The sequence below is a fragment of the Eschrichtius robustus genome, chromosome 15, assembly GCF_028021215.1.
Source record: "Eschrichtius robustus isolate mEscRob2 chromosome 15, mEscRob2.pri, whole genome shotgun sequence".
In the NCBI taxonomy this organism is placed as follows: domain Eukaryota; kingdom Metazoa; phylum Chordata; class Mammalia; order Artiodactyla; family Eschrichtiidae; genus Eschrichtius; species Eschrichtius robustus.
The window spans coordinates 5,681,456-5,969,813 of NC_090838.1; the positions used below are offsets into that span (position 1 = coordinate 5,681,456).

General features: G+C 47.9%; 1 long non-coding RNA gene across 1 annotated transcript; it reads left to right on the forward strand.

Moving 5' to 3' along the window:
* Positions 1 to 119,596: 119,596 nt before the first annotated feature.
* LOC137778132 (uncharacterized) lies at positions 119,597 to 122,029 on the forward strand. The gene is made up of 3 exons (XR_011076744.1): positions 119,597 to 119,677; positions 119,781 to 120,002; positions 121,800 to 122,029. It is a non-coding gene; the product is annotated as an uncharacterized lncRNA (long non-coding RNA).
* The last annotated feature ends 166,329 nt before the right edge of the window (positions 122,030 to 288,358 follow it).

The window sequence follows — 288,358 nt, forward strand, 5'->3', positions numbered from 1 at the left end:
TGAAGTGCGACACCACCTCGCTAAGTCTGCCTTGCTAACCACGCGTTTCTGGAGGAGAGGCTGTTTTCATTGCTTCCTCCATTTGCTGAACTATTTTATAAGCGTGAAAATGTGATTAGTTTATTTATATTTAATCAAAACAGACTACAAAAACTTGATAACTTACTCCTGAGAGCTTTGCATCATTGATGACAGATTAGAAAAAAAATCGTTCAGCAACTTAATCTGACTTACCATCATAAATATTCAAATCTTACATATTTGTTCCACAAAACATTTGTTTAAGTGGCTTTAATTTATTTTCAGTTTTATTGTCTCAACAGTATAATGCAAATCAACTGTTGAAATTGTTTGGTAGCATGCATCCATCCAATAAATAGTGAAGAGTCTGAGTCTCTCTCCCTCTCTCTCTCTCTCTCTCTCTCTCTCTCTCTCATGAAATTGATTAAAATGAACACGATGGAGCTTTAGAGTCCTGTAGTCCATCCTGCCAAATTCAGAGTAGATATTTACATCCCATCAGCTAAATAAGTTCTGTGTATGTGCAGAGTGAGTGGATGGTGAAATTTCACCATCATCAATAATTTCTTTCTTTAAAAATTGACCTCTAGGAATTCTGTTTCCTAGAGGCTACGTGTTCAAACTAAACACTGAAAATAGCTAAAAATTATGAATATTTTTTTTCCATTCTTAAAAATATCTTATGACATCACAAGGAATTGTCAAGCCAAAAGCTAAGCTGGAGAAAACAGAAGTAAGAACAGCAATGAAATCATTTTTGCCTTGAGAGCAGATATGATGAACTTTCATTTTCATGGCCTTTATGGAAAAACCCAGGTCCTGTTACGCAGACCTGGGGTCCAGAGGACTCCAGGACTCCAGCCCCACTGTGAGGGGTAAGGGATGCAAACCTCACACTCAGGCCCCCAGGAGACGGTGTCGGTGCTGAGAAGACTGGGTTAGGAGCTGGGGACGCCTTTGGGAATTTGTGATGAAAAATAAGCTTTCTACCCAAACTAACATTAATGAAAACAAAATTCATACATTAAAGATTTTTGGACTTTCCAGATGCTACCAATAAAACCAACAAAACTGGAATAGTTATATTAATATCAGGGGGAAAAGCAGATTTTAAAGCAAAAATATCATTAAGGATAAAGAGGATTACAACATAATAATAAAAGAAAATTCACTGGGAAACTTTTTTCCCTAATTTTTTGTTTTGTTTTGTTCTGTCTTGTCTTTGTCTGGGAGGGAGCTATTGGTACCCTTACATATGATTTTTTTCCCCAAAACCTTATGTATTCCATGACTTCTTCCAATATCCTAAAGGCCTGGGAACTCAAAAGCCAATTTATATTCCCTGGAAACAGATTCTGAGATGCAAAACTGTACCAAGAAGGTTTACTGGGGAGGGTTCTCAGAAGACACATCACCAAGGAAGGGAGGAAAGTAGAATTGGGCGCAGGAAGACGACTCTCAACAAGGCTGCACCTGAGACCCCAGCCTCCTGCAGGGGGCCCTGGAGCTGGAAACTGCCCCTCAGGTCCATCCCATGCTGAGGCATGGGGACCGGGCCTTTGTGCCCACATATCAGCCGGCAATTGAACATGTGCCCTCCTCAGTGTTCCTGGTCTCTGCTGCTAGCAGATTCGACATCAGCAGCACTTAGATCGCCCTGATGAGTGGAAATCCTACCAATGGGCTCATGTGCAGCCTTCATCTCTGGTCGTGGCATCAATTGTAACTGCATTGCAGGGCGGGGGGCGGGGGTGGATGCTGATGACAGGCTGGGTGATGTCAACAGACCCAGTCATTCTCGTTCGTTCTTCACTACCTCTACCATGATCCACAGGGAACGCGCTCTGCTGGGCATTGCCTTGTGATCCATCAATCTTCACACTCTGTGTTCACTCCCAGACGTCCATCCACAGGCCTCTTCCCCAGACCTCCTTGTCTCCCGTATGCCAATCTTTCTCTTTCCAGAACATTCACCCCTGTCCATGAGCTTGGCCGTAAGTGTCACATGGCGTCTATTCTTATCTCAGGCCATAAGTGTCACATGGCATCTATTCTTATCTCAGGCCACTTCCCTTTCCCTACAAAGTGAATGACCAGATGACCCACCCAGATACGTGTCCCCTGGGGGATTTCCCCTCAATGCTGTCTTGCAAGGCCATCCCTGAGTGGTGTCACCCACTCCTTCTGTCAGCCCCACAGAAGACCATCAGCGTGAATGGAAGGAGGAAGACCGGGACAACAGTGGTGGATTGGATTGTATGGGGTCCAGCCAACTGTTCATGCATCTTCATCATTCTCTCTGACCCCACTCATGCCAGAGATGCCCCAGCCCTGGATCTTTCACTTCCCCTTCTGATGAGTCCACCCAATCTTATAAGGCAGTGTGTCTGACAGAGCCCAGCCTGGCCATGTGGTCACTTGTCATCCCATGGGGCAGTGCTCGATCACTACCAGGGCCGAGAAGCGGGCCAGGAGCCACACTTCAGTGACGTATACTTCCCTGCTGATGATGACATGGCCTTTCTCCAGAATGCCAGGAGTCACCGTGTGACTCTCCCAGGCTTGCCATAAGCTCTGCGTGGTGTCCTTCCCCATCACACATCTCTCTAGAGAGCTACCATGCTATACCGTGTCTACCAAAGGGTTGGCCAGGTCGTACGGCACAAACGGCAGGACCGCTTGCACCACCCCATTACCTGCTGCAGACTCTTTTCCTCTCTGGGCCCTGCTCAAAGCTGACAGCCTTCCATGTCACCCAGAAAATGGGTTGAAGCAGTATTCACAGGGACAGAATATGCTGCCTCTAGAACCCAAAGATGCCTGCTAAGGGTTGTGTTTCTTTTTAATGGTGGAAGGTATGAAATGCAATCATTCCTTATTTGGAGGGACTATCCCAGCCAGTCCAAGTCTCTGGATTCCTAAAAATGTCACTGACATGGCAGGCCTCTGAGTCTTCATAGGGCTTACCTCGCAGCCTTTGATATTGTTGAGTCTTACTAAGGCCTTCAGCCGGCTGTGGATGAAAAATGTCGCCTGCCGTATCAGTAAACTAAGGATGTTGCAGCCAGCAAGCGAGCAGCCGCTGCAGCTGCCCCCAGCTGCGCACCCTGAGGGGTCTCAGGATGGAGAAAAGCAGGATACTGGCCCCAGACAGCTGAAGTGCACATCAAAGGAATGATTTCAGTGAGCCCAGACTCTTGCGTCTTCCCATACATAGAAAAGCACTAAGTTCCTTAACTTGAGATGTCTGGTTTTCTTTAATGAACAGTCATCTTCTGATGTTCTGACTACCTTGTCTTTGTTGCAAAAACCCCTATCTAGCCTGGCCCCTCCCTGACCCCTTTGGAGCGGCCCCTCCGAGCATCTGAGAGGCTGCCTCCCGCGCTTGAGTCCTCAGGAAGTCCACCAGATAAAACAGAATTCTCAGCTTTCAGGTCGGTGATGTTTTTTTCAGTTGACACTTCTTACCACTCTTTGCTCATTTAGTCCAAGTCGAGTGGCACATGGATGTAGTGGATGAACGCGACATTCTGTGGAATGTCCAGAGAGTCCAGGCGACTTCAGACTAAATGGCAAAGAGCAGGAGAGTTAACAGTGGCCTGTAGCGGGACTGTGAAAGTATCCTTTGTTTGTTTTCGGTAAGTCTGAACTGCTTCTGAGCCTCATTGTCTCGGAGATGGAAAAGAACGCATTCCCCAAATCAACGGCTTCCTTCCCCAGGCCAGAGACTGTGTGGATCTTCTTTAGCCAGAAATGCCACATCTGGCAGAGCAGCTGCAAGGGAGCTGCTACTTGATTCACTTGGTGGAGGTTCTCTGTCCTCCATCGAGGTTCATATGGTTTCTGTGGGGTCAGATGGTGAATTGAATGAGGGCTCTGACAAGGACCACAACCCCGCATTCTCCGTCTCTCAGGATTCTGCATCCTGTCCCAACATGAGATGCGATCCTCTTTATGGTCTATCATCTTGTGGGGGAAAGGGTCTGCCCCGCTACCATATTTCTTTCCTCCAGGCAAGGGAACCAGCGGACAGATCCTGTCAAAGACCAAGTGCCTCTGTTCCCAGTTGTACTTGGGCTCCAGGGAAATGACAACAAGTGCCTGCATGGACCCAGGGGCCTCACTGTGAGCTGGACCTGAGCGAGGATTCCGTTTACTACCTGACTCCCTGGTCTCCACTCTAACAGGAGTGCCATGGTGACACTTTGGGTCCCATGTAAGTTCAGTAATCCTTGCAAAGCTGAGGTATTGCTCTCTCCCGAGTACATCTTTGTCTAGTGAAGGAGCTGTATCCCTTTGGGGAAGAACTGGGGAAAGTAGTGCTGAATATGCTTGCTGTAATATGTTTGGGTCCTTTCTGGGAGGAACTCTACTCCTCCTTCAGTCCATGGGTTCTGAACCTTAGAGTTAACTCAAGTCAAGAAACAAGGCAAGAGATCCTGACTGTTGTCTGAGGTGGCTTTGTTCCTCCTCGATTGTCCATACTCGCTTTCCTTTAGTTGTATAAATCAAACCTTACCCTCATTGGCTGTCCATCCCAGTCACTTCTAGGAGCATTAGCTCTCTTCAGGGCAGGGTACCACCTGGGGTCCACTGATCCTGCCTCTCACTGTGGTCATTGTCTCCTTGCTTCTGCTGGGGAGCATGCCACCTGGCCTCTATCATCTCAGGGTCCTATCATCCCCATTGCTCCCAAGAACCAGCTCTGTAATTTTATCATCTGTCATCAGCTTGACCCACAGAGCGTAGCCATTCCTGAGCTTCTTGGTGATGCTGGGGCCACTCCCTCTAGCGCATTGCTTTGGGCACAGGAAGCCCTCCAGGCTGTCTTGGGAGCACATCCACTCCAGCATGTCCATTTCTCTGAGCCACTGTGTCCATTCCTCCACCGTCTTGCTGAGTGTGGATCTTGCTTCCCCCAAGCTTTCAAGAGTTAGCATTGTCTCCAGGGATCTTGGCCAAAATGTGAAATCCTGAACCAAAGTAGAGTGCCCCCCATCACTAAAGTCTCCCTTATTCAACTCTAGAGTCTATACTCTTTGTCCTGATCCCATGAATATTCTCCTGGGTCCTTCTGGAACATATTAGCTTGATCCTGCAGCTCCTTTGCCACGGAGACTTATTTTCCCTTTCTGACCCAGCTCAGCCCCAGTCAGGCTGTGCTGAGATCTGGCCCTTGTCATTCATCTTGTTGCCAGGGAGGAAGATGGAGCTAGAGCTTAAGGGGGCAACCATTCTCTTATAAGAGCCTGCCTTGTTTGAGGCCTCTGCGGGATCGTTAAGAAAGAAGAATCAACAGCCTTCTGCAAAAGTGGAGAGGACCACTTCTTAGGCCCAGAGGATCCAGGGGAACAAGGATCTCAACTGTGCAGGTAACCCACCCCAAGTACTGGGGTCCTACCTCTTCCCTATAGGACGCTGACCTTGGAGGCCCAAGAACTTAACCTTCTCCAAAGCTCTGTTCTTCTTAGGATTAAGACCGGCCCTCCAGCTGACCTGTCTTCCAGCTGCAAAACATTGGGATTTGCTTAGATGCTGCCAAGGAGGTACTTTGCCTTAAACAGGTGATGAGTCACCCCGAGCCTGTCACTTTCCAACAAATCGGCCACAGCCGCCCCATCCCACGGACCTTCTAGTCACCGTTTCCCTAATGCTTCTCCAGCGCCAGCCACGTTCCACTCACCCCCACTGACAGGATCCACACTGTCAGTGCCTGTGGCCTCCGGCTCCAATTTTCCACTTAGAGGCCACTTCTGACAACACTTCCCATGTCGACTGCCTTGAGGTTCCCTGGAAACAGAGTCTGAGACGGAAAACTGCAGTCAGAAGGTTTACCGCGGAGTGTTTTGGGGGGATTCATCTGTAAAGAAGGAAGAAAGACAGGATTTTGTAGTAGGAGAAGCTGACTCAAAATGAGGCTGCAAAGGAGGCCACCTCCAGCCAAGCCTCAGGGGGGCCTGGGGCTGAAATGGCCTATCAGAGTTGGCTCAGACTGTGCGCAGGGGACCGAGCCTTTGTATTCCTGCCCGTCACAGGGCATGGGTAGCCCTGCGTGGGCAGCTCCGAAGCCCAAGGTGATGTCCAGTGAGCCGCTCAGCTGTGGGCCATCATTCCCAGCAAGGGAGGTGAGTGCTCTGCTCACCTGGAGACCCCCCAGTGCCACTTCAGCCAAAGTGGGCCTGCTTTCTGTTCTCTTCTTCCTGCTCTCACCCCCGACCTAAGATAAGGAGCAGAGAAAGGTCCTATCTGGCTGGGAGGGACAGCAAAGGGAACACAGAAACCAGGGGTGAAAGAGGAAACCACAATTCACGTTTCAAAACACTATCCCACCGGACCAACCGCACAGTTTGCTAAGAATTGCCCATCCCCTTCTGTGCACTCCTAGGAAATGGTTCACTCTTTTGTACACAGTCTCTCTCCCATCACATTGAAGCGTCTCAAGGGCTGTGATGGTCCTGCACATCCCAGGACCCTCTGTGCTTCACACGGCAGTGCCAAGAAGCGTTGAATGAATAAATGAAATCATCAAGCAAGTCATTCAGATTCCTCCAGATTCCTTACTGTGGGTCATAGGGTCAGTTTTATGGTCTGTTTTGTGGTTCTGTGTCCAAGGAAAATGGCCCCAGTACCAGGCAGTACACCTATTTGAGGTAAAGATCTAAAGAGACCACGCTATTTTCTAAAACAAGAGCAGGAGAGACATGGCAAACATGATACAAGGGCATAACACTGAAGATGAAAACGCAGCCGCATGTGCTCAGTGCAGCAAGTCAGCAGCTACCCCCAAGCCTGGGCAGTGCGGGCAGGTGGGCAGAGCCCTGGCTGGGAAGCAGCAAGCTCTGCTGTGGAGACGCAGAGTGAAGACCCAGGAACTGGCCTCGCTGGAGGCAGTTACTCCACCCTCTGAGGCTCAGTTCCGTGTCTGCAAAGCAGGATCGTGAAAGTGATACACTCTGTCTCTCAGGGTCCTCAGGCAGGTCAAATGAGAGATGAGTGTATGCTGTCGGCTGAACACGCAGCTGCCGCCCACAGGACAGCTGCTAACACCCACTCTCCCGCTGGGGCAGAGAGTTCCCTTGCAGGGCTGCTGCTCGGAAGGGTTCCCCAAGGGAGGAAAGCTGGGAACGGGGACCTGAGGACCCATCACACACCAGTGAGAGCAGCAGTTGCACTTCGCTCCTGGCCCCACTGATTTCTGGCTGGGGAACCTTTTATCTGAACTCCTTACAACTGCTTCCCTCATGAATCTGTTACAAGGACCAAACTGTATAATGTGTATAGAGCATTGAGAAATCATCTATTATTACAGAACAACAGGAACTCTGAATTCATTTTAATGTTCTGAGATCCTTCCATAAAACGCTAGCTGTTAATCAAGAGGTCACTATTTTTTATTATTACATATTTTTTCTTTTTTTTCTCCAATGTGTAAGCATGTCATTTTCTGTGACATACTTAAACTAAAAGGTCATGTTCTCTATCATTACCTACCAAAAAGCCTTGATTTTTGCTGGTATTTGATTTTGCTTTAAGGGAAAAAATTCTAAATACTGTAGATGGCAGTAACTTTGGGCTGAAATCACCTGCCCACCCCTTATCCTGTTTGTGTGCACCCTCCCTGACCAGCCGGGCACTGGGCTAAAAAGTGAGGCTTCTCCAGGGCAGCCTGGGCACTTGTGTGCCCAACCTAGAGGCCTCAAGCCAGGGCTGAGGGGCGAGAACAGTGATACCCCTGTAACCCTGACAATGAAGCCCATGTTGTGAGATGCGTCCTTCCTGGAGACCCAGCCTCCCTGCAAGGCTGGGCCCCCCCCCATCACCACTCACCCCTCTGCCTCACTGTTGTCACCAAAGTAGGATAAGGTCTACCAGGCAGCCCTGACCTTCCTTTGCACTGAACAGCCCCTAGGGCTTGTGCAAAAACAGCCCAAACAATGGGCACAGTCCCCGCTGAGCCAAGAGGTCAGACCCACCCAAAGGGCCACTGCATCTGACCCATCAGGAAACCAGTTCAAACCCTGCTCCTTATGGTGAGTGACAGGAAACAAGAAGATGCCCAGCAGTTCCGAGGTTAACAGGGAGGGTCCTGCTGAGCCCCAATCTCTGGTTTCTGTTCCTCCCAGTGTTTGGTCTCTGAAAAATTAATAAACAGAAACCTCAATTAAATAGAGTTGGAAAACCAGAAGGGGGAGCTCTCATGCCCTGCAAAGATAACAGAGCCCAACAGGAAGAAGAAAGACTCCTCTTCTTTCCTGGCAAGGGCTCAGCCAATGAAAAGCCAGGGACTCTTTGTTTACAGCCCTCCCTACTTCCTTTCTCCTCTATAAAAGGGTTTTCCTTCCCTTGCTGTGTGGGGACTTGCACAGGGCTCACCATGGTTGCAGACCCTGAATTGCAAATCTCTACTGATCTGAATAAACCCATTTTTGCTGTAGAAATATCTGGCATTCAATTTGCTTAAGGTCAATATTTTGGTGGGATAAAGGGATAAAGGGATATCCAGAAAGGGATCCAGAAAAAACCCCCAACAATTCTGGGGCTAGTGAGCAAACAAGTGCTCTACCCACTTTGAAGCCACTGTTGCTCACTGCTTTTCTCACCAACCCTGAGTTTTGAAGGTATGTCTTTCTCCTGGATTCGCATTTACGCCCTCTTTGTGTTTTGAAGCCCTCCAGGATTTATTCAGGATCTATTTTAAGGTTTCATCCTTTCTGGTTAAGGCTTTGTTCTGTATGTGAGTACTTGTTTGGTACTTCTGTCTGATTTGAAATCAGATGGTTTCAAATGGAATGGGCTAGCCTTCAGCACATTCCTTCAGGAACACAGGCTGTTTCATTGGCACTGTGCTGCTTCATCCTTCAGCCCATTCCTTTGGAACAGAGGCTATTATATGGGAATGGTGCTGAAAAGCCTTTGGCCTGGCTTCTCTGAGACCAAGCTGTCCCCTTAGAACAGGCTGGTATTAGGCCTGAAGGCTGTTTGAGCTGCAAGAAGTTTAAGCTGTAAGCTACTTGAGCTGTTTAGGTTGTTCAAAAATTATTCTTTTACTCCAGAGAAAAACTCCTGAGAAATGGGATCCCAGATATCTAAATACTTTGAGGATGCCCACCCTAAAGAGATGCCAGCTAATTTTTGGTTTAAAAGCCATAGCCCTTCCCCATGTGCATTTCTAACTAAATGGACCAATCTAACCAAAGGCAACTTAGAATATCAATGGCCTGTATGGGGAACTTTTGAAATCCTCAAACTTAATTTTCTTAGTACTGAATTGGACTACCATAGTTCAAAAATTTCCAAAACTGAATGGAACACCTATTTCAATTGGTATTTTGAGGCTTCCAAACATTACCAGGAACATAAAATTGTTTCTCTGCAAAATTTTAAGATTAACTGAGGCAAACAGACAATTAAGGAAAGATAAAATGGCTTCCAAAGCTTTATGCCCCTCCTCCTTGGCTTTTTTGCCCCAAGCTCCACCTCTTCCTCTTTTCCTTCTATGCTGCGTACACCTCCTCCAGACCCTCAGTTCCACCATGTTAATTCTCTTACCAAATTTTACTTTTTCCCTGAAACTCTCCCCACTCCCTTTTCCTTTGAACTTATCAGAAACTGTGCCTTTAAAATCAAGTGTTCTGAGGATCCAGAGGCTAAACCCTTAATTTCTTATATGCACTGGACTAAAGCTGAACCGTGAGCCGTAGTCAAAGATATTCCCAAAGTAACTAAAGATTCTCACAGATTTGCTGAGGAATTTAACATAGTCATTCAAACTTATCAACCTGGTTTCTCTGATTTATATCAGCTAGTTCATATGTTTGTCAGTGAAGGCTAGGCTCAGCATTGGATGAAAACCACTAATTAGGGAAATCCTGAAAGGTCTCTAGAATGACAATGGGGAGACTAGCCCACTTATTATATGATCAGGCTCGGGCAATCACTGGGCAACTTCATCAGGCAATTCCTAGGGTTTTTTCAAAGTCTGTTGACTGAAACAAAATTCAGTCTTGCACACAAAAATCTGATGAATCTGTTCATGAATTTTACAATCAACTTCAGATTATTTTTTAAAGAAAATTCTGGTCTTCCTTCAGATGTTGGTTCCACCTGGGTAGCTTTTAGTTCTATGTTTATTAACAGGCTGAACTGGGACCTTTCCCTTCTTGTAAAAAGGACCAGGATGGAATGGGAAACTATGTCCACTCCAGATTTAGTTAATCTGGCAGACCAGCTCTCTCATACTCTTGATGAGTCACCTGAAGCCACTAAAATTCTCAGTCTTTGACTCCAGCAAGTGAAGACCCTAAACAAAACCAAAAGCCTTCTATTTTCAGCCATTATTGCAAAGATCCAGGACAATAGAAATGAAATCGTTAGAAATTTAAGCACATCAGTCACTTTCAGCCTTCTAACCAGCTTCTGCATCATCCCCCCCATTCTCAATGACAGGGCTCCGAGGAACTACAGGGGCTCTTCCCAATCCTCCCTCTCACTTTGCTTGGAGAAACATTTCTCCAGATTGTGGATGAATCTATTTGACACAAAGCCACACTCTCGGTGCTCAATCCCCTGCCTTGGGGTACTAAAAGTTCACGTTACTGTGGATCTCTAATAAACCTCAAGAGGTTCCTTTCTCTGGGCCTATTCCCTTTTGTTTAGGCCCTTTGAGAGTTAACGCACTCTCTTCTCCTTAGTTCCTCCTCCCTATATATTTATTAGGCCAAGACTTCTTAAAGAAGTATCACGCCAGAATTTCTTTCTCTTAAAATGGGGAAATAATTCTAGAAATTTATAGTAGTCATCAAAGCAGCCAAGCAGGTGAATTAAGTAACCCTTTGACATCTCTTATTTGTTTCATCTCTGAGGGTAATAAGCTGATTCTGGAAACACTGATTATTTGTCCCTGTTGAATCAGCTAACACTCTCCTTATGGGCAAATCTCTGACTGATGTTGGTAAAATTCGGTGTGGATCTCCCATCAAGATTCAAGTAGATCCTCAAAACCTCTTCCCAGAATTAATCAACCTCCTTTAAGCAAAGAAACCCTTCAAGGCATGAAGCCCATAATAGAAGATGACCAAGCTCAAGGCCTCATTATCCCTTGGACTGGCCCCTGTAATACCTAACAGCCAAGGGTGGAGATTTTTCCAGAACTTCTGGGTAATAAACAACAGTGTTAAACCTGGACACCCTGTTGTTTCTAACCCTCATACATTACTAACATCCATTCCCACTGGAAGCAAATTCTTTACTGTAATTGATTTATGCAGTGCATTCTTTAGTATTTCAATGATGAAACTAGCCAATATCTTTTTTGCTTTCACTTGGGAAGAAAAGCAACTCACCTGGACAGTAATGCCTCAGGGTTTTACTGAGAGTCCTTCTTATTTCTCACAAATCCTGAAGGCTTATCTAGATGATATGAAGGGGGTCTACATTGTTGCAATATGTGGATGATTTGCTTCTTTGCTCTCCTTCTCAAGCTTCCTCACAGGAAGACAGCATCCACTTCCTAAAACTTTTAGCCTTAAAGGGACATAAGGTCACCAAAGAAAAACTGCACTTTTCCCAAACCCAGGTTCAATACTTAGGGCATCTGATATCAGAACAAGAGCTATCCCTAGATCCAGAAATGCTTCCTGGTGTCCGAAGTCTCCCCAAATCCAAAACTAAACACCAGCTACAAGGTTTTCTTGGGCTATTTGGTTATTACTGAAACTGGTTTCCAAATTTCTCTCTTCTAGCCAGCCTCTGTATGTTTTACTAAACAACAGCCCTGACTTAATTTTATAGGAAGAACCAGAGGACATAGCCTTTAAGGCCTTAAATGGGAGTTTGATGAGCCCACCTGCCATTGGACATCCCAATTATCAGATTCCCCTTTTCCTTTTTCTATATGAAAAGGAAGAGAATGCCCTTGGGGTACTCACCCCAATACACAGGGACTACCATTGACCATTATAGCCAACAAATGGACCCTGAAGCATGGGGACATTCCCCTTGCCGGAGAGCCATTATAGCCACTGCCCTTTTGGTTAAGGCCACTGAGAAAATAGTTGTGCGGTCCCCTTTAACCATTTTTGTACCTCATGTCATAGAGCCCTCCTGAATTCTTATCACAGTCAACATTTCTCAGTCAGCCGCCTCACCTCCTATGAAGTCCTTTTGTTAATTGCTACTCACATAACACCTTTACATTATAATAACCTTAACCCTGATATTTTCTCCCCTCTGTTATCAACAAAATCCTTCAGACTATCTAACACTGATGGACATTTTAGACTGCCTACTGGACCATTCAAGGTCTGGCAATTGTATGGGTTTCATACAATTTCTCCATCTTGTGGATATAAATATGTTTTAGTCATGGTCTGTATGTTTTCACACTGGACTAAAGCCTCTGCTTGCAGGCAAGCTACTGACTCTCTTGTCTGTAAAGTCCTTTTAGAAAAGACTAACCCTACCTCAGGAACTCCTCTCAAACTTTATAGTGAACAATTACTCCATTTTACTGGCCAAGTACTTCAACAAGTCTGCACTGTTTGGCCAGTTTTACAACACTTTCACTGTGCTTACCATGCTCAGTCCTCTGGTTTAGTCAAACACACTAACAGCATTATTAAGACTCAATTGGCAAAATTTGTAGAGGCCCTCAAAATATCTTAGCCAAAAGCATTGCCATTTGTCCTTCTAAATCTTGTATCCTCCTCCTTTTGGAACTCATAAACTCTTACCCTTTGGAATAGTCACAGGACACCCAATGCACTTGGTTCCTGCCTTTTTTGACCCACAACTGATAAAAGAAGAGATATTCCAATATTGCAAAGATATAATTGCTTTTATTAAAAATATGTGAATGTCATTTCAATATGCTTTCAATCTGTTCACTTTTCCTCCTGGACACTACACCCAGGAAAGGTCCTTTCAGACACTGAGGGACTAAAAGCTGCTGAATTTGGAAAACCCGACCCTTGATCAGTGATGCTTTCAGAGAAAGATCTTGATCAAAAGGGGGAAATGTAAAAAAAATTAATAAACAGAAACCTCCATTAAAAAAAGTTGGAAGACCAGAAGGGGGGAGCTCTCAGACCTGCAATGATAGCGGAGCCCAACAGGAAGAAGAAAGACTCCTCTTCTTTCCTGGCAACAACTCAGCCAATGAAAAGCCATGAACTCTGTTTGCTGTTGCCCTTCCAACTTCCTTTCTTCTCTGTAAAAGCATTCTCCTTCCCTTGTTGTGTGTACTCTTCCACATGGCTTGCCACAGCTGCAGACCCCATATTGCAATTCTTTGCTGATCATTACTAAACTCATTTTTGCTGGAGAAATAACTGGCAGCTTATTTATACCAGGTCAGCAGGTCCCCTCCCACCCATGAGGCAGGAATCAAAGCAAATGCAAGATGCATGTGAGTGACAGAGACTGCCGAGAGGTCAGGGCTCTCATGCTCACCTCTACCTCTTCAGGACCTGGCACACAGCACACATTGAATTCATGAAGAATTCTCCCCTTTCTGCCAAACCACTGTTGACTCTTCCCAGAGAGAAGCCCTCATGGGTAAGGCAGAGAATTGCATCCAAGGAGTAATGAAGGACAGACAGAAGCAATCAATGACAGACATTTGGGTGGCTGAGTGTAAATCAAGATATTTACTAAAATTTCATTTGTGTTGTTAGGAGTCAAAGGAAAGGAAAGAAAAACCTCACCTGTGCTGAGCCATGAGCTCTGGGTGCCTTGGATGAGGAGGTGCTCAGGAACTGTCTGTTCAATGAATAGAAGGATGGATGAGAGTAAGCAAGGAGTCAGTGAACTTGTCACCACAAAATCGGAATCCGGTTGACGGTGAACCAAAACAGGAAAAGAAGTAAAAGGGATCCCAAACTGTCATTTTGTTCAGAAGTAAAATGCAAATTATCGTAAAGAATAACGGTGTAATTGCGATAAAGCAATTTATAGATTGCTATAAAAGGCCTCTGGTCCAAGAGCTCAACTTCCTGCTGAAAGGGGATGCCAGAAGAGCAGGTGGTCCATGGAGGAGATAAAGAACCTGTAGGTCAAACCCTGTCCTGCCTGGGATGGACTCACCTGCCCAGGGCATGTCAGATCTCAGGAATCTAGGCTTAGTGTAGATCGACTCAAGTTTCTGCCCAGTGCAAATGGAAGCCCTTGACATCCTGCTCCATGAGATAGGTAACTCAGAGAAGTTTGAGTATGCTCTAGGGGAAAACAAAACAGACAGGTAGGCAAGGGAATCTTATAGAGCATGATCTTTACAAACTCTTGCTTGTAAGTTCCAGCTTGGCCACTCACTAATTATGCCATTTGAACAAGCTTCTTAACCTCTCAGAACCTCAGTTTCCTCACCTGTAAAATGACAATGATAACGGTGCTCTCTTCCTCACAGTATTGTTGTAAAGGTTAAATAGGACAGTTCTTGTGAAGTGCTTAGCACATGGGCCTCCATGCTGCCCGTTACTTTTATCATTGTGTAAGTTTTACAGGTTTTCTGCAGCATTGCAATACTGAGTAGATGATTAACGTGTACCTCGGGAGCTCACTTTGGGTTGTCACCTAACACAGCCAAACGGTACTAAACAACACCACACAAGAGCAAGACCCCCGGCTGGGGTTTTCATCTCCAACCTGCCGCTGAGCCAGTCACTTCTCTGGGGGTCTTAGTTTCCTCAGCTGGTAAAATGCAAGCTTCTTGCTTCTTGTTCTCTGAACTGTCTTCCCATCTAACAGTTTCTGAGGCTGTGCTTTCATAAAACACAGTCTATGATGGAGCCGGCTTGGCCATGCACGAAGTTAGTCTCCCTGAGACCAACCTCAGCCTTCCCAAGCCACTCATGGTGTCCTGCCCATGGGGAAGCCACCCTTAGAGAGTGTTTATATCCCTTGCTGTGATTACAGCTGATGAGTAAATTTCCGATGTGCTTGAACTTCGCCAGGCTTACAGCTCACAACAAAAAGCAAAGTCGAGTTCACGCTCTCATCTGTAAGGGCACCCATCCAGACTTAAGAAGACATCCCCTAAACATACACCTTCTTTAAAAACCTCTCAGAAGCCAAGTGTTAAACTAAAGCAAACCTTGAGATTTTTCTCTTGATTCCCTATTATGGGCATTTGCTGTTTGCTCTGCAATTGCATTAGCACATGTATACACACGTGTGTGCAAGGGCACACACACATACACGGTGGAGTACTGCCTGAGGTTTGACAATTCTTAATGGCCGAGAAAAACAGCACTGGCTATTTGCATGGGTCGGTGGTTTAACATTGTGAACAAGATTTTCTGGACAGGACTGTGGGATAAGATACCCACCAGGTGCCAGAGTAAATTACCAAAAAACATAAATGAGGAAAATGATCCACTTAACATACATCTACCATCCTGACTCCCTAGGAACACAGATTACCAAGTCTTAGACGAGACGAAGAACTGTAGACGGTTGCTCAGACTTACAAGCTAAAAGAAAATCAAAGTTCTGCTGCTGGATTCTCACGCTATTTTGTCACTATCTTGTTACATTGGACTGGGAAAAATAAGTATATCTTTCTGGGACTCAGTTTCCCCATCTGTGAAATCAGAGTTTACACTAAATGGCATCTCAGGTCCTTTCTAGTTTCAAAATGATGGGAAATCGCTCTAAAACCCCTTTTAAAAATCGCTTTTTAACCCCTTGGGGCCATGGGTCACTATAAGTATCTGGTGAAAACATGGGCCTTCTCTTTAGGAATATACACAAAGCTTCATAAACACACAGTTTATGGATAGAGTGTGAGAGAGGATTCAGAGAACCCCTGGAGCCAATTGTGGAGAATGGGCTTAAAACTTCCGACTTTAGGAAGAGCTCTCTAAAGACTATCTCTCTGAAAAAGAAGCAAAAGACACAGCAGCTGGAGAAGTATGGCAATCTGAAATTTTAGTTTAGAAATAAATACAGCTATCTCATTCTGAGTTTTCAAAAACTGGGCCACAATTCTGTATAATACATCAAAAAATTAAAAGATGCAAGATATTAAAGCAAGATTCATTATTGTGATAAGCTATGAAAGCTGTATCTGAGGCCAACTGGAAGTGTGTCAGACTCTGATAGATCAGGTATTATGCAAATGTCCGAGGCTGCAGTTAATGAGTTGCACGTTTTCCCCAGATGTTCCACCCATGTTCCAAAGCTGGAGGGAAGCTGGCTAAGGACCAAATCAAATTTTTATATTTCTGTAAGATAGTGCCAGGCACTCAGAGTTCATCAGCCCCATATTGGAGGCATCAAGGCACCACGTCATGGTTGGATAACCCTACATTCAATCCATTTTACTGCAGACAGAACAAATAAACTAAGAATCAGAGCACTCAGTGCCTCATGTCAGAGGTACAAATTGAAAGTCAATGCTTGTCCCACATATAATCTAGCTGGAGAAAAGTTTATAGGGGAGAATTCTCCATGTTGAATGCTGCTGTTCCTTCCTGAAAGGACAGCTCCGTGTGTGTGTGTGTGTGTGTGTGTGTGTGTGTGTGTGTGTGTGTGTGTGAATGTGTGTGAAAGTGTTGTGTGTGTGTGAGAGAATGTGTGTTTACGTGTGTGTGTGTATGAGTGTGTGTGTGTGAAAGTGTTGTGTGTGTGAGAGAATGTGTGTGTACGTGTGTGAGTGTGTATGTGAGGGTGTGTGAGAGAGAATGTGTGTGTATGTGTGTGTGTGTGAGTGTGTATGTGAGGGTGTGTGTGCATGCTCACAGCTTAAAACAAAACCACCCATTCCAAGAAAACAGAAAAGAAGAAGAAAAAGGAACCCCAAACTTCTATTTCATTTAGAAATAAATGCAAGAATAATTGTCAGAATTGTAGTTGAAGTAGTGATTTTGAGAGTTGTTTCCAAGTATATTTCCAGAGACACAGTTTACCAGAAACTTACCGCCATTTCTTCATCCATCTCTCAGTTTGGACTATTTGTCCTGTTCAAGTACTATTTTTTTTTTTTTTTAAATAGTTGAAACAGAAGGAAGGATCCATGCAAATGCTCCAGTTTTTTTTTTTTTTAATTTTATTTATTTATTTTTATTTTTGGCTGTGTTGGGTCTTCGCTTCTGTGGGAGGGCTTTCTCCAGTTGTGGCAAGCGGGGGCCACTCCTCATTGCGGTGCGCGGGCCTCTCACTATCGCGGCCTCTCTCGTTGTGGAGCACAGGCTCCAGACGCGCAGGCTCAGTAATTGTGGCTCACGGGCCCAGTTGCTCCGCGGCATGTGGGATCCTCCCAGACCAGGGCTCGAACCTGTGTCACCTGCATTGGCAGGCAGACTCTCAACCACTGCGCCACCAGGGAAGCCCTCAAGTACTATTTTTCAAAGGAAAATTTTGGAGTTTGGAGCTCCTTGTTCCTCTCTATTTAGCGATGATGTCATTTGGCATTGAAGGTGAGGTTAACATACAGGAGTTTGTCCTCTGCTAGACTGTAATATACTTAAGGATCAAGATTCTGCATTCTTCATTGGTGTCTCCCCAGGACACCTGTCCAGTGCTTGTCACAGAGGTGATCATAGCTGTTTGATCAATTGAAGTAAGTTATTGCCTATGAATGCTCTGTGGTAGCAAGAACACTCACCAGCTGCTTTAACTCAGGAACTTCTGTGACCTTCCCTGACCTCAGTTTCCTTATCTATAAAATCAAGAGTTTGTACCAAATGTGAAGTGCAAGACCCATTTGACTTTATGCTTCTCTGTGAGCTTGTTACCAAGAACCCAGCCTCAGAAGGAACTCACCCTGAGACCACCCATTCTAAATGTTTCTTTTCATCAAAGGGGACGTAAAGAAAAGGTAATTTTTCAGGGTATAGGTATAGCTATATACCTATATACCAGGGTATAGTTCTGCATGCTAGCTGAGGACTTTGCTGTTTCTGAATGGCTTCTGATTTATGTGGAACGGAGACCCATTCAGGAGACCCACTGCATTCTAAAGCCTTGGAAAACTGTTCTATCCGAGGACTGCACTTGAAAGCTGCTCTGAAGGGCACTTTGCCTCCGGAAAAACAGGCGATTATTGAAGTCCACAGGGTAGTGAAACGACTTCTGCAAGGAGCAGTGCTCTGAGCAAATTAAAGTAATTGGACCGTGGATTCCGAGGCACAAAGGCAGAGATTTACACACCTACTTTCCCGAGCCCACTTGAAAGTTGCTGACAAAGGAAAGAAAGGTAGAAAGAGGAGAAAGAAGGGAAGAGGGTCAGGTGGTTGAACTCAGGAGCTCTGGTCTTCCCCCTCGTCCAAGTGTCACCCAGAAGCCAGAACAAGAAGATTTGGTAGAAAACCAGTGCAGAGAGAGGAGACATCATCTGTCCTGAAAAGATCGCTGGCCGTGGACCCTCGGGAGCCATCTGCTGCCAACCCCGGGCTCTGGCTCTCCCAGACTCCCTCCTCCTGGGGGTCTTCCCTGGACCCCTCCTGCACCCCTCACACAGCCTGCCTTCCCGTCCACCAGTCTCTCCTCTCCTGAGTGCCTTGTCATGTCTCCCCCCTGTAGCTCTCACTTCATTGCGAAAGGATTACCTGTGTATATTCCCACCTTCCTCGTTGGAGTGAGGTTCTATGAGGCAGGTGTGTATCTAAGTGGTCTCTGTACTCTCAGGACTTAGCTCAGTGCCTCACACAGAGATGGCACATGATAAAGGTTGAATGAAAGACTAATTGAATGAATGAGCAAAATTGACAAGGAAGGGATGACTCAAGAATGCATTCATTCAATGAACATTTACTGAGGGCCAGCTCTGTTGCTGGACCAAAAGGACAGTGGGACGCACAGGGTGCGGTGGCAGGGGACAGGGACATTCCCAGGCTTGGCCCCCATTGAGAGGCTTGCCGCCACCCCCAAGCACTCACTGGAGTGCACTGCAATCGTTGCCCTCCTTCCTGAACCTCTCAGCATGCAAGGGAGCCCCCCCAAGTGCCAATGCGGTCACCTCTGATCCTGGGAGATGCTTAGGAAGGTCTTAACCTGGAAATGACACGCTTCCCCAGGGAAAGGGCTAGAAGCTGAAGAGACTGGCTGCCTTGGAATGGGGGGTGGCTGAGATCAGTGTAGGGCCAGGTCACCAAGGTGGCCAAAGAGCTGTGATCCCAAGGGCACAATGCACAGAAGGAACAGGACAGTGAATAAGAGGCCAAACAATGGCCAGAGCAATAGAGCAAAATAGCTGCAGGAACCTGGGTGGAGAGAGGTCCAGCCACAGCTCGGGACTGAAATCCCCAACCAGGGCCAAGGACATGGGTGCCTGATTCATTTTGTCCTTTCCCAGCCTCCGGGGATTAGCTACTGTTCTGAGGTCAGGTTTATGAAAATACAGTTAAGAGTTTGGGAATAACAGATACACACTACTGTATATAAAAGACATAAACAAGGACCTACTGTACAGCGCACGGAACTGTATTCACTATATTATTATCTGTAATAAACTGTAATGGAAAAGAATCTAAAAAAGAAGAGAGATAGATAGGTAGATAGATAATGTGTGTGTGTGTGTGTGTGTGTACAACTGAATCACTCTGCTGTACACCTGAAACTAACACAACACTGTAACTCAACTATACTTCAATTAAAAAAAAGAAAGGAAAATGCAATGGGATTGCATCCGCAGTTAGCTCCTCAGAACCTTGACAGCCCCACACCACCCTAACATTCAGCACACGTGGTCTTGGGTACCAAGCATCACAAAGCCGTGTGTAATATGCGTAGATTTTGAAACCGGACTGTTTGGGTTCAAATCCTGACTGTCACATACCAGCTGCGAGACTTCAGCAAATTACACCACCTCTCTGTACCTCAGTTTCCTCATTTGAAATATGGGACTAACAACAGTACCTACATAACAGAGCTGAGAATTCAGTGAGTTACTATATGCAAATTGCCAGGAAGAGTCGGGTATAGTCAATGCTATGTCCATTGTTGCCGTTATTATTATTTATACAGTAATAAAGGGCACATAACACGAAAGACATGGGAAACCTGATTTTATGGTGTTATTAGGTGGTGAGAGAGCATGCACTAATCTCGCTATGGTGGCAGCATTACCAGGGTGCACTTTTTCGCATTCTAAAACCAAGCAGCAAGGGGCAGGGGCGTAGGGGTGTGTCTGCATTCCCGGGATGGAAATTTATAGCAAATGGGTGGCAGTTGTTTTCTATTATTAGATTACTTACCGCCACAGGACTGATGAGTGAGAGTTGATATGAAAGGCCGCCCAGAAAGTCACACATTCTAAGCAGAAGACGCCCAGGTCCCACCCCAGATCCACCAGGGAGACCCCGGGCGAGCCCTGGTCAGGTCCTTCACGCCTCTGAGAGGGAACTGAGACACTAATACAGGCAGCAAGGAGTCCAAGGCCAGCAGCTTAAAGCTCTGTGGCATCTAGATGTCTCCCCAGAGCTCCCCGGGGTGGGCAAGCCAACAGCAAGACCTCACCGTGCAGACGGGGCAATGTGTCGGCATGATCTGCCCAGCTCTCCTGGGAGCTGGTGGAGTCAGCCCATGAGCTCAGCTCTCTGGACTCAGAATCTAGAAAAATTACCAAAACAAGGCTGGGGGTGTGGGTGAGCCCCAGAGAAGAGGGTGCGGTGGAAGTGAGGTCCCATGACTTAGCGAAGGGGCAGGGGGCGTTTTCTAACCCTCACATCAACATTCTGAGCATCTGCCAGCAAATGGTAAACTGAGGTGACATGCGAGGCAGATGTCCGGCTCAAAGGATCTTTGATGCATGATGTCTTCCTTGGTGAGGAGGGCATGGGGGGAGGGGAGGAAGTGGCGCTTTTGTGGCTTTGTGTAATTATTTCCCAAGAGTAACAGCATGCTGTTTTCTTCAAACAAATCTGATGTCCTTGTGCGCTACTGCCCTCGACTGAGATCAGTTACAAGGAAAACTTTCCCCAAGGTGATCCGGGCTTTTGGCTCTCCTTTCAAATCGTCCTGCAGAATGCCTTTGATATGTGTCCTCCTAGGTCCCTGGGTCCACTTTCCTCAGCTCAGCTGACTATCAAGTCGTTTTGGAAGTAGTTGCTTTCAAAAGTGGCCCTTTTCAAGGAGTTTCTCAGTAGACATTTCAGCATCAAGTTGTACACACATTTATAAAATGTCAACTCAGCCATTGGTCTGCTTCTGAGGTTGAAAGCAGGGCAGGATTATCGCTGTCTCCGTGTTTTGCCCATTAGTGAGGGAGGGAGGGCTCATCCCAAAGGTAGAACAGACACAAATGCAGGAGAGGGGGAGCCACTCTTACTCACTTGGTCACAAGTCCATTATTTCATGAGTGCAGAACAAGCTCCAAGTCTGGGCTAAGTTCTGTTCTACAGAAGAATCAAGATGCTTGCAGAACAAAAGGAAAGGCAGACACAAGTAACAGTTACAAGAGCTGAAACCTACGAGGAAGGCATGCAGTGCACATCAGGGGGCCCCAGAGGAGAGAATGGCTGGAGAGGGTTCCAGATGGAGCCTGGAAGGACAAATTCTTTGAGGGTTCTTCGAGGTTCTTTACCTCGAAAAGGTAATGACATATCCAGAGTTTGTTGAAAGAAAAAACTTGATTTATAATGTTTGCCAGAGTCCTTGGTGTAAATACTCCCACTGAATAACTGCAAATTTCAAGTCACCAAAGTGACATCACTGAACGCAGAGTTGGGAATTCACACATGGCAGGTATGACACACTGTTATGTCCACCATATAGATGCAAGGGACACAGATAACTTCAAGAGGCTAGAGAATGGTAAAGTAATTAGAAAATGATGAATTTGAGTGTTTATTATCTTTGTTTTTACTATAAATCATTTAATGATAAATGTTTATATTTTAATTTGTAATAATGGCTGTGTTGAATAACCAGATGACAAAATTCCTGAACATTTAACAGTCAGCTCTCCAGAACACCCCCGGGTTATCCCTTCACGTACCTCTACAACCTGGGTTCAAGCCGCCATCCTGTCTCCTGTCTCCGGGGGCTATTACATTGTCTCCCTAACCAGGCTCCCTACCTCTGTGTAGCCATAGTAATCTATCTAAAATGCAGGGCGATCATGTCACCCCCTGAATAAAACTCTCCGATGGTTCTCTATGGTTTCCAGCTCCCTCCATGATGTGAACTCCCTGCCTCTCCATAGGGTCCCTGCCATCCCCACCTCCTGCATGCCGTACTCACAGCTCACCCCCGGCTCCCCTGTTCCCCCCCCCCCCACTGCTGCCGGGAGCACCGCCTTTGCTCCTATGGTCCTTGAGATCTCTGCTTGGACATGACTTCTTCAAGGAGACTTTCCCTTCCCCTCCAGCCCTGGGAGGGTCCCCCAGTTGTGCTCCCACAGGGTCCTGGGCTTGAGCCGTGGAAGCACCTCTCTACTGGGTGGTAAGGACCTGTTTTTACAGCAGGGTTCAGTGTAGTAGGGCTGGTGCAGATTGCTTGGCTGTGACTCTTGTCTCTGCCACTTTCCAGCTTTGTGTCCATGGAGCAGCCACTGCACCTTCAGGGCCTCTTTCTTTCCTGTAAAATAGGGAAATACCAGCCTCTACCTTAGAGGGTTATTATGAGCCTTGAGTGATTTTACGTGTGTCCCCTGTGTGCTTATGACAGCCCTTGGCCCACAGCAAGCATGCCCAAAGCGGTAACTAACACTGGCCCTCTTGCCTATTTTCACCCCTTTGACTGGTCATCATGAGAATTGGGTGGGGTTTTTTTTCCTGCTGTTGTATCACCATGTTGGGACGTGGTAGGTGCTCAGTGACTCTGCTGAAATAAATAATCCAAAGAATGAATCCAGAAGGGAAGAAAAAGTCCAGCGTTCCCTGCAGAGAGCACATTAGGTGATGTGCTTGCAGCTGGCGGGAACAGGAGCATTAGTGCTGGAGAGTCACAGGAGAACTCCGGGGAGGGCCGTGGGGCAGAATCTTCTTTCTGAGGCATCACTTCCATTCCACCACCTCACATTAGTCTGCTTGTGCTGCTACCCAACCACAGACTGGTCGGCATAAACAACAGATATTTATTTTCTCTCAGTTTTGGAGGTTGGAAGTGCAAGACCATGGTCTGGGCAGGTAGATTTCTGGTGAGGGCTCTCTTCCCAGCCCCTCACGGTGTCCTCACGTGACCTTGCCTAGGTGCATGCACAGACAGAGAGCTCTGGTATCTCTTCTTCTTCTTCTTCTAAGGACACTAATCCTATTGGATCAGGGCCCCACCCTTATGACCTCATTTAACCTTAATTACTTACTTACAGGCCCCATTTCCAAATATAGTCACACTGGGGTTAGAGCTTTGATGTATGAATTTGAAGGGGATGCAAATATTCAGTCTATAACATTGCTTTCCCCACTGCTACAGACACCCCCCCCCCCCACTTCTGACCCTACACACATGAAGAACAACTCTGCTGTCCCAGCCACCATCCTCTGGTGTGGGGAGGTGAAAGGGCAGAAGCATTTCATCAGCACTCCCAGCAGGACAGCTGCTCCCTGCACCTCTGCTAATGACTGCCTATGTCCACTGCGTCTGCAGCCTGAGAATTTTTGTTTTTTTAACTGGGGACCTTATTAGCTGCTAACTGCTGAAAGATGAGAAATTGTGATTTGACCATTCAGGTGCTTGGCCTTTCAGCTAAAATCCCCTGTAGGGAGCCTGCCTCTGCCTCTGCATATTCAGAATTTTCCAGCCAGTTCCATTCTGTCAAGTAATTATTTACAAATTAGATTCCCAGGGAATATATGGTCAGAGAATGCTCGTGTTACACACGTAAATAACAACAAATTGCTTTTCTCAGTAAAAGACCAACCATTCTCCAAATAACCAGTGTCATTAGGAAACTCAGGGACCTGCCACCTCATCCGCCCACAGCTGAGAGCATTTATCGTCACTTTCTCTCCTCGATAGGAGCTGGGAATGTATACAGTGCAAGTCACAGCAAGTCATGATCCATGTCCTCTCCTCTTAAGCTATCATTAAACAATAGTCTTTTCCAATTATTTTCTCAATTCAAAATACTCGAGCACTCGGTAAAAATAGGAAGCATTTATTTGTGCTTTCATGAGAGCTAAGATAACATAACTGCTTGTTCTGAAGCGTCCACTCTTTGCAGGAATCGGTTAGGTCTTAGAAGCTAGCTTCAGGCTATCATCAGAAATCCAGTTCCCCTCCTTCCCTGTAACACAACTTCAGTATTATTTATGCCCATCTGAAAGCACAACGTTTGCCAGCCTCTCTGCAGCTAGGCGTGGTCCTCTGAGCCCCCGCCAAGGATGTGCAAGATGAAATGTGTGTAGGTGTGGCCAGGGAGAGCTTCCAGAAAGGCTGCTTAATAAAAGCAGAAGGGAAGGGAGTGGCCGCCCTTTCGTCCTCTTCCTCTTCTCTGTTCTTTGAAATATGGATGTGATATCTCCAACGCCCACAAATACCTTGACCATGAGGTTGCCATGAGACTGAAGCAAACCATGTACTGGGACGGTGGAGCAGGAAGACAGAAGGAGCCTGGTCCCTGTGACTGTGACTGTGGAGCGACCGCCCCTGCCCTCGGCTGCCAGCACCAACTCCTTTAGGAAGAGAGAAACAGCCCTTATCTTTTTCGAGCCACTGTGGGTCAGGGTGTTCTGTCACAGACAGCCAAACCCAATCCTAACCCGTGTTACGCTCTACACACCTCCTCTATACAGCCCAAGACGCGTGGGCATCAGGAGCCCACAGTTTATCTAGAGGCAGCACTCTTGTTATTCTATTATCAATTCATTCAAGAACTACTTGCTGAGGTTCTGTTTATTATGCCCCTGGAAGGTAATTCTGTCCCCTAAGTTTCCCAGTGCAGTTTAGGATGTAAAATCAGACGTGACTCTATTCCAGTATAAGGCAACAGGTCCCATACAGAATTGAGTTTCACCTGCTAGAAGCTTGTCAGTGTCAAAGTATCAGAACTGGACACTATTTGGTCTCTCCCTCCTTTTGAAGGACTCAGGATAGAAATTTGGAAGAGATGTGACAGAGAAGCGTGTGTGTGTGTGTGTGTGTGTGTGTGTGTGTGTGTGTTTTAGAGGAAGAGAGAGACAGAAACAGAAGAAAAGTTGAGACTCTGCAGATAAATGCTACTGAATTCACATCTCCTATCAAAAGCACCATGATTCTTATTAACATTTACAGTGAAGCACTAACTCATCGGCACTTAAGAGTTGTTAAAACTCTAACCACCATAGCGAAAAATTTAGTATAACCGCTCAACTCCATATAATTTTATTATTTTCAATAAAACGAAATGTTAAGTATAGAACTAAAAGTGATTGAGTTTTTATGTATATGTAAGACTTTTCACATAATTAGACTCACCAATCTATAAACTTCATTTTCAACACAGCCTCAAGTTTTGGTGTAAAAAGAGGGATCACCATAATCTCAAGACATGTCTCTCCAGTTCTGGGAAACACCTGAATTACTATGAATCCCCCAGAAAAAAAGAGTCACTTTCATATTCCTTTGATGATGCCTTACTAAGCTCACATATTTCAGTAAGAATCATAGAAAATTAATATTGCATAGCAAGAATAAGACCCTCTAACACATGAGTGTAAGTCAGAGTTAATAATCAACTAGACCACATACTTTGCCCTGAAATTCCACAGAATTTTTCAAGAGCGTGCTAATGGCCTCTGCCTGAGAGGGTGTGAGGCACATGTTCTTTTTTCCAAAAACCAAAATGACAATAATTACACCAGGCAGCTGCCACCCCCAGTAATATGACAACCTCTCCCCGCTCCCTGGAATTTGCTGGAATCACGCTGCTTGAGCTCATCTCATTCAAATCTGCTGTTCTCTTCCTGTGCCCCAGCAATCTGGGTTAGTTTCCCATCTATTAGCTGAATTATTCAGATGTTTTCCCACAACAGCAGTAGCAGTGCTCATATAACTAGTTTCTAAATCAACAGTGAATTACATTATTGACAATCTGAGCAAATTAATTAAGAAATCTGTCAGGAATGACGCTATGAGAGCTGGCTCCTTTTCAAGTCAGATCCTCAGTCTTTGAGATAGAATCATACCTGATGTGATTTCGGAAGTGGAAGGGTGAGCTATGACACCAGATCCGGGGATGGAGAGAGCCCCACTGGGCTGAAAGGTAAAGCCAGGGTCGGCTGGAGACAGAAAGCTGCACACACACACACGTGCACACACACCCCCCACAGTATTGCTGGCTGGCTAACATAACTAACATGCCAGGCTGCAAAAGTTATCCTATGCAGAGTAAAGCACTTTTCAACATGTATGTATTGTGGTTTCTTTCATGCACGGATTCTGGTGTCAGGAAACATCATTAACATGTCAGAAGAGGCTACTTTGTCTTTTAAGCTTTTGAACGCATGTGCTGCGGCATCTGGGGTCTCAAGGCCCCCCAAAATAAGCTGCCTAGGAAGCTTCCTTTGGTGCCCTGCTGCAAGAAAGCAACTTCTCTATCCATCTATTTCTTTCCTTTCTAGTAAAAGTATTGATGATTTTTCCAGATAGCCTTACAACCAAAACCCAACACACAATACAAATAAATAAATTAGATAAATAAATAAATAATCAGAATATAATAGTATTTTGCTGTCTGATTTGATTTAATTTGAGAAAGTTTGAGAGCCTGCTAGATAAAGCAGCAACACCCTTGCAAATTTACAGTAGACAACACATAGGATGGAAAGTCTGAAGTCCTAGATTCAAGGTTGAGCTCAGTCCCCAGTAACTGGGAGGCCTTGAGCCTGCCACTTCTCCCCCAGAGCTCCGTGTTTTCACCTGTGATGACCCCTGCCTCCCAGGCTGCAGGGAGGTCCAAGTGGGGAAATGTGTCGGAAGGAGGTAACGACCCACCGGCATTCTGAACACGCCTGTTATCCAACACACAGCTGCAATATCTCGTCTTGTTTTGTGTTCAGAACAACCTTTCCAGAAGCATTGTCTCTGGTTTAAGAATAAGAACCCTGAGGCACACAGAGTTAAGTAAATATTCCCAAAGTGCAGAGTCCTAAGAGACTGGACTCAACCCCACACCCCAGTCACTGGTCTCCCAGCTGAGGCAGTGTGCCTGGGACAAAAGGGTTGGAGCTGAGTTCCTGCAGGTGAGTGAGAGTCTCAGAGAGGGCAGAGGGGGCCTCCGTGTGGGTGACGGGCTGGGGAAGGAGGTCTTCCAGGAGCCTCTTCTGGGGAGGAAACCGCAGGAACCAGGATGAGATGTGCAGGTACAACGTGTGTCCTATGTCTGGGACCAGTGAGAACAAGTGAACACGGTCCATGCCAAAGGAGCCAGGCAGGGGATGAAAGAGTGATGGTGACAGTAATACTGACCGTGAGAACCACAGTCACAACAACTAACACTTACTGAGGATGAACTGCAGTTGGGTCCTGTTCAAGGTCCTGACCACATATTAATCAATCACGCTCATATCACCATGTGATAGATGAAGAAGCAGAGGTTTGGAAGGGCTTCGTGACTTGAAATTTGTTGTGAAGTGGGACTCTGAGAGTCTGAGGAATAAGTAAGGAATGTCCAGAACCCTCCAAGAAGCCTTCCCCACCCACAGTGCAGCCTCGGAACTGCCTGAGAACCAGCAGAGGGCCAGCCAGCCCACTCCCAGCAAGCTTCACGTGACCTGGGGCTTTCAAGATGGAAGACCATTTTCCTGGGACTTTGCAAAGACAATTCCTACATCTTGTCTCCTCTACCTCCAGACTCTGTGATTCCATGAGGCTCAGGATTTGGGGTCAGTTTTCTGACCTGGTACTCTCCAATGTCCTCACTGGTCGCATCCAACCATGTGACAGAACCGAGGAGAAAGGAGAATGGAGTTTGTTCACACACACACACATAAACACATACATGCACACACACACACACCCCCACAGAGAATAGAGTTAATATGTGTTATTCCTGCATGGTTGGATTCCAGGAGTAAGGTGGTTATTATTTTTTCCTTAACTCTCCATATTTTCAAATTTCCTACAATGACCACTTGTCATTTTCGTAGTCAGAAAAAAACATAATCATTTTAAACAGAAATGGTATGTAACTACAAAGGGCTAATAGAAAGTCGTGGCTTCTGGACCCTGGAGATGGCAAAGCTGTGAAGCACACTTTAAAAAGCACATAATTATCAAGTCACAGCCCTGCCACATCTTGACCATTATACTTTGGGTAAATCGTGTACAATCTTTCCAGACCTCATTTCACCATTGACAAAGTGGAGTTGCAATGTTTTCTCAATAATTTCACTGGATTTCTCAAAGAACCAAACCGATTATGCATATAAAGTGCTTCGTATAGTGTAAAGCCACCCATGTTGTCATTACTCTCGTTGCTCTTGTAGTACTAGTATTAGTATTTGTGTTCGTATTCCTATTATTGATGTAGAGGTAACTTGCACACTGAGGAACAACATATATTTAAAATTTTTCTTTATTTGAAAATCTTAACATAGATGATATTCATTCTTTGAGGGCTGCTATATTGAGAATGAAAATAATGTGGGTCCCATCTGCCTGTTTGAGTTTTCTTGATATTCATTAGCTTACTGATAGACATTCAACTGCTTAAAACCAATCACTTAAACTAAAAGCTTACCCAGGGTTCTGGAGAGAAAGGAAATAGTCTCCTCATATCATTCTTCCCAGTTTTAAGATGAAAAGCTCTACGTCCTTTAACCCAGATGGGAGGGTCCTTCTACAGGAACACAACCTGCTGTTAAGGATTCTTTTCCCTACAGCAGTTGTCTTTGGTCCTGATGCTCTCTTTGATCCGTCCAAGGAAAAAATACCCACCCTTAGCAAGGGTAACCCTTCTCAGGAAAACTACAAAATGGCCATTTCAAATAATGATGGTCTTATTACATTATATATTATTTACACATAGACCTACAGTATAAAATACTTTATAAACCTACACTCAAATTAAAACAAAACATATTGTGCAGACTCTTTTTAATTTAGGGAAAAAATATAGTTATAGTGACAGAGTCTTCCATTTTCAGATGATTCCATAAATGAAGGCAAGAGATTTGTCATTAAGTAGTATTGATGATAGTAGTAGTATTCACATGTTTGTCAATTTCATTAACCTTCCAAATTAGGTATTCATAATGTGTTAATGACAGCACAGCACTTCATTACATTATTCAATGTAATTTCATGGATATGATATACAGTTGATCATGCTAGAATCTCTTGTCCTTACAGCTGTTAGAAAACATTATACTTTCCAAGATCATTAGGGATGTGTGAATACCAAACAGCTAAATCTACAGCTCAAATAACGGTCCCTGCTTGGCCTTGAATTCTGATCAGGGTACACCAGACAGTCTCTACTTGTGAAGGACTAAGCTCCCTTGAATGTTTGATACAAGAACTGGAGATCCACAAAGCTGGTGGAGAGCTTGAGAATTTTTTTGATTAAATTGCTTGCCTTCGGATTAGCAGTGATAAATTGAATCATGGTTTAGCAAATAGTCACTCCCCCTCCTTCTTGGAATAGAGCATACGTTCCTGCCCTACTGACTATGGAATCGGCCAGCTGCTTGTTCTGCCAATGGGATATGAGCAAACATGATAGGAGCAAAGGTTTTCAATGAGCGTGCCCGGTTGGTTTGCCCTTTTGTGCTCCTGTGATGCAGTATGAGGGGAACACGGCCCAGATAGTCACTTCCCCTTAACGTGGGCCCCAGAATAAGACCCATGGAGCAAGCCTGAGCCTGACCTGAGCCTGGGACCAAGCCTGGCCAACCTAATAAGATCAGCAGAACCTCAGCCAACCCACAGACCCGCATCTGCAGCACATCAGTGTTTGCTACAAGCCACTGAGATTTTAAAGCTGTTTGTTACAGCATTATTTGGGCAACAATGGGATAATACAATGGCAAAACTATTTAACTGTTCTGTTTAACCATTCATTGTTGCAATAGGATCATGAACCATTCTGAGGTTTGATTTCTGAAGAATACAAAATGTTTGTCTCTTTCCTGAAAATCTTGGCACTGATACCAAATCATCTTGGCTACATCACTTAATTTTGTGTGTGTGCTTCAGTTTCTCATTCATTCATTTATTCCGTCAGGCATTCACGTACTCATATAACATATTTTCAAAGTTCCTTCCATGTTCCAGACACTATGCCAACCGCTGACAACAAAATGGGGAATGAAATAGACAAGATTTTTTTAACTCAAGGGAATCACATTCTATAAAACGGGTAGAACTCCCCCGGTCTCCCAACCTCACGAGCTTGGAGGAATGGAATAAGATCTAAGATTGTGTTTGTGAACGTGCTATGAAAGCATTGAAAGCCAAGAGCAAACATTAGGGAATCTTACTTTGAATTTCAGGATTGTCATTAGTTAAAAATCTCGACCAAATTTTTAAAAGTCCATGAGCTTTCTTACAATAAAAGTCTTACCTCCAAGTCTGAAGCCGACATCATTATCTTCAGCCTACAGGTAAACAGAAATCTTTATAACCATCAAATACTGTATGTGTATGGTAGTAACCAGCTTCTGAACCTTGCCCATGGAAACTAAACATCCCTTATTATTAGTGAAAAGAATAATGAATTTCTCCCTCCCAATTTCTTCTGATGTCTTTATATTTTTCAAAAGCATGTGTATTGATGCTAATTTCCTTCACTTTGGCAATTACTTAGTAACAAGGAATAGAATGGATGCATTTTGACGGCAAGACTTCATAACAGGGTGAAGTCAGTGAAGGGGGCGATGGTCCCCTTCAGTGAAGACAGTAGACCCTTGGAGCAGGAAGGAACCAAGGCAGCATCCCTTCCAAACCCTCACCCACAAGTGAGGAAACATAAACCCAGGGGCTGAAGTGATGCATTTGGGAAGAGCCAAGAATGGCATCCACAGCTTTTTACTCCCAGCCCCACCCAAGATCTCACTTTTTTTTTTTTTTTTTTTTTTGGCCACGCCACTCGGCATGCGGGATCTTAGTTCCCCCACCAGGGATCGAACCCCTGCCCCCTGCAGTGGAAGCATGGAGTCTTAACCACTGGACCACCAGGGAAGTCCCCCCACAATATCACTTCAGGAGAGGTGTCAGAAAGCTAAACAATCGGCTTAGTAAAAATGAACAAGCTGGTATCTTTCATCTGTGATGCCCAGTTGTGAGTTGGAATTTGCAGGGGGGGAGAGATGCATTTACCATCCAGAGTCGAAGTGATCAAGCCTGCTCAGCATGCATGCCTGCTACTCACGTACAGTTTCCTTCAGATGTCATCAGGTGTCCTTCTCTTTGAACCAAGCCCCCAGGCATCAACGCAGGGCCCCGCAGGGCTTTTATCTTGTTTCTCACCATCGGGGTGATTTGATCCATCGCTGACAGATGCTGCCCAAATTTGCCCCTTCATTCTTCCTTCTAAGGTAAAAACACAGCCTCGTACTTTCACCGTCCTGTGACTTCGTCTTCACTCGTCGCTGGCCTGCCAGCTGTTCTGCCTCAGTGAAAGTAAACTAATTGAAACTGCTGTCTCTGCTCTTTTCCACACGTATCACCTCTGATCTTCATAACCCTTTGAGGTATCTTTTAGTATCCCCCCTTTTACGGGTGAGGAAATAGAAACTCAGAAATTCCCTTACCTGGTGTCCCACTGCCACTAAAAACCTAAACCAAAATTCATATCCAGGTCTGTTTTCAAAATATTTCTCTTTTGCACCAAAGTACACTTTTTTTAATTAAAAAAAAAGCACAGTTTTTAACAAAAGAAGATCTGCAATTACAAGGAGTTTTCTGAGGATGAACCCGGATGATCCCACTTCTAAAATCCGCAAATACCAAAGTGAAGTTGGAAAATTGCAACTAGGAATTTCATCTGCATTTCACTCTGCTCTATAGTGTTACCTATGCTGACAAAGACCTTCCACACATCCTCTAAAAGGCAATTCAAAAGGCCCTTTGAAATACCTGAAAATCACCCAAAATTTTGTCAGTCCTTAAAGCCCCATCCCCTGAGATATCCTTTGGTTATCTCAGTTTAGTAAGAGGCATAAATCTCAGTAAGCTACTTAAAGAGTGATTTAAACAAGCAACCCCAATGAAGTGTTTTAAAAAAAAAAAAAGATAGGTAAAGCACCAGATGTTATTACAGCCACCAGTGAAAGCATGTTCCTCGAAGCTGCAAGAGGAGGTGGGCTGGATGCCATGCTATGTTTGAAGACCACGGCCAAGCTTAGCCTGGACAATAATGATGAAAGAGCATCATAACCCTGACAGCTGTCTGGAGGGTCCTGGTGTCCCCCTCGACGGCTGTCACCTCTGAGCACTGGACGGAGCCAAGCCACACTTTCCCCAAAGGAGCCAACAGTGAAGGCCACGACCTCACTCAAGATGCCCACGTATCCGAGGTGGTGAAAGAAGTCACTTTCTTCAACAACTCAAAAAGAAAAACTATTAACACTTGGTGCTTCCACTGCTTCACGACAGGACACTCGGCAGGGCGTGAATGGCGGGGCTCAACCCCACCCGCTCCAGATGTCAATCGGACTCTCTCAAGGTCCCCTTTCTCACACTTGCCAGGGACCATCCAACACAAAGGACATGGTGATCTCAGAGGGGAAATGCGTCTGTGTCCTCCTGCATCAGGAAAGCTGCCCACCCCCGGGGTCTTTTGCTCGGTGGAAATGTCTCTCAGCGCCGGGCCATTCTCTTGACACCTTCAAACAAAGCTAAATTCAGTTTGTCAGTTTCCTCTTCTTGTTTGGCCCATCAGGGAAGGTCTGCTAGATGCGGTAACCCCTGCCGTAAGCTGGCTTCTGGGATGCCTGCAGCCCCTGTCCATACCTTCCCTCCTGGTGGGTTAACATCTGTCCTTTCCTCTTTGCACTTCAAAGGTCAGCTCTAGAAATTTCGTGGTGGAAAGATGGGGCAGGTGTTTCTGGGAGAAAGGGAAGAATGAAAATGTTGTTCAAACCCACGTAGAGGAAAGAATATGGGCTTTGAGATTAGACCGACTTGGGCACGACGTCTCAAGGCATCTGCCTTCTGGTTGCCCTGGAGCCTCAGGTTCTCCTGTAAAAAGCCAGAGAGTTAAGAGAGAGAGCGTGGGCAACGTCTGGATGTGTGGAAGGTACTCAATATATGGTAACCATTATCAAATATTTTAAGAGCTATCGGGTCACAGAGGGTAGGCTTGTTTTGAGCAGCTCAAAATGACAGTTAACATTCACTGTGTGCTTTGCATGGGCCTGGCATTGACCTTGTTTCATTTAATTTGCTCAACAATCCTCTGGTGTAAATGTTGTCGCTATCCCCATTTTCCAGAAGATGATGCTGAGGTCCACCTCGGGGAAATCCGCTGTGACACGCCCACCCCTGAGTCCCGGGAAGCTGAGGCCTCCCTGCGGGTGGGGACAGAGGAGCTGGGATGCAAGGGCTGGCGCATCCACACTCACGGGAGCCCCTGGGGGACGGAGGGAGGTCCTGGGAGGTGCTACGGCGGGGGACGCGTGCGGAGAGGGCGCGCCGGGGGGCAGCTCTCCCTCTGCTGCCACGTGCTGGCACTGAGCCTCACGGAGTCTCAATTCCAAACCCGAAGCTGACCATCCAAGGCAGGAGGAGAGAAACTGTTTCAGTCAACAATTCGTAAGCTAAACGCATCCTTTTAAATCTTTCACGTGTGAGCGCTCGTTTGCACTCTTGCCCTTGGCGCCTGCAAATGTTCAGGGCCATGTTCTCTTTTTACTCAACCTCTTTCCAGCACCTTCCACTGCCCTCTGCTGCAGCAGGCTCTCCCCCATAGCCTCATTTATCAGAGGGGGCAGGATAAACAGGCAGGCAGGTGGCAGAGGGTGGGCAGTTACCAAATCCTCCTAGACCTGGGCATTTCCACTTCCTCCACTGCACATTTGACCTAAAGCGTTCACTTTGCTTAACTGATGGAAAGAACGCCCTTCAGGAAGGCTGAGTTCCCCAAGAGACCCTGGTATTCATTCACTTATTCACACATTCATTCATTTCTTCAACAAGTATTAGTTGAGTGTCTGCTCTGTGTCAGCACCGTGCTCTGGAGATACAGCAGTGAACAGGGCAGGAGGCCCTGCGCTCCTGGGGCTTACATTCTAGGGGCAGGTGACACACAAGAAGGCAGTCAACGGAGTGTCAGGAAGAGTGGTGACCAAGCACCCTCGTGCACTAGCGTCCCCGTTGCTCCCTTCAAATGAAGCCCATGAGGCTCGGGGAGGTCGTCCAGACCCCCTGCCTGTGGCACTTACCTCCCAAAGGACCAAGCAGGGCGATGCCAGGCCTGTGTGCCTTCCACTCCCAGATCCCTCCTGGGTCAGGGATTAGCATCAATCCTAAGAACCATATTCATTCACTAATCTTGGTCTGAAGATAGGACAGCTACTTCCTTTGGTACAATATTAGGAGCACACAGCAGATGAAAGAGAAAATGAATCCAACACCACCCACAGAGATAAAATGGAGCCGTGATCAACAACAGTGGAATTTTTTTTCTATGCTGATAAACAGGAAAGGAGTTTGGGTTTCGAAAATCAACTGATTTCCTTGCTGTAGCCGTATCTAGGTTGGGCATCAAAGAAAATAAAAATAATTCTGGGCGCAGAAGGGAGATGGAATATTTCTGCACTCAACGCTGGGCCAGGTTGGCTCAGTCCCAGACATAAAGAATTCTGGTGTCCCTTTTTAAATAAAAATAAATAAAGCGGTTCAACCCCGATGGTGAGTGCCAACACATGTTACAGAGCGGTGGGGCGTAGGTGGGTGGCTGGCGTGAAAATGTTTCGCAATGGCTAACAGCAGCCCTGTTGTGAAGCCAAGAGCTGGGAGGAAAACACAGGTGTGTGTTCACACAGCCCGGCTGTCCTCACCGCCCTTCCCACTGGCCGGGGTGCAGGCCAGACCTCAGGGCCACAGCTGACCACAGAGAGACTCCGTGTGGGGAGGCCGGCGTAGGGGGAACAGCTGTGGCCCAGCAAACGTCCCTGCAAGGGTCCCAGCCCTGCTCCCACCCGCCAGAGCCCAGCCCGGCAGCTCCTGATCCATCCATGGGCCAGCGCTGTGCTGCCTGATTACTTCTTATTGCTGAAAGGCTAATGGCCAGGGATGGACACGGCTTCGTGGGGTAGCTCTGGGAAGTCCCACGTCCAAGCCCTGGCCTGGCTCTGTGGCTCTGTGGGTGAGTCAGCGTCTCTGAGCCCCAGCCTTTATCCTAGCTGAGAAGCATCTAGATAATACACTGAAAGAGCTCTGAGGAGCAGTCACGGCAGTCTTCCCTGATCATTCCAGCAGGGGTACCAGGCAGGTTTCTGGAAGAAATTGAAGAAATTCAGTGAAGATGTGCTGCTCTCCCGTGACCCTGAAAGGGACGTGCGTGAGGGGACATGACCCCACCTCACTTGGTCACCTCCTCCCACCAAAGAGACCTTTGGGTGACCTTTCATGGGTTTTAAGTTCAGGGGTGTAGAATTTTTCTCCAAGTAAATTTTAGCTCGGCCAAAGGGACTAAAAAAATGTTGGTAGAAAGTACTGTTATCCTCGTGATCATTTTTTTATGCTGAAGACCGTAATTGCGTTAAATGATACAAATTTTAAAAAGACGACAACGTGACAGTCTTGGCTGTGTCACCGCTGCTCATTTCACCTGCCCTCCGGTAAAGCCCTCGCTTCTTCCCTTTAGTGCAAAGTTTCTAAAGCCAGACGGGTGCAGGGGTCCACAGGGCTCCTGAAATTATCGTGCTGACTGTCCTTCTCCTGGAGAGACAGTTGCCACGGCTCTCACCAGCCTCTCAAACAAGCTAAAAGCTACCGCGATGGGTCACCTCTCCAGCGCCCAAGGGAATGAAACACCTGTTTGTCGAAGGCGGACCAGACATCACCCATCTTCTCTCTCAGGGATGGACACGTGAGGACTGAACACATACCCACACCCTCGTTTCCAGCTCTCTCTGCCTGCCTTCTGCCTCATTTTCTCAAGGGCTCCTTTTTCTGAAACTAGATGCCTGGACTGAACACAGGGCACAGAGGCAGGTGAGCGAGGTGACAGGCAACCGGAAGTAGCAGAGGGTGTCCAGTGGCTGGAGGAGGCATTGTCCCTGGCTGCCGCCCCCGCCAGGGGCCCCTCCCGGCCACCTCCACGCCGTCCAGGACCCCTGGGCCTGGGAGGGAAGCCAGCCGCCGCCGCCGGTTTCCCTCTTCATTAACTGGTTTGTCGTAGAGGTGTTACCTGAGTACCTACTACAGGCCTGGGACGAGTGGCTGGCGGCCCCTGCCCCTCCCACACCAGCAGTCAAGGATTCCGATGCAGAGTCACGAGATGACCCCAGAGCTGCCAATTGGATAAGCGAACTTCCGCCCACATTCCAGCTCAACTTCAATCCCGAAACATCGTTTGCCAGTTTCCTGTGCTCCTTTGGCTGCACCAGCCCCCCAGGGTGCTGAGGGCGGTCCAGAGGGTGCTGGTCCTCGCTCTGACCACCAGCCACATGGGGCGGCTCTGCGAGCGCCCACGCTAGGGCCCGGCTGGCGCCCTGTGCCACCGCCAGGTGTGGGCTTCTGGAAATCCCCACTCCGCCACTTAACTGCTGGCTGTGTGACCATATCTCAGTGGCTTAGCCTCTCTTGACCTTGACTTCCTCATGTGTATAAACAAGGATAGTTCTGTATTCTTCAGAGGGCTGTTATGAGGATTAAATGAAACAATTAGGTAAAGCGCATAACACAGGTATCCAACGCCCAGCATGGTCTCAATGGCACCCTTGTCCTAGCAGCCCAGCATCCGGATGCACAGGGGCCAGGTGTTGCCATTCTGCACCGGACCATGAGTCCCTGATCAAAAAGAAGTGAGTGGATGCACTGAAATAAACATAGAGGGAGCAAGAAGAGGCATCTACTAGGTGGCAGTGCAGAGCCAGCTTGGTTCTGGCTACACAGTTGTTGGAAGTGCCCCTGACAGCTGAGGCTCTTGGCTGGCAGACAGGTGAGGCTTCGTGTGCCCTGGAATCCGGGAAGTCCAGAAACGATGCAGCAAGAGCGGCGCAAGCTACAAACCGTGAGCCTCAGACCAGGAACTTCTGTGCATACAGAAGGACTTCACCAGAGAAGGCGGCCCCAGCTGTGCAGGCGCCCCCGTGACCAGGGCCGTCGGAGGGTGCACCCCGTACAGGTCTGCCCAAAGGCCACAGCTCTGGTTTGCACAGCAAAGCACATCCATTGCGACCTTTAAGTATATAGTGTTTTACAGAATAAAAATGTCACATGTGCTCTCTTTATTCTACTATTAGGGGATGTGAGAAAGGAAAGGAAAATCCCACCTCCGGCCCCTAAAACTGAGCCCTTCGTCGTGGTTAGGGCTGGTCCCCAGCACCCAGCTCGAGACCTGGCACCTGGGGTCCTCGCTGAGCTGTCCGGGGCCGGTGTTCGTCCAGAATCAGTGATGAGCAGAGCCCGTGTGCTCTCTGTTCAGAGGCTACTGTGCAGGGAAGGGGAGACCTGCTCCCAGCGCTCTTTCCCTGGGGAACTTTCCTCTTCTTGTCTCCACCCAACTCGTCGTGGGGGAACCCGTATCGTTTCAGCAACTTTAGCTCATAAATGAGGAGGGGAGGAGCCCAGTACATGTGAGGGAAAAGATCTTGAAAATAAGTAAATATCCTGACCTGTATGCTGTCGGCTCCCAGTAAACATTTAACCTGCCGCCTCCAGACCCTGCCTGAGGGGTGCTCTGCAGGTGCTCCCTGATCCATGAGGTGATCGCCGATCCACCAAGTGATCCATGATCCTCTAGGTGATCCACAAGACGCTAGGTGCTCAGTGATCCACTAGGTGACCCTTCCAAAAGCTTTATGGTTATGCTCGTGGGCTTGGGGTGTAGACGGAGGAAAGAAATCTTGCTCCATCACTGCACCAGCTGTGTGACCTGGACAAGTCATTTAACCTCTCATGCCTCAGTTTTCTCATCTGTAAAATGGGGGGAATAAACTCTACTTCACAGGGTTTCAATGAGGAGTGAATGCATTAATATCAGTACAGTGCTTTAAGCAAGGCTGGCATGCAGGAGGCATCATATGATTTGCTATATTTTGGGTGCTGGTTTCAAAGTAAAATGAAACTCAGAGTTTTGAAGATAATATGTGCCAACTGCTAAACCCTTAATGCAAATTATTCTTATTCTTATCCTTATTATTGAGAATGGGAAGGGATGTGTAAATTACTATAATATAATAATATATTTATCAGACAAGAATTCTCCCTGCGAAAGGATACAGTAATAGTAAGGAAGGTAAGAACTGGTTCCAAGAACATATCTGTTTCTGTGTACAACTATTTTGGGTAAAATGACGTCACTTATTGAATAAGGAAGCAAATATTAAAGCCCTGGAAGTTACTTGGAAAATCCAGTGTAAACCAACAGAAGATGAAATTTCCCATGGGCTCAACCAACAGGAAGTTTCAATCAGTCTTGAATTTCCTCATAAAATGATTGAAAATGCCCTTTGTTCCTATTCCCCTTTGCTACCAATTTAAAGGAAAGAAAACTGGGTCATGCATTCAACATGAGAATGAAAGGGGCTACAGAACAAGCCAGGGGTAGAAAGAGAAGTTTTCCTGCAGCACATACGGCCTCTCGAACCCTAAGTGGTTTGTAAAAGGAGCACAGCTCAGTCTTGGGAGGCAATTATTTTGAAGGTCCAGCACGAGAAGACTTTCTATCAAAAAGGAGCAGAGTGTAGAAAAGCAGTTACCAAGCTAAGACCGCAGAACCCAAATGTGCTCAGAGCTCACTTTAGTTCCAAGCAGAGGGGGGCTGGAGATTGTTATCTGCTGGGGGTGTGGTCAGTGATCAGCATCGCAGGGCTGCACACCCGTGGGCGTTCTGTGCAAGGCTCTGCTAACCCAAGGCCGCCACGAAGGAGCCCCACAAGTAGAAAAGCAGAAACAGCAGTTATTGTCATGTGTGTTATCCTTGTCACCTCAACTGCCGTGCCCGCTCCCTAGAAAGACAGAGGGCTTGTGGACCTGCTTTGTGAGCTAAGCATTATCCTGCAAAGTAAGCCATCAATCTCCTAACAGACAGATGGCCGTCCACCTCAGCTCACATCAGCCCCCCGAAGATGTTGCTGTGCCCCCAAAATATAGTTCAATAATTTGTACAAAGTAGATTTCCAGTTAGCTTTACTAAATAACAGAATAAATAAAGGAGAGGAAAGAATCCCCAGTCCAGATGGCCAGCGAAGCTTAAACCCAATCTAATAGATCAACAGTTCAAAATTTCTGGTCTCAGGACCACTTTGCACTCTTAAAAATTGGAATTCCAAAGGACTTTTGTGTATGAGCGTTATCAATACTTAACCACAGTAGAAATTAAAACTATGTCGATTTTTGTGTATGAGGGTTATCAATACTTAACCACAGTAGAAATTAAAACTATGTCGACAATAAGTCACTAGAAATTGAGAATAGAAGGTTCAATGGTAAACCAAGCTTTCGAGAGGTACAACGATCACCGAGTTGCAGATGAAGGGCACCCACGGGGGGTGCAGGGGTGAAGGCTGGAACAGGGCGTAACGTACAGACGTGCCTCCGAAGGTGAGAGATTTAGACACACACTTGGAAGCAGACCAGACCCCTCAGAGAGTAACTGTGGTCCCTTGTGATTGTTAGCAGCTCTAGCAAAGGGCATGGCGTCCTGCTGGCCATTCTACATATGTTACCTTCAGTAATTCTCTTGGGAGTACAAGGATGGTGCTGCTTCCAGTTTACAGAAGCCATAAATGAAGTCAGTGACATTAACTGAACTGAGCTAGTAGACGTTGGAAAGGGATTCCAACACGGTCCTTCCTAATTCCAAGAGCTAGGCTCTTTCACCTGTCTTGTGCTCATTTCCTAAAATCAACAATTTCTTACTCCAGGCTCCCTGGTGGGTTGGTGGCTCCCTGCCCTGATTTATCAGAGACAGTCAACATTCTACTCTGACTTATTACTTTGGTGGTTTACTTTTGACAAAAATTTTTATAAAGTGTGGACACAGAGTGCTTGCTCAGTGTTCTGAAATCAGAAACAATATTTTTAAAATTTCAGAACTGTAATGAAGTGATAGAGTTACTTCCTGACAAACGTGTATTCTTGACCAGAGGGGACCTTCTCTGGGACTAGAGTCACTGCCGACTCCTTCACATGTCCTGGCTCACAGAGACAGTCAATACATGTGTGTCAAATTGCCTATCTAGTGCATGTATTGCATTTATGATATAGATAGATAGATAGATACATAGCTTGTCTTTGATTTAAATTTATTGTTTCTAAATTACATTAGAGCCATACTAAAGGAAAACGAGAATTATCACTCTTAATCTTGTAGACCAATGAGAGGTAATAAGTGCTGCGAGAAGTTTTCTTTCTCCTTTAGCTGTTTTATTTATACTCACTCTTAGCAGATACCATAGTGAGCCTTTCAATATGTCAGGCCCATTTTTAACATGGTGATGACCACAGCTGAGGCTGGCTGGTGGAGACCTTCCTGATAAATTAGCAACAAATGCATGGCTTCAGGGTGCATAAGGGAGAGTCATTTAGAAAGTGAAGGATAAAAGTACACAATCCTAGAATATGGGGGGAAAAGATGATCATTCTACCAAAACTTCTACGACAGAAGTTTTCCTAAAAGATGTCCCTCCAGAACAACAGCAAGTTTCCACAGAATGATCAGATCCATCGACACATTGTCAGATAAATTCCTGGGTACCAGGTGCGGCCAGGTCAGAAAGTGAGATGGAGCAGGGGTGATGGAGAAGGCTAGAGTGACTTTGCACCAGAGAAGAGAGAGGAGACAGGGCAAAAGAACACAGTCTTGTCACGTTGTAAGTAAGCCGTTTATTCACTATTGTGGATGAACGTGAATCAACACTAGGTGTGAGGAATAGGAAGAAAGAGAAAATTGGAACTCCCAAATAAGCATTTGACAAGCATTACGTGAACGCTTCCAAACCCAGAAAGAAAAAAAAAAAATTGAGACTTTAAAAAAAAAAGAGAGACTCAGATTATAAAATAATAATAATAAAATAAAAATAAAGCAACAGCCTCCATCTCTTAACACTGATACTCAGGCCCCTCGCTGCTATCAGCCTTTTCATTTCAAAGTCATCGTTCTTTTGTCTTTCTCTTTGATTCAGAGATTAGACGAGCATATTAATACATACGTTTCCCACTTCCTGCCCACACACTTTTATCTAAATTTCTTCAAGGTCCCGCAATGAGACAAGGGCAACTTCTTTAAAAACTGATGCAATTTTCCTAGCCAGCTGTCGGGTCATCATTTCCTGTTGTGATTTATGGATGGCACAAATGTCCTCCTTCAGTCCACCGAGGTGGACCGAGCTTTGTGACAGGTGCCGAGGATCCGGATTTGAACAAGGCAGAAAAGGGCCCGTCGTTCATGGAGCTTGTGTTCTAGTTGAAAGAGACAGATGCTAAAGAGGGAAACAAACGTGAAGTTACCATAGAGCGTGATAAGTGTCCCCAAATGGATAACACAGGGTCATAGGCCAGACTAGAAGCCTGTCGGGTAAGACTGTTAGAACCAGAATGATAGGAAGGAATGGGCTGTGGGATGATTTGGGGAATGAACATTCTAGAAGGAATTGAAGATACAGAATCTTTGGGGCGAGAACAAGCTTGACATGTTCAAAAAAAGAAAAATGAGGGCTAAAATGGCTGAAGTACAAACAACAACAACAAAAATTAGATGGAGGAGAAAATGTAGCTAGAGGCCAGATCACGTAGAGATTTCTTGGTCATAGCAAGGAAATTGAAATTTACACGAGAGGCAATGGACGATCATAGGAATATCTTAAGCAGAGTAATGATAAAGTGTGATTTACCTTTTAGAAAATTTTCACTAATCCTCTTAATAAATACATTGCCTGGTACGAAACTCTGCCATAAGTGGCCTTATTGCCATGCAGGTTACCTGGAGGTGGAGGAGAGATGGTTAGGACATCATTCAGAAATTTCACTGTTAATAGATTTCTGATTCTGTCCCCAACGAAATAGCTCTAGGCTCATACTTGGCTTGCCATATATTAAAAATCTGTTTGGAAGCAAACTGTTTTTAAAGTACCTTTGGTTTTAATTAGCATTTTAATTTTAAGAAAGGATGGGAAATCTTCATAAGCAGCATTTTCCACTTGGGTGTTTAAATCTGTACCATAATGTTACGTTAAAATCATTCCTGAAGTGTTAATTAATAATTATCTTAGGAATATTGCAAATGTGAAAGGCCATTGTGACTCACCAGCTTCATTTGAGCTCACTCCATTTAAAAATTCTATTAATTCTTGTTACCAGTGACAAGATCGTTTAATTTCTTAAATGTGACATTTTATCACACATAGGGCCTTTCATCTAAGTGAATTTATTGGCTGTGACAGGCCCTAAAACTCATTTTTATTTTTCAAAATGCATTTTGTCGACTATTTTGCCTCTCTTTAATTTGATCCATCTTTAGACTACAAATAACTCTGACTGTCCTCTCCAAGTCTCCACTAGGGGATGTGAAAAACTGAGCTCCAGGTAAGGGCAGGAGTGAGGAGAGTCAAGTCTAGGGTGGCTACGTGAACTTGCAATTGGGACCAAAGCTGGAAATGCATTTCCGTGCCCAGAAATGGCCTTAATTCTTTACGCTTAGATGGCAACTGTGGGATGGACAGGATAAAATCACCTGACATGTTAAAAAGATAAATGTGTCAATATTTATAGCAATTTAGGAGACATTAAGAAACTTGGGTAGGGTTAAAGAAAATCCATGTCCTCCCAGCCTGATCTTCGAATACTAAAATCTTTACAACATTACTCCGGATGGGACGCCTTGGTGAAAAGCGCTGAGAGCTGCATTCACATTTGTATTGAATCCACTGGAAGACTAGGCATTTTCTGCATTAAAAGGAACCAAAACTTCATAGAAGTGAAATCTCAAGAGCAAAGCCAAGTAAGTCAGCAAGCAGCTGGCCTGACTCACAAATGTCATGGCCACTAAAGTTCCATCTTTCCATTTCATGTCTCTTCTACTTGCTAAAATAATGATAAGAGTAAGAGCAGCTCCCAGTGATGGAGAACACGTTCTGTTTTCTGGTGCTTTGTTTTAGGTCTATTCCTTACCCTGTTTAGTCCTTACCTGTGGCATTATGGTGACAACCACGTAGGCTGTGCAGGAAACCAAGGCTCAGAGAGATGAAGGCCCTGCCTCAGTCACACGGAACTCTCACCTGGGTCTGTCTGATCCTTCCCCCAGGTACCCTGCTGCCTGCTGGACCAAGGTAGTTGGCATTTGAGGCAAATAGTGTCACCAAGCACTATTTAGGAAAATAGAAAAAATAGGGAAAGCATTTAGGAAAAGCACAGAGAGCATCACACTGGCAGTTCCGAGGTCCCAAAGGGCGAGCAAAGTGTCCCAGGAGGACTTCAGGGTTGGAGGTGATTAAAGGAAGGACACACACTCATTGCCACTTTTCTCATGGGGAGATGGGTTCCATCTGCCCCCCACCCTGGATCTGGGCTGGCCTGCGACTGCTTTGACCAATAGTGGACAGCACAAGTGATTCCAGGCCATAGTTGTCAGAAAAAATGCAGAATCCCCAGTTCAACTCGAATTTCAGATAAATAACAGCTGTCTTTGGATGAGTATGCCCCATGCAACATTTGAGACACACCTATACTAATAATTATTATTGTTCAGATGAAATTCAAATTGAACTGGGCATCCTATCATTTTCTTCGCTAAATCTGGCAACCCTGCACAAATTTTAAGACTAGACTTTGACAGAACTGGGAGCTTCTGCCTTGGTCCCTTGTTGGCCTGAGCAGCCCTGTAACAAGGCTGAGCTACTCTGCTGGCGAGACCACGGGGGGGTCTGGTTGAGTCCAGCCCTGTAGCCCATCCTGCCGAGGCTCCAAGTATGTGAGTGAAGCCATCTGGAATGGTCCTGACCAGACCAGCCCCCAGAGGAACACCACTGAGCCATCCCAGTCTACACCAAGGGAAGCAGAGAATCACCAGCCTGAAATCGTGACCCACACAGTCATAAACGATAATAAGATGGGTATTGTCTTTAGCCACTGCATGGTGGGGTAGCTCGCCATGCAGCAGTTGATAATCAGACAGGGATGAGAAAGAAAGAAGGTGGAAAAAGGAAGTCGAAGGCCCACAGTCTCTGAAGAGCAATGAAAATCTCAAATGTCTCTGAGACATAGGAAACTATGCAACTGTTTATGTTTAACTTATTGTAGCTCGACCTTTGCTTTAGCTTATTGAGTGAAAGTTGATGACTCACCAACACCGTTTTTAAAATATGCCCTGGAACATGAAAATAATTCTAAGGAACGTTTCTCAGCTTTCACCTCTATAGGTCTTCCCTTTTACTGCATGGTGCTTTTTAAAAAATAAATAAGAATAGCTTGTTTATGAGCTATCAGCAGCTGTTGATTCATTTGCTAATTAATGATTCAGACAAAATCAGTGTGTAATATCCAGTGATAGCCAGGTTATAATTATGAGTTCTTTCCTTGTCATAAACCTTACAAATTACAGACAATTTTAGAATTTTTACTCATCGTTGGTTACTGAATAGACTCCTTGAACAATTCTGGTCATTATTTCATCAATTACCTCCAAGCAAGAAGCCTGGACCTCTCTTATGCTCCTTCTTCATTATCTCCCAGGACCAGTCACCGCCTCTACATCCTGCCCCCAAACAGCTTTCAAACCCATGCAGCCCATCGCAGCTATCTTAGTTTAGGACCAAGACATCAGTCTTCTTACTGGTTGTCTTGTCATCATGCTTTGACTAATGGCCCCCCAAGATGTCCACATCCTAATCCCTGGCACCTGGAAGTATGTTATCTTACATGACAAAAGGCACTTTGTAGCTATGATAAAGTGAAGGATTCTGAGATGCGAAGGTTACCCGGGATAACCTGGGTGAGCCAATGTGATCACAAGGGTTCATGCAAGAGGAAGGCAGTAGAATTACAGTCAGAGAGAAGGGGATGTGATGATGGAGCCAGAAGTTGGAGAGATGCACTTTGAAGATGCGGGAGGAGACCCGAGCCCAGGAATGTACGCAGCCTCTGAGGCTGGAAAGGCCAGAAACGGACTCTCCCCGAGGAACACAGCCGTGCTGACACTTAGATTCTGGGCGTCTGACCTCCAGACTGTAGCAGAACAATGTGTGCTGGCTTAAGCCACTAAATTGGTGGTACTTTGTAACCACGGCAATAGGAATCCAATATATGCCCTCAATTCTTTCCCGCATCAGCAAGGTCTCTTTAGGTTATAAATTTGCTGAAGTCACTTCCTAGCATCAAACTCTCTCTACAGCTTCCATTTGAGATTAAAATAAAATCCAAATTCCTAAAAGTAGCCCACCAGCCCTGTTCCAGCCCACCCTCTGCCCTGGGGTCTTTCCATTCTCCCCTCCCTCACACTGAATAGAAGACCAAGCCTGGAGGCTTCTTCCTGTTCCTCAGATAGCCCAGGTTCTTCCTGCCTTCAGGCCTGGGACAGAGATTAGAATGTGTTTCCACGTCCTTTTTGCTCCCTAGTCGCGTGGAGAGGCTACAGAGTGAAGTAAGTCAGAAAGAGAAAAGCAAATACCGTATGCTAGCACATATATATGGAATCTAAAAAAAGAAAAAAATGGTTCTGATGAACCTAGGGGCAGGACAGGAATAAAGACGCAGACGTAGAGAATGGACTTGAGGACACGGGGAAGGGGAAGGGTAAGCTGGGACGAAGTGAGAGAGTGGCATGGACATATATACACTACCAAATGTAAAATAGATAGCTAGTGGGAAGCAGTTGCATAGCACAGGGAGATCAGCTCGGTGCTTTGTGATCACCTAGAGGGGTGGGATAGGGAGGGTGGGAGGGAGCCACAAGAGGGAGGGGATATGGGGATATACGTATACGTACAGCTGATTCACTTTGTGATACAGCAGCAACTAACACACCATTGTAAAGCAATTATACTCCAATAAAGATGTGAAAAAAAAAAAAAGAGGCTACATTTCAAAACTCCCTTGCAGTGAGCTCCTAGCGTGGTATTTGCCCCTCCAGCCCCTCCCCCTCCCTGCTCTGACTCCGCTCCCATCCGACAGCAGATGCTGTCAGCTGTTGACCCCCTGGAGGCTGTTGAGCTACATCATCCGTGTGTGGCCAGGTGGAGCGATGCCCTCCACCCACACTGGGTTCTGAAGTGAGAAAGAAATGCACTAATTGTGTTAAGCAGCTGAGATTTGGGGGTTATTTGTCGCAACAGCTGGCTTTCTGCAAAACCTATGCCGGAGCTGTCACCCCTGCCTGGAACATTCTCACTCCAGGTATTTCCATAGCGGCCTCCCCACGTCTCAGGCCCAAGGCCTTTCCATAAGAGCTTCCCGAGCGTCCTTCATAAAGGAGCACCTCCACCCACGTGAGCCTGTCGCGTTTCTTCAGAATAGCTGTCATTACCCCCAATGTCTTTTTAGCTTTTCCTTTACTTGTTCATCATTGTCTCCTCAATGCACCTGGCACAGAGTAAGCATTCAATAAATATTTGTTGGATGGGTGGATGGGCAGGTGGGCAGGTGAGTGGATGAGTGGAGGGATGGATGGAAGGAAGGGGGAGCGTGAACACACAGGTTGACAAATGCAGGACTTTTAAGAAACTGGGAACAGGCTAGCACGGCTAGAGGGAAATCTAAAGATAAGTAACACAGGTAATGGATGTTCTTATATTATTCCAAAAATCCTGATCTTTATTTCACAGGAATTAGGAAGCCTCTAAGGTTTTTGCAGTCAGAGGAGGTCTTCCAGAATTTTACTTTGGCAGCAGTGTAAACAGTATTTGGGATAGAAAGATTGGAGGTAAGTTGACCAATTAGGAAACCACTTGTAATAATAATAATAATAGAGAATATGAATTATTAATATTTATTGTATCATAAATATATAGCAAGCACTGCACTAATAATGTAGTTGCATTAGAGTTCATTTAATCTTCACAATAACCATAGGGGTGAGGTGGTATTATTATGTCTATTTAATAGACGTGAAAACTGAAGCACAGAGAGGTCAAGTAACTTGCCAACATCACACAGCCAGTGAGCAATGGAGTTACAATTTGAACCCAGGCAGTCTGAATGTCAGGACCCATGCTCCTAGTTACCATTTTTATGCTGTGATTCCTGTTACACTCAAAGACAGCGGCAGCAGACAAGGAAAGAAGGAGATCCCAACATGAGCAAAAGGCATCAGATATGGCTCCAAAATGTGTAACCACAGCGAAAACAAAGGAGGGGTAGGATCTGGCTCTTTTTAGTGTTTAACTTTGTCTCACACAAAATCTCCTGGATGGCGGATTCCGTTTGTTGCTGTTGTTAGAAAGCAAGCCTTGTAGTATTTTTTCTCCAGGTAACACACCACGGTGTCTCACACATGTGCCTTCCTACTTCTGCCTTTTCACCCAAATTGCCTCACACTAAACGAGGGGGGCCCAAAGGACAATTACAGAGAAATAGGCAGAGACCCACCAACGCTAAAGATGATGAACGTGTTTCTTAGGAAGTCCGAATGAGTACTTGGGATTACTCAAGCAATGCTAATTTCCCTGGGTGTGCCCCACCTTGGCTTTTCCGGTTCTGATCTTGGCGGTGGGTATTGACAAATACCGAACAAGGGTCGGTGCTCCAGACTAGGAGCTGCGGATATCAGCAGAAGGTCCTGGGCTCATGGAGCTGTGTCTGCTTTAGGCCTTCCGTTGATCTGATCACAAGTCCCTTTTTTATTTCAAGCTGCATGTCTAGGCGTGTATGCTGCCTTGCTTCAATTCGGGGCCGGCACTGTGGTAATTGTAATTTTTTCCTTTGGTATGCATGTTCCAAACACCCCATGAGCGTTCCTATGGGGACATAATTTAGCTGGACATATTAAATCATGTCATCGGCAGTCACGAGCCAAATGAATTATTGATCAATGGCTGTGAAATCAAAGTGCATCTGCAGAATTACATTTGGAAGCAGGGATTCATTTACAGTCAACTTTATTCTGGAAGGTTTCCATCTGACTGAGCACTGCCCAGAATGATCTTTTCAGGACTTTGCTTCTTAGGCTTTTAAGTATCTGTACTATGTCTTTGAAAGGGCCTTGCAAACTCCCAAGTAAATATAAGTGCTTTAGTGATTATCATTTCAGGTGATTGTCTTGTATTTAGGAGCTGAAATACACAAAAGTGTTTTCCAGCCTGTATGTTACCAAAACCGACCACCTCCACTCCTACCCAAAATGACACACCGGCACCTCCACCAGGATTCCTCAGCATCCGTGAAGTGATGTTGTGGGCGGCACCGGCTCCAGGCACTGGTTCCTTGGCTTTTCTTCCTGGTATGAGTTCATCTTACCACATATATCCACATACTTGGTTCCCTCACTTCTTATGTATCGTGTGACTTACTTAATCATCCCAATCCCGTTAGGTGGCACGATTGCCATCCTCACTGGACAAGCAAGGGAACAGAGAGGGTTAGGAAATTTCCCTGAGTTGCACAGCTAGTGAGGAGGAGAAGAAAGATTGGAATCCAGGCAGCCTAAATCCAGAGCAGGAGAGCGTCCCCGACTCTGCCCACAAGAGGCAGAGGGAAGAAGTGTGTAGGCGATGTTTGAAGAGCCTGCCTTGCTAGTCTACAACTGAACCACGGAGTGTCGGGGTGGAACGTGGTCCCATAGTCACACAGCGCCTCCCCCTTCTCTACTTGGTGCTGTGCAGACTCAAACGCAGATCATCGGATCATCTCAAAATACAGATTCAGACGCCATGGGGAGGCCAGATTCTGCATTCTAGCACACTCGTGGGTACCACTGATGCAGCTGGCCGTGGACCACACCCTGGCAGTGAGGCTCCGTGGCCAGCTCAGGATGAAGGAGGGTGAGTGAGTGAGGAGGCCGGTGCATCAGTCACGTCTCAGCAGGAAAGAGACGACACATTCAGGGGGCCGTGGATGAGCTTAATAAAGAACCTGTTCACAGAGCGGTGGGCGGCGCAGGGCGGTGGGCGGCGCAGTGAAGACCAGGACGTGGCCGTGGCAGGAAGCCTTGCCCGGGTCTCGGGGGCACGAGGCGGGAGTTCCGGCCATGGGAGGGGGCACCCGTGGTGGGCACTGGTAGCCTCAGCCACTGCCAGGCACAGCCCAGCAGGGACGGAACCGGGGAAGAATGACCCCTAACTCTCTCTCCCCCAAGTTTTCTGCAGGTGTCTCTCCCGGTCAAACCCAGCCCTGATGGCTAAGCCCAAGGCACGGGTCAGGCCCAAGAAGGACAGACGATGGTTCTGGAAGGGAAGAAAACTGAACGACTCACGCTGGGGACTGCCCACCACGACTGACCACCTGACGAAGGAGGAAGGATCAGTCCAGCTCATTCATTCATTCATTCATCTAAGAGGTGTTTTCTGAGCACCTGACACATGCAGCGCCTCTCCTAGGCCATGGAGAGAGTGTGTCGGCTGAAGCAGATCCCGGGTCCCCTTGGACCTTACATGCCCTGTGTCGGGGGCAGGGGAGATACCAGGGAACTGATGAATGTGTAGTACAATGTCAGGCAGTGGTGTCGAAAGATAAAGCAGAGCCTGGGAATGCAGAGGGACGAGAGGTGTTCTCACAGATGAAGCAGCCAAGGAGCGTGTCTACACGGAGAAAATGCGTCAGTGGCGGCCTGAATGAAGCCAGGAGGCCGGTGGTAGATGCAGATGGAGGAGACTTCCAGGCAAAGGGCAGCAGGGGGCTGAGGGCCCGGGGCACAGCTCCTGGATGGGTACAGTAGAGAGGAGGTCGCCAGTCTGCTGCCACACCCCCGGCTACAGGACCCTCTCCCCGTGGTTGGCTGGTGTGGTTTTCTCCAGATGCTGTTCAGCTCCACTTTGGCCTCTGAGGAGAGGAAGCCAGGCCTCCTCTCCGTGTCCTGAAGCGCTGGTCCCGGGGTCCTGCACCTCCAATAACATCCACGATCTCATGCGGAGCCACAAGAACCCTGGCATGCTCTCTTCTGTGCCTGCTAATGGCCTTGGAAAGCTGGAATGGATGGGGGTCCAACCCATCGTTCTCCAAGGCACACCAGACTCTCGTCCCAACTGGCCTCCTGCCTTCGGAAATCTCTGCATCCAAAAAGGTAACAGTCTCCATGACGGAGCACATCTTTAATTGTCAGAGAACCTGTGTGGCGCTCTCCTTAGAAACCCCCCCCCCAATTCCACTTTGACAGTAGCACCAGGATGGGCCCAGGGATAAGATACAGGGAGGAGATCAGCTCAGCAAGCATCTGCCAAAGGGTGAGCTGCAGGCCCCTCATTCACAGACACTTCTATCAACCCTGATGATGCCCTTGGAGACTTGCCCTTGACTTCGAGGATGAAGACTCCACCCTCCACCATGGGAGAAAGGAAAGGCTCTCACCACCGCCACCCAACTCTGCACTTCCCAGAAAGCCAGCCTCCAGACCTGCCCTTCTCTCCCCATTCCTCTTCTCATACAGCCTGGGGACAAGGGGGGGGCGGGTGACATTGGTGGGGCCTGTGGAGGTGTCCGACCCCAACTTCTAGCACTCTGTTAGAATGTGGGAGCGCTTAACCTGTTTTGCTTTCTCCCTGCGGATCCTAATTGCACGAGAAAGGCCCCATGCATCATCTTACTACAAATGAAAGTAGCACATGTCCATAGATGGACTTGTTAACAACTCTGGTAAAAAATGTGGTTTGCGATAGGCGGCTGCACGTTCTCATAGAAATGAGACTTGGCTTTGGGTTTTATTGTAATTCTCACCTTTGCTGCAACCATAAGCAAGTCTCATTATAAATCCTGTGTATTTAGTCTTCCGAAGGGGCTTGGGCTGAGGGATACACATATATTTTTGATGATTGTGATGCAACCCCGTATTTGGCAGACAGGCCATGGGCATGTAGTTAGAAGCGTGGCAGAGACCCCAGGTCCTTCCTCCTCCAGCCGAAGCGGCATTTACTCCAGGAGCCCGTGGAATTTGGGAAAATGTACCTGAAGGAGCAGGAAGAACACGATCCCACATAGTCCGTTACATCAAATAGACAGAGGTCTCGGAACAGGTGACAGATGCTGCTGTCAAAATACATTATCGTGATCACTGAGCTGACAGCGCATATATCAGTGAGATTGACGTATGAGGTCCCAGTCATAAAATTTGGGAGGTTTTGTATAAAATGATCGAAATAGATGTAATTTCTGCCAGGGCCCCATCTCCCCATATATTGTTGGAAAGCATCCCATTCAAGTTATCCTGACAGCTCTGAGTGGGCTTTGCTTGAAGCAGATTTTATGACCTGCAGATTCCAAGAAACATCAATGTCCAGTTTGTAAATCATCCCACAGTTCGTGAGACATGTTCCCAAGCACGGCACCCTCCTGGTCTAGAGACAGATGGTGCTTATGGAAGGACCAGTTTGACAAAAATATCATTCTGCCGACCATCACCTTGGAGGAATAGAACCCACTCTGAGTCTGGGCTGCTGATGGTATTATAATAATGATCGTAATAACACACATCTTTGTGCGCTTACTGCATGCCAGGCACTCTTCTAAACACGGTGTGTGTTATTTCACTTAACCTTTCAATAGTCACACAATGCAGATGCAGATGAGGAAACTGAGGCACAGAGCCGGATAGGAGACAGTGGCAGGGTAAAGAGTTGAGACAGTGGAAAAAATAGAGATGGAGGCCTGCTATGGCTGTTTTAACTTCTATTCCACATTTCTATGATTGATTCCTTATCTTTTTTGCTGACGAGTAGAAAACAAAGGCCATTATATTGTACTTGCCACACGAATTTCTCAGGTGTTCACACGCGGTTCAATTTCACTCTGTGGATCTAAGGATAAGATTCCTTTAGGGAACTCCACACCATGGCAGTGGCCACCTAGCGCTACAAAACAAATAAGCCGCATTTGCAATAGCCAAAAATTGCTTTGAGTAGTAAAGCGTGGCTTTAATAAGCTTTAAATGCTGTACTTGCGTGCTTTACAGTGGACGTTTCCTAACCACGCCATTCCTATAGCTAATACCCTGGCAAAAAATTCAAGGCCTAATTTTCGTTAGAGAAATGATTTTCCTTTTTGCAAATGGCCTCTAAATGAGAAGAGGCGTTTGCATCAATTATTTGACCCTAGAGACATAGTATTGATCTACAGAATGAATTTTAGAAGTGGGAGAGGCAGGAAGAGAGAGGGGGAAAAAGAGATTTTAAGTGACTTGCACGCAGTGAAGCCGGAAGAACATCTTGGCCAGAGGGAGAAGAGAGCTTCCTCTCCTGCCTCCGGGGCAATCCCAACTCACGCTTGTTTTTTCACTGCCTGCTTTATTCAATTCTACCGAACATCATGGTCCATTGTATCTTATATACCTACTGAAGTAAAGCCTGTAACAGCGGAAGTGAACACGGAGGTGTTGCTTAGAAAAAGCACCATTTGAACAGCTGCAGACTGTTCGGGACACTGGACAAAGCCAAAGAAAAAGCAGCTGCCTCACCCAAAGAGTTAGAGGCTGTCCCGGCAGGGCTGTGACGAGAACGGAGTGACAAAGCGAGGTGCAAAAGAGAACGGCCCCCCAGATTCTCCTCCGCTCTCCAAAAGCATCGCTGTGTGCTTTCCAAGCTATAGTTCAACACAGCGGAATCCCTGAAATCGAATTCCAAACAGTTTGACTAAAGAGAACATACCCCCAGTTTCTAGAACCCAGACATGGTGATTTGCAGGCTGTTTTTTTGGCCTTTCCAGTGACTTGATGTCACCTGTTCTGCACCACACTATGCATATTACAGAGCCTACCTGAAAAAACACATTGATTCTGAGGTCACCCACCAATAAATCAATTCCTGCAAACAAGACACAGACAAATGAATGTTACAGAATGCCTGAAAGGGCCTTGACCTGGCCCCCCTCCCTCCCCACCAGCCATGTGACCTTCAACCCCCCCAGTGAAGCCCCCTGGGCCTTGTTTCCATATTAAAAAACTGACTTATTTTTTTAATGTCTGCTCCATCTGTGTCAGGCTTGGTTTGTCTCCTGCAAGTTGTAAGTATCAAATAAATTCCTGATGCAAAAGCATTGTGTGTACTGCACACCCCTAAAAAAGCCTGTCTCCCAGATCGGCTCCCTTCCGGAGCCCCTGTATGGTTAGCTAGGGATATTTGACTATTTGGGCCAATAGAATGGGTAGAAATGTACTTTGCATGTAAGAAGGATATTAATTTAGGGGCCAGAGGAGGGGCTGTTTGGGGTGAACTGTGTCCCACAAAAAAATCATCATTAATGGCAAGGGGGGGCGCTGAAGGAGCAATAGGGCGAAGGCAGCAGAGATGAAGTCAGGATGGAAGAGAAGAGAGCAGAGGTCAAGCTCACGGATGCAGCTGGCACTTAGTTTTAAGGAAAGAGTGAAGTCTGTGACTTCCACACAGAATAACAGAACTACGCCTGCCAGCATCACCCTTGCCTAATCTCGGGGCTGGGACGCAGTCCCAGAAAAACCCTGTTCGAAGACAAACCTTTGCTCCTGCGTCATAATGGCTCATTGGCAAGGCTTCTTTGGTTTCTTATCAGAGGGCAGGCCTCACAGGGATGGGGAGAAGGAGGGGGTAGGAAAGTGACGCACAGGAATGCCTCCACCAAAGCCCCCAAAGGACCCATAATCCACAAACAACCCTTCAAAGGATTCTCACATGAGCTTTCCTGCCCCAGCATGTCACTGGTTCTGACAGAATCCCCGCTAACTGGCTGAGTTTATCCAGGTCGTTCTATACACGTATATCCAGCATCCGGTCTGAGTTGGTTTTGTCCAGGGCCATGGGGCCTAAAGGGTGGAATCTCCTGGGATTCATACCTGAGAATGGACACAGGCCCAAGCAAGAAGGCGACCCACCAGCAGGGCCAGGCACAGGGATGAGGGGATGGGACCCCCGTGGGAACTGAGAGGCAATCCATCGGGTGGGTGCACTGTCCTGGGCGTCTGGAAGGTGTGCACGGAGGTAACCGTCTCGATGGGTGATGGATCCCAAGAAGGGGGGTCGCAGATGGCCTGTCAGCCAGTAGCAGGACCTCAGCAAACACAGGGCGGGTTAGGCCACATGCCAGTGCCAGGGGAGGCCCCAAACAAGGCAAGATGGCACCGGAAGAGCCAGGATGCTACAGATTACACTTCAAGGACTCAAGGATGGGGAATCAGAAAAAAACCAAAGACCAGTACCGGGCTCAGGAACAAGGCAGAGTCCAGGTAGGCAGGCCCTGGAGGCTGAGTTCCATACATATCTCCACTCTTTTTTAGATTCATCTCCCATATAGGTCATTAACTGATTCACTTTGCTGTACACCTGAAACTAACACAATTGTAAATCAACTATACTCTAATAAAAATTATTTTTAAAAAGTGAAAAAAAAAGCAGATAACAGAAAACACTAAGCAGAAAGTAACCCGTATTTCTTTCCCTAAAAGAAATTGATCATTAACAGCCTGATGTATAAACTTCTATGTTTTTCCTATGCATATATACGCACATATATTTCTGGGTTTACATATATACATATGTAAATTTTACCCACCAAAATGAAGTAACCAACCCCATGGGCTAGTAAAATGGGTATACTACCAGACTCTTTCACGAGCAGCTTTTTTAAACCTAACAATATATCATGCATATTCCCTATGTCAAAAAATATTGATCAATATCACCATTTTAAATGATTGGTATAATATTTATTTTATACATCTACCATAATGGGCTTTACAAATCCTCCATTCGTAGACATTAAAGTTTTCCCATTTTCTTGAATTTATAAATGGTGCTGCAATAAATATCCTTGTATGTTATTTCCTTAACTTAAGTTTCTAAGAGTGAAATCATCAGATCTAAGCCCATTTTTAGTTATCTGTTGCCAAACTGAACTCCATGTAGCAGCTCATGAATATTTATGTGAGAGGTCCAGTCTCTCAACGCTTCTAGACCTCAGGGGCATCTATCACTTGGAAGTTCATTTGTTTAGACCATCCATAAGGGGTCTCGGGTCCCCCACCCCCTTAGTAAAATCTCAGTAAAACAGACTTGCACATTGTCAGGGCACAGACCTCAGGAAGCATAAAACTAAGATCTTGAGAAAAATGTATGTGTATTTATTCAGAGAGTTAACAATTCCCTTCCAATTCTTACTTCCATATTAAAATCTTTTCTTGCTATCTGTTAATACTCTATTTGAATTGTTCCTCACAATTCATATCAATGGACCATCAAAATAAAATCTACTAGCATACAAAAAAATCGCTTTACAAAAAACATCAATATGACCGTCAATATTTAATCAAATTTAAGCAGAATTAACAGTCATGGCCTTGTCCAAACACAGGCACTGGATCACGGTTACGAGATGAGAAGCACGTAGCTGTGTTGCATTTAGCTGAAGACCGCTTTGCTCATCACACGTAGGCATAACCTGTAATCAAGGGTGAGGTCACCCAACACATAAGCACAATTACTTGGGGGAGAGGGGGGTGCTTTCTTCTTACAGCAATATCTAACTAATTAGGGTTTTCCTTGAGGAAAAAGAAACACAACACATTTATTTAGACTTTCAAAAAAGATATTTCATCAAGTCCCAAAGACTGGGTGTTACGGACAAGAATGTTTTTGTTAGGAATGGAACACTGAGTAAGAACTGGCAAAGACAGAGATGGAAGAATGCAGGCTGAATAAGGGACCATGAAGTCTGTGAGCTCCCTGACTTCGGGTGGAGCCCCACCTACAACAAGCTTTCACAAACCCACTGAGATGTGTCTAATGGTATACTTTCAGGAGAAAGAATCTAAAACATGATCGCTTAGGGGCCAGTGACATCATAACAGGTCAGCATTCTAGGGGAGAGGGTTCTTAGGTTAAATAATTAGGGAAACAACTCATTCAATTTCTCTCTCTCTCTCTTGAATATTCACAATGTACATTACCATTTTTAAAGACCAGAAGAAGCCCTTTGATTTAAAAAAAATCTTTAATTGTCTTTACCCCATAATTGTTCAAAACCCCTTTGCTGAATGAACACCTATTATAATCTCATAGAGCATCAATGTTTCATGAACCATAAACTGATCTGAATTGTACATATGAGCCCATGGATACCAAATTTATCCATCATAACTAGTGATGCAAAGGTAAACTGGCTCTTCATTAAAAAAAAAAAAAAAAAAAAAAAAAAAAGCCTTGATTTTCAGTGTCTGCCAATTTCCACAGTGTAAATGCTCCCAGTGTAGCTGATTTGAAGGAAGGCTGTGCTTCACAACCAAAGGAGACTTCAAGGAGTTGGTCAAGGCTATTTCTTGAAAATTCAAGGTGCTTCTGGCCTCCTAAAGAGCAAACCAAACTCTGAAACGTGATCATAAAGTAAACAAAAAACATCTGTCAACCTTGACACAGCTGACATAGCTCTTGGGAAAACACAGGACCAGATTAAATCTTAGTGAAATGGTGAATGAATTAATTTCCCCCTGACATACCTGGTGCTGTTCTGGTGAATATCTCTACAGAAAGAGATGAGAGAAGCAGAAGAAAGGCAACAAAAATCATCCAAAGGATTAGAAGAGCTTTGATGTGAATGAAATATAGAAATATGAAGTTTGGAAGTATGAAGACTGCAAAGTGAGCTGACTGAGACCTGCAAAGGCATTAAAGTATAAATAGAAAGGGAGAACGTTAAAAAAAAAAACTACCATGGTTGATCTCTTCCACATGCTGGTGGGAGACACGCACATATGCACACAGCCAGTGGGAGGGTGACTCAAATCTAGCTGGGAGAAATTGTGTAGAAATGAGTGGGACTCATTCCTAAAAAGGGTGGGCACTGAGAGAAAAGTGGGCAATGAGAGGAGAAGGTTAATTGACCATTGGCCAAACCAGAAACAAGGAGGCATCAATCAGTTTCTCAGGAAGAGACGCTACAGTTCTACAGAAATCGTTGCCCTGTTCATCTCTGAGGTGAGAACTCAACATCACAGGGCAGGATGTCACTGCCCAGCCCCTTCCTTCCTCTCCCTTTACCTGCAAGGCCAGGCCGAGTGACATTGAGCAGACAGAAGCCAAGTTTTCCATTGAGAAGGTGAACATTTGGGAAAAAGCCTGCCTTGGATGTTCCCAAGAAGACCTACTGGTGAGGACAGTTATGTCTTGTCAACTTGCTGGGGCCAAGAAACTTCTACTGCTGGTCTTGGGGAATTTAAAAATGAACACTTCTTCTTTCAGCCTTCACTGGCCAGGTTCAAACTGTAGGGCCCAGGACTCAGGAAAACTGTTTCTAAAAACACATCACATAGGGATTTTTTCCCTAACCAATGTGTAAGCAATTTGGGAGCAATCAAACAATACAGGCTTCCTACTAAGAGGACAAAAAAATTCTGGACCCGTGCATGGGGATGGGAGATCCACGTTATCGGGACCTGCCCAGTGAGAGTCTCACGTTGACAGGGTGTCACCGGTCACATGGAGCTCAGCTTCACAGAGCCTCCAGGGACATGGCCACTTACTGCACAAGATGTTCATGCACCACACTTAGAATTAAATGAGCATATGGCAGGAAAAATCTGCTCGCAGGAAAAAAAAAAATGAAAACTAATATCACGGGGAAATGGTACAAATTACACAGAGCGGTCCGAGCGTCTGTGGACACAGCAATGCCAACCTGAGGATGAAGAGCTGGGAGCCGCCCGCACAGTGGGCCACCCCAGGGGAACATGCTGTGTGTGAGTTCAGACCACTCGTGGCTTCCGCCTGCACCTGAAAATCCAGCTGTCCTGTCCCTGCTGACGACTGTGCCTCTTACAAGCATTTAGCAAACAAGGCTCCTTGCTTTGAAGATTAAATCCTGTTAACTAGGATTGAAAGATGCTTCACAGAAAGGGAATTAGCAGCCACTTTAATTTTTACCTTGACTTATATTTTAGTTGCTTTGGCTTCAAAGAGGATGTCCTTGGAAGGCTCCCCATCATGACTTGTGGGTCACAGCATCAGAGAGAACCCAGACACTTCCTATAGGAGGCAGAAGGATCACGCTAACGGGCCCTCTTTCATTAAAGGAAGGATTCACGGCTTTACAAAAGACGCCCTTTATTCCTCTAGTCACCCTGCAGGTATCAAACCAGCCAGAAGAGTTTCTGATCTCCATCACTGGCCAACTTTGGCTCTAGTTGAACTGTCCAGCAGAGCTCCAGACTGCAACATCCACATGTAGTCATCCTGGCTCCAAGGAAGAGGACTTAGTTATTAAATCTGACACTCCTTTGGTCCAGTTTTCTCAAGTAAATAAAATCTATTTCGTGGTGCTGGTTGCTAGTTCAAGTGCCTGACAAGGATCTCACAGATTCACCTCACTAACCACAAGAAAGGTGGAACTCAACACAAACCAGTAACAGGACCTGGAAACTGCTTGTGGTAACTGCGCTCTAATTAGCCACACCTCCAGTATGTATGCCCCCCTGCAGCCCCTCTCACCTTGAATCTTGGCCCAGCTGGAGTAGCTGATAAAATGTGACAGAAGCATTGCTGTATGACTTTCAAGGCTTGGGGGCAAGTTTCTGCCTTTGCCTCTTGAAAAGCTGGTTCTGGAGAAAGCCAGGCCCTAAGCAAGAAGTCTGGACACCTGGTACCACCATGCTGTGAGGGAGCCCTCGCTGGCATGTGGAGAAGCGGCATGGAAAGATGCAGGCAACCGCAGCTGTTCCAGCCGTCCATTCGAGCCGGGCGCCAGGCGTGAGTGAAGAAGCTGTCTGGAACCCCTGCCCAGTCAGTGCTTCAGATGAATTCCAGTTCCCGTCACCCTCTGACGGCAGCACTTGAGAGACCCCGAGAGAACTGTCCAGCTGAAATCAGCCAAGCCACAGAGCTGTGATTTACAGCAACTTGTTATTACTTTAAACCACTAAGTTATGCAGCAAGAGGTAGCAGGACCCATGTTCCTCTCATATTTCAAATCCAAGGTTGGATTCCAAAGAACGTCCGTCAGAATGAAGGAGGGTGCAGAGGCAGGAAGGGGGTTCGTGTCCTGAAGGAAGAGGGATGCAGGGAAAAAGTACCACATGGACCACCATCATTACCCGAGTGACCAGACAAAACTCACCTGTGACCACAGTTCTCCTGCGCCCTCCTACGTTTGCATAAGTTTTCCCGTTTGCAAAGAATACTTGCTTCTAAACATCTGCTGGAAAACTCCTTACTCATCATTTAAGTTGCAACATTTGTGCCCCGTCCTCCAAGAAGCCTTCCCAGCCCGTTCAGATGACCTTTCCTCCAAATTCTGACTTTCTCTGTCTTTCCACCGAGCTTCTTTAGAGCAACTGTCACCATCTCATGATTGCCTTTTGCATCTTTATCTCTCTTCCAGCAGGACCCTCGAGGGCAGGGATGGTCTCTGTAGTAGTTTCCTAGGGCTGCTCTAACAAAGCACCACAGGCTGGGGGAAGACCAACAGACCTGTATTGTCTCTCAGTTCTGGAGGCTGGAAGTCCAAGGTCAAGGTGTCAGCAGGATTGGTTCCTTCTGAGGGCTGAGAGGGAAGGCTCTGTCCTCCCTGCCTCTCTCCTTGGCTTGTAGATGGCCGTCTTCTCCCTGTGTCTTCGTGGGGTCACCTTCCCTCCAGGTGACTCTCTTATAAGGACACCAGTCCAATTGGATCAGGGTGGCCCTAGTGAGCTCGCATTAACTTGATTCCCTCATTAAAGACCCTCTCTCCTAGATGGTCACATTTGGAGGTACTGGGGGATAGAACTTCAGCACATGGATGGGATGGGGGACAATTCTACCCATAACGGCATCTTATTCTCCTTGGTGCTTCCAGCTCTCAGCGAGTAGGTCCTCTTGGCAGGGAGGAGGAGCCAGCAAGGCCAGAAAGGGAGAGGCAGGTGAGGAAGGAAAAGGGAAGAAAAGGATGCATCTGCGTGTAGAGAGAGAAGGAGATAGTTCAACAAGAAGGGTGTGGGCAGGTGGCCAAAGGCTGTGGGGATAACTCCAGTGAAAGAGTGAGAAAAGTACCCCATCAGAGCTTCCCACTGCTCTGGAAAGGTGACTCCTAGGATGCCTGTCACCTGGAGTAATAAGAAAGGAAGAAGATCATAAACAACGTAGAGAAGACCAGTGGTCAACGTCGGGGGCAGGGGGAGGAAAGATGTCGGCAGGCTATGAAAAGTGGTTCAAAGGCTGGGCTGTGAGGAAGAGAAGAGAGGAGGTAGAGGAGAGATGCTGGGAACGTGACTGAGAGATGGAGTTTCCAGTAACACTTACTGCGCGTCTCACGTAAAATGCTGGCAGAGAAATAGATGAACTTCAATTCTGCTGCTTTGATTACCAGAGTAGACAGCGGTTAGAAGAAGAAATAGACAACAGGAAATAGAGAAATAGAGAGGTACTAACTGGACGAGCACCTAATTCAAAATAACAGAATTTTCTATGAACACAAAATGGAAACATATCTGTACAAACAGGCGTAATTTTATGCACACAAATGTATGTAATTGCAGCACAAATGCATTGGGATATAGGTTGGCTGCATTTAATTGAAAATAATATCAAGAAATAGTCTTAAATCACTTTGCCTAACACAACATAAAGAATTCAGGGCTTCCCTGGTGGCGCAGTGGTTGAGAATCTGCCTGCCAATGCAGGGGACACGGGTTCGAGCCCTGATCTGGGAAGATCCCACATGCCGTGGAGCAACTAGGCCCGTGAGCCACAATTGCTGAGCCTGCGCGTCTGGAGCTTGTGCTCCGCAACAAGAGAGGCCGCGATAGTGAGAGGCCCGCGCACCGCGATGAAGAGTGGCCCCCACTTGCCGCAACTAGAGAAAGCCCTCGCACAGAAACGAAGACCCAACACAGCCATAAATAAAAGAAAGAAAGAAAGAAAGATATTAGAGAACTCCTTCAAAAAAAAAAAAGAATTCAAATATTTTAAAATGTGATGAACAAGATGGGAAAACCCAGCTTCACCTCTGAATTTAATTCTATCAGAGGAAAAAAAAATTAGTTCACATCTAACAATCACTACATAAATAGAAAGATATTTTATAAACATAGCACCAAATAAATGTCTTAATGTCTAAATTTTCTTCCCGAAAATATGAAGGCTGTAAAAAAATTGTTACAAAAATATTCCTACAGAAAGACACAATTTGTTATCTCCTTGTAAAGGGCATTTGATCACCATAGATATTTCACAGTATGGATACAGCTGTTTCCAAGTCAGTTTGGAACGTGTGTCATGGTTGCTTTGTAAACAATATATTTTTTAATGAAACCCTACAGTCGACTTAGGGAAAATAATTCTTTACCCAGCAGTAACACATGAAGAGAGCATTTGAAAGTTTTTAACACTAAAATGAGAATAGACTCTCCTCTAGGTATCCCGGTGCTGGAGTAACAGGCACTTAATACAATGCAGCGTGTGGCTAGAATATTCTTCCAGCTAAATATGGGCCAGAAGTCAAGAGAGGCAGGGAGTGGGGAGAAGACAGTCGATGTGCTTAGAAATTCCTGGCTTTTCGTTATTAAAGTGCTGTCTGTTCACCTGCTACATCCAAATCAGAGCGCCGGGCTTGGCCCTTGTGCTGTGAACCGGGATCGTCTGAGCCGTGGGCAGCTGGACGGCTCTGGGCCTCTTCTCTTGTCAGGGATGAATCAATCGTCTCCAAAGATGTCAGCATCTGCCCAAACCATTTTCTATTAGAATAAATGGCAGATGGTGGTGTTTTTATATTTAATCAGCTCCACCAAATGCGGTTTCATCTCTTATAGAACGAGACCATCTGCAACGTGTAGGTGTACAGATCTCACTAAATGCCCGCTACTGAAACTTTTCTCTGAGAGGTAAAGCCATACACGCTAACGTTTGTTGACACGAAGTACAATAAGCCCGGAAATCCTTTAAAATAAAGCCCCATGTTTTTAATAAATACTTGCATTTAATAATGCTAAATATTTATGGTTGGCATGCCCTTCATAGGAGGTTTGCAAGGAAGGTTTGTTTCCTGCCCAGCATAGCTTTCAACCATGTCTGGAAGCCTCTGGTTCTAAACGGTCTGAAAATACTCGCACAACAAAAGCAGTCCTTTTCTTTGCCTGTGAATCAGCTTGACGAGCATTTTACCTTGACTTTGACATGCGCTCTTTCGGGACAGGTCAGCTGTGGCTGCCACCTTGAGACACACATACACCCACAAATACTCACACTCACACACACACACACTCACGCACACTCACACACACTCACGCACACTCACACATGACCACGACACCAATATAAAATATCCCTAGCACACACACTGGTGTATCACCACCTGGGGTAGGGGGGGTCTGACCAGATGTGAAAAATGGAATACTTATTTCGAAATGCTGGCAGATGGGACCCCACTTCGTTGGCCACAGAAAACAGTGAGCAATCTTACCACCAACCATAGTTTTTACATTTAATTACTTTTAGAATTGGAAGTGAGGGTCAGCGTAACAGGGGTCTAGAGAGCGAGCTTTGTTCCCATGGTGAGGGAGTAATGGCTGGGCCCCTATGTCCCCAGGATGGAGGAGTCTGCCAGTGCAGAAGGTTCTGGAATGTTTGGTCTCATTGTAACACAGGAGGAGAGCAGTAAATCTCTCCCCAGACACAGGGTTACTGTGGAATCAGCAGGTAAGACATCGTCCGACCTGATGGTGTCATTAGGTTATTATTTTAAACTTTGACCAGCTCCAGACTCTCAAAGTGCAAATCCCTTAGCCCGGCGCCCAGGGCTCTTCCAGCCCGGCCCCAGCTGCTCCCCTCTCCACTCTGCTTCATGGACTTGCATTCTTCAAAGAGCACCTCAAAGACACTTCCGCTGTGCAGCTTTTCCAGCACACCTAGAGTCACCCCCTCCGCGGTTCTCTCTGCTCTTCAGGTTTGTTTGCAACTGAGTGTCCCAGTTACTTGGTGACCATTCTGTAGCCTCACATCACTCCGTATTCTGCTTTATTCTTCTTTGTATTTACCCCTTTCAACTTCTCATGCTAGCCTAGTGCAGCGCAAGGAGGTCGGTAAAGGTCTGTTGAATGAACGAATGCATGGCAGGCATCCGTTATATAGAAATCCCATACCTGAGGAGAGTAGGAAAGGACAGGGCTTATTTTCTTTCCTCCAAATCAACAGAAAGGAAACAAAGTGAATAGAAAGAGAAGGATGGAAGGAACAGGAGGAGGAATGAGGTGGTGCATGAAGCAGCATTCAGTTGGTGAAAAGTCAAACAAAAATTAAGACCTCTGTAACAGAAGCGGAATACAGTGTATTCCAAGATCTTTGGAAAAATGCACTTGGCATTAAGCAGATTCCCATTGGTTATAACCGACTAGGACATCCAATAGACATCTCAAATGTAATGTGTTCCCCAAAAAACCCTATTAACTTACCCTCCCACCCACCCCCTTCCCTACAAGCCCATCACCAAAATCCGGTCTCCTCTTGCGTCTTCTCTCTCAGGAAGCAGCCCCATCACCACCAGCTGCTTAGGCAGGAACTTAGGAGCCGTGGGTCCTGTGAGTGGGGACCCCAGCACTGCACGGCCATCCAGCCGCCTCTCACCCCGCTGGTCACACCAGCCCATGGTAGACACTCAATAAATACCATCAGCTGACTGGTGGATTCTTCCAATATAACCAGTATTTCAGTTTTCTGTAGATGAGCAGCTTAAATAAAAGTATATTGAGGGGCTTCCCTGGCGGTCCAGTGGTTAAGACTCTGCACTTCCACTGCCGGGGGCACAGGTTCAATCCCTGGTTGGGGAACTAAGATCCCCCATACCGTGTGGCAAGGCCAAAAAATAAAAAATAAAATAAAATAAATTAAAAAAAGTATATTCAGACTTTTGGAAAGTTCCTACCTCTGATTCCCTTGTCAGATACATTTTTATCCTTCTCATCCCATGGGCATTAAAAATGGTATCTAATTCAAGGTCGTACGGTGGCTCACCTGAAATTTGTCTAAGTCGTGTCTCTTTCTATTTTCTGAAGATCATGGGCCTTTAGTCTCTGTCCATTCAGTAGACAAATACTTGCTAAGGAGCTTCCAGGACCCACTGGAGGCATGTGCAGACAGCTGGGCTCTGGGAGGGCTGAGTGCGGGAGAGACAACCATGGGGAAGGAGCAACCGCCAGCCTCGGGAGAGATCAGAAACCTCCCCAGAAGGGGCACTAGAAGGACATCAAGGACATCAGGGCATTTCAGGAAGGAGGCGTGGCCCATGGCCACAGCGGGAGATGTGAAATCACTCAGGCCATGCGTCCACGGGCCTGGAACTTGACAGTGACAGACGTGTGTAACCACAGCTTAGTTTCTGCAGCAAGTGCCCCCCAAATGCCCCCACGTGAGCTCCGTGTGGAGCCGGCCAGAAGTCCTTAATGTCATGACCAGCACTTCTTGTCAATTGGAGTCACAGGAACCTGTCACATGTAGTCTTTTCCTGCAGTTGAGGAAATAGGCCCTTGTGCCATTCATGGACGTTTAAGCAGAAATTCAGACGTGAAATCTCTTTGAGGATATAGAGCTAGAAAAGATGAGGATAATAATGCCTGTCTCAAGGGGAGGGGGGATCTTAATAGCTCCCTATAAACTGGAATGTTCTCTAAGGTCACAGGATGTCTCTGTCTTTGTCCTGGACACCAAGAACCTGGGACTGATGTGATGTTAAATCCAAGGACTGTTATCACCCTTTTGTTCAATGGTGACCCAGCTGCCCTCTCCTTTATTCCCTCAAATGTCTATTTCTACCCGATTTTTGATGAACTTACTGTGTTGGTGCTGTAGTTGTTTTGGCTGGTTCGTTGGTTGGTTGGTTGGTTGGTTGGTTGGTTGGTTGATTTGCCGTTTGTTTGTCTGTGTGTGTATGTGTGAGTGTTTAGGGGTAAGTTCTTCAGATTCTTTTGCAAATGGAGTCACATAATAAAATTTAATGTTTGAAAGTTGATCTCTTTTCACCTGGGTATGTTTTAACAAGATGGAGAGAAGGGTAAATTCACTGTTTTGATAACTGCAGTGAAAGGGTCCCCTTTACACACTGGGAGTCTGTCTATCATGACTACAGATGCCCAGGGCTTATGGAGGGTGGCGGTGGGGAGGGTCTTCTGCACCCACTGAAGGGAAGAGAGGCCGGTCAGTGATCAAACGAATTCTTAGCAGAAGAAATGCTGAACAGGAAGATAAAACTCCAACCGACTCTATAAACAATTTCGGTCACACTAAAGAAGGAAAAAAATAGGAAAGCAGAAAGTGATGGTTGGGAGAAATCAGTAAATATTTAATTGATAAAATGGGCAAACATATTTTGCTTATTTTGGAATTCACGGTGATTATTCTTTCTCTTTGGCGGACAGCAGTTGCTATTGCCTGCCCAGCATCTCTGCTCCTTACCTTCTTCTGATAAAAATTAGCCTCACAATCCCATTCTCTTGGTCACAGGCACCTGAGTAAAGCTGAGACCCAGGACAGACCATCCAGATCCTTCCTTGGAATTTTAGGTCTGGATCAGGTCCTCATCTGGGGGGCAGGGTAAGCCTGCAGCCACTGCCTTTCTCACTGCCTAAAGGAAACTCATCTGCAGGCCAAAAAAGAAGAGAGATGTTTCAGCAATTATTACTTGAGTTTCTGTCACCTACAGATCAAAGAACCCCAACTAGCACAGTCTTATCTTACAAGGCAGGAGAAAGAGGACCAGGTGGGCAAAGTAACTTCCCGAGGTCACAGCAAGGAGACCTCAGGACTCCCAAGGCCGGGCCAGGGCCTTCCTGCTGCACCAGCTTCCCTGCATGGGCTGAGAGGCGACCAAGGGCCTGTGCTCAGAGTGGACCCCCAGGAAGATGAGTGACCGGCATCTTTCACACGTCCCCTCCCAGCCCCTCCAGCCCCTCTCCTGACCACTCTTGACCTAGAGTCACAGCGACAGAAAAACTAGGTCGCTCCTGGAAATCTCTTAAAAATGCCCCAAACTGAGAATCTAGCCATTCTCTGAGTGCTGCTTCTGGTTTGTACGAATTAACACATTTCTATGCCTTTAATAAAGGACTTAAGTCATGAGATCCTGCATTATTTCAACGGTGCTTCATGTTTGCCTCAGTCCCTCTCTTGCTAAAATCTCCCCAACTGCTTTTCAAAAATCATAGCTGAGTCCGGCCACGCCCTTCACGAGGAAGGTGGAAATGGAGTGATCTGTTTCTAGGTCCTCTTAGCTGGACAGAGACCTGGCATCTTGATTCACAGACGCCTTGGGCTCAACCCCTGGCTTAAGCACCAATTAACTACTGTGACATGAAGTCAGTCCCTTCCTGCCCCAAACCTCTGAAAATGGAGAAAACAGTAATGCGTATTTTAGAACAGGATTGTGAGTATTGTGCAAACTCATGTATTCACAGCACTTAACACAGGTCTTGATACATCTCGGGTCCTCGGCTAATGTTTATTTCCTCCCCCTTCCTGTCTTAGCTGATTAGGAAAAGAATGTTTCACACGATCCAGGAGCCTACTTGCTCCCCGAGTAAGTTACACAGAATTATCTTATCTTCTCGTACATAAAGATACATACGATGAATGGTGTAACATTATCAGCATAATGAATATTCTAATTATGGCTCTAAAGTTAAAGCTGGCATCAAACATTAATCCCTAGGGAATACCAATTGCCAAGGAGGTAATTACCAACCTGTTTTCGGGGCGCACGGAGAGGATCGAACCTGTGAAATCAAGGAGCCATCACACTTTTCAAAACACAGGAGGAAATCTGTTACAATAGAGCATGAACACACACACACACACACACACACTCACACCGTCCCTTTCCTCCCAAGCCACTGCCATATCATTTCTCTTCTAATATCACTGCAGGGACAGAGGAAACGAGTGCCGTGGATTTAACCAGCGCCACTGACAGAGGATGTACGCGGGCTGGAGGCTGGCTTGGACATTTCCCATGTTTCTTGAACAGCCCAACAGGGTTTTTAGTAGCATACTTCCGTTTTGTGCATGGGGGTCTGCGGTGTGGAGAAGTTCAATGATGGTAACTATAGCCAAAACAAGAGCTGACACTTGTGCTTCTGAGTGTTTCCTACGGGCTACATTTCCAGAGCCATTGGCATGGGTTTTTGTCACTTTTCCTACCCCAGCTTTCAAAACGGCACTCCTACTCAGCAAGCGTCATACAAGAAAACAGTGGTGGAGCCAGGACCTGCCCCCAGGTCATTGCTCCCACAGGGCAGACGGAAACGCTGAGGAACACTACCCGCTTGCTCAGGCTCACACGGGTCCGAGTCGGGAAGCTGTGACTCAAAGCCCACTCCATCAGATACCAGCCTATACCTTACGCAGGCTATTTCTGGAGTGCAGCATTTAATTTGACATAATCTCTTGTGGTTTCCTAGAAAAGAAAAGAAATATAGGAATAACTGGCTGCAAAACGGAACCCATGAGTGCCGATTAAAGGATTTCTGTTAAGCCAGAGCGAAGTCTTCTCTGAGGCACAAGAGGTCTGTCCCCAGCACAACCAGTATCCAGATCTTGGTCAATAACTCAGATGGGCATAAATACGGTCACAGCTTATGTTTATGGAGGACATAAAGATGGGCAGGAGAATGTATAACAGATCGGGAAGTTTGGCTGAACAGAAACTGGTCTTGACGTTGACTCCAGCTCTCCCGGGGACTGTGCCACCGGTGTTGCCCTGTTTAAGTCAATGGGATAAAACTGAGGGTGCCAGTGTAAGAGCAAATGCAGAACTCTGCAGGTGGGTGAAAGAAATCAGGGTGAGGAGAGAGACACATGGCCTCATGGTGGCTCCTGGGGAAAAGTCCGGAAGATCGGTTCACTGCGAATGTAGGCTGTTAGCAGCAAAGTTTCTCCTGCCGGTCCATCCAGAAAGCAGTAGACGTCAGACAGCCTTTGATTCCAAGCTGGCCCTGAACCTGGGAGCTAGCAAAGGAAGAAATCCAGAAGATCCAAAGATCACAGTCTGCCTGGTGACCTTTGGCCAAAAAACCATCCCCTTTCTTCTCAGAGGATCCAGAGCCAGGAGCAGGTGAGAGCTAGGACTGCAGAGGGAGGTGGAGACCAGCTCCCGAGGGTCTGCAGGTGTCCCCTAAGATAGGGGAGGCCAGCAAAGGTGGTAGACGGATGGGGTTTCAGTGGCATCACTCAGGCACAAGTGTGGAAAATGCATGGGAGGTAAGCAGAATTGAAGGCAGAGAGACAATTAGGTGATTTGAATAAGAAAGCCACGCAAGAAGCAATTCAAGAGATCTGAAGGATGCGAAATTGATTAGACTTGGTGATTGATTGGCCAGAGCAAGAGGGGAAGACAGACTTCAGGGCAACTCCCAGGTATTGACTTGGAAAGCTGGCTAATAATAAAAATTTGTTTCAGCTCAATCTGAAAGCTGACAGATAATTAAAGGAGACTCCAATGCCACTGGTGATAGTATGACGTATGGGGTATCCGCACTTTGATACAACACTCTGCTAATTTCTGTATGTCACATAGTATTTTCATTTAAAATACTTCCAGAAGAAAGGAAAGCGAAGGTGGGAGATGGAGAAGAGGGGGTGTCTATGTGATCAGCATTCCACATGGGGCAGTTGTGCAAGTTCACTAGGGGCAAGACCAGCTGCCGGCCAAGAGCTGGATCCCCGCCGCCTCAGCAGGAAGCAGCCTGCAGGACCCGAAGGGGCAGGGTCACGCTGCCTGCAGAGCTCTGCTTATATTCTGACCCCCAGATGTTGAGTCAGGTCTTAATGGTAAGGGTCAGGCGTTACAGGTGACACGCTGTACACCAGGGACCAGAGAACCCATCAGTGAAGGGCCTACAGGCCATTCGAAGCAACGCGAATTTTGAAGTCTCCATTGAACCACATCTTCCCAACCTCAGAGCCTGGATTCTACCACTTGGAAGGGCAAGCCTGTCCGAACCATGGAGGCAGGGACAGGACAAGGCTTTGCCTCCCCTCAGGGCTTAAGCAACCTCACGTGTCCCCTCCCATGCCCAGAGTCCACTCCTGGCCTCAGGCATCCAGGGGCAAGAAAGGTCCAGTAGCTTCAGCCTTAAGCGGACACTGCACCTGCTCAGTAAAAAAAAAAGTAGGTATGGCTCTATCGTAAGCGGACCAGACTGTGCACATGGGGACCACACAGGCAACGCATCTCTGAGCCCGTGCTTGGGCTTCCTTTGGGGCCGCAAGTGAGACGGTTTCACACCCACAGAAGCCAGAGGCACTTTCCTCTCCATGCTATGTCCTTGGGTCTCCCCAAATCCATAATTGATCCTGCCATGGATTCCCTCATTCACGGTTTATTTATGTATCATTATTTACCTAATGCACTGCCCTGACAGGTGGAATTTCTGACCCGCCACTGGTCCGGGAGTAAGCATGTGGTGCAGGCTCAGACACAGAGCCTTGCTTGGTGCAGAGACGAGCAGAGAGGACCAGAATCAAGCCTGGACACTTGCTGGAGCCGTCTGAAAAGAGAGCCCCACCTTAAGCTAGACCCATGTGGATGTAAGTGCGGGGCTATGTGGTGATGGCCTGAGGCAAAGGCCCAGAGGAAACCAGAGCCAGAACACAGAGCAAAGGGGTTCCCCGATGACGCCGTGCCAGCCCCAGGCTCTCCAGGCCTGAACTCCCAGGTCATTTCCGTTAATGGAGCTAATAAAGCCCTCCCCCATCCTTTCTTTTATTCCAAGTCTGTTTTGATTAGGTGTCCTGTCATCGCCCTGGAAGAATCCTGACTGACAGACCACTGACAGTTCGTTCACTGTCCCCATCTCCACAGAAGCTCTTGCCCCTTGAAAGCATAGAGAGAACCCAAGTGCATCATTTCTGTGGGATAGAGGACGTGCTGCTTTGCAGTTTTCTCTACCGCCTTCTTGAATATATCCCGAGCGCCTCAACCAGAGTGTCTGATTCTACATTCTCCTGTGACTCCTGTGGCCTAAGTACCCAGTAATAAATGCTCAATAAGTAGAACCTTCTGTGGGTACCGTCTAGCATAACCTTAGATGCGCTGCCTTCGTTTTCAATAGAATTTTTCCCCAAACAACTACTATCCACCCCTGCCTTTGAAAGGCAATATTCCTCAAAATAGCCCCACTCATTCTTTCAGTCACTACGTATTTTCTTGAGCACTTACTATGTGCTGGTGCCGTGTGCCAACGACCCAGGTATCTGCGTGACAGGGCTCCTGCCTAGCTGGAGAGGCGAACAGTCCAGATAACACACACATACCTGGCAGTGTGAGAAAGATCAGGGCAGAGCACGAGGGTGAGAGCCCCAAAGGGGAAGCCCCAACTCTGCAACTTTAAACTATCTGCCTCTGGGCTTCCCACGCAGCACTCGAGGGTGAAGATGTGTTTATAGACAGGAACACGCCAGGATTGTTTGTATCAGGGAACAAATATTGAAACCCATCTGCTTCCATGGCCTCCAAAGAAACACTGCAAGGTGAAAAAGAGCCTAAAAATACAAGAAAAGGTAAGCACTCCCATCACAGCATAAATAAATAGGTTTGACAAATGTTTGTAAAATTGACAGCTTGTTATCAGAGGCCACAAACTTATGGCTCCACTCACATTTTCACTGGAAAACTTCTAAATGCAGGAGAAAATGGTAACATTGCATTTTCAGAAAAATATAGCTGTGACCCCAAAAGTTTATCATCTCAGCCTCCCAGTTAACCAAGTTAAAGCAATCAGTCTTGATATGTTCTCTTCCTTTCTGGAAATCCTATAGCAAAGTCACTCAACACATACCTAAGAAACACCTGTACATGCTAAGTAGTCTGCTCGGTGACAAGGATACACCGGTGTTTGTGGCCAGAACTCTTTATCTGGTGGCTGATCAAATCAGGAAGCATTTTCTGATCACTTGCTAAGAACTGTGACCGAATTTATCATTTATGTAGAATGCTGCAGTGACAGCAATGGAGTTCTAATACAGTTAAATCTTACATTGTTTTATTGTGTGTTTACAATATTTGCCTATTTAACGCCCACTTGATATTTGCCTATTTAAGCCTCCACTTTGGGGAAGGACCAGGCTTACTCTTAGGGGTCCCCCCCATCCACTGTCAGGCCAGATGGCGAGGGTTGGACTGGCAAGCAGCCCGACTCCCAGGGTGGACAGAGTGCTCAGGCCTGGGCCATTGGACCATTCTGCCACTCTGGCACAGCAACTGGGTCGAGGGACAGTGTGACCCAATACAGGCCAGTTAGAACCGGAACATCAGCCTCCAGAATACGGGAGGAAACTAGGACACTGAAGTTTTCTTTTCTCTGGTTTATCGGATCTGGGGATGTAAAGCTGAAGTTGCCTGAATCCACTGTGTGGAGAACATGCAGCTGAGCACGAAGCCACAGGCTGGGAGACACAAGGTCCTGATGGTTTCTTAACCCATTTCTCCAGTTCTACTCATGTAAGCCAAGTGGCCCAGCCCTAAACTTTTCAATTGCATGAATCAATAAACTCCCTTCTTTGGCTTAAGCTACAGAAGAGAATTTCTGTCTTGCAGTCAAAGCATCTGCATTCACAATGTGTTGAATTCACCTGATTCTGGGGTAATCGATTAGGGCAAGAGCCCTGTATCTTTTCCTGTATCCTCCACTGGACCCAGTACGGTGCTCCCCAGAGGACCCGCTCAGTCAGTGCTTACGGAGAGGATGGACAGCCCAGGTCACGACATTGAAGGGTAATTTGCACGCTGTTCACCAGGCAGGATCCACACTTCTACTCAAGGTGTTCCAGCAAAGGGTGTCAATGACAGGGCCGGGAGAGCCCTGGTCACAGTTGGTCCTCAGCCTGTTGAGTTCTCCCAGCATGAGCAGACTCCAGGGAGCTAAGCTCAGATAAAACTCACAGGATAAGGATTAAAGCAGATGGTAATTTACTAATAACCATAATCGCTGCCAGTCACTGAGCAGTTACCATGAGACAGAAGCTCAGCTACACATTTACACATCTCATAGCTGTTCCATATTATGAGCTTAGGAAAGAAAAAAATCCCACATCCATCTTCACTTTCAGGGAGGGTCATGACAGCCAAGGATGCTCTCCAAGCAGATGCCATCTGCTTACGCAGCCTAAGCTGCAGGGCCCATCACTTACAAGTGCCCTTCCAAGCCCCCACATGCTCTCCTCCCAGACGTGGGAGGAAGCAGCCCCTCCAGCCCCTCCCTGGAAGAACGCAGCTCAGCCCCAGCCTGCAGGCCTCCCGCTCTGCCCTGGGGATGGTCGTGGGGATGGACCGAAGCTTCAGGTGGCAGCCCTGTGGCCACACTGGCCAGCCCACTGCCAACAAACTGGCCCAAACTGTGCATCCAGGCCCCGGGTCTGACCATCAGGAAGGATCCGAGCAGCAGCTTTCTGTCCTGCTGGTCTTGCTCTGTGCTTGGGGCTCTCACAGCCCAGTCTGAAGGGCCAGCTGAACACCAACAATTCTTGAGCTTGGGGACCGGGGATGCAAGGACCTGGCGGAGCTGCTAAGGTAGTCGTGCACCAGCCCATGCCTAGAAGTGTGAGGCTGCCCTTCTCCCAGGCCACCCCGGGAAGCAGCTCTGCAGGAAGTGTCATCACCAGCATGGAGCCCCACAGCTGAAAGAGCCCCCCCTAAACCGCCAGTAATCTGAAACAAGTATCCATCATTTACACCAGGAGAAAGACTGCATTCTCTTTCTACTCACTAAACAGAAAATAATTTTATAAAATTTTTGTCCTATGAAGAGGTAAGCAAGGGATACACAGCCAAAAACTCTAGGGGAAAAATGTATCCTGGAGGTGTGTCAGGCAGTTAACTAATCATAGTAGGCTATTCTTCTGGGTCTTTGTCATGATTGTGATCACCACGATAATTAAGGATGGCCCGGGGAGTGCAAGGGAGAGGATATGAAATCCTAGTTTTGAGTCTCATCCCATCCTTTCTGTGTGTGAGCTGCCTTTGCATAACAGGAAAGACCGACCTCCCTGTTCTTCTGACCTCTGGCCCCTAAACTGGCTTTTACCTGGCTCAGGTAACCACGTCCCTGCATCTGTGCTTTCCACATCCAGCTCTCCACTGCCTAGCCTGATGATGGTTAAACAGAGAAGCTATGAAAGCTTTTAATGATTTAAAAAACACTTACTAAATATGAGATAATGGAGAATCACCAAATATTTGCATTCATGGTGATAGTGTAGTTTTGAAATATAGGAAGTGAACATTTGTTTTTAAGCAGAAAATCTGTTTTAAAAAACATACAACATTGAATAACTGCAAGCGCTCCCCAGGGATTTGGAAATCAGTAACATATGACCTCTCTCTCTTTTTTTCCCTCGCTAAAGAAATTTAGTAATTATGTTGCTGCTAAATGCAAACTATTCAGTATAATGTCTGGCCTCTGAAATTCAATCAAGAGTCACTAAAAGTCACCCGCTCCCCTCTGGGAAGTCTATTACGTTTCTACCTCCATAATGAGCAGAAGAGTAAATGTAAGAAAAAGAATGTGTTGAGGTCACGGGTATGTGGAGTTCCTCCTCCAGGTTCTGCAGTTAAGCAAATTATAGAAACGATTTTTCATCCCAGGGTCGAGATTAATGCAATAAACCCCAATCAAATATGACATGGAGAAATCAGATATGCTGATGTTAGACAAATAAACTAAGCAAACTTTCACTTACCAAAGAACAAAGGGGTGAAATGACATTGAAGGAAGGTTACATAACTTCTCTGTTAGATATGGATAAGATACGCCCGAGGCATTCCTTACAAAAGGCCATGGATTCACTTTCACATATGATGATATTCATGTTGAAACACTAAAAATGCTGTGGGTACTTAACATCCTCTATAGTTTATGTAATTATATTAAGCTGTTGTACTTTCTAATCATGCTATTTTTAATTTTGATGTAATAATCATGTCAATCTACTCAAAGATTCTAACTTCATTAACTATGCATAGAGAATGTTCCTGAAAATGTAATCATCAGAAGATGACATATTTAGCACCACCTGATGGTACAAAAGAGCGATGAGAACAGGCCTTAATGTTTGAATCATGCAAAGGGAAATTATGATTTTTTTTAATATAAATGTGTATGTTTTACAACAGACAGCATTTTGAGGATTTCAGCATGTGGCATCAATTTTCTTAGAAATTGAAAATTTGTAAGAGATTTTCATGCAAAATCTACCAAAATGGTATTTATATAGAATGTAAACTATAACTATTTGAGTATAAGAATTCATAAATCACATCATTACTTCTTCACATCAAAACATTTCATCTGATGATCTAAGTTAAATTTATAAGCCATATAAAACTATGTATTTAACAAAATTCTTGAATTGCTAGGAAATATCTGCCAAGAGAGAATCCGAAAATATTACACATGTTGCAGTACAAAATGCTTTCCAAAATTTGAATTTCTCTGTATTTAAAACACAAATATTTTTCAAACATGATGGAGACCTCCAGTTTTAATACAGAAGAGTAAAGAAGATATTTCAACCTTCTTGCAAAATCAACTTGCAAGTTTTAACAAAACTCAGAGGCATAGGAAACCCCAAACCATGCTGTATAAGGAATGGAAGTGAAATTCAGTGATGGTCAAACAGGAGAGGGGATTCCATGGCTGCAGACTGTAGACAAGGCTGAGAGGGTAAACGTCCCAAAGAAAGTGGCAAGCCTAAGGGTCAAGCTCACCTCCTTTCTTGAAGACAGCAGGCAGAGGTGGGAAGTGGGAAGTTTCCATGGACTGAGTTTCATACAAAACTCAAAAGGAAAGCAGGATGTGGTGGGCTGGATGAGAAATCAGTCAGGCCCACCATATCTGCAGGAAGCTGTCCATCAGTGAAGCAGGAAGCAGAAGAGAAACCCAGCATTATTCAGGGCAGAGTTGCCTCTGAGCATGTCAGGTGATTTTGAAAGTAAAGGTTGGAAAGAATGCTCTTAGACACAAGGCCCTGTGTCCTCTGAAGAACTCTGCTAAGTGTCCATGTTAGGTAGTCACTCCTGCTGAATGATACATGGTCCTGCTCTCCATTGTGTCACTTTGAAATTAGCTGGACCAGAAAGAATTTGCCTCTTTCAAATATAACTAACGACCAAAAAGGATCCAACACCCAGATCATTTTTTTTTAAATACTGCATGAAAAGGAAGTAAAGATCCAGTAAAACAAAGAAAAGACAAACACTGACCAGAAAAATGTTACTAAGGGGAAGCTCGAAACTGTGATCTACAGCATATCAACTTGTATTTTAAGAAACTAAAAAGCAACCACCTTGACAAAACATGATGTCAAAGCAGGTACAGGAGCTCAGGGAATCCATGGTTTTCTAAGAACAGGAGATAAAACAAGTTAATAGAGCTCAGAAAAGATGTGGGAGAGAAAAATGAAGCCATCACAGAAATGAAGGCCACATTGACAGCAGCTCTGAAGAGTAAAGAAACTACTGAAAACCTAGCAAAAGACACAGCAATCAAGAGACAGAGAAGCACAATCAAAATAAAATTAAAATAAACAAAGAATTAGGAAGGGCTAGGAAGAAAATGAAAGATAAATAAGACAGATCAAGAGATCCAGCATATGCCTAATTGGTGTCCCCAGGATGGAACAGGGCTAAATACATATATTTAAATGATATGTTAAGAAAACGTTCCAGAAATAAAAGGCTTTAGTAGGCAGACTCAAAAGATATGTCCAAGGAAAAATTGACAGGGTCGATAGATACACTGAAGAGACAGAGGATTAAGTATATTCTAAAATAATATAAAGAACATGAGCACAAAAATGCAAACCTTGGAAACTATTGGAAGAAATATGCGTACACATACCAAGATAATTAGGCCCCCAAAAGCCCATCAAGTAATTCCCAGAAGTAGAAATAATGAAACCAAATGCCCTGACCACAGTGAGCAAACTAGAAATTATCAATGAAACAAAAACACACAAACAAACAAGTCCTTCCCACTTGGAAACTTTCAATTCATAGTCAAAGAAGAAATCAAAGCTGGAATTTTATTATAACTAGAAAACAGCAATCATTTTAAAAGCTATAGAGCAGAACCTATGGTTTATATTTACAGCAGGGCTCAGGAAAGAAAGGCATAGAATTGCTTATACACGTTAATAAACAGAAAAAGACAAAAATACATGAATAGATCATCCAATGAAAGGTGAAAGAACATAGATAAAGCCAAGAATGAGAGGGAAGGAATTGATAGACATAAAATGTGAAATTGATTAATTAGAAAACTGAAAAATGATAGTCATGATAAATACAGGAGCTTAAATAAGTAAATAAATAAGTCAGCTATTAACTAGCTTAATTTTAACAAATAAGAAACCACAAACAAACACTATAAGAAATGATAAGGGCAGACATTTTAGGAATCATACAAGACCAGTTTTCTATGTGGCTCTAATTAAGAATCTGAGTTGAAATATTTTCTGGAAAATATAAATCACTAAAATTCACATCAAAAAAAATTAAGAATTCAAAGTAGATCAATTACTGTAGAGGAAGTAGAAAGAATTGTTTAAGTGCTAACATCCTCCAAAAGCAGCGAGCTTTAATGATTTGATAATAGACATCTACCAAACCCTTAAGAAACGGATTCACTCCGGTGTTCTTTCAGACTATTCTAGATCATGGAAGAATAAGGGAGGCTGGCAATCCATTTATTTTCCTTCAAGCTAGCATAACACTGATTAAGAACAACAACAACAATAAAAACAAAGAGGACATGAAAAAATCGCATTTCTGAATAGCAATTCAAAATCCTAAACCAAATATTAAAAGAAAAATATACAACAACCAAGTAACATTGATCTCAAAATGCAAGAATGGTTAAAATTTATTGTCAATTTTCACAAACCATCATATGAGTATATCAAAAGAAAAAAACAAATAATCATCTCCACGTAAGATAAAGAAGCATTTTATATACATTAACATCTATTTTTAATAGGAAAGGTGGAAAAGATGGATGATTCCTCAATATGATATAAAGATATAACATCTACTGAAAGAATGTCAATTAAGTATGTGTGTATGTATATTTAGTTTGTGTGTGTATCAACCCAAAAGTTACAATATGTTTAATGGAGAAAAGCTAGTAGCTTCCAATTCAGTCAAGAAAAAGAAAAGAATGTCCGTTACCACAGCTGTTGACGTTGTTCTAGAAGTAGTAGCTCATCCAATTTGATAAAAGAAATACAAATGAAGTATAAAAATTAGAAAGAGGCATTCAGATTTTCTGACCTCTAATTTGGAAAATAAAAAGGAATCATTGAGAAACTATCAAGAATAAGATAATTTTGTAAGATGCAAATTTTATGTAGAAAAATCATTGCTTTTATAAATAATGACTCGTTTGATAAGATTCAGTGTACTACTTTGGACCAAGTTCATATTGAATTCCAGCATAAGGCCTTAAGTAAAAATAGCAAAGTCTACAGTCTTAAGTAAAAATAGCAAAGTCCTGAACTATTTATAAATAGTAAGTTAAGATTTGTGCCTCACTCCTCCCAAAAATAAACTATAGAGACACATAGGCTTATATACACATAGACTATCAGTAGAAGGATACACAAGACCTATTTGTGGTTGCCTCTGAGGAAGGGAATTTGGTGAATGGGAATCAGAAATGGAAGAGAGACTCACTTTTCACAGTATTCTATTCGTAGCTTTGAATGTTGTATCACATGCGTATAAGAACTATCCACAATATAAATAAAATCTATTCTAATCAATAGGAAAGGACTATATTCTTACTGGCTGTGTTTCTCATTTCATGATTAGTTCTTAAGGATTCTTTGGAGCCTTAAAATGCTCATAAAAACTCTGGGTCTCAAAACTCACATCTCAGTAACTGTTGAAAAAAAAGCAACAACCGTTCTGTTATGCTCTTATAACAACATTTAAAGTTGTTTTAAACCAGAACACAGAGTGCCATCGATTTCCATGTTGTTTTTGACCACAAAACACTTTAGCATCATTACCGTGTGATGGTCTCCTCCATTTTCGAGTATTTTGCCTTGTTCAGAACGGAGATGGGAAGTCTGCACATCACCCAGCAGCCAGGCTGCCAGGACTCAGAGCCCAGCCCTGGCATTTACCAGTCTGTGACCCTGAGCAATTTGTAACCTCCTCATGCCTCAGATTCCCCATCTGTAAAATGAAGATGATCACAGTGTCCTTGTCCTAAATCTGTTGTGAGGATTACATGAGTTCATTCTTGTAGAACACCTAAGAGCGACTAGCCACTGGACTTCTGTGGTCCAGAAGTGACAAATGATTATTTTTCAGATTTGGGGTCTCAGTTCAGTTCTTTTTTTTTTTTTAAACGTGTTCAGCTGTGATTTCCTTTAACGTGAACCATTTTTTTTTCTTTGTCTATTGAATTTGTTACATTATTACTTCTGTTTTATGGGTTTTTTTTTTGGCTGCAAGGCGTGTGGGATCTTAGTTCCCTGAAAAGGGATCAAACCCACACCCGCTGCACTGGAAGATGAAATCTTAACCACTGGACCCCCAGGGAAGTCCCTCAGTTCAATTCTTTTGAGAAGCGAGTGCCTTCTTAGGCTGCCAGCAGAGAAAGGGTTAGCCCGGCTGTGTGTGTGATGCCGGACTCTTTTGGTCCTGATTCCTTGTTTGTGGTTTCTTCGTGTGGGAAGGTAAGGAGACTGAAAAGCCAGAAACCTGTGCTGTCCTTCTGAGTTTGGCACAAAGGGAACCCACAGCTTACAAACTTCTCTTATTTTAAAATTCTCACCCTCAAAAATAAAACCACTGCCTTCTTCCATTGGGTCCTGGAGGCTTAGTAGATCACTTAGCAAAATCATTCATCACCCTAGAAGAACCATCCTGATTTAGATGGAGAAAATGTGGTTACTACAAACAGAGTAAACTTTCTTAGCAGTTAAAAATCTCATCCTTATCTCCAAGATAGCCATTGAATTACCAGCTATGGTGACATTTTATTCTACTACTAATTGCACAGTGTTAAAAGAAGATGAAGGAAATACACATATAAGAGGTAAACTGAGGGAATTCCCTGGCAGTGCAGTGCTTAGGACTCTGTGCTTCCATTGCAGGGGGCGTGGGTTTGATCCCTGGTCGGGGAACTAAGATCCCACAAGCCGCACGGCTAGAAAAAAAAAAAAGAGGTAAACTGATTCTTCCATAAACACAAACTGAGCCCCTACTCTGTGCCAGGAGGTTATGCTAATTGTTGAGGATACAGAAAAGATGCCGGAGGGTATGCTTTTGAGCAATTCACGGTCCAGTACCTCCTCTAACGTGCCAGTAACCAGTGTTTTAAGATTAAAGGGTTTGATTTTGTATCATAGTTGTGTTTTGGAAAGTGCCTTACCCGGATATTTTCTTTACAAATCCTAGCATGTGTCTACACAGCTGAAACACCCTTCCCCACTTCTTTGCCTAAAGAGTGCGTCTCTCAAAAGTAGGTCAGTCGTCCTGCCCGGCAGCGCCCTTCCTCCAGCCCCTCCTCTCCTTTCCGCGGCCCTGGACACGTCCATGACCACAGCCCCTCTCCCCTGAGAGGCCCAAGCCCTCATCACTGTTCTCAGCGAGTGCAGGGCACTCCGTAAATGGTTGCTGAAGGAACCAGCGAGCAGTTCCAGAAAGTTTCTGGCTTTCCCTTTACCCAATTCAACCTCATTTCCCCTCTGGGATTTGACCCTCATGGTCTGTCTTAGCTGGAATCCATTGAGGCTACTCTCTGGTAACATGGCCTGGTTCTCCCTGCCAGCAGTTATGACAATCTAGAAAATACTGATAAGCGGTAGATCACCTCTAACAGATGCCAATGATGCTACAACATTTTATTAAAAACAGAGCATTTGTATTCAATAAACAGCTTTTTTTTTAGAGTGAAAAGGATAACAGTTTCCAAGAACATCCAAATCTACAGCCCTGGTATGCAGATGAAGTGCTTTATCATAAACTTTACTGTCAGTGAACCCTTAGGAATTCCCTTCCGTCCTTGAAAGAACGAACTTCAAAGTCAACCTGAAACCCTAATGTGAAAACATATGCAAATGTGTAAAATTAAGTTTGCCCCACTGGGAAAGCCATCACCGCACCACAAAGAAGCCTCTGTTATTTATGGCCTCTGAGACATGACAGTTTCGAAAGAAATAGGCAGGTGTTTGGAAGGTGCCAGTCAGGGCGACACCAGCCTCTTCTCTGTGGTTCTCTAAGTCCTTTGCATCTCTTCCCTTCTACCTGTTTCCGGCCACTTTTCTACTCTCTTGATCATTTCAATACCAGCAGGAGGCCAGGAGAAGCAGAAAGAGGTGATATCATAATCTCCCTTTTTTTTTTTTCTAGTGGTATTTATGATAAAAGGTTGGAGGGGAAACAGAACAAAATTTCAGAGCTGAAATGAAGGCTCTGAATCTCCCCAGGGTTTTGATGATTCATTCAATGGCTCTCCCCTGTTTCCATAGATATTTGGATATTCAAGCCAACAAGGATGGCGCATAATCTCGTATTTCCCAAACAAAGCGCTAGGCATTCTGAGAAATGCAAGAGGACCGAAGTCTGAGCCCTGCTCTGGGAAGTTCATCTCTCAAAGGAAACAAGAAGTGAAATCATTATGAACCATTAAGACAGTGAACAGTATCCAGGTCCCAATCAGTAGAACAAACGTCCCATAGAAACTCCGAGAGCCGGTTGGGTGTTCTTGAACCAGACCTGCTTTCTCATCCCCAGATACATGGGCTTGATGAGAATCAGCCCTTCCTGATGCAGCAAACACCGGAGCGGCCACACAGCAAGGGGCAAAACTAGTGATGAAGATGATGATGGCCAAGGTCTGTCCCTGATGAGGATCCCCTGAGAGCCTCGCGGGTCAGGTCAGCCCCACAAGGAGCGAACCCCTCAGGTCCCAGCTCTGAAGCCCCGCACCTGGGGCCCATCAAGCCACCCCCCTGTGACCTGGAGGCCCCCAGCGGTCGCTCTCTGGTCTCTGCCCTGCAGAGAACTCCACGGAGGGCCCTTGGTCAGAGAGTGGAAACTTTGTTCGACTTTGAAATCGGAATCTATGATATCTGTAGATTATAATATGGTGCAGTTTTTCCTCACTCTCTTTTGCCTGTGAATTGATCGGCTACACTGAAACTACTGCTTAAAACAAGGGGGTTTGATCTATAGCCAGTCTCCTCCTCATAAATCACACCTGCAGTGTGGCGCTCGGGGGCCCCCGGGGAAGGCGGCACTTGCCTTTTATAAATGACTGGGGGGGGACCTCTGATCGTGAGCTTTGCCCCACGCTCTCCCAGCCTCCCCTCCCCGCCTTCACTCTGCCTTTGCTCGTGATTCCCACGGGGACTTCAGACCCAGTTTTTGCAAGCCTGTTTTGTTTTTATTTCTTAAATTAAGGAACGTCGAAATTAAAATCTGTGGCTCTGCCCCCTGTGCTTTGCCAGCTACAGAAATACAGCCGTGCCGGGTGTTCCCTGCTTCCAGTGACAGCTCCTTTACCTGGGAGTCTCTTCTCTTACCTGGGACGTGGATGGGGGCAGGAGTCTGGCCTTTGCAGGAGCTGGAGTGCTGAGGCCAGGCGGCTTTCCCATTTGGCAGAGGGAGCTGGTTGATACCCACAAAATTTCCCACGAAATGTCCTGTTGGGACTTGGGTGAGAGACGCCCAGTCAGTCATTTCCTGTGCCTTCTGTTTCCGTCCAGCCCCTGCAGGGTCTCCGGGAAGCCAGGCGGAAGCATGTCAAGGAACTAAGGACCCAAGATCACAGCTGTAATGCCTGGGAGAGCGGCTCAGATGCAGGGCAGACCCTCCCGGGAGAGGACGCTGTGTCGGGAGAGAAAAAAGACACAATATATTCTCATCGCCCAGGGTAGTGACAGCAGGTCCCTGCGCCCAGATCTGAAAGCGTATTTATCTCTGAGGAAGGCCTGAGATGGTACACGCCCTGGTGCAAAGCACACAGCGAGCTGGAGGTCTGCATTCCCAGTGCACACCCCTGCTTGCGCCGCCCTGTTGCTGACGCTATGGTGGGAGGGGTGTCGTGCCCCATGGGAGTGAGCTACGGACCCCTCTCCTTCCTGGTGAAGGACATGGGACCACCCCCCTGCTACCACCACTGAGCCATGCCACCTTAGGCAAGGGCTCTAACTAACCTCCTTAGGCCTCCTTTTATGAGGCATTCGGGTTACGTTTTAACTCTCTTCTAACGCTAAAGTTGCATTATTCTAAGATTTATGCAGTCGAGGAAGATGGATGTTTTTTAGAGCAGTACTGCCCAGAGAATGTTCCAGAGAACCAGCTAAGGGTGGCATGACCAGGAACATTTGGGAAGTGCTAGGTTTCCTTATGACAGGACTTCTCAGGAACTTTTTCAGGTCTCCTCCTATGATTATTTTTATTTATTTTGTAGGATTTTTTTTACTTACAAGACAATGGCATGGTCCTTGTAAACAAACAATATGGAGGTTTATAAAATCAATACTGATAATCTCACCTTCTCTGCTCTATCTCCCGCCCCAGGTAACGACACTAGGGTTTGCTAGGTCTGTGCATCCTCTCCAACCTTTATAGGTCACGACTCTCTAGGACAGATAAAGCAAGAAGAGTGTCCCCAAATTGTTGGACCCCAGCACCCTTTTCTATAGAGCACTGCCCAGGTCTGGGTCTTGTGGGTATATTGTTCTGTTCTACATACAAAGGGAGATCTTGAACGAGAGAGCAGGTCTGCTTTGGATGGAATAGAATTCTTTCACCTAATTTACAGGTTGGCCAACAAGTATTACGCCATTTGGCTTCCAGACTGCAGGATTCTCTCATTTTGAGTAAGATTTTGGAGAATCTCCTAAATCACGTGCGTGCCTTCTCTGGAGGAGGCTCTCAGAACCAGCATTAGGGGGTCCTGCTCACTTGCACTGTCATCTCACTGTGTCCTCGGGGCTTCCCTGCATGAGGGACAACGAAGATGGTATGAAATCAAACCATCTCTGCCCCACACCAAAAGGCAAGCAAAGGATGACACTTTCATCTTTATATCCCCAGCACCTAGAGCAGCCCTCGTTCACAGCACAGCCTTGGTCGGCGCAGTCGGACTTGTGGATGAAAAAATACAAACGGGAACGGTGGAACACTGGAGGGCTGGCCACCCCACAGCAGGTCAGGTCATGGTGGGACCCAACTCATGTGTGCCAGACATGCTTTCACATACATTATTTTATAAATATTTAAGCCATGTGAAAACCACCCTATGAATTCAGTGGTATTCTCCTCATTTTGTTTTGCAAGGGTTCCAGTTTGCATGACTAGGAGTACGAAACCTTGATTCTGGAACCCTCTGACTGCAAACCCAAGTGGTGTTTTCACGATATCACTGGTGTCTCCGTACTTCATTCCTTCAAGTTCCACATTCTAGCCCTTAGGGATGGAGGGAGTGAGCTTGACCGAGGGCAGGGATGGCTGGATGCAGGCAGCACACCCGAGATCTAGTCCAGATTTAAGGGTAACTGCAGGGCTGGGTCTGAACACTCCCTAATGGTTTCACTCTACCAGTTCTATTCTTGACATAGCTGTCGGAACACATCCTTCCGTCCTACCTTCGGTCTATTCTCAGATGGCAGTGCCTTCACCATATTGGTGATCTTGGACATCGTCCAAACATAAATAGCAACGTTAATATGTTATAGACAAAACACGGGGAAAGAGAACAAGTATCGTATGTCTCTCAGGTTACAGACTGAGCTAGATTTGATACTGAAATACAAAATTCCCCTTTGGCCGCTAAGCCATCCATCACTAAGATGCACTATCAATAACTTACTAGACATTCACCAGGAGTTGTATCCGTGCCTGATCCTGAGCAAGGCCCCAAATTCCTCACCTGTGAACAAGCCAGATGCCGTGTCCTCCACGAGTCCACAGGCTGGTGGGGAGGCCAAACCTCCATGCAAACCATCGCAGCTGAGTGAGCAGGTCCTAACAGAAGAACGACAGGCAGGTGGAGACAAAAACAAAACCCCAAATAAAATCCAAACAGTAATAGTGACAACAATCCTTGCAATAAAATCCATGAAAAAAATATCTGTAAAGTGATCCCCAGAACTGCAGGTTAAGTCAAACTATAAAACACCTGCCTTGCTTCATCCTTCTTAGACTCCTGAGTGTGTGTCATCCACACACATGTGATTTGTACGGTTCAAGTGTTTTTCAAAATGCACTCAGCACTTGGTAGTGACACAAAGGCTGTTCTTGTGAAGTGTGTATGGAGAAAATTCCCCAAATCCAAGACTAAATTGACAGATAAAATGCTTGGTGCCAAGGCTGCCTTCCAGATAGAATACAAACTCTGCATAGTTTAGTGGCCAGTCAAAGCAAACCAGGCTAATGTATACAGCGAGACGGTTTATAAACTTCAACTAAATTAAAGCCATGTTCACACTTTATAAGATGATGCTGGGTGCTCCCTATGGGAAGGACTTACACATCACTCTGTTCCATGAGTAGCAGCCTGTGGGGACCTCAGGCAAGAGTATATCTTATCAACTTCGCTCAAGGATGTGTTCACCCAGGAGCAATGTGTTCACCTTTCTTTACAGCCCATTTTTCTGTTTAGTTGTTTGCTTTGATTCAGGCAATATTTTTAAGGCTAAAAAGAAAGGTTTTAATTATAAAGGTCTTCTAAAGTCAAACCATTCTACAAATTTATTAATGACTTCTAAATTTATCTCACCCGCCTTTTTGAATTACTTTAAGGATTCTATAATTAATGTGCATCATGAAAAGACTTTTTATCTTCCTGGGAGAGAAAAATAATAGTAATTGTGTAAAACACAGCCTGTCAGTGCAACAATTAGAAAGGAAAATAAGTCAAGTTCAAGAATGCATGAACCTAAGTTGCAGCCTGTTTTCATAGAACATTTGTCATTGCATTTTTTCACCAGTAACAGAAATTGACTGCTCTAGAATTTCCTCCTTGAAGGACAGGAACTAAGACCTGTGTCTAGAAGAGCAGTGAAGACCTTTGCTGTTCTCCTGGTTTGGTTTTGTTTTTGTTTTTGTTTCTTCCTTAAGAGCCATTGATTTACAGAAATATGCACTAAGAACTATAAACATGTTAAAATCCATATGTTTTGGTTGGGAGTGCAAAGAGTGTTTTAGAGACCAAAAATATGAATAATGTGACTCATTGCCTTTAAAATTAAGAATGGGGCACATAAAATGATTTCAGTAAAAGGCACCGTCAATAGGCAAGCCCAGTGTGTGCTATGTCTGGTCTGTTATAGATGAAAAGGCAAGAAAAGAGGGGAAACAGATGAAAAAGCAATAGGAGAAGGAGAGGAGGAGGGAAGGAGTCAGGAAAAGAGGGAGAAAACACAAAATCAGAGGACAGACAAAAACGATAACAAATCCTACAAGGATGGGGAAGGAAGACCTCTTTGAGAAAGTGACGTTTGCCCTGAGACTGAATCTTGAGAAGGAATGTTCTCAGCGGAAGTCACAGCCAACCAGAGGTCCTCACAGCAGGAATGAGCCTGGCCAGGAGCAGGAAAACCAGTGGGGCTGGAACATAAAGATAAAAAGTCAGAGAGTCAGACGGCAGGCAGATCACATAGACCTTCTGAGATGTGGGGAGGTGGGGGAGGATGACTTTAGATTTTCATTATAATTGCAAGAAAAATCCATCAGAAGATTTTAAGCAGAGGGGCAATATGCTCTGCTATACAGTTTTTAAAAGTCATCTGGCTGCCTTGGGGGAAAGGAATTTAGCTGGGAAAGACTGGGTATAGAAAGACCAACTTGAGATTAAGACTCAAGAACCGTAACCCAGAAAAGAGCTGATGTTGCCTTGGTCCAGGGGGGCAACATTGAAAATTATGGGGGTTGGTTAGACTGGAAAGATACTTTGGAAGTAAAGCTAACAAGACATTGTTAAATTCCACGTATGGAATCAGGGGTAAAGGAATCAGACAATCCTTTGAGTTTTGGGATCAAGCAACTGGGTGGATGGTGGTGCCATTAATTGAAACAAGTAAGACGAGAGGACAGGCTTGAGGAGGGGCAGTGGCAACCAGGAGTTGAGTTTTTGGCCTCGTTAACTTTGAGATGACGATAAGACATCAAAGTGGAGCTATAGCATAGATCATCGGATACGTGAATCTGAAACTCCTTGGCATCTGATCTGAAAAGAGGTACACTTTTGTACTTCATCACCACACACCATCTCATTTAATCCGCTAATGGTGAGGTACACAGAGTAACTATTATCCCCATTTTCCAGGGGGAACACTGAGCCTCAGAGAGATTGAGTTAGTGCTACTAAAGCTGCAGCAACAGGTAAATCTCTGAGAATAGAATCACCTCCAAATCTAGTATCCTTTCCACCATGCCATACAGAGACTGAGGAGCACACAGAGTCCAAGAAGAGAGTGCCTAAGAACCATCCGAAATTAGCATATCAGAAATTTACTCTTTTGATTACACAGGTATTGATTTAAAGTTCAGTACCAAAGCCAATTACCACCATCGTTAACATATCCTTCCAGCTATCCGTCATCCCTTTTCTGACCTTAGAACCAGTCTAGTGTCTATAAAAATTTTGTAAGACTTTGAAATGGACCCAAAAAAGATTACTGTGTGCCTTGTCTAGTTTTCCTTTCAGGTTCTCTCCACCTTTTATTGTCTTTTTTTTTTTTTTTTTTTTTTATGTAAGTAATCTTTTTTTTTTTTTTAATTAATTAATTTATTTATTTATTTATTTTGGCTCTGTTGTGTCTTCGCTCCTGTGCGAGGGCCCTCCCTAGTTGTGACAAGTGGGGGCCACTCTTCATCGCAGTGCGCGGGCCTCTCACCATCGTGGCCTCTCTTGCTGCGGAGCACAGGCTCCAGACACGCAGGCTCAGCAGTTGTGGCTCACGGGCCCAGATGCTCCGCGGCATGTGGGATCCTCCCAGACCAGGGCTCGAACCCGTGTCCCCTGCATTGGCAGGCAGATTCTCAACGACTGCGCCGCCAGGGAAGCCCCCTTTTATTGTCTTTGAGCTATTTTACAATAGTTGTAGAAATAGAAAAACCTGTAGGAAACTGGTAGAACTTCAAATGATTCTTTTCCATAGAAATTCAAATTGTGTTTAGTGTTGATGCAATTGATTATTGCTCTCCGGATTCTGATCAATTTTGCATCTATTTGTAAATTCACTTCAGTGTTCCTGATTAACTCTATGTGTGCATTTTGAATTCTCCTTTGAACTGTTTATAACATCTTATTTGTTCCTTCAATAATTAATGAGCTAAATAAAACCTCTGATAGGCATTCATTTGTGTTTGTCTAAGGGTCAGGATTTTAACCCTTTTAAAAAATTATCCTTTAACATAGGTCTACTTTCTAATATTAAAAATTCCAAAAGTTATTTTTAAAGAAATATTCCCCCCAATTTTAAAGGCTTTGTTCTTGTGAAAAGAAATTACTTAAATTTTAGAAACCAATTTTGAAACTTCAGAAATATGGGTCAATTTGCCAGCAAGTAACCAGTGAGACTTTCTGATAGTGAACAGAGTTTGTAGAGAGATTAAGGCTTCTGTAGCCCATAGATCATAAGTGCTATATTCAAACCATCATCTATGTGGTTTTGACTCTTTTGTAACTGAATGTCAAAGACTATTTGCTATCCACGCTACCCACAACCCTTCTCCAGGGACACACACATCCTTCTTTGTCCAAGTGAAAATATCAGTCCACTCCAGAACACCTCTTATTTGCTCAGCGATGAGTCTCTGGAGGGTTTCCTTTAGGGTCTAATGAACATTTTGCATTCCAACAAAAGAAAACATCTCCTCCGCCTTGGTATGATGAACTGGCCACTGAAGACGGGGTTGAGATATCTGTAAAAGAAGCCCAAAGCCTGTCGAGAAAATAAAATACAGAGCCAGACATTCAAAATTAAGGACCTGTCAGGAAGAACTGTGGTGGCCTTGACCCAAGGTCTGTAAGAAAAGGTATCAAAGGTCCCAAAGAGCAATTCAGCAGAGAGTCATTGGGAGTCTCACTGTTTGCTTGGGCTCAATGCATGCCCTGAAGTCTTGCGGTGGGTGCAGGGGGTGCTGGTCTGGCACAGCTTGTGCTGGTAAATCCTCAGAGCGTGGTACCCGGGCACTGCGCCCTGCTCCTGGGAAAGCCTGGCTAAGCCTGTCTGTGTGGGAGGCCACTTAGGGACCTGCACACCAGCCTATGCAGGGATGGAGGACACGTAGTAGGCAAGCATTCACAGGGCTGCGCAGGGCTGGTCTACAACAGTGACACCATGTGGTAGGAAGGGACAACTGCAACAGTGGAGATGAGCAACTTCCCACTCCCTCCAGGGCTGACATTTAGAAGCAGAATTGACTGGACCTCTTTGGACTGAGTAATCCCTCCTCCCCAAGTTTACATACATTTTGGAGGATACCCTCAAGATGCAGGTATACAGGGGCATATGGACTTATAATAAATTAATTGGAAATATAAAAGCGATATCTTTTATCTGAAGTGGTTGAAGGAGGTTATACAAGTTGCACTGGCTTTTCTCTTATCAAATTCCACTCCATGTTCTAAGTGGACTTCAGGATGAATCATCAAAAAACCAGAATGGGAAAAAACAGAAGTCAAATACCCTTTACAGCTTTTTAGCTCCTTTAAATTCAGCTTCTGCCCCTCCTCAAGGATGACGGAATGAGAACGGCAGCAATGACTTTCTGTGTATCAATGTACCTTTTTGGTGACACAAGTAAGTTGTGAGCCAGGGGTCCAACCCCACCATGTCAGACATTCCTGGTCCCAGCTCTTCAGACCCAGGCTACAATCTGGCAACAAGACCAGCATCAGTTCCACCAATGACCACAGAACTTGGGACAAAAATGTAAGTTATGGAAAACTGTAGTTGAAGATGTCTTTGCTTCTGATGACAAGAGACCTTATGAGGACAAATAAGATGAGGCCACAAACCAAAGCTTTTGAGTTCTATAAAGAAAGGTCCTAAGTCAGTCCACTAGAAGCCAGCCCTTCAGATAGGTGAGTGTCCCAAGTCAGAAGCCTTGAAATAGACACTGGGGTTGGGGGCTCCCACTGCAGTTTTCACTTCCACGAGCCCTCGAGTTGCACTTCCCCATAGACCTGGTGGTTACTGAAAGGGCCCCAAGGTGGGAGGGTTGTCGGTCAAGGCTCTCCATCAGCTCTGCCCACCTGCAAACATACGTTAGCAGAGGAACTTCAAGTACAGACTTCACCAGAAGGAAATTGGCTTAAAGCAACAACTTTTTATTAACACCATCACCCGTTTCATACAGAGTCAGGGTCCAGGTTGGGATCAAAGCCCCCTTTGTTTCGTTTGGGTCTTCCCAGGGGCCAAATAAAAAGGATTAGGTGGAACTGGGTAGTTCACTCAAGCTTCTCGTGTTTTCTTCAATACCAAAAAGATCTAGACTTTTAGAGGAATACAGAACTCAAAGCTTCATAACTTTGTAATAATTGAAACAAGTCAAATGCCATTAGTTAACAATCTTCCTTGCATTTCTGTCTAGAGCAGAGGGAATCCAGGCTGCTTTTAGCATTTGTATCTGTCCTAAATATATCTAAACAGATATGATGGGGAGCTGCAGATACAAGCACCTAATTTTGAGAAACGTCCTTGACAAAGAAAGATCACAATAGGAGCTGAACAGCAGAAGAGAGGGCAAGGGATAGGATGGCAGAGAGAAATGAATTACTTCCTCCTTGGTCAATCATTTAAATTCCACCCTGGCTGGTAGTGAAGGAAAGTCATTGCAGCACTATAAATAGAAACTGAGCAGTCAGAAAATACCTAACTTGATCCCTTTACACTCTCAAATTCCAACCAGGGTCCATATCCCACACCTTCCTCCCAACATTCATAGAAAAAAAAAGTGATATGAAACATATTCTTCTAAATATTTCTGAGACAGCTTCAGCTGTAGGATTGTTTAAATTAAAAGCAATAAATTGTTGCACGGTAGAGAATTATCAACCCTAACCAGAAAAGGAGAAGACAGCAGGGCATATTAATCACTTTCCAAATCTTGGGTCATGTATCACAAGCACAGAATTATTCATTTATTCCCTCCTTCCTTCCTTTATTCTGCTGTGAGTAGCAGACGCCCTAGGAGGAGAGAGACATGTCATACAAATAGTTGTGTGACAGTGTGGATAGCGATAACAGCCACAGAGCTGGCGGATACACATTCTCCACCCCCAGCTCCTTCAAAAAGGGCAGAAACAGTTGAAGCAGCTGAGAAGCTATAAGTAGTATTTAACTCCTCTTTTTTCTAATTCAATTTTTTTTCAATTATCTCTCCTGAGGCCCAGGTAGAACATAAAACTGAATCTGGCTGAGGGTATGAGAAAAGACTCAGGTACATCGCCGGGACCTTGATCACTGGACTGGATTCACACTTGGTGGAGAGGTCAGGCTCTGCCTTGTTTGTGGACACGGGAACAAGCAAAAGAGCATATACTATAATTTACTGGGCACCTGCTACTTCCTCACCCGCAAAAGGGAGATCACTTGTAAATTCCCCTTGTACAGGTGGGAAAACTGAGGCTGTGAGAGGTGAAATAGCAGCCCAGGGACACACAGCTAGTCAGCGGTGGGTGCGGACAGTGGAACCAGTCCTGCACAGAAGATGTTTAATGAACACGGAGGGGCTGGGGCTGGGGGAGTTCAACCAAAGGGAACTCAGGGGAAGGGGGTGGGATGAGCTGAACGCACAGGTGGCTCCGGAGACAGGAGCCACAGGGACGTCAGGACACAGGCGGTGAGGACCAGGTGAGGGGCCCCTGGCGCTCCATATCTTGCACGCACCTGTACTTACGTCTTTCCTCCAGGTGCCTGGAAGAGGTGAAGTACTGGAAAATGTTGGATTTTCTTTCCAGAGAATGCAGCACGGGTTTGGTTTTGTCTTCGAGGCTTGCAAACAGCAGGACAAGACTCCAGTTTCCTTACAGAACCCAAGGCGGAGGTGGCACAGGGGCCCTGCTCAGAGGTCCCCTGACACCGGCCATCGGTGAAGTCCGTGGGACCTGGGAGTCGGAAGGAGCTAGAAAGAGGCAGCCTGGACCTAAACACAGCAGCTGCTCTTGGTTGAGAGGTCAGCCTCTCAACAAGGAGCCCTCAGTCCCATCCCAAAGGACCAAGACATGGTCAACCCGCTGTGGGCCTTCAGATGTTAAAAAGTGTCACATCTGGCCAAAACTGTCTATGCACCAGCCAGAGTGTCCCGGGAGAGGGTCCTCCTGGGCCACCCGTCTGGGGTCCTCTGCCACTTTTAGGAGGGACGAGTGTCCAGGCCAAACACGACTCCAAATCGCATTATACCTCCTTAAACATCAGCCCACGCTCCTTAGACCTGTGGCTTCCACTCATGAGACAGGCCTCGAGGTCTTTCTTGGAAGCAGCGCCAGTATTCCCGTGGTAACACCGGGAGGCCAGCTCCTGGGAGAAGATGGAACCCAGAAGCCATGGGGACCCTATGTGGGGAGAGAGGCATCTAAGGAACTTGAGAACCAGCCTCCACCCTAAGGAGAGCCAACCTGGGGGCTCTGCACAGTCACCAGCTGCACAGGAAACTACTTTGGGGTATTTTAATGCCCTGGACAGTCAGAATTCACTTACCTAAGGCAAACTCCTTATAAGGAAACCCCTTTTTAGAAATAAATCACGGGATTTTAGAGATGAGAGCACTTAACGTTTGTCTTCTGTAGTCTCCATCTCAAACCAAGCTCAGAGGAATCAAGTAGTCCCGAAAAATCCTATCCAGCAGAGGGCTCTGGAAATGGGCCTGGGGAAAGGATTCTTCAAATAACGTCTACTGGGCAAAACAAGGCTTGCTCTATCGGAATACTCAACGCATCTCCAGAGGGATTAGCCAGCCTCCAATATCTCCCTGGGGCCCAAGGAGGGCCTATGTGCAGCCCCTCCCTGAGCAAATTCTCAGAGTCCAGGCAAGTACTCGTGTGGGTATTGGACAAGCGGGGAGTGGTCTGTGCAGACCTGGACTTCTAGACCCGAGTGTGTTCCCTGCTAGTGGAAATGCGGGTCCCCAGAACTCACTTAGATTCAACCTAATTCTTTCAGGCCCAACAAGACCTCGAGCTCCACTGCCAGGTCTGGGGGGGCAATACCTGTCCTAGAGGCCCTGAGATCCCAGTGCGTGGGTAACCCAGGGGCCCGCTGGCCAGCCACGCTCTGAGACAGACCTGCCTGGCTCTCCTGAGGCCCCAAAACTCCCACTCCGCTCTCCACTGGCCTTTGCTGCATCCTGGGGGGTCCCTTGGTCGGCCCCATCCTCATCCACTTTAATCCTGCTTTGGGGAGGGCTCAGGCCTGGGCGCCCGCGAGGGGACCTCTGAGCCCTCCTGTCTGCCCCCTCTCTTTGGCCAGCCCACTAAAGGGCCAGGGAAGGCGCCCTGGGTGATGGTTCTGGGGAGAGAAGGCATGAGAGGCTGGAGGGGTGCGGATTCAGCAGCTGCTTGGTGTGGACAGAGACCGGGGAGAAGGAGTCGTCACGCGGAGTCCTGGTCTCCAGCCTGGGTCCTGGGGACACGGGGGTGCCCTCGAGAGGCATGGGCGGAGGCCCAGGCTGGAGGAGGCATTTATGCAAAGAAGTAAATGTTAGCACAATGGTGCCAGAAACGGGTTAGATGAGAAGCAACTGCTGCTCACTTTTTTTTTTTGTCTTTTCAAACGTTGGTTTATTTACTGCTCAAATTGTTTTATCCACCATTTCATCTTACACAATGTCTCCATCACAGTAAGTCTGTTGACTGATTGATGCTCAGCTTTTTTTTAATTAATTTTCATTGGAGTACAGTTGATTTACAATGTTGCATGACCTTCTGCTGTACAGCAAAGTGAATGAGTTATACGTATACATATATCCACGCTTTTTTAGATTCTATTCCCATACAGGTCATTACAGAGTATTGAGTAGAGTTCCTTGTGCTATATACAGTAAGCTGTGTCTCACTTCTGAGGGAACCAGTTCCTTTCCGAATGATCACGCTGTCCTTGTAATTTCACTCTCATCGCCCGGGGGTAACCGCTTCAGAACACTTCTGGAGCAAGGACATCAAAATAGGTTATGAGGTATATAGGGGGAAGAAAAAAAGGTTGATTTTCTTCTTTTTCTTTTTTTTTTTTTTTTTTTTTTTTAGCATTTACAGGAAAACACACTATCTTGATCTGAAGGGAAAAAAAATAAAAGAAGAAAGAAACGTTCTCGATAAAATTGAGTGCAGCCTTGAAAGCCCCTGCAGCTTCTTTATCTTTTCACGCTGGCTTTGCAGTCAGTCCTAAAATGGGGCTTTTTATAACCTGAAAATCAGCATGACTATGTCATCAGCACTCGCAACCTCCAAGACAGACACTGGCCAGGGGCGGCCACGTGATACACGTGACAGGACGGGCAGTCTTGGGCCCTGTCTTCCTTGTATGCGACACAGTGGTAGAGGCTGGCGAAGGCAGTGACAATCATGACCGCCAGCTCCACTTGGTCTTGCCACGTGGCAGGTGGCACCCCAGCAGCTGTTGTCCCGCACGCGGCGACCTCAGCCGTCGGCTTTGTCCAAGTCCCCACCCCGCGGATTCTAGGTTCCTGTAACCTCCTGAGAAGGAAGGGAATCCCCAGTCTCCTCCGAGAAAGCTCCTGCACAAGACTTTTGTGGATAAAATCGTTTGAAATTCTAAGATGAAACCAATATTGAGCAAATTTTTAAAAATTAAGGAAAAGCATGTTCCTGCCACTGTAGGTGCAAACGCAGGTGACCTTTCTGTGCGTCTCCCACTAAGCAGCCGACTCAGACCCGGAGTCCCAGATAAACGCCGCTTCCCTCAAAACCACAGCGCTTTAGACCTCGGGCTCTTAAACTGCTCTGGGAAATCATCATATTTAAATTGTGGCTACTTTATCAGCAGTTGACATCTCCTGGCTTCAGCTTCTCTTTCCTCCTAGATTAGAAGCCCCATGAAGGCAGGACTGTATCACACCTTCCATTGAATCTCCACGATAGGTAGCCTGTATTCCACACTCAGTAAATATTTGCTGGTTTTTAAAAACTTACTTGAAAATACCAAAGAGCCTCAGAATAAATGAAACCAACAAATTGGAAACTTCTCTGCAAGAATTTCACACTTGCAAAGTAAAGAGGATATTTCTTTAAATACATTAAAGGTTCTAAACATAGAGACACAAAATTAATGTTCTCTTTGAAAAATCATTATACAGACAGACCTCGGAGATAAAACTGGTTTAGTTCCAGCCCACTGCAATAAAGCAAATATTGCAATAAAGTGAATCACGTGAATTTTTCCGATTCCCAATGCATATAAGTATTATGTTCCTTCTCAGAACCTTACCTAGTGAGAGAAAGATGCTCTGAAACATTAACATACTTGATGGTTAAAGAGAGCTATATATGTTGTGAACGTAGTTATTGAAAAAGAAAACACGTTACTTACACAAATAGTCATGTTTACACTCTACTGTGGTCTATAAAGTATGCAATAGCATTATGTCTAAAACACAATGTACATATCTTAATTTAAAAAATCCTTTCTTGCTAAAAATGCTGACCATCATCCCGGCCTTCAGCAAGTTATAGTAGTGACATCGCTGATCTCAGATCACCCTGACAAATATAGCAATGATAAAAAAAACATTTGAAACATTGTGAGAATTAACAAAACATGACACAGACACAAAGTGAGCAAATGGTGTTGGAGAAATGGCGCCAGAAGACTTGCTCAAGGCAGGGTTGCCACCAACCTTCAATTTGTAAGAAATGCAGTATTTGTGAAGCGCCGTAAAAGGAGGGCTGCCTGCAGAGGTTGCCAGCATCCTCTGTGCCTTTGCTCCAGCTGCTAAGCTCAGGCAAAAGCAGCACAGGTAGCTTCTTGTTCCTGGAGGACACATCCCAGCCTGGGACACAGGGAGCCGTTTCAGGGTCATTTGCAGAAGCTCCCAATGGGCACCATCTTCCAGAACTGGAAACAGGAAGGCTCCCTCCCCTCTGTGGTCAGGAGCTCTGACCACAGGCTTTCCCAGGTTTCTAGGCGGTGGGTTTAGGTTGAGGGGAAATTTGCGAGGTCCACCGAGTCTGAGGCCCCCTTGATCCCCACTCTGCAGGGGATCTTGACACAGAGAACCTCACCCCACACAACAGGGCTTTACGGGAGCCTCTGGGGGCTTCTGCTCAAATCAATGCTGGAAACCAACGAGGAAAAAGGTTTCCCAGGCAAACGTCCCCTGGGAGAGGTAACTAACCTAACTCCTAAGATATGAATGGCAGATAACAAGAAGACAAAGACGATGGAAAAAGGAGAGGAAGGGTGGGATAGCTCAGTGGTGCACAAAGAAGGCAACATTATCATGTCACAGTTCGGTCACAGGGGACTGCCCACCGTTGGCCACAATGAAACCAGCTGACCACCCAGGCCCAGCCACCTAGGCCTGCCCAGCAGCCCAGAGCTCCTGCGCCATTTTGCATTTCGCCTTTTTGGGGGGCCAGGCCCAGGGATCAACCCAAGATGCTAGTGTGATGAGTAGACAGCTTGGGGTTCCGAAGACTGAGGTCCTGGCCCCACTCTGCCGCGCTTAGTGTGAGACTCAGGGCAACTCACGTCGTCGCTCTGAACCTCACTCTGAGCCTTGGTTTCCCTTCTGTCCCATGAGCTAGTTGCATCTGAAGCTCTACGGGTTCCCTTCAGCAACAATACCCTCATTCCATGATAGAAATCCCAGCATTCCTAGAATGAGAACAGCTTTCCCCAAAGACCCATTATGATGGTTCATTTTATCTGTCAACTTGACTAGATCACAGGGTGCCCAGATATTTGGCTGAAGATTCTTTCTGGGTGTATCTGCGAGGTGTTTCCAGATGAAATCAGCATTTGAATTGGTGGACTCTGTAAAGAACTTTGCCCTCCCCAGTGTGGGGTAGAGGCGATTTCATTCAGTCCATTGAGGGTCTGGAGAAGGGGAGACTTGGGCCCTTTCTGCCTGACTACAGAGCTGGGACCTTGATCCCCTCCTGTCCTTGGTGCTCCTGTTCTCAGGCCTTCAGACTCAGACTGAATTTCTCCACCAGCTTCCCTGGGCGTCCAGCCTGCAGACGGCAGACCATGGGACTCCATAATTGCACAAGCCAATTCCTTATAATCAATCAATCAATCATCAATCAATATTCTTGAAACTAATTCAGAGAAGAAAGACAAGGCAAAGCCTGGGATTCCTCGCCCACAGGCTCAGGAGCCTTGTTCTGTGAACTGCCCGACCTGAACAGCCTAAAGCGCCTGTTCCAGGGGGAACGGCTTCTGCAGGAAAATAAAATCCATGCCACCCTGTTGGGAAGCTTCTCCCTTTGTCACAGAATCATCAGAGCCTATTAGTACATTCCTGTTATGGTTCATTTAGGGTAAAAAATCATTAAACACGTGTCCCGCAATGCTGCAGTATAGCAGGAAGCTGAAATGCCTTTTGTTCTGGCACCAAAGAGTGACCAGCAAAAGGAGTCCTGGATTCCAGAAGCCAGCCGTCCCGGGCTGCCTTGGCGTCGGAGTTATGCGCCCGTGTTCTGCAGTGATATATAGTATATGAGCAACTACAGGACTTTTATTGTCTGCCTGTCTAAATCTGCCCTGCTAGAACTTAAAAAAGAAGTTACAGCATCTCTATAAAACTATTTGGTTTTAACTAGGTTGTTAAATTTGTTTGCTGAAGTCAGCTGGAAGGCATTAAGAACTTCAATAGCACAGGGTGTCAGAGATAAATCCTGCAATCAGTGTGTGGCATGGAGGAGATGTATTTTGCAAACTTTGCCAACCCCCAGAAAGGAGATTATGTGTTTTGGGAGATAGGGCACTGTCCTATGAGCGATGTTCATTTAGATTTTTTTTTAACACCAAAGGGCATTAAATCTCTTCATAAATATTAACAAAATTTGTTACAAAGCATAAGCCCCGAAGTGCGGGGGATGGTCAACTGGCAGATTGTACCCCCAGGTACGGACTGTGCCTTTCCCAGGGAGAGCTGGCTTGTTTCTCCCCTAGGACATAAACTGTCTGCTTTCATGATTCCTAAAGAATTAGAAAACATTTAGAGTCAGCCCATCCATATTTTTAATTTTATCTTTCACAGTAGCTGCATATTTGGTGGCAACTAAGACGTTCAAATACTAAATTAATGATTTTTGTTCCCTCCCTGTGACTTACATTTGTGACATCATAGCTACTTCAAGGATGCCAAACCCTTACAGCTGTTTGGTCCTAAAAGTAAGAAAAAATATGAGCCTATCGAACTCATTTCTAAAATTTATTTTATTTAAACTAGGGGCAATTTTGCCCTCTGCCCCCAGGAGACATTTGATAATGTCACTTTGGGTTGTCACTCCTGCTGAGGGGGGGATATACCAGCACCTGGTAGAGGCCAGCGATGATTCTAGACATCCTACAATGCAGAGGACAGCCACATAACCAAGATTCATCCCACCCAGAATGCCAACAGTCCCAAGGGCAATAACATCTGATATATCAACAGGAACTCTCCTTCTTATAGAAAATAAGAGAGAGAGTTCCCTGGACTTGAGTGCTTTGAATGCACCAGTGCTTTGCTGAGATGATCTCGTTTAATCCTGCTTCTATCTGAAATAATCTTGTCTAATGTGACCTGAAAGTTTGTGTTCTGCAAAATCCAAGTGTGATCAAAAATTGTCAATGACCTCACTATCCCTAAATCCAACCAAAAATGTTCCTCCTACATCTCATTTGACCTCTGGGCAGCATTCAGCCCAGCCCACCACGTTCCCAGCTCGGAAAACTTCTCTGACTGTCTGACTGCTACCTCTGCAGCCTCACCTTCTCTGCCACTTCGAAGACCTTCCCCAGGCCAGTTGCCACTGGAGCCCCTCAAGGCTCAAGGTCAGACCCTCCCCTTCTCTCCCAGTGGGCTCCTTGCCTGGGAAAGCTCGGCCACACCTCCTCCTCAACCACCTCCCAGCATGCACAACTCAGAATGTACGATTCCAGCCCAAAACTCTGCATTCCACGTGCATCAACCGCCTTCCTGGCTGTCCTCTCCCTAGGACTTCTCTAAGGCAGCTTAAAACAAATGCCTGAGGCATAACCCAAACTCCTGGTCTCCCTGCCTCATCCTTGTCCCCTCCCAGCGCTCCCTGGCTGGCTTGGGGATGGCTTCCATTTACCCAGTTGTGGGGCTGGAGTGAAGGTCATTCTTTCCCCTTCACTCTTCCCAAGGGCCATAACTAAACCATCACCAAAATGTGCGGTGACTTCCAAAATACTGTCAAACCCATCCAATTCTCTCCAATCTCGGTACCGCACCCCTGCACAAATTGCCGGCAGCTCTAACCTGGACCCCAGTGGTGCGCCCTCCTCTAGACTTCCTGCATCCACTCGGCTCTCTCAGCTGGAGCCACGGGGACCCTTCCAAATGCACATCAAGTCCTGATTACCACTCCCCCCCCAACCTGCCTGCACACTCACGCATGTACAGGAATGGGCGCCTGGCTTTCCAGCGCTCTTAAGAAATGCAACTTCTGACCTTGGTCTTCGAGACCCTATATGTCCTGGTCTCTGCCCTCCCTCCCAGCACACTGGCCAGCCCCCACACTTGCCTCACTCCCTCTGACCACAGGGCCTTTGCCCACACACTTCCTCCGGCCGAGAGCCCCCTTTCCTCCCCTCCCCCCGTCAGTCAGCTCTCACCCATCCTTCAGCTCGGCTCAACCTCACGTCCTCCAGACGCTTTCTCCATCTCCCTAACCTCTTAGAGAGTCCTGCTGCAGCCTCCTAAGCACCTACCCTATTGTGAATTTACGTGTTTTATTTGGGTCCTTGTTTGGCTGTTCTCTGTATCTCCATTGAGTAAAAACAACTCGAGGGCAGGGAAACTGACGGCTTAGAGACGCTAAATAACTCAGCCAAGGCCGATGAGTCAATTCAGATGCTGCCTGATCCCACAGGCCGCCGTTCTCTTAAGGACTGACTGTTCCACGTAGTGGAATTGCAGTTAAAGATGTGTGAATATCTGACCTCTGGTTTTATCAACTCGATAACAGACATATCTTTCAAAGAACAAACAAATTAATGAATGACTTATGCTCTCCATTAGCCCTCCTCAGATACTTGGTCTATGTTTACAATGTTCAAAATTTAAGAACTGGCTACCTAGAGAGAAACACTCACTTTGACAATTTCCCTTCTGATGAAGGGTTGGGTCCCCACTTTCAGTGCACTATTTAGTGAGTGATCTCCACTCTCCCGTCAGGAGCCAGAGGGCCATTTTTCATCCTTGCCTCTTTGCAGAGTTCAACACTGCTTTGGAAAGAAAGAAGCCACTCGGCCTTCAGAGCAGGCATGTCTCTTGTTTAGGCCTGACCATCACGGAGGCCTTTTTGTTGTGTCAGTTTCACGAGCAGAAATGCTCTTAAAATAAGCCTTAGAGTGTCCCTTAATCGAAGAGTAATTGGCAGCCAATAATTACAGTAAACCTGAAAACACAAAAAGAACCACGGTGAAATCAAGTTGTTTCCGTAAAGGAAAGGTGCAAAACCTTAGAAATATATATTTAGTAAAGAAATAAGATGAAAAGGAAACAAAGCTCGTAAAACAGAGCATAGAGGAAAGTTCATCAAAGGCCAGATGCTCCAGAAAATGTAAATTTTATGGTTTCCATAGGGAAGGTGATACGTGTCAACTATCCAGAGACCGACCCAAAATATGACAAGGGTTCACCGTCAAGTGGTGAGTAAATAAATAGGTGGTTTTCTCCTAATTTTCCATCTCTAAGTTTAGCTTCATTGCAGTACACAGGTCAACATCTTAAAATGCGTGTCAGGGTAGCTTTATTAAATTCTCAGCTGACTTGATTTATTTTGTTCTGCGCTTTAAAATGTGAGAGAGACTGTACATAGCCCACGAATGACATTACCTTTTCGGTGGGTAATTGGTCTTAAATTATTTGTTTCTGGGACCACGGTCGGATCACGTTTAACTGTCTTTGAAAAGAGTGCAAAAGCCACGCTGGGCAGTGCGTGGGGCTTCAGGATCCAGACGCCCAACCCCAGAAGCCGGTGGCTGACAGGTCTGCACCAGCACCGGTGTGAGATGGCTCTGCAGAGTGGAAATCAGCAGCCTCCCTGAAAATAGACGAGCCGGGTATGCCCTTAGTCACAGTCACTTCTCCCAGATCTCTCTCCCCTCCCTTCCTCCTCTTCCCCCCTTGCTTGGCACACAGGAGGAAGCCGGCCACAGACTCCTTTCCAGCAGACTCAGCCGGACCCAGGAGGCGGCTCGGCTCTGCCCCTTAGCCGCAGAGTGATGGGCTGACCCTCCCCGAGCGCCATTTCTTCATCAGCAGGATGGGATCCTAGCTCCAGCCTCGCAAGGCTGCTGTGGGGATGTAAGATGACCCAAGCGCACCTCCTAGCATGGTGCCTGTCACGGGCCACCAGCCACTGCCTGCGGTCCCTTCCCTTGTCCTGAAGACATTTGCTGAACCTCCCTGGAGGAAAGCTCCCCTCTTGTCCCTCCCTCCCTGTGTTCCCCAACAATGACTAGGGACGCCTCTTGCCTTCTGTGTACTTCGGGGTCTGATTTAGCTTTTAACGACGCAGGACCGGAATCCAGCTAGATCACCGCTCCTGGATCATAAATAGGCAGAAGTCACCAGACCAGCTCCTCACATGTCAGGAAGCAGCTCTGCTCCCCGAGAAAATAAGGCTCATCGCAAAACAATATCCAAAGCAATGCTCCCCAAATGCCATCTGGGTGTACAAGGCTCTGCACCCAAATTATAGTTTTTGAAAAGGCGGTGCTTCTGCTACTAAATAATGCAATATCTCAGGCAATCAGAGAAAAGATCTAGGCAAATGTGCCATATTTGAGCTTTATGCCAACTTCTGAGGATGGAGCCAGGGAGGAAGGGGGAGGGGAAGCCACAGCACTCACAAACCCACTTGTCTTAAGACCCCCTCCTGTTATATAGCCTGGATCCCCAGGTGCACAAGTGAAGACGAAAAGCTGCAACAGGAAGAAGGGGAGAGAGAATCAGGAGCTCGGGCTTGCTGGGCAGGAGGGGAGACGAGATGAGAGGAAACTCACCAAAACACACTCCCAGATCCCAGGTTTCTTGTACGACCATACTTTCTAGCCGGTGATGGCTGACACTGCCAGTAGCCTAATTAGGTGCGAGGACACGCCAAGACACCCTGGTTTTTCCACTTCCTGTGACTTGACATTTAATTTTTCCATTCCCTTTTTAGAACTTTGAATGAGACTATTAATGAAACTTCCAATGATAGGCACTTCCCAGGTCTCACACTGACGGTGTCTCGGCGACCTGAGTGACTCACAGCCCATTCATTCAGGGGCAGGCTATTCACTCGCTATCTTTGTTGGGTCGCAGGGATTCGTAGCCGCATCGAATGGGCCTAGAATCCAAATCTCAAGGAAAAAAAAGCAACATGCAAAGTTTGATCAGCACCAAGATCGCAGCGATGTAAAATACTGATGCGTAGGGAAGAAATGAGATGAGAAGTACAAGAGTAGATGGCTTAGGAGGGTGGGCATGCACATTCCTCCTTTTCCAACTTCTCTAATGCAGTTCCGTTATTTTACAGACCAAAATTAACTTTAAAACTTGTAAGTGGTCAAAAAAAAACCCTTGTTCTAAAAGTGCATTTGTTAGTCGATATTTTTTATTTCGGACTGTAATGTCCCGTGGAAAAAATGTTCTCAGGCCAGCTGACAAATGCCCATTTGCTCTGATGACAATTGACTGACCGCTCCTGTGGACCCCTGGAGGGGTTTTTCACCCCTGTTTCTGGGGAAAGTCATTCTCCAGTCGGCAGCCTCTCACTCCTCCTCCCCCAGCTGCAGACCGGACAGGCAGACGGAGCTTGAGGGAAGCCCTCTAGGTGGTTTCCTGGAGCCCCGGCTGGAAAAGTGGGGCGTCTCCAGCCTGCACGTTGCTGGAAGAGCTGGAGGGCAGTGACACCGGAGGTCCTGTGCACCAGAGAGAACGTATTTAGGGCGCGAAAGGGCTCTGAGACAAGAGCAACCAGGGAGGGAGGCCTCACCCAGGCTTGGGTGGAAAGGGGCCAAGCCGGGGAGGGGATGGGAGCGCCCGGGGTGGGGCGGGTGTTGTGAGGGAACACGGGGTGGGTACTGGTGCTAAGTGACCTGTGCTCTGGGCTCCTCCTAAGAGTGACGCCCCCTTGCCTGCCCTTCCAGCAGAAACTCCAGCATGTGCCTCTGTGCCTTTGGGCCCCAAGGATGCTGGAGAACCCCACACTGTATCTGGGCCCACTGCTCCCTGCCTTGGGGCCGGGGGCCGGGCAGCCCCATCCCTGAATAGGTCCCAGCCTCGGGATGCAGGTGGAGCCCCAGTTTCATGCTTTGCCTACCCTGGGCACCGAGGAGGACACAGGTACCTGAGACCTACCTCTCCGGTAACAGGACAACGTGAAAAGATTAAGCCAGCCTTTCCATTCATCATGAATTTCCACGCTTATTCAACATACCGGATAAAGCCATCAAGGAAACAGCTGAATTCTAGCGTGGTCTTCGTTAAAGTTGCACAGAAGACTGCAGAGCAGGTCTGCTTCCCAGGTAGACCCAGCACGGATGAAGTTACGTCCAGAATCATCACTCTCCTCTCCAGCTTTCCCCAGAACCAGCAATTCACTGAAAATACTTCCTGAGCTTCGAGATAGGAACGTTTTTTATGAGGTACAGATTTTGCCACCTCCCAACTTCTTAACCAAAGTGAAACTCACGGTTACCAAGGGGGAAAGGAGGGGAGGGATAAACTGGGAGATTGGGATTGACATATACACACTACTCTATATAAAAGAGATAACTAATAAGAACCTACTGTGTAGAACAGGGAAGTAATGACCTAGATGGGAAAAGAATCTAAAAAAGAGTGGACATGTGTGTATGTATAACTGATTCACTTTGCTGTACAGCAGAAACTGACTCAACGCTGTAAATCAACTCTACTCCAATAAAAATTAATTTTAAAAAAAAAGTGAACTTCCTGACACTTCAATCATCAAAAGAAAGTTGAATCTAGTTTGTACAGTTATGCTTACTAAAGATCCCAGTAACGATGCTAATTCAGGTGATTGGGAAAAGGTGAAATTGGGTCAAAGTTCTACAGGTGTAACACTGAAAATTGAGAAAGAAAAGTTCTTTTATAATGAAAAGTTATTCTCACTCAGTTACTCAATCCCACTACCTACCTGTCCGTGATGGGTACATAACAAAGCCTATAAAACAAATGAGACCTCCTGTTTCTATCCTTACAGTAATGTCCAAGTTACCCTCAATAAGCCACACTATTCAGTTAGTGGGAGTATTGGGGGAGATTTTTATACAGATTTTTAATGTGCGTAAACTGAATTGCCAATTCATCTCAGAATGGACTCAAAGAATTCAGCAGATCTTTCCCTGCTGAATGTCATCATGACAGAAAGTCACCTAAAAAGAATCCTCAGCATGTAAATTAATTTAAAATTGAGCAGCTTAATTTTACATTTCGAAGATAATAAGATTAACCAGAAGGAACAGAGAGAGAAAACCAATATCAGGCTTGAGTGGAAAAAAGAAAAAAAAAGCTTGAAAAATAAAACCATGAGAAAGCTGAGTCATTTTTGACTGAATTTCAAGGCCCCGTGGAAGTCCCCAGCATGAGCACAAGAGGGAGGGTCTCACAATTGTATTCTTCTCGGAGCCAACCAACTGCATCCAGCCCTGTGGTGATGGCATCACTGGGCTGAGTTGATAACACTGTGACTCAGAATAGAAGACATGGCCTTTCTTTGATTTTGATGGCGGGCTGTAAGGGAACTGCACTAAACTGACCAGAAATCACATCAGATCAAGAGAGAGATGCGTGGACAGCTTTTGACCTGGGATGCAGAGACCAGAGGTGAGACTTCAACAAAAATGCTACAAAGATACATGAGTTTCAAATTCAAGATCATCCTTCTGTTCTGAAAACCCAAACATCAATGTCTTCGGCCCAGAAAGTAAAACTGACAATGAATAGGATGTGAAACTAGCCAAACAGACTGTTCTCATTTCGCCATGATGCTAAATGAAAGTGCAGAAAAGTCCAGCAGCAAAATGAATGTTTCATGTTTCTTCGACGAGATCTCTGAGGTTTCTCTAATTATCATACGCCAATGTTAATAACAATAGAAAGCACGGTTTAAATATGCGATTCAGTGATATTTTTTTAAAAACTGCATTTGGGGTTCTTTGGAGAGTTCTGAAATTTCCATAGCAGCCGCATGCTTCAGTCCTGGTGGCATTTGGGGAAACACTTGTCAAAGCCATATTTGGAGCCAAAACTGCCTGTGTGAAAACAATTTTTTTCCCTATTGTTGAGTGAAAATTCCATGAGCAAAACATTCTTGCGTTGTGTCCAGTGGAAATACGTTATTTCCACTGAGAATATGACCCTCATGAGCTTGCCCGTAATGTTTACATTGGAAATAAGTAACAGAAACGTGCATGCTCTCTCCTTCGCTTTTGCTCTTTTCCTACCTCATCCTACGCTCTTTATCAAGAGAGTGGGAGTGACCTGGCAGAAAATCAACGTGACAAGTGCAACCGCCTGCCTCTCAGTCACCAGGAGCCCTTAGCCATCATCCTACCTGGGCAATGCACCCGTTCCCCCCCCCCACCACGGTGTGTCGCTCTTTGAGGAATGGCTTAGAGGGTCTGACTTGTAGCTGTGGCAAAGGCTCTTGGCACTGCATATTTACTGACTCTGGCCCAACTAGCTGAAGTAAGTCTTTGCTCATTTATCAGCCAATTCAGGTCTCAGCTGCAGTTTTCAGCTTTGATCAGAGCTGAAGCCCATATCGTCATAACATCATGTGTGAGCCTGGGTCTGGGAAGACCAAGAAGCAGCACAGAGGGCACAGGAAGCAAGGCTGGGCCACCTGCTTCCCCCATTAGGATGGGAGGAAAGGGCGCGGCTGATTGGCTTAGGGAGAATGGTCTGTGCGGGAGAGATGGGCCAGGGAAGATTGGAGAGGGGCTTCAGGGGGACTAGAATTCCACCCCTACCTTACTGCCACTGACTTGGCACTTCAGGGAGAATAAGAACCCAGTCCCCACGGACTTAGAGTCTAGGGGGGGTCCCAGACACACAGAGACACAGCTAATTCTAATATATGTCAGGCCAATGAAGGCACAGATGAGGAAACAATCAAGAACCCCAGGAATATAGAGAGAGGAAACCAAGAAACATCAGAAGGATAGTCTGCAAGGAGAGCCTGCTTGCGAAATCAACCAGAAAAGGGAAAGTTAAGGAAGCAAAAAAACGTTTCCAGGACCTTTTCTCCCTCCATTCAAATCCATTTACTGGGCACCAACTAATGCAAGCATTTACTAAGCACCTACTACTTGCAAGGCACACAAATAAAAAAGGGATAGTTTCTGCCCTTCAGGACTTTAAGACAGGGACACAAACAACAGTGGAAAAGAGTTTGTGATAAGTTATTTGCTCATGCAAAGCACCAGGGGAGTGTGGAGGCCAGAGGAGCCCTGTTTGGGACAATCTGGAGGGCTTCCCGGAGAAGTTGCCATCTTCAATGAGCCTCCAGGAATGAGTGGGGTTTCAACAGGCTGGGATGGGAGGTTAGTTTGGGCTGAAGTCTTGGGAGCCTCCGGAGGTCACAAAGCCACATCCAGAGCTTCCTTCCCTTTACTGGGGGTTTGAAGGAGGGAGTCCCACGCCCTGCAGGCATTGCATCCAGAGCACACAGCCTCGCTCTCTTAGCACGAGGGGTATTTTGAGGGGTTTTTTGCGCTATGGCCTCTGTGCCGACAAGGAGGGCGTCAACATTCAGCAGTTACTGGGGCAGTTATCAGACCAGGAACCCGGGAGGGTCAGGGCGAGGAGAGAGTGGCCCTGCCCCATCGGCTTGCTCAACTCCCTGCCCTGGCTCAGCACTTCCTCCTCAGCCTCCTGGGGGGCGCCTCCCCCCACGCTCCTAAGATGCTGTGCAACCTTGGGCAAGCTATTTAACTGCTCTCTGCCTCAAACGACTCCTCTGTAAATGGTTAAGAATAGTATCTCGTAGGATTCTACTGAAGATGAAATGGGTGGTGCTTTCCAGGGCACTTAGCACGGAGTGAGTGCTCACAAAGTTTAATTCTTATTAGTTATTATTTTCTTACTAAGTGATCTCACTCACACCTATGCCCTCACCATGATTTGTAAGCTGATAACCCCCCAGTCTGTATCCAAGGCCCATCTCTCTTTCCTAACGGTCAGCCCTGTAGCCCAGCGGTCTTGTGGGCATTACCCTGTAACTCTCGCCATTCTGACAGGCACCTCCAGCTTTCCAGATCCGTCTAAAACTGGATTCATCATCTTTCTTCAACCTTTTGTCTTTCCTCCCCGATCTGGGTGAGTAACATCACCATCCAGCTGTTACCCATGAGAGAACTCAGATGGTCGTCCTAGACCTGCCCTTCATTTTCTAACCCTAAATAGACCTGATGCACAAATAAAACATCGCATGGGATGAACCCCTTCCCACTCTCACTACCATTCACTTACCATTTCTCCTCTGTCCTTCCCCGCTGCCTCTGGGCTGGATCCCCCCTCCAACATGTCTCCCGCGCAACAGCCAACACGCAGATCTAATTAGATTGCTCTCTTGGTTAAGCCCTCCCAAGGCTCTCCATGGCTAATGTCTGTACTCAAGGCCCTTTATGATCTCTCCTGCTTTTCTAGCCACATCTTCATAAATGTGTGTTTCACCTACTTAGCACAGAGCAGGCTCTCCATAAACAGCTGGAAAGAATCAATGAATGAGTGAATGAATGAAAGAATGAATGAATCTCCCGTAGGTTCCCCATCAGATCTTTCCTGTGGCCATTCTGAACTCCTTTTGATTCCCTAGGCATGTCATCCAGGAAGACAGTCTTCTGCCCATCTTCATCCCAGTCTAGCCGGCTCCCTGCTGGCGCGTCAGCTTCCGGGCCTTCCCCAGGTCTATCTCCCCTTTCAGAGACTATTCTCTAAGAGTCCTTTCATTGCTGGTCATCCCACTAAGCTCAGAGTTCTCTGAAGTCCAGAATTATGTGTGCTTATCTAGAAGTCCCTGCAATAAAGCCTAGGCATTGCCTGGTCTAAAGTAGGCATTCCATTAATGATTTATTAACCCAGCAGTGAATGGATCAAATGCCAATTGTGTCGTATAAACAATACCAGCAAAGGGAGAAATCAGTGTGGCATCTCTTTTTCTTTCCTTTTGGCTTTATTTCCATAGACCGTTCCAGTGCGTGCCACATTCTGTCCCGGGAGAATAGAATGGACCTTCGTTTCCTCCCCTCCCATTTCTGCCAGACTCAGTTCCTGCTGCTGTATTGACAGACTTTTGGAAGGTTCACCTTCCCCTCGAATTTCTCATGGTGATTAAGAACAATAATTGCCACTGAAGAGTCCAGTTCAGGGCAGAGAAAGCCGACCAACATTCGCCAGTGGACTTTAAACACTGACAGATGAAACAGCCAAGAAAAGTTCATTAAGCTGGGGCAATAAAAAGTGCAGGGGAAAATAGAGACAGAGCAACTCCCCCGGGCATTGCAAGAGCAAGCCTTTGTGATGAAACATTCCTCAAGGAATCTGGGGAAATTACATTATAAAACTGCAACAGACGGCAGGCTAGGGTAACAAGCTCCGTTAGAGCATGGTGGCCACACAGCACCACTCCTGGGGAGGGAAGCACACCACGCAGCCCCTGGTCTGGCCGGCTGTCCACACACACCCCAACCCCCGTGAATGTTGCTGGAAAGATGGCTTTTATCCCCACCGCATAGGCATTCGAGGGCTTGAGAAATTGTGGAAGCACATTTCCCTACTCTAAGTTTGCACTTGAAAACTGGTCCAAAAGCATCAGGTACATTTTGACAATTTTTGTTTGTTTTTCTAAAGGAGCCAGGGGTCAGCAAAATAACTGGTCACTATGCCATGAAGAACTCTGAAGTAAAAGGGATTGTTTCCCCACACGGGACCAGCTGTAAAGCTGCATCTTTCAAAATGCAGAGTAAAAGCGCTGTAGAAACCAGGAGAAACCTGGAGTGTTTCAGAATCTCCATGAGCCAGAGATGCACCAGGGTGTACACTCTGAGTGTGGTGCCTGTATTATATACACATTGTCCAAAGCAGGACATTTTTGAGAGCAAACAGAGAAGGTGCTAACGGGTCCGGCCCAGGCAAATGAGCAAGCATGGTCCCCAGGGCTCTGAGTGGTGTCTCTGTGAAATAAACCCTCAGGTGGAAGACAAAGTGTACCTAGATTATAAAAGCCAAAATGTACTTTTTTAAAAAGAAGGTCTCTCTGGACTTAGTGCTTTGACTCTTCCCTGATGTGGTTTAACCCAAATTACACAGGCATTTCTTATCAGCAGAAGCAGACGATAAAATATGGGAAGAACTATAAGAGAAATGGGCCAGGGCTCTTGTGAAATTCTTTCGCCACACCAGCGGGCTTCTGCAAACAGGAAAGTATTTAGCAAGAGGTGCACAAGCTGGTTAGAGATGCAACCAGATGATCCCAAGGTAACTGTCAGCTGGTGCTCATCAGCATTTCTCCCCTTTAAAAATAAGCCATAAAAGTGAAAGTGAAGCCTTGCCTCCCATGTCCAAGTGTTTCTGCATGGCAAAAATAATCTGTATTCCAATCAGGTGATGTTGAAAAAGAGGTGACGATCAGATACAGACAATGCGTGCTGGTGACTTCAAAGCTTCCTGCAGAACTTCAGAATCGACAGACTGATTCCACGGCGCTGCCCTTGTCTGTTTCTTCAAGGTCAGGTAATTTGAGACAAGCTTTCTTCCAGCCCAGCCCCACCCCAAAATAAAAGCAGCCTAAAAATCTGAAATCAAGGTGACCACGAGCTTTAAAAATGGAGGGGGATTGTCTTGCAACATTTTCTTCTATTAGCTAGCACATTTCTTACTCCTGGATCTTGAATCCTTTCATCAAAAAAAAAAAAAAAACCAAAAACAAATAGACCTGAGTCGTCTTGAGCCATACTTCATGCAAATCTAAAGGAGAGAGGGGTCCCCGGCATCTCACACCTCTTGCTTAGTCCCGTTATCTCATGACGAAGATGCTGGGGGCGGAGCCTAACGTGCTTAATGAGGAAAGTACTGTGGAGATGTTCATGGGAGGGAAGGAGAGCTGGGCACGGTCACTGCCAGGCCGTGAGCAGGACAGCTGGCTTCCAGAGAGCCTGCACGGTGCGTGTAGCATAGAGTGAGCCAGTCCCCCTTCTGGGCTCAGCACACCTGCTGACGGGTCTTGAGAAAGTCCTGCGTTTCCCTGAGACCAGGCTCTGACTCTGCCACTCCTTAGCTGCAGACACCATGCAAAAAGCAGGCGGCTGAGAGCTCAGCCCCCCCAAGCTCCCCTGTGTAACGCATGTCCTTTGCATGGACCCTGGGAAAGAAATAGAACTTCCCTGAACTGTTTTCCATTGGCCCCATCAATCCTCCAAAATGTTGCCTCCACCACGCCCCCTTCCCCAAGCATGTTTCACATTTTGACAGAGCAAAACCTATTACTGTGACCCAAGGTAAAATTTCATTAACCCAGAATTCACTGATTTGAAATCATTCATGCTGGGCTGAGGTTTAACTTTGCTCAGCAATCCTCTTCTTCTTTCACACAGCAATTTAAATTTATAAGCAGTATTTGGGGGGAAAGTGTCAAAATGCATCAGGGAAGACATTGTTTCAGCACATGGGAAGCACTCACTCACAAAATAATTGTTACAGGAAATAAGTCATAGTTAAATATTCAGTATTGCAGCTCCCCGAAGACTCTGAAAGGCAACTTTTCTGTCTTAGCTGTGCCACTGTAACTCTTTCAAACAGTCTAAAATTCTGACTGCTTGCCCCCTGAATTATTGCAAATGAATGCCATCTCGTTCAATCTGAAACAAAAAAGGTCCTGTGTCTGGTAAACACTAACAACTGAATTTTGCAGTGTTTGATACTAGTCTCCCGGCAGAAAGTGGTGTTGATGGAGCTGCTTTTTATAGTTAGAAGATCCACACATTTCCAGTTGCTCCCCAACTTAGCACTGTCTTTGTGCCCAATCTCATGCCCTGTGCCCTACAGAGGAAGTGAATCTAATTGGGGAGGCAAGACCAGAGAATAACTGGATCCCAAATTCTGTGATCCTAAGCCCAAGCAAAACAGAAAACCTTAGCAAGGCAAGAGACTGAGCGGAATATACACGAATCAGGGACATTGCATGTGCTGGGAGAGCCCTTCCACACCGCCTCCAGTCACCTGCGTGGTCTGCAAAACTCAGCTCAACAACTCCTCCGTGGACCCCTCTGGGGACCCTGGCCCTTTCATTCTAAAGACCGCGTCAGGGTGCCTGCCATTTGCACTGCCCTGTGCACGTCCCCATGTGCCTCACCATCTTTCTCCACAGCCAGCAGTGGACCAAGCCTGTGTCTCTGGGAGTTACCAGCGTCTTGCCAGGAACTAGGCACAAATTCAACTCTCAATAGTGCTTCAGTGAATAAGTGAATGAATGAATGAATGAATGAAAGCAGTTTTTCCTGTACATTCCTCTTTATGGAAATTTCCCGGCTCTCAGAAATTAAGTAGTAAATCAGGGCTGCCACATTTTTGCCCAGCAGTCCTCCTGCGTCAGTTTTTACAGCCCTGCTGGAGTGTAGACATCATTTTTTAATGTCAGCTTTACCAGGAGGTTGCAAAGGTGCTGTTACTCCCCCAGAATGGAAAGTCCCTCAGCTGAGTGGACAAGGAAGCTTCCGGTTTCTGTGACCCACATCTGCAATTTCTCAGGCATCTTCACATCGTGCCGGGCTGGGCCCCATATTCGGTTGGCCTCTTTCAACTGCCACCTCGTCTTCAAGCATCTGTAATCACCTCGTGGCAACAACATCTCTTATGTGACACTACCTGTTCATAGCAATGAGCTTATCTTCTGGAAAGAGGAACTCCAATACCATCAATAAACCAAGCAGCGGAACAAAGTCCTGATATTCTCAAGGTGGGCTTACGTCAAGACCCTCTTAAAAACGGCATGGATTATTTAGCCCATGAATGCAAACAATGCGTGACTACATGAGGAAAGGATTTCTAGCTGCCTTCTTTTCATATATATTTTAGTGTTTCCACTGATCTGAAACAAGCAGTCAGCTGGACTTAATTACTTTGTGACCTCAGTTTTTCTATTGTTACCCTACCTGATACATTGTTGCCAAAGAACCTGTACTCTGACTCCAAAATGTTATTTTAATTGAAAACGGATCAGTCTTTAACCTTTCATAACTTCATGTGGTTGCTTCCGAAGTTTGAACCGCCCCTTAACCTTGACCAGGTTCTAACTTTCGCGATTCTGATTAAACTTGATTCTAACCGGCACTTCAATTTTTAAAATGTCCTCTAAAACCCCTTGTCCCGCCAACACATGGTCACATTGCATAACTAGACTGGGGAACTCGGGCAGTCCGTGCCTGGCTCTGTCCCCATGGGCCAGGACCTGTCCCTGGTGCTGCCGCCAGGGAGAAGGGGCCCGTCTGCCCTCCCCCACTTCCCTGTCCTGAGCGAGCTAAAGGCAGAAGTGCAAATGACACGGTGTCCACCTGGCACCTGGGGGAACCACTGACTTCATGGTCATCGAATCTGGCTTGGATTCTGGCTTTCCTGCTTACTAACTATGTGCGCCTTCACACGTTTTGTCACCTTTCTGTGCCTCGGTTACTTAGATATAAAAGAGTAACAGTAATATTACCTACCGCACAGGGGGCCATGAAGATTCATTGTGATGCTATGACTAAGGCATCAGAGCCTGGCACACAATAAACACTCAGTTAAATTGTACACTGTATCTATCGACTCTCTGTTTACCTGTCTCTATATATCTGTATCTATCTGTATTTTTTTTCTTTCATTGACTATCAGCTTTTTGGGAACAGGTACCATTCCTGATTCATCTTTGCACCCATCAGAGAAGGCAGTCACTAAGTGCCAATTGATTTAACGTTGTGAAATTTACACTCTGACCCAACTTTCTATCAAGTTAACAATATTTTAATTACTACAAGACACTGCTAAACAAAAATGCGGGCTTCTCTTTTCTCTTTCTGTATCAGGCTTCCAGGATTTTGTAACCCTCTGTACATCATCTTACTTCTTACAGCATCTGCAACCCAGAGAAGCAAGAGGCTCGGGGACTAGCCTGGCAGAGAGCTGCCACATAATACAATACATGTCATGCCATGTGCATGCCAGCTGTCAGTCTGATCACAGCGCACACACAGGCACACACACACGTGCACACACACGGAGGAGGGGGCAGCCAAAGTGAACTGTTGAATTATAATTATAAGTGCATCTAATTTTGTGAGTGCTTCACACAGTATCACCCACAGGCTACACTGTACCTGGAAAGTACACTGTACCTGGAAAGTGTTTATTTGGGCAACATGGAAGCAGAGGGTAGTTATCTATATGCTTCAGGTCAAAAATACATTTTGCCCTATGCACAGAGACAGTTGGCGTCAAGGTGAATTTCTTGGTTTGAAATAGCTAGATAATTGAAGCATCTATTTCCCACCATATATGAAAGATACACTTTAAAGGAATCTTCAGCATTGGAATCATTTTCAGCAAAATGGCTATGAGAGTTGACGTGTGTGCCAGGTGCTGGGAAAGGTGTAGATGCCAAAAAGATGTCCCCATCTTATGGGGGGAGGAGGGGGCATGAAAAGGACAGCAAAGTGAATCCGGCGTATTGATGCCGTGATGGAAGCTTGTACGGTGGAGGCCACAGGCAGGGAATGGTTCATTTCAGTTTACAAGTGAGCTCTACGAATGGGGCCCATTTCAAAAAGTAAATCAAGTAAAATTTCACTTTTATTCAAGATCACACTTGGAATGGTGTCCAAATGTTCCCAAAGAAGACAGTTCATGAAAAACGATGAGAAAATGTGCCCCGATCATCTCTCTTCTGTTGCTATAATCGTTGATTAGGGCCAGTAGCCCCAGAGGCACGTGTGGGGCCCAGAAAGTGAAATCCCTTGTCTCTCTCCCGTTTGTCGCAGGAGGGTGGAGTCTACGGGGACAGAAAGACTCCTACAGCAGGAAATTTCCCAAACCAGAAGCCAGTGCCTCCAGCAGCAGGAGAGAGGAGCAGGGGGTCTCCTCTCCTGGACCCCAGACCTCTCAGTCCAGCCTGCCTGCCGAGGTGAGCTTTCCCATCCAATCAGCAAACACCCCTGGGCGCCGCACGTACAAAGCATTGGGCTTCACGTGGAGACAGACGGAGTGAAAACACCCCACCCCCGATGGTGCAATCGCTCAAGTCTCGATGTTGAGTTTAAGTAACAAAGGCAGGCAAACCACAGGGGTAAAGATGAAATTAAAAAATCCATAGATTGGGCTCTTCCTCTTGTTCTGCCCCTTTTCCTAGACCAGTGAAGTGTTGGAGGTGTTTTGGTTTGTTGGTTTGTTTTTGTTTTTGTCTGAGCTCTCTGGAGGTCATGGGCCGCAGGGTCCTTTGTGCCTGAGCCGTATAATTGCCTCGGCCTCCACTCGGGAAGCACCCCCTTCCCCAGAGTCCCTTCAACAAGGCTCTCCCCCAGAGAGTGCAGCTGGGTCGGCTTCCAGGGCCCCTTCTCTCCCAAGCTCAACTGGGGCCCTGGACTAAGCCACAAGACCTCTGGCTGGAATCCCTTCCCCAGCTTGTTTTCCTGGTATCTGCCCCGAGTACCCTCAGCCCCTCGGCTACGCAAGTCATCTCCTGTTAGCTGCCAACCTCAGTCTCTGAACGTATCATCTTCTACCCCATGGTTGTGATGCCTCCTGTCTATCAATTCATGGCTCGCTGTAAGATTAGCCTCCCGCAGTTGCACAACCTACAGAAGATTGTTTTTGTCCGGAGCTTTTTAAAAAGCAGATTCATCAGGAGCTATTCTAGATAAACATATGTCACCCTTATATATAACCAGAACTTTGGAAGGGGGTTATGCATTGTGCCGTCCGATAAACGTGTCCTCCTTCCACCACTCGACAGTGCCCATCAGCCCCCCAGCCCCATCAAGTCTGTCCTGGTGCCTGCAGTGCTATTCATGCCTTTGAGTTAGAACTTATAGTGATGACCGGGAGACTGAGTTCGTGTCAGCTGTGTGTTCACCTGGGGGCAACGTTAGTGATCGGCTCAGTTGCCAACAGTTGGTGACGGGCAGGACCCAGCCAGAAGGAGGAGCAAAGGAGGCCAGAGGGACCCCAGGGCCAGGCGGTGCCATAGGATCAAAGAGGGAGGGGCACTGAAGGAGCAGCCCGAGGACCCCCACATCTGCATCATAGCCTCCCAGCGTGATGGCAAAGGAGGCAGGATGTGACCCCCTCCCTCCGACATGCTTAATCCATTTGGAAGGCACCTTCCTTGAAAATCACAGTTCATGACTTATTCCGTCTCTGCAATGCCTTTTCCCTCCAGTTTCACGGAAGTTACCGTTCGTCATCTCATCAACAAACTTTAAGTGGATAAGAGTAGGTTTTTAAGAATTTCTTAGAACAAGGTCATATTTTCGCGTCGAACGGTGGTGTCCACAAAGCCTACCTCACCCCCCTTTTCAGGTATTTACTCTGCGGAAACCGTGTCTTTTCCCAGTCAAGAGGTCATGATGCAGTTCCAGAAACAGGGGGCCCAGCTGGAGCACCAGCGAAGTCTGTGGCCGTAACTGACACATCCGGGCAGGGCCGGCTAAGAGGTGAGGTGGACTTTCCAGGGCTCCGTGTGCATCAGAAAGCCGGCTGACTCACCCGAAGTCTAGAGAAGGCCAGGAGCCCGGCTGCCTCAGATCACAGGGGTGACCGTCCAAAGCACTAGACAGGCCTGGCCTCGTGTTCATCCTCCAGAAGTCCTCGGGTGCTCCCTGGATCGCAGGAGTCGGTGGTGTACCAGAGAGGAAGGCTTTTGGCTGAAAGTGACAGCAACCCTGACCGCAGTGGCTTAAACAAATCAGGGGCTCACTTTTCTGGTTCAGTGGCCGCATTCTGAGACTGCCGTGGCCACCCGGTCATGGGCTGCGTTTGGTGAGAACTGTCCCACCCACCGTGTCTGTGTGTTCCATCAGAAAGAAAAAGGAAGTCACCCTGCAGCACAAGTTTTCAGGAACTCTAAGCAAACTCTGCTTCCTCTCAGCCCTTTGGCTGGCACTAGGCCCGGTGGCCGGCCCCAGCTGAGAGGTAGCAAATATCAAGGGGATCGCACCTGGGGGTTGGGACCACGAGCCTGTCGTATCTGCCGCTAAGGGAGTCCTACGACACGGGGTTCGGTTTTAGAGTAAACAGCAAGACCACAGCCCCGAACCTGGAAAGCAGCTTCCCCCGACGCCTGCCAAGAGCACAGAGTGACTTGGACATACCGAGGACCACCCCACACGGTGACGGGGCCCCCTCACTGGTGTGCCCCTCCCCCTACAGCAATGGGCTGCCCCAGAGAGGCATCATGAAGCCCGGAAGAAGCTCTGTGACATGCAAAGGTCTCCCCAAGGAGCTGGGGCAGGAAAGGAGGAAAGAAGGGAGATGCTGCAGGGAAAAGAGCAGGGACCGCCCCGCATCCCTAAGGAGCCCTCAATTCTGCCGGGAATGACTGGGGGAGGCGGGGTGCAGAGGTCCTGCTGTAGCTTGAAACTACATTGGGATCCCGGGGCTCTGGGGCCTCAGGAAGCGCAGTGACCTTCAGCAACTAGAGTCTACTAGCTGTGTGACTGAATAAATAAAAGACCAAATGACCATTTGCTGGGCATGAATTCAGAATTCATTTGTAAACACAGGTCTTTTTTTCAGATGAAGAGGGAAACTAGAAATTTATCGAGTCTAAGGTATGCCAGATTCTTTGCCCGGATTGTTCTACTGAATCCTTATAACAACCCTATACATAGGCATTATTTTCATTTACCAATAAGAAAACAGGCTCAAAGATCTTGAATCAAAGTCTAAGATCACTCAGCTACAAAGGGGAAGAGCCAACTAAAACCCAAACACGACCCAAATCCAAAGTTCATCTTCAACATTACACGTGTTCAGATGACTCTAATTTTATCTGGAGAATGATTTTTATTATTCATAATTACCCCGCCTATATCTAAGGAGATTTGAAGCAGCTACCTCTATAAAAACCCTCTATAAAAACGTAGCTGAATGACCCGCCCCTCATTGTCAAAGATAACAAAAATGTTGGGATTTTCCCCAAACGTATAAGAAGATGAGAAGTCCAAGAAAGACCCAGAATCCCCAACTCCTCTGGCAATACTCCGTCTAAGCCAGGGCTGTCACCTCTGCTACCGAATCAATGGCCTTTTCAACTCAGGGCCAGGATTAGGGTACAGCAAGTGAAGTACCATGGAAAAAGGAGCCGGAATCTCGGTCATCAAGATACATGATTTTTAAGGCAATAACTTTAAAAATAAAAATTAACGCCAAAATCCATCATGAACAAAATATCCAAACATTTAAACAAAGACAGGCTGTTGTGTGTTAGATTCTGTGGTTTCTGAAACAGTGGTTTCTAGCGGGCCGTGGTTCCCATGTCCCCAGACCCACTACTGTGGCCGGGGCAGCCTTCAGCCCCGTGAGGGTTGACGTCGGGGCACAAACAGCCTGGGGGATGACGGGCTATCTATAGTCATGGTTTTCTGATATCAGAGCTTCTGTTCACTTGTTCTGGCTGGTTTGAAACATGGGAGGAGGCTTTGCTAAGTATACACGGGGTACCTATTCCTACGTCTGCCTCAAGCCCCAGTGTGGCCCCCTCCCTCCAGCTGCTCAGTGTTTCTTGCACTCAGAAAGCAGAGAGGAGACGGGCACGGAGGAGGACCTCCAATGGCATTAGCCAGCTCCCAGCCTCCCGGGGTCACCGGTGCCACTTGCTCGGGGCCAGCTGGCTAATCCCGTCCACACAAAGCCTAAACAAGGATGTTACTGCAGCACCCTTTCCGATGCCCCTCTCCTTGGGAGGCACTGTAACTTTAAAACAACGCTAACAGGCTTAGAACAGTCTTATTCCCCCAAGAGATGTCAAGTGTGTAGTGGAGAGCTGCCGTGAAAGACGCTACTTATCCACGCACACGCTGGTGATGACTTTGACAGTAATGGACAGGCTAGAATATATTGCACTGGGTACCAGACAGTGCAAACAGGACTAGAAGAATTTGTCTTAAAAAGATTGCAAGAGCAATTAGCACTTCATTAATATGGTATAAATCCTAATTTGTACAGATCCCACTGGTTTTGCCCTACCAGTGTCAGTGTTGTCTCAGAGAACACGCCGCCCGGACTCCCAGGAAGGCAGGAGAGGCTTCCCCTGGGGACCCCCTTTGAAGGGGGCGCAGATCACAGGCGTCACGGCTGCCCTGGGATCTCTGCTCAGCCTACACCGTGCCCGCGTTCTCAGATGAAGGGCCTCCTGCGGGAATTCCATGCAGCCCGCACTGCTCTGGGTTCCGAGGGGCGCCTGGTGACTGATTTCAAAGCTGCTGGCCACAGCAGGATGCGTGACGATAAAGTGTCCCGCTGAAGGGCAGGGCTGCACCGCGTGCTGGGAGGGGACGGGGCTTCCGAGAACAGCTAAGATTCTCCACCGCAAACCGGCAGCTGGTAATGACCAAAGTGATTGCCTTAAATAATTGATTTATTTATACCAGTTAAAAAAACAAAAACAAAAACAAAACGCCATGGAGTGTTATGAATAGTCTGAGATAAAATCGCACCATTTGGGAAGAAGAGGCGCTCAGAAGCACCCTGTGTCTGGCAACTCCCCAAGGGTGTGATTAGGGTGCCACACATCAGAGGAGGCGGCAAAGGGGTTCACCCAGTAAATAATTTCATATGATTCATTTTAAACACAGCCAATGAGAAAGATCCTCTAGAGAGCCCCACCGCCCCTTTTGTTTACCACTAGTCCCGCTGGAAGAAGGAGGAGAAAAAAATGGGGAAGGAATTTGGGGGGGGGGGACCTGAGAAGGGGCACCTCCCTGGGTGAGAAGAATGTCTCACTGTCCTCACCTCCACCAGCAGGTACACTGACCTCCAGCACACGGTTAAAGATGCTCGCCCTGACACACACACACGCACACGTGCGGACACACAGCCCGTGCCAGGTCTGCCCCTCTTCAGGACTCTTCCTGGGTCTTCCTCAGCACGTCAGTGTTGCAAAGTTATATTAAACTTATTCTAGGGACACAGGAGCAGCCATCCCTGTTCCCACAGCAGCGTTTCACTCGTTCCCTGGTTGATCCGTGATGCAGAAGAGGGACCCGCAAATCCAGTTGAATCCCAAAGGCGCACTGAGCACCTGGTGGGTGCAGACACTGCCTCATCCCGTGGGGCAAAGACGGGATTCAGAGCAGGAGATGGGCAGATCACACACGGCCGCTCAAGGTCAGGGCCGTGATGGAAAAGAACCAAGTCAACGGCCGCGAGGGCTTCCTGGAGGAAGTGCGATCTGAGCTGGTCTCCTCGAAGGAGAAGACAATTTCAACAGGAATAAAGGGACAGAAGCCTTCCAGGGTGAAGGGAGGAGTGAGCAAAGGCACAAAACAGGTGACTCAAGGCTGGTGGTCAGAACTCAAGTCTGGGGCCATCTTTCTTTAAACCAAAAGAAGCTGGAGTGGCAAACAGACAGACAAGGAAGCAGAGCATTTGAAATGGGAACGACCTGGAAAATGCCAGCTATGGTGGCTAGATTGACATTTCCCAGACTCAGATCCCAGGATATATTCTTAACAGTCTGCGTCTTTTCTTAGAAAAAGTTAACATTTTCTGTTTTCACTGTGATCATCACCTTAAAAGAAGAGGCTTCTCTTTCCGTACTCCTTGTCACCTGGCGAATCTCCTAACAACCAAGCTCTGCCGCCTCTGTGTTTACGGCAGCGTTGGAATGTGGAGCTCTGCTTTCGCAGATGCGGGCCGACGATACGCAAGTAGTGAACTCGGGCTGAGTGAAAGGTTGAATGACGTCACCAAGCACTGCATGAACGAAAGTTTCACAGCAGTTCCAACAGAGGCCTCCGGTGGGAGGGCTGAGTCACCCCAAGCTGGGCAGCGATGCGGCCAAACTAACCAGGATCTGCCCGGCTGCCAGCACCGGGGCCCATGTGCGTCAGCAAAGCATCAGTGCACACACTTGACCTTTAGTGGATTTCAGTTTGGTTCACACCTAATCCGGAAAACTGTTTTTGTTTTATAGAAATGTGGGAGCTATAAACATATAAAGGTCGACTCCTAGCTGTGTTTATACAAACAGAACTTGTTCAAAACAACACCCGGTGACCGAGGGGTTTTTTGGTCCTTTAAAAGGAGTCACTATATTTCTGGAGTTTGAGAAACACTGCCCCAGACCAGGAGCTCCCGGAGGGCCAGGGCCCTGGCCTTACCATCTTTGAATCTCCGTTTCAAGCACGATGTCTGGTGTGAGGTAGGGGATTTGATAGGAATTGGTTAAATCGGGGCGTGTGGCATCTGCTGGGAACAGGGAAGGTCATTCCCCAGGCACCATGGCCAACCTTTTTGTAAAGCAGGTGTGGTGGACAGTGGCAACTCCTGCACTTTGGATGACACAGAGTCACCGGGAGGAATGGACTGTCCAGGCTGGAAGGTAGCGGCTGCAGCCGACAGAATGGAGACCAGGGAACCGGGGACCCCAGTGGTGCAAAAACAGGACAGCTCTCCGTGTCTCAAGGGATCATTTCTCTTACGTTCCCGACTTGATGCTGTCACACACGGAGGTGGTTCAAAGGAAGGTAGGATGAATTTTTCTTTTACAGAAGCAAAGAAGCTAGAACTGGTTCTTTGGTGGGGAAAAAGCAAGTAGATAGAAGATGGGCCTTGCAGGCCGAGGTCATAGTAGATGACCTTCACAATGCTGCCGTTGGTTTGGCTTGAGCAGAGTGTGTGGGAAGCATGACCAGAGAGCTCTGACACGTGGGGCGAGGCCAGCCCACGTGGGCTCACAAGCCAAGCTCAAGCTCACGGTGGGAGGAGGGTACAGCTTCTCGCTATCAAGCCCCCTGTTGAACCAAAGTGGCTTTCTCCGATATTTCTCATGATCCTTACCCCACTGAAGCAGCCAGACGTGGACACAGCCAAGGCCTTAGTGTGAGAATATGGCTTCCTCAATATTGCAGAGGGAAAGAGGAGAGCTAATTCTTAAATTCGGAAAAAGAAAATACACTTTTGAACTTTATGGAAGAGATCAGAGTGTAGAGTAGAAATAAAAGTAGTTTGAGCCTGGACAGGAGAGAAGAGAATTGGGGATGGGGGTGGCGCAAGAGTACAGAGACAGCCAGAAGCAGACACTCCAGCTGCCTGCAGAAGCCCTCCTGGTGGGGTCCCAGTGAGCAGCAGGGACCCAGAGCCCTGGGGTCGGGGTTGCGGCAGGGCAGGTGGCCCTGGCAGCCTCATGGCTCTCCTGGCCACGTGCCCTCAGAGACTCCCAGAAGCGGTGCCTGAACGTTGATGGTTGCCAGCTTCCCAAAGACCCAGAGGCGTTCAAGGAAGCAGAACCATGTCACCTGCGGTCCCAAGAGGGGATGGATGCGCCTAAAAGAAGGACACCTGGAAAGGCCCTGTCCCGAAGATCATTGTGCAACAGCTGGAGACCAGCTGACCATGATGTGGCCCTAACTGTAAGAGCTCATGTTCACATAGCTCTCACTACGCTCCAGGCTTTGCTCCCAGGACTGAGCCATAGCCACCTAGGTAGCCAGTACTGCCCTCAGGACAGGCAAGCGAGGAGAGAAGCCCTGCCTAGTCCCGTGCTTTACTACCCAACACTCAGCACTGACACAGTGTAGAATATCTGTGGTCCCCTGAAAAGTGGCCCCCCAAAATCCACATCCCCATCCCCAGAACCTGCAAACCTGTTACCTTATATGGGATTTTACAGCTGTGATTAAGGTAAGGATCTTGCAGTGGGGAGGTTACCCTGCATTAGCAGCGTGAGCTTTACATACCATCACAGTGTCGCTATGAGAGAGGCAGAGTGAGACTTGACACATGGGGAAGACGAGGAAGCCACGTGACCACGGAGGCAGAGGTTGGAGTGATGTGTCCAGAAGCTAAGAAACGCCAACGGTGACCAGAAGCTGGGAGAGGCAAGAAACAGATTCTCCCCCGGAGCCTCGTGAGGGAGAGCGGCCCTCAGACTTCAGCTGGTGATACGGATTCCAGACTCCTGCCCTCCAGAACTGAGAGAGAATCAGTGTCTGTTGTTGTAGGTAACCAGGTTGGATAATTCGTTACAGCAGCAATAGGAGATGAACACATCATCCTTAAACAGCCGTTCTCACAGTAACACCCATTCAAGCCCCACGCCTTTGACCCTATGTCTTTGAGATAAAAGGTGGCTACATCCCAAGGCCAGGAAGGTCTAAGGGCTGGGTACTGATACTGCTTTGAGGTGAAGGAAAAGATGGAGCAGTGGAAACAATGAGGAGAGAGAAAAGCCAGATGGCTCTTCTTTCTCTACCCTTCCTCTCAAAGGCCTGCCTACAATAGATGCCAAAAGTGCCAACTGTACTTTTCTTGCTTCTCCCCAGGTTTCAACTCATGGTCCCAGAGGTATGCTCAACCGGTGTAGTATTTGCAACATTTGTACATGGTGACCGAGGAACGCTCCGTAATATTAACTGATTCATAATACTCTTCTATTTGTATATAGGTAGATATAGACAATATTCATAAAACATGATACCAGCTCCTTACTTGGGCATCCAAATGAATATCGAATGCTAGAACTGTGAAGACTTTTATTTCTATTAAAAACCATAATGAGATTTTAATTTATTCTTCAAAAAGCAATTAAAGATTTCAGTTATATTAATGTTGATGTTAATTGTCAAAATTATTAATTATAATCTAGACTTTGCTTTGAACAGGTAAGTTTAACTAATTTGGAAGAAACACAACTCTTGGAAAACCTATGTAAAAAATAACTTTAAAAAAATAAAAATAAAAAAATAAAAAAAATAATAATAACTTTAATATCTTAAATTTTAAGTTTTTTTAATTTATACCTTAACAAAAATGTATTCAAATTTTGTAGACTTTGAAAACATTGCATTTGTATTTTAATCACTTAGATCTTCACTGGTAATAGGACATGAATTTTTGTGGAAATCTTAAGTTATCACACTATGATTAGTTATTCTGCTGAAGTTATGGCGAGAAAATTAAATTTCATGTAGAATAAACTATGATAATTTATAAGCTACGTAGTCTTTATCTTACTGCTCTTCCAAACATCACTGGCCCCTCAATGAAACAGGAGGTCCAACATGCCGAATAGGCCTTACCTGGGAGCGTCTGTTCAATAAATGATTGTGGCGTGAGTGAATGGATGACCGGCTGGATGAATGAATGAATGAATGCTGGGACTTTTGTAAGGTGGGTAAAGCCAGACTGTAGAGGGCCTCGACCATTGGTCAGAAGGTTTAGCCAGGATGTGAGCAGGGGAGTGACGCTGTGAGACCATGTTGGGGGGATTCACTGAGCAGTAGAATACAAATGAAGCTGGAATCAGACAACATCAAAAATAATATAGTTAACTAGGTACTTTATATTTTCATTCTTTGACTTTTGTCTTTCATTCTTTTTAAACTATGGCTATTTCATGTAAAACCGTGGGTGGGAATGCCATGACCCTTTCGGTGGCGGGTGTTCAGCTTTCTGTAAGGGAGCCCACTCATGGCGCTGGGGAAGGACCATGGACTTGGCGCTTCTCAGATCTGATTCGAATCCCAGCACCACCAGCTCACGTGAGATCCTGGCCTCAGTCTTAACTTCTCTGAACCTCAGTTTTTTCATCTGTGAAAGAGAGATAATATCACTTCCCCCATAAGATGGCTGTTACATTAGGATTAGCACCAAAACACACTGGTGACCAGCAAGCAGTGGGTCTCAGTGAGGGACAGCCACTCTCATCATCAGGGAGCTAGAACCCACAGGCAGAGAGCGGTGTGTGCCTCCAACGAAGACCCTGGGCTCTAGACCCACCACCCCCTCCTGGGAGGGTGGGCCGTGAACCGGCAGCCCCGCCATCATCTGGGAGCTGGTTAGAAACCCAGGGGGAGAAGCCCCTCCCCCAGGCCAACTAAATCAGAATCCGCAGGCTACTCAGCCCCCCAGGAAACTGCTATAGACAATAGAGTTTGAAAGCATCTAATGGTTCAGTGTCAGCCCTGACCACACATTCAAATAACCTGAGGGTCTTTTAAACAACCAGTGCCTAAGCCCCATCACAGACACATTAGTTCAGAATCCCTAAGAATGGGGTAGAGCCTGGGCTTTTAAAAAACCTACCCAGGTAACTGTAACCTCCAGCCAGGATCTGTATCAAAGGATATGAAGTCTTTGGGACAGAGCCTCATTATGACTTCATGGGCTCTTGGCATTTTTGCCTCCATGGGCCCTTTCCTCCATAAACTAATACGAAAAATTTTATTTTGCTATGTGTTAATAAAAATGTAAATATGTTGATATTATATATTAAGACATTTTCTTCAATCCAAAGCTTCCTGTTTCAATTCTAATTCAAAAAAAAAATGTAAACACATTTCATAGACCCGCAAAAGTGGGCCTCAGTCACTGTCACTAATGGATAAATTGGCTCTCTTTGGGGTGTTTATAAAGGTAAAGGTTTCGACACAGTCAGTGAGGGAAGGAAGTCTCCATGGAGCTGCGAGGTTCGTGGTTCAGTACGTGTGAGCTAACGGTCCACAGACACTGAGATCCTGATCCAGAGGAGAAGACAGAGAGGAAAGAAGGAAGGGAGGGAGGGAGGGAGGGAAATTTAAATAAGAATGAAATTCTAGCCAAATGGGAAATTTAAATAAGAATGAAAGTCTAACCAAGTACTAGGGACAAAGTACAAGCCTCCACAGGCTGTCCAGATATAACTGCAGCTTTTTTTTTTTAAATTTTTTAATTTAATTTTATTTATTTTTTTATACAGCAGGTTCTTATTAGTCATCCATTTTATACACATCAGTGTCTACATGTCAATCCCAATCGCCCAATTCATCACACCACCATCCCCACACCCCCTGCGGCTTTCCCCCCTTGGTGTCCATACGTTTGTCCTCTACACCTGTGTCTCAACTTCTGCCCTGCAAACTGGTTCATCTGTACCATTTTTCTAGGTTCCACATACATGCGTTAATATACGATATTTGTTTTTCTCTTTCTGACTTACTTCACTCTGTATGACAGTCTCTAGATCCATCCACGTCTCAACCAATCACTCAATTTCGTTCCTTTTTATGGCTGAGTAATTAATATTCCATTGTATATATGTACCACATCTTCTTTATCCATTCGTCTGTCGATGGGCATTTAGGTTGCTTCCATGACCTGGCTATTGTAAATAGTGCTGCAATGAACATTGGGGTGCATGTGTCTTTTTGAATTATGGTTTTCTCTGGGTATATGCCCATAGTGGGATTGCTGGATTGTATGGTAATTCTATTTTTAGTTTTTTAAGGAACCTCCATACTGTTCTCCATAGTGGCTGTATCAATTTACATTTCCACCAAAGAGGGTTCTCTTTTCTCCACACTCTCTCCAGCATTTATTGTTTGTAGATTTTTTGATGATGGCCATTCTAACTGGTGTGAGGTGATACCTCATTGTAGTTTTGATTTGCATTTCTCTAATAATTAGTGATGTTGAGCAGCTTTTCATGTGCTTCTTGGCCATCTGTATGTCTTCTTTGGAGAAATGTCTATTGAGGTCTTCTGCCCATTTTTGGATTGGGTTGTTTGTTTCTTTAATATTGAGCTGCATGAGCTGTTTATATATTTTGGAGATTAATCCTTTGTCCGTTGACTCATTTGCAAATATTTTCTCCCATTCTGAGGGTTGTCTTTTCATCTTGTTTATGGTTTCCTTTGCTGTGCAAAAGCTTTTAAGTTTCATTAGGTCCCATTTGTTTATTTTTGTCTTTATTTCCATTACTCTAGGAGGTGGATCAAAAAAGATCTTGCTGTGATTTATGTTAAAGAGTGTTCTTCCTGGGCTTCCCTGGTGGCGCAGTGGTTAAGAATCTGCCTGCCAGTGCAGTAGACAGGGGTTCAAGCCCTGGTCTGGGAAGATCCCACATGCCGCGGAGCAACTAAGCCCATGCGCCACAACTACCGAGCCTGCGTGCCACAACTACTGAAGCCCACGCACCTAGAGCCCGTGCTCTGCAACAAGAGAGGCCACTGCTATGAGAAGCCCGTGCACCACAATAAAGAGTAGGCCCCGCTCACCGCAACTAGAGAAAGCCTGCGTGCAGCAACAAAGACCCAACGCAGCTAAAAATAAAAATAAATAAATTTATAAAAAAAAAAAAAAAAAAAAAAAAAAAGAGTGTTCTTCCTATGTTTGCCTCTAAGAGTTTTATAGTGTCTGGTCTTACATTTAGGTCTCAAATCCATTTTGAGTTTATTTTTGTGTATGGTGTTAGGGAGTGTTCTAATTTCATTCTTTTACATGTAGCTGTCCAGTTTTCCCAGCACCACTTATTGAAGAGACTGTCTTTTCTCCATTGTATATCCTTGTCTCCTTTGTCATAGATTAGTTGGTCATAGGTGCATGGGTTTATCTCTGGGCTTTCTATCTTGTTCCATTGATCTATGTTTCTGTTTTTGTGCCAGTACCATATTGTCTTGATTACTGTAGCTTTGTAGTATAGCCTGAAGTCAGGGAGTCTGATTCCTCCAGCTCCGTTTTTTTCCCTCAAGACTGCTTTGGCTATTCGAGGTCTTTTGTGTCTCCATACAAATTTTAAGATTTTTTGCTCTAGTTCCGTAAAAAATGCCATTGGTAATTTGATAGGGATTGCATTGTATCTGTAGATTGCTTTGGGTAGTATAGTCATTTTCACAGTACTGATTCTTCCAATCCAAGAACATGGTATATCTCTCCATCTCTTGGTATCATCTTTCATTTCTTTCATCAGTGTCTTATAGTTTTCTGCATACAGGTCTTTTGTCTCCCTAGGTAGGTTTATTCCTAGGTATTTTACTCTTTTTGTTGCAATGGTAAATGGGAGTGTTTCCTTAATTTCTCTTTCAGATTTTTCATCATTAGTGTATAGGAATGCAAGAGATTTCTGTGCAAAATTAATGCAAGATTAATTTTGTATCCTGCAACTTTACCAAATTCATTGATTAGCTCTAGTAGTTTTCTGGTGGCATCTTTAGGATTCTCTGTGTATAGTATCATGTCATCTGCAAACAGTGACAGTTTTACTTCTTCTTTTCCAATTTGTATTCCTTTTATTTCTTTTTCTTCTCTGATTGCCGTGGCTAGGACTTCCAAAACTGTGTTGAATAATAGTGGTGAGAGTGGACATCCTTGTCTTGTTCCTGATCTTAGAGGAAATGCTTTCAGTTTTTCACCATTGAGAATGATGATAACTGCAGCTTTAACACAGACAACATTTAATGCACACCTACTCTTCACCCATTCATTCTTTTACTCATTCTTTCTTTTATTTCTCCAGTTGGCAACAGATCCCTGAGTGTGTGCCAAACCCTGACAATTCACAGATGAGGATGCTACCGTTCCTTCCTCCCATTGGCTAAACGCTTGGGGCAGACAAGCCCATACCCTATTTATCCCATCACTTTCCCAAGAACATGAATGCAAGACTATTTCCTAGAATGACGAAACTTAAAGCAACATGACTAAAACGAAATCAGCTGGAAACATGTGAAAATGAAGGGACGTGAACGCTTCAGGTATCCCCTTGTAATTACAAGCTGTGTGGCCTGACAGCTGCTCCCAGGGGAGGCTTCTTATAAATTCTTTTTATTATTAAAAAAATTCTGGCTTGAAAGGATTGGTTACCAAAAGCAGATCTTCGCCAGTGGGAACCTCGAGTAAACTATATCTACACTATAGTTTTTCAAACACAGAGAAGAGAGAGCCCCAGACCAAAGAGAGCATCCCTCAAAATGGGGAGTTCAAACCAGCAAAAATAAGAATTCTGCTTTCATGAGCACTTCCTAAAAGAAAAGGAAAGGGGGAGAAGAAAAGTGGGTTCAAAATTTGCAATGAGGCTGAGTAATTAGAAATAGGGTACAACTACTCAATGCACAAAAGAGCAGGGAGCTTGGATGTGAAAATTAAACATTTGAATGTGAAAGTTTCAAGTAAACAAAAGATTAATTGCTGTATGCACTGGTGTTTGCATTTAAAAAAGAGACAACTACCATGCCTGCAGGCTTCTCTGTGATTTCCTTTGTAAAGGATAACTCTAAAGTTTGTGTGTTCCTTAATGAGGTTTTTTTAATATGAGGAAATAAATGCAATTGGTAACAATTCAACTTATGATGCTTTACCAGGCCAACACATTAGCCATTGCTGAAACTCAGTAAAGTGTGTTTGAATCTAAGGTCAAACATTTGGTGCATTTATGCTTGGCATATTCAACATGCTTTATAAATAATGATTAATGCTGATTAAATTGCTATAAAATATTCTTCCATCCACTGTATCAATAAGAGATCTAGATGCATCAGAGAAGGAATCTGTCAGAACAGCGCCTGGAAATCTCAATTCTCAGAAGTCATTCCCACACTGATGAGGCCACCAAGAAGGGCAAAGCAGACCGTCTAACTCTGTGATCCCAGAACTATAATGGTGCCAGGCATGGGGTGGGCATTCAATAAATACATATGGAAGGAAGGGATGGGGGGATGGTGGGTGGGACCGGACAGGGCAGAAGTGGAGTTGGTGGGGCGCCAGGTGTGCTGTCCCAATAAATTATTCCTAGGTATTTCTTAAGGCAAGTGGTAGAGAAGAGCGCGGTTTTGTTTATTAGTTTGATAGTGAGAATTAAAGGATTGGTTGTGTGTTTGAAAAAAAAAATCTTAAGAGAATATTAAGTTCTATGAAACACAAAGGCTAATGTACCAGGTGCTTCAAATTTTGTTTTGCTCTATCTTTAGCTATCAAGTCTTGGCCACTTCTTTTTTTTTTTTAAGCTTAGTTGATTTACAATGTTGCGTTAGTTTCAGGTGTACAGCAAAATGATTCAGTTATATATGTATAACTGAATATAGATATTCTTTTTCCAATTCTTTCCCATTATAGGTTATTATAAGATATTGAATATAGTTTCCTGTGCTATACAGTGGGACCTTGTTGTTTACCTATTTTACATATAGTAGTTTGTATCTGTTAATCCCATACTCCTAATTTACCCATCCCCCCTTTCCCCTTTGGTAACCATAAGTTTGTTTTCTATGTCTGTGAGTCTGTTTCTGTTTTGTAAATAAGTTCATTTGTAATATTTTTTAGATTCCACATATAAGCAATATCATATTTGTCTTTGTCTGAGTTACTTCACTTAGTATGATAATCTCTATGTCCATCCATGTTGCTGCCAATGGCATTATTTCATTCTTTTTTATGGCTGAGTAACATTCCATTGTATATATGTACCACATCTTCTTTATCCATTTCTCTGTCGGTGGACACTTAGGTTCTATCATGTCTTGGCAATTATAAACGCCACTTCTGTCTTTTAAAATGAGTCCACTTGCCCTTCCAACCACAGACCACAGCAGTAGCCAGTGGGGAAAGTGCTGGCCTCCTCTGGGAGGCAAGACTCTGCAGAAGCTCACAAGGCATTGACAGGAACCAAGGAACATACGGGGCAGATTGAGATGGCAGAGCCTAAGTGTGGAAAAATGTTCATCCGTGTGGGTGTACTCTCCCATAATAGAGTGTTCAATTCCAGCAAGGCCCCCAGTAGTGCTAACAGGCTATTAGAATTGTTCCTAGTAACTTGGAGAAAGCAGTGGTCCATACTAAGGAAGCAGAAACTCCAAGCTGCCATCCAGACTGTGGAGTAATGGAAGAAGAATGTCAGGAAAGTGGGCATTCCAGAGCAGATACATCACATGAGTTTGGAAAACCAACCAGCCATGCTCATCAAGAGAGCCCGGGAAACACTCCATTTGTCAGCCGATAAGAAATGCATTGCTGAAAGGCGCACTGTTGAAATGCTCAGAAGTGACCACCCTGTTGTTACAGAACTGACTACCTAATGGAATCTTGAAATAATAGAAGCTAGTGTGGTACTTAATTAGCAGCAAGGGGGGCACAATTACAATGAGGCACATGGCAGGAGTGGCAGCCAGAGGGCCCTGAGGCAGAGAGAGTGATGGATACAGCATGCCTAGGGTTGAGATGGATGGGTGGCCAAAAGGGTATGGCTCAATCTATACACTCAAAGAAAGAAAAAATTTTCAAGGAAAGATGATGAAGAGGCTGAAAGAACTACCCTAATAAAAATCCAAGTCTCAGCCGTGGACCTGGTATCTGGACCTGAGCCAGTTTTCAGGCCTAGAACCCATTGACTAAAGGACAGGTGAGTCCCCAGGAAGAAGGAGCTGCAGCATCACAGCAGGTGTATATGTGAATGATTTCCCTGGTTCTTTCCCCAAAGAGATCATGCCATGTACACAGGTAACCACACGCTGGAAGGCAGGGAATGCCCAGACACTTTGAGTACTGTTGGGCACAAGATCTGAGATGACACTGATCTTGAACCCCCTGTTAAAGCAAAGGCATGTGGGGCCAGTTATAAAGGAATACCTGCCTGGGTCTGGCTCAGAGTGCCTCCCCTGTGTCCACAGACCCAACCATGGTCGTTTCCCCAGCCCCCAAATATAGAATTCAAACAACCTTTGGAGATTGGAAGAACTACTACGTTGGTTTCTTGGAAGAGGAGGTAAGAGGAACCACAGTGGGGAAAATCAGGTGAAGGCCTCTGAAATGAACCCCCCGACACATCCACACACACATACACATCAGGATAGAAAATTGAAAGTTACATCACATCCTGGGGGAGATGCCAGAAGTTACAAGACAGTGCTATGGACTGAATGTTTGCGTCCTCCCAAAATTTATGTGTTGAAGCCTAATCTCTAGTGTGATGGTATTAGGAGGTGAGGCCATTGGGAGGTGATTAGGCCATGAGAGTGGAGCCCTCATGATGGAATTAGTGCCCTTGTAAGAAGAGACATGAGAGAGATGATCTCTCTCTCTCTGCCATGTGAGGACACAGGAAGAAGGCCTTCACCTGACCATGCTAGCACCCTGATATCAGACTTCCAGCCTCCAGAACTGTGGTATTTGTTATAGCAGCCCAAACTGGCTAAGAAAGACAGGATAATATAATTAATGAACTGTGGATGAAAGAAAGGGCCCCATGTGTAAGATGTTTCCTGCTTTAAGTCTTGGGCAGCTAGACGGGGGACCATAAAGCAAAATAGAAACTTGGGAAGAAGAGTATGGGAAAAATGCCCACCTCAGCTTTGGAATCATGGGTGTAAGAAACCTGTGGGAACCCCCAAGTGGAACTTCAGAGAGAGACCTGGGAGATTTATCAGCACAGAGAGGATGGCTGACACTGAGAGAGGTTATAGGAGTATCAGGATACTAAAAAGACCCCAAAGATGGAGACACCCTAGGAAGAGACTATTGCACTGACTCAGCTAAGAGGACCTGGTAAGTGATGCTTCTGGGAATGAGTGGAGGGGGGCATGTGAAAGCTTCAACAGCAAGTGTTCGGCTTCAATGACAGCAAAAAGATGGATAAACTATAGGCAATCATGAATGGAGACTTGAGATGGGGTTCCATCTCTATAAACCTTTATGCTAATCTACAAATTCTGTATCTAATCCTTTATTACAAGTCAGTCCCTTGTAATGTGCCTTCTCCCTTCAACAATGAGAGAAGATAAAATTTAGTTAATATACAGGTTTGCACCGTGAGACAACTTATAATCGCCCTTATATTTTATTGATATATTTTTTTCACTCCAAGGAACTGGGATAATTTGAGGAAAGTGCCAGTTGTGGAAGGTCCCAAGCCTGCCTGCTCTCTGCTCTAATACCTCAGGGGAAGCACGTTTGTCACTAAAACTGTCCATGTGCATAGAGCCTGCAGGCAGCTTTCTGGGTCAAGAGCGGGGTGGTTCTGCTTTACAGACCAATACATTTGCAAAGGAAACCACATCAACTACCTTTGCTCACAACACAGTCCTTCATTCATGAAGATTCAACTAAAAATCCCCAGGTATTTATCAACAGAATGTAACACTGAAGGACAAAGGAGCAAGACATTCAAATTTTTAGGTGAAAGTTATTTTGAACTAAAAGTATATTCCAAACTATTAACCAAATGAGGTGATGGAAAATAAAGATATTTTAAGAGTTGTAGGACTCAGAGAGTTTTACTTCCCTTTCTGAAAAAATTGCAGAGCAGTAAATACTTGCAAGGCACTCCTCTTAGCACTTAGCATGTACTTAACTCCTTGAATCTTCACATTGACCCTATGATGTTATTTTTATCCCAAATTTATAGATGAAGAAACAGTGGCACAGAGAGGCTACACTCTAACAAACTGAAAAAGGAACTCAAGAAAAAAGATGCTATAAAATTTAACTCACAGTGAAATAAGGATGAGACCAATGGAAAGAAATCCAAGGTTGACAGCTATGCAGCATGTCTAGAAAGCAATGGACCACTTAAAAGAGAAAGTAAGATGTCTTGTGAAGAACATCTTCAAGACAGAAAAAAATCCAATCACACACATTATATGATAACCTGAAAGGTCTAAATGACATGTTAGTTACATATGTCCCTGCAGTCAACACTTACCAAAAAACAAACAAACAAATTAAAAAACAAAAAAAAGGAAACACCAGAGGAATTAGAGGAAGAGGAAGACAGCCGTACAAAACATGCATGCTCCAAATATGAAGCAAACTTACAGGTGACCTAATTTGAGGAATAGATGGAGTTTAGGAAAAGAACATTAGATTTAATATTGACTCTTAGGAGATCATCCTTCAAATACACCAGTTGGGTTAACATAGAAATAACTTTTCTTTATTTTGCAGTACATAAAATATTAAATAATCATAATAATATAAATGCTGCTTTTTTATTTTTAGAATTGATCCTTAAAAGCATAGAAAACTTAATTATAGTTACAGTAGTAAACATAAATATTTTTGATTCTGACAGTACAAAAATATAATGGCACAGCCGGACAAAGAGGAAAGAAAGATGCGAGTTATAAAGATGCTGATTTTTCCACCTTCCTTAATGGAGAATCAACAGATAACATCCGAAGTTAATGGATCTACAACACCAAAGATACCATCCATGAAAGAAATAATAAGCTGGACTTTATTAAAATTAAAAACTTCTGCTCTGTGAAAGACATTGTCAAGAGAATAAGAGGACAAGCCACAGACTGGGAGAAAATATCTGCAAAAGACATATCTGAGAAAAAATTGTTACCCCAAATATACTAAGAACACTTAAAACTCAACAATAAGAAAATGAACAACTCCATTAAAAAAAATGGGTGAAAGATCTGAACAGACACTTCATGGAAGAAGATAAACAGATGGCAAATAAGTATCTTCAAGGATGCTCACAGCATACGTCATCAGAGAAATGCAAACTAAAACGATGAGAGACCACGATATACCTATTAAAATGGTGAAAATCTACAGTTAATCGATCATGAAATAGAGAATCATATTAAAGTTATGAAGCTACTGAAAAAACTTTAAAAATACATAATCAACAAAAGTTAACAGGTAAAAGAGAGATGGAAGAATACGTAAAGGCATTAAATTTCATATCTTTCCTAGTTAAGAGTTAATACACACTGTCCAAAGTTGATTGATCAAGATATAAGGGTAAAAATAATTCTAGATGACGTTATGGTGGCAATTTCTAGAAGAATTAAAAGCAAAAGCGCCTATCTTTGGGGCAAGGAGGACTAAGGATGAGATGTTTAGAAAGTTATCTTTATTTTGCATCTTCTGTGCTACTCAGATTTTTTCTATAATGTGCATGTAGTGCTTTTCTAATATAAAAGCAATTTTTAATCAGTAATTTTTCTGTTAGGGAAGAAAACAGCTGAAGGATAAAGTCTATGGAAATTTTTCTGGAAGTTAATAATAAATGTCAATAACACAGAGTTGCTGAAAATAATGAATTTTGAAATGCCTTGAAGTTTTTCTCAAATTGTAAATACCTCTAAGGGTGTTCCTCTAAGTCCTACTTATCAGACACACTACTAAGTTCAAATTATAAAAATTTTACCTGTAATTGAAGCCAGCTGCAACCTTTTTGACACGAACTAATTGCTGATAATGATTTAAGTGCTGTAAATTCACACGCCACAATTGTTTCAAATAGGGGAACCTCTCACAGCTTTCTCTGAAAAGAACTGTTCATCTTGGCTGCTGACTTATCAAATCCTTCAGTCACCTGTTTGCCGTCATTTTCATGAGCTGATAACTTGTTTATTAGAGTCATAATGTGCAGGTGGAGGAATAAAGGTCTCACTTGATGGCACTGGAATTTATTCTGACATTTCTATAGGGGAAAAGTTGGCAAAAGCATCAGCCTTGATGATAGCAGAAAAAGACAATGAAGGCGGTATTATCTTTTTAATTCAAGGCAAATGAAAAGTCAGCATTTGTTGAATATCAGTAACTTTATTTTTAATTTTTTTATTATTTTTTTAAATTTTTATTTTATATTAGAGTTGATTTACAATATTGTGTTAGTTTCAGGTGTATAGCAAAGTGATTCAGTTGTACATATACATATATCTATTCTTTTTCAAATTCTTTTCCCATTTAGGTTATTATAGAATACTGAGCAGAGTACCCTGTGCTCTACAGTAGGTCCTTGTTGGGTATCTATTTTAAATAGAGCAGTGTGTATATGTCAACCCGAAACTACCAATTTATCCCTCCCCCCACCTTTCCCCTGTGGTAACCATAAGTTTGTTTTCTATGTCTGTGAGTCTGTTTCTGTTTTGTAAATAAGTTCATTTATATCATTTTTTTAGGTTCTGCATATAAGCAATATTATATTTGCCTTTCTCTGACTTACTTTGCTTAGTATGATAATCTCCAGGTCCATCTAAGTTGTTGCAAATGGCATTATTTCATTCTTTTTCACGGCTGAGTAATATTCCATTGTAGATATGTACCACATCTTTATCCATTCATCTCTCGATGGACATGATACAACTGGGTACAACCCATCACCTGGAAGGTGGTCCTTCTACCTGCTGTAAATCAAGGGTGCCAGGTACCAGTAAAATTGGGAGGCTTCCAGTTTGGGGTCAGTTGCCTCCCTCCATCCTCAGCATGCTTGTCTCTCTTTGGATGTGTCTGATCTTTTCATCTTTTCTTTAGCATTCTACCGGTTCCCTTTGTCTGCTCACCAAGGTTTGGAGCACTTCATACACCACTGGCCGGAGTGTTCACTGTTACACCTCTAGTGGTGGAGAGAAGAGCAACTTGGCCACGTATATTTCAGAGTGAACCTGGCCTTTGATTTTGCAATTCTTCAGCTAAGGATTTATCTAAAGAGAATAAGACCAGATCCTGTGCAAATTTTTAGCTCCAAGGATTTCATCAGGGTATTGTTTATAACAATGGGAAACAGGAAACCGTCTAAAGGGCTGACAATGGGGGAGCTGATCGGATACCTTAGCGCTCACACCTGGAAAAGATGTGCAGTGACAGGGCATCGTGGAACCCATGACATCTGGGTTCCACAGTCAGGACACCCACTTACCAGGGTAAATCTTCAGTACGTTGCACAGCACTGTCGGCCTCAACTTTCTCATTTGTAAAACGGAAATCACAGTACCTCCCTCACTGGTCATCGGGTCATTAAAGCGCCTAAGCTATATAGCATGCTCAGCACCGTGCCTGACATGCTGTAATTACTCGATAAACACTACTTAGTAAAAAGAGTAAGAATAATAATGGTAGCAGTAGTAATAGTAAACCATAAAAATCATGTCCAAGGGGAAGAGAGACCGATGGAAAAAGCCATACCTGTGGGAATTGATGGGGAAACAAAACAGTAGCTGCTCTTGACCCCGTTAAAGGAATGTATGCACAATAAAACCTAATTACCAAAGTAGAATGTTAATGGTGGATATCCCTAAGGTGTAGAATCATGATGATTTTATTCTCATTTCGATCCTCTGTATATATAAACTTTCTACAAGGAAAGTATTTTACTTTTTTAGGAATTCAGGGACAGAAGGAATCACATTTTTAAAAAGTATTCCTGTTTTAGATTTCGACAGTTCACAGGCTCTCAGAGTTGGGAGAAAGTTTGCGTTATCTACTGCAACCCTCTCACTCTACTGATGAAGAAACAAGGGCCGCCTCCCATTCTCTGCACAGAGAACCAGCCCCAGAACCTAGGCTTCCCTGCTACCTGGAAAAGCATATTAGAATTGGATACAAAGCACACTGATCTGGGTCTCTGTCCAGGATCTCTCTTCTATCCCGGGTGCACGGCATAGTGCCTGGTCCATAGTGGGAACTCATTCCTGTTGAATACATGCCTGAATGAATGAGTCACCTGTGCTCTCAGATGCTGCTCTGCTCCCCTAAGTGTTACAGGACCTACAGATGGCTATGAAAGCAGCAGTTAATCCCTTAATCCCCCAGGGTAGGGTGGGAGGAATTCACAAAGGCTTCCTAAGGCATTGAGCCGGGTCCTGGAGGATGCAGCCAAGACATCTCCAGACCCAAGAAACAGCCCTAGGAACCAGAAACACACTGTGAGTTGGGGAAGAGGCTATTGTCTTAGGAGCACAAGATAATGTGTTAGGAAACGGGGAAAAGACATGTGACATAACTCTTCCATCCATTTCTTTCTAGGCCATCTAAAGAGGCCAGGTGGCTATTTGGGGAAAATGATTTAAGATAATTGGTTACTAGCTGGCGAGGGTTTAATGGGTCTTTCTGTCCAGACAACATTTGCATTTTCACCAGGCAGGGGTGGGGGGCCTCTGACTTCACCCCCAGTAATGAGAGAATTGTAGGGAATTAGGGCGGGTCGGGCAGGAAGAGGTTCTCTCAGGCCAGGAATGCCCCTCACCCTGCAGTAAATCATGGCTCACTGACAGCCCGCTTCCCCACCCAGGAATCCTGCCAGAGAGGCACTGCAAAAGATCACCCCCCACACCTTCCCGCGGCCAGCCAACGCCCAGCTCAAACCAACGCCCTCAAACAAATGTGCTCCCAGGGACATTTTTATGATGGGGCTTTTTTTTTCATTTAAAGTTAATCATTGAATCTGCAGACTGCTTCTCATACTCAGTGAAGTAAGTCAGACAGAAAAAGACAAATATCGTATGATATCGCTTATATGTGGATTCTAAAAAAAAGGGTACAAATTGAATTTATTTACAAAACAGAGTTACAGGTGTAGAAAACAAACTGATGGTTACCGGGGGTAAGGGTGGAGGGAGGGATAAATTGGGAGATTGCGATTGACATATACACATTTATATATATATATATATAAAATACATAACTATATATAAAATAGATAACTATATCTATATGTAAAATAGATAACTAATAAGGACCTATTGTATAGCACAGGGAACTCTACTCAGTACTCTGTAATGACCTATATGGGAAAAGAATCTAAAAAAGAATGGATATCTGTATATGTGTAATTGATTCACTTTGCTGTACAGCAGAAACTAACACAACATTGTAAATCAATTATACTCCAATAAAATTTTTTTTAAAAATACAGTTAATCCCATTAGCCTTTTCAGCTGCTCTTCTGTACCTCTTACAATTTGAGAGGTTGAAAGATGTTCAAGTACACACACACACACACACACACACACATACACAGTCACTGATTTCCCAAGACTTGATTTTTCATCAGGAATCCCCTGTTCGTAAGCACATAAGATGTTCCACTTGGTATGCTGGAACGCATTATTTCCCTGGGAGACTTGATGTCTGTTTTGATAGGAGCAATTTATCACCCTGGTGAAATCAGACTGCTGTTTGGAAGGCAGGGCCAGGATTTATGAATCCCTTTTCACTGGGAATGAATTTAATTCCCGGGGATGGAAGTGGTATTAAAAGATTTGGCCCTGCTGCACCTGTGGCATTTGAGACGGTGGCTTCCAGAGTGAGTGGCAGCTGAGCCAGGAAACTCCTGCCCTCTCACACCCACAACTACAGTGTGCTAGAAACATCTTCACCCTTCTAAGCACAGAGAAAGCTCGATCTAGGGCATGAAATCCAATTAAGTTGGGTATAAAACAATGGTTTTAGTTAACAATGAATTTAAAACAATAAAATTGATTTGTAGAGCATTTTCACTCTATTCTTAGTGTGTATGAGTTTTTGAATTATTATTCATTGAAGATACTTTTTCAAAGTATCCATTTTTAAGCTCTGAACCAAGTTCTTGCTCTATTTGGGCCAACTTCTTCTTGCAATTTATAGTCTAGGGTCAGGGTATGTATTTAGTCCAGGTAAGAGGTCATGCTGCTCATTGGATCACCTGGGAAGCTTTAAAAACTATGGATGCCTGACTCCACCCCCAGGGAGTCAGAATGTCTGGGGCACAGCGTGAGAATCAGGATTGTTTTAGTTTCCCAGGTGATTCTAATGTATAATTAAGTTTGAGAACCACTTCTATAAGATAATATATATAATAGTAATTATATAATATATATATTATAATGAGCTTGATATTTTGGAAACAAACGTAACAGAGTTTCAAATTAGAAATCCTTCTTACAATTGGTCATCTATTTTATTCGAACCCACCTTGACTTCCAAAGTCATTTCATTGGTCAAGCTGGTAACTGGCAAATATGCCTTAGTCATCATGGACAAGTGAGTTGTTTACATGATGACCTGTCTTCACCTTCTTTAAAACTTGTGTGAAATCAGGGATTCTAACTACTAGCAGCACTTGTGCTCTATGGCTTGCTTCTAATTGATCAAACAGCTCACTTGCATCCGTTTAATTTCATGCATTACTTGGTATTAATTCATTGTGCCAAATAATCGTCACACATTCCTGCTCACCATCTCTGCTCCTCACCCATCACCCCGTCCATCCATCCTTCCAGCCACTCAACAGTTGTTAGGCACTGGTAGAAAATAATAAATGACACAACTGCTCTCTTAAAGGCGTTCACAGTCCGGTGTGGAAAGAAGACACATTAACAAAAATCATAGGAAAGGGTGAGAAATGTTTTATAAGGGGTGAGCTGAGGGTACCAAAGAAGCACGAAGATGGGCACTGGGCACTACATCGGGGCAGGGCAGACGGCAATCACAATCACAAGTAAAAGTACCGTTATGTCTGCAAAGTCACTTTTTGTATCGTTGAACTATGGATTATCATCTGTAGGACATACAAAGAAAGATGCCCCCAATATACAAGTGTAACGATTTTACTTTCCATCTTTATTCAGTCATTCACTGGAACTAAATAAATATAACGTTCCACAACTAGATAATTAGTGAAAATGTGAAATATTAGAATTCATATGTTTTCTGACCTAGATATTCTTCTTCGTTTGGAGAATAACATATGTATCAAAGACTCTCCGTTTTGGTCTTGCTGGTTCCATGGTTTTTTAAAAGTACAAAACTTACATCCAAGGACAGATGTCCACATGAGGAAGGTTGCATCCTTAATGGCCGCCACTGGGGACAAGAACGCTATGATCTTCCTGGGGCTCCCTTTTTAATCACTGAGACTGGGGATTTCTTCACATTAGTAGGTCAGCACATGATAAAGCATGTGCCTATTTTAAGACCAAACAAAGAATGCTGGAGAACCAAGGACCAAGGCAAATATCTAGAATTCCTAAGTAGTCACCTAGGAGAAATGTCACCAATGAGCCATGGAACAGAACGGGACTGAGTCACCTTGTCTACATTCTTTAAGTGACTGCTTACAGGGCTGCATAAAAACTAAGCACAAAATAGGGTAGAAATGAAAAGATCGTGAGTTGGTTGATAATAGAAGTAAGAGGGGGGAGAAGGAACTCGTGGTATTTTCCTTTCCCCATTTAAAATGAATATAGGATCTGATTTTCATTTCCTGGTCTCACAAAATTAGAATGCTAAGAGACATCAGAGATAATTTAACCCAACCTTAACTTATAAATGAAAACTCTGAGGTCCAGAGAGGTGAATCAGTGGCTGAGGCCATGCTCTGAATAAAGGTCAAGAGCAGAACTGAAACACCAGGCTTCCTAGCGCCCGTGACCCTTCACCCCATGACCTTGCAGCACTGTCACTAAGGTGTCCCTGAAATCTGTACCACAACCGAGAGCTCTCCCCACCAGTGTCATGCGAGAGCAGAGCCGTTGCTGGTTCACTCAGGCAGTGGCTGCAAATCTTGGCCTGCAGATCAGAGAACATAAGAAATACGGCATAAATACTGTATTTTTATGACCGAATTTAACTTCAGAGTCGCATCTCTTCCTTCACAGGCGCACATCGACGCCCTGCAGTGACAATGAGGTGGGTGGGCGCGTGAGTGCCTCCGAGCCTGGTCACTGCCATCCACCAGTGCCTACATTTGGGCGTCCACAAAAGTGTCCCCTCCAGCCTCCTAGCGTCACTTCATGCAACTGACCCCTCCTTCCTCCGTGTCCCATCTGTGGACCCTCTTCAGGTGCAGAGGCCCCCTAGGTGTCTCTGGCCCTGAAGTCAACATTCTGTGCTGTTGCTTGTTCTCTAGGCATGAGGTGGGGGGGCCTGTGAGGAGGCTGCTTCAGGCCTGTCCATCCAAACACATGATGAAACTATTTCACCTGATGACACCAGGGAGACTCTGAGTTAAGACTGTTTCCGCAGGTCCTACCGAGGGAATTTCAGGGATGACAAGGATCAACTCTCTCCTCTTGGAGTTCTCAAACATATCTGAGGTTTCTGTAGGGACCTCCATCACCACTCCAGCCAAGGACTCAGCACTGGTGAGAGGTAAGGGGGTGAAGACAGAGCCCTGGGCCACTTCTCAGATCTCTTCCGCCCTTCTCCAACCTCTAGAACCTTTATTTCATCTCAGGGCAACACAGAACAAAAACTTGCTCTGAGCTAGTATTCTTCCAAATGTATTGCTCATGCCCTGAGTTTTGCCAAGGATTGAGTTCCCTACCCTGCTGTGCTACACATCCCCTGAGCTTTCTAGAGTGGGAGACATGCACGGAACAGCAATGGAAACTGATAACTCAAATAATTACTCGATTTCACCAGGATCGAGATGCCCATGGCTTGAGTGCTCACGTGGTCCATCGCCACACACTCAACCCCAGACCCAGGCAGGCTCAAAACGTCAGCCACAAAAAGGAGCTCAAGACAAGCAAGAGTCACTGGAGAATCAGCACACACCATCACCCCTCCTGGGGTAGAGCACAGCCCACTAATAGCGTGTCAGCAGCGTTTCCTCTTACTCAGAAGTCCACCACAAGACGAACACGTCCTCTCTAAGCTTCACTGTCCTTATCTGTACCAGGCAGGTAGACTCGCTACTTATAAAGATTGCAGATAGGGGAGGTCAGCCCTTAGCAAGTGCATGTGTGCAGTTGTTACACAATAAATAGCAGCCATTAACAGACGCACACTACTATATATAAAAGCGATAAACAACAAGGACCTACTGTATGGCACAGGGAACTGTATTCAATATCTTGTAATAACTTATCATGGAAAAGAACCTGAAAAAGAATATATATATATATATATATATATATATATATATATATATATATATATATATATATATATATATATACATATACATATACATATATATATATATATATATATATACACATATATATATATATGTATGTATATATATATATATATATATAGCTGAATCACTTTGCTGTATACCTAAAACTAATACAGCATTGTAAATCAACTGTACTTCAATAAAAATAAATAAATAGCAGTCATTTTTAAACCTTTCTCTTCTGTATCATCATTAATATCCTTCTTAAGATTGTGAAATTTCCACCGGGCATCCTTCTGAGTTTACCAGCTGGCATAGTGTTAGAGAGGAGACACCAGGTCATAATTCTGGTCACTGCAGAGGCCACGAGGAGGAAGATGTGCTTGTGAGAAGCCCACAAGTAAAAGATTATCTAGGAAATGTGAATGATTGCTAATGAAAGTGATTTGGCAAGGGTATGACTGACTCAGGGCAAGCCTGTTTCCATTTCTACAAAAACAACTCAGACCACCTTGTCTTACCAAGACTGAGCCTATAAGCACAACCGCTCTGAGTTATGGCTCAGTATGTACGAGGTGCCAACCAGGGGTTTCCATCATCCGCCCTGAGTCAGCACTTTCTCCAGCAATTCTCATCCGGTGCTAAAAATGCAGGCTCCCAAGCCCACTCCCCAGAGCTCTTGATTCAGAATTATTGCCAGAAAGGGCTTCCTGGAGGAGAAAGAATTTTGGGACACATTGGCAGGAATGGCACCCGAGGATGCATCCAACCAGGGACGGGCTTCCAAGTGAGAACAAGTGCAGCTGCGTGGGGCTCCCATGCACGTCCTGCTGGATGTGCCCCTGCCTGACTTGCCACCCAGCATTCACCCTGGTCAGAAACAGACAGTGAACTTTTGCCCAGTCCTCGGCGTAGCCCAGAAATTCCCCTTTGATAAGGTGTGCTACTTTGAGATACTGGTACTGAATCATTAAACTGACAAAAATCACCATGCTTTCTCATTTTTCAATTTCATAAGACCTAGGGGTATTCTGACCAACAGTCTCCTGAAACTGCATTTTCTGCAAACTTGGAGCTGGGGCTGATTATGCCCAGACCAATACCTCCTGGAATAGGTCCCATCCGTGGAGCTCTGGCCAGGATTAGCAGTATATGGTGCCAATGTTCAAATCCAGTTCCCTCAGGACTCTACTGAACCCTCACCATTCCAAAGTGTCTAAAGACCTAGAAACTCACAAGAAGTTAACTTAGTTATTCCAATATGAATCCACTAAGTATCTGGAACGTACATTAGCTAATGGTTTCCACTTGGTCTAATAAGGAAATGGGGCAATTATATTTTTCCCTCTCTTTCATTCCCTCTCTCTTTAAACAAGAAAATTCCAAGTCAGACACCAAGAGCTGGATTAAGATCAATGGCTTAGCCAAACAACACAAGAGTAAAGTAATAGCTAAGCCCTCACTTACGCAGTGCCGAGTCTACCAGACTCCATTTCAAATGCTTCACTTAAACTCATTTAATCCTCACAACAACCCTATGAAGAAGTTGATACCATTATTATCCCCAATTGACAACTGAGGAAACTAAGGCACAAAGACACTTAAGTCACACAACTCATTATTGGCAAAGCCTGAAATCCAGCCCAGACTGTCTAGCTCCTGAGTGCACACACTTGAACACAGATGTTCGAGAAGTGGAACCAGACAAGTCTGGATGCTGAGCTGAAAACAAGAGTTTCAACGTAAAGGAAGAGGATTTTTGGAAGCATAACAATCGTTAGATAAATTTTAAACAGCCTCTCAAAAGCTGCAACCCTTTCTAAAGCAGCAGCACCCAACCATCCCCATGTGCCAGCTGTTATACCCCAAGCTCATTCCATCTTTCTTCCGTTCAATATGGCGCTCCATGGTGCCCAATCTCCAGATGCCCGGTATGGTACTGAATCGTCGTACTGAGCAATCTGGGCTGTAGCAGGGGGAAGGAGGCTGCTTCCTTCACAGAGACCACCGAAGTCAATGGCTCTTATGTCACCCTTAGGGCCATTTGCAGGTGAGGCCCCCAGGAGCCCAACGCCACCTTACAGGAGTTCCTCTGGACGCATCCTGCCAGCAGAAGCCAACCGTAGTCAGGCCAAAGTGCACGAAAGAGGAGCCACTGGCTGCGCTCTGGGCGTGACTGCCTCTTGCCTTGTCTCCACCACATGCCAAGGCTGGAAGCCATCCAGAGGGGGCGGAGCACGGGGCCAAATGTCCCTCAGTGAAACCACATTCACACAGACTCGGGAAAGACAGGCGGGGAGAAGGTCCAGCCCTGCCGCCACTTCCAGGTTGGAAACACACACTTCCAGGTTGGAAACACACAAAGACACACAAAGGTAACCAGGACAGACCTGGAGCGGACGCAGGTCAGAGCAGATGTATCCATGGAAAGTCGTGGAGAAGGGAGCATCCTGCACTGGGTGGGAATTTCCCCCAGATCCGATCATCAGCAGGAGTTTATCATTCTCATTGAACACCAAAAAGCATGTCTTCACAAATGACGCGTAAGAAACCTTTCAACAGGAAAAGAGTTTTTTCCATCTTGACCCAGATACTGAATACCGCATAATTGACAGAGCTCTGCAGAAGGCCCCCTCAGTCTTGGCCACGGTGGTGACACAACTTAGTCACAAAGACAGGCTCGGAGCTAAGTGTCAGAGGGCAACTGATGAACGAGCATTCGGGCAATAGTGGCTGTCTCAGGAGGACACAGGATATTTTTCCAGAGTTCTTTAAAACTAGGTCGGGTTCTTCCTGCCCAGTACGACGGCCTAAGGATGGAATCGTGACGTTTCAAAGGTCACTCTAGGCCTGAGCCCCCCCTCCCCATATCACTGAGTCTCTGGCCCGAAGTAGGGCAGGACCTCCATCCACCCTTTCCCCCTTTCCATGGTTTCTTCCGCCCAGAGCTAGGCAGCAGAAGGGACAAAAAAAAAAAAAAAAAAAAAACACGCTTTCCCAGAGCACAACACACAATCAGCAGAAAAGAATAGGGTTCAAAGGTTTCTGGGCAGGAAATGTCAAAGAATGAGCTATCTTGATGAAGGCAACCAAGAAAATGAAAGCAGGCTGCTCTCTGAAACTCAACCGCCTAGCTCCCCCAAAAGCCCTTCAAAGGCTCCCAGAGCAGGAGTGTCTGCAGCCTTCGGCAAAGGCGCATCTCCCCAGCCCAGCCTTCCACAGGCACCCACACTGCTCCGCCACCCACCACGCAGGTCTGCACCCTCACTCACGGAAAGAGCAAAAGCAGGGGGGCCGCACAGAAAGCTGGCTTTGTCGGTTAAGTAGCAGATCTTTGAGATTCTATGATCTTCCAAAACCAGCGGGCTCTGGCGGCCGGGTCGGCTTCCTCGAGGAAGCCTCAGCCAGGCGCTTCGCAAACCCGGCTGAGCGCTGTCAACCGAGGCTGCCACCCTGACTGTGGGCTGCTTCGTTGCTCATTTTAAAGACGGGCAAGGTGACCGCCCGCGCCAAGCGGCGATGCGGGCCCTTGAAAGCTTGTGTCACAGGAGATGCTTTTCGGACTTCATTAGAACCGCTCGGGGATAAGGCAGAGGGCGCGCCCGGCACCTGGGCACCTGGAGGGGCTGCAGGACGCCTAGCCAGGCCCAGTCGCAGCCTCGCTGGCCCCGAACGTGGGGACGCTGGCCTCCCCGGTGCCTCCAGACGGGAAACTGAATACGCGCGGACGGCGAGGTATAGGAGAACTCAGTCCCACCCGGCCCTCTGGGGCAGGCGCGGGACCGAGAGGACGCTTAGCCCCGGGTCACCGACGTCACCGGCCTGGCTGGCGAGCCTGCCCCGCCCCGCTCCTGTCGGGGGGCGGCCGGGGGCGCGGGACGGGATGCGGGGAATTGGGGGCGGGCCGTTCTCCGGCTGCACCCACGCCCCGTGCCTGCGGCACCTGCGCGCCCTCCCCTTTCCCTACCCGCCGCCCGCCCCGTTCTCCCCGGAACGTCGAGGTCCCGCCCGCCGCGCCGGCCGCGCCGGGCTCTGCCTACCGCGGCCTGAGCGCCTGGCCCCGGCAGCCGAGCAGCTGCCGGATCCCCAGCCCGGATGCAGGGAGCGGGTCCAGGCGGGGGATGCTGAGCCCGACTTGCAGCTCAGCGCGCAGCCAAGCGCTCTCGAGCCTTTCTTTCTTTACTAACTTTATTGAACGCGCGCGCGCGTGTGTGTATACGGTCCTTGCAGAAAGGAGTGCTGAGAAATGACTAGGGTCTCACTTATGTATTTAATTCTATTAAATACATAACTGAAAATAAGCGCAGTCACATCTCCCAAGCCGGCTTTCAATTGGCCTTCTTCCGCAAGGCGGGTAAATCCATCACGTGAAATAAAATGAAAAGCCAGGGCCTTGTGTTAGGGGAGGTGGAGAAGCAAGCGGCTGCAAGGAGAATCCTCCCCCAGGAACGATCTCCTTCCTCGGCTGGAGGTGTGGATAAACAGGAAATTAGTGAGAGCATTCTTAAAAGGTTAGATAAGAAAAACAGGTGCAGCCTACCTGGTGTTTATCGTCTTGGCTCTTACCTGCTAGAAATATTTGTCCTTTATTACTCACTGGACTATATTTAGGGTCTCACTGGATTCCCCAGGCCTTTTCTGCTGGTCGATTTTTATTTTCTTGTTACCTTCCTTGTTGATATAAGCAGGCAGTTTTAATTCTGTTTAAGATCTGTGAATGAGTGTCACCCTCACCCCCATCCCACGGTCTATGCTCTCTTAACAAGCAAAATAAAGTCAATTTCCCAGGTGTTAAATAACATTGAATAATAATTGTATAATCAGCATAAAAATTAAGTGCTGGGGTACACCACAGGAAAATTCCTTGTATTTTCTGTCTGGTTTCTATATTATTTCTTGAACTCCCAGGGATTCCCAGCCTCATGGCTGCAATATTTATTTGCTTATTGATTTTTAGAGTCTTACTTGAAAATCCTAATTTCCAACAGAGAGGATGAGTGCATTTTCAAGTGACATGCAAGCACGTTGATGGAATAGAAGACTTGAGGAATTGTTTCCTTTCTAAGGGATTGGCTTTGTTGTGACTCCAGGTGGGAGCTGGGTGGCCAGTTGTGCTGAAGACTGACCTGCCATTTATCCGCCTGCCTGCTCCTCTGGTGTCCTTGGTTAGTTCTGGGTTTACGACATACTTCATGCTGTAATGAGGATTATTACCTTGCTCACACCATTACTACCTTACACAGCGGATGGAGGAAGGACGTGAGTCTTTGCTCATGTTCACACCAACGCCCCGCCGGAAGCAGACAGCAGAGCAGCCCGGGCCCCTCACCCTGCAGGCCCGTCAGCCCCTGTGCCAGGGCCGGCCTGTGACCAGACCTGCTTCTGCAAGTGGGCATCATGGAGTCCTGACTCTGAAATGATGTCAGGATTCCAACCCAGGCCTGCAGGCATTGAAGATTTGGGCCTTAAATCCCACCCACCTCCCCACTGACCTGACCAGGTGGACTCTCATGGTGAGTTGCATCTCGTTTGGATCATTGACACAAAGACTGTCAGCCCTGCAAGTGGAATTTTCAAAAGCCAGCAGGGGAATTGGAGGAAGGTGGTCAAAAGGTACAAACTTCCAGTTATAAGATAAGTAAGTCCTAGGGATGTAATGTACAACGTGATGATCACAGCTAACACTGCTGTATGATCCACAGGAAACTTAGAGAGCAAATCCTAAGAGTTCTCGTCATAAGGAGGCATTTTTTTCCCTTTTTCCTTTTCCTCTTTCTTCTCATTGTATCTATATGAGAAGATGGATATTAGCTGAACCTTCTGTGGTAATCATTTCACAATATATGTAAATCTAACCATCACACCATATGCCTTAAACCTAATACAGTGATGTATGCCAATTATTCTCAATAAAACTGGAAAAGAAAAGCCTATTTGGCTCTTGCAAGTGCCTTGGTCCCTTCCACCATAGGAATGTCACCTCCCCCTCATCCTGGTCTTGCAGGTTTCTTTCCACTGCTCTCCACACAGGCACACGTGCATCCAGCACTCCAAATTCACCAAAGCGCCCTGATCAGCGTTCTCAACTACTGACCCCTAAGACAACCAGAAAGTAGTGTGACTTTGGACCACTTCATGATTTCATTCGGCCTATAAAACACTGCTTGTGGGACTTCCCTGGTGGCACAGTGGTTGAGAATCCACCTGCCAAAGCAGGGGACACAGGTTCGATCCCTGGTCCAGGAAGATCCCACATGCCGCGGAGCAACTAAGCCCATCTGCCACAACTACTGAGCCTGTGCTCTAGAGCCTGCGAGCCACAACTACTGAGCCCGAGAGCCACAACTACTGAAGCCCGCACACCCTAGAGCCCCTGAGCCATAACTACTGAGCCCACATGCTGCAACTACTGAAGCCCGTGCACCTAGAGCCCGTGCTCTGCAACAAGAGAAGCCACTGCAATGAGAAACCCACACACTGCAGCAAAGAGTAGCCCCCGCTCACCGCAACTAGAGAAAGACCGTGGGCAGCAACGAAGACCCAACGCAGCCAAAAAAAAAAAAAAAAAAACACTGCTTATGCTGGTGAAATTAGCACCATTATTCAGTAACCTAGGATATATCCAGCATAGCATCTGGTCCATGCACGGGGCCCGGTAAACAATTCTTGTTGGACCCACAAGTACTAGGAGCACCTCTCGTATTAGTGTTTCTCACACTTCTTCTGTTGAAATGCCCCTAAGAGCTAACAGGTTTGTTTCGCTTCCCGAATCTCTTTGACCCCCTTACTCCTCCTGTATCCCTGAAGACCCCTCCCCTGAGAGACAGCCCACCCCGAGCAACATGACCGAGTCTGAGGTGGGTTCCACAAAGGCAGTGCCCCAGCTTCCTCTGAGCCACAAACATAGCCTCAATCATCACCCCCAGAGAACAGATTCCCCCCAATATCTCCTCAAATTCTGCAGTGCTCAAATTAAATAAAAACTGTGCACTCTGAGACCTGTAATACCTCCTGAGGGAATGAACAAACAAGTCAAAGCATAACCAAGGTGACTGCCCATCATCTCTCTTCCCCACTGTCCTTTCCTCCCTGCATTCCGAGGTCTGTGGTTCCCAGGCTTTTAGATTTCATGGAAGTAAAACATTGAATTAATTTTCACTTTTCAATTTAATTTTGATTCATTGAATTAGCCATTGAATTTTTTTAAAGTTGCGAAAGAACTTGACCCTTCAAATCTAGTCACTGTTCAAACGAGATTCTTTATACCTGATGTCATAGGCCAATTTATTTTAAAGTCTGAATAAATATCAAGTCACTTTTGGCAGGGATGGAAGTTACCTACCATGCCGTCAGAGTGCCCAGTACAAACACCTCTACAGAGACGTTCTGTCTCTTACATGAAGAAGCGAGTGTTTTGAGTTATTTGTTTCCCTGGCCTAAAATGGCCTCTGCCCTCCTCCAGATCCCGCCTGTCTTTCAAAACTTAATTGAGGTCCCACCTTCTCCAAAAGTCTTTCTAGCCTATTCTGCCTCTTTGGAATCTCTTCCGCCTCTGAAACCCACATCACTTCTAGTCCTTCAAATAATCCTCTAATTACAAGTCTGTCTTGTCTTGTTCACCACAGTTTCAAGTGGGTTTTTCTGGTCTCCCGATGTAGATCGTAGTGGGCAGGGCCCATGTCTTCATGTCTTTTACTTTTTCTGGGTCCTGCCCAAGAGGAACAGGTGTAGACTGAGCCCTAGAAAGGGCTCAAACGTCCTTGCTGATGGGTTGACTAGATCTTTCCACCGATGGTCAGTCTCCACGGCAATCCCTCTGTGACCAGACAGTAATCAGCTCTCAGTACTGGATTCTGATACAGGGAAGGGATTCCACCCTGACCTCAGTAAAACCACATTCCAGCCAACTGACTACCTTCATAGGATTCCAGGTGAGAAGTTCAAGGGGAAAAAGTGAACTATGGTAACTTGCAATGCATCGCACCACCTACCCAAACAACTGGAATAAGACATGGAACCTAAGTACTATGAAAGAAATAGAAAATGCTGATGGGACTCAGAGGAAAAGAGAATTTTCATCAAGGGTGATCAGGCAGTGTAGACAGTAGTGGAAGGCACCCAATTATGGAATCAACCAGACCAGGACTCAAGTATGGCTCTGTCACCTGCTAACTCGATGACCTCAGCCACTACGATGCTTTTCAACTCACGGTGTATCCGGGCTCATGGGCGACACCTGCGAGCTTCGTACAAACTCTGACTCTCGGGCTCCACCCAAGGCCTCCAGATGAGAATCTGCATTTTAATGACAATTTACATGTCTGCTGGGTGTGAGAAGCCTGCAGTACAGGATGATGGCTATAGCTGCCTCTAAATCCACTTCTTCTTATGGCACAGCGGGCCTCCAGTTCAACCTCTCTCTTATGAATCACTCACCAAGTGGTCGGGGCTTGGAGCCAAACTAATCAGTGCATCCCATGGCCCAGGCCACAGTAGCTGGTCCATGGATGGTCATGTGGCCCAGGTCAGGCCAATCAGGGTCAATCAGATACAACCAGGCTGGTGTTTGATCACGTGGAAAGCTGACTTGCTCTTCCCCTCAAGATGAGGAGAGAGGAGGTGGGATTGTCACTCCTGTGAAGCATCTTATGACTACTGCGGACCTGAAAATGGGTCATGGACCACATAAGGGGAGCAACGGAGAGACAACCCCTTATGTTGCTCTTCGAGCCTTGATAGAGGGAGCTGGGTCTAAGAAACTATTTAATTACATGACCCAGTAAATTCCCTGTTTGATTAAGTCAGTTGGGGTTAGGTTTGCTGACACTTGAGAATAAATGAGGCAGCGTGTTGAAAGCATCACACGGAGTTGCTCTGCTGATGCTATGGCCGTGGTTGTGACCCCTGCAGTGATCGCTATGGCAGTCGAACTTGTCCTTGAAGTCTTTGAAGATCTTCAGTGTCTCCAACTTAACATAGGTGAAGAAGGAAAACCTCAAGATGAGCTTGTTGAACTTTGACTAATCTAGACAAAACAGAGTGCTGCAGGCTATTTGCTTTTGCAGAACGAAGTTGGGGGCACAAAAGTTGAGGGCTTGAAGGTATCTGAGCAAGAGACCAAGAGACTCAGCTCTTACACTTTATGAGTCTGTTCTCCTAAGGGGGGGAACACTCCCCCTCTCCTGGTGCTTCCTTCTAGTAGCCTCTCTCACTGCCAGGGCGTACGGATGCCTATCTGGGCGGCGTTCAGGAAGCATAACTGGGCAAGCCTGGGTCAGCTCTGCGCTGCTTTTTCCACCCTGAGAAGAACGCGAGTTCTCCGCTGCTGCTTTAGGCTGTTAGTCACACCTGGGGTTGATGCCATACATCAGGGTCCAGGCACCCCCGGCAATCTTACCTGTGCCTGCCCCCCGCCTGTGTACACCCGCCCCAGGCTGGTGCTGCACAGACTGGATGGCCACAGTGGCCTAAACAGGTCACTCCTGAAAGCCACTTGGCCCAGCCGGGCAGAGTCAGATCCTCCCTACGTGGCCTCTCTCTTAGTTTACTGTCTTAGTTCTTAACATGTTCAGAAGTCAGGCAGGGAAGAGGGCTGCTCTTTGGGGGAGACCCCATGAAAGCTGCATTAGTCAGGGTAGATTGGAGGGCTGAAATGGAAGTAGGGGAACCAGCTTTGAAGCCCCCGCAAAGGGCTAAGGCTGTGTTAGTGAGAAGACAAGGAGAGACAAGGAGAGAAAGGGACAGAGGTGAGAGAAAGTGAATAGGGAGCATCCCTAGGAGTGGGCATTTTATCACCTGCAGGCTGGATGGAGAGGCTATGATACAGGGAAGGATGGAGGAGAAATTAAATGTCAGGGCCGACAGGGTGTCCAGATGGGAAAATCCAGTGGGAAATAGACATGTGAGGCTGTCAGAATGGAGAGGGGGAGGGGTATTGCATAGAAGTAAAAACTGAAACGCAGACTCGTGGATGAAATCCAGTGGGAGAAAATGTGGAGGGAAGGGCCGTGTGGGACGTCCCCATTCAGGAAGGCTCAGGAGACCAAGGAGCTGGCGAGTCCACAGCGAGAGAGGGCAGTGATGAGAAGCATGGAGTCCACGGGAGGCGGGGTTTCTAGAAAGAAGAGACCCTAAAAGAGTTCAAAATAAGTAAACTGCAGGAAGGGGCCAAGGAGAAGGCCTGGGTGGACCCTGAGAGCAGTTCAGAAGCCAGGCGGCAGGGCCCTAACCCAGAAGCACCAGTACGAGGCGGAGGGTGCACATCGGAGGGGACGCTGGGAGCCCCTCTCAGGCTACCTTGCTGCCAATTTGGATGTCGAGCAAAGATAGACAAGGCACTCCTGGTCAAAGTCGCGGTGAAACATCACAGCTCTACCCTATAGCACTCAGGCCACAGTGTCACACCAGGAAACAGTAGCTCTGCCCCCATTCCAGCCAGAGTCCCTTTCCGGCCGGCTATGAATTCCTGCCACCTTGCTGGGTGCCTTTTCTGATGACTCCAGCTGAAACGAATCCCAGAGGGATGACTGGTTTTTCAAAGTTGTGCCTCTTTAAGCACTTAGTGGGAAATAAAAAAAGTTGCATAAAAGGAACCACAGAGACTTAAAAAAAAAAAAAAGTCATCCGATAAGCTGCATTCAAATCTCCTACTTAGGAAAGAAATTACTGTTAACTGCTAAGGTCAAAGAATGAACTAAAGACATGGCTCTGAATTTTTAACCCCAATTTTTCATTCTGGTCACACGTTATGACTTCTCTGTGGATTTGACATTGATTCTACCATTTAAAGCAGCCATGCAAATGTGTGCTGGCCCTGAGGCCTGGGGGATGGCTGGCTGCCTTCCCGCCTCAGCCTGGTGCCCTGGGCACCTTGTAAATATTGTAAATGGACTCTCCAACCGGAGAAGCTAGCACCGCCCATTATTCTACCAGTCTCCGCCCACTGCTTGACAGCTACCTGCCATGTGACATCCAAAGAGAAAAATTCCCCTGGGGGTAATCAGGAGTCAGAATCCTAGTAAACCATTTCTCCCAGGAATGGGTTATTTTTTAAATGGGAGATCAGCTGACATGCAAGAAATATTTTACACGAAGTATTTTAAAATTAAACACTGAATTACACTTTTATATGCTGCAGTATATCACTCTCTCCACTGGTGAGAATGAAAGCTAGGAAAAGATTTGTGGCATTCTTAAATAAAGCTTTTTGTAGGACTGAGGATATTCTCAAAGACTTTGCAAGGCCAATGTAGAAAAACTATTTTCCCACAAGCATTTCAAGAGGAAGTAAGTGTCCTACCAATGTAATTTTTCTAATGCACTTGGGTTGAACACTTAGACATTCTAATTTCAGTTTAGAACCAATTTTATTGTTCAGCAAGATAGACATGATGAAAAAAGGACTCAACTTCCAGTGAACTGAAAGAAAAAAGGCAGTCTGCATCCATGTTGCCTTATCATTTGGTTCATGCACTCTTATTACTATGTGCTCAGTAAATACACATGAAACCTTTCCTCATTACTCAGATGAAAGCATTTTTTGCATAAAGTCCATATTATTAAAATACTATCACATTCTTCCACACTAAACTGGTTGGGCACTATTTTCAGATTTTCTGCATTAAATTGAACACATTCTCAGTCACTATTTGAAAGCCAAGCAAACACATTTCAGAAGCCATCAGCACTTGGAAATCTTCTGCCTGGATCTCAGCTGCTAAGGTCATGACTGTTCCACTCCTTCCTCGGTACAGAAGCAGAGAGCTTTCACCAAAGGGTGCTGCAGGTTTTCCCAGTGATTCTGCACTCAGTTGAGACCATGCCTGGTAGATTCTGGTGGACCAGCAATGAGATGGCCCTGGGCTCACTGATGGTGTAGCAGGCTTCAAGCTATGCTCATGCAGGCAAAATCAAATAATTTAGTTTGAAGAGGGAAACTATTGTTCTCTCTTCACTTACGTCACAAACACGTACTCTCCCTACAAAACTAGCTCATCTCTCATTTCTGTAACGACCAGCTACCCTCTGCCCACAGCAGGAGAAGAATTGCGTCAGCAAAACAGAAGCGGTCATTCTTCCTTTGTGCCACTTGCAATTAAAGCTCAGCGTCTCAGCTCAGCCTAGCAGGGGCACTCAGTCCTGCCTACTTTAAAAACTTGCCTGAAAGTAATAAGGGTTTTTTTCATGTTTAGGAAAGGGATGCAGATGGCATTTTGATGAGCATGACTTTATTGCAATTATCAACATCCACACATCAGAGAGGTTGTGGTTGCACCCATGGTTGAGAAGTACCTTCCAAGAATGACTAGAAAAGGGAAAAAAACAAAAAAGGAGATCCTGCCATTTGCAACAACATGGATGAGTCTGGAGGACATTATGCTAAGTGAAATAAGCCAGACACAGCAAGAATAAAACTGCATAATCTCACTTATATGTGGAGTCTTAAAAAATCAAATACAGATACCACTTAAACATAGAATCTAAAAAATAATACAAATGAACTTATTTACAAAACAAAAACAGATTCACAGGCATAGAAAACAAACTTATGGTTACCAAAGGGGGGGGAGTGATAAACTAGGAGGTTGGGATTAACAGATACACACTACCATATATAAAATAAATAAACAACAGGATTTACTGCATAGCACAGGGAACTATATTCAATATCTTGTAATAACTTATAATGGAAAAGGATCTTAAAAATGAATATATATATATATATATATATACACACATATACCCGAATCACTTTGCTGTACACCTGAAACTAACACAATATTGTAAATTGACTCTACTTCAATTTTTAAAAAATCAAATACGGAGAAGCAGAGAGCAGAATGGTGGTTACCAGGGTAGGGAGGTGGAAGAAATGGGTAGATGTTAGTCCAAGGGGACAAAGTTGCAGTTATGTAAGACGGATGTCTGGAGATCTAAGGTACAGCGTGACGACTGTAGTTGGTAATACTGTACTGAATACTGGAAGTTTGCTAAGAGGGTAGATTTCAGGAGCTCTCATCACAGAAGAAATATGGCAACTATGGGAAGAGGCCTATGTTAATTAGTTTGACTGTGGTAATCATGTCACTAAGTCTATGCATACCAAATCATCATATCGTACACCCCAGATACGCACAATTTCTATTTTTTAAAAATCAGAAGTAAAATACATTTCTTCCACGAGAGTAAGTGACCCTACTGAGTTGGCATGTAGGGTTACCCTTGAACCTGGAACGATGGGCAGAGTACGGCTAGCTTTGTGGTGTAGCAGGCAGAGCCCACTGACTTTTAAGACACCTTCATTTCTCTAGACTCCAATCAGTTCCTCTGGGTGTAGTCAGCATTTCCTATCTGAGTGTGCTTTGGTGACAGTTCACCCGTAAGCAATCATTTATGCCACATACTGTGCTAGGAGTAAAGCTGAGTGCGGGCCAGGTCGTGCCCTCACGTTGCTCACATAAGTGTTTGCTGTTGACTAGTTGTGTAGGTTGACTCTAGGCTCCGGAGGTAGCTTACTTACTCTCTAGTTGAGGATGCTTTCTAGTTAGTTGGGTTACCATTAATGAAATGCAAGAAGCATGTGCTTTTCAAAATAATATACATGATGTCAATGGTATGGCAGTTTGTGTGTCTTTAATTTTTTTTTAAATTATGGAGTATTCATAATTACATAACTACTGTAACAAACACCCATAGAAATATCTGCGATTTAATAATTCTTAACATTTTGACGTTTCCTTCAGGCCTTTCATTTTAGAAGGGAAAGAGCGATTTAAAAGAAAAACGGATATAGTTGAAGTCCTTTTTATAAATGATATGAACATTGTTTGGCCTGTTTATAAACATTATATGTGGCATGTGCTACTTGTCTTTCAATAACTAGCTTTCTTGACTTAATATTTTGTTTGAGAAATGTATCCATATTAATACAGTCTACCTACAGTACATGTTAACTGCTGTATAGTATTCTACTGTTTGAATATATGACAATTTGTTTATTCCTTGGCCTGGGATAGACACTTAGGATGTTAGCAAGTTCTTCCTACTACCAAAAAAACGCTGCATTGATGTTTCTGGCACATAACTCCTCAGGTACCAGTGTGAGAGATTCCCTAGGGTGTATCCCCAGAAGTAGAATTGCTGAATCAAAGTGGGCAACTCTCCACATTTGCCAGAGATTACCAAATGGTTCTGCAAAGATCTGTACAGATCTGCATTTCCACACAGCAGTGTGGGACCATTATCATCGCTTCACATCTTCCCCAATATTAGTTATTAAACGACCTGAATATTTGCCAATCAGATAACTGTGCCATAGAGTCTCTGACGCTCCGATTTGCATTTCCCTGGGGTTGAGCTTCTTCTCATATATTTGTTTCCCCCTCCATTAACTGTCTAATCATATTCTTTGCCCATTTTTCTCTTTATTGTTTGCCGTTTCTTCTTTTGAAAGTGTTATTTATATATTCTCATTTGTTACCTTTTTGGTAACATCTCTGTTGAGATACAATCCACGTACTATACAATTCACTCACTTAATTTGCTTACTTTTAGTATATTCACAGAGTTGTGCATCCATCACTACAATCAATTCTAGAATCAATTTCTAGAATTCTAGAAATTTGTCATTAGCCCCTCACAAAAAAACTCTGTACACTTTAGCCATCACCCCTCTGTCTCCCCATTTCCCCCAGCCCTAGACAACCACTGATCTTTTTTCTGTCCCTCTAGATTTGCCTATTCTGGACATTTTGTATAAATGGAACCATATAACATATGCTCTTTTGGAACTGGTTTCTTTCACTTGGCAAATTTCAAGTTTCCTCCATGTTGTGACATATATCAATACTTCATTTTTTCTGTAGTGGTAAAATACACATAACATAAAATTTACCATTTTAACCATTTTTAAGTGTACAGTTCAGTGCCATTAAGTATCAATACAAGGTAATACCACCATCACCGCCATCCATCTCCAGAGCTTTCTCATCTTCCTAAACCAAAACTCTGTACTCATTAACCAAAACTCTGTACTCTGTACCCCTGTCCCCAGTCCCTGGCAAGCACCATCTTACTTTGTCTCTGAATTTGACTATTCTAGGTACTACATACAAGTGACATCATACAATATTTGTCCTTTTGTGACTGACAATTCATTTAGCATCATGTCCTCAAGGCTGACCCACATTATAGCGTGTGTCAGAATTTCCTTCCTTTCTAAGGCTAAATAATATTCCATTGTATCTATATACCACATTGCGCTTATCCATTCATCCATCCATGGACATTTGGGTTGCTTCCACCTTTTGGATATTATGCTACCATGAACACTGGTTTACAAATATACATTCGGGTCCTTGCTTTCAATTATTTTGGGTATATACCCAGAAATGGAATTGCTATGAGAATTCTGTGTTTCATTTTTTGAGGAGCTGCCGTACTGTTTTCCTGTTTACATATTTTTAACACTTATCTTTACTGGTAATATTTGTCACAAATATCTTCCCCCAATATATGGTTGTCTTTATCGTTATTGTATAGTAATTTTAATTTAATGTCAAATTTATGAATCTTTCCTTTATGGCTTTTGCTTCTCACATCTTACTTAATATGCTTTCCCATTCCAGCGTTGGAAGATATTCTCCTACATTTCCGCATTTCCCATATAAGTCTTTAATTTACCTGAATTGACCTCCTTGTATGCTGTGAGATAAAGATCTAATTTAACATTTTTTTCCCATATGGATAACCAAATATTCCAAACATCGAATCCAGACATTCCCCACTCATTTGTAATTCTACCTCCGTCCTAGACCAACTTTCCATATGGATCAATTTCTGGGGTTTCTGGTCTGCTCAATCGATTCATTTTCTATTCTTGCCTCAATACTTTTAATTTAAGCTTTTTAATAAGTCTTAATATTTAGAAAGCAAGTCCCACATCATATTCTTTTCCATTCAAATCATCTTGTCTATTGTTGGTCCTTTACTCTCACAAGTGAATTTTAGGATTCTCTATTCAAGTTCCATGAACCGCATTGAATTTATAGATTAATATTAACTACAACTTTGTGCTATTGTACCTTCCCATCCATAATACCAAGGTCCCGACTCCAGCTGCTTCATTTTACAAGTAAGAACCCCATTGACATTCCCACGACCACGCAGAGAATCCGAGGAAGAACGAAGTTAGAACCCAAGTCCCATGGCCCAATGCTCCTTCCACTAACTTCAAATAGGGACCCCCCTGCCCCCAGAGAAAGCTTTGCCTTCTGTTGTCCTTCTACTTAAGTCCAGGCATTAAGTCATCCATTCACTCCATTAGCATTTTGAGACCAATAGGCCTTGGCTTAAGGTGTAGGCACAGTACCTCCTGCGAGCCTCCACTGGGATGCAGCTGTGGGAGCTGAGTGACGGCCCAGAGCCATCCCCTGGGATCTCCGATTGGCTCTGAGCCCTTGCGTGGTGAGCGGAGAGGGGCAGAGGCAGCAGCTGGGGGGGAAGAGAGTGGCCTGGGATTAGTGGAAGGACGCAGTGCTGGGGGTCTGAGGCTGTATGTGGGAACTGTGCTGACTCATGCTCGCCAACCCACAGGAAACAAGAGAACAGAAACCAGAGTGCCAGCGTATTAATTTATTTTTAAAACAAAATGTGACCGCCTAGGGCACCAGCACTTACTTCCTATGGCCAAACATTTGCTCCCTGTAGGCAAATTACACAGGATGCCAAATTATAGTCAGAAGTTTGCTTGGTGAGCTCAGAGCCAGAGCCGGGAGAACTGAATTTGTCCTGATGTGAACATGTCCTGACGTCAGGTGTACTCGCCTCCATAACAAGGCATTGTCAGTGCTGGAGATGATGGTCCCAGGTGTGCGACCTCTCCCTGCAGTGGCTGGTCATCAGTGTCTGCCCCCTGAGTCCCTTCCCTCTGCTTCCAAGATGGCTGGTTCTCCTCCTGAAACACACTCTCCTTCTCTGGACAAGATCATGTAGGATCTGATTGGAGCCAGGTTTTTTTGCTCCTCTAATTTCAATTATACTTTAACTTTTAGAGTGGGTTATTTCTAATTTCTTGGAGACAAGAAGAGACAGGAAGAAGTTCCATTTGGCCAGCAAGGAAACTGAGGCTCAAAAAAGTTAAGGAACTCACTTAGCCAAGGTTGCCCAGATAGCGATTGCGTGAACCGAATTTCAAGCCAGTTTTTAATCCAACTGAAAGGGGGAAATGTCTGAAAATACACTGAAGGTTAGGTGGCTAAATTTGGTGCCTAACCACATCAGCCTCTGAGGTTAGGAAATTGAAAGCAGAGACCCTGACTTCTCCTCCTCTATAACTTCCCACAGGGCCTGGTCCAAAGTGTGCTCACACAGGCCCTTCGTACATTGACAGCTGAGCTCTCCCCTCCATCCCAAAGGGACCCAAACACACACAGAGGTGTCACACACCAAGCCACACGGTTTTCCTTCTCCCATCAAGCCACCTTTCAATCCACACAGGGTCTACTTCAAGGGGCACCTGGAAGTTTTTCCTCAACGGTTCACCGGCCTCCTCTCCCTGCCCCACATGCCTCTGGACATTTCTGGCCCCCTGGGACACGACCGCCTCCTGGAGCTGCTCCCCAGGGTCTTTGGGGTGGTAATGTCCATTATTTCTGGCCCCATCCCCAGAGGTAGAGGCAGGTCCTACCCGTATACCCTGGACCAGTGCACCTTTCTCTGACCATGGCCATGACCTTCATCATGAGTGTGGGGTCTCTTTGCTAGCAGAGTCTCTGTGCCTTCCCCCAGGTGACAAAAGATCCTCTCCCTGCCAGGACTTTGGAGCACAAGGAAGGAGAAATTGAGGTGAGAAGAAAATTCCATCTGGCCACATATTTAACAGATATGTGTTTAGTGTCTGTGGGACAGATGTGTTGCAATGAGCTGAGTCCTGGAAGAAGCCGGGACACTAGGGTTCACCAGCTCTGCCACCAACTCAACGGGTAGCCTTGAAACTGCCAGTTTAACCTCTCTTTGCCTCAGAGATCATCCAGCCCAAACCTCTTACACTGCAGTTTCCTATCTGATACAGTTCTCGTCTCTGATAGCCTGTGATTCTCTGTGCCTGAGCCTTTTTAAGTATTATTCAACAGTAGTATAAAAGAAATAATCAATTTAGTAAAACATATACAGAGAACCATATTCCAATGAGATGCAAGTCCTCTTACGATTACTACAACAAAATGATTCTGGATGATTCAATGAAGTCAGCCCAAAATGGCTTAGAAGAGTGGATGACTGCCTTGAACATCAAATACCTGAGTAGGAAAGGAAAAGGAAGCGAGGCTATCATTTAAGATTTCCTATACGTTATTATAAGTTATTCTGTGTTTTGGCTTTTATAGTGGGGAAAAAATATCTACCTGTAGAATATACAAATGAGTTGTCCATTTTCACAGGTACATTATGAACAAGAAGAATATTTATCATGTGAGATAATACAACCGTGTTTATTTAAGCTTGTTTTATTCAAGGCAACAAATTCAGAACGTATAGGTTGTAAGGACAGCTCAATTTTTAAATCTGTTCCCATTGAGGGTTCTTTCTTTTCTGACTTCTTTCAGCTTCCTTTCCCTTATCTCAGGAGTTCCTGAACTGGGTCTGTGGACATTAAGGCACTTATAGATGCACTTCAGAGGGTCCTTAACCCCTAAAATGGAAGGGCATATGTGCTCTTATATCCTAGCTTTAATCTGATGTTCAAAGGGACCCTGGACCTCAAAACGGCCTCTGATTATGTTCCTTGTTCATATGCAGGGGAGGAAGTGTTCTAAGCAAGACCTGTATGTGAACAAGCAGCTTAGCACAAAGAATCTTGGATTCTGGCAACAGAGAGACCCGGTTGAAATCAACCTGCCAGAAAAACTCTACTTTTGGACAAATTACCTAGACTGTGACTCTCAATCTCCTCATCTGTGTAAAATGTGGGTAATAGCATTTGCCCACTTCATGGGGTTATTGTGAGGATGAAATTATTTAATATCTGTAAACCCCAGTGCACCGCTGGTGCTCGGTGGGTGGTAGATGTTATGGACCCCCAGAGCCTTCTCCCTGGGGTGACTCCCAGCGACCCAGCACACCCCCCCTAGGACCCCACCATGGCCGGAGAACTAAAACACAAGCCCAGGCCACCAACTGAACCTCTCTCTACTCAATGTTCTGTTGCCTTCAGAAGTGACATTTCTCTGCAAGAGGGGTTTCTATGAGCGCTGACTGCGACTCTCCACTTGGCAACGTCTAGCTTGCAGGCTCCAATGCCTCCCACCACCCTGCAGACATTACCAGAGGGGAAAAGGCTTCCACACCCACCTCAGCACTCAGCCTCGAGACAGTTTCCTCCTTCCACCTTTGGCAACAAAGCCACTTCCTTGTCCTCGAGGCACCTACGGATCCCACTTCTACTTCCTCCTTGACTTTCGTTTCTCATACCTTGTCTTGAGCCACATCCTCTGTGCTAGAAACAGCTCCCACTTCCGGTTCGCCCAGCAGCCTCTGAGCACTTCCTCCATGGCTGTCCTCTTTATCAGGAGCTTCGACTCCCACATTTCCAGGGGATGTTTCTAGATGTGCAGTCTACCCCGACTGGGAAAATGACAAGTTGGTAGTTTCCTATAAATATGCTGTGAGCTGGAGGCCAGGGGACCTGTCCTGCTCCCGGGGCCAGTTAGGGACAGCACACGCCTGCTAGTTCCCACCGTGAAGCCAAAGAGAGAGAAAACTCCTCATGCGAGTTCCTAGAACTTGCTGCCTAACGCTGTTTTTCCTGTTTCCCTGGATAAGGAAGAGGGGTCTGCATTCAAACCCCCAGCTCCAAACCAACTAGCCTGTGGTCTGGGGCCCTTAACCTCTGTGAGTACCACTCTAGCAGGCAGATAAGGCACAGTCTCTATTCAAATACAATCATGAGGTTGATATTCGATGGATTCTGTAGCCAAACTAGCCAAGAGCTGAAGCAGGAAGAGAAAGACAGAGCCTTTCTGGCTGAGGTCAGGAAGAAGGGAACATTGGAGCTGAGCCCTTCCAACTCCTGTGAGCTTAGAAAGGAGTTACAGAGTGAGGGTTTAGACAAGATTGTTCCATGGGAATAATAACTTCCACCATTTATGGGGAATCTACTTGGTGACAGGTGTTAAACACGCCTTGTTTCTTATTCTGGCAACGTGCATGTTATTATTCCCATTTTGCAGATGTGGAGCGTGAGGTGGAGAAGTCAAGGTCTTTCCCTCACAGTCCTGGTAGAGCCCGGTTTGTCTGGTGCCACCATGACTGCCACACCCCCTCTCCCAATGTTGTCACTTGTGGTTCTAGAAGGAACGATGCCCTATACGGCCATAGATGTCATTAAGTGTTATAACGAGATGATGAACCAGGAGGCCTCTGGTTTTTCCTCTCTCTTTCTTATAAGACAGTCCTTCCGTAGGGACCTGGGACATGGCCAGATCTAAATCCTTGGAAAGAGGCAGAAGCAGACAGGGAGGCAGGGAAACGGGTACCAGACCCTGGTTGGCTACAGCCTGTCCATGGAGTCTGGAGTCTTTCCCATGGGAAAAAGAGGCCCGTGTCACGAAACCCAAAACTCACGAGGTAGTGACAGCTCCATGATGGGCTTGGTCACTTCCACAGCTGGACACACCCCAAGTCATGGCAGAACTCCCCAACTCAGTCAAATAGAGTGCCTGAGTGTCTAGACTTACACAACTGTTGAGCATCCAGAAAGGCAACCAAAGTGCAGTTCTTCTCATGGTGGCTCTGCTGTACTTAGCAAAGTCAGAGTCCTGTTCTTCAGACACGAAGCTGGGCCCAAACTCCAGGGTCGGCTGATTAGACTGACAGCTCTGGCCCTTGGCAGAGTGTGGGGTGGCCAACGCCTGAGGTCCCAAACCGCTTTCCCCTACCAGGTGTTATCAGGTGAGATGGTGCGAGGAGGCTCCTCTCGGGAGGGGGCTGCATCAAACTGAGCGAAGCTGCAGGGAACTGAGACCGGAGGTGGTCGAGAGTGCCCCAAGGGGCCATAGGAGCTGCTGATGAAGCAACGCCCCCTACCCCGAGGGACAGCACAGAGGGCGTTCCTTCATCAATCCCCTGAGAAGCGCCGAGATGGAAGGACACGAGATGCACCGTCAGCTGGTGTGAAGTCCCTGCTCCCACAGTTATTAGCTCTGTGGCCTCAAAGAGGTTTCGTTTTCCAATTCTTCAGACCTCTATTCCTTGTCTGTAAAACAGAGTTGACAACATCCTTTACAAAGGGGTCATAACGTAACCGAAAGTGGGGTCCAGCTGGTCGCCACTCAAAAGCCAGTAAAAGAGCAAGTTGGTGGAAAGGAAAGTTTGCTGTATGTCGGATGCTGGCAACCAGGGGCGGCGGGGAGGGCAGACGCCTGTCCAAAGGCCAACTCCCACACTGACCCCGACAATCAGGGGGCAAGAGCTTTTATAGGCGGAGGGAGGGGGCTACATGCAGAAACAGCACGGGCAGCTCTGACGGGCATCTTGAAATTGGTCATGCGGTGGTCTGACCAATCCGCGTCATCCTGATTGTTTGAAGTACAGTGAATCTTCAGTTCCAGGGTCGGTTTGTTCCCATTTCTTTGCAGCCAGTTCTCGGAATTGTGGCAGCTTATGTCAAGTCTACAGCCTGGTCTTCATGGAGTTAACTTCTTCCACCTGGTGGAGGCTTCAGTATCTATAAGACAGGTCACAGGATATGGCTCAGAGTATTATCTATAGCCCTTGAGAAGGAACTAAAGGTCTTTGACTTCGCTTACCGCCCAGACTATTATTATTTTGTCCTATGTGACTGCTTTTCTTTGCTCCTGCATTCTCTCACTTCTGATTAAACTCATTCTTTGGCTAAAGTTTTTCTACAGACAAAAGGCAGGCGGAGGACATGGGGGGCAAGGACCATGGAGTACGGCTCTGCTTCCATAAGAGCTAATGGAGGTGATGTGGGTAACGCCTTTTGCACACAGCAGGTCCTCAGTGCAGGAGAGCTGACGTTATCAACACTTGGTTGGGTACCAAAATGGCAGTGATCATCCCTAGGCTTCTAAACAGAAAACTGTAGAACAGGATTCAGCATCAGAGCCAGGAAATCCTACTGCCACCACGTTGTGCACACGGGCCCCACAGGGCAAATTTGGTAAAAGGCTGTCCCATCCCAACATACACACACACACACACACACACACACACACACACACATACAATTAACGGCAGGCCCTGAAGGCCCCTAAAGGATTATGAGGCTCCTGAGTCACAAGTCAGATGCATTTCTTTTTATTTTTTTATTTATTTATTTTTCTAACATCTTTATTGGAGTATAACTGCTTTACATTGTTGTGTTAGTTTCTGCTGTATAACAAAGTGAATCAGCTATACATATGCATACATCCTCATATCCCCTCCCTCTTGCGTCTCCCTCCCACCCTCCCTATCCCACCCCTCTAGGTGGTCACAAAGCACCAAACTGATCTCCCTGTGCTATGCGGCTGCTTCCCACTAGCTATCTATTTCACATTTGGTAGTGTATATATGCATTTCTTAAAGGAAGTTACTTACAATGCGTAGCTTCCCTCTGTTTCCAGAATCAAGTGCTCCCAAAGACTTGAGATTGAGAGCCGCACTAAGTGCTAACAAATTGTTAAAAGGCGGATGATTTTCTTGTGGTTTCTCACCCTCAACTCCCCCTCCCAGCAGGTTTCATCAAATGATTGATAGTCTCCATGGCAACTGCTAAAGCCCTGCTCACCTGAAATCCCTGCCTCTACCTGCACCAGCCCAGCCAGTGGGACAGTCCTGTCCTGGCTGCTGAGTTACTCAGCTTTTTCAGATCCCTGAACAAAGGTTATTTTGAAATGGCTTACTTGGCTGGGAGGTGAGCACTTTGTTCCTGAAACCAGGTGCCGAGATGACAAATACTTCCCTTTAACGGTTGGAGGGTTATCAAACAGGGAATCATAGGTCTGACGAGCATTAGAATAATCAGATGGATGGAAACAAGGAAGAACCTTCACCAGCCCATCAACCTGTGAGTACTTTCTAGAGAAATGTGAGCCAAAGAAGTTATACTCGTCTCCACAATAGCCATTGTTTATGACATTTATACAAAGCACCACCTGAGAAAGCAGCCACTTGTTGTCAGGGCTTAAAAAAATACTTGCATAAACTCAGCTCAGCACAGCACAGCACAGCCAGGATAACGGCTGTCCCCTGCCAGCTGCTGGGACTGTGCTGAAGCCCCTTTCCATATTCAAAAAGGTTGTTTCAAGTACATTGAAGCAGGAAAAACCAATGAGGGAAAATCACAAACTATATCCGGCTACGAAGAGTTCAGAGTGGGGAAAAGAAATCAAGCTTTCCCAATCTACGTAGTTCCCTGCCAGACAAATGACAATGGCAGGGACTGAAATTAAAAGGGAAGGGACACAGTGCCCTTTTCATTTAACTTCAAGGGCAAGTTCTTTTGCTTTGCAGCAACATTTGCCAACCCCTCACCTAGGATTCTCCCCAGGGACATAGGAGGCTTTTCAAGCCTCGCAAAAGAGCTCACAAAACGGCTTTAGAAATAGGACTAACCTTTTGCAAGTTGAGAAGTCTGGCTTCGTTTTTTATCTCAGGGAGAAAAGGGAGCCACAGGAAGCGAGATTAGAAACACACCGCAAGGAACACCAGCAGGAAACTAAGTTAGTAACCCTGAACACCCAGGAACATATCTGCGCTTCATTCATTCAACCAGCCTTGGTTAAACTGTTACCTACCAGACACTGGGAGTTCCTGGGATGTAAAAATGAATAAATCTGGGTCTGTGTCCTTGAGGAGCTCACAGGGAAAGACAGGCACTAAGAAAACAATTGTGTTACAGCAGGTGGTAGGAGCCCATGATACCGGAACCAGCTGGTGCACTGTGGGGTTCGAGGACAAGGGGACTTTGCTGGAGGGAGAAGGGTAGAGATTGGATAAGAAAGGATGAGATTGAAAGTTCAGAAATGGGAGTTCCAGCCGCATGTGAAAGCGCACCTCTGCCTTCCTCGGTGCCTTATTAGAATGCCTGCCCCCTGACACTGCAGAACTGTTCAAAGGTTAATGAGAAAATGTGGGAAACCATCCTGAGAATTTTTAGGAAAGATCCTAAAATCATCACATTTGAGAGCTCGTTCGTATTAGTCAGACTTTTGGTCCTAATCAACATGATTCCATCTGGCACCATTTTTATCGCTGATTAAGGTCAACTGCTATTTTTTAAAGTATACTTATTTCCTTAAAGGTCTTCAAATACATTTCTGTGTTTTAATCAATTAAGGAGTATTTACTGAACACCTCCCTTGTTCCATATCCTGTTTGACATCTATAAATAAGTCTTTAAAAGTGCAACCAAGCAAGAGTCTATCAGCGGCACCAATCTTCTGGTTTCCCCTTTCATTTGGTACTCAATAAGTATGATTTTTTTTCTTCAAGAAAAGATGTAGCCAATCATGCTTTTTTATGTTTTTATTTTCTGTGCAAAGAGACTCACCTGCCATAGAAATAAAGACAATGGCATTTGGCAAGAGAAGCAAATGTTATATGTGGGGATCAGGATTTTACCATCCCCAGAAAATGGACTTAACAAACTAAAGTCCAAAATTTGACACTGATGGTGTTTCTAATAGTAACAGATTTGAGAGAGCGAGTTGGCTGACCGTACCAACAAAAAGTCAGCAGTTCGTGAGGTAGCCCAGGCTCAGCCATACGACAGAACCCGTATCTTCCTCTGCACGCATGCCCATCATCGGCTGTCCTGTTAAGCTTCACTGAAGGGATGACCAGCCTTCCGAGGGGCTCTGTGACAATGCACTGACTCAGTCACTTTGCCCTATCTTGTCTGAGTTATATCTGGACACTGTTTTGTTTTTTTTTTTTTTTTCTTTTTCCTTTAAGCAGACAGAAGAAACAGAATGCCAAGATTACTGATGCATTAAGTGATTGAGAAATGTTTGCCATTTAAAGCCATTTCACTTCCTGCCTAACACCACAAAGAAGCTTTTTAATAATGTTAGCCTTTGCTTTTCTTAATGTCACTATGCATCTGGCTTGTTTTGCCTGCTTTTCAACACTGGGTATAATAATGAAATGCTTGTTTCCATTGCGTAGAACAGCCATATTTCAAGGCAGTCGATTAAGAGAAAAAAAGTCAGTGGAAGCCCCAGAGGAGGACAGAGAGGAGGGATGAGCATGGAGATGGACGTGGCCCAGTGGGAGCAGAGACAGCAGGCAACAGGGACCCGCATCTTCACTCTGCTCTGAAGGCTGCCGTCAAGTTCCCATGGGAATCAGAACCCTCAGGCTGTGGACGGACGGTGAAGAGTTAGCAACTCCCAGAGCAAGGGCCCCCCTCGCTTAGCATTTGCCCTTGCTTGCCAAGCCCTACAGCTGGCACGTGACTTTACCCAGCTTCAGCCAAAAAGAGAAACACCATGAATGACTTTGAGATCTCCCCAGGCTAATTCCCAAAGCGGGGAGAACTCATACCTTCTGTGAGGACCAGCACTGCTCCGGCCAAACCTTACTGTTGCAACTAAAACCCAAGCTCTCCGTGTGATGCACAGAATATCTAATTTCAAATCGCAACAGCTACGGCTTCTTAAGTGCTTACTCTGTGCCAAACACTCCACGTCTTTTGTATATCTTCCCATTTAATCTCCTTGACATCTTGCAAGATAGGTGTTGCTCTCTCTCTTTACAGATGAGGAAACAGAGACGTAGAGCTAAGCGGCTTGATCTGGGTCAGCTGTCAGTAAAGCCAGGCCCAAGGGGTGTGAATGCAAGTCCATGCTCTTGATTACCAGCCACACCACTCCCGGGCTTTCTGGTCTACCTCCCTACTACCTATGTTTGAGAAGACCCATTCCCAACAGTGTGGCCCTACCTGTTCTTCAGGGCTTACTCAGGGCCTACTCTTCTGCAGGCACTAAAGATGACGAGATGAATAGCAGGGTGTCTGTCCTCGAGAACTGTGCTTTCTAGTATGGTGGCTGTTATCGATCACAGCAAATGTGGCCAGTCTGAATTGAGATGGGTAAACAGTACCATACAAACCAGATTTCAAAGACTTAGTATGAAAAAGAGTGAAAAATAGCTCACTAATCATTTTTCTGCTCATCACATATTGAAATGATATTTTTAATACATTAGGTTAACTGAAATATAGGTTTTAATTTACGTTCATGTGTTTCTTTTTACTTTTATAAATGCGGCTATGAGACAGGTTAAAGTTATGCACGTGGCTCACGTTACACTTCTCTTGGGCAGTGCTACTCTTGAGGCCCATGCCTGGTGAGGGTGATAAGTGAACAGGGCTGTCCCTGTGACACAGGTAGGCAAAGAAAATGAAGGAAGCACAAAGGTGGGGTCATGGGAGAGCAAGTGAAATGCTACACTTGGGCCTAAAGAACACAAATATGAAGGTCAAGCCCTTCTTACTGATCATCTAGTTGACTGGACAGATAATCTACCATGCTCACTGGCCTCTACGATACAGACTCAGTAACAACCCAATAAAGTTATAGGGACTGGATAAGAGTAGGACAAACTCTGACAGCAAGAAGAATGGTGGTTTCCATTCTGGACACGTGCATCAGCTCAGATGCAAGCTCTGCTCTGGTTTCCACTTTGATCTGGGCTTTATTTGTATCAAGTATTCCAGACCCAGAACCTCCCTCCTCCTGGCCTGGACAAGTTCAACTCCCACTTGCCTTATTTTTATAAACCACTCTCTTTACCCCAAACTTCTTTGCAGACTGTGACATACACTATTTGTTATCCAATCAATATCCATTCCTCCCTTGTTTCCTGCTAGAAGAATCCCTCTTCGGTTCACAGCAGCCATCAGCCAGCCCCAGATGATGGTCACGATTGGTCTCAGCCATGTTAACAATTCTGCCCCTCACTCTTCAACCTCCCTCACAGCAAGTGGGGCATCACCCAATTCTGGGCTTGAGACCAAAGCCAGAGACTACTTCAGGACTGGAGTCTTTAAAACTTAGCTGTCTTGATCAAATGGGACACGGCAGGGCTCAAAATATCTCTCCTCGCCCTGCCACCTTCATCCTGCCTCAGTCATGACAGCTGGGGCTGTAACAGCCTTAATGCAACTGTTAGGGGAACGCCAAGAAAATTGCAGAAGGTTGTCACCAATAACACCGATCTTCTGGACCAGTGCCAGCAACCACTTACCTCCAGTTTTCCTGTTCTGTTAGAAAAAAATAAACCCCTTACTCTTTGTACCCCTGCAGTCAGATAGTCAGATATGCTGTTACTTGCAGCCTTTGACATCCTCTACTGGTGTACAACCAGACATGAAAAGGGAAAGTAGTCTGTCCAAAAACGTAGACTCCAGAGGAACTCAAGTCACTGCTCGAACCACTCTTTTGCCTAACAGCCCACTTTAATCGCAATTCCCACGGGTCTCTGCGTGTTCTTTCTCTTTGCACGTCACTGTGTCTATTCGCGGTGGGAAAACTGAGGGTTTAAACTAGTGGTTATTGTTGAAGATCTACATGGATCATTCGCATTTCCATATGAACTTCACAGTGGAGGTTTCTCTTTACCGATGTAACATGTATAACCTTCTTCATCTCCCAACGTATAAGAACTTACAGATGATAATTTATTGCTCCAAAAGAAACAGATATGGCCACTCTCTGTCCTCAGAAGCTTAAAACCAATATTTGTTGTTTAAACAACAACAGAAAACCATGTATTATGTCCTTGAAAATTGCTAAGGGGGTAAATCTTAAATGCTCTCCGCAAATATACACACATATGGATATGGATATGGACATGTTAACGAACCTTATCCTGGTAATCATCTCCCAGTATATGCATACTTGTACCAAAGAGTCACACTGTAGACCTTAAACTTGCAGAATGTTATATGCCAATCATATCTCAGTAAATCTGGGGAAGAAAGCCTACCGCCTTCCTTTTCCTCCCTTATGGCAAACAGTTCAGCTCCCTCCCCAGTGGCAATTCCCCCTCATTCCCCACTATTCCAAGCCCAGTTATGTCCAGGTATCAAGAGCCATAGGCTTCTGGAGCCCTAGGCCTGCCTGGCCCTCAGGAACAAGTCCTCATTTATCCAAGCTGATCATGGCAATTCCTTTCCCTTCGAAAAGGATTCGTGTAGGGACGCACGTAAGACTAAATTCTGGCCAGTAATCTGAGGGAGGGAGTCTGCTGGGAGATTCTGAGAAAGCCTCCTCCCTCTGAAAATGAGGCATCCCAGCAGGCAGAGCTGCAGAAACCACAAAGCTGAATCTGGAGTCTCTCGACACAAGAGACGTTTATTTCTTGCTCCGGTGACAGTTCAGGGCAGCTGCAAGTGGCTGAGCCAAGGAGGCGGGGCACACAGCCTTCAGCTCCAGGCAGTGACTCAGGGACCCAACCCAGGCTGACGGCAGCTATGCGGTCTTCAAAACAGGCTTCCAGCGTTGCCCGGGGGGCCACATCCCAGTTCCAAAGGGGAAAAGCCTAGCCCACTTTCCTCGACAGCCTCTCCTGGAAGCTGCTTGTGGACCCCATGGGCAACTGTGTTATTGTTGGATCATAGCAGTAACAGAGCCCTGGGACCTCGGCTGAGGTCCAGAATTCTTTGGCACCACTTGAACCAGGCGCACGTGTATGCGTGTTTAAAAGGATCGTGCACTGGATGTTCCAATGGGTCAGATATGAAATGGCACTTGAATTCCTCTGGTTAAACTTAGTCACCTGACCATACCTGACTGCAGGGAGGGTGCAAGAAGAGTCCAGCTGTGTGTCCAGAAAGAAAAGGAAACAGCTTTGGTACAAATGAAAATACAGAGAGTCAGGCTCACAATTACTAAGAATTTCAAAACTGTGACACAGAGGATTAAACCAAGTTCAGGACCCTTCCAAGCACGGGCTCTGTGCCGCTCCACAGGTTGCAGGGCATGAACTTGGCCCTGGATGGAGTAGGTGCTCATTACAGGGCAGGTGACATCATCTCAGTTTCCTGGTCCCTAATGATACCCATGGCCCGTGCCACACGTGTTCCCATTAGCATCCTATTTTGTGCCATCTTTCCTAGTAGCTCCTTGAAATAAGGAGTGACAGCATATACCCTAGAGCCCTGTGGCACTTTGAGTGCCTTGAGGTAAGTATCACTTTATCAAATTGATTTGAAATGTTCAGAGTAACAGTTTCACCAAGAAAAAGAAAGCACACAGACTTGAAGTTTCGATGTGGCTTTGAAAAAAGCAACTCAAATTAGTTTGGCAAATCAGGTTAAATTTGTGGCCTGCTCTCTGACAGCATCTCCTAAAACTACAACTTAATGACACTCTGAACAGTTGTGTTTTTATTGGATGAGAGTAGTAAAAGTGCACAAAATAACTCTCTGCTGAAATCGACAATTCTTTGGCACCACCTGAACCAAGCTCACTTGTGTGTCTTCAAACAATTTGTATTCGGCCTCGTGCGTTGTTATTCTTGCTGGCACCACCCCATGGTGCAAGCGTGGGATTATTCTGCCATGGCACATAGGCTGGGAGCCAGGATGGCCTAAGAGCTCCGTCACGGCTTCAGTCGCTGGCAATGCAGTCACGCCCATTGTACCCTCCCTACCAGCCAGCTCCCTTCACAGCCACAGCAGAGTTTTCCAGAAAGGGGTAAAGCCAGGTACACAGACGGCAGCTTCTACACACTGAGCTTCCAGGAGGGAACCAGCAGCAAAGGGAGAGTGTGGGCCGCACCAGGCTCTGAGCTCCCAGGTAACGCCTGGACTTCATCTTCATCCGTGCCTTACGTTGCCATGACGAAGAGGAAGAGGAGGCGGAGGAGGGAGATGATGGTGATGGTGGTGCTATTAGCCTCCTCTCGGTGACATCATTCCCTCACGGAGGGGACGCGAGTGTACTGGCAACTGCTTACTGACTCACCTAAGTGTGCCTAGCGTGAGTGGCCACGGTCCAGCCACATGGCTGTGAGGAGAGTGGACACAAAGGACCCTAAGGGCCGACCAGCAGCCCTCCTCCACTTGTGCTGTGAAGAGAGAACAGTGACGACGGTTCTGTCCACCTGCAGAGGCTGAGCGCCCTTTCCACGACCCCTTCTCTTTCTCAGCACAAAGACACCCCACTTAGCCCACCTGGCAACAAAACACTTATATAAGTGTTCTTACATAAATTAATCCAAAGCTTTAAGAAGTGAATGGTGAAAATTATCTTGGATCCACGTATCAGAGGAGAAAATACACCCAAACAGACACACAGGAACACACACACACACACACCAATTACAGGGCACTTTACTACATGTCAGGGACAACACTAAGTTCTTGTCCTACATCTTGATTACATTCCTGCGGGTGGTATTGCTGTCCCCATTTTACAGAAGAGGAAAGTAAGGCTCTTAGAGGCAGGAATCCCTGTCCGAGGTCCATGCGTGCAAGTTGTGGAGCTGGGAACCACCACAGACTTGGCCAAATCCAGAGCTAGTGCTGTCTACTGCCCCCAGGCCATGGAGGGACCATGGCTCCCCCGGGCTAGGGGCTCAGGCTCACACAAGTCCATCTCTGCCTCTCTGTCTCCTTGGGAAAGTCTGCCGCATCAGAGATTGGGGAGGGGCACGAGTGGGGGAGCCAGCCTGGGAGGTACCCCACAAAGGAGACCTGGGGGAACACAGCCTACGCTCTCGGCTGTAGGACGCCCTCATTGAGCTTCTGTTACCTTCTGTTGTTGGAATCATTATAAAGCATTTTTTAGATCATACATGCTCATTCTAGAAAATTAGGGGGAAACAGAGTATTATGAAAACGAAAATTATCTGTCATTGTCTCATTGCCCAGGTATAGCCACTGTCCGTATCCTGGTGCATGCTTTCTAGTCTTTTTTTATGACACACACCATACACATACATATAAATATAGGCCATATATATATATATATGATTTTACATGATTGTAAAATCTATACCTACAATTTTACATGCAATAGTTTAAACCTAACATTACAGGATAAACATCTTTTATATCATTAACTACTCTTCAATGTGATTTTAATGGGTTTAAAATATTTTAGTGTATATATGTAAACAGCAGAATTTATTTAGCTCTTCCTCTGTTTTGGACATTAAGGTTGTTCATTTCCAATTTTACCCGTATACTAGGGAGATACATTTTAAGATGAAATCCTGGAACATAGTTCTCTATGAACATAACAAAATAGTTCCTGAGAATAAATTCCCAGGAGTTAAAATGCTGAGTAAAAGGCTGTGAACATTTTTAAGACTCTTGATCAATATTGCCAAATTGCTCTCTAGGAAGGCATTACCAAGTCATGCTATCTTTGTCGGTTGCTTAATGAGCTGGGTTTGGATTTTATATACGAAACAGGGAATTTTCAGCTGGCGAAGCTAAGGCCTGGCCTGCTTCACCCTTCCCTACAGTCATATATCAGGAGGAAAATCGAGGGGACCGCACGGTATCTCCCCAGCTGGTCCAGGGTTTTGCCCCAAGGGGAGGGGAGCCTGCAGAACCATTCACTGGACCCCTGGGGAGATGCTGGGCAGTCGATCTGCCTCATACGCAGGGATCCCTGGGAAGAGGCCATCCACTCATCTGTGTCTGCAGGAAACCCAGCACCCGCTGGCCCCCTGCAAGCTGGAAGCTTGGGGCACCCCTGGAAGTAGCACCCTGCCCTGGACAGTGGCCTTCTCCAGGCTGACAGTGACAGCAGTAAGATTCCCGCTCATTCATTCATGGGCAGTAGCCCTGGATGGAAGAGGCTGGTGACCCCATGTGACCTGGTCTGCGGGGGACCAGGGTGGGGAATGTCAGAAATAATTGGGCACTCTCTGGGAGAAGGCTTATACTATCAGTCAGGTGGCATCTCTTGAGCCAACAGACGCTGGAATTAGACATTCATAATTTTTCCCCATAGTTTTTAAGCATTTAGTTGGTTTTTCATGGCCAGAGTCTATTCATCCATTCATCCTCATACTGGAAAGCTAAATTGTCCACATTTGGATGGTGGCTTCCTTACCGCCATTAACCTTGGTGGGGAGAAAAGGACAGGGGCCTGCAGATCTCAAACTCTGGCTCCTGGTTCACAGGCTCAATCCCAAACAAAAGCTCTACCAGGGTCACCTATGTCTAACAGCTGACACTGAGGGCTGGCTGAGAGTTTCCCAAGTTAACAGCCCGAAGGACAGTGTTATCAGCAGAGTGAATAATTGTCAGAAGGAAGACAAGCTTAACAATATTCTGAATAGTGCTTCAATTAAGCACTTAAAATTAAGAACTTACACTCCCCTAACAATATAATTGTTTATTTAAGAAAGCTTTTTGCCTTGCTAACAGAAATTAGCAAATGAAAATGTATTTCCACTCCAGAGATGTATTGGAAGTTCACGAATCTAGCATTACATAATAGACAAAGTCTAATCAATATTTTGATCTGTGGAGGTCAGAAAGCAAGGCACGTGGCTTTTCCTTAAAGAGATAGGCTTTACAAGTCCAAGTAACCACAATTCATATTTGTCAATATCTAATGGCTCTGTCTTCTATGAACGTCAGCCAGCATTCACCCTGTGAATAATAATAATCATTAACAGGTACCGATTATCAAATTGTATCACTTGAATGGCTTAGCTCATTTACTCCTTGCACTTCTGTGATGTGTGGAATATTATGAAACCCATTTCACAGAGGAGACTCAGACAAGTCAAGCAGTCTGCCCAGATTCAAATATCTGGTAACTTACTCAGACCAGGCCTTGCCTAACTCCAGATCCTATAGGCTTAAGCCCAATATATACCAAGCATCTGCAACTACAAGATCAAAAGTTACTGAATGCATATTCTCCTGTAGGTACTTTATATACAATATCTAGAACCCAGCAACCTCATGCTTTTAAGCGAGGAAACCAAAGTTAGTGAGGAGGGAAGCCCAGATCCAGGCCCAAAGCCCCGTTTCTGCCCTCTGGAGCTGTCCTCCTCCTGGCCTGCACAGAAAAACCAAGTGGAGGGCTTTTTAAATGCTGATGCCTAGAGATACTGATCCCATTGGTTTTGGCGGGGCGGGGGGGGGGGGCTGGTGCCCAGGGCTTCTGCATTCTTTTTAAAAAGTCTCCAGAAGATCGAATAGTCCACTGGGCACCACGGCAAGGTTCTTTCCTTCCTTACAAATCTGTACTGAGTGGTCACGGGCACTGGGCCCCTGCGTTTACCCTGCATCCTGCCCTCCAGAGGCTGCCGGACAGTGGGAGGCTGAGCCGTGAGCAGAAAACCACATCCAGCCTGAGGAGTTTCCCAACGAGGGCATCCAGGGTGCCAGGGAGGGAGGGCTGAATGGTCAGGAGAGGGATTATAGAGGAGAGGACTCTAAGATGAGTAAGTGCCCAGAGAAAAGCAGAGGAGAAAAGGAATCTCCCACTGTAGCATCTCCAGTTCTCCTTGCTGCTGAAGGGGCTGAGAAAACACAACCCACCAGAGATGCAGTGGTTTCTACTTGCCCACTCGGTCGTGCCGGGCACCGGGAGGAAGGAGCATCTGCCCATCTGCCCAGAGGAGTTGCAGCCACCAGCCCGACTACCTCATAGACAAACTCAATCAGGCAAGACGCGTAGAGTTCAATTTTCACTTCAGCTCTAAAAAGCAAACTGAGGATCCGGGTGGAAACGGAATTGTTAGAGATTTTTTCCTTCTAATTGGGAAACTCACCCAGAGAGGCTACAAGAGCCCAGATAATCAATCCCTTGCACCATGTGTCAGGGCAGCCTTCCCATCTCATTCTGCAGGGATGGAGCAGAACTTCTGGGAGGCCCAGGAGGGGTCACAGGAAGCCCCCTTCCCGCAGACGAGTTCCCACCGTCAGAAAGAACGGGATGACGTCCCATCAGCTTCTCAAGGTCCAAATCAATCACCTACATCTCAATTCCCTTTTCTCATCAAGTACCAGCCATGAAATGGCCCGGCCTCATCAGAATTCTGCAGCAAGGGATGCTGAGACTACAGGAATTGAGAAATAGGTCACCCCATGGGGTGGGAAGGTTGCTGTGTGGTTTCATGTAACGAGGTTGCTGGAAAGCCCCCATGCCCACAGTTCTCCCCTGAGTCACCAGATCTCCGTGAAGCGGTAGATTTGCAGTATCCGAAATTCATTCTTGTGGATAAAGAGCACCGGGTGGGGAAGGAACACAGACTCTGCTGCTGAAACCAGATCTGTTCATTCAGTAAAGATTTCCTGTGTGCCTTCTGGACACCAGGGAAACAAAGCTAAGTGACACTCAGCCCCTGCCCTGGAGAAAGTCACTTTCCAGTGGCTCTGATTGAAAAGAACTCCAGTCCCTGCCGGGCACAGAAGCAGGGTGGCCCCAGGCAGCGTGCGGCTGGGGCGGTAGAGGTGGGGTGTACAGGCAGGGAGAGCCTCGAGCGGTGATGCCTGAGCCCAGCTGAGGCTGATGAATGAGGAGGGATTTCTCAGGATTAAAGATTTGATCTCACTGGTATCCCACACCCCCATGTGGTAAGAAAACTAAGACTCCAGGAGTGTAAGTACCGTCCCTGAGGTGACAGGGGTATCCTACTTTATCTAGAGCCTGTGTGCTCAGCACCTAGCCCCGAACCTCATCAGGGCCTAAGGAGAACACAGGCCTGTGCTTTGGGGACCAAAGGTTTGAGGTAAAGTCATGAGGGAGCATGAGGTCACCCAGAAAGTTTGCAGAATGAAAGGAAAAGGTGCTCAGGCTGGAGTCTTAGTGTCCCACCACTACCTGGGGGATACGGAGAAGAGGAAAGTTCTCTAAGGGAGCTCAGAGGAAATAAATGGGAGGAAAATCATCCACTCATTCATTTTAACCAAATGGAAGAGAAATAGCCTGGTCCCCAGTGAGTTCATACTCCCAAAGGGCTACTCTACACTGCAGAAGTGAAAACCACTGCCCAGGACAGAGGCTGAAACAGGACTAGAGCAGGGGCAGAAAGTGAGAGATGGCCTCTACCTGATCTGATCAGGGAAGGCTTCCTGGAGGAGGAGGACATTAATTCTTATGAGCTAACGCCCGTACGTAAGAGAACTCATGGAGCGGAGCGGGACTCTTCCCTTGAAATACCACATAAGTGGACTGTGAATGTGGCAAAAATCCGTGTTGTATATGTAAGCTTTTGGAGGTAGCCTCAGATATGTAAATGCCCTCCAGAGTGATGTGGAACAGTGCTTGTAAGTGGTTTTCATGAGGTCATGATTTTTATTGAATCATGAAATATTGAGCAGTTTTATTTTTATTTTAAAAAAGAAAATTCAGGAGATGATGACACAGAAACACATCGAGGGAAATTTGTTTGTTCCATTAAAATATTACCTGCCAGAGGAAAGTATGTACTATAATTACCATCCATGCTCAGTGCAGGCTAAATATCATCTCCACGTGGCCAATGGTTTATTTTCCCTTCAACTTCTCTGCCATTTCAGAGAAATCAGCTTGAGAAAGTCAAATGAGAGTGTAAAGAAATGAGACTTGGGCTCAGAGATAAATAGTATCATTGCCACTGATTCCATTGTTTCAAATACAAGATTTTATTTTGAGAAGAAAGTTTAATTATCCAGAGGTGGATCACTAAATTCTTTGACTTCAAAATTGTACTTTCTGCAAGATTTCACCTGGGAAATTCACAGCCTTTAATTACTGCCTCACATCTTAAAAGGGAGAATCTTTCTTCTGAATGGCTAAGGACATTATTATCAGAGGTAATTACAGATCAGGGGTCTGTGGTCAATCACACCATAATGCGTGGACCACATCACTCTGACTTTTGAACTTTGAAAGCAATTTGTTAGGGAAACACTTTCTCCCCCAAAACAGTGTTGATGGTTTGGATTTGTTGTTGATTTCTGTTCTTTTTTTCTTTTTAAAAAAGGGTCGGGGGGAGGAGAAACATTTAGAAATCAGTCCTTTACTGGATGAATTTCTTCACTTCCCAGAAAGCAAGAAAACAATTGTTTCCTGTAATTGGACAGTTTGATTGGAGGCAGGTGGTGCTGAGCTGAGGAAACTGGAGCCACAAAGCCAATTTTGGCTTCAAGCACATTTCCTTTAGTTTCAAACCCCAGCAGCACAACATGGAAATTGGCTCCACAAAAGCCGACTATAAATTTAGTTCCCATCTCTGTAACAAGCACCTTATCAGCCACAAAGAGCTTTAGTAATTGGGGACAGTGTGCAGATCTGACATGATTACAAGGCTGCCCTGAGATACCCCGGCATTCCTTTCTCAGGCAGGTTCTTGCTGCCACAAGACAGGAATTTATGAGCAATTCTGGATGCATCGTGTGCCATCGTTTTAAAACATGGGGATATTTTCTTCTTCCAGGTTAGCTGGCCTCTGTGTTTCTTGAGTTGCATTAGCTTGAATTAATATTTGCTTTCAGTATTTTGGAGTAATAGGCCAAATTACCCGCAGGTCTTTAATGGCACCACAGATCACAAACATAAGGGGCCAAAGTCAGAGGCGTGGGATTAGCGGGAGCCGTCTGTGACTCCCCTGCTGCTTTCCAGCCAGAGGTCTTCCAGCCCTTCCTTTATTTCTCGTCCCAAGTGCTGGCTCATTCATCTTCCCCCCATATGGCAGTTGACAAGCAATAGTCTTCCATCGCAGCCAGAGAAGCTGAGGCCCAGAGAGGTTAATTGCTTTGGCCAAGGCCACACAGGAAGTCAGGAGCAGAGAAGCAATAGGCTTAGAATCTAACTTCCCAGGCCACCGCTCCAAGTACCTATTTCTCTATTAATTTCCTCCCTGCTGCAAATCCATAATTCAAAACAGTCATTTTTAAGCAACTAGACAGGGTGGGAGAGTGAGGAAAGGCAGGAGGAAATTTATCTGATACTTCTATCAAATCATTGTCCTTTGTATTCGCTACATATTAACTCAGTTACTTCAAAGGTCCGGCATATATTGCTACAAATTTCTGGCCATGCTTAAATTTTTTAAAAAAATGTTCATCTAATGTTTACATGAATTTTGAGCTCCTTATTTATTTTTAGTACTTGAAAATAATCTCTTCTAATCCCAAGTAAATTAATGGCTAAAATAACCTCATTCCTGGATAAATTTCACCTGTCAATCTACATATCTGTATAGAATTATTTTACAAAAAAACAGATTGCAGGGTTTGCTTAGAGCCTAGGAATTACAACACTATTTTCCAAGGCGATTACATCAAAGGAAATACCATTACGTTTTCCTTTCCAAGCCAATAGATACCCATAGTTTAAAATCTTGACTTCATTAATGAGAGTCTCAGAATCTAAACACCAAAGTTTCAAGTGCAAACAATGGATCTCCTTCAGTGACTAAAACACTTTTCCTTTTAATCTTTGGCTTAACGCTATTCTCTAAAGACACTCCAGTATGAAGAGAATTATCATCTCTCCCAGCCTGTTGGAGAAAGAATTCTCCAGCCCTTCTCTGTGTCATAATTACTCAACTCTGCCTCAAGACCACAGCTTCATGGCTCCTACCCCAGTGGCTGCTGGTGACCAGCAGGGAACAGAGAAGACGTGCACACAAGCACGGGGACCATTTTCTAACAAGGATCTCATGCTGATTAAACCTGTCAGAAGGCAGACTGGGTTTGCACAAGGAGTTCTGGTTGATAGCTAACTCAGAAATCTTGGCATCACTACAGAACCAATATTTTCACAGAGGTGGCACCGTCTTAAACAATGTCCCCAGTGTGCAGGACACAGGCAGCCCTTCGATCAGTATCCAACAAGGGTGAGTCTTTCCTCCACCTTTTTTGGAGAAACATGCTGATGAAGGATCTGGGAGCGGGTGTTGGGAGTGAGAAGGGTGGGCAGGGCGGTGGGGAATGGGAGAGCCGTTCCAGCACTTTGTTTTAATAGATACAGCTACCGCCTCAACTCACGCAAATCTGACTCCACCAGGTTCAAACAGGTTCGGTGACGGGACGAACCCTGCGCCACAGGTGTTTGCTTTTCCTGACATGTGTAGAAACAGCTACACAGACCTCAGTTTAACCACATGAAGCCAAAAGCACATTGCGTTTCTCCTCAACGGGGTGCAGACCGGCAGCAGCGTCTTTCGCATCCCTTCATCTTGATGGACCAGCGCAGCCAGCAGAAGAGACCCTTGCTCCTCCCCCTCCTCTCTGGCCTCAGCCCCTGCTTGGAGGGATTCCCACCTATTCCCCCACCAGACGCCAACAAAACAATTCAAGCTTTCGTCAAGCTAACCCCCAATGCTATCAGAACCGAATGGCTCCGCTGGGGTGAAGAGGAGACGGTCAGTAGCCCCCGCCAGAGCAACCTTGGAGGTGGGCAGTGAGCTGAGAAGTGACCCATACCCACAGCGCAGGACCCTGGGCCAAGGCAGCAAGCCAGGGGAGGGGCTATTAGCGGCACCAATGTACCCCACCGTATTCTTTGCTAGGTCTGCAGTACAAAGTACTGCCAGCTGGACGGCTTAAAATGATACAGATTGATTCACTCACGGTTCTGGAGGCCAGAAGTCCAAAATGAAGGTGACAACAGGGTCACACTCCCTCTGAAACCTGCAGGAGAGAACCCTTCCTTGCCTCTTCCAGCTTCTGGTGGTTCCCAGCAATCCTTAGTGCTATGGACTGAATGTTTGTGTCCCCTCCAAATCCATATGTTGAAACCCTAATCCAGATGTGACGTATTTGGAGGTGGAGCCTTTGGGAGGTAATTAGGTCATGAAGGTGGGGCCCCATGAGTGGGATTAGTGCCCTTACAAGAACAGGCCAGAGAGCTAGCTAGGTGTCTCTCCACCCTGTGAGGATACACGAGCAGACACTCATCTGCAGTCTGGAAGAGGGGCCTCACCAGCACCTGATCTCAGAGATTGCTACATTCTACTTTATGTCAGATTAATAAATAATTTTATTTCTCTCAGTTGTCTGTGGGCTCTTCAGAGGTTTAACTTAGCCTCATGGTACCTATCAAGGAGTAGACACACCATAACTGTGTAATAAGGTTGAGGGATCTGACACACACACACACACCTAACATATATGCTGACACTGACCCGTCCCTTAGATGAAGGAGGATGGGCTAGATTGGGGAGAGGCAGGAAGCAAAGAGGACCAGAAGAATCTGGGACAGTCTCATTTTGTTTACTGTTTGGTAACTTTGGCTAAAATGGCAACTGACCCAGGGGCACTGAGTCTAGGAGACCCATCATAACTGAGTCTAGAAAGACAACCCTAAGCTCAAATGACAAGCATCAGCCCCTGTGAATCTACCGAGATTCCTGGAAGAGTTCTGCTGTGGTCCCTCACTCAGCATCCACCCCCACCCTCTACAAGGTGCCCACTGGGCACCAAGAGCTGCTTGCACCACCTCCCCAGGGACCAGCTTCTGACCACTGGCTTCTGAGTCCCCCACCAGGAGCGGGGAAATGGTGGAGGGAATGGCTCTCACACAACCAGGAGATTGCTCCCCGGACCACGCTCCAAACATGAGGAAGGCGCCGTCACGCGTCAGCTGGGCATGGGCTGGGGGATCAGGAGGGCTCGGGATCTGGCCCAGAGCTCCTTGTGGGCACCCACTAATCCACATTATCCTTTTATCAGTTTCTCAGGGTGGTGGGTCCTAACCTGCCTCCCTGGGGGCTGGTTTTAGAATAGATGGAGTACGTGAAGCACTGCACACTACTTGCTGCTTGGCTGGTGCTCGGCAAACAGTATCTGTGAGGATGGTCTCATCACTTCCCATGGTCTCTGTCTGCCCAAAGTTGTCCGCATCCCCAACCAGCCCAGTGTGCCATGGGGGCTCCTGAAGTGTCAACAGAAGCAGGAAGCATGCACGGTAGATGTCAGCAGCGCCATTCCTGTGACTCTCACCCTCTCTCCTGGAACCCCACCACCACCAGCCTGAAAAGAGTCAGCATTGTCTCCGACTCCCTCTTCACTGCCAAGTAGTCTTCCTTTGCAGCACCCTTCCATCCTTCCATCCCTCCCTTTCCCCGCCATAGTAACCTTCCACTGCCCAGATCCTTCCTCGGCTTGAATCCCTCCTCCAGCAGGCTGGAAAATTCACACCCACAACTTGTACTGACCCCTCCCTTTCCAGACACCATCAGAAGTAGGGAAGGATGAGACAGCAGCCCTGCCATCGAGGAAGCAGTGTCCAGGGGAGGAGGCCTGGGCAGGGAAGCCCTCACAACATGGATCTGACATCTCTCTCCTGCCTCTCCTCAAACCCCCTCCTCTCTACAGAAAAGGGCCACTCTGGTTCCTCCTACACTGTTGGTGAGAATGTAAATTGGTACAACCACTATGGAGAACAGTATGGAGGTTCCTTAAAAATCTAAGAATAGAGCTACCATACGATCCTGTGATCTCACTCCTGAGCATATATCCAGAGAAAACCATGGTTCAAAAGGATACATTCACCCCTATGTTCATAGCAGCACTATTCACAATAGCCAAGACATGGAAGCAACCGAAATGTCCACTGACAGATGAATGAATAAAGAAGATGTACATGTGTACAATGGAATATTACTCAGCCATTTAAAAAGTGAAATAATTCCATTTGCAGCAACATGGATGGACCTGGAGATTATCATATTAAGTGAAGTAAGTCAGACAGAGAAAGACAAATATCATATGATACCACTTATATGGGGAATCTGAAAAAAAATGATACAAATGAACTTATTTACAAAACAGAAACACAGATTTAGAGAATGAATTTATGGCTACCAGAGGGAAGGGGTGGGGGGAGGGAGGGAAGGATAGACTGGGAGTTTGGGATTGACATGTACACACTACTATATTTAAAATAGATAACCAACAAGGACCTACTGTATAGCACAGGGAACTCTGCTCAATATTCTGTAATAACATAAATGGGAAAAGAATTTGAAAAAAATGGATACTTGTATGGGTATAACTAAATCACTTTGCTCTACACCTATAACTAACACATCATTGTTAATCAACGATACTCCAGTGTAAAATAAAAATTTTTTAAAAAGAATATGAAAAATTAAAAAAAAAAAAATAGTCACTCTGGTCCCTCCCTGCCTGGATTTCTGGCCCACATTTCTAAGTGCCCCGAGCCTACCCACCAACCCTAATGCAGGGTCATGCAGCCCAATTCAAGCTTCTTACTGTGGCTCAATCATAAGTTGGTGCCTGTTGTTATTGACCTTTCTATGTAAATAGATCTTCCCCTCCAGCTGGGATGCAGGGGTGCTGGCATCAGGGCAGGTCCTGGTTCTCAGGCTTTGGTATCAGCTGTGATGGAAGGTCAGGGTTCCCCACTGCCCATCTCCTCACCTAACCAGGATCCTCACCAAGGACAACCCTCCACAGGAAATGGCCCTGCTCCACCACTGTGCCCACAAGCCCTCAGTTTAGTTTGGATGTATTTCTAGCTGAGTCCTCAACACAGCGAACACCTTTATCAGGCAGGAGGCAGATGGGCCAGAGGGCTGCTGCTTCTCAGTTTGAAAACCTTCCCGCTCTCTGTGAAAGGCCTGACCGATCCAGCAGACCCCAGGCTCCATCAGATTTGGAAATTCCTCATGTCACAATATCCTCTTTCCACTCTCCCATCAAGAGGCCATCTAACTTGTCCTTAAATTTCTTCAACGATAGAGTATCCCCACCCATGGAGGCAGGTCATTCCATTCTTAGACATTTCCCATTGCTGGGAGGAATTAGTATGTATTGAGCTCTCAGTATATGCCAGCGAGTCTAGGTGCCTCCCAGTGGATTTACTCTCTAATCCTTATGACTGCCTTGTGAATTACACGTCCTGGTACCATGTCCAATAAAGATAAGGTCAGGGAGGCTTGGAAGAATTAAGGCAACCCAAGTCTCAAGCTGCTACATGACGCAGTCAGAATTAGAGCTGGCCCAAGCACTTCACTCTTTTCTTTACTCCACACTTATTAGCGATCTTCTTATTAATAAAGTCCCTCATTTTTGTTGTGCTAAATTTCTCAATGGTGAATTTTCCACCTTCTGACCTCTGGTCTACGTCTTAGCCCATCAGTAACTTTTAATCTCTTTTTATTTTGATCTTCCTTCAGATATTTTAAAGCAGTCAGCCTGTCCCTCGGGCCCAACTTTGTTTGCAGAGCCTGGTCCAGACTACGTAAATCCTGACCCCGGGAACTTGGATGAATAATGAGGAGACTTCCAAGCTTAGCCCTGCAACCCCAGTTCCTCAAAGCAGAACTTCCTGAAAGCCATGTACACAGTATATTCTACCATGCCTTCTCCTCCTCTGACGGGTGCAGAGCAGTGGGGGAGAGTGTGTGTCCTAGAATCGGGTCTCCTTCTACCAGCTGTGTGACCTGAAGCAACTCACTTATCACTAAGCTTTGGATCCTCCTCTGTAAAATGGTAAGTGATGGCCCCTAACTCAGGGCTTCTTCCCAGGACTAAATATCAGCATCAAAGCCCGGGGCCCGGCACGTGGTAAGCGCTCACTATATTGTGCTACTGATACGCTTTTCCCCTAAAACTTGTGCAATCGACAGCACCTGTGCATTTGTATAGACTGCCAAGCGTGAGTCCAAAAGTACAGGGGAAAGAAAAGCCAACTGGTTCCCACACTCGATAGCACAGACGCAAACGGGGCAGCCCATTTTCTTTTTTTTTGGGGGGGGGGGGGTCAGGCCAGCCGCTGACTTGGGAAGGCGAGATTCTAAGCGCAGGAGTGAGACAAGATGGGAAGAGGCTGCATCTCCAGAGCCGCGCAGTTTCCTCCTGGAAACTGACAGTCCCGCCGGCCCAGCACAGCCACAGAAGATCTCTGCAGTCCCCTTGGGACCTGTGACAGAAGGTTTCTCCTGCTGCCTTCAGCCTCCAGGAGTAGAATTTGGTGCCGTGGGACTTGCCCTTGAACCAGCTGGCATCTCGCTTCCCCGAGATACCCGCCCATCCTGGAGCCCACTTGCCTGCCAGGCCTCACCTCCCTCCCGGTTCAGGCCACCGTGGAAAAGCTCTTTCCACAAATGGAGCTCCCACACCCCATACAATCGTCCTCCGCACAGCAGGTCCCGTAAACGCAGAGCTGATGTGACCCAGGTGCCCTGGGTGGAGTGGGACCGTCTCTGCACTCCCAGACGCCCACCGCGTTATCGCTGCCCTGTCGTTCCCCGACGCCTCCCTGGACTAAGAAGCCCCTCACAGCTGGGGCTGTGTCTTCTGATCGTCGAATTCTCAGCGATGAGTGGAGATTGGATAAATGAGCAAAAGAACAAAAGGAGGAGAGATAAGGAGGGAAGGAAGGAGGGAAACGTGAATAGTTTCCTGGAAGAAGTATTCAGTATATTCCCTCCTTCCTATGACCCTCTCTGGCTTCATCCCCGCTACGATCCAGACCTCGCCAACCATACCCTTCAATCCAACACAGCTGTTCCTTTGCCTCTGCGACTCTGGGGATCGATTTGTTAGGGTAGTTTTAATATATATAAGCAGAAAAAGAAATTACACTGCTCACTTCCAGGTGCTTCTCTACGTGACCCTTTGGCAAGCAGCGCATTGGAAGGCAGGCGTAACAGAACAGGCCAGTGGCAAACTCTGAACTGAGTCACTAGAAGTGGTGCAGCTCAGATTTCAGCTTTCTGAGGAGGTGGGCGGAATCAGACCACATGGCGTCCTCAAGACTGAACTCCTGAGCCCCAGGGTGCTGTATTCTGAGTCCTGGGAAGCTGTGACCTTCTGTCCCGGGATGCCGTAGGCTTGATGCCCTCCTGACAGCAAGTCTCTTTGCCGGAGAACTCACATTTCAGAGTCCTACAGGCTGTGAAGAACTTCTGCAAACTCTTCTCATCTGATTCTCACCTGTCACTACCACTTCCACTTTACAATCTAGGAGAATGAGGTCACCTGCAAGTAAGTGACAATGCCAGAACTCCAGCCCAGATGGCGGATCCCAGACCTCATGTTCTGTCTCTGAGCCACTCGTCCTACTGGTGGGCGTGTACAGTGGTACAAAGCTTTGAAAATTGTTTCTAGCCATCTGTATCCAAAGGATTTGAAATAAATATGTTCATATAGTTTGACATGTTAAATCCCTTCTGGGAATCCATCCAGGTGAAATGTCCCAGAATATGGGAAAAAAAGCTTTATGTACAAAGATGTTCACTGCTTTATTATTTATTAAGAATAAACTATATTCTGGAAAACCCCTAAATGTCCAACAGTAGGGAAATGGTGAAGTACACACAGCTATGATTTTCTATGCATTTATTAAAAAGACACTAGTTAGAAAGAGACCGTGAAAATGTGGGAAAAACACATTATAATTTTACGTGAGAAAGTGAGACTACACAACTGAATATATGTGATTATTCTACAAATGTATTTAAAACCATTTATTGAGCTCCAATTGCATAACTGTTAGGGGATAAAGTGGAAAATGAGAAAAATGTATATCCTGAATACTGAAGGCTACCATCAAGGGATCATTAGAACTAAATAAGAAAATTGTTGTGTAGGGAAAAAACAGACCAAAACAAAATACACCAAAGAGTAATAGCGGTGAACTTCTGATTGTGAAAATACAGGTAATTTGGTTTCTTCTCTTCTTTTCACTCTTTTCGTGTTTTTAAATTTGGAGTAATGAGTAAGTATTGCTTTCTTTAGACGTACACTTACTGTTTAAAAGACGTGTGCCCCCTATGTTAACTCCCACCAGCCTCACACCCATCACGGCTCCCGGGAGAAACTCCTGGTGCCGGGCCGTGAGCGACCCGGTCAGGGACCAGCTCTGCTTCCTCCCCACGTCCCGGTTGCATGGCCCAGGGCCTCACAGGTCCCAAGCATTCAGGAAATACCCCAACGGAGGCAATGCGGTCGAATGAGGAGGGCTCAGCCTGGCAACAGGGCAGGTCTGAGTGCATCCCAGCTCAGTCCATCCCTGAGCATGTGGGTGAACCTGGGCACGGGGGTCCCCAAGCCCCTCTGTCCCTCCATTTCCCCTCCCACGAGATGAGCAGCCCTGCACAGCAGCGCAGACCCACAGACATGCCCCCCACAGTGGGCTCAGGAAGGTGATGGTTTGTGGAACTTAGCTGCACCTCAGCAGCTGCCCTCATTCCATCTGACAAGGGTCACTAAGCCCATTTTTCAGACCACCTCTTAAGGGTAATTCCAGGGTGTTTGAGGGGTGATGTGAGTCTGTTAAGTGGCGCAGATGTGGCCTGTGAGTGGCTGTGTTTCCCTCCAGAGAAGGACCACGGACAGGAATGCAGGAGCAAAGACCCAGGCTGAGGCACCGCGGTCTGGGAGGGACTCAGCAAAAACAGAGCGTTCCAGCACCTTCCATGGTGGGCAAAGGTGCACATCCAACCCTGCCCCCCTTCTCTGTGGCCCCTGCCCTAGTTCACCTGGAGAAAGTACCAGTGTGACTGGAGCCTCAGCTCCCACAGAGCATAAACAATGCCAGTGATGAGGGTCATTCTCAGATGAGCCGAGATAAGCTCGTTGCCTTTCTTCCTGACCTTCACAGTCATTCTCACACAATAGGAGGACGATAACATTTAACTGTTTCTAACAACCCCTCTGCACAGTGGAGAGCGAACTTAAACAAGCCATTTCTTTCGGAGACTTTTAGGGTTTAAGTGTGTTGTGTTCTCTGCGTCAGGCATTTCTGAACCTGAAGAGAATCTCTTTTTTTTCCTTTCCGCTTCTCCAAGTGAGGACAATCCAAGGAAAGCATCACGAGTGGTGCTCAGGAGATGGGTGGTCTAGAGTCAGCCCTGTCTTGGGTAAGTCACTGTCCTCTGGGGCCCCTGTTCCCATCTGTGAAATGCACAGTCTGGACCAGATCACGGCTCAGTTTCCTACTAGCCCCACCAATGGTAACCTCATTCCACTCCCATCACCAAGGTGAGATGGTCTCCAATTTTTCTCTTCGCTCTTTCAACCATTTAATAAGTCGCCATGCTTTCCTTCCTGTGGCATTTACCTGCTCATAGGACAAAATCTGCCAAGAATGCGGAGTGCCTGGGACAAAGGAACACACCAGCACGTGCTCTGCCCCAGGGGCAGCTCGCAGGGCAGCGGGGTTGTGAAGAAAGACAGCAAGAGTGTTTCCCTGAACCAATAAGTGCCAATTCCGAGACCCCAGGCTCCAGACACCTCTCAAGACCCAACTTCATTTGCCCAACTCCCAGCCAACCCAACCCTCAGTAACCAGCAGCAAGAAGTGACATTTCTTTACACCGGAGATTTACGTCTATATTGGTGTGCCAGGGCCACCACAGACTGGGGGACTTAAACAGCAGAAATTTATTTTCTCCCAGTTCTAGAGGCTGGAAGTCTGAGATCAAAGTGTCGGCAGGATTGGTTTCTCTTGAGGGCTCTCTTTTTGGCTTGTAGATGGCTGCCTTCTCCCTGTGTCCTCACGTGGTCACCCCTCCGTGTGTGTCTGTGCCCTGATCTCCTCACCAGTCATAGTGGGTTAGGCCCACCCATGTGACCTCATCTTACCTCAATCATTTCTTTAAAAATTCTATCTCCAGCACAAATTCATTTTTGCCTAATTTTATACTTAATATTGATGTAATCATACAATATGTACTCTTTCATCTCTGGCTTCTCTCATTAAACATCATGTTTTTACATGCAAAAAAAAAAAAATTCTATCTCCAAATGGAGTGACATTCTGAGGTGCTGGCGGTTAGGACTTCAACCTATGAATCTGGGGGACACAACTCAGACCATAATAGCATCCAAACTGTTACTTTACAGATGAGAGAGCTGAGGCTTTACCTAGATCTCAAAGCAAATTGGTGCTGGAGGCCGGAGGCCAGAGTCCAGTGCTTGCCCCCTGAACCTGCAGCCTCTGCCCCCTCCCACCATCCTTTAGACTGAGTGCTCAGCTCTCCACAGCCCTGTAACCACAGGCCAGCCCACATAAAATTCCCACTTGCTCCTCTGTGGAAGAGTCCTGGATTGGAAGATGAAAGTCTCATGGATCAGATTCAGCTACCAGCTCTGGCCTCTGGCAAGTCATTTAATACTTGCCAAGCCTGAGTATCCTCATCTGTAAAAGGGAGAGGTTAATTCTAAATCTCTAGGGCGTGAAGTCTGCCTTGATAAGCACCTCGGACCATGAGAAGGAGGGCTGGCGGGCCCAGTCAAAGGAAAGTTTAAACAGGCTCCCAGAGAACCTGGCAGCTACCTGAGGACAAACTATATGCATGCTTCGGAGGTTTCATTTTACATAATAAATGTAAATTAAATCACAGGTCATTGTGCGACACTGAAATAAGTCCTCTGCCTAAGACCGCCTCCAGACCAAATGCAGTCGGCTTCTCTGGATTCCCATGAGTTTGTGTAAGAAAACAGACTGCATGTCTTCTAAAGTGTTGGAGGCTGCGGAAGCATCCCTGCTGCAGATAGACAACCCCCCAGAGAGGTCCCGCTGGAATTCTCTGTTTTCTGCAGAAAACAAGAGTGCGTGAGGCAGCCAGTGTTCTAGAAGAAGGAAAAGCCCGGAAGCTCCAGACCCTTGTGCCATGTTGGTTCATGATGGGGAAATTCCATCTCTAGACTCCTAGTTGCTCATCTATAAAATCAGAGAGAAGAAGGAAAACGTTTGTGGCTCTCTGAGGCCGTGGGTGAAAGACAGAGAAAGGACTTGACCTTGTGGAGGGGGGACCTGACTTCTGAGCTCCTCTGAATCTTAACCAAGGGACTGGGGGTGAGTGCCATAGCTTCTCCAAGCATGAGTTTCTCCACTCGACAAAGGACACTCATCATGTAATATTATATATATATATTAGTTTCCTCCTTATGTCCCGACAAGCGGGCTACACGTGCAAGGCCTTCTCACTCTAGCCTTTGAAGATACTCTAATACCACCTTAAACATGCAAAGCACTTTGCAGTTTAAAAAGTGCTTCCTGGTGCCGTCAGTTAATAGGTGATCAACACATGCCCTTAGAGGGTACACTGTCACATCTAATACCCTTCACCTTGGTCTGCTGATTCCAGATCCAAGACTCTTTCCACGGCAAACAAATAAAACTTTTCTTCTTCCTCTGCAGAAAGTCCAGCGACCTGCACGGCACGAGAACTGCACTGGACTGTTCGGGCCAGGGCATTGAACTTTGCAGATCATGTTTGCTTTCAGACTACTTGGCTAATTAGCCCTTCCAACGTTCTCCTTAAAATCTGTTTCATTTGATGCCTAGCATCCTCACAGCTCAGCTCCCACTTCCTTCTTTTAAGCTACGTGCTTCCAACCATTAAAATAAAAAGAAGGAAGGGAGGGAGGGAGGGAGAGAGGGAGGGAGAGAGGGAGGGAGGAAGGGAAGAAGAGACAGTTATTATCGTTTTTAAATCCTCCATTTGCACCTTGATGTTCTGTTTTCCTATTTCTTGAGTGCGATGTGAGGATAAACTGACTCTCCCCCTTGAGCCAGTCAGAGAAGCCCACCTGACCCCAAAGTTCCCACAGCCCCTTTCTCAGCCTCCTCGTAAGTCAAGAGGCTGTGCAGGTGGGGTCTCCGGCAGAGAGGACCGGCAACTGGCTGAAACCCTTCCCGGTCTGCATCCTAATTCCTGAGTCACGCCCAGCCTGCCTCATTGCTCTGCTGTGGCTGGAATGCGCAGCGCCTGCAGTATTTATTCCTTCTCCGCTTCTTGATGAGCCTTCTGATAAGGGCGACTCTCCCTCAGGCAGGTGCGATCCTACACCCTGGCGTGCCGACAGCTGTGCGCGTCAGGTCCCGGGGCCTTGCTCAACGCCAGCTGCCCCTGCCCTTCCCCAGCCTGCACGGACAGCCACGTCCAGCTCTTCCAGGCCAGGAACTCAGCAACTGGACACTGCTGGTGTTTGTTCGAAGGTTCAGTATTTGAGATTCATGGCTAAATTCAGTAATAACACCACAATTTCACCAGAGAGCATTATAGTGATTACTGAGTTATATTAGGAGTTTATTTAAGATAACATCTTATTTGCACAATGTAGTTCAAATAGATGGTTAGAGCAGTCAGTGCGATTGTTAAACTCCTATGTATATTAGCATAATCCGGAAGTGTGTGCCGCTTTTAAACATATGAACAGCTAAAACCGAAAGCATAAATATATGTCTTTTAAGGTGGTGCCACAGTTAGAATAAGAGGGTTTAGGTTCATATGTAAACAGGAATTTAGTTGTCTCTTTAGCACAGTACAGTAGGATGTAAAAATCTCTCCAAGACAGCTTTCTTAAAGAAGCCAAATCCCAAACTTCTGTGTTTCATTAATAACAGTTTCTGTTCATCAAATACCTTCTGTATGCCAGGTACAGTGCTGAGCGCTTCACGTAAATATCTCGTTTCGTTTACACCTCGCTGCACTATGGTAATAAATATTATTATCCCCATTGGAAAGACGGTAAAATCGAGGCTCTCAGAGGTGAAATGACTTGTCTGAGGCCACACAGCTAGAACGAGAATTCAGGTCTAACTCCAGCGTCTGGGCACTCCCCATGTTACCCACCACCAGATGTGGCGTGTCCAGCCGGGTTCCAGAAAACCCCCAAAACATCAGAATGGGCCTCGGGGTCTCCGTCAGTCCCCCCCGGAGTGCTCTAAGGGGTCCTGGGTTCCAGGACCCTCACTCAGCTACAGAGCATGGAAGGAAAGCAAACCCAGAGCCTAGCCAGCGAGGGCAGCCTTCTGCATTGACCCTCTGCCCCATCTCCTGAGACCCAGGCAGCCACTGGGGGTCCTCCGATGACGTAATGGGCCTCAGGGCACATGGGAAATTCCACAGAGTCCCCGGATCGCTCACCCTGCTATCGCCTGCAACCATCCCGCTCTCTGTCCCTTATCAGCGCCCTAGCAGGTGACTTTCTGTGCTGGATTTTTTTTTTTTTTTTTTTCTTAACAGAGAAACGTGATTTTCCTCACTTCCCACATGGGACACCGAGCTGCACTGAGAGGCCCAAGTCAGCTGTCCCGGCGCTTCTCACCAGCACACCAGCCTCCCAGCCCAGATGCTGTGCGTCAACTGCCTTCAGACCATTGCATCTGGACTTTCCGAGTCATTCAAAAATGCAGTCATCCCCTCAGTATCTTTGGCGGATTGGTTCCGAATTTATTTATTTATTTATTTATTTATTTATTTATTTATTTATTTATTTATTTATTTATTTATTTATGGCTGTGTTGGGTCTCTGTTTCTGTGCGAGGGCTTTCTCTAGTTGCGGCGAGCAGGGGCCACTCTTCATCGCGGTGCACGGGCCTCTCACTGTCGCGGCCTCTCTTGTTGCGGGGCACAGGCTCCAGACGTGCAGGCTCAGTAGTTGTGGCACACGGGCCTAGTTGCTCCGCGGCATGTGGGATCCTCCCAGACCAGGGCTCAAACCCGTGTCCCCTGCATTGGCAGGCGGATTCTCAACCACTGCGCCACCAGGGAAGCCCGGTTCCAAAATTCTTGTATGCTCAAGTCCCCTGTACAAAAGGTGTAGTACTTGCATATAACCTACGCACACCCTCCCATATACTTTTTTAAAATTTTATTTTATTGAAGTAGAGTTGATTTACAATGTTGTATTAATTTCTGCTGTACAGCAAAGTGATTCAGTTATTTAAATCATCCCTAGATTACTTATAATCCTAATACAATGCAAATGCTGTGTCAAATTCAAGCCATGGCAAATTCAAGTTTTGCTTGTTGAAACTTTCTGGAATTTATTTTTTCAAATATTTTCCGTTCGAGGTTGGTTGAATCCATGGATGCAGAACCCAAGAATACGGACGCCGACTGTAGTCCAAACTGCTAATTCCTCAGTGTCAAGGCTCACCTATGATTCTTTCCAACCGTAACTTCCACGTTCCCCAACCCCAGACTTATGAGAAATGCTAACCAGTAGCTCCACTGACTAATCTGAGTTCAACTCTGACCCCTGGTAAGAAAGCTGTATGCCTGGAAATTAACCAAGACACCAATCATGCAATAGATAACTAATCGTGTATTATATTTCACATATAATATAAATTCATGTAATGTGACACATTGAGTTATATTGCAAGAGGAGGAATAAACCTGCTAAAGTTACTTAAAAGTATTTTCTTTAAGCACACAGAACATTCCACGGCAACGTTAATGCCGCTCTGTCGCTGCACGGGCTTCCCAGGTGGGCCTCATGTTGGCTGTTGGAGTTCTCCGCCCCTCACACCAAGGCTGGTACATCTTCTGCTGTCTTCTGGCCTTGGTCTGAGCCCCATATGACCACACGGGGAACAGGAGCTCTCATGGGCTCTGAGGAAACAGAAGCAGCTGCTACAGAATCAGCAGACCCTACTGTCTGCTGACCTCCATTCAGAAATGTTGACGGCAGGTAGCAAAGAGAGAGAAGAGCCCTGTTCTCCAGGGGTCCCCGGAGAATCCCACTCAGGAGAAACTACTGTCAGCAAAGGGGCAACATTCTTGGAGCCATAAGTGACCACAGCAAAATCATGTCTCTCCATGGCGTCAGATCAGGTCGGAGTCAGGAAGGTTTCGCGCACGTGTGGACCTTGATAACTTGAAGGGACACTGAGATCTCTTCAAATCCCAGCTCTGCCCTCTCTCGGCTGTAAGACCCGGGGCGAGGGTCCGGCCCCATGTGTAAGCTGGAGACTGTCACAGCGGTGACCCCACAGAGCTGCTGTGAAGATGAAAGGGAGCCGTGCAAAGCCCCGAGCAGCGCGTCTGGCACACAGGGGACACTTAGCTGAGAGGAGCTGGTATTTCTATTAGACACATAGATGTGTTTCTCTTGGAATGTAACCTACTGCACACAGCTTATTCTGAGGGGACGCGTCTGCACAGAGCATACCTATAAAACGTCCCCCATCAGCTGTCCCAGGCTTTGTAACACGACCGCATCCCAGTGTCCTGGGGCAGTGATGGACAACGGGTTCTACACAGAAGCCCTCCCCACAGTCCCCGAGCTGAGTGAGGTGCCCCCTGGTAATCATCTGTGTCCGTCTCGACCCCGGCCAGTGTCACGTTTCTCGCTGTCTCTCTGGATGCCCTCACGGGGTAGCACAGAGGACCCTGGCAAATGTTTATTTACTGGACAGAAGTTGCCAGGTTTTCCCCTGCCTGACAATTTAAGTGCGAGTTTCAGTTTGTTTCCCCCATTAGCCAACCAAAGGTGGAGTCTGACCTGATAGACACACCTGTATTTAGCACGTGGGTGAATTCACCCAGTCCCCATGCTGGCCTTGGACGAGTCAATCTTATGAAAATAACAAGAGGAACTCTGAACACATTGAATGCCCACGGACACCGCACACTGGGGGTGGGGGGGTGGGGTGGAATGCACCCAGTCAGTCGGCCTGTCCTTCCCCCTGTGCAGTGGGTAGTGTTAGCCCCACTTCACAGATGAGCAAACTGACACTCGGCAAGTCTCATTTGCCAAAGGTCACGCAGCTGCTCAGTGTTTATCTACACTTGAGAAGAGAAAGACACTGATGTCTGTTCTAGGAATTAGGAACATTGATGCTGAGAACACTTAAAAATAGCCCTGTGCATTTTCCCATTTTTGAAACAGGTTTACTAATCAGGGACACGGCTCAAAAAATCCAGCAAAATGACTCAGTTCCTAGCAAAATGTCACTTCTCCCCATCACTCTGGGACAACCCCAGCAAAGCCTGCAAGGAGAGACAGAGACAGAGAGACAGAGAGAGAGAGAGGGGGAAGAATAGGGCGCCTCGGCGGGAAGACCAGAGCAACTTCCTCTCGCATCACCCTGCAGCCTCTCGGTCGGCTGGGAGTTGGGGGCTCAAAAGGCGAAAACGCCTGCTGTGAAGTCAAGGGCAGGCTGGAGGGCTCATTTCCTGTCTTCTAAATATATTCTTGTTCTGATGGTATCTCATCCCCTGCGTCATGGAGGATGGCCGCCCTTTACGCTGCAAATGCCTCCGGAACTCCTCAGCCTGGAGGAAGCTAGACTTTCTAAACGCCTTCAGGAACAGTGTGTTCAGGCCCTGCTCAGGCCCTGGGCAGCCTCTCCCACTCCTCCTCCTCTCCATCCTCCCTCCTTACCTCCATCCTCCTCCTTCCCCTCCCCCTCCCCCTCTCCCTCCTCCTTCCCCTCCCCCTCCCCCTCCACCTCCCCCTCCCCAGCCAGGCACATCCAGCCTCAGGGTGGGCAGCCATATGCAGCAGCTCTGCCCTCCGTGAATGTTATCAGAGGAAACACTTGAGCACCAAGAGGCAAACAGAAACCATTCCACATCTGCTGTCACCCTGCCACCTCCGGTGCCCCACACTCCATCCAGGTGTCCTCAGGGAAGAAAGGGCCCATTCAGGTCTGTGGCTGGTGGCTCTTGGGCCGAGTTCCTCAAAAGCGGCAGAAAGAAAGGAAACACACAGTAGGAGGCGGCAGAGCCTCCCTGCAGCCTCAGAGGGAAGCGCAGCTGACCCACGTGGCTGACGCCGGGCTCTGCGGCCTCTGGGCAGGTGGCCGGCCCTCGGCCTCAGTCGATCATCTGTACGCTGGGGCACTGAGACTTGTGTCTCCCCCTAGGGTGTTGCGAGGATGAAGTGACAGAGTGCCCTAAACCACGTAACACGGTGCTTGGCACTAGGGCGTGAAAGGCTGTGTTTCCACCCTGGACCTGGTACATTCCCATGATCTCCTTTGATATTGACAACTGTGCCTCCTACCTCCTCACAACCAGTATCCGTCACTATAGTTCAGTTGTGGCAGGTAGGAAACCAAGGCTCAGAGAGGTGAAGCAAACTGGCCGATGTGACAGAGCTTGGAAGCGGCAGGTCTGGAATTCCAAATCCAATGGAACTGAGGCCCACCCGAGTCCTTCTGTTCCTCAGCAACTTCCCCCGGACAGTCCATGCGCCTAGGCGGTCATAGAGGCAATGTTCCCAAGGGTGCAATGGGGCCAGAGGCTTAGGAATTGAGATCAGGGAGCCTGGGGCAGAAGGACGCACCACGACTGCCACGAAGCGTGCATCTCCACCCCTCCCTGCCTGCCCAGGGCGAACCCGGAGGACACTGGCCAGGAGCAGGATGACAAGCACAGATTCTCCCTTCCCAGCCAGCCAAGCTCCCCAAAGACCTAAAGGGACCTCAGTATTCAGAGACCACCAACTTTAACATGAATAATACTAAATAACTTATATTTACTGACTTCCTATTATGTTCCAGGGACGGTACATATGCCAGGATAACATTAAAGTATCTAGAATCACTCAGTCCTCACAACAACCTCCCGAGGTAGGTTCTAGTGACCACCCCGATTAGCACTTTGTAGATGAAGGAACTGAGCTGGAGAGAAGAAATGTGATTAACGTCACACAGCTGGGAACGGGTGTGGCCTGGGGTCAAATCTAGCCATCGGGGCTCTGGCATCTGTACTTTTATCAGTGTGCTGTTTTCCTTTCTAGGACTGTGTTTTAGTTTTTTAAAGGGTGAGCTGGGGATTAGTTCCAAAGGGCATCCAGGGGTCCCACTGTGGTGAAGAGTCGCTTCCTGTTGGAGGCCTTCAGGACTGGTGCCGGAAGCCCGAGGCCGCGGGTCACCCTGCTTCCTCCTTAGGCTTACTCTGTTGCCCAGGGCCAGCCCGTCTCAGCCATGCTGGTGGGAGGGGTATCTGTGGTGCTTCTCCAGTACTCCAAGGGCGACCCCTGAATGTCCCCTGCACGCCCTGGGCACCAGCTCCGTCCTAGATCAAGGAGAAGGGAAGGGAGGGGGGGACCAGGCCACCTGTGAGGGAGAGTGAGCTTCCAGTGGGGGGGGGGGGGAGGGATGACTCCATGCAGCCTGGGAGTCTGGGGTCCTCTCCAGGCCTCGGGCCAGCGCCCCTTTTTGTCCCTCTGGCCCACTGGGGGAGGAAAGCCGCTGCACATCACGCCCTCTGAGGCTCTGAGAAACGAGAGTTTATTCAGAGCTGAGACAAGCGCCTCGGATGGGCGGTCACTAGCTGTGTGCCCTTGGATGGGTCCCCGAGGACGCTGGTGCTGGTTAGGAAGTGGTTAGGGTGGCGCCCTAAAACCATCCCTTCTGGAGAACAGTCAGCGCATGTGGCTTAAGAGCACCTCCACCTCAGGGTGACGTCCGTGCCTCCTCGTGGCAGGACCCCTGAATCCCGCAGCCCGTGTTTCCCTTGGTCTCCACGATCCTCAGGCTGGTCAGTCACCCCTCCCCACCTGTCTCGTGAATGATGGGGCACGTCACCAATCAGCACGGCGGTGGACCACCCGAGCCAGTGTGTGCAGAGCCAGCCCTCACCGCATCGCTGGAGCCACGCGTGAGCGTCTCTTCCCAGATGTGTACTCGGTGATGTCTCCTTGGTAGCTTGGAATCGGCATGGTGAGAGTATTTACACCACAGAAATGGGCAGACGTGGGCTATTTTATTTTGTCTTTCTTTGGGTCAGTTGTTAAACGTTTACCAGCATGCCACTGGAGCCCGTGGGTAGACAGGCAGAGAGGACCCCACACTAAACCCTCGATGCCCCACTCTATTCTCCATTTGATAGCAGGGAGCCCAGCAGGGCACTGCTGTGGACTTCCAAGGAGACAATGCCCTTGACTATCGCTGGTTGAAGGCACACATCACAGGACCAAAGCACTGGGACACGTGTTCTCCTCTCAGTCCCACCACTGTCGTGTGGTGGATAAAGCATCATCCCTAATGTCACAGAGCTGAGCAAGCCATAGTTTCCCATCTGCGAAAGGAGACCACTTCTGGGTACAGCAAATGAGACAGGACCTTCCCCGACATCGTTGCTCAGGCAACAATCCACCGTTGCTTGGGTTTTACCGAGATTTCCACAAGTTTTCTTCCTCCTAATTTGCTTTGATCTTCAAGAGCTCTCAGAAACCTTCCCCACTGAAGTGCACTTGAAGTCTGGAACACCCAGGAACAAAGGGTGGCTGTTCACAGAAGGGGTCATAAGACTTGCCCGACTCAAGACCCAAAGCCTGAGTTAAATAACACTGCGAGAAACCACCCCGAAGCTAGATGCCACCTTCGAGCTTGTCACACACCCTCATTTCACAACTGGGGCAACTGAGGCTTGTTCAAGGCCACATTTCAAAATATCACAGAGCTGAGACCAGAAGCCTCTAGGATCACACGTGGAAATTGGGAGAAATGGTTGATTTCTATAACTTACCCACCCAAAGCGTAACGTGTTTCTGACTCAGACTTTTCCCGAAGGAGCAATATTGCACAAATCCACTTTAGCCATCCAGCACCCATTGGCGTTGCCCATGAGCCAGACTCTCTGGAATGGCCCATTTGACCTCTTCTTTCATCCGATGCAAGAGTTGGAAGCGTTTCCCAGGCCCCCTTGCAGCTAGGGTTCTGCATGCAAATCAGCTTGCACCAAATGACACCTTTAGAAGGTAGAAGTGAGGCAGATGCCCTCTGCCTGCAGAACGCGACTGTTGTTCCTGCACATTGGGCCTCGGTGACATGGGGGTTCCCAACAGCAACATTCTATTCCATTCTATTCTGCAGCTCCTGGTGTCTTGACCTGGCTTCCTAACCCCTGGATTGCAGCTTCGGGCGGCTTTTCTTTAGTAGAAGTAGATGCTGCTGCAGCTTCCTACTCCAGCCCCACTCGGGGTGGGGGGGGGGGGGGGAGGTGGGGGGAAGCCTCAGAGGCAGCAGCTCTCCCGGTGGCCAGCTCTGCATTCTTACAGGAATCCCTCCAGTGTTCCAGCCTAGAATCTGCTCCTTCAGCCCTTCCATCTGCCTCGTAAAGACCAAATTCCCTGTATTAAGACCCTTTCTGCTTAACATACCTAGAGCAGTTTCTGTTTCCTGCAATGAGCTCTGACGGATACATCTACCCTTAGGTTCTCAGAAACAGGCAATTTGTATACTTTGTGAGTTTAAGGAATAGCTACCTGAAAAATCTATAAGTTTCTGTAAGTCCTTTCTGGACTCCACCATCAGCTCCCATAAGTTGTCAGGGAGGCACTGGAGCACTGCCCTCTGTTGGCTTTTGTATTCACGCACATGAGGATTCACGTGTTGCTGGGCTTTCTCGTGCACATGCAAGCAAATCAGATACACACTGGTACAGGCCGATGCTCTACTAAAGAGAATTTTAGTAGAGCCAACTTAAAGTATATCCCACCTTAGACTTTAATAGAGAAGAACCTCGTGTAGATTGATTGATGGAGAGCCAGGGGACCATTTTCTTCTGCAAAATTCTTCAGGTCAATTTTAAAACCAGGGCAAGGCTAGAGTCTTCCATTCTGTGATCCTTTCCTGAGTCCGGCCATGATGTATCTCCCCAGGGGGTCATTTCAGATCACTCGCCGGGCAGGGAAAGACTTGGGTGGCGTCCACTGGGCCAACTGGCCTCCACTCCTCTCTGGACACCCCCCTCTTCACCATGTACAGTGTGGGGCACATGCCTTCCTGCCCCCCGTAAGTGAGGTCACCCTCAGGAAAAGCAAAATCACATGCTCCTTCGTGCCCTTCCAATCTCATCCTAGTCATCTGACTCAAGGACTGATTCCAATCCTCGTCCCATTTCTGCTTCATGCTGTGATGTCAAAGACCCATGTCCGGTTGGTGAGCAGAATTAGAAACATACGTCAGTTTCTATAGCAGGGCAGGGAGGGATTCTCCTGAGACGTCAGCTTCAACACTGCCCTCTGGAAGAAGAGACAGCAAGAAAGTCATGAACACTCACCAAGTAAATGTTCAAAGGATGGGGGGACCCAGCTCGCCCAGCTCCCTGCCCCTGCCTCCCTTCTCTCCCAACTGCTGGTGCTGACCTGGGGGAGCCCCGACCCCAAACTCTACCCCCCAGATGCCAAGCGCGAGGATCTTCCCACACACCCATCGTCAGCTCTCACTCTTAGACTCGGCCACAGGTACCCCAAAAATGGCCATGCTCCCCCACAAACAGAAGCCCCAGGGCTCTACCCAGATTCTGTCTCCTGAATCAACTCTCTCATCTGGCATGTTGCATCCCCTGCATTTCACTATGCTTTAATTTGATTTTAATTAACTAAATTTTTTTAGTGGAAAAGTCACATATACACACGGTAACAAAAAGGTCAGAGCAGGAAAGGATATGCAATAAAAAAAAAATTTTTTTAAAAAGCGAGCTGCTCTCCCCTGTAAGATCCCGCATCCTGTTCCCCAGAGGCAATTACTATCAAGAGCCCCCTGGAGACCCTTCCCATGGAGTCCTTTACATGCACTGGGCAAACGCTATTTGCTGGCTAACTGGACAGCTTTTTCAGACTCTCTTTCCTTGCTATTGTGGCTGGAAAGCCAGATACTTTCCCAGCCTTCCCTGCAGCTGGGGGTGGGTGGGTGAGACCCTGTCCTGGACAATGAGATATGGGGGCAAGATGGCCCATGCTGGGAAAGGAGGGGCCAGGTGACGTCTGGGAAGCTCTCAATTCCCAGATTTAAAAAAAGACAACTGTGTCTGGCACTGACCAGTCCTCCTTCCTCATTCCTTTTACTTAGATGTGATCTTCGGAGCTGCAGCAGCCATTTTGGGACCATGAGGAAATAAATGTAAGGATCTAAAAGCCAACACCTTTCATGAAGGTGGCATGGGAAAGAAAGAAACTGGATCCCTGACAACCTTGGTAAGCAGCAACTGCTTCCCTCCAGATGTGGGATTACGTGAGAAAAATAAACCTGTATTTTTTTCCCCCCGCTGGTGTTAGTTCATTGATTCCTACAGGCCTACCTTATTCTTTTCAATATCCCCAGAATATCCCACTGTATAAATATATATTACAGATAAACCCTGATCCCCTGCTAATGGACATTTTTGTTGTTTCATTTTTATCCTATTACAAACAATGCTTCCACAAACATCTTAGTAGGTGTATCTCTATGTGCATGTGGGCACACATCTACAGTAATCTGTGCAGTGGATCCTGTCCATGCTGCCACTGACTCCCTTGACTGGACTTTCTGAGCCCCCCTTGCCCTCCCAGCCCATCACCAAGGGTTCACACTCAGATTCCCCTTTTTCTTCATTCACCCCCCTGCCCAGGCCTGAATCCTGTGGGACCTCCACGGCCTTGGCCAGAGCCCTGGGCTCCCACTAACCTGTGACCCAGTTTGGGTAAATACCTTTAGCTTTCTTCCTCTGGGACCAAAACCCAGGCTTGCCCTAAGCAGGCCTCCCTCCAGCCCAGCCCCCATCCGCCCCCGGCCCATGCTAGACCAGACGAGCTGCGGGCACCTGGGTCTGCTCTCCTAGCCCTGCCCCACGAGCCATTTCCAGAGCCCGTCCTCCCATCTGCCCCTTTCTTGCTCTGGTAAACTGGCCCACATGGGTGCCTGCGGCCCGGCTCCCACAGGAAACACAATGAGCGGCCACACCCCGCCTCCAGCCAGGCCCCGGCCCTGGTTTCAGCACCTGTAACCAGCCTCAGAAATTCACACCAGAAACCCAACCTCACACCCCAACCCAAATCCCACTTGTCAAAAGAAGCTGACAAATACCACTGCTGGGTGGAAAGGGACGCACAGCGATGGGAGACCAGATACCCAAGAAGGTATGAAATGCGTACCAGTGAACACAAACGTATTTCACGTTCTATCAGATCAGACTGGTTTATGATCTCCAGCCTGTGCCCGGCCAGCCGGGACATGCCAAGAGCTGAAACACATTAGAGGGTGGCAGGGGGCAGCAGGGGTGCAGCCCAGACTTGCAGGTTACATTCTCAGTATAAAAGTTTGTCTTCTAGGGCAAAAAGCCACCTTCTTTGATTGGCAGATTTGCAAAGCTGATTCCAGTATGAGGCTGGGGCTGGTCTTGGGCCTGGTTGCTGGGCTCCCGGCGCCATGCTTGCTGACCCCTCTCCAGCCCTCTCCCCCCATCACCCATCCCCACCAGCCAGCTGCCTCTGGGCCCACGCGGAACATCGGGGTGGCGGCGGTTGGGGGGGGAGGGGGTCTTCCAAGACCATCTGGTCCAGTCCCTTGATATTACAGACAAGGAAACTGAGGACCAAAGAGGTCAAAAAGGTGACAGTCACTTAGCAACAGAGCCAGGGGCAGGAAGGGCAAAGCTGTTTGTATGAGCACCTCCCGTGTAGCAGGCACCGTCTGCACTGGTCTGTAAGGCTCACAGCCCTCCTTCGAGATACTCAGTGCTGTCTCCCTCTCCCAGACCAGAGACTCAAGGCTGATGGAGGTGGAAGAACTTGTTCTAGGTCACACATCCGGTGAGGAGTGGAACTTGGGCAGGAACTCGGCCGCCCGACTCTCCATCCTGGCTCCTTCTACCACCCCGTGATGCCACTCCTGGGACAAGAGTGAAAACTGTGGGTCGGAGAGGAAGAGAGAGTGTGTTAAGGAAAGAAATGAGTGGTTATGATTAAACAATGAAAATGCAAATAAAGCGCTTAAAACAAGCCAGCAGGTGTCCGTAAAGCTGTGCTTTTCTTCTTAAGTAAGGAAGTACCTGAAAACCAAGACGATGGGGCATTTCAGAGGGAGGCAGAAGCCACCCTGAAAGAGCTCCCACTGCCCAAAGCTGGATCAACGTGAGTAACAAAATAAGTAACGTAGTATTGGATTATAACCCAAAGTTTAAATATCACAGAGTCCACACCAAGATAAACAAATAACTGAAAAAATAAATAATGGGGAGAAGAGGCCATTCGCCCTGACAGAAGAATTCCACAGACTTTATGTAGATACCACCCCCTCCAACAGGTGGAGGGGGACCACCCTCCCGCACTGGTGTGGGCTCTGCTCTGCGACTTGCCTCCAAAGATGACAGTATGGAAAGGGGGGTGACTTTACCGTGGAGAACCTTGGCGGACACTGCCTCAGTCAACCAGGTGATCAAGGCCAACATCAGCAGCAATGAGTCATATGAGAAGATGAACACAGCACTTCGCCTCTGTGGTCTTCCTTCCAAAACCCATACCCCCAGTCTCAGCATGAGAAAAACAGCAGCCAAGCCCAGAGTGCGGGGTCTACAAAATACCTGCCCTCAAAACCATCGAGGTCATACCCAAGGAGAGTCTGAGAAACTGGCCCAGACCAGAGGAGGCTGCCGAGATGTAACAGGTAAATGTAAGGAGGGATCCTGGAGGGGACCCTGGGACAGAAAAAGGACTTGGGAAAAACTGGTAAAACCCCCGTAACCCATGGAGTCTAGTTAACAGTGATGGGTGGACACCAGTGCCTTAGTTGAGACAAATGACTACATCTATGCCAGCTGCTAGCAAGAGCGGGACAGGTGAGTGGGTGTGGGAATTCTCTGTGCATCCTTGCAATTTCTCTGTAAATGCACAGTTATTCTAAGTGAAAGGTTTATAGTAAACAAACATGCAGAGTTGTCTGGCGACCCTACCAGGGAAGTTGTGCTGAACTCACCACGCATGAGACGGATTTGGGGATTCCAACATGCTGGACCACTTCGGGTCAAGTAAACCAGAGGCCCTGGGCCTGGGGCCTGAACCTCGGACATTCACAAGGTCCTGGTGAGTGTCCCATGCAGATGGGGTGAAACCACTCGCCAGGGTAAGACATGAATTAAGTCCGAAGGGCTTCCATGGAAGCTGATGGAATTCTGAACAAATGCTGGAGTTCTCATAGAACAAAAAACGCATTTCCTCCCCTGCCCACAAGGCCTCTAAAGGTCTCATTGTTGGATCTCTGGCAGCTCCCCGCCCCCCCCATCACCCCGAGTGAGTCCTGGAAGGCTGTTGTAATCAGGTGGTTGAAGGGTTCAAATTTCCCCTTGGTGTGAAAATACAAAGTGACCTGGGCCAGCTAGGAAAAGAGCAGGTGTCCTCTTTCGTCCTGCCGGGGTCACTGTCCCCCCAGGGGCCCCCAGTCGGCCCTTCCTGCCACACTGAGGTCTCAGACCTGACTTGGCTAAGCTCCCAGAGGTTACCCCAGGAGCACTAACGCGACAGCAGACACCGGGAAGACCCGGGCTGGCCGGGCGAAGAGGGGAAGCGTTTCCGACGGGCAGGCTGGCCCCGAGCCAGCGGGTCCCCAGACGCCACGCAACACACACCTGAGCAGGGTAAGAGAATAGGTGTGTGTAAACAGTATGTGAAAAAGAAACTAGCTGGACAAATACAGCACTTGTTAACACAGGTGTTTTTAGGTGGAATTATTCTTCCAGGGCTACTATCTCCCAGCGTCCTTTGTAAGTCCCAGCTCACACCTGCAGGGACTTTCCTATTAAGCGAAGCCACAAAGGGGAAATGGATAGTCCGTATCAACTTTACAAAGCAGGAGGTCAGTGATCGGCTTCAGGCCTGGGTGCTTCTCACCCCGTTTCTCCCTTGCTGGAGTTGCCTTCCTTTTTTTAACCTGCTCTAACAGGATTCGGCCTGTTCAGGGCTTCCTGCTCGGCTTAGAAGCTGCTCGTGACCACCCGAGGGCAGCAGCTTTCCCGGCCCGTGGGTGCTGGCAGCTTCCTGAGCAGTGTTATCTTAATCTACTCTCTCTCCCCAGGGGAAGTCTTACTACTTACATTTTATGGACAGGAAAGCCAAAGAACTTGTCCAAGACCACAGAGCTAATAAGTGGAGGACGCCAGGGTGGACATCCAACCTTGCCCAAACCCAGAGCTGCCAGGGTTGGCGACCCCCTAGGGAACAGCGCTCTCTGGAGAAGCACAGATTCGTAGAGTTTATTGTGCTGTTCCCCATCATAGAAGAAGGCAGTGCTGTCAGGTGGTAACGAGCTACAAAGTATTAAAAATTATGGAAGAGAAAATACCACCCAACGGCACACTTAACAATGGTGAAGATGGCACAATTTAAACTTGATGGAAGAGAAACTTACAACTGAGAGCATCCTATTCTGTACGAAAACCTAACACAAAGTAGGTGAGTTTGGTTTTCAGTCTGTCTGGTTTTGGCAACCCCGGTTTTTGCATTCTGAGAGAACTCTGTCCTCTGGAAAGAACTCCCCTTACATGAGCCTTTCATTCATGCAGATGCGAGGTGAGAAATTCCCCATTATTGGGGGGAAGCCCTCAAAGGTGAAATACCCCAAATGCAGATTCTTCAGAGTGAGGTGTGAAGCGCTCCGGTTCAGGTCTCAAAGGCGGGGACGGGGTGAGGAGGGAGGGAGGCGGCAGGACACTCGGCTCGACACGAGGATGACCAGCATGAGGGGATTGACCAGCAGCTGCGGAGTTGACCCTCCTCCGGCCCTGTCGTCAGCCTCCAAGAAGCCAGCTGAACGGGGCGGCTTGGGGGACACAGGGAGGGCTCTGTCACTCTTGGAGAGGGGCAGGATCAAAGGAGCGGGCCAGCAGACGCTGTGACCAGCTGGCCAGGGGCCACCGGTGGCAAAGCCAACGTGGCAGCCTGGCTGGAGGTGCCCGGGGCTGAGCAGGATGGGCTGGCGAGGCCTGGGAAAGGCTGCGTCTCCTTCAAGCCCCCCGTCTGGGGCCTCAGACGGTGCCAGTGTGACACTCAGGACAAGTGACCCCAAAGCGAGTGGGGAACTGGGGTCCTTTGCCATTAGTATTGATGTCACTGCATCTACAAACCATGGGGAACCTTCATTATTTGGTTTCAGCAGCAAAACCCTTTGGCCTACCTGAAGGAACGAGGAGGTTTCTGGAAACTTTACAAACCATCGCTCTGTTCTGACCTTGCTCTTCAACCTCCGCTCCCAGACCAGCTCCATTTCACAGATGGAGAAACAGAGGGTCAGAGAAACAGCGGCATTCACAGGTCCTTGAAGGCTGTCTGGGGTTAAGCCCCACTGTCCTGGTCCCTACTGTGGCTCTTTCATCCTCTACGACACTCTCTCCCGGGAAAAGGAGGGTCCCTGAGAGCAAAGGTGGGGAGCCTGGCCCTCCGTCCAAAGCCCTCCCGGCTCCTCCCTGGACCACCTCCAGCCCTGCCTCTCCTCTGTGTGCAGATGGTACCAAGGAGGGCCAGCACACAGGCCTGAGCACCCACTGCCGGCCAGCAGCTGGTCTGCCCTGCCACTTGCCAAGGGGACAGAGAGAGAAAGGACACCAACTGAGAATTTCAACGTTCACCACCGAGAAGCTGAAAGGTTTCCCATTTGAATCTGTGACAAGTCTCTAAAAGATAGGATGATGCCTAGCTAGACATTATTTTATGTCGTCCTAATTAAGATGACCCCATATGATAATTACAGACCTGCTCTTCCATTACTTAGAAACACTTAGGATGCTGGAACTCACTCTCCGCCTGCCACATTGGAAGATCCAGGCTTCACACTGGCTCCTCCCCTTCAGCGGCCTCTGAAGGAAACCAGAGTCAAGGGCGTCCAGCAGGCATCTCCATCAATGAGCTGATGTTCAGTGAACCCCATGTGCCAAGAAGGGGGGTCATTTAAACAATGCATTTTCATCATCGCCGTGCACTATTCTTCTTACTCTCTGTCAGTTTTGGGGCTGCCACCAATGTGCAAAATGCGCACACACACACACACACACACACACACACACCCATAGAGGTAGTTTGCTGACATGAAATCCCAGTGTCCAGTTTTAAAACTAGACCTGCACACATATCAGGCCACATCTTCTGACCCTTTCCTCCACCTCCAGGGCTGACCTGTTGCCTGGTGCACCCTGGGTTCCCTGTGGATGTTTGCTCAAACGTGACCGCCTGGAATGCACCAGCACCTTCTTGGGTATGTCATGTATGAAACATCTCTGACTCTGGTTCTAAGGGAGCATCTCTCCCCTGAGCTGCCTGGCTGGGCAGAGCTTCCCTTCCCTTCCAGCCTGAAACTCCACCTGGGATGGCAGCTCGTGCACCGGGCACGGCTCAGAGGCGCACCCGGGAACAAAGGTGCCCCCGCTCCCCGGGCAACGACAATCTCTCCCATGTTTCAGGGTCATTGGGCAGCTCACTACGATTAACCCACTTTTTCATCTCTCCTGGCACTGACTTCTCACTCCATGATGTGGTGACATCAGTGCCTGTGAATAATCATGAAATAACGGGAGATAATTAATATTTAGCCTTGCCAGAAGGAAGTACTTGGGAGGAACCTGTCCTTTCATCAGAGGAGCTGACACTTGTCAGCTGGAGAGGAGGACTAATTAGATGCATCAGCTGCTTGGCTCCAAAGTGACTTCCACGGGACAACCAAATGCCACGTGGCACAGGCAGAGGCAGCCGGCACACAGGTGGGCCTTCCATTCTGCACACAAGTCCTGGGCCCTGCAGGGCTGTGATCAAGTTCAGGGCCAGGTATAGCCCAGGGCGTGCTGCTAGTTCTTTCCCCTTCCTCAGAGTCAGCCAGGAGGTCAGCCTGAGCACAGCCACAGGGCAGTGGGAACCATGTAGGCTTGTCCTGTGCGATGTTGAAGCCCTAACCCCCAGTGTGACCGTAACTGAAGTTAGGGCTGATAAGCCACAAGGATCAATTGTACAGCAAAGGGGATATAGCCAATATTTTTTAATAACTATCAATGGAGTATAATCTTTAAAAATTGTGAATCACTATGTTGTACACCTGAAACTTAAATATGATATTGGAAATCAACTACACCTCAATTTCTTTAAAAAGTTGAGAAGAAGGTTCATTGAGATCATAAGGGTGCGGTCCTTATCCAATAGGATCGGTGGTCTTATCAGAAGAGGAGAGACCAGAGCTCTCTCTCTGTGTTCTCACCAGAAGCTGCCCGTGCCTGACCTGTCCCAGATCTGGGACTTCCAGCCTCCAGAGCTGTGAGAATTTCTGTTGTTTAAGCCACCCCACCTTTAATAATTTGTTATGGCGGCCTGAGCTAACTAAAACACCCTCGACCTTCCCTCTCACGACAGGAAGCCCTCTAAACACGCCCCCGTGAGAGGCCACCAGACTAGGCTTGATTACCTCCAGAGACAGGGTGCTCACTCTCATACCATTAGCTTCAGGATATTAGAATGGAGATAATTAAGAACCTCGATCTTCAAAGACCTGGGTTCAAAGCCCTTTGCCCCCAAGGTCACCTCTCCTCCCCCAATCCTGTGCCTTCCATCCTGGGGAAGGATCTCTGCACACACACAAGCATCCCAGCCAGAGACCAGAGCACCATGCTGGACTCTCCCCTCCACTCTGCTCTCAACCCCCCGTCCAGTCTGTTGCCTGGTCCTGGAGAGTCTGCCTCCTTCATCTTGGTACGCAGGCCTTCCCCTCCCCTGTGGCCACTGCCACCTCCAGCCATCATCCACTCTCTCCTGGCTTTAGGCTACAGCCTCTCAACTGGATCTCTGTCCTCCCGTCTCACTGCTACTCCCAGATTCATCCTCCAAACTGCTCTCAGAGTGAGCTTCCCAAAACACACTCCTGACCGCACACTTTCCCACCTAGAAGTGCCGCCGTGTCTCCCAGTGTCCTGCAGGACAACGGCCAGACCCCTTAGCTCTGTGTCCCCGCTGCTTCACACTTGGTCCCATACCTGATGTAAGAAGAGTCAAGGGAGAGATTTCCAAGACTTTTCTGTTGAGGTTGATGGTAAATTAGTGAATGTGGTTTCTGGATGTTGCCTAATAAAATGTGCCAACATCTGCAAGGTCTGCATAATTCAGTAAGCCAGCATTTCTCCAAATGACAATGCAAAATCACGCACGAGCAAAAGATCCAGGCAAAGAAACAGGTAGACTAACAGACTTTAAAGTAACAGTGAACACGCATCGCAATTAACTTTTTAAGAAACTATCACTTGCAGAGCTTTAGGGCAGTATCAAAAAACAAAAAATACCCAAAATTATCTGAAAAAGACAGTAAAATACTAACTACATATTGTCTGAGACTGGAGTTTTTTCAACCAACAAAATATGTTGCAGCAGATTAAACGCAGAGACAGGGAATCCAGCATCTTCTGCTACATCAGACATTAAAGAGCAAAAACATAAATTATTGCCATTCTTTCTACTATTTTTTGTTTTGGAAAAAGAATATATAGTTTATTTTATAAAATCGTTATTTAAGGTAATATGTAATGGTTTTATTAGTGTTATTTTTTAATGAATTAATGATTTTTTCATTTGTCAATTATAATTTCTAATGCAGTAAACAGCAACAGATATAACCTACATAAACAAAAGCTCTTTGGGGCCCTCAGGAACTCTTAAGAGTATAAAGCCGTCCTGAGAGCAAAACTCTCGGGGCATGCTGGTCTAGTCACTTACTACCCAAAGCAGGATGGGCATCTCCAAAAAGCTTGTTAGAAATGCAGCATCCCTGGCTCCACATCAGGCCTACTGAGTCAGACTCTGTATTTTAACTGGATCTCGTTAAGGTCTGATAAGCGTCTATTCAATACGCAGAGGGGCACTTATGAAAGCATTTATGACATTCAACAATGTTCTGGAACCAAATCCTGTTGGACTAACCCTTCTCTTAGTGTGACATTTTCCTGTGGGGAATCAACTCTCCGAGAAGCAGACTTGAATCAGGGAATAACCCCAAGGCAAAGCCTCATGGGTCCCACCCACAGGGGCAAATCTGGGGAGCATGCGGCCCTCCCACGGAGGCTCTGGGGGGGACATAGGGCCTTCAGCCATGGTGTCTGCCTCAGTCCTGATTCCGTAAACACCTGGTGGTGAGAAACACGGTCCGTGCGGTGAGGCCCCCGTGAGGTGGCCCTCGGTGGTGGACTTGCCTCCCATCCCCACGCCGGGCCACCCGTACACCAGCCGTACCTTGCTGGGCCCCCCTGGCCAAGGGCACTCTGGCCGCCCCTGGGATGCCTGAATGGGGCACCCCAGAGCTGCGTCAGCCCACCCCACACCTAGCCCCAGCTACCTCAGACCCCCAGCCCTGCCCAAAGCACACCTCCACTCAGGGGGTGGCAGAGGCTCACGCAATCGATAGTCTGGGGGTGGGCAGGCAGGGTCCCGCCGGGGCTGGCACGGGGAGGGGACAGGAGCTAGGCAGGGGCACCAGGGCCCTGGGCTGGAGGCTGAGAGCGAGCATCTGGCTTTGGTGCAGGCATCAAGGAAGGCATCAAGGAAGGACCAATAGCCAGCACACGGAGGCAGGTCCAGCGTGCCAGGTTGTGAGGGGCGGCTGGGGCTACGTGTAAAGGCTGCGGAGCAGAGCCTGGCACAAGTGCTCAGCGAACCACCAGCAGCTGGGTGGAGAGACCGGCAACAGATTCTCCCTCACCAGCCTCAGCAGGAACCAGCCCTGCCGACACCTCGATCTCAGATCCTGCCTCCAGGGCTGTGAGAGGGTACATCTGTGTTGTTCAACCCCCCCCCCCCCCGCCCCCCCGGTCTGGGATATTCCGTTATGGCAACCTGAGAGCTATGATGACCCCTGGTTTACAGCTGAGGAAACTGGCGGTCTGGAGATGAAGGCCTTTGCCAAGGTCACGTGGCCACAGAGAGGCCTAGCTCTGGGCCCCCGTGGAGAGCAGAGCTGGGCACCAGGCTGCATCTGGGCTGGATGTTGGTGGCACCGCTGACCCTGTGAACTTTGGCCTGTCACTTGTCTCTTGACCTCCCGGAGTAGGAGACATCCAGTCCAGACCGGCCTGGCAATGCAATTGACCCCTGACCGTGGTCACCCCCGTGGCAGGAGCTGAGTCAGGGGTATCAGGGGCTCCACCGGGTGGAAGGGGAGCCAGAGGCCAGGGGCCCTTGGCACTATCTCAGCAGAAGAATCGGGAACTAGAGCCCCAGCTGCCAGAGCCCCGTAAGATTTCTTCACCTTCTGCCACTTCCCCACTGTTTTCCCTTTTGTAACTACCCTCTCTCTGCCCTGCGTGGCTGTGAGTTAACCCCTCACAGTGGCAAAGGCTGGCCTTGGGGATCCGCAGAGGCGAGAGCTGGAGGAGTATTCCGTCCCCTACAGAGCCAGGCCAGCCCGGAGGAGGGGAAGGGAGAGGCAAGGCGGCTCCTGCTGAGGGGTTTGGGGGCGAGGGGGAGCCCAGGCCTGCAGCCGCTGCGCCGGAAATTCCCTGAGCCCCCAGCACCCTCTGAGCAGGGGTCTGATGAACTGAGGGGTCAAGGAAACCTCTCTCCCTGGGGGACCTGGGGATGCTGTCCGAGCTACCCTCGGAGGAGGGATCTCAGGCCGTGGATGCCGCTTTGCTGGTTACCGTAAATCCAGCTGCTTCCCTCTCTCCCCTACTCTACAAGGAATCCTCTCATCCTATTCACAAGGGTGAGACAGATCGGGAGACAGGGGAAGGTGACCGGGAGGGATCTCCGCAGGCTGTCCTCTGTGCCCGGGGCTCCAGCAATTCAGCCCAAGCCAGATGGGCTTGCTCATCGTCAGGAAGGCGCAGGGGGCAGTGGGTGAGCACCCAAAACATGCGACAATTCACCCGGGCCAGAGCCTTTACTCAGGTAAACGCACGTGCGCTGGTCAGGAGCTTTCACGTGGCATCTCTGCACTAAAAACATGTCTTACGTGCGTTATTCCCTCTGATTCCATGAGGCTGACACGGCTGTGTGAATGCACAGATGGGGAAACTGGGATTTAGACTGGCCCAGTGAGGGGGCTGGAATTCAAACCTGTGGGAGTCCCGGGTGGTGCCCTCAGCGTCATGGACCCCTCCCTTCAGGATGGGTCACGGCTACAAAGCAGTACCTGCCCGACTCTCAGAGCCTCTGCAGAGCCAACCCCTGCCGGCAAAGTCCTTTTCCTTACCTCTAACCCAGCCCTGCAAGCTGCAGTCCGAGCCTGTCCCCTGTGTTCTGTCCAGAGCAGAGGAGAGAGAAGCCCTCACGCTGTAAAAGCCCTCGTGTGCCTGCAGATGTAACACCTACCCAAAGTCTCATCACCCGCCAAACTCCCTTCCTGCCCTAATTCTGTCTTTACTGCTCTCTGGGGACAGAGATTTGAGGGTGGGAGGCATGGGGTCAGCACGGAGCCCAGTGTAAAAGTCAGGGGCATCCTTGGGTTCCTTTCTCCCCATGGTACCAGACCCCCATCTTTGGGTGACAGAATAAGATGACCTGCAGCCCAGCTCAGCACCAGGCACGGGAAGGTGGACGGGCCCCTCGGCCTGCTCACCTCTGTCTCTCACCGCTCCTGCTATTTCCCGCGGCCAACGTGGACTCAGACAGAGCCTTTGGCCCCAAGCCCAGCTCGCCCACACTGGGGTCCTCAGCCAAACCCGACGAGGTTCCTGTCCTGGGTGACACCATCGGGGGGGGCCAGAGCCCTGAGAGGTCCCTCTGAGCCCGGCTGGCCCTCGGAGGCCCTGGTCCACGCAGCTTAGGACTCAGAGATCTGGACAAATACCCCCCATTTTCTGGGGCGGGGGAAGGAATGTCACGGAGAGGAGAGCAACAGCCTAGCGGGAGCTCAAGATGGGTGACATCTCTCACTTCCCTGCAATCTGCAAGCTTGTCACAGTGGCCTGGGAAGATTAGTGAGAAGTCCAACTCCAGATACCTAATGTCTAGTTCTCTTCTGTCTGTGCCCGCAGTGAGAACAACTTGGCCGGCTCTTTTTCAAGTGTAGAAAGGAGCAGGCGGGCCTCCCTGTTCCCGGCTCTCCTCCCGGTCGGCCGTCTCCACACCCTGAAGGGTCCCTCCAGCCCCCTCAGCTTTCCGAAATGGCGGCCCAGCTGGGCCTTTGGGGCTCTGCCGTTAGCTGGTCACTGTCACCGCCCCTGGGTTTTCTGGAAAGGAGCGCAGTCCCATGCACCTCTCCCCTTTCCCTCTGCCTCCTGTTGGAAAGGCTCCACCCACAATACAAGCCTCCCCACCCCGGTCCGGACTTTTGCTCCCCAGAACCGGTGATTTGACAGGATTTGAATGATGAATGCTTCATGTCCTGTTTGCATTTCACACAGGTGGAAGAAACTAATAAAGAAAGGGTCTTTTAACAGACGAGGGCAAAGCAGCGTCTTTGGCTGGCGTCTGATGGTCCAGTCTCGCCCTCTGGAAAAACTGTGCCGTCTGGGCTGCACGGTGTCTGCTGCCTGTCAGCACCTCGGGAGCAGGGCCCGGACTTAAGCCTTAGAGATGGCGGAACCCCGAGAGCCCACACGGCCCCTCAGCCGTTCTCCCCGACAGCCCCAAGGCCCAAAGTCCCCAAAGAAGATTCCATCTCAATCCGAGTTCCAGGAGTGCCAAGTCGGGATTTGCCTCCTGAGCTGGTGCTCCGCGAATGGGGGCCGAGACCACAGAGCGTAAGAGCTCAGGGGTTCGGCTGTGCTGACCCCTGCCCACGTGGGTGCCAGCCTGCCTGCCCACCCCCCCCCCGGACCTGTCCCTCTCCCTGGCATAACGTCTCCTGTCCTTGCTCTCCAGTCCCAGCCTGGGATGGAAAGGTCTAAACTAGGGCAGAGGCTGACCTCTTCCAAGGGGCTGTCCTCTTTGGCCTGGTGCCTCCAGGTGAAAGGGGAGGAGATAAAGGAGGGCTCGCGCTGGCGGGGAGGTTAAACCTGACCGTGTCTCCAGCCAGGTGACCCCCCAGGGAAACACAGGAGGAAGGCATGCAGCAACCGCCTAGCCCCCCTCCAGCTGGCCGGCCACTTCCCACGGCCCGGGGCTCCCTGGCTGCCTCTGATGAGAAAAAGAATCCAGAATCTTCAAGTGGAGAGAAGACTGCATCCAAGTGGGCTGGAAAAGTCCACATGTGAAAAATACCCAACTCTTTTCATTCTGTGCTTTCGTTTGTCGGTCTTCTCCTGCCCCAAAACCTACTGCCACTGAATACCTGGAATAATTGGAAATTCTCGGAAAATCTTACAGCCCTGTTCCCCCTAAACACATGCTCTCGCCTCTCTCCTTCAATCTGTCTGTCTGCCTTGCTCTGCCATTCCTTCCTGTCTGCTTATCCCCACCCCCATTCTTTCTCTTAATATATACCTTTCTCTGTGTCTGTCTCACTGTCTCTGTCTCTCTCTCTCTCTGTGCCTGTCTCTCCATCTCTGTCTCTGTGTGTGTACATGTCTCTCTGTGTCAGTCTCCCTATCTCTCTCTCTCCCCCCTTCTCTTTTTGGTGTCTCTCCTTCTCTGCCTGGAAGGAGCTCTGCTTTTGTGGCCCCTCTCCCCAGCTGAACATCTCAACATCTACAGATATTAACTTCATTATTTTGGGAAGGATTTATTGGTGCAGAGGTTAATTGTCTTTCCCTGACATGTTTTTACTGAATACATCTGGGTGACAAAATTAATTTCCTCATTAGCTATTTTTAAAAGTGGAACAAGCTGGGGGGAAATCAGTGCGCAGAGACTTTGCAGCGTGAGCTGTTCTAGCCTCCAGGCTCTGCCCGGGCACCGAGGGGCACCGAGGTCAAGGGTCAGAGATCGGAGGGACCCTGGAGGGAGGCAGGGCCTGCGGGGAGACCTGAGGGCTGCGCTCCGGGGCGAAGCTCTAGGGAGCCCACACCAGGGAGAGCCTGGGCTCAGCGGCCAGGACTCAGCTCGCAGGCGGCTGCTCCAAGGCCCTCCTCTTCCCCCTGGCACGGAGCTTCCTAGCTGGACACCCAGATTGTGGTCTTTCGAGCAGAATAAGAGTAGCAGAGAGAGACAGAGAGATATCAAAACAGCCCCAGGTCGGAGACCCGGCGCCAGACCACGTCACGCTGAGGGGCCGCGGGCTCTGCACCCCTCATCGGAGCCCGAGCCGCCAAGCCGCGTGTGCTTACGTCGGGGCCCTGCGCTGAGGGGCGGCCCGGGCGAGCCGGCAGGGTGCAAGCCCCTCGGGTGTCCGGCCGGCGCTCGGAGCAGGGACGTCTGGGACCACCGAATGGCGGGTCGCCGGCCGGCAGGTGAGCGCCAGGGACACTGGACCAGCCGCCCGACGCCCGGGGCCCGCTTCCTAGGCTGTGAAGGAAGGAGCTCTCCCACCCGCCCCGCCTCCAGCTCCCACCGCCCTAAACTCTGGGACCTGAGACTCCAGCTCAGAGGCCCAGGACCCTCCAGGCTGTCCCAGCCTCTCCCCAGCCTCCGTAAGCAACCCCCCCCCCAGAGTCCCCCTTCCTGTCACTCTCACTGATTGCCCGGGACAGAGGCCACCAGAACGTGCAGACCCAGCAAGACCCAGAGTCCAGAACTTTCCTGAGCCATGCCTGCTCCCCGACCTGGCTTCTTCCAGGCTGGCAGCAAGCGCTTCGGGCCTCTTCTAGCAGAAGAGAACGCAGACACCACGGGGCCAGACGCTGCCCTGGGCCAAAGCCAGGACAGAGCCGGAAGCCCTTCCTCCTGGCCAGGCCCCAGCCTCACTGGGGGCCCGGACTCCACGCTATCTGCCCTTCCTTTCTAGGAAACAAGGCAGCCTGGGATGTGTGTGGTGCCGATACAAATCCTCAATTCCCTGTTTCTTTAAACTGAGATATCACTCCACACACACACACACACACACACACATCACTCACACACACACACTCACACACACAGACACACACACTCACACACACACTCGCACACACACGCGCTCACACACACACACATACACGCGCGTGCTCACAAGCAACACCCCAGAGGCTACTTCTGACCTAGCCCAGCAAATGTGCGTACTGCAGAGACTTCAGGAACAGGAAAAACCAGACCCAGGGAGCTATCTGAAGGTCACAAGCCGTCAGCCCCTGGCAGGAATAGGATGGGCTGCCAGCGCCTCCCCTCCCTGTCTTTATCTCCTGTTCAATTGGGCCTCTCCTTTCTCACGGCCTCCTCGCCTTCCTGAAGGCGGCAGCTCAGCCCGGGCAGGAGGATTCTTGGAGTTGGGTCACCTTCAGGCCCTTCCCTAAGCTCGCTGCTCTGGCAACCAACAACCCGCTGGGCGCACTTGTGCTTAAAGGTTAGTGAGGGCCCTGCTGGAGCACCAGCCCCTCCCAGCACCTTGTCCTACCTTCCGAAGAACAATCCCTGGGCTACTGAATGCGCCAGCAGGAGGTGGTCACACCCACAGAGCCAGGAGCCCCTTAACCCGTCGGATGGGTCTGTGCTGAACCACTCCCCGTGATCCTCTCATCAGCTCCAATCTGATGTAAACCTGACAAGGCATCTCCACCTGTCTCCCGACAGCTGTCCTTCCCTGCTCCCAGACTTCCTGACCCAGGGTTTCCGGAAACAGGAATTCCAGACTTCCCTGTGAAGGGTAGGAGTCTGAGACGAGGCAGATTCACTCCTGCTCCCCCAGATCGAGAATCACTCCAGCCAGCCTGTCCTGGGAGGTGAGGAGAAGCAAGTCTTGGGGCACCCCATGCCCCCCGACGCTGAGCATGGGGATGGGGGAATCCAAGGGTCAGGGAAGGCTTCCCAGTGGGGGTGATCACGGAGCTGAATTCTGAAGCATGAAGAGGAGTTCGCTGAGCTGATCAGAGGGGAGGGGCAGGTAGAGAGGCGACAGCACTTGCAGAGGCCCCGGGACTTGAAGAGGACCTGCGGGTATCCTTCCGAAGGTCAGAGAGGGTGGGCAGGGGACGGAAGGAGCCCTGGGTGTTTCCGCCCAGTGGTTCTTAATGGGAGTTGAGCAGGACAGTGGCACAGTCAGACTATGGGTTGGGAAGGGCACTTGGGAGGCAGTGCAGAGGCCAGACTGGAGCTGTGAGAGCCGCGGGGATGTTTCCCCTCGAAACCAGGAGCACGTCTTCTGATGGGATCGCCTCCTCCAAGAAACTGAGTGAAGACAGTGCCAGATGGATGCTCAGAAAACCTCGGGGAGGGCACAGAGAGGTCTGGTCCCGGGGCCCAGCAGACATCAGGTTCCTGACCAGTGATGTGGTTTGCCCGTGAGTTCTGTGGAACCAGAGAAGTTAGATCTTGCCCCGTTTTAGAGATGGGGCAACCGAGATAGTGGGAGGCTTCGTATCACGGTAAGTCAGTACCTGTGCCAGGAATAGCACCCGCTCCCCCTGGACTCCCACACTGGGCCACACGCCTTTGATGTGGGCACCGCAGCTGCACGCGCTTTCCTGCAAATGCACCTGGCTGTCTGCGTTGCCTCCAAATGTGGGCATCGGGGCGACTGGAGGCGCCCCACCTGAAACGCCGTCCCCCTCCTTCCGACGCCGCGGATGGAGAGTTGTCCGGGAAGAAAAACCTAAGACCAGAAAGGAAACCTCTCAGGGAGCTAAGGCTGGTTCTGTCTGGCTCTGCAGAGCCCAGGTGAGGACCTCGCTTTTCTCCAGCCAATGTTCATCCTCACCTTCGTGCGATGATTTGTCGAATCCCGTCTCTCCCACGAGAGAAGCGCTCTGAGCACAGACGCGCGAAAAGTGCCCAGCGCTCACGTGTAGGATGGGCGAAGCACGTCTGTGCAGAGGCTGCCTCAAAACGGGAGGGGAAAAAAAAAACAAAAAAACGGGAGGGGAAAAAAATGGAGCTTCCCCGGCACGTCCTGGGGGTGGTACTAGTTGTTACCCGGGGCTCACCTCCCTGTGACCCACTACTCTCCTCTCTCCACGGGTTTTCTGTCTTTGAGAAGAACCAGTCCTGGTCAGCAGTCCACTCAGCATTGCCCAGAGCCACTCCAGGCAGCGTGTGTAGAAAGCAGGCCACTGGCGTGGGCACTTCCAGAGCTGGTCCCACCCAAAGGCAGTGGAGTTTGTCAGCTGCCCTGAGAAACACAGGCTTCAAAAGCCAAAATTTTCTTGTATTCTGGGCCTTGGGACTTTTTGAGAGGGGGAAAAAGTAAAGCGTTGTCCTGCAAGTCTGTTCTCAATCCAAAGGCACGTTACTTTGGATAATGGTCAGATTCTGCATTTGGCTGATTTTAGGATCCAAAAATATGACAAGGGAGGAAGGGCGGTGCTTTTTAGGATTTAACGTATTTTCTCAGACACATTTTAAACCTGACTGTAGCTTGAAATACTAAAGGTACGTGTGTCTTAAGCTCAACAATGAGCAACAATCTGCCGGACTAAATGTACAAGGCATTTCCAGGAGTGATTACAGTATTCTGCTCATGTCTCTTACCAGCTAAAAACCCTCAGTGGTTCCCCACTGCCCTCGGATGCGATCACTGTTATCATCTTTATGGGGATTAGTGAAAGCTGTGCTAAGCACTTGGCATGTATTACCTCATTTAAGTCTCAAAACAAGCGTAAAAGGAAATATCATGCAGCCCATTATACAAAACAGAAAGCTGAGGCTTAGAGAAGTTCAGGGACTTGTCTGAGCCCACTACACTATACAGTGTCAGAGCCGGGATGAAGCCCAAACTTAGCAAGGCCATCCAACTTTCTCCCTCCCCTTCGTCTAATTCCTATCCCTGTGGAAGAGTTCAGGTCTCACCTACTGCTCCCGAGGACCCCTCGCCAGGCACCTGCCCATGTCTGACCTGAGAGCTTCTCCAGACGAGGCAGTAACCTTGTCGTTGGCTGTATCCGACTCCTCCAGGCTGGGGCCCCTGGGGACAGGGATTTGGGCTCTGGGTGCCAGGTGGTCCCTTGCCATGTCCATCACAGAGCCTGGTACCCACGACGGGGTCAGTAACTATGTGTGGAGTGAAGCATTTAATTCTGCCCTGGACCATCATTTTCGTTCTTCACAACCCACGTCTATCAAGAAAACTACTAAAACCTACCAATGCAGTCTGCGTCTTCCCATGCTCGATGACGAGACCAGGACCACCTGGAGAGCCAGGTAAAGCACAGACTGCCTGCCTGTGGGCCGCCACTCAGAGGGTGGGCTCAGCAGGCCAGTGTGGGTTCAGTGGGCCGGGCTGGGCTGGAGGTTCTGCATCTCACACAGGCTCCCAGGTGCTGCCGGTCCTGGCCTCGGCCTACGGAGACACAAGCTCTCTCAACTTGAGCCCAGGCTTGAGAAGTGACCATCTAGCCAACTAAAGACACTTAACACGGGGCTGACCAACATTTTGGACAACTTCAAAACTCTGGTTCAAACTTACGGTTACCAAGGGGGGAAAGGCAGGATGAATTGGGAGATAGGGGTTGGCATATACACACTACTCTGTATAAAATAGATAACTGATAAGGACCTACTGTATAGCACAGGGAACTCTACTCAATGCTCTGTAATGACCTATATGGGAAAAGAAGCTAAAAAAGGATGGATATACATATATGTGTAACTGAATCACTCTGCTGTACACCTGAAACTAACACAACATTGTAAAGCAACTATACGCCAATAAAAATTAAAAAAAAAAAAAAAAACCCTCTGGTCCATGGCATTACAAAACTAATGAACATATTCTCAGTTTTCTATGTGAAGCACTCATTTGTTATAGTGGGGAATTTTCCTCTGTGCTTTCTGAAATGCCAGGAAATAAAATTTTAGACGAGACTCCCCTCTCCTCATCTGGGCCACCGCAAGCTCACCTGGACCTCCTCAGAGAGAACCGGGGCTCCCCGCGAAACGGGGCAGCACTCAGCCTAGGGAGTTACGTTCTGACTCCTCAAAACATGACCCCCTTTACTTCAGCAGGGGCGCATTCAGGAAAAACTCCCTTAGACCACACGCACGCATACACACGCACAGGCCACACACACGTACACACGCGCCCACGCCATCAACTTCTGGTTGGCCACAAACGTGCGGGTGCTTTCTGTGTCTCACTCGCTGCGGCCCGCGGGGAAGGCCCAGGGGACCGGGGAGGTGCCGTCCCGCCCCACGCAGGGGGAGATGCCCCTTCGCACCGGCTCAGCGTCCCTGCTGGCCAGAGCCGGTGAATCACGCAGCCCGGTCCTTCCCCAGCTACCGGAGCTATCGGAGCTGACTAAAAACCAGTAGCAGCTGGCAGGAAATGGGTGAGAGCACTGACCCCAGATAAACCGTAGGCCTCCGCAGAGCTGCGGCAGATAGACCCTGGGACAGGAAGTCGCGCTGTCAGGCCTCAGCCCCACGCCCGCTCACAGGGCACTCCCGGGGCCACCGCGGGCTGCACGCACCCGATAATGCTCAGGGACACAGCTGCGCGGTCACAGCCGAGGGAGGCGTGGCCAGACTGGCACAGCCCTCAGCCCCGAGGGAGAGAAGGGGCCAGGCGGGAGGAGGGAGCACCGAGAAAACCCCTGATGGGAGCTCCAGGTTCTGCCATGAGCAGCGGCAGAGGCAACGGTTCCAGCCATCCGTCCTGTGATGAAATAACAGCTGGCCCGGGGGCTACCCTGTCAGGGTCAAGTCAGTTGCTGCCCGTGCGTTTCTTAACCGGGGTCCCTGAAGCAAAATGACCAGCTCCCAAGGGCAGAGGGGCCCAGCCCCACTGAGCACGTAAAGCGAGGAAGCACTTCTTTACAGAGCACAGGCCCAATGTGCTCAAATACTCTTGTAGCTTCTCAGCCAGTTCTTGGGACAGACCCTCTGAAGTTCCTAGTGATAGAGAAAACCATAGCCAGGCAGCATCCCAGACCCTTTGCACACATTTAACGCTTACAGACCTCCTAGGAGGATCATCCCCATTTTACAGATGAGCAAACTGAGGCTCAGGGGATTAGTCCACCTCGCCCTGGGTCATGAGCTTATGAGGGACAGAGCCCAGATGCGAGGTCTGACTGCAGTCTCTGTGCTGTACACTGAGTCCATGATCCTCTATTCACAGGGAGCCCTTCGGTGCGGGAAGGGAGGGAAAGACGGGGAGAGGTGAGCGGAGCCGAGAGTAAGGGCCTGTGGTCAGCGTTTAGTAACATCCTCCCATGGCCCGGGGTGGACATCGGCCCACGCAGCCCAGTGGGAGGAGACCCAACCTCTTTGCACCCCAAAGCTGACCCAGGGGTTCTTCCAGGGGCAGCCAGAGCTGGGTGCCCTGCTGGCCGCCCACTTCTCGGTGACCCCTTTGTAACAAGCTCCAGCGCCTGCACTTGAACTCCTGAACCAGGTCTCAGCCTCCGAGGGCAAAGAGACTCAGCTGAGAAAGGCTAACTTGGGCATTGCCAGGCCTTCCTCTGGCCCTCTCTGCAGGGAGCACGCTGCGAGGGGCGGGGGTGCCTTTCCTGTCTCTGAGAAGCAGCTTAGTGCCTCTGCCCCTGGAGTAGGAGCAGCCCCCTCGGCTGGCACGGAACCGGGGTCATCTCTTGGGGTAGCAAGACGGGTGTTCAGCTGGGCGACTGACTCACCCTTGTTCCTGGAACTGTCTGAAGGCGGGAGAGGATGCTGTGGGTAGGTTCTAACTGTATCATCTGGGCTGGGGCCCGTAGCAGATGGTCCTTAGAAAAAAAAATACTTCCATGTGGGCTTAAAATAGCACAGCACTCACCATCAGCTGAATGGGGAAATGTACGAGCCCGCCGGTCCCGTTGGGGGTGGGCGCTGCAGGCTGCAGGTTGGGACACAGGGGCCGGGCACCAGCCGCAGTGGCCGGGGCTTGGAAGGCAGGAAAGGGAGGCCTTGTCCGCCCAGCCTGTAGGAGGTGGTGGCAATAGAGTCTGCGGCCCCATGACAGTCCTGAGCCCCAGTGACCCACGGCCACAGAGAGGACCTGGGCCTGAGAGACACGCAGCGGGGACGCAGGAGCAAGGCCATGGACCTCCTAGGCACCCTGGAAGAAATCTCAGATCTGCCACTCGCTGTTTGCACGCCCTGGGGCAGGTCGCTTCCTCTTTCTGCGCCTCAGTTCCCTTATCTCTAAAGTGGAGCGAACTCAGCAGCGTTCTCTAGGGAGGGTGGAGGGTCTGCGGCAGCCCTGCCTGGGGAGGTGGTCTGAAAGCGGGCTCACGGCTCGGGGGTCTTTCCCTGAGGCAGGAGGCAGCCCTGGGCCTTTGCTCCCCTTTTCTGAGATCTCCTTTCGCATCCTTACTTAAACCAGGCTATGATTTGGCAACTGCAAGTGACAGCTCTGAAAGTCTGGGTCTCATGTTACACCCTCGGGGCCGATGCCACGTGCACTGGGAGGGCAAAGTGATGACAGGAAAGACACCACAGGCTGTGATGGGCGGAGGAAGCCAGCTGCCCCAGAACGGGCAGCAGGAGGGCAGCCGGCTCAAGCCAGCAGCTCTGGGCCGCGAGGGCTCCCCGGGCAGGCGACCGCGCCTCCCTCCTAACTCCTCAGAGCTCAGCAAACAGAGCCCCAGTCTCGTGGTCTCTGAGAGGTAGGAGACCTCCCAGCTCAGGGCAGGAGGGGACCCTCCAAGGGGGCCAGGAGGCCCTCGGGTCACTTATCCAAGACAGAAGCTTTGTCTGGGATGGACGGCTTCTACCCAGTTCACCTCTGGGTCCTTTGGGATAAGCAGTGAGCTATGCTAGTAAATATTTAACAATCGGCTCTGCAGGAGATTCAAAAATAGCTCTGATTCGTGCCAGTTTTCATGGGGCAAATATCCCCACCCTGGCCGGTGTGATCACCGAACGTGGACTTGGGAAGATACCGCAGGATCCACCGCCACGAGCTCCAACGCCCAGCCCATGACCGCTGAGAAACAGACCCGTGTCATAAGCGTCTTCAGTTAGACTCTGTGGTTAACTGTTAACCTGTTTAACTTGGTTAAGTCGTGACTCTTCTTACTAGCTGTGTGGCCTTGGGCAAGTTACATACCTACGCTGGGCCTCATGTGTGAAGTGAGGCCCAGAAGTGTCACCTTCCTTATAAGGGTAACCGTTATGTAGGAATAATCCCTATGTCATAGCTGGTGTGTTAGGTGCATAACTGAGGTCGCGCATGTGACTCTCCCGCCAGCACGTGTCTGTAAGGAGCAGCTAGAACCTCGCCCACCCCACAGTCAACGAGCGCTGTCTCCCCTCAACTCCACACCCCCTCCAACTACCGCTGTGTGGTCCTTGTCCTCGCACACTTCTTCCAAGAGCTGTCACTTCCTCTCCTCCCGCCCACTGGTCCACCCGTGGTCGCAGCCTCGGCCCCCATCAGCCACCTCATTGGCTCCTGCCGACGTCACCAGTGACCTCATTTTCTAAATCCAAGAGACACTTCTCAGTCATCCTCTCACTCAACTTCCCGGCAGCACCGGGAGGCCCCGCTGACCACCCAGCTCTCGGCTTCTGCGGCAGCTCCCTCTCCCGCTGCCCCTCCCTCTGCTTCTCTTTCTGCATCTCTTTCCTGTGGCATCTCCCTCTCGCCGGCGTGACAGTCAGGCTGCCTGGAGCCTTAGGTGGGGAGGCGTCTCCCCTGCTAAACCCTGTCCAGGGAGCTTGCCTGGCCCAGTGGCCTCTGCCCCTCTAGACCCATAGCAACCTCTCCCAAATGTGCCCCGCCCAGACTCTGCTCCGCCCCCCGGGCAACACAGCCAAAGTCCATTCCACACACCGCCTCGGCTGTTTCAGAAGCACCTCAAGTTCAGCTTGTCCAAAGCTCAGCTTACCACCCTCTCCCAGACCCGTTCTGCTTCCAGAGGCTGTCACTTCCCGAATGGCCACTGCCACCTGATCGTCTTGGCCACCATCCTCTCTCTTGCCCCAGATCTAATCTACCCCCAGGCCTGCGTCCCTCCTGGCATCCGGCAAACTCATTCTCTTGGTCTTCTGTCTTCACCCTCATCCCCCGGTGCAAGCGAGCGCCACCTCTGGGACCAGGCCGCGCGGCACCTTCTAACCGGTCTCCCCTCTAGCCTTGCCCTCCCGTCCATCCTCCATGTCCTTCCAGGGTGATCTTTCCAAATCTCAGAGGCAGTCAGGTCACCCTCATATGCAGGAAACTCAGACCAGAATCTCAGCTTGGCTTCTCAGGACCTGGGCGACTAGCCTCAGCCTATGTGTGTGTGTCTGCATGTGTGTGTGTGTGTCTGTCTCTCTCAATCTTCCTCTTATCTCCCCTCCTCACCCCACACTCACCCCTTTGGATTTCAGCCCCATCGCTGCTTCCTCAGGAAGCCTTCCTTATCCCCACCCAGGAGAGGACCCGTGTTATTCCCCCTCCCAGCTTCCTGTACCGTTGTCTTCACAGCAGTTACTATGCTTTGTGATTATTCACTTACTTGTGTGGTTAATTGATTAACATCTAGCTCTCCCACTGGGCTAATTATACCCAAAGGAGGAGCTGACCAGTGGCATTTTGAGCGGGGTAATGCTTTACCCAGCGATTGTCTGTGAACAGCAGGAGGGCCGAGCCCCACCTACTAAGTGTCTGTGGCCCTCCCAGCCACTGTGACAGCATCAAAAGCCCTCTGCCTTTCCACACACCCTGGATGGCTGGACCCCAGCCACCTGCCCTAGATGACAGGAGCAGCGGGGATAGGAATCCTGTCTAGGTGTGTCCAGGTCCGGCTGCCTAGGAGGGCCCAGGACCCATCGGTGGCTCAGAAAACACACCTGGACGAGTGAGTGGCAGGTCCTGCCTTTAGGTTTTTGAACAAGCTGCTCTGATCACCTTGGCAGGAGCTCACAAGGAATTTCTGGTTCGGGTCCAGGAAGCCGTCTTGCCTGTGGGGGACTAGAGAGTGATCCACAGCGCCCTGGAGATGGTCACCCCGTGGTACCTGCCCAGAGCTCAGCCGGGCAGGGCTGAGTCAGCCGCTGCGTCCTCTCACCTTCTGTGGCCGCTCAATGGCAAGGAGAGGGTCCTCCCTTGACCACGTGCCAAGGAAGACCCTTGGTCCTTTCTCTGCCTGTAGGCGTCTCCACAGTCTCCCTACCTGCTGCCAACCTTTTTTTTTTTTTTTTTTTTTTAACTAAAGATGCAACTGGTTCATTCTGTCTAGATCCTAAGCATTTCCTTCTTTTTTTTTTTTTATTGGAGTACAGTTGATTTACAGTGTTGCATTAGTTTCTGCTGTACAGCAAAGTGAATCAGTTATACATAAACATATATCTACTCTTTTTTAGATTCTTTTCCCATATAGGTCATTACAGAGTACTGAGTAGAGTTCCTTGTGCTATACAGTAGGTCCTTATTAGTTATCTATTTTATACACAGTAGTGTGTAGATGTCAGTCCCAACCTCCCAATTTATCCCTCCCCTGCCCTTTCCCCCTCAGGTAATCATAAGTTTGTTTTCTACATCTGTAACTCTATTTCTGGTTTGTAAATAAGTTCATTTGTACCATTTTTTTAGATTCCACAACCTTCTACTCAGGCCTGCCCAGAGAGCTGGCGGCCAGGAAGAAACGAACTGGAAAGTAGAGGCCAGGATGTGAGAGCCACAGCGCTCTGACTCCTACTTCGAGGGTCTTTGAGCTTCTCCCTTCCTCTCAGTGATGAGCTTTTTTCCACTATCATCCAATTTCCAACCGCTTCACTCAGATGCCCAGAACTTTCACCAAATCCGCCAGAATTAACACTGGGCCTCATAATCCATTTGTCCAAAAGCATTTGTCAAGCACTCACTCTGTGTCATGGGCCCACCTAACGTGGACCTCATGGCCCACCGTGTCCCCACTTCCTTGGCCTCGTGTGTGTATGTGTGGCCTATCTCCTGTCCTGTGTCTACTCGCTCCATCTGGTCTAACAAGATGGTTTCAAACCTGCTCTGCGCTGGGACGGCGCTAAGCCCCTGGCCCACAGCACCCGGCAATCCCGCACTTCCCTGACCTCACGAGCTCACAGCTGATCCTGTTCCCCTTGTCATCTGCCCACTTTATTTAATCCCACCCCTTATGATGTGTCAAGCGCTCCGTGGAGTCCTCCTGGGGACCCTCCAGAGCTGGGAAGAGTTTGTAGATCTGAGACCATCTCAAGCCAGAGGGTTTTAGATGGAAAACGAGGGTCTAAAGTGCAGTCAAGATACCATAAAAGCTCCAAGAGGAGAGGCCAGCATGGGTTGCAGCGGCACAATAGAAACTGTAGGAGGGATTAACGTCAGGCTGGCCCTTAGAGGGTAGACTAATAACAGTAATAATCGTAGCTAATGTTGGCTGAGCACTAACAGTGTCCTAATCCATTTTTATGGCCTATCATCTCCCTTAATCTTTGCAATCGCCCTACCACATAAGTGTTAATCGTACTGCCATGTTACAAACAAAGGAACTGAGGCACATAGATATAAATCATTCGCTTAAGTTTGTACAGCTTGCGAACGGCGGAGCCAGGATTTGAACCCGTGCACTCTGGCTTTGGGAGCAACGCTCTCAGACGCCATCAAGAGGGTCTGGGGATATTCGTTCTCTGTACCTGTGTAACACAGGCCCCCAGGTCTAGCAGCCTAACCCAGCATATGTTTATTGCCTCACGGTTCCGATGCGTCCGGAATCTGGGAGTGGCTTAGCTTGTTCCTCTGGCTCCTGGCCTCTCTATCCAGGTGACAGGCAGTGGTCACCTCAGGCTCAGCAAGGGGAGGGTTTGGCTCCAAGCTCACTCACATGGCTATCGCAGGACTGCCGTCTCGGCTGGCTGTTGGCCGGAGCCCTGGACGCCTTGCCTCGTGGGCCTCTGCACAGGGCAGCTCCCGACACAGCAGCCAGCCTCCCTGCGAGGGAGAGAGAGGAGGGCAGGAGACACAGTCCCTGCGTAGCCTCGTCATGGAACTGACAGCCCATCACTTTTGCCAGCGTCGATTCATGACAAGCGAGTTGCCAAGTTCAGCCCACACCCAAGGGAAGCGTATTACACAAGGGCACGGACCCCAGAAGCGGGAGGGGCCCCTGGGGCTCGTGGAGGAGACGGGCGCCCCCAAACAACATGGGCTGTAAGCTCATTATCTTCTTGTTTTATTCCCCAGCACAGGAATCCTAATTGTGTTTCCTTAAGTAATAAGAACAGCCTCAGAGTGAGTTAAACTTGACTCCCAGCCTGAGAGAACTCTTCCTCCCGTTCTTCCCAGGAACTAAGTGCCAAGTGAGACGAACACTCCTTCACGCTCATCTGCACACGCAGCTATGTAAAGAAACGCAAGTGTATTTGTACTTCGCTGGCGTCAGGCTGAGAACTTGGCGCTGCCGTTCCCTCTACCCACTCGCTCGCCATCTGACTTCAGCCAGCCCAATGCCTCTCAAGTGCTTAGTTTTTCATCTTCTCCCTTCCTCGCCACCTCCGGCAATGAAGAAATGCCCCCATGGTCCCAGTGTCAGAGTTTCCCCCTTTAATTATCTCCAGGCGTCACTGTCAATGTCACCTGAGAATCCCTGTGTGCACAGGACAGGCCGCCTCTCAGAGACCATCCACGGTCCCCCGTGGCCAAAGGGCAAGGCCCTAACTCGAGGCCGGCGCTCAAGACCTTATCCCACCCTCTCCTATAGCCCAAACCTTCTCCCCACACAGCCCTCCTCGCTCCACCTAAGCTGGCCCACGCACCTTGAACCTTCCAGCTTCCAGGCCTCCACTCACGCCGTTCCCTAACCTTCAAATACTTTTCTTGCTCCTCTTCACTTACCCAAACCCTGGTCTCCCTTCAAGGTCAAGTTCACGCCCCACCTTCTCAGTGAACCTCTCCAAGGCTACTCCGACTCGACTCTCCAAGGAAGAACTTGGCAGGAGGCAGGGCGTGCTCAACAGGGTCAGTTACATTAAAATACCCACCACAGCAAGCAAACTACGCTAGAAAAGCCGCCTGAGCTCCCCTCCCTAAACCCGCAGTCCCGCCCTCCTCTGCATGACCTGTGACCCTCTGGTCACCCCAGACTCAGCCTTCCAGCTCAGCTGGGCAACGGGTCCCAATGCCCTCTCATCTGAACACCTGCTTTCTCCGAGCCACGCGCATCTAACCCTAACCCTGACCCAGTCTGAGTACTTTCATGGCCGGGCTGTGTCCATTCCATCACTGAGTCCAGAACCGAGCTGAGACTGGGGTAAATATTGTCAGGAATGAGGAAGACGGTGGCAACTGCCCCTTGAGAGGACTCCCCTCTACATAATACACCGGAGACGCTTCATTCTTTGGTGCTCAGAAACACAAAGCTATGTTCCCGCTTGAAATCGAAGAATATAAACTCAGTATTACACTGACAGAGAGAAAGGATGGGGAGCGCTAGAGATCAATCAGCCACAGCGACTGCTGCAGAAGCAGCAGCCACAGAGCGCAGGAAGACGTGTGCCTGAGGCCCCATTTTCCAACGCCTCCAGGTGAGATGGGGAGGTAGCAACGCAGATGAGGAAGAGGCTGACGTGAAGCAGATCCGGGGTGAGCATTGCACCCTACCTCCTAACAGAAGGGTGAACCCCGAGTCTTCCTGGTAACGCCTCCCGCTCCCTGGGCCCCATGGGATGACACCCACATTACACACTGCACACTTACTGTTCAGCTTTACATTCTGCTGTTCTCTTTTCGCACGTTGTTCAGAAATAAACACTGGTGCCCACGTTACATTCTGCTTTTAAACAGCTGCCAGAGAGGAGTCATGCCCAGTGCTCTCTGAGACGGGAAGGCGGGGAGGGCAGGCCATTTGCACAGAAGGAGGAAGTTAGCTCTGGTGAAAGTTGACAGGTGAGGGCCTGTGGAGCCCTGCGTTTCTCCTGGCACTGCCGCCACCAACCAGGGGCCTTGAAGGAAGTCCTGTAACTGTTCTCAACCAAGGCTGGCTTTTCTGAAAAGCACCTTATCTCAGACTTTTGGGTCTGAGGACCACTTCATACCCTTAAAAATGAAAGAGCTTTTTTTCATATGGATTGTATTTGAAGATATTTACTGTATTAGAAATTAAAACTGAGAATAATTTTTGGATGTTTATCAATTTGTATCAAAAATAACAATCATAAATTCATTACGTATTGGCATAATTTTTAAGAGAAATCACTATATTTTCCAAAACAAACAAACAAACAAAAAAAACGGTAAGAAGGATGGCAACAGTTTATCATTTTCCCAAGCTCCTAAGCGTCTGAATTCACAGAAGACAGCCAGATCCTCACATCTTGCTTCTGCACTCAGTCTGGGACATTATGCTGCTTTGGCTGCGGTGTGCGAAGAAAATTTAGCCTCCAACAAATACGTAGTTGGAAAGAGAGGACAACTTTGTAATAGGATTTTCAGATGATGGTGGATATTCTTTGGTACTACACTGAGACACAACAAGCAGTAGTTTCTTTTTTTTTTTTTTAACATCTTTATTGGAATAAAATTGCTTTATAATGGTGTGTTAGTTTCTGCTTTATAAGCGGTAGCTTCTTAAAGGTTAGTTGCCATTGGAATCTGAAGTCATATCAATTAATTTTTTAATCACCGTTAATTAAAATCCACTAGCTGTCACGTACTTTGAATAGTTTTGCTTTGTTTGAGGAGTGGCAAAAAGAGGTGGGTAAGGCCATACATTCGAGCCAGGTTGCCAGAGCTGGAATCCTGGCTGTCTTACTTACTCCCAAGTTAACTAGTTCCTCTGTGACTCAGTTTCCTCAGCTGTAGAATGGGTCAATAATAATAGCATCGCCAGCGCAATGAGACGCCTGCGCACTGCAACTAGAGAAAGCCCGCGTGCAGCAACGAAGACCCAACGTAGCCAAAAATAAAATAAATAAAATTAAATTTAAAAAGGCTACAAACTGCACAGTCCCATTAGTACAAACAATAATAATAATAATAATAATAATAGCATCTACTTGGCAGTACCGCTGTGAGAACCAAGCGGCCTGCTCACACTGAGGCTCCCACTGGACGCAGTTCTTGCTACTGTGGGCTCACCATTTGCAGACATGCTCACCCTTTGGGAGAGCCTCAGGGACCGGCCGCCTCTCCCAGCGCCCAGGCAGCCCATGGTCCCCACCTTGGGTGACGGCGTGGCCAGGAATCTGGAAAAGTTGAACAGAAGGCAGCCCCTCCTGGCTCTCTCCCCCTCCTATCAGTGAGGGGTGATGAGTATGGACAGACAGGAGCCCTTCGGTCTGGCAATCTGATGGGTCTGGGAGGAGATGGGGGGCCTGGGGAGCACCCAGGACCCCGTGTTTCCCCTATAGTTGTCCCAGGTGGTCCACAGTCATCACCTTCCAATGTGGGCACGGGTGACAGGAGGGGTGACCAGGGTAGCACCCACAGGTGCCGTCCAGCCACGCAAGCAGGGGAGACACCTGCATTTGGGGAAAGCTGTGTGAAAGCCCCCATCACAGCCCACACGGTCTCCACACCCAGACGTGGGCACACGTGCCAGCCCTGGGGGCAGAACCACGGCGGGGGGGGGACCCCTGCCCCATGAGGCACAGCCCCAGAAATGGTGTCACCGGAGAGGGGCAGCAGGGCGGAGGATGGGCTGCCGACGGTTCAACCTCAGATTCTCAGAGAGGCACAGGTGGCTCAAACAGGAAGTACCTGCAAAACAGGTAACAACCCCCTGAGCGAAAACACACGCGACAGGGGGAAGGGGGATCCAAGCAGACGGGCACAGCCATGGGGCTGCCGCGGCCGCTGGCCCTCCAACCACGAGCACGTCAGGTGAGAGCTTCCTGGGCCTGTTCCACCCACAGTTTCACTCTTGGGGAAGTTTCCTGACCCTCAGTTTGCAATGACTCTGGACCCAGTCTGAATTCCTTTCATAAGAGATCTTTGTCAACATCACCACCACTCTTGCCAAAGTCAGGAACTAAGGAAATGAATGTAGCTGAATAAGAAATAAATTCAGAGGACACAGTTACGTGGCTAAATGCTCAAAATGAGAAGGAAAAAGATGAGGAGAAGGTGGTGGAGTGGTGAGAAGCGGGAAGCAGGAGGAGGAGGGGGGAGGGGGAGAATGCCCACCGTGGAGAGTTTACAATGCTCGTCACCTCGTGTAACCACAGGAAAGTGAAGGTCGAAATATCATCCCCTTAACTAAGCGATCTGCCACAAATCACGAAATGCCAGGCGTACCCCAGACTCCAGAGCCTTCTCCTTTCCTTTGCTAAGACTGAGGGACTTGGAAGTGGGAAGATGCTGGAGAAAGTCGTCAAGCACATCCGCATTTGCTCGATAGCTTGTTGTCAGCATTTTACACACAGGTAACCATAAGTGACCTCCATGAGTGAGCAAGATACAGCAAATGAAGGCTGTGACAAAAGGGTCCAGTCGGATATGACGGCAGGCAGGGCATCGTGCTTGGGTCAGGAGAGCCGGGCTCCAGGGCCAGACCTGTCTCCAGCACGCTGGGGCCCACGCCCAAACCGCTGAAAAGCTGGATTTCTTGGCCCTGTAAAGTGGTGAGCGGTGGGGTGGATGAATTCAATGGCTTCTGAAACTCTCTTCTGAGAAGTGCAGGTATAATTATGAGAGGTCAGCAACTGACACCACCATGTGTGTTCACCCTACAAACTCCATGAACTCCCAATGAACATGAAAAAGCCATCATTGTTTACAGATAATATGACTTCCTAACCAAAAATGTGTAAAGAAGTCATCTAACAATATTATCAGAACCAAGAGTTCTGTAAGATGGCAGGAGGAGAACAACATAAAAAAGTCAATAGCTTTCTATAGAGCAATAATAATTAGAAAACTTTTAAGCTCCCATTCCCATTTATAGCTTATAAAAATAATATACAGGAATAAACCTAACCAGAGAAGTGTAAGACCTATATAAAGAAAATTAGCAAACATTTCTTATTAAAAATCCTACTCCTGGATGCGAAGCCTCCATTTTTAAAGACCTCAGTTCTCCTCCAATATAGACTATAAATGCAAAATAGAAAGTTGTCATGGAACTTAACAAGATGATTCTAAACATCTTACAGAAAAAAATTACACAAATTTTATCTAAAAGATTTGGGGGAAAAAAGAAAAACTATTAGGGAGGACTTGCCCCTCCAGCTATCAAAACATATAATAATCTGTAATAATTAAAGCACCAGGAATATTTGTGCAGTGATGGACAGATAGACTAGTGGAATATATTAGAGTCCAGAAAGAGACCCATCGGAAATGGAAACCCAACGTACAATAAAGGAGGGTAAAGCAGTTTTAAAACATGGCCACAGATCCTTTGAAATGTCCTCCATTTAGAGGTGGGGTCTATGTGCCCTCTCCTTGAATCTGGTTGGACAGGTGACTTCCAACCGTTTAAGTGACAGGTGCCTTACGAGGTGAGGCCCTCAAAGGTCATGCAGCTTCTTCCTCGTTCTGCTCCCTCTCAGTGCCTTGAGCTTCCACCAGGAAGTCAAAGCACCCCGAGGCCTCCATACTGTGAGGAAGCCCAAGCCACACAGAGGTCAAGTGTAGGTGCTCCCATCACAATCCCAGCTGAGCCCAGCTCTTAAGGCACCCCAGCCCAGGTGCCGCAGTGACAGGCAGCCCTGATCTGAGGTCAAAGCCAATCATTCGCTGGTGTGTGGGTACCCAGGTCAGGGCTCACATCCTGATAGGGACCCAGTGGATGGTGGTCTCCTTTCCTTTCCCCTCCCTGATGGAAACCGTCACAGGGAAGACGCAAGGCAGCCCCTGCAGGCGTCGTGGGTTTCTTGTAGTTACGGCAGTAGGAGTCCTGAATACTGGGCCATCCCGTCACTGGGCACGGCTGTCTTCAGGAACTGGCTCCATCTTCCATCAGTGGATCTTTGCATCTGTGATCAGGGAAGCCAGATGCTGGGAGAATAAGGGCAGTGCCTGCTCTGGGCTCTGGAGAGAGTGACTGCCTTGCTGGGTGGTGCCAGGGAAACAGAACAGAAACAGCTGGAGAATGACCCTAGGAGATGAGCCCAGAGCTGGCGTCTAAAGCTCATGGGGCAATGATGGTGACAGCTCGGGGGACAGCAATGAGATGGCCACTCACCAGTGTGCCAAGAAAGGACTGGCACTTCTTCCCGCTATTTAGTCTTTTCCGTTCTCATAAGCAGGGGCATTTTTTTCTCAGTCAAAAGACACCAGATACAGAAAAATCAAAGACACAGAAGCCAGAAAATGCCAGGAAAAGGACCCACATCTGCTCGAGGTGAAGCATGGGTGGGCCAGACCTGAGCAGGTGCGGATACGTTTCTCTAGAAGAAAAACACTGCCTACACTAATGTACCTCCTATTAAAACTGTCCGGTTCAAAAGGCAGAGGTACACAGCACAATCAGACAATCAGTGTGGCACCGCTCATAAAAGAGAAAATTTGGAAGCAACTTAGATGAACATGGAAGAGGAAATCCACTGAATAAAGTGTGATACTTACCCACAAGATGAAATTTTAGGCGGCCATATAGCTGATGTTGTATGGGAAGGTTTATTGACAAGGAAATATGTTTAGAAGAGGTTGCCAAATGAAAAAGAAACGTTTGCAAAGACGGACATAGAATATGATCCAGTTTCGGCCAGAGGATATAAAAGGCAGAAATTTACATACAGGCGTAGAAAAAAGAATGGCAGTTAATATTACAAAATATGAGCGGCATGCCCCTCTGAGTGGTGGCATAATGGGTAGTTTTATTTTCTCTTTTTTAGTTTGTATTTTCCAAATTGTGAACATGTATCAATTTTATGTTCTGGAACAAAATAAATGTTTTTGTTTCATTTTTCAAATCCCACGGAATTGAACCGTATCTGTAGTTTACAAGCTCTTTGGCATTAAACGATCCCGGGATTCGCTGAGGTCGCGGGGGCAGGTATTATTGTCTCTACTTCACGGCTGGGGAAGTGGGATTCAGGCTGACCAGTTCCTGCCTAGAACAGAGGGACCCTAGGCTGGATCTCCGGGGCTCTTACTTCACTTGGGAAATCAAGGGAGCACAAAATCTAAGAAGGCCAAGCGCCCCAGGTCCCCCCAAGTCTGTGCCTGCCCCCAGCTGGACTGAAGACCCCAGACCAAGGCGTTGCTTCAGCTCCTCTCAGCTCCAGTGTCATCGTCTTTGTGCTTTGTGTGTTTGTGGATCCAGTTACTTCCTGTCACAACGGAGGTTGCTGCCCGAGCTCTGGGCCACAGCTGAGCCGCCAGTGGGCACTTTTCTCGCCATGAATGGCCTGGGCTCCCATGGACACTGAGATCTCCTCCCAGCCTGTTCCGGCACTCTCCCAACCGCCCCGTCCAGGAGGTGTGACATCCGGGGGGTCAGCCCCAGGCAGCTCTGAGTCTCTGGGGGTGGGTTCCAGGCCAGGTCAGACCAGCCTGGGTTAGATGCTCAGCATTGAGGAAATTTGCTCCTCCTTGGCGGGGCTGACCGGGACCCCGCGGGGAGAAGAACAGTGCCCTGTCAGAACCATGGAAATCTCTGGTCCAGAAGCGAGCTGCGTGGAGGGCCTTCCCCGTTGGCGGAGAACAAAGCCTCTGAGGCCTGGGGCAGAAGTCCTTCACTCTGACCAGGCCTCAGAGGAGGCAGCTAACCCTTGGGGTTTGGGAACCAGCTGAGCCTGAGCTGCCAGCCAGGGAGCCCCTGGCCTCGCCGGGCAGGGGTGTGGGCCGACGCCATCACCATTTGTCCCGAATGCCGAGCAGTCCTCCCCCGCCCCTGCCTCGGTCTCTCCGTTTCATGGCACCCTCGCCTGCTGACAGCAATGGGCCTAAGCAGCTGTATCACCTTCCTGGTGAAAAGTCTTCAGTGGTATCCAGCCCAAACTCCCCCTCCCAGCACTGAAGATGCCTCAGCCAAGTTTTCCGGTTTCCAGATTCATCCACTGCACCCCACACGGCCCTGGGGTTCCAGCCACCCCGGCCACTGGCTCTGCCCCAGCATCCCTGCGTCCTCCACCTCAGCCAGCACCTTGACCTCCTGGAGGCCCTTCTCCTGCATCAGTTCCCACTGGAACCCTGCTCATCCTTGGCGATCCTGCCAGAATTCCCCTCCACTGCCACACGGACCCCTCAGACCAGACCCCTGCCTCTGGAATTAGACCCGGCCCTCTCCAAACACACTCACTCTTGACCCCCTGTTTCCACAGCACTTACAGCCTCTACCTCAGTCCTAGATCCACCTGGTCCCCCCAACTGACTTCTGAAGGGCAGAGACTACATCCTGTTCATCTTCGAATCCCGCTGTCCCACCACCATCTCCTTCCAGGACAAGACCCTCTTTGTACACAGTAGGCACTCAATGAAGACTTGTAATATTGACATAACTTCACGGCCAGCTACAGATTCTGCTCCTAATCTAGCAAAATGGCAGTACTGTTTCATACAATGAAATCCACAGGTTGGTGAAATATTCTCAGAGGATCCCAGCACATCCAACTCTTCAAAGCTCTAAGCTCCTCATGGAATCATTTTTTTTAAATCTCCTTCAATTCTTGAAAAGACCTCAACCTTTCATCATGTGCTGTGCATAGACTCTGTCCTGAATATATGCGATGCTTTCCCCATCTTGCCCACTCACCCAAGGCACAAAGTAAAATCAGCTTTGGAAATCAGAACCCAGAAGGAGAAGTCCCCCGCCGCTAAAATCTCCTGGGAGGGGTCTTGCTAACCTCCCATGACCATAGGTTATAGGCAAGGCGTCTGAACCGTGGTACCGTGTGCTTCTAAACAGATGACCTGTCACCATAGTAACACTCACATCTGTCATTACCTCAGAGAGAGAACACATTTTAAAAGAAATCTACTTAGCAACATGTCAGGTTAACTTCTGTGATTCTTATGGATTCTCTCAGGAATCCAGGCCTGAGTACCGCGGGGCAAAGGGTGAACAATCTACTAGGCGCTGCCGCAGGCAAAGTGGCCTCTTCCTCGACCTGTCTCCACCTGTCCTTGGATGAGTCAGGTACAGTGGCCTCCCCGAAGCCACAGCCTATTGGCTTTGCACTCAGGGCAGTTACACAAGCCAATTGTTATAAAAATAATAGCTGCTGTTCTGGCGCTTTGCGTGCATAGGCTCACTCGATGCTCAGGACAGCCTCTGCAGCAGGCCTTACCTCCACTCAGAGACGAGGGGCCGGGAGCTCCAGCCCTCCCACGCACCAGCCACTGTCGTGCAGGCGGGGGCCCCGGCTGGCTCTCGACACACCATCCACACGCCTTTTCCCAAAACCCCACTTCATAGAGGAGCAACTGCCTTGGAAAACGGAAGCGTCTTGCTCAAGATCCCTTCAGAAGTCAGTGGAGGTGCCGAGACACAGGCTCACCTCCCCTGGGGGAGCCTCACGGGACACACGTCCCCCCAACCGCATTTACACCAAGTAAGGGGCCCAGGCTGTCTCCCTCTGAGCCTGAGAGGCAGATACCTGGGCGCCTCCCCTGCTCAGCTTAGGAATGAGTTCCAAGCTCTTGCATTCGCTAAAAATCTTTGTCATCTAGGCTGTCAATCCTTCTGGATCTTACAGGGAATTTTCTGTGGATCTGAGGGGAATGAGGACTACGGAAGAAAGTGGGAGACTTTCACGCTCAGGAATCACCCCCAGGACCTTGTCGAGATGCAGGTGCTGATCGGGTGAGCGGGTGGTGGGGCCTGAGAGTCTGCACCTCCAACCAGCTGCCGGGTAAGGCCGCTGATCGCCCATCCCACCTTTAGGGAAAGGCGACAGGGTCCTTCTGTTTAAAAGAAAGGATGTGTTGTAAAAAGATGCAGTGTTGCCCGCAGGACTATTGCAGGCTGCCTGTTAAGACCCTAAGTTGCTAAGGAAGCCTTCGAGAAAGGGAGGGGGCCTGGCTCACAAGGCTGACCTCTAAACCCCTGGAAGCCCTCCTGGGCGCTAAGCTCGCTGTTTGTAGCAGGATGGCTTCTCGTTTCTGATTTCCCAGTGCCTGGCCTAGTACCTGGAAGGTGCTAGATGCCCAAGAAACACTGACTGAATAAAGGAAAGAAGGTAGGAGGGAGGGAGGCAGAGCTCTGTCCCCGGCCCAATTTCCAGCTCACCGCTCCCTCCGTCTGGCCCCTGCACATGCCAACGGCCTCCCACCCGAAGCCACCGCTGGAAGGCCAGCTCCCGCCCCACGAAGGAGTGAGCTCCCACCACCTTCTCCCTGATGCTGCCGCCAGCCCACCCATGACCCATGGCTACCGCCGCCCAGGTGAGCCCAGCCCGGCCCGACCTCTCCAAGCCCACGCAACCTGCAACCAACCTCGCTCTTGAGCTGCTGCACCTGTTCCGTCCTGAGCAGGACAGAGGCGTGGACAGAGGGGCCTGCAGGAGGCAGAGGGCACAGCTCTGCCCATGGCCTCTGCGCCCTTCCTGAGGCTGCACGCAGCAACCTGGGCCCCTCCTGTGGGGGCTGGCCGCCCGACCTCAGCCCTCCTCACTGGCCCCCGGGGGCCTCACAGTCCCCCCTGCCAAGGTGCCTCCAGGATGGTGAGCCCTGGGCCACGTACCTGAAGCAAGCAGGTGACTTCAGCAGCCAGGATCCCGGAACCTGCAACAGGAATCAAGGTGAAGAGCCCTGGACACATTGAGCTAGGGGCGGGGTTTGCAGGGAGGGCTCAGGAGGAGAGAAGCGGCCTGCGGACGAGGCCACGTCACCCGGGGGACTCGCCCCAGCCCTCAAAGCAGCCGCGAAGGAGTCAGCGAAGGAGCTGAGAACCCGAGGCTTTGCCACCTCAATCAGTGATGGTGAAAGGGGCAAATGTTTGTAAACGGCATCTTTGCACAAGACTCCCCTTTGGTTTTGTTCAACAGTTACTGTTTAGAGAAAGTCACAGCCCCCCACCCCCCAAACACACACACACACACACACACACACACACACACAAAGCAGATGCTACTCTTGAACGGTGTTCCTGAGGAAATTCAAGTCGTCGAGAAAAGGAAGGTCACTGGAGAAAAGAATCGCTTTTTTATTCCCCCAAATTGGCTTAAATTAGCTCATATCTCAGACATAACGTCCTCGGAGTGGCTTCCGAGATTGACTCCCCGCAGACACACAGGTGGATCTGCCCTCCTTTAGGGGAAGTGAGGGGAGCGATCTGTCGTCCTCACCTCGTTACGTTTGCTTTCCTTTCCTGAAATAGAGGCTCAGCTGGGAGGTGCATCCACTCGTGAGTTTACTCATTCCAAAGGGGACACAACAGCAGTGAGTGTGCAGGGGACAGATGGACAGTGGGGAGGTGTTTTTCCGGCTTCTGCACCACAGGATGCTCTTTCCGTGAAAGACCACAACGCAAATGTGATCACCGTTGCTTCTCTTCCACCCAACACCCCAAACGATGGGGGCCTGTTATCCCCTTGGCTCCAGGAAGACCCCCGAGTCTGGGGTGGTTGCCACAGAGCCGAGCCGAGGCCCGGGGGCCTCCAGGGCCAAGGAACCTCGGGTCAGCTCCAGGGGCCGAGGCCCAGCGCCAGCTGTCTGCATTCAGGGCTGGCTTAGAGCACGGCCGCGGGACCCTGCGTTCACGGGCACAAAAAGTCATTGGCAGAAGTGCCCAGCACTACGGCCGGGCAGCCAGACTTTCTCACCAGCAGACAATGCTCGCTCGACATCGCACGCCTACTAAGAAGCACAGCATTGCATTAAACAAACCAAGTACAGATTTGGTGGCTCCAGCTTCTATAGAGATGCGAGGCTTTTTGCAGTGGAAGGAGCGCTGGCAGCTTAAACCCTAATCCGTCACGCGGGCCCCAGAGTAGCCATAAACCCTGAAAGAAATGAGAATAGGTTTCAGTGAAGTGACAGCCAAGATCACTGAGCGTTATTCTTCTTCACTCTACTTTGTCTCCTCCTTTGTTTTTCTACCTTTTTTTACCCCACTTTTCATTTATGCTATGTTCATACATTTTTATTCTCTTATAAGCCACCCGAAATCCTTTCTTGAACAGGGAAGGATACAGTAAAATACCTGAAGTGAAATGGGATGAAACGGGATGGGATGGGATGAGATGAATGACCAGCTGTCAGATTGTCGCCTGACCGAGGAGGGGAATCAGAGCCCCAGTGTGACACCCCTGCACGTGTCCCCCTGGGGCCAGGAGAGGATGGGCTCCCGCAGAAGCAGCCATGTTAGGGATTTTAAGGGGTTCCCAGCTTCCATGGCTCCCAGCCCCCCAGAGAGGTGTTTCTGCTGTCGAAGGACCAGCGGCATAAGAATTTCCTGGGCTGCCGAAAACACACGCACAAAACTAAAACTCGCGTTTCTGGGGCCCACTGAGTCGAAGTCTCTGGATGGATGGGACCAGGGACCCGTACTTTGACCAGGTAAGTCCTAGCTCAGGACATGAGCGCCTCTGCCCTGGAAACGTCAAGCCCCCGACCAGCTCCACGAGGTGTGTCCAGGGCCCTCCCAGGGTCCAGCAGCGGCTCCCTGGAGCCCAAGTCAAAGCTCCCAGAGCATCCTTGCCGGGCCTGCGTTCCCTCTCTGACACCCACTCCCCCGCAAAGCCGCAGCCAGGCGGTGCCCTCCTTGCTGCCCCTGGCACGAAGTCACACCAACTCCCCACGCTCCCCCTCCCTGTACGACCCCCATCCTGGCACCAGGGACACCACGGGGGCCTGCGTGGCTCCCAGGCGGGTCTCCCCCAAGCCTGCCAGCACCTTCCACAGCTTCATGTTGGCCTTCACTGAGCCTCAGATGGGGTGCACGTCAGGGGAATGTTTATTCAGCAAACATGTAGCTCTTTATTACTTCCCTCCTGGAAGTCACTGGTCTCAAACACACAGCTCGTGACAAAACAAGACCCAACCAGACCCCTCACTCCATTACAGTTTGGAAGCTGTGTGCCTTTCCAGATCTCTGAGCCTGGTCCCCCCACCAGCTCCCCTTCCCTTCTCCCTGATCAAACATGACTTAAGTTGCAGCCTCAGCTTAACTGCCACCTCCTCTGGGAAGCCTTCTTTGATTTTTCTCTTATGCATTCAACAAACATTTCCTGAGTGCCCACCCTGGCTCAGGCCCTTCACAGGCAAAGGAGTGATCCCTGCCTCGACCCTGGAGGGGCAAGAAAGCGCCACAGTGATTCGAGGTCTCGGCCCCTCCCAGTGCCTCTGTCAGAGCCCTTTTCCAGTCCTCTTGTTTCAAGTCTACATCTTTACAATTATGTATCAAATGCACACACACACAGCACACACCCGCACACGCCCTCGAACAGTGAGTGAGGGCTGAGTCTTGCTCATTAGCTAGAAGGCTTAAAAGTTCTTCCAGAAAGTTTTATTGACAGAAACCAGGCCCACAGCAGTGGAATGTAGGTAAGGCTAAAAGTGAAAACTAACACCCATTAAAACCACAATGAGACACCATTACCCGACTATTAAAATGGCCAGAATCCAGAACACTGACAACACCAAATGCTGGTGAGGATGTGGGGCAATAGGAACTCTCATACATCGCTGGTGGGGATGCAGATGGGAATGCAGCCACTTCGGAAGACAGACTGACATACTCTTCCCGATCTGATCCAGCAATCGTGCTCCTTGGTATTGACCCAAAGGAGGTGAAGATTTATGCCCACACAAAACCCTACATGTGGATATTTACAGCAGCTTTACTCAAAACTGCCAAATCCATCTTGCTTGGAAGCAACTAAGATGTCCTTCAGCAGGTGAATGGGTAATCAACTGTGGTATATCCAAACAATGGAATATTATTCAGCACTAAAAAGAAATGAGCTATCAAGCCATGAAAATATATGGAAAGACCCTAAATACAGAGTCTGAGTGAAAGAAGCCAATCTGAAAAGGCTACATATTGCTTGATTCCAACCATATGACATTCTGAAAAGGTGAAACTATGAATAGAGTAAAAAGATCAGTGATTGTCAGAGGTTAAGAAGGAGAGAGGAGAGGCATGAATAGGTGGAACACAGAGGATTTTTAAGGCAGTGAAAATACTCTGTATGACATTATAATGATGGACATACCATTATACATTTGTCCAAACTCATAGAACGTACAACTCCAAGAATGACCCCTAATGTAAACTATGGACTTGGGGTGATAATGATGCATCAGTGTAGGTTCATCAATTGTACGAAATGTCCCACTCTGGTGGGAGTGTTGATAGTGGGAGAGACTACACATGTGTGGAGGCAGGGCGGCATAGAGGAAATCTCTGTCTTCCTCTCAAGTTTGCTGTGAACCTAAAACTGCTCTTAAAAAAATGGTCTTAAAAATGTTTTTAAAAAAGAACACCCACATTTGTTTTTCTCTTTCTGACTTACTTCACTCTGTATGACAGACTCTAACTCCATCCACGTCACTACAAATATGCTAACGCATATATATGGAATCTAAGGGAAAAAAAAGAAAAAGGTCATGAAGAACCTAGTGGCAAGACGGGAATAAAGACACTGACCTACTAGAGAATGGACTTGAGGATATGGGGAGGGGGAAGGGTAAGATGTGACAGGGTGAGAGAGTGGCATGGACATATATACACGACCAAACGTAAAATAGCTAGCTAGTGGGAAGCAGCCGCATAGCACAGGGAGATCAGCTCGGTGCTTTGTGACCACCTAGAGGGCTGGGATGGGGAGGGTGGGAGGGAGGGAGACGCAAGAGGGAAGAGATATGGGAACATACGTATATGTATAACTGATTCACTTTGTTATAAAGCAGAAACTAACACACCATTGTAAAGCAATTATACTCCAATAAAGATGTCTAAAAAAAAAAAAAAGAAAAGAACACCCATAATAAGAGTAGCCACTCTTTGCCACTTACTACGCTTACTAGTGACAGAATCAAGGTCCCCGGCTGTAATCGTCAGAGCTGCGAGCACACACCCGCCCTGGCGCCAGCTGCCTGCAGACGGGGCAGCAAGGCTGGAGCCGGCCCCCCACCCCCAGGCTCACTGGAGCTAACCACAGCACGGAGTCCAGGGGCGGGTCAGGCCAACTGCCTGAGACCCACGGGGACATCAGGAGACAGGAGCTGCTCAGGGAGAACTGGCCGCAGCCACCAAGGCCAGCGATGTCCCGAGCAGAATGGGCTACGGGGACGGCGCAGGCCTGGAGCCCGAGTGCCTGGGGGGAGGCGCCCGCTTCTGCCTCGTACCATCTCCGTGACCTCGGACATGTTACTTTGCTTCCCAGTGCCTCTGTTTCCCCTTCAGTAAAATGGGGCGGACGGCAACCATGGTCTCCACCTTAGAAGATTGCTGTGCCGTCTACGTGAGCTGATACTTCAAGCCCTCTCGGAGCCAGACGGAGGGAGGCGGCATGGAAAGGCTCCTGTTACTACTATTACTGCTGTTCAGGGCACTGAACCCTTTCTGTCTCTTGGTTTATTTAGTCCTCACCCCCCGCCTCCAAGGAGGTCTTATTATCCCCAGGCTCAGATGACTTTCCCAAGGGTCCCGGCCTCTGAAGCCGTCATGTTGCTTTGCCTTTTGGGGTCGGAAGTCCCCGTGGAGGGTGGGTCCTGCCTGCAGCGGCGCCCCCCTGCCTGGCATGTCCATCGCTGAGGTGGACTTGGCCTGGGCATGTGAAGTCCCAGCTGTGAGGGGTGGGGGAGGGGAGGCTGGACAGAAAAGCCCCAGGTAAAGTAAATGGAAACTCGAACCGCCAGCCCTGCACCTGGTGTTTGTGCATTTCCCGAGACAGCTTAGACCCCAAGCCACTTCACATCCATCCCAGCCTGGAAATTCCATGCTGGAGCTTATTTAAAGTCCAGCCCTCAGGTGACCTGGAAGACACCTGGTCTAAGCCAGACCCCTTGCCAGGGGCCCTCAGAGCCACAGCCTGCGGGCCGGCAGGGAGGCTCTCTGGTCCACAGAGGACGGATCAATGCTCTGTCCCCCAGGGGCTCCTGGGGGCTTCAAGGGTGATCCCAAGGCCACTTGCCCAGGTTGCTGGCAAACGCCCCCTGGTGCCCCCAGATCACATTGCTGGAAACCCCAAGCATCTGGTTCCCTCTGACGCCACATACGCGGCAGCATACCCCAAAGACACAGGCAGCATGACAGAAGAGGTGCTCAAAGTGCTTACATAACCCACTCAAGGTCACAGGTCACCGGAAGAACCAGGGCTCGGAGCCAGGCCTGAGTCCAAGGCTCCTGCACCTTTCCAGGGCCGATCTGAACAGGAACCGTGGCCACCGCGGTTTAGGGAAACCAGCATGAGCCTCAGTGCTCTTGGGAAACCCCAGACACCAGAACACAGGGTCCCTGGCCGTGACCTGCAGTAGATTGTGGGACGGCAGGTGCAAATGACCAGAGTCCAATTCCCGCATCAGCAGGGCTGGCCCAGTTGCGTCAGACAGACAGGCCCGTGCCGCGTGGTCAGGGGCGTGGGGGAGCTGAGGAGACCTGCACAGCCACGCGGCGCGAGGGGGGGTGCAGCCAGCCAGCTGGCACCCACCTGTAAGCGCTGATGCCCACCCGACGTGGCTGCAGAAGACACGGAAGCAGGGGCAGCAGAACACACGGAAGCAGGGGCAGCAGAACTCGCCCGCAGCCAAGACCGGGCCCCAGGGCACGGCTGCAGGGAGGAGGCGGCCGGGAGGCCTTCCAACCCCAGCAGAGATGTTCATCTGAAACGAGAGGCAGGGGGAGAGCACCCTTCAGAGACCCTGACCACGGCTGTGCTGGGTCTACACCGCGTGCAAGGGGAGCAAGCCCGGGCGGGGTTCGGGGGTAGCGCCCGCCCCCAGTCCTGGTGGGCTCGGCTGCAGCGCCCAGATCTGTGTCTAGCGCCCCATGGTCTGAGCCCCACTGCCCCCCAGTCCCCAGAACAGGTACAGCAATATTTACTTGACTTGTCCACTTACCACTTCCCCAAAATACATTCCTGCCCGTCGCTTGTTCCAATTCAGGAGGCCGCCCAGACTTGAACTACTAACCCTCCTGTCTACGGGAGCCCTTCCTGAGAGGTGCTTCTGTGAACAATCGCGACACTGACGGCTATTCCCCAGGAACCAAAAGTTCAAGAGCAAAGAGGCAAATCAAGGCCAGATGCCGAGTGAGGGGCTCCAAAGCGGGTAAGAAGCCAGCCCCAAACCCACGCAGGGCGGAGCTGGGGCACGAGGGCCGCCTGGCCGCCTTCTCCCGCCGTCACCCTGTACCGCGCGCCCCTCGGCGTCCCAGCCCCTGCATAAGTGTCTGTCCCCTCGCCCAGCATGCTCTCCCTGCACTCAGGGTCCCTGGTCACCTTGTGGATTCAGAGGGCACAGCTCCCGGATGAGGTGACACCAGCTGAGCCAGCAGCCTCGAACTTTCGCTGTGACACCACCACCTACATCATCAGGCAAACGCCCAGGAGCTGCTTTCACCGGGGAAATGGGCCAGGCGACGTGAAAGCAAGAATAAAACCCAAACTGGGCGGGTTATTTTGATCACCCTGTAGCCTTGTAGCAAAGACCCAGGCAGCTAAAGGGGCGTCCCGGGCACCGGGCAGATTTCTCTCGCCCTCTGTCTCCCCTGCCCCGCTGCAGCCTCCCTCGCCCCCTCCTCAGGAAACCGAGCAAGTGGATGAGGTCAGAGCAAAGTGTTCCTCCTTCTGCCATCTCCACGGGGAAAACTAATTAGTCGCCAAATATTCAGAATGGGTAATTGCTACCTGAATTAATAAGGGCAAACAGCCGGCAAGAAAACAGTGGTTTACTCTTTCTGAAGGTGCACCTCTCTTAACCCGCAGTTCCGGGCTCTGCTGGGACCCACTGGCTCGGCAAGACACGGCTCCTGCTGGCCGCCCCTGCTCCTGGGTCAGCTCCGACACTGCCATGGCTGAGTCACCGTCTGTCTCCCCTTGAACACGCACCTGCACGCGCTACACACACACCACACACATGCACGTGCATGACACGTGTGCACACATACACACGCATGCTCCTGCAAATGCACACAGTTGCACACATGTGCACAGCACACACCAGAAACATCCAAGGGTTTGAGGAGAATGGAATGCATCAGTATCCTCACCCAGGTTTCCCAACAAGTTGCCCCAAGTTGCCTCAGCTCTGGCCAGGGGGCATAGAGACCAAACTGAGGGGGCTGCAGGCAGGATGAGGAAGGGGGGGAAGAGGAAAGTTGAGATGACCCTGCAGAGAACGCAGCTCCCGGGAAGGCTGGAAGAGCCGGCTGCAGCCCTCACGCACACCCCCCAGGCACAGACTCCAGGGTCCCACCAGAGCAGACCTGAGGAGCCGGCTGAGCCCTGTCTCTACATTGCTGTGTGACCTCAGACAGGTCACTTCCCCTCTCTGGGCCTGAGTTTCTGCCTGTAGAGAAATGGGGTGAACAGTTCTGAGGCGCTGCCCTCCAGGAAGGCTTCAGTTCACGTTTGGGGCCCTCAGTCGTCCCTGCCCTTCAGCCCCTCCCCCTCCCCCCTGCCCAAGCACTTAGCGCAGGACTTCCCCCGAGTGTGGCAGCAAGTAACTTCCTCTGGGGTGGCCATTAGCTCTCCGGAGGCATCCCTGTGTCAGAGGCAGCTTGGGCCAGAGCCATCCGGCCACCGACACCGCTGTCAAATCCGCACAGGGATCCTGGGCTGTGTCTGGATGGGCTGCCCTTGCTGCCTGCCCATCCATGAGAAGCTACTGTGCAAATTAAGTGAGTCTACATGAGGCAGACAATCCTTCCTTCATTTCTTCGCTTAAAGGCACGTTATAAACAGCTCTTGCTGCTGTACGTGGAGAGCTGTCTTTCTAACAGCCAAGCAATACTTCTACTGAATGGTTGTATCACAAAAGGTCTAACTGAGCCCCTACCGAGGTTATCTCACTTCAGGTATTTCCAATCTTGGGCTTTTACAAACATTGTTTATATGTACTCATTTCAAATAAATAAGTTCTCTGTGTATAGATATCTACCTATATCTTTGAAGGTTCATATGTGTCTAGGAACAAAGTCTGGAAAGCCACCCACCAAGTTCACTGCGGTGACTTCTGAGGGATAGGATTAGGGAAGGAAACTCAAATTTTTGTAAGCAAGTGTCACTTTTTAATTTTTAGAAAATGAATGAGTGAAGGAGAAAATAAACAAAATGCAGTCACTCTTGAACCTCTGTAGGGCACAGATCTGGCAGGAGCAGAGCCTCGGGAAAGTGGAGTGAGGGGAGGAAGGCAGCGTGTCCAGGGGACAGAGGCCAGGGACCACTGCCTTGCTCCAAGAGGCCGGCTCTCCCCAGGGTGGAGAGGAGGGGACCGGGTTCAAACCCTGACGCCCAGCACTAACCAGGTGTAGGACTTCAGTCTCCAGTGTGTGAAATGGGAAGCCCAGGGCTACCCGGCGGCCGGGCTGCCTTGAGGTCTAACGAGATAAATCGAGACAGCAGAGGGGCCACCATCAGCGTCCTGTCCTGCGACTTCCTTCCTATAGGAGCTTCCAAGAAAAAGAAACACCACACTGATGGCTGTCCCTCAAATCCTCCCTCCTCCCCCGCCTCCCAGACGGCCGGACCCAGCAAGGGGGCAGGTGGCAGTACACACGCCTGGCATCCTTTCTGCCAGAGAGGGAACTCTTGACAACGGCCAGGCTTTTGGCACAAATGAGAAGCCGACTTGAGCACATCTAGAAACCCCAAGATGATTAAGGATTGAGACAACCCCCTCTGTCATCAATAATATGGCAATAAACATATGGGCCGATGTTTTTAAAACTCTTTTTTTCAGGAAAACTCAGTAAGCCCAAGAACCCAGAAACACAGCAGCCCTGGGGTTGAGCAGGAAGGTTTTAAATAATCCCAATGGTGTGTATGAAGTTAAACGATTCGCCCCTTCACATTGATACGCCCTGGATTAGGGGGTCAGGTCTCCTGCAAAGTCCAGTTCAAAGGGAGATGCCGACGGGAGACGGTGTCCAGTGCAGCTGGCCTCACACGTCTGTGCTGCCGTCGTCGCCAAACGAGGACCCGCCTCAGCCTCCAAGGATCCACAGCACCCGACCAGGCTGCCAGAATCAATACCAGCTCACCCACAGCCGTGTGCCCTTGGGAATTGGTGACTTGAGCCAAAAGGCCCAGGTCCCTCACCTGTAAGGAAGCATCTCCTTCCTCGGGGGCTGTCGGGAGGTCTGATGAGATAAAGCCAGGAGCTAAGAGCTCGCCCAATCCCCATAGCGGCTGCCGACCAGCATGCCCACGGCTCTCAGACGGAGGGGCTCGTGGGCTGTGAAATCACGTGCAGACTATGACGGGCTTGTGTGTCTGAAGGCCTTCAGCCGCCTCCCAGGAGCCAGCCCTGGGTCCCCCACCCGCTAGAAACCCCAAGGTTGGGACGGAAGCGGTCCAGAATCACTCAGCCGCCGCCAGAGCATCTGCCATGACATTCCTGCGCCCTTGACCTGCTCCCCTCCCCCACTGCCCACAGCCCTCACCTGCCCTCCCCCGCCCCTCAAGCGTTCCCAGGGTTCCCAGCCACCCAGGAAACAGCCTCCGGCTCTCTCCCAGGAGGCCCTTTGAGCATCTCAAGTGCCCCTCTCCAGCGAACATCAAAGACGATGGTGCTTCCCGCTGATCCTTAGACCCAGTGACCTGTGTGCGGCCGGCCACACGGTGCCTGTCGGACACGAGCTGGGAGCCCAGCTTTGATCAGTGAGTCGCTGGCCCCCCCAGATCCCCTGTGCCCCAAATTCATTCCACGGGCAGGTGGAGGGAGCTGGATTAGGCCTGGAATTGGCACCTTTATCCCCCTCAATAAAGAGCCGCATCCCTCTAAGCCCGCTCCCTCATCTTATTACGGGTTAGTGGCTCAAACGTTTTTAATTTTAGAAATGATTGCAAACAATCGAATAGCACGCTGGCTCCGTGTCTCCCAGTTAATAATCTCTCCATGCACAGGGACAGCAATATTTTTAGGCCCTATTCAAGTTACCCACCCTGGCTGCAAATGAAATATTAATTAAAGGTTATGCGCGCAGCCTTCGGAAAATGATTACTCAAGGTAGCAATTATATTTCCCCCCTCCTCTCTGTGTAATAAGACTGCACCTCGCTGTGCAGTAGGAATTAATAATTCTGAGCCCTGTTGTTACAGAGGCAGCATCAAAGTGGAAGAGAGGGTGTGCCCAAGAGGGGAAAACTCAAACAGCTTAGACCCACAAAGAAAGTGGGTGACTTCAAAAGAGCAGGACCCTCTATTCAGGGCTGGGATCATTTCTCAAGGTCATTAACAACTCTAGCTGACGGAAAGGGTGGCTCAATTACAAAGCACACAGAGAAACAAATTAGAACAGGATTTAGAGACGGCTCCCCATCCGGGTCGCTTAGCGCAGCCCATAGCCTGGCGTGTACCGGGAGCCAATCAGCCAACTCCCCAGGATCTTTCCGAGGCACTCAAAAACTCCGGACAGTCAGCGACCCAAGAGCCGACAGTTCAGTGGCTCCTCAGGCAACGTCCATGCAAGAAGAAAGAGGACAGTCTATAGCCTGGAAAATAGCAGTAAGAATGAAATCCATTCACAGACTTTGAAAACAAACGTACGGTTACCAAAGGGGAAAGGTGCGGGGGAGGGATACATTATGAGTTTGAGACTGACATACACACTATATATAAAATAGATAATCAACAAGGACCTACTGTACAGCACAGGGAACTCTACTCGATATTCTGTAATAACCTATACGGGAAAAGAATCTGAAAAAGAATGGATGTAGTATATGTATAACTGAATCGCTTTGCTGTACACCTGAAACTAACACAACATTGTAAATCGACTGTACTCGAATATAAAATTTAAAAATTAAATTAAGGAAAAGAAACAATCCATTTATTGCATGTAGCTCCTAGATGCCAGGCAAACTCAGTGAGACAGAAATCCCCATCTTCACCTGAGAGAGAAAAGCACTGAAGCTCAGAAAGATTCTTCGACACAGTAAATGGCAGAACTGGAATTCAAACCGACAAACCAACAATTCTGTGAGTGAGGGTTGTGTCCCCACCGTTGATCTAGCATGGCCCCTGGCACATAGTAGGCGTTCAAGAAGTTTTACTTATTTAATGAATAAATGATTGAACTCCTGAATCAATCCTCCACGCTCAGCAAAGTTCAGCAACTTCTCAACAAAGAAGACTTAAAAAAAAAATAGTTGTGACTTTAACTAAGTCTCAGGGTCCAGGGAACTGGGAAGATCGGGGTACGAATGTCCTGATAAGAGGCACTCATCACCCCATCCCCAAGCACGGCCCAAGTCTTCCCCTGGAGGCACCGTCAAATATTTTTTCATAAGATGGAGTATAATAGTGCTGGAAATTACAGCTATATGATATGAAACAATTACGGTTTACTTTGTCCTGTGACAATGTGAATATCAGAAATTCTTCCTGAAGCTCCCTGGGAGAAGCCATCAGTGACCACATCAGACCACACCCTGACCCTGAGGGGCGGTTCCCACCACCCTACACCCTTGAGGTTACTCTTGGGGCAAAAGAGAAAAGCCTTAAGGCCTCCTCTCAAGGACAAGGTTGCAGATATTTGGTAGCTGTGAAGCTGGTGTCTCCAGATCACGAGGCCTGGAGCCAGGGGCCCAACGGCAGAGGAGAATTTGCTGACCCTGCCAAGCTGCCCGGGGGCCACTGCGGCGGGGGCGAGGCCTTGCCCCTTGAGCAGAGAAGAGGAGGGGTTCCCCAGAGCTGTGCAAGTGGAGAGAAGGGGCCGAGGCAGGGAAACTCCCAGAGGGGTAGTGAGGCAGACTGCGGTGGCTGCAGTCTCCTGGAAACTGCAGTGCCTTTGTGTACCAGCGAGGAGCTGGGACAGCCCTTCAGGATCTGAAAGCCCCCGGGAGTGGGGGGCAGGAGAGGGGCTGGGAGTAGGCTGTGGGGAGGCACTCAGGGAATTCGCGGGCTCTCCGAGCAGGCAGATCGCGACAGAGGCCCCGTCACCTGCCAGTGGCAGCTGGTGGATGCAGCCAGAGGGAGGGACACGCACTTCCCGAGGGTCCCGTACGTGTGCCACTGCACTCCGTGCTGGACACAGTGTTCCAAGATGCAGACCCTCCTCTTGAGGACATGCAGACAGGTGAACAGACAAGGTCAGTGCATCCTGCGCGCAGCCGGATGCAGAAACCAGGACCCAGAGCCTTGCTGGCGAATGTGGACGGAGCTCAGGTGCCGGCGCTGCTTTCTCTGCGGACACTAAGGGTTCATCGAAGCGCACGCGGTCCTGAGACCCCCTCCCAACCCCAGGGCCTAGGAACCCCCTTATCACATCGCTCTCTGGGATGAGGACACCCTGGCGGGAAGCATGGGTAACACCAAGGCCGGGGCACCGTGGGAGGGAGGGACCCAGGGGAAGGCCTACCACCTCCAGAAAAGGGGACCCAGAGCCGCCCGCTGTTTCTGACACCAGATGGATCCACCGATACTCACCCTCCTCGGGCACAAGAGGTCCCAGAGCCCAGAGGCGTCAGAGCCACCAGCTTTCTCCCTCGCTTAACCTCTAAGTCCTTCCCTGCTCAGCAGGGCTTGGCCAGAAAGGCCACACAGAGAGAAGGCACCGTGGCCAGAGACAGGAGGCAAGGGGGGGACCGGTGGGCAGAGTCCCGCAGGGAACTGGGCCCCGGGCCGAGCAGCCTGGGAACTCATCTACAGCTTAACAAAGGCCTCAGACCCTCACCAGCCTCCTGACCTGCCTCGGGACCACCTCTGGGGGTTGGGGGGAGGGCAAGGGCGCTCAAGATAGACCTGAGAGCAGCTGGAAGGCAGCACCGCCTGACCCTGAGAGGGCTGAGCCAGGAAGGCTCCCCGCCCCTGGGACTGACTCCACCACCAGAGGGACCTGAGGGAGTGGCATCCGTGCGAAGAGGAAGCAGGAATGTTCCAAGCTCCTTTCCTCTTCCAGGAGTCGATGAGGCTGCGGTCCACCACCCTGAGATGCTGGGACGAAGCACTGCCCCAGCACAGATTCCGCCAGGGACCACAGGCCTTGTTCCCAGGGGAGGGAGCAGGTGCCCCAGGCAGGAACCTAGAGATACTGTGGCCAGGACCAACCCAGGGCTCAGAAGCCAGTGCCGATGGCATCTGTAGGAAAGAGTATTTCATTAGCCAAGTTTGGCTTCTCCCTCCACCTAAGGCCTCACTCATCATGGGGATGGGAACGCCGAGGACACCAGGACCCGGGAAGCACACCTGAGGTGCGGGCACCCCACCATCCAGGGCCTAAGAGGCCAGAAGCAGCCCGGGACCCCAGGTAGGAAGTGGGATGTGGTCCTGCCCGGATGGGCGCCCTGAGTGCTGTGCAGCCGGCCTGGTCACGGTCGTGCAGGGGTCAGGCCGCTGGAGGGAGGGGTCTCCGCCCAAGGCGGGGCTCACGGGAGGAGAGGGGCTTCGCGCACCCTCGTGTTCATTCCCTAACACCTAATCCCTCACCGTGCAGGGTCATAAAACAGAAGCGGTCTCTGCCCCCAGGAGCTCCTGGCCGAGGGCAGAGGCGTGATTACACGCCTGATGTAGGGTGATGAAGGGTGATGGTCAGCCCAGGTCGGCGCAGGGATGCAGCGCTGGGGCGGGCACAGAGGGCACAGTGGGAGTGGGGGCCGGTGGTGCAGAGGAGGGAAAGAAAGAGAGGGTGCGGGTCCCACAGGACCCCGGGGCTCGGCTACACAGGTGCCTCTCCAGAGCTTGGATTGAGGAAGTTGGGGTCAGAGGTCCGGACTGGAGTCCTTTGTGCTGAATTCCCCTTCCAGACGTCAGAGGCAAAGAGGAACACACTGGACACCACCTGCGTCAGCTCGTTCTGCTCAGTGGGAGAAACAGGTCGTCTGCTCTCTGGCACGCCGCAGGTTCCCCTTGGGACAGAGCACCTGCCACTCCAGAGAGGCGGGTTGCGGCCCTCCGGGAGGAGCCAAGCTTTGGGGGGCGGGGCTCCAGTAGGCCCCGCCCATCAACCTCGGTCTCGCCCGCCGGCCACGCCTCCAGCCGCAGGGCTCCTCCTCCCTGCTTACCTTCCCAGCCTCTTGCAGGACAGCTTGCCACTCCCGCCTGCAGCTCCCACCTTCCGTCCTGTTCCTACCTCCTGGCCTCACCCGACCTGTCAGAATCACCTTTTTGTTAAGTCCGTTTCATTGCTTTTGCTGATGAATCCTTTCATTATTCCTGAGCCTTGATATAAACTTTCTCTCCTTTAACCTCCCCTCACCCCCTCCCCAACCCCATCCCACCCTCGCGATTTGTGCAGACATCTAATCCGGTAGATCAGACTCTAGGAGCTCCAGACAGACCCCTGTGGTCTGCCCACTGTGGGCACTGGGGGTCCTCGGGCACCACTTATGGAGTCAAATGAGAGGAGACTTGCTTCCCTTACACTCTGCCTGGTTCGGGTTTCACACCACACCTTCCCATGCAGATCTCAGGAACCAGGACGGGAGCACACAACCCCACTCACCCCCACCCCTCACCCCTGCCTTTGGGAAAGGCTCCTTCCACCCTGACGCGAGTTTGCCTCCATCTATAGGAGCCCACTGGGTGCTCCTCAGAACCGCCAGTCTTCCCTCCCAACTGCAATCTTGAAGGGCAATTCTGCTCACCGGTCCTGCACCTTCGTGCACCTACTGTGTGCTGGGTGTTAGATGAGACAGCAGGAAAGCCATGAGACACGGCTGGTGCTGTGCAGGGGTACACAGCAAAGTGGGAAGAGTGTGAACCTTGGGGTCAAGGAGACCCAGCTTCAAACTCAGGCCCTAACATGTGCTGTTGTGGTGATCTGGGAAAGTTACCCAACTTTCCTGAGCCTCAGTTTCCTCAGCTGTAAAATAGAGACAATAGTATCTTGCAGACTTGCTTGCAGACTTGTCATAAAGATGTAAGGAAAGTGTGACACACTGTGGGTTCTCAATAAACATGAGCTGTTATTGGACACTGAGTTCACTGGGTAATAAGAGCCCAAGTTCTGCACCCAAATTACCTGTTCAAACCCTGGCTCCACCACGAGTTTGCTGCGTAACCTTGGACAAGTTTCCTCACCTTTCTGTGCCTTGGTTTTCTCATCAATAGAATGGGGATAATATGCTGAACAGTTTCAGAGTCTGTTTGGGGGCTGATGAAAAAGTTTGGGAAATAGATAGTGGTAATAGCTGCGCAACACTGTAAATGTAATTAGTGCCACTGAATGTTGCTTAAAATGGTTAAAATGGAAATTTTTATGTTATGCATACTTTATCACAATTTCACAAAGTTAATAATGCAATATACCAAGAAGCAATGAATCATAGGTTTTTAATGGGTGCAACGTATGATATGTGAATTATATCTCAAGAGAACTGTTTTTAAATAAATGGAGATGATAGTAATACACAGCTAACAGGATTATTGGAGGGGATTAAATGAGTCTATACAGTGCTTGGAAAAGTTTAAAACCCTATCCAGCATCGTGTCCAGTGTTGGCTAGCATATAAATATACTTCATCCATCATTTCATTTAACCTTTATAAGAACCGTACAAGATTAAGAAGTATTTTTACTCATTGTATGGGTAAAAGAGATTGACAGAGAACTTTAATCACGTTGGCATGGAAGTTGCAAAGCCAGGATTCAAACCCCAGGTGTGTCTGACATCAAAACCTATCACCATAGTCTGGGGAACCATGTTAAGAAGACATCTGATTGAGTCTGAGCGAGCAGCAAGCTGAAGGGCTCCCGAGCTGGGAGCACTATGGCTCATGGTGGCAGCCATGCGCCACAGCGTGGTGGCGTGGACAGCAGGAATTACACCATGCAGGTAGAGGACAAATAGGCCTGCAGGTAGACAGGTGAGTGTCCAAGGTCCTTGGGGGCCATGTGATAGCCGCTTGGCCAGGCCACAGTACTCAGATATTTGGTCAAACATTATTCTAGATGTTTCAATGAAAGTATTTTTTAGATGAGATTAATATTTAAATCAGCAGGGTTGGAGGAAAGCAGACCCTCTGTAATATGGGTGGGCCTCGTCCAATCAGTTGAAGGTCTTGATAGAAAAAGTCTGGTCATCCTTGAAGAAGAGAGACTTCTGCCTGCAAATGGCTTTTGGACTTGAGCTGCAACATCAATTATTTCTGCATCTCTTGCCTGCCGGCCTACCCTGTAGATTTTGGACTTGCCAGCCTCCACAATCTCATGAGCCAGTTCTTCAAAATAATCACCTCTCTCAAGAGATAGATAGATAGATAGGTGATAGGTAGGTAGATAGATAGATAGATAGATAGATAGGTAGATAGATAGATAGATAAACAGATAGATGGAAATACATAGATACAGTTATAGATATAGTTACAAATACCTTGTATTGACTGTTGACTATTAGTTTCTCCGGAGAACCCGGACTAACATAGGCTGCAGCTTTCCTGGTCATTTTATGACCAGAATGACCCGCTCACTATTGCCATGAGCTCCCACCATGGCCGGAGCACCTCAAGTGTGCCCTCAGCTACATCTCGGTAACAAGATCTGGAGACCCTGTCACCTTCCCAAGGAAGGAGAAGCACAACTGGGTTTGGGGATCTGTGAAGTTTGGGTTTTCTGGGACCTTTTTCATCTTGTTTTAGGATCTTTTTTATAATTATTCAAACCACTCAGAAACACCTGAACTTTCCACTTCTAAGTTGGCCGTAAGTCACCTGACGCGGCTGTTGCTAGGTGAGAATTAAAGATCTTGAGTTTGAGACGTCAACCTGCTTGGATACAGGAGGAAAGGTTGCCGTGGGGAGGGCGCCCTGTAAGTGATGAGCTTCCTGGCTACTGAGTGTGGAGCTCAGTCCCCGTGATTGCACACAAAGGAACACACACACGACACCGGACCCCTCTAGAGGCTTCTCCTCCCATACCTGCAACCACAGCTCTGGGCTCAGAAGCAGGGGCCTGGCCCTGGGCTGCTTGGCAGCGCAGAAGATGCTGGGCTCCAAGAAAGGGGCTGACAGCTCTCAGAGGCTGCGGGGAGGGGGCGGGACAAGAGGGGCGCCGCTCCCATGTGGATGGCCAGCTCTGCTTTGCCTGCCTAAAGTTGAGCTTACGCTTGACCCCTAAGGACCTGGACAAGCCACAGCGGTCACCCCGCCAGGTGCAAGAGTCAGGACTCAGCTGGCAGCCAGAAGACAGAGCAGTGGCGGCGAAGCCGGAGGGGCTACTGGTTACTTCATTTGCTTCTCAGAACAACTGTAGGAAGTGAGTGTTGCAGAGACTCAAGGTGGTGAGGGGTGAGGCAACTGGGAGGCCAGTGGGGCCAAAGCAGAGCTCAGCGCGGGGGAGGGAGGGTGTGAGCTCGCCCAGTCACATCCAGATGGAAGTGGCGTGCGGGAGGCAGTGCCCAGCCAGGGGCCGACCCCACAGGGCAGCAAGGGTGGCCCTGGGTCAGGGCACCTCTCAGGAGCCAGAACAGCTTATTTCAAACTAAGACAAGGCAGAGACCAGCTCAGGACAGCCTGCCTAAAAAGCTTAAACCAACCCCAGATTCGGGGTGGGTTGGCAACTAAACCCGAAGACTACACATACTTGTTTTACAGTGAGAAAAATGAGGTTTGAAAGCGAATCTTGAGCTTAGGATGTGATTCTAAAGGAGAACTGACTTGAGTTGGAAGACTTCTCTGCCTGCCTGGCTATCCCATGTCACCCAGAGCACTGTCACCTCCCTAGACACCCAGCCCAGTCGGGGTGGAGGGCACATCCGACCCTCGGAGGCTGCTGGCTTTCCTCTGGGGTGAACTCGGGAGTCCCGGGCCCCGGGGACCGCAGTGAGCTGAGAGCGCAGAGGGGAGGAAGTGAGCTCTCCCACTTCTGCTTCCTCCACCCCACACAGCAGGACTTCCTTGAGGAGTGGACCTTTCACCCATGTAGGGGCTGGGAACCTCACTTTCCTCTATAAAACTCTGCATGTTATGCAGAGATGCTCAACACCATTAATTACTAGAGAAATGCAAATCAAAACTACAGTGAGGTACCACATCACACCAGCCAGAATGGCCATCATCAAGAAGTCTACAAACAACAAATGCTGGAGAGGGTGTGGAGAAAAGGGAACCCTCTTGCACTGTTGGTGGGAATGTAAATTAATGCAGCCACTATGGAGAACAGTATGGAGGTTTCTTAAAACAATAAAAATAGAGCTACCATATGATCCAGCAATCCCTCTCCTGGGCATATATCCAGAGAAAACTGTAATTCGAAAAGCTACATGCACCCCAATGTTCATAGCAACATTATTCACAATAGCCAAGACATGGAAACAACCTAAATGTCCATCAACAGACGAATGGATAAAGAAGATGTGGTACATATGTACAATAGAATACTACTCAGTGATAAAAAATAATGAAATAATGTCATTTGCAGCAACGTGGATGGACCTAGAGATTATCATATTAAGTGAAGTAAATCAAAGAGACAGACAAATATTATATGAAATCACTTACATGTGGAATCTAAAATATGACACAAATGAACCTATCTACAAAACAGAAACAGACTCACAGACATAGGGAGCAGACTTGTGGTTGCCAAGGGGTTGGGGGGTGGGGAAGGGATGGATTGGGAGTTTGGGATTGGCAGATGCAAACTAGTATATACAGGATGGATAAACAACAAGGTCCTACTGTATAGCACAGGGAACTTTATTCAATATCCTGTGACAAACCATAATGGAAAAGAATATGAAAAAGCATATATATATATATATATATATATACACACACACACACATATATATGTATATATAACTTTATGGCTTTGTGGTACAGCAGAAATTTACACAACATTGTAAATCAACTATACTTCAATAAAATAAATTTTTTAAAAAACTCTGCATGTTAGAAAGATGCCAGGTAGAATGTGACCAGTGGGCACCTCAACAGCACAACACCCTGTGCCACCCTCCATCCTGTCCCCTAGGTCCCCAACTCATTATCTCCCTCCAGGTGTCCTCCAACAGCCTCCCACCTGGTCTGCAGTGACAAAGGGCACCAAAGCTGCCAGCGCTCCGTGGCAGGGCCTTGGCTGCAAGTGCACAGGACAACGGGGGAAAAGCCCCAAGGGCAGGGTGATGCCTTGGGCAGCTCTAAGAGCACATCCTTTTCTACCTTCTAGGAATAGTCACCAGGGGGTCAGGACGGAGGCTCACTGATATACTGATTCAAGCTGCTCTGGGAGATGACGCTGGAAAACACACTGACCATGGATGGCCTCACAGGGTCACTGGGACACACACTGTAATCCATTCCCTAGAACCCAAGCAGAAGCTCGAAGAAGGCTGTCAGGCCAGTTGGGGACAGTAGAAATCTTAACTAAAAGAGACTCGCCTAATAACATCAGTGCACTGGGAGTGCAGGGCGGGGGAAATAGTTACCAGAGGACGGCAGTCAGAAGGCAGTGGGTGCTCAGAGCAGAGCTGGTTAATGAAATATCTGAATATTTACGAACTCTTTAAACATCTCCAAGCCAAGAAGTCACAGTAAGGATGAGTCAAAGAATTAAAGTGATGTAATGGAACCCTGGAGGAAGGATTCCTGCCTTGTGCTGTTTAAAAATGACCCAGCAATAGCACTTTTCTCTCCCTCCCTCTCTCTCTCCTGTCACAGGTCTTGTGATATATAACAGTCTGTCCCAAGTCCTTAATATCTTCACAGGGCTTTCTGGCTTTCCGGAAGGATTTGGAGGGAGTGTGTGCTTTTCATGGCTGGAAGTTTGTAATCCTGTACTGCTAAAATCTAACACTTAATAAAAGAACAATGACTCCTCACCTGCAACGAATCTTGAAGTTCTGGAGGGTTCCAGCTTATAAATGGAAGCTGGTTCTTACAAGTATCTGGTTCATTAGCTGTACTATCTGAAATACATAGTTTGCTCTCAGTTTTCGTGGTGGTTAACAGTTTGGGAAGCAGTTTTTACACACCTTAGCCGGTGGCTGGAACAGATTCAGTGTTGAAAGAAAGTTTATTGAGCTGAATTGAGGTATCTGATTTGATTTTCACAATGGCCTGTGAGGGATTAGATTGTTGTTGGAGGAGGGGTTTCCTTTTTCAAATGAAAATCTCGCGCGTCCGTAGTGAACAAATTTGATCACTCCAAAAAATTATACGATCTCAAGTTAGTTTCCTGCCCGTTTCAGAAGCCCTCCCCCTACTCTCCAGAGGTAACATCATCCACAGCTTCCTATGCATCTGCCCAGAAATTTCCCATCTACACAAACACATACAAATGTCTTTCTGCAAACAATGGATGTGTACTATTGTCATGAGTATTTACCTTTTTTGTTTAAATGTAATATCTTGCCATGCTTTCCATACAAAATTTACCTCATTCATTTCAATGGCAGTATAATATTCCATTATATGGACATCATAATTTACTGACCAAGTTCCTCGCTTGTCACCATTACAAATCTTGCTGCAATGAGCCACCTTGTTCCCATACCTCCTCTTGCATCACCAGAGGATATCTGAAGGATAAATCCCTAGAATTAAAACTGGAGGCACTTGCGGTGTTGATACGTAATGTGAAATTGCCACCAAATGATGTAAAATTGGGACCAGTTTACCCTACCACCAACCATGTGCAGGAGTCCTATTTCTTCACACTCAACACTGCAAGTGACCAAATGGTTCCTCTTTGCCAATATAACTGGTGAAAAAATGGCATCTCATTTGACTGGCAGTTATGAATCAGTGAAGTTAAGCATCTTTCACGTATTCCCAAGTTATCGGTTTTTCATTTTGTAATGTGAGACTAAGGCTCAGAAAAGATGGAAAGGGAAATGTTCAAATGTTTCTCCGAGTCACTGTGGGGCAGTCACCTCTGCCTGGTGTCAGCTCCAAGATAATAATTCATACGAGTTCAAATGGACCAGCCAACAAGTATCCCCAACTTAATGCTCAGGCCAAAATGGTTTCTACCAAATTTTTTTGCAAACCGAGCTTCTGAAAGGAGGAGAAATTGAGTTGACTTGCTTGGTGACCGGATGTAACACTTTACTTCTCTGAACTTCCTGTGCCCAAGTGTCTGTTGACTTTGTTAAAACACACCCTCTCTCACATGCAAAAGAAATGTGGCGGGAGATGGGCTGATGGGCCACTGGAATCATCGTGTCTTCTCATCCCAGCTGAGCCAAGTTTCCCTCCTTTTCTTCCCCCACACACACCCGCTTCTCATTTTAACATCTTATTTAATTTTCGCTCTGCATACCTGATACATTCAGGTGGTTCAAAACTCAAGACAATATAACCAGATAAACTTTGAGAAATCTTCATCCCCTCCTTCCCCCGCCTCCCTTCATAATTTTTCATCCCTTTATTGTTAATAGTTTTTATCATTAAAATAATAGGGGCTCTTCTTCATTTCCCAAGTTTCCAAATATATAAAGATGCATTGGCTTTTTCAAATGATCTTGGACTTCTCCAACTTACTTGCCCCCACCCAGGAGTCACCCTCTTCCTCCCTTCTGAGGATCCGTGGACCAGAGATCTCCAAGGTCCTGCCCAGAACTAAGACCACAGGGTAACCATGAGAGAGTGCCAGAGTTCAGCTGCTATGAAAAAACGTTTTGAGTATCAAAGTTCCCCAGCGGGGAAATTGCTACTTGGTGAGTGAGCATCTTATCCCTGGGAGCATGAAGGAGATACAGTCAAGGACTTTTTAGAGATTTCTGCCGTTGTCAGGAGAAAGGAGCATTAGTTTCTTCCACTTCCAAAATTCCATGTTAAAATTCATTCATTCATTTATTCAACACACATAGATAAAGTCTCCTATGTGCTTAGCAACATGTTAGGAGTCGCTCACCAAAAGCTGGATTGGAAATCATCCCTGCATTCAGGGAGCTTCTAGTCTGACAGACAGCACATCCACATCCGGGGCCGTCAGGGGCAGGGGGGCCAGTTTTGCAATGCACAGATTTCCCAGCTGCACCGAGGCCCTGAGTCAGACAGATAACCAGTTAGCAGACAGACAGACACAGAGGAAGGCTGTCATTAGGTGCCAAGAATCAGTGGGAGGGGGCAGGTGGGGGGCAGAACGGAACAGGGATGGAGCCTGGAGAAGAGGGCTCTCGGCTGAATCCTGAGCAATATCCTCTCCTCACCCACATGCCCCAAAGGCCACCCTGCTTATTAGGCACCACAAAGGTGGGACCGATGTATTCTCAGAAGGGTGGGTTTCGGGGCTGTGGGAAGGGACGGGGAAGGAATCAGGAGACCTGGGCTCTGTTCCGTGCCCTGCCTAGGACTGACTCAGCCTCGGGCAGCCACGGGGCCCCCCTTCCAGAGTCTTCTCCATCTGACCGACATGACACCTGGTCCCTTCTCACCTTGTAGAAGTGTCAAAAATAGGCAGAGGGCTCTAAAGACCCATAAAAATCCATCCTCAGAAGGCGACCCATGACACAGACTCTGCTGAAAGGGGGAAAAGGCAATAATTCCATGAGAGTCTTTCCAAAAATCTGTGGAGTCATCTCTAGGAGGAACCCAGAGGCAGGAGGGGAGAAACCCCAAAACTCTGCAGGGCCTGCCGACCATCCAGGCTGGTCCCGTGTTGAGAGTTTATCCCCAGATGTAGAGGGAGGGACAGGTGTGGAAAACAATGGAAACAACACAGAGCGGCATCTAATCTGGGCCGGGCCCGTGCTGGATGCTCGAGTCCATTGTTCTGCTGTATAAACTTAAAACCATTATTATGGGCCAAACTGTGGCCCCCAAAATCCATATGTTGAACTCCTAGCTCCTAGTACCTCAGAATGAGACTATATTTGGAGATAGGATCTCTAAAATGGTAACTTAGGTAAAACGAGGTCACTAGGGCGGGCCCTAATCCAATAGGACTGGTGTCCTTATAAGAAGAAGAGATTAGAGCACAGACACACACAGACCATGTGAGGACACGGGGAGAAGACAGCTGTCTACGGCACAAGCAGAGAGGTCTCAGGAGAAACCAATCTGCCCACACCTTGATCTTGGACTTCCAGCCTCCAGAACTGTGAGAAAGTACATTTCTGTTGTTTAAGCCCCCCAGTCTGTGACATTTTGTTAACAGCAGTCCTAGCAAACTAATACAATCATTATTCATCCCCCCGATACTTTTAAATTTTTTTTGAGCCATATGTGGTTATCCTTATTTATAAGAGTAAATAAAAGGTCCTCATAAGAGGAATCCATAGGCTGTGTCCCCTGCAAACATATGCAAACACACACACACACACACACACACACACACGCTGTCCATAATGCCCTCTCCTCACCAACCTCTCTGATAAAACATGGTCACCTCTACCAGTTCAAGCACTGATTACAGTCTGGGTAAATCCTGATTTAGAGGTGACCTTAAAAACTGAGGGATGGACTTCCCTGGTGGTCCAGTGGGTAAGACTCCACGCTCCCAATGCAGGGTCCCGGGTTCGATCCCTGGTCGGGGAACTAGATCCCACATGCATGCTGCAGCTAAGGAGCCCACATGCCACAACTAAAAGATCCCGCATGTGGCAACTAAGACCCGGAGCAGCCAAAATAAATAAATATTTTTTCAAAAAACTGAGAGAGCCCCTTTGCAATGTGACAAGAGGGGCTCAAGTGTCAGCTGACCTGCATGGCTAAACAACCTTGATTTATTTCTCCGTTTCCTCCTTGCTGCCCACTCTGCACCAGCCAGGTGAAGCCTTTTCCCAGGTCGTGGTCCACTTGACCAAAAATAGCCGTGGCCGTGTTATTTGGAGGAGATAATAAGTCTCCCCTGCCTTTCTAATAAATAATGATGTGGCTATGAGTTTAAGATCGGGCCCATGCCGTTACCAGAACGTCCGCGGGGGCACTGGATGCTTCCGTTTCGTCCAGGCTCCAAGTGCACACGGGACTCCAGACTGTGCGAGCCACTTTCCCTGAGCAAGGCAGAGCCCCGCAGATGTTCCCAAAACTTCATCAACTTCATCTTCCTCGCAAGAGATCACCCCAGCTGACAGGAGCTCCGAAGTGTCACGGGATCTGTAATCCGTTTTGTTCACTGCTAAAGGCTGCTCTTTTCTGAAGGAAGCCACTGCCCTGGAAATGAGGGTCACAGAGGAGCCGAAAGGTGGATCTACCCACCAAAAACAGCAAGCCATTTTGAGATGGCTTTTCTCCCTGGTCAACTTTCAAAATATACCACTTACTCCAAACGAGAATGTGGGCTTCTGGTTTCCGATGGCTCTACCCAGTGAAAACTGTTTCTCCGTCCAGGGAAACTGTCGAAATAAAACACCTTAAAAACAAATTTTCATTTTTCATAACGTTATTTTATTGAAGAAACAACATAAGGATAAAATAAGAATCCAAGGCTAAAATTGCCCTCAGGCCCCCCCCCTAAGAAAAATTGGTGTTTCTCTTTATCCAAACCATTCTCGTTCATACGTAAATTCAGTTTTCATGTATAAAAATGTTAAATCAAGTAAATAGCCAGTAGTTTGTTTTTCTCTTTCTGAAAAATGTGCCTTCTCTGGAAGGACACAAGGGTAATAACACGAAAATGGGCAGAAATCACAAAGGCTGTGAGTCATGGGATCATCGGCTGTCATGTGACGGCCCAGGGCCTGAGGTCAGGGCCCCCGTCCAGGGCCCGAGAGGGTCCTTGCTGTGCCCACTCCTTTCGAAGGAGGAAACACTGCCACCAGCCTCAGAAATGGGTCACCAGAGTCCCTTACAACTTGGGCAGCACTTTGCCTTCCATACGTCTGCCCACTCAGCGATGACTTAAGTTGCTAAGAGTGGTGCCTATCTGAGAGAAAACCACCTATCCACGTGAGAATTGCCCCTCGCCTGTGTCCTTTCCCTCCACACCTGTATTGACTTCAGAGGAGGCACGCAGCCAGCAGGCCAACTCAAGAGGACCAGAGGCTAATTCTCATCCTTTCCCGGACAAGTTGTTTCAAGACAGCCCTTCCTCCAGGAAACCTTACTGAGCATTGGGAAACTACTCCCAGTTCAGGGGGCCCGGCCCTCACCTGCTGCAGCTTCTGGAGGCTGAATTTGCCCGGGAGCAGTGGTGTAGACAGCCATCAGGCAGGGAGGATGCTGCAGGACCCCCATCCTCCCCGCCCCGCCCTCAGGCTGGCCCGGAGCCCACCAGGGGCCCCTGCTCAGGGACTGCAGCCCAGACGCCCGGCTCCGCCCCGCTTCCAAACCCCTGCCACCCCGTCCACGGTGACTGGCCCTTTGGTCTCCCTTCTCAGCCAACTCTTCAGCCTGCCTCGCCCCCAGCCCTGATGGGGAACTCCCACTATGGCTCCCAGACTCCTCCAAGGGGAGGGGGGAGGACGGCAGGCCCCCATCCACGTTCTGCAACCCACGGTCAACTCCAGAGCGTCAGAGCCCAAGTCAGAGCCGTGAGGGACAAGCCAGGAGAAAAGAGACAAACCATTCACACCACAATGGCCAGAGCTCTGCTCTACCCCAGAGTGTCCACCAGTAGACTTGTCATTAGGCGAATCATTTCATTCTTCCTTTCTTTCTTCCTTTCTTTCCTTCCTTCCTTCCTTCTTTCCTTCCTTCCTTCCTTCTTTCTTTCTTTCTTTCTCTCTTTTTCAGAGTAATGCTGGCACATAGCTAAACTCACACACACACACTTGCACACAGGCAGGCACGCACACACACACACCACACACAGTAGACACACACACCCAGCCTCTGTCATTAAACTACTTGTGGCCATGTGGCCAGAAATTGCAATATTCAATAGGGAAAAAGGAAATCAAATGCTCTGGCTGAACCAGAGGAAGAAAGAGGGGGTGAGGAGCCTTTGCCCGAGTATCAGCCCATAAGTGTTGGCCACATCTGTCTCGCCCAGCGGAATCACCCACAGCACCGCTACCTACATGTCCCGAGGACAGCCCTGCCTCCCCTTCCTGTTTCAGGTCTTCCCCTTTGTCTCTCTTTCTCCTCATCACCCACAGACACGGATGTCCTGGCCATGCAGTCATCCTACTAGGAAGACTACCTGATTATCTTGAGACTTGGCAGGCACTTGATAACTGTGGGCCATGGAGAAGAGAGCGTCAGGGCCTTTCTGGAATCTGGATCACGGAGGCTGTCCTTGGGACAAGCTCTGGGCCCTCCTGCTTCCTGGGCCAATTTGTGACCAGAAGGCGTGCGAGTACGTGTGAACGTGGGGACCGTGTGTGTGTGTGTGTGTGTGTGTGTGTGTGTGTGTGAGATGCACCTGCAGGTGGTCGGTGGGGTGTGGATCCCCAGGGGTCTGGTGGGAGCACAGCAGGACGGGGACGAGAGAAAGTTCCCGTCTTGAGCCCTGTGCCCCAGCACGTTGGCAAGCTGTCAAGGATCGAAAGGACGTCAGGAACCCCCAGCCTGACAGGGGCGGAGCTAGAGCTGAAGTCGATGGAGATCAAGGCTACGTGGGGAATGCGGTCAGGGGCAAGTCCCCAGTGACAACAGGCCAATCCAGGCCAAGCACAGTTAGCAGATTAGTGGGGAGCAAGGGGGGCAAATCCGATTCCATAATCCAGACCGTCAACGCAGAACCATCAGGGACCCCCAGGGCAGTGCACGGGATGGAAATACCCTGGCCCCGGAGGCAGAAGAGGCGGTCAGACCCACCTCGCCTAAGCTGTGTGACCCTGGTCCCGTCAACCAACCTCTCTCAGCCTCAGTTTACTGAGTTTACTCAGTTTACTCAGTCGAGATCAAATCCAGTCCACCAAGGCGCTCTGAGACCCATCACGCTGTGGAACTGCTTGTCTTTGTTTCCAAAAAGTACCTGCCAGCTGATCTGACAGAGAGAGCAGCGCTGGCAAAGCCTGGGGAGCGAGGCAGCCTGATATCGTCCAGGGACGTAAGGAAGCTGGGAGGAGCGACAAGCGGGCAAGGAGGCTGGAGGGGGCCCCCACCCCAGGGAGTCTGGGGCCTGATCCGTGAAACAGGGCAGGTGACTGGAACTGGAGAAAAGTCCCTCGGGAGCTGGGGAGACCTGACCTGGGAGACCACCTAGGAGTCCTGTTGCATCAGTTGAGTTGGTGTATGAAGGATATACAATATATGGTGGATATAGAGAATACAATGGATATACGATATACAGTGGCTATACAGAACCATGGCTGCACAATATACTGTGGAAATGTACAGGGGGAGTGGAAATGAGAGGGCTGGGCAAAGGCGTCCAGGGCAGGCAGACATAACCAGGACAGGGTCGCTGGCAGGGTGATGGGCTTTGATGAAGAGGCCCCAGAGACCGTTCTCTGGCCTCTAGTTTGGGAGAAAGCCGGGGCCGTGGTGCTACCCCAAGATTCAGAGGGTGTGACCCCTGAGAGTGTCTCACCCCTCCTGGGACTGTTGCGTCTCCCTCTTCCTGGCAGCCTGCCCGGGAGCCCCTCTGACTTCTGGCTGTTGCTCCCACCATTTGGGGGTTAGGAGGATTCAAGGAGGTATCACCTGCATACAGGTGAGCTGGTTTGCAGGAAGAACCCCTGCTCCTTTCCGCTCTGGAGGAAGAACCAGAAGGACACGGTCCCTGCCTCTCGGGCCAGGTTGGGGAGGTTTGGGTTCAGAGAGTCCAGAACTGGGCCAGAAGTGCTCCCCAAGGCAGCCCCGTCGGTGAAGCCTGAGTTCAAGTCCACGTGGGCATCGGGGAGACCCGGACTCAGATAGACTCGGGTCTACAGGTGGGAGACAGGATGAGACAGACGGGGTGCCTCGCCGCTCCCCAGGTAGATGCCGTACCCTCGGGAACCACTCCAGGGGGCGGGGCTAACTTCTGGTTTTCCCGGTGAGAAGCTGTCTTCCTCAGTCAGGTCTGCAGGATCCCAGCTGAGCCGAACTTCAGAGTCAAAAACCCTCGGGCCGGACCACTGTCTCCACCAGGCTCAGAACAGAGGCCTGGGATCTGGGCTCTTTCAACGGCCAAACAAAGCAACGTCAGTAACCAAACAAATGCTGGTTATTCTCCGGGCTCCACAGCAAACAGAGGAGAGGCTGCTTTGTGCTATTATTAACTTGCCAAAAAAGCCCCTTGCTTTCTCCAAAGTTCCCCCTTGCGTGCGTTCATCCTTCACCCCCAGTTCTCCTCCAAACCCACCAAACACGGCCCCTCTCGTGGCCAAGGGCTCAAGGGTCCCACAGGGATGGCGGGAGAACAGCCTTCCAGCTTCCGAAGTGCAGGGCGCAAACACCTTCCTAAGTCCAGCTTAACTGGAAATGACTCACAGAACAATCCAGGCCACCAAGAGCTCCCGTGACAGCAGTGAATCCTCGTCAGAGGCGTTGAGACCCCCCAGAGCCGAGGGCAGCTCCTCTGAGGCAGACCCTGACACATCATGCGCTGGTGAATCCGCCTCCCTCAGACAATGGGTACCCAGGCGGCTGGATGTCTCTACCACAATAACCAGGAAGTGGATACAGAGCGTGACCCTCAGAAATTCCCATGGACCCAGATTTAGTCACCTACAGCCATCAGGGACGTGGAGGGGAAGGCAGCTGTGGGCTGGTTGCAACTTCATGGTCACAAAAAAACTAAATGGGGAGACTCCTGCTCCAGATGAACATTGCATATGAAAAAACGGAACGACCTCTTTTTTTTCTCTCTTAACCTGGAAACTATGTCGTATCTCTCCACACACAGTAAACATTTCCCAATTCAGAGACCATGACCATCAATCCTCCTGTTAGAGTATAGCCTCCTATATTCTGTTTTCTTAAAGATAAGTTTTGAACTTCACACTAAGAAAAAAAATGGGATGGATGTGAGTTCTGCAGTCCATGTGAAGAACAAAGAATCCTCTTTCAATTTAAATTAAAAAGTTAAAAATAGTAATAAGATAGAAGGTAATTTTACCTTCCCCTAACCCAAGAGCCATTCACCTGCAATTGTTATGGAAACATCTGAAAACATGTGTGAGGATGGAGGTGAGCTTGACTGGATCCTGGACCCTCATACATCGCTGAACAACGGATACGACCCTTTCAGAAATAACGGAACAATCCATGCATTCTCAAAATGTTTTAACCATTTGACCCAGAAACCCACCTGCTGGAAACTTGCGCTAAGAAACAATTTGAAAGAACAAAAATACTATATGGATAAATATGTTCACTGTGGTGTTATTTATAAGTTAAATGTTGAATGCAACTTAAGTATTCAACATCTGGACACAAGCAGTAAATTATGTTCCATCAAATCAGTATAATATTGCATGGTGGTTAAAATGATAATTGTAGCAACAAAGAAAAAGCTATTAGTATTGCTACATGATAACCTACAAAAAATGTGTGAATATTGGGCAAGGTCAAGAAGGCACTTCCCCAAAATGAAAGCAGATGTTGACTTCCTTTTTTGTTTAATCTGTCTATCTAACTGTCCTTCACTTTGTTCTAGAATATTCTCAGGGAACCATTGTATATTTGTTTTATTAGGATGCTGGAAATGGGGGCTCACTCTTTCAAAATCATTTCTGAGAGTTTATTCTAAGGAAATTATCCCACATTCACTGCTATACTACTTCTATTATTTTTTAATGGGAATAACATAAATGACCAATAATAAGGGATTACACAAATAATATACATCCAAACAATGAAATATTGTGCTGTCAATTGAATTGTGATATAAAAGAATAATAACATAGAGAAGTGTTTCAGATATATTAAATGAATAAAGCAAACTATGAAACTGATCTTAAGGTCTGATTACCCTTTTGTAAAAGTGTATATTTTTCTTTAATTTTAATTTCTGAATTTTTTTCTTTTCTACAATAAAATTATCTGAAAATGAAAGAAGTGTTCCCAGAGCTGAGACTGATAGTTTAAGCAGAAAAGTAACCAAGAGTTCGGAGCTAAATCTATAAAACTCTTAGAAGAAAACATAGCTGTAAATCTTCATGACCTTGGATTAGGCAATGATTTCTTTCATGTAACACCAAAAGCACATACAAGCAAAGAAAAAAATACATAAATTGGACTTCATCAAATTAAAAACTTGCGTGACAGAGGACACCAACGAGAAAATGAAAAGAGAACCCACAGGATGGGAGAAATATTTGCAAATCCTATATCTGATAAGGATATAGTCTCCAGGACATATAAAGAACGTTTACAATTCAACAATAAAAAGAAGAGTAACTCAATTCAAAACTGCACAAAGAATTTAAATAGACATTTCTCCAAAGAAGACGTACAAATGGTCAATAAGTACACAAAACAGTGCTCAACATCATCAGTCTTTAGGGAAATGCAAATCAAAATCATCATCAGATAACATGTTTACACGCAACTAGGATGGCTAGAATTTTTAAAATGGACAATAAAATGCATTGATGAGGATGTGGAGAAACTGGAGCCCTCATACAATCCTGGTGGGAATGTAACGTGGTGAAGTCACTGTGGAAAATAGTCTGGCAGTCCCTCAAAAAGGTAAACATAGTTAGCACATGACCCAGAAATTCCACTGCTAGATCTGTACCCAAGAGAACTGAAAACATATGTCCACACAAAAACTTGTACAGAAACGTTCATAGCAGCAGATTCATAATGTTCAAAAGTGGAAGCAACCCAAATGTCCACCAGCCGATGAACAGATGAACAAAATGTGGTCTGTCCATACAATAGAATATTATTTGCCACTAAAAGGAATGAATAACTGATACAATGAACTCTACAACATAGACAAACCATGAAAACATTATACTCAGTGAAAGAAGCCTGACACAAAACTCCACATATTGCATGATTCTACTTAGAGGAAATAAAGCAAATCCATAGAGACAGAAAGTAAAGTAGGGGTTTCCAGGCCCAGGGAAGGAGGGAAGTGACTGCTTATAGGTATAGGATTTTTTCGAGGATGTAAATGTTCTGGAATTGGATAGTAATGATTGCTGCACACTCTGTGAATATACTAAACACTGCTGTATCGGACACTTTAAAGGAGTGAACTTTATGGTGTGTGAATTACAGTTGACCCGTGAACAATGCCGGGGTTAGGGACGCAGACACTCCGTGCAGTCGAAAATATAACTTTACAGTCGGCCCTCTGTATCCAGGGTTCAGCATCCTTGGATTCAGCCAACGTCAGATCGTGTAGTACTGTGGTGTATATTTGTTGAGAACAATTCACGTATAAGTGGACCCTCACGGTTCAAACCCATGTTGTTCAAGGGTCAACTGTGTATCTGAATTTTTAAAGAATAAACTATGATGAATCATTATTTACAGGTCATTTTCAACCCAAATAGCAGATGCAAGGACTCTATAGCACAGAACTCTTGAATTTCCCAGCGACAGCCACAGGAAAAATATTCAAGATGACCCCAGCACATAATGAACAGAATGTTTTCTCCTTGAGTTCATAACACAAGGCAATGTTCACATGAAGATTTCAGATCTGTTGGTGATCTGGGGGGGAAAAAATCACACTAGCTTAAGGAAAATGTGATCAAATCTGTAAACATGTGGTTTAAATACTCTCAAAACCAATCAGAGATTGGAATATCCGGTCACATAGGAATCCTCAAACCTGACATTTTTATTATGAACCTGTACTCTTGACTTGAGTAGTTGTTGGGAGTGAAATACAGCAGCTACAAGTCCCATTAAGTCCTGCTGTTTACACCCCACCCCCAGCCAGGGCTTTTTGTCCACAGGCTGTTCTCTGTCTCCCACTGTGAACCAAAGATCACTTCCTATTGTCCAAGAAAAAGGTGGAAAAAGTACAGGCCAGCTTTTCTCAGGAGGCGAAGCTGGGCTGTCAGGAGATAAATAGCATTTGGACACCGAAGCTTCATCTTCACGTTTGGATCAGTTTGTGAAACCTGCGCTTAGAAGCCTCACCTGGCCCCGGCGTCCGGTCCAGGCAGCAGCGCTAAGTCAGAAGGCTGCCTCAGACCACAGGTAACAGACCCACAGGTGAACAAGACACACTTTTCTCTAAAGTGCAGGCTCCTAACTTTCCCTTCGATTTAACCCAAAACTGCCTGCAAGAATGAAGCCTCTGCTTTAGGAGCCCAACCACAGAGGTAACCTCAGGAAAGCCAGAGGCCCAGCAGCCCAGAAGCTTTCCGAGAAGGAGGGGGCTTAGAGGTCACCAAGTCCAGCTTTCCGGCCCGTCAGGAGCCCTAGCCCAGAAGCAGGCCCAGCAGACCGTCCTGCAGACCCAGTGCGACAGGAGCTCCATCCCACAAGGCAGCTCTCCCAGCCGATTTGATTCTCCTGGGCTGGGCTGAAGTTTGCCTTGCCGAGATTTCCCACAGAGGTTCAAGCTTTTTGCTCTGAAGCGGCTTGTAGAAGGAATCTACTCCTAGTTCACATGAAAGTCCTTCAGATGTATGAACATGTCAGCCAGATCTAGGCCATTGGTTCAGTGACACTGAGAGCAGATGTCACCAGGGAGCAGAGATGAAGAGATGTCAAATTCTAACCTAGGTCTCCATCTCCGAGCCTGTGTGACTTGGAGTCAGACACTTCCATTCTCTGTTGCCCACAAACAAGATACTGATACCACTTCCTCACCAGCACCGTAATGTGAAATGCTTTAAGGGATACCCCATAAAGCTCAAAACAAATCTCTCTTGATTTTTGTTTGTTTGTTTTTGTTTGAGAGAGAAATTCACCAGTGCAGTCATCCAGGCTTGCAAGCCTGGCAGTGACCAAGGCCAGTGGCAAGTGCTTTCTCCACATTTTCTCCTCCATCTTTACAGATGCTAAGGCTGGGATCCTCTCCCCAGTTGGCCCTTCTACACGTTTCCTAAGGAGGACCTGCTCGGCTCCACCCGCGTCTTGCATACGAGTCATTCACAAGGGATGTCGGTGATGAGAGGCAGATACTGTCAGAAGCAGTACTGGGACAAGTCCATCGCCCTGAGTTCTAGCCCTGCCCCGGCCACCATCAACAGGGACCTCGGGTAAGTCCCTTCACCTGGGGTGGCGGGGGGTGCCTCAGTTCCCTCATCTGTAAAAGGGAAGGACTGGAATCCGAGACCCACCCCCCCGCCAAGGTCAGCTCTAATGTCTTACCCCAGCCCTGCCCGCTGTTTGCGAGCTCCTCCACCAGGCCCCAGACACGCTAAACGCTCAGCGATCAACAGTCTGGATTACAGTGAGAAATGGGTTTGGCAGAGCTGAAGCCCATGCCAAGGCAATGAGGAGGTGCCTGGGCAAAGGAACTGCCATGGAAGCAGCTTTGTCGATTTAGCAAGACGGTCCTCTCCTTTATTTCTTGTAAAGAAAAAAATGCCATCATTCTTAACCTCATCCGATGGCCAGCCAAGGACCACTCACTCCACAAGGGCCCTGCTATGATATCCTGTAAATCTGGAGGGAAACTGAGGCACAGCGGACAGCAGAGAAGGCCCTACTCCATGTGGGTGTGGTCACAGGATGAGGCCTCAGGGCTGAGGGCCTGGGGGCCGGGGGCCTGGGGAGCGGACAGAGGCATTAGGGAGGAATGGCAGCTCAGGGTGGAGAGGGGGGAAGCTCTGCCACTCCTGGTCCTCTTTCAAAAGAAACCTAAAGTCAGCACTGTGATTGACTGAGATTCATCACATCCCTCCAAAAGCATCTCTGGGTAACGCTGGTCCCAGCACCCTGGTCTGACAGTGAATAGCAGTGGAGGCCATCAGCAGAAGCCGTTGGGGCAGGAGGCTTCAGGAAACACAGGGGTCAGGGCCAAGAGGCAGGCTGGGCTGGCCCTTGGTGGCAGCAGAGGCATCAGGACCCAGGGCAGTGCAAGCCAATGCGGCAGGAGCCCAAGATGAGTGACCACGGGGTCTGGACCACAGCCAGGAGGCAGAGGGCAGCTGGGGCAGAGGTATGGGACACGTGGAGGAGTCAGGTCAGGGGTCAGAGCTATCCAAGCGCAGAACTGGGCACACAGAGGGAACAGTGAGCCCGCGACGTCCCCTAGACTGGAGACTTCTGCGTCACTGGCTCTCAGACATCGAGCACAGCCCCGCGCAGAGGAGACACCAATGATGTCTGCAGGAACAGTGACGTTAGCAAAAGGCCACCCACTTCCGTGGTCATCTCTTGTCTCTTCCCTAATCTTCCCAAGGGACCCCCAATGCCTCGTCCCGCTTCCCACCCTCAAAGTTCCGGGAAATGGCCTTCAGACAGGAGTGGCATTTTATGCTTGGCGGTGGTCTTTTTTCCATATACACTACTGTATGTCAGCCCCACAAAACCCCTGTGGGGTTCCTATTATTATCCCCATCTTCCAGACAAAGAAACTGAGGTTGAGGCAGGTCAATTAACCTGCATGAGGTCACCAGCTAGTAAGTGGCAGTGCCAGGTGTCCTGCAGGGCCAAGTGGGCAAGCCACCGCCCCCATCCACGGAGGCCAAGTGAGGCCCTCCTGGGCCTTTGGGCTTCCAAGGTTGCCCTCTTCCCCATCCCTTCCCCCTTTCTCCTCTCCCTCCCCTCCCCCTCCTCCCTCCCCCTCTCCTGTCTCTTCCTCTCCCAGGCTATGTCTGAGATAAACCTACTCAATTACTCCCAATGAAGAAAACACCTAGGAAAGATGTGAGGAGCCTTCTTTTTATTTTCGATGTGTTCTCGATTTCCCTTCGTGGGGGCTAATATTTAACTTAGCTGAGCTGGGTTTAAGTTTCGGCCAGCCATCCCAGGTGCCTCCCTCTCACAATTGTCTGTGACTCACTGACCGCACCGGCTGCCCTGGGTTAGTGTCCTCTTATCCATCCATCATGCATTCATTCAACGACCACTCACTGTCAACTCCCTCTGTGCCAGGCCCTAGCAACTTGGTGCCCAGCTCTTGGGCAAATAGAAGTCACCAGTATGATGCAGCTACCATGAGCCAGTCTTGAGACAGATAACATTCCATCAGATCCCCTCAACATCCCTTTGAAGTCAGTGTTATTATCTACTTTTACATCAAGAAATGTCGAGAGGTTGAATAACTTACCTAAAGGCACTCAGTTTCAGAGCAAGCGTCCAAGCTTAGACGGGTCCAAATCTAAAGCGAGTGTTCTCTCCACCAGACTCTACTTACCTCCAGCCGACTTCTTCCCCCCTTACCCCTTCAAGTAATAGACCCCCAAAACAATTTGGGGGACCTTCTCAGCCCCTCTCCTCGAGCTGGGAACCAGCAGCTCTTTGGCTGGTGCCAACATTTCAGGACCTGAGGGCCCCCTTCTCACATTTTGATGAGGTTGACATCCCACTAATTCGGCCACCCCCACCCCCAATCATCACTGTTGCAGCAGGAGCCCTAAACTAGACTGCAAGGTCACGTGCCTTTTGGAGCTTCTGTTTACCTGTTCTTTGTCCCGGGAAGGGATCCATCTCTGTGGGGAGGATCAAGGTACAAATCCCTCTGATGGCCTCTCCGGGGCAATCAGGTTTTATGTGACAAAACCACACACGGAAGGAATTCCGTACTGATATGACAACTTTGGTATGCAAACCAGAGAGAGAAGTCTGCAGATAAAGGAGGTACATTCCCCTGTTAAGGTCCATCCCGAGGCCATAAAGACCTACATGCTCTCACTAGGATGAGGAGAATTCCAGGCAGACCAAGAGTTGATCTTTATGCCTGTGTCTGGGTCAACTCCACATAAACCCGATTTTACACGCTGTGGTCAGTTTATTCTTTCCCAGGGTGGGAGAAGGAGACTGGTCCTTTGCGAATTTAGAAACTATGCCAAACAGAGCATCAGATAATTTGGCCTGACTGGGCAACAATCAGTCTCAGGTTTTAATGCATATTTCTTTTAAGCAGTTTATGCAAAAATGGCCTCACTAATGTGGTGAAGAGAGGACAACTCAGTAAAGCCCAGGTGTTGATCTGGCTTGAAAGCCCTCCGCAGTGCCTCCGTGTGGATTAGCGGCTGGTGTGCTCAGATAGACCAAAACCAGGCGGCTTCCGAGGTGGGAGTGCAGAGGCCCCGGTTCCACATGAGCTCGGACAGGGCCGTCCGTCGGCAGGGTTTCCACAGGACCGTCACGGGCACTAAGAGTGGGAAAGGAGCCTGGTCCGTGGCTACAGAAGCACAGAGCAGCAGCGGGGGACCCAGGCCGGGGTGTCCCTCATCCTCGTATGAGCTGTCTGGCCTCAGACAGTAGCTCACAGGAGCCTCAGTTCTCGCGTAAAAGGGAAGCTGTAGCACCAATCTCACAGTGTGATGGAGGGGATCTGAGGACCCGAGGAGAGAGCGCGTATGATGTGCTATGCCTCCAACAAGCTGCATCCATGTCGATTATGAAGATGAGTAGCTAAGCAAGCATCCTGGCAAGGAAGTTCACCCCCATGTCCAGACTCATCCCATCTCCCCCAGATCAACAGAGACTCGCACAAAATAAGCGATCCAGTAGCTGCCACTGTTGGGCACCGGCTCTGTACACACGAGACCTCATTTATCCCTCACAGAGACTCTCCTGGGTATCAGTGGGGCAACGTCATGGAGAAGGAAACTAAGAATCTGGAAAGTTCGGGTATTTGCATAAATACCAGGAGCTGGGTTTGAAGACCGGCTCTAAGAAGTGAAGAGACACGAATGAATGTACACGCAAGACAGAAATGGACTCACAGATATAGAAAACAAACTAGTGGTTACTAGCCGGGGGATGGAAGGCGGAGGGGCAAATTAGGGGTATGGGGGAAAAAAGAAGTGAAAGGAAGGAGCAAGCGACCCACTCAAGGCAGAAAGAGAGCCTGGTGCTGCTCGGAGACCCCCAGCCCCTGGTTCTCTTCCCCCTGCCCCCTCTGAAGGGGACCAGCTGGGCCCACACCGCCCCTGCCCTGGGCACACAGGCCTCTGGGGTCCACTCCGAGAGCCTGCCACATCGCTGCTCAACAAAGAACGGGCTGCAAGCAGCTGCTCCAAGCACTGCCTCCCGGCCAACTCTAGGGAACTTGAAAGTGACCATAGACTCCCAGGAAGCCACTCGGGGCTGTGACCAAGCGGGTCCCCCAGGGCGCCCACAGGGAGAAGGGCGCTGCTGTCCTTGCTGACTCTTTCCCGTTCCGCAGGTGGTTGACTTTGGCTTTGAGCTTTCACAGTGCATGTCTATAGCGTCTCCCTGGAAAGAAAGTGCCCTTGTTCTGCTTGGAAGGGACCAGACACCCTCCTTCCTCCCGTGCGGGATCCGGGGCTTCCAGCTCGGGGCTCAACAGACAGGAAAACAGCAAACACTGTCTCACAGAGGATGTTTCCAGCTGAGGTGATGTTGCGGTTCCTTTCAGAGCCCAGGAGGAATGTTTAGCCTGCCAACAGAAAGGGGCAATAAAGTTTGTCGTCAAACATTGAGAAACTTCAGACCACACGGCAATCCGTGGCCTTGAACGCTGAACGCCCTTGTGAGGCCCGTGTCACAGAAGCAGTATTTCACTCTAACGTGATGTTTTTACAGGTCATGACAGAGCAGAACGTGGAAGCTGTAAAGACCCAGGGTGATCTGGTCTGACTCCCTATGTTGCTGAGAAGGAAGCGAAACCCAGCGAGGTGGGGACTCATCCTAGGTCGAGGGGGCCCTGGATGCAGAGCTGAGAGCGGCCAGAGCCTTAGTCAGTGCCTGTTATGGCTGAACTCTGACCCCCCCAAAATGTATATGTTGAAGCCTTAACCTCCAGGATGTCAGAATGTGACTGTCTTTGGAGAGTGAGGGTCTTTAAAGAGGTAATTATGTTATAATGAGTTCATACGGGTGGTCCTAACCCAATATGACTGGTGTCCTTATAAGAGGAAGAGGTTAGGACACAGACATGCACAGATGGGTGACCACATGAGCCACACTGAGAACAGGGCCAGCTACATGCCAAGGAGAGAGGCCTCAGGAGAAACCAACCCTGCTTGATCGCAGACTTCTGGCCTCCAGACCTGTGAGAAATAAATTTCTGCTGTTTAAACCACCCAGTCTGTGGGGCTTGGCTACAGCAGCCCTCGCTCACTAACATATACTCTCCTCTGCTTCCCCCAAACACGCAGCATTTAGGGAATGGGAATTTTAAAGTACGTCATTTTTGCACAATTATTGACATTGATGATATGCTGAGCAAAGCACTTCCAGTTAGCAAGACTTATTTGGGAGAATCCCTGGGATATTGCTTGTGTCGTGCAGACAGTGATATGAAGTCATGGGAATGGCTTTCCAGCTATCTCTGCAATCACTTCCCAAGGAAGCCATTCGAAGTGTCTCAGGCAGCGATGACATCCCTGGAGTGACTGGTCAAGGGGAGCGGTGCCCACTTTTATGGACAAGATCAAGTTCATTTGTTTAAACAAAGTATAGCAAGAGTCTCACGAATGTTTGTTCGCACTTCTTAAGTTACGGAAACGGACCAAGAAGGCAAAAGTAGGGTGATTTCTAAGGGAAACGTGGATGGAAGTAGGTGGAGGAGGGAGTTAAAGAAAACTGGAAAATGGATCCAACTCACCTGTGCATCTCACCGACCAGTAGTGACCAGCATTCTGTGGGTGAGAGACGGGCATGAAGATGGACATGGTCCAGCACTGTTGGTGACAGACCGTGAAGCATGGAGGCCACGCGTGTGGACTTGGAGCCAAGCTGCTTCCCACACTTGCTGGCTGTGTGAGCTTGGCAGGTTCCTTGACCTCTCTGTGCCTTGGTTTCCCCGTTATGTTTTAAATAGAAATCAGAGTAACACCTCTCTCACAGGATCCGATGAGTTAAAACACGCAAAGCTGTCAGCACAGGGACGGGCACACAGAAGCCCTGGTCACCTCCGGGCTTGCAGATGAAGTCCGACTCTTGGAAAAACAATCAGAAGAAAATGTAATGAGTGTCCTAATAAAGGGCTTTGGAAGCCCAGAGGAGAGGACCTCTGAGTCGGTCACGGTGGGCTGTGAAAAGATGGGTCCTAAGAGGTGCCTCGCGAGCTGGTCTGGGCCCAGATCCCAGGCTATGTTCTGGAAGAGAGAACACCTGCAGGCAAGGCCAGGGGCGTTCGTAAATATCGTAAATACTACATGTCTGGGGACCTGCAGGGTGCTTGTTGCCCCTGGAGAGAAAGCTGTGCTGGGGAGGGTGGTGGGAAATAGGAATGGAGGGGTCGAGAGGGGCCAGCCATGAACGACCTCCTGGTTGTTGCTAGAACAGAGACCGGAGTGCATCCTAAGAGCACAGCAGTCGAGCGCCGCAAGATTTGTTTTTTTTTTTCAAATTTATTTATTTATTTATTTATTTTTATTTTTTTTTTTTTTTTTGGCTGTGTTGGGTCTTCGTTTCTGTGCCAGGGCCCTCCCCAGTCGCGGCGAGTGGGGGCCACTCTTCATCGCGGTGCGCGGGCCTCTCACTGTCGCGGCCTCTCTTGTTGCAGAGCACAGGCTCCAGACGCGCAGGCTCAGTAGTTGTGGCTCACAGGCCTAGTTGCTCCGCGGCATGTGGGATCCTCCCAGACCAGGGCTCGAACCCGTGTCCCCTGCATTGGCAGGAAGGAGTGCCGGAAGATTTTCAGCAGGAGGTGGTGTGCTCCGCGGACGAGGAAGGGCTGGATCGGAAGGAAAGGGCCTGCGAGCAGGGAGACTGACCAGGGCAGCGCCCACTCGTCCAGGAGGAGATGACAAGGGTGCAGACCAGAGCAGAGCTGTGAGGGCGGAGAGGCAGGGCAGGGGAAAGGGAGTGGGGCAGGGGAAAGGGAGCGAGGCAGGGCACGGGAGAGGGGCATCCGACCGTTTCCTCTCCCTGGGCAAACGGGGTGCTACGTTCCCCGGCCTCCCTGGCAGTTAGCTTAGGGACCACAGGACTGAGTTCTGGTCAGCGGGATGAGGCAGAAGTGTCGTAAACCGTTTCCAGGCTCCTCGCAGGATCCTCTGGTCCGCTCTTCCCGTTCGGCGACACCTAGAATGTTCATGGGCTCCAGGTGTCTCTGGTGCAGATGGAGCAGGACGCGATCCCTGAGTGGCTGCCTGGAGGAGAGCTGCCAGGAGACATGTCCAACCCACGTCAGACTTGTGTGCGCAAGACGCAAATGTTTACTATGTTAGGCCGCTGAAATGTGGGGATAGTTGTCACCAGAGCATAGCCCACCTGACCACGTGGGGGAATCAGAGCACTTGTCATTGGACCAGGCTGGGGAGAGAGGTGAGCCTTGGACGACTCACTTGGGCAAGCAGATGAAGGTGGTGCCATTAACAATAGCCAGAGATACCGGCCAGTAAGCCTTCACTTTTATCCTAGACATGTGGGTTCGAGCTGCTTGTGACAAAAGAAACAGAGGCGGCTAGAAATGCATCAGAGAAGGGCTAGGGCTGCAGCGGTAGATTTGGGAGTATCAGATCCAAGTGGTCGCTGAAGTCTTGTAGAAGGAAAGGAAGTGGCTGGCATTGGGGAGCGGGGGATGCAGAAGGCAAAGAACACTAATAGTTACATAAGAAAAGGAGTCAGTGAAGGGCCAGTAGGATGCTGCCATTCAAGAAGAAGAGCAAAAGGAGAGTTTGACAAGGATGCCGAGGGAGCAGAGGCTTCGCGAAGAGAGGCATCAACAGGGTGAGATGCTGCAGACAGGGCGAGTCGGATTAAGACCGAAAAGCGCACACAGATCCAGCTAATAGCAGGCCACTGAAACCTCACATCCAACCCAGAGCCATTCCAGGGGAGCGAGGGAAGGGACACCAAATCCCTGTGGCCAAGGAATGAGACAGAGGGGGCATCTCGTTGGAGAAGCTCGGCCGGAAGGGGAGAGGGAGGCTGAGGGAGATGCAGGGTCCAGAGAGGTGAGCGCTAAACAGGGAGAATGGAAGAAGGACCATCCACTGGGGAAACAGCCGGCAGGCGACAAGTGAGAGAAGATACAGCAGAGCGAGGTGATACTTGATGGAAAGACATTGAACCCAGAGGAGGAAAGAACACGGCAGGAGATGGCGATGGGAACCAACAACCTCCCCAGGGCAACTTCCTCCAGGGGCCTTTGAAGTCCCAGGATGGCAGCTGAGCTGGGTTGCTGCCCACCCCTGCCCGGGGTGCCAGCCTGCCGGTGCAGAGAAACTGCTCAGCCCTGTAATCCAGGGATGGCTCTGACACCACACAGGACTGGATTCAGCTAAATGATAACTCTTGTGCGAGGCCCTTGGCCTCGGAGGAAAGCCAAGGGCCTTGGAGGAAGATAACAGGTGGTTACGACAGTCCCAACCCTTGAGGCACCAGCGGTCCAGCAAGTGAGATAAGGCGGGTTCAGAAATAACTCACTGGAGGCAGACAGTAGTAGTGCCCGAGGCGAGAAGCAGATGATGCATTGAGGGAGTTCCACAGGGAGATGACTTCCAGCTGGAAGAGATCAGGGAAGAAACATCTGAAGCAGGGTCCTTGGGGTCCAGGCCTAGTCTGTGCTTACCAGCGTCACTTCCAGGTTCTGGAATGAATGGTTTCTCTCCTTCATCTGGCCTGGGCTTCCTTCTGGTTTAATTGACGCCCACTGCTGCCACAGTGCTGTTTTAATACCCTTTGTTCCTTGGATGATCAACAGCAAAATGAATCTAATATGGTAAAAAGAGCTGACTCCTGGGTCTCCATGGGCATCTCCTGGGGTTGCGGGAACAGAGGTGTTCAAGCAGGACCCCAGGAATGGCTGATATTTACATCGTGTGTGGTTCAGAGTACCTGCGAGTACCACAGTACCTGCTTTGACAATTACAAGCCATGCTCCTTTGTCAATTACAGGCCAGTCCTGGCTGCTGTAACAGAATCCCACGGACTAGGCAGCTTAAACAGCAAACATTTATTTCTCCAAGCTCTAGGGGCTGGAAGAGATTGGGACACCTGCCTGGTCGGGTTCTGGTGAGACCTCTCTTCCTGGCTTGCAAATGGCCACCTTCTTGCTGTGTCCTCACATGGTGGAGGGAGAGATCATCTCTCTCATGTCTCTTTATAAAGGCACTAAGGCCATTCACGGAGGCCTCACCCTCACAATCTAATCACCTCCCAAAGGCCCCACCTCCAAATACCATCAGCTTGGGGATTACGACTTCAACATGTGAATTTGGGGGAAGCACAAACATTCAGCACGTAGCACATAGCACGCCTTTGTAAATTCACTCCTGTTGGTAATGAAAAATCCAAGAGATAAACTTCACTTCTCAGATCTTCCAAATAATCAATGAATTTGGACCACAAAGGATGTGAATAATTTTTTAAAGGGAGGGGAGTGAATCATCTCAAGTCCAACACATAATGAACTACTGATATAACGAGTAAGTTTTAAATAATGAAATGGGCACTAACTAAAGTCAGTAACTTTTTTTAAAAGTATTTTTGCATCTCTTAACCTGATTTCTTTTCACACTACCCTTTGCAGTCACAGGTAAGAGAACCAAGACGTGTAACGTTTAAGATCAACCTGAGGTCGCAGGGTCACTTGTCAAGAGACAGGCTTGTTCCGGAAACAGTGTTGTGAGAAAGACACTGGTCATTCTAGAATAGTTCTGGTCAACTCCGGGGAAAGGGTACAGAGAGAAGAAACAACCCCTGGGGCTGTCGTTTCTGTGTCGTGTACGCTAGCTTCCATGGCACAGTGACCACTTTGAGGGCTGAATTCTTGGGCCACACACTCAAATAGTCCCGAGGGCCAGGAATGGCGGGAGGGGAGGCAGGGAAAGCCCGCATCCCAGGCAGCTCACCTTCCGCCTTTCAGCATCCGAACCAACAGGATGGTGTGAGGTGAGCGCTGGGGCTTAGCACACAGAGTCTCCCTGTGTGGACCTGCCCCGTGTCCAGGAGGGGCTGGCAGGGCTCCCCAGTAAATCAAAGCCCAAAGCAAGTCCCACTTTCTACAGACAAACCTTCCTCACTCAGTCGAGGCCCGGTTTACACTCGGCATGCTGGCGTCTCCCCTCATCCCCAGACACTGAACTTCTAAACTTAAAAATCCCATTGGCTGCTTTTACCCCTAAGCACACAGGTCACGAAGCTTCGGGGCCAGAGTTCAGGTCCCCACTCCCTCCACCTCCAGGAGCAGTTTGCTCTGGGTTTATTGTTTGCAAGCAGAAGCCTGTGGCTTCGATTCTTTAGAATTTAGAGCTGATCAGCAAGGAAAATATATTTTGCAAGGTGCAACGGAGGTAGACCGTCTTCTCCCCTGGCCACTGCACAGGCATATGGCCTGTCATCCCACCAGGTAGGAAGTGATTATTGGAGCGACACAAACAGATTTTTTTTGTCAAAGACGAGGTGTGATTTTCTCAGGTTCTGTGAGAACACGCACTCATATTTTTACCAACCCAATCTGTTTTCCAGCAGCCAAGTGGCTGCAGGCCCTGGGAAGCCAACTTGGATGTTTGGGAGTCACAAAGGTGCAGCCTCTGGAAACTTCGAGCGTCCCTGACCTGACAGGAGGTTGAACCGCCGAGGTTCCAGGGAGTTGGCCAACGACCCCTGAGTAACAAGGAAAGGTGGGCTGCAGGGAGACAAGCGGGCCTGGTTCAGGGGTCCCAAGCCCATCCTATGGCCCCAGGCAGCACCTCCACTTCCTACCTGCCCAGCCCCTCACCTGTGACAGCAGGGACCACTGCAAAGCCACCTCCTTGCACAGAACCATATAACAGGGCTCATCTACTACACAGGACCAGAACTTCTTTGTTTTCTTTTACCTCACTATGGCTGGTTTAGTTCTAAGATCTCTTTGAAATAAAATTCAAGACTTGGAAGAGATACTAGGGTAAAGATGACAGGTGGAACACATTCCTTTACTTTTATTACCTCCCTCATGACCTTGAAAACAAAAACTTTTTTGGTTTTTTTTTGTACAGTATAGATAGTACAGTATAGATCTGTACTATCCAATATGATAGCCACTAGTCGCATGTGCTAAATTTACATTTTTCTTGAATAAATTCTAAACTTCAGTTTCCAGGTCACACTAGCCACATCTCAAGTGCTCAATAGCCACCTATGGTCAGTGGCTATCATATTGAACAGAGCAGATAAAGAACATTTCCATCACAGCAGAAAATTCTATTGGATGGTGCTGGTATAGACCTGCTAGGAGCAAAAGCCATGGGGAGAGCACAGTGGGAAAATGCTGGAAAGTGCAGAATGGGTGGTGACTGGCTGGGTGAGTGGGATAAAGCTGGATCCTAAACCAGAACTGGGGGATGCAAGAAGCCAGACCACCCTCTTCCCTTGTGGGGCCTGAGCAGGAGTGTCAAAGGAAGCCATGTGCCCTAACTCTGAAAAATGACTAAACCAAGATAATGAACTTCATTGAAAGGATTTTAAAAATGCCATCTCTCTTCTACCTTGACTACTATACCTACTTGGTGACATAAAAGGACAATGCATAGCAAAGTACTACACACTGGGTGGCTTAAAATGACAGAAATCTCTCATGGCACGGTTCTGGAGGCTGGGGGTCTGAAATCAAGGTGTGAGCAGGGCTGGTTTCTCGTGAGGGCTCTGAGGGAGAAACCGTCCACGCTTCTCTCCTCGCTCTGGTGAAGGTCCGCGATCTTTGCTTCCCTGGCTTGTCGATCACTGGCTCCATCCTCACATGGCCTTTTCCCTGTGTCTCTGTCTTTCCATGGCCTTCTTCTTATGAGGACGCCAACTACATTGGATTAGGGACTCTCTCTACTCCAATATGACCTCATCAACTAATGACATCTACAAGACCCCATTTCCAAGAAGATCACAATCTGAGGTACTGGGGGTTAGGACCCCAACATGTCCTTTTGGGAGGACTTGATTCAACCCCTAACAACCAGGTTCAAATTGGAGTCCTCAGATGTCCCTGAGTTCTACACCAGAACACGGCATCACAAAAAGAGCCTGGCCCCTTCTCTTCTTTCCCACCCCCGATTCCTCCCATACATTTCTCCGTCCACACCTCCCACCAACCACTGCCTCTTGGCCACCCCTCGGCCTAGATGTACACATGCTGGCAGCACTGTCCACTCCAGGAGGACGAGCCCTGGAAAGAGGTCCACGAAGGCCCTAGAAGCAAGGATGGGGTCATTTGGACAGGGAATTTCAAGATTCCGTTTCCCTTAAAGTATGTTCTAGAAGGAGAGAATGAGGTTCAGGCTCTGGGTAGGCATGTCCTCTTGGTCCTTGTGAAAAGCCACAGCTGGAAGAGGGAACTTGGAACTCGCCAAAGCTCTCATCCCAGGTCTAAGGGCAGCCTTGCCAAGAAGCAGCCAGATTTTCCCAGCAGAATCCATGGAGGGCTCAGGATTTGGTTGTCCCAAATACTTCTGGAATTGAAGGTAAAAGTGGAGTTATAAATGGAATGACTTGAAAGTCTTTTTATGAAGCAGTTTTGTCTTCAAATCCCCTTTCCCACCTCAGCAGAGGACTGAGGGTTTATGCTCTGGAGAGAATAGAACAGAAGATGTCTAGACAGGAAGTTCCAGGCACAGCTGAAGCCTGGGGTACCATACAGAAACAGGGGGCAAATGAAGGTTTGTATACTGAATATTGAGACCCTGTACCCCACTCCCAGCTCTCTTTTCTCACTCGACTTCCAGAATGTCTAGCCTGTCACCTCCAGGAAGAAGGTTAAATCGTCCTTCCTTGTGAACTTAAACCAGCACAAGAAGAAAGATATAAAGGTCCTAATGTTGGTAGTTCCCCAGCAAAACAGCCCAGACATGTTGACAATCTCAATCACACATACAGTGCTGCCAATCAGCTTCTTACATCCCACTCGTACATATGAGCCAGGAACCAAGGGTGTCGGACATCTGAAGAAAGCCTCTAACATGAGAGCTAGAAACCAAAACAGAGAGAAAAGGTGCTACTTGCAGGAAACAGAGATAATGCACAGAGAGGAAAACATCAAAAACAGAGAGAGAAGAAGACAGGGCATCCATAAAAAATGAAACTTTTTTTATAATATTTATATTTTAGAGGAATATTTAGAGGGAAAAAATCCACTGAAAATTTCAAATGTAATATCAAGAACAGAAATCTCATTTAAAAGATCAGAAGATAAAATAGAGAAATAGAAGAAATAGAGCAAAATTGAAGGTTTAGTTCAACAAGTTCAGCATACAAAGATAGAATTCAGAGAGAGAAACCAAGGAAAACAGAGGAAAGGAAATGATCAAGATATAGTTTAAGAAAATTTCTGAGAACTAAAAGACATGATTTTCTAGCCTAAAGGACCCATTGAATGCCCGGTAAAATAGATGAAAATAGACACACCCCAAGTTAATCATCATGAAATTTAAGAACATTGAGGACAAACAGAAGGTTCTACAAGCTGTCCATGTCAGATAGTCAAGGTGTCAAGATATTTACCACATACCTCTGGAAGCTACTAGAAGATTTTCTCATCCAAAACAAGAGAGAAAACTGTGAAAACATGCATGGGATGCAACTCAAGAGAAGATCAAACAGTAAATGTCAGACTTCTGGTTTCAGCTCCAACATGTAAAGAGCTCTGAAGTCATCATCCACCATCCTTACAACAACAACAACAACAACAAAAGCTGGACAAACTGAAAAACAATGACTTTTCTTGGACTCATTAGATAACTGATGTTGCAGGGCAAACTGCCACCCATAAATCCGGAGAGGCAGGTACATCCAGAGTCATAGCCAAGATCTTACCTGGAGCAAAATCTGCTGAAGTCATAAACTAGTAGGGACACTTAAAAGGCAATATTGATGAATTGCTGGAGTCTTTTAGCGTGGACTAGCCTAAAAGAGAAAACTTCTGGAGCTATGGGATTGGGGGTGCTCTCACACTATTTTGGGCTTTACCTCTAGGAACCCCACCAAGGTCTCACAATGAAGATCCAAGAAAGATCCCCTCATGGCTCTGGCAGGGGGAGGGAAAGGTAATCATGTGAAATATGCCCAGAGCATTCTCCATAACAAATGCCAACTCCTCAAGGGAGAAGAGTTTGCCAGGGCCTATCCCAGCTGAAGGAAGGGCATTCCTCCCAATACAGCACCCCCTAGTCTTCTTGGATCACATATAGGGGAAAGGCAGGGGAACATAGTTAACAGGGATCATAGTTTCAAGGAAATAGATTTGGAACACTGCATCCAGGGAAGTGAGTAGAAGACAGGGAGACAAAAGCTACATTACTTGTGATGGTCACAGCCTCAAAACACAGGTTCATTAAAGACTGAGATTTAATCAGAAGATAATAGAACATTTTCCCCTTCCCAGTGCTTTACCATGGCACCAGTAGGTCTCAGTATAATAATTGGATTACCACTGGAAGAGCTGCAAGACTCAGCCTTTCTCTGAGAAGGAGAGCTTAGAGAAGCCCACAGTCAAGAGGGAAGAGAAACAAGGACATTCAGGGGATTTGAAGCCTCTGGCACACACAGCTACAGCAAATATGAAACACAGCCCAGCTTCTAGTCAGATTTACATAAATCCTCACACGAAAGCCTATTTCCATCAATTCCTTTTACCCAGCACAACATGTCTGGCTTTCAACAAGAAAGTATAAGGCATGCCAAAAGGCAAACAAAACCACAGCCTGAAGAGACAAGCAATCGTCAGAACCAGACTCAGATATAACACAGATGTTGGAATTATCAGACAGGGAATTTTAAATAACTATGATTAATATGTTAAGGATTCTATTGGAAAAAGTAGACAAAATGTAAGAACATATGGGTAATGTAAGCGGAGAGATGGAAAACCTAAGAAAGAATCAAAGTAAATTAAAAACACTATCATGTCAAAAACACTGAAATGAAGAATGCCTCTGATGGACTCATTAGTAGCCTGGACATAGCCAAGAAAAGAATCAGTGAGCTTGAAGATAAGTCAAAATAAAATTTTCAAACTGAAAGGCAAAGAGAAAAAGGAATTAAAAAATAGAACAGATATCCAAGAACAGTGGAACGTGTTCAAAAGGTATAACATATGCACAATTGGAATGCCAGAAGGAGAAGAGAATAGAGCAAAAGAAATATTTGAAGCAAGAATGGCCAAGAACTTTCCAAAGTTAATGACAGATACCAAATCACAAATCCAGGAAGTTCAGAGAATACCAATCAGGATTAACACCAACAAGTCTATACCTAGGCATATCATATTCAAACTGTGGAAAATGAAAGCGGAAAAGAAAATCTTGAATTGCAGCCAGTGGGAAAAACACCTTTTCTACAGAGGAACAAGGATACAAGAATTACAGCGTACTCCTCACCAGAAGTCATGCAAGCAAGAAGAGAGTGGAGCAAAATATTTAAAGAAAAATAAAATACCAACTTGGAATTGTACATCCAGAGATATTATCCTTCAAAAGTGAAGGAGAAAATTCTTCAAATTTTATACAGCAATTATGCACAGTTTTCTGTATGTCAAAAAAAAAGGAGAACACAAGGAAACTTTTGAAGGTAATGAATATGTCATTACCTGATTGTGGTGATGTTTTCACAGAGGTATCCATATGTCCAAACTCACCATATTGTATACTTAAAATGTGTGCAATATTTTGTATGTCAGTTATATCTCAATAAAGCTGTTTTCAATAAATAAATAAATAAGGAGAAATAAAAACATTCTCAACCAGACAAAAACAGGGAATTCATCACCAGCAGACCTCTACTGCAAAAAAGGTTCAAAGAAATTCTTCAGAGAGAAAGAAAATGATATAGGTAAGAAATTCAGGTCTACTTAAAAGAGAAAAAGTGTTGGGGAAGGAATAAATAAAGGTAAAATAAAATCTTTTGTTTTCCTTACTCTTAATAGATCTAAAAGATAACTAATTAAAGCAGTAATAGTAACAATGTGTTGAGTGATTATAGCACGTAAATAAAGAAAACGAATGCCAGCAATATTTAAGGGATAAGTGGGAGGGATTAGAAACTGTCAGTTAAAAGTTACCTGAGTGAATTTTAAAGCGATACAGTGTTATTGGAAGGTGGACATAGAATAGTTTAAAATGTGTATTTTAAACTTTAAGGCAACTACTATTGAAAATTTTTTAAAGTATAACTGACACTCTGAGGAGATACAATGAAATCATATAAAATGTTCAATGAAAACCAGAGAAAACAGAAAAGAGGGGGAAAAAAGAAGCAAAGAAAAAATGAATGTAACAATAATAAGCAGAAATATGGTCAACATTAATCCAACTATATCAATAATCACTTAAAACATGAATGATCTAAATACACCAATTAAAAGATAGAGTTTATCAGAGGGGATAAAAAACAAGACCCAACTAACTATATGTTGAATACAAGAAACCCACTTTAAATGTACAGACACAGATGGATTAAAAGTAAAGGGATGGAGAAAGATATATCATGCTAACACTAATCAAAAGAAAGCTGGAGTAGTTACATTAATTTCAGATGAAACAGACTTCAAAATATGAGAGATTATCAGGGATAAATAGGGAACTTACATAATGACAAAGGGGTCAATTCTCCAAGAAAACATAAAAGTCCCTAACACATATGTACCTAATAACAGAGCATCAAAATACAAGAGGCAAAAACTGATAGAACTTCAAAAAGTACACACATCAGCTATTATAGTTGAAGGCTCCAACACCCCTGTATCAGTAATTGGTAGAGACAACATGCAGAAAATCAGTAAAGATAGAGATGATCTGAATAGTCAATGTGGTCTACTTGACATTTACAGAATACTCTGTCCTACAATACATTTTCTTCTCAAAGAGCATAACTCAATTTACATAAAGGTGACAAACAGCAAAACTAATCTGTTGTTAGACGTCAGGATAATGGTTACCTCTGGGGAGAAGGTTAAGGTGGTAACTGGGAGGCAAATACGAGACAGCTTTGGGATACTGGCGAGGTTCTATTTCTTGACAACTGCATGTGTACATTATGATAATTCATCAAGACATGCACTTACGCTTTGTGCACTTTTTTGTATGCATATTATGCTTCAAGTAAGTTAATTTTTTAAAAGGCAGAAAAACAAAGGGATGACCCAAGATGACGGAGTTACCTGTAGGACAGTCAGTACAGATGCCCAAAGGGTTGCCAGTCCAGCTTGGAGCAGCTCAGGAGATGTCAGAGTAGGTCATGTCAGGAGGACGAAATTGACCTGCTCCAAAACATCCAGGATCTCAAGGAGAAGAGGAAAGTATCCCAAGGGCAGGAGAGGTGGAGATGGAGCCATACCTCCACAGACTCCTCAGAAGTACAGAGGTTCCCAAAGAACTTTCTTCTCTCACAGAGGGAAATGGGAGGGGGGACAGATGAATGATTTGACGACTTTGATCAAGCCTCACGGGCTTAGGCAGAAATAAGCGGAGCCCCCGAATGGAGTCTAAAGAAATAGAAATATTATTTTCTCGCTCAACATGCTTCCTTTCATGTGGATGCATTGCATATTGTCATGTGACTTAGTGATGCTTGTTTTATGAGCGAAAACAATGACCCTATTCAAATTTCTCAAATTCCTTGAGATGGGTGTTAATTCCAGACTTATCAATAGTTTCGGTACAGGGCTAAATCCTAGCTCGCTTGCCTTATCTTTGCATTTCTTCCCTCCTGGATCTAATAAATGGCTTATCTTCAATTTCCCTAATTTTTCATTATAACAGGCAGAGGCCAAGAGAGCAGAGATAAATGAAGTTATTAAATGGTCTCTCCACACCCTTTCTTGATCCCAACATTTATTCATTCACTCCTCTTCTTATGCAGGAAAGGACAAATGAGTGAAGAAATTGATGATTTCATCAGAGCTACCAACACATAACAATGCTAAATGCCTTCACCTCCTTCCTTCGCTTTCCCACTGCCAGCTGTTGATGCCAAAGAGCCGCAGAATCATCTAGATGCAGACATCAAAGGGACAGAAGGGAACGCAACAACTAGATCAATCAGCCGTGAAAAATCAGGAGGGTTTTTTCTTTTTCTGGTAACGTTTTTATAATTAACCTACAAACCTAAATTCTGTGCAAAAGAACCCAGTGCCAAATCCCAGCGTAGTAATAAAATCCCTGCTTCTTGGTTTCACATTTCAGACATGCCTGGATATTAACTCCGCACTTCCTCTTCTCTTACGCTAATAAGGAGTGAAAGAAACCCTCCGTCTTCAACCTGTGGCTTTAAATTTAATCCCAGGTCTCTAGGGGGCCTTACTGCTTTTCTAGTCTGGCCTCCTCATTACACGGATAAAACCGAGGCCCAGGGAGACAGCATTCTGCCCCAGGTCACACAAGGTCAGAGGCGCCGCTGGGACCAGAAACCAACCCTGCCCCTGCCTTTACCTACGTGGCCCCCATGAGGGGAAACCCCAGTCCCAAAGGTGCCGGTTCCCTCCTACAGCCTGGAGTCCCTGCCCTGACCCCGAGTGCTGCTGCCAGCCCTGTGATAACTGCCCCAACCTTCTCCCCCTCCTCAAAGCTAGGGGCTGCCGCCTCCCTCCCTGTCAGCGTTTCAGAGGCCACCAGCAGAGAGGAACTCTCCCCACTTGCAGCCAGGCCCGCCTCTGCCCTGTCCTGTCCCTCCTTCCCCCCAGGGCCAATCTCTAGCTGGGCTCCTGACCGACACCCTTCCAGCTTCCCCAGGTCCCTGTCACATGGATGAGCTATGTCTCTCTCCTCTCTCTCTCTCTCCACCAGGTTCTTTTTTTTTTTTTTTTGTATTGAAGTATAGTTGATTAACAATGTTGTATTAGTTTCAGGCGTACAGCAAAGTGATTCAGGTATACATAGTCCACCAGCTTCTTGCAATCGATTTTCAAAGCTGGTGTCTCTCGTCTTAGAGAACAGCACACATGCCCAGGTCTTGGGCTCTCTGCCTTTCTGGCTGGCCCCCTGTGCTCTCTCCTCCCCACACCGATCCTCGTGGGATCAGGGGAAGGGGAGCGCTGGTCCAGGTGACAAGGGTTCAGGCCGACCGTACGTGGTCAGTTCATGTGAGTTCCCAAGTCCCAGGGAGAGGAGCTCAAATCGGTGACCTCAGCTCCACTGAGTGGAAGCCCAGCATCCCGGCTGCGATGGGCACCCCGATGACACGGTAAGGATGTGCTCCCAGAGCTGGCTGTTCTGTCTGCCACAGGCCACTGGGGAGTGCCCTCCACCTTCCCGGGACCCGAGGAGCAGGGGCCTGACGGCCACGTGGCTGAACATCAGAGCACCCGGCCAGCCCGGGCACCAGGGCAGCACCCAGGCCTCGAACCCACAGTCATAAATGCAGTGCTGCAAACTGACTGCCCGTGTAGAGCCAGGTGTGACCTGTGGTCCCTATGCTGGCTAACGCCACCCCCCTCCCCGTGTCCCGGCCACGGAGGGCTGCTCCAGCAACCCGGTCAGCCTCTGAGAACACAGCAAGCAGCCCTGTGTGCAGGACCGGAATGGGGAGAAACCAGGGAAAACTGGCCCAGGTGTAAGCCTTCAGTCTGAACACGAAGCTGCCACTCTGAACGGCTGGTGGGCTGAGGCCGGATGTGCA